Source organism: Macrotis lagotis, chromosome 3, assembly GCF_037893015.1.
Source record: "Macrotis lagotis isolate mMagLag1 chromosome 3, bilby.v1.9.chrom.fasta, whole genome shotgun sequence".
NCBI classification, from domain to species: domain Eukaryota; kingdom Metazoa; phylum Chordata; class Mammalia; order Peramelemorphia; family Peramelidae; genus Macrotis; species Macrotis lagotis.
In genome coordinates this window covers 192,848,769-193,137,126 of record NC_133660.1, presented here as the reverse complement: position 1 = coordinate 193,137,126, position 288,358 = coordinate 192,848,769, and the positions used below count along the sequence as shown (strand labels likewise).

At 35.5% G+C, this 288,358-nt stretch overlaps 2 protein-coding genes and 1 pseudogene across 9 annotated transcripts; 2 read left to right on the top strand and 1 right to left on the bottom strand.

Annotated features, from left to right (window-relative positions):
• Window positions 1-40,008: 40,008 nt before the first annotated feature.
• CCKAR (cholecystokinin A receptor) lies at window positions 40,009-48,570 on the bottom strand. The gene is made up of 5 exons (XM_074227484.1): window positions 48,459-48,570; window positions 47,505-47,756; window positions 44,978-45,239; window positions 42,505-42,632; window positions 40,009-40,751 (listed from the first exon to the last, which is right to left on the bottom strand). Exons 1-5 carry the CDS (start codon window positions 48,568-48,570, stop codon window positions 40,216-40,218), a joined length of 1,290 nt encoding a protein of 429 aa, XP_074083585.1. The 3' UTR covers window positions 40,009-40,215.
• Window positions 48,571-61,001: 12,431 nt separating this feature from the next.
• LOC141519288 (E3 ubiquitin-protein ligase COP1 pseudogene) lies at window positions 61,002-62,167 on the top strand (annotated as a pseudogene).
• A 52,136-nt stretch (window positions 62,168-114,303) lies between these two features.
• Window positions 114,304-258,879, top strand: TBC1D19 (TBC1 domain family member 19). Of its 8 annotated transcripts, none has more exons than XR_012477061.1 (21): window positions 114,304-114,513; window positions 143,129-143,201; window positions 143,987-144,032; window positions 147,141-147,216; window positions 152,429-152,503; window positions 154,875-154,938; window positions 155,937-155,983; window positions 161,595-161,705; window positions 171,592-171,664; window positions 173,512-173,550; window positions 175,325-175,437; window positions 187,478-187,552; window positions 195,885-195,947; window positions 223,086-223,170; window positions 225,032-225,076; window positions 241,054-241,086; window positions 245,123-245,232; window positions 247,445-247,536; window positions 249,670-249,785; window positions 255,327-255,461; window positions 257,614-257,690. XR_012477061.1 is itself a non-coding variant. In XM_074229657.1 (21 exons), the coding sequence occupies exons 1-21, from the start codon at window positions 114,415-114,417 to the stop codon at window positions 258,743-258,745; spliced, it is 1,581 nt and encodes a 526-aa protein (XP_074085758.1). In that variant the 5' UTR covers window positions 114,304-114,414; the 3' UTR covers window positions 258,746-258,879. The 8 variants fall into 8 exon arrangements, 7 of the variants coding, with proteins under 7 accessions (XP_074085758.1, XP_074085760.1, XP_074085764.1 ...); XM_074229657.1 differs by lacking the exon at window positions 255,327-255,461 and adding an exon at window positions 258,671-258,879 and having other exon boundaries at window positions 257,614-257,684; XM_074229658.1 differs by lacking the exons at window positions 114,304-114,513; window positions 255,327-255,461 and adding exons at window positions 116,584-117,012; window positions 258,671-258,879 and having other exon boundaries at window positions 257,614-257,684.
• The last annotated feature ends 29,479 nt before the right edge of the window (window positions 258,880-288,358 follow it).

The following is a 288,358-nucleotide window of genomic DNA, read 5'->3' as shown; positions in this document are numbered from 1 at the left end:
GACAAAGATAAATGATGACAGAAAGGAAATTTCTTATTAATTTTTTCAAACAAAGAAAATCTGCCTTCTTTCCTTCCCATCTCTTCCACTCTTATTGAAAAAGCAAGAAAAACAGAATCCATGTTACAAATATGTGTAGTTTATTGACTTAACCATGTTCAAAAATAAAATTGCACCAAAAAAATCTGTTTTACTAACTCTATTACCTATTGGGAAGTGCATAGCATGTTTCATCATTGCATTGATCAAAGTCCCCAAATCAAAGTTGTTTGATTTTATAGTATTGTTTTTATATAGATTACTTTTCTGGTTCTGTTCACCTAATTTTTCATCAGTTCATAAGTGTCCCTAGGTTTCTTCAAAATCATTCCCTTTATCACTTAGAATTATAGTAAGCTATCATATTTCTATGTCATAACCTGTTTAAACATTCCCTAAATGATAGACATTCCCTCATGAAAAAAGGTAAAAATCCCACATTTACAAAAATATTCATAGCACCTCTGTTTGCGGTGGCAAAGAATTGCAAATTGAAGGGATGTCCTTCAATTGGGGAATGACTAAACAAACTGTGGTATATGTATGTGATAGAACACTATTGTTCAATAAGAAATCATGAAGGCAGGCAGCTAGGGGCACAGTGGATAGAGCACTGGCCCTGGAGTCAGGAGTACCTGAGTTCAAATCCAACCTCAGACATTTAATAATTACTTAACTGTGTGGCCTTGGGCAAACCACTTAACCTCATTTGCCTTGCAAAAAAAAAAAGAAAGAAAGAAAAGAAATCATGAAGGATGGTATTTCAGAAAAGCCTGGAATGACCTGAATGAATTGATGCTGAATGAGATGAGCAGAACCAGAAGAACATTATATATATATATATATATACTAACAACAACATGGGGTAATGATCAACTTGTTTATTTTAGCTGTACAATAATCAAAGAAAAATTTAAAAGACTTGTGATAGAAAAATACCATCCATATCTAGAGAAGGAACTGTGGAGTATAAATGAAATCCAGAGTTCTTTATCTTCAATTTTTAAAAGTTGTCTTATGTTTTATGTAATTTTTTCTAATGTTTTTTCTTCCATTTGGATCTGAGTCTCATAATATGATCAATGAAAATCTATGTTTAACATGGTTATAAATGTAGAGCCTATATCAGATTGTGGGGCAGGGGAAGGGAAGGGAGGGAGAGAGAAAAATTATAAAACTCAAAACCTTGGGGTAGCTAGGTGGCATAGTGGATACAGCACCAGCCCTGGAATCAAAAGGACCTGAGTTCAAATGTGACCTTAGATACTTAATAATTATCTTGTGCAAGTCACTTAACATCATTGCCTTACCAAAACAAACCCCAAAATACTCAAAACTTTGCAAAAAAAATGATTGGTGAGAAACTATCACTGTGTGGAGTTGAAAAAAAACAAATAAAATATTAATTTTTTTAAAAGATAGACAGCCTCTCAATTTCCAGTTCTTTGCTATTGCAAAAAGGAGCTGCTATAAATATTTTTGTACATATATGCATATAGGTTCTTTTCCCCTTTCCTTATTTTTTTGGGGGATATCAACGTAGCATTTGTTGAATGGGTCAAAGGGCCTGAATAGTTTAATAGTTTTAAGGGAATAGATCCAAATTGCTTTGCAGAATGACTATACAACTTCAAACTCCATCAATAAGCTATGAATAATGCCTATTTCCCCCTCCAACCCCTCCAGTACTTATTGTTTTCCTTTTTTTTGAGTCAACTTTGCAACCTGATGGGAATGAAGTAGAACCTAAGTGTTGCTTTGATTTGAATTTGTCTAATTATTTGAACTTTCAGGTATTTTTTCATTTGACTAATTATATTAGATTTCCTCATCTAAAAAAAGATTTGACTATTTATTGGGGAATGACTCATTCTTATAAATTTTAATCTGCTCTGAATATTTCTTAGAAAAGAAATTTTATCAGAGAAACTTGCCACAAAGATTCTCAGCCCCCTTCTCCCCTCTCCCCAATATGCTTCTCTTCTAATTTTAGCTGTATTGGTTTTATTTGCACAAAAACTTTAATTTCATGTCATCAGAATTGACCCTTTTACCTTCTGTGAACCTTTCTATATCATGTTTAGCTATGAATATCAATTACTTATCAACTGTTCCTCTAACTTGTTTATGATGTCATTCTTTCACATTTCTTAGTGCTTAAAATCTATAAGAGGCAGCTAAATGGCACAGTGGTTACAACACTGGACTTTGGAGTCAAAAGGACCTGAATTCAAATATGGTCTTTAGATACTTGACATTTACTAGTTGTGTGACTCTGAGCAAATCATTTAATCCTGTTTGTTTCACACACAAACACACAAACACACAAACAGAAAATCAATCCCTCCTTTATTCTTACTATGTTGTTTCTTTCTCATCTGTTTTCTTGTTAAGTGAAATGTACTTCTGTTCTTTTGTGTGTCTGTGTGTGTGTGTGTGTGTGTGTGTGTGTTCCCTTCTTTGACCAGATGAGAATGACCTTCCAGTGTCTCCCACTTCCTCTACCTCTTCCTTGTTGTTTATATGGATTTCTTTTTTTTTGTTTGTTTTTGCAAGGCAATGGGGTTAAGTGACTTGCCCAAGGCCACACAGCTAGGGAATTATTAAGTGTCTGAGGTTGGATTTGAACTCAGGTACTCCTGACTCCAGGGCCAGTGCTCTATCCACTGCGCCACCTAGCCGCCCCTGTATGGATTTCTTTATGTGAAATAATTTCCCCTATACTTCCTTTAACTTCCCTTTGCCCCATTCTGTGTATTTCTCTTCCTCCTTTCCCTATTCTTTTTCCATATAACCAAAAAGAAAAAAAAAACTGAAGCACTACTAGGCTATCCGGTTAATTGAACTCTCTTTATGATTCCTGATGATGATAAGATTATAAGAAGACCTATATATCACCTCTCTATTTTAGAACATTAAAAACAATCTATCTTTGTTAAGTGCTTTAGAACTGTTCATTCGCATTTACCTTTGTATGTTTCTCTTTTCTCCTCTGTTTTATTTCGAAGTTTCTACACAGCTCTGGTCTTTTCATTAAAAATGTTTGGAAGTCCTTTATTTTGTCAAAGGTTCTTTTTTTTTAATCCTATAGGACTGTACTCAAGGTTTTTTAAAAATTTTAAATATTTTATTTATTTGCTTTTCCAACTACAAGCAATGGTAGTCAGTTTTTTTTAACAAAGAATTTTTTTGCAATTGCATTTTCTTTCTAGGATGATAATTTTTTTACCTTCTAGAACATTTTATTCCTAACTTTCCACTCTTTTATTCCTTCATAGTTGTGCTAAATCTTGTGTGATCCTGACTGTGATTCCTAGGTACTTGAGTTCTTTCTGTCTAGCTGTTTATAGTATTTATTCTTTGATCTGGAAATTCTGAATTTTGGTTCTTTATTTCTAAAAGTTACATCTTGGTATTTATTTTGATTCATTCTATTTCTACTTGACCCTCCGGATCTAAAAGATCTAGGTAGTTTTCTTTTCTAAAACTTCTTCAAATATGATGTCTAAGCTCTTTTTTTCTTTTTTGGTCATGGTATTCAGTAATTCCAATGCTTCTTAAATTCCCTCTCCTCACTCTGTTTCCAGGTCAGTTGTTTTGCAATGAGATACCTAAATTTTCCTTCTATTTTTTCAGTCTTTTGACTTTGTTTTAATATTTAATGATGTCTCATCAAGCATTGTCTTCTCTTTGGTCCATTTGAATTTTTAGAGAGTTTGTTACATATGTAAGATTTTTTTATCTCTTGTGCCAAGCTATTAATTCCTTTTCTATTTTTTCTTCCATGGCCTTCATTTTTTCTTTATTTCTTTTAAAATTTTCATTTCATTTATAAACACATCTTAAAACTCTTTTTAAAAACTATTATTTTGGGGTGACTAGGTGGCGCAGTGGATAGAGCACCCCCTGGAGTCAGAAGTACCTGAAGTCAAATCCAACCTCAGACATTTAATAATTACCTAGCTGTGGGCAAGTTAAGTGGGCAAGCCACTTAACCCCATTTGCCTTGCAAAAAACCCCCTAAAAATCCCCCCAAAACTATTATTTCATCTCTTCCATAAATTATAACTGACCTTGTACACAAGCTGTCTTTTTCTTTGAGCCTATGATTGTAGGTGGCCTGGAGTCATTCTCCTTTTTGGAATTTGTGTTTTGAGCTTCCCTGTCATCACAGCAACTTTTATACCAGCATTCTTTTTTTGTTTGTTTGTTTGTTCATTCTTCCTGACTTTGGACTTGGTACTATGGCCAACTGCTTTGAATTTCTGAAAGGAATGTCTGGTATGATCTTGCTATCATTTTCTTAGGGTATTGAGTATTATATTATTCCATGATCTCAGGGATAGCTCAGAATGGATCACGTACACACTTTCATTACTCCCATAGTGGTCTGATCCGGGACAAAGTCAAATTATTTCTGTCCTGATCTGAGCTCTACAAGTTCAGTTTAACATGCCTATGGGTTTGTCCCATTTGGAAGTCAAGTAGATTGCTCCTGGACTCAGCCACTTTCAACCAGCTGGAAATATCTACTGGTTCACAATGACAAAACTGCAGACTCTCTTTTGGTCTGGGATTTCTGTCTTAATTATTTCATTATGGGCTTTAACTAAGCTGGAGGCTGAAACTGAGACTTTGCTCTGCTCAGCTATTGGCTCCTGAACTTGTTTCTTTGCCCAGAACTTAGTTTAGGGTCCATTGATCATTCCTCACTCTGGAATGCCACCCCAGTGTGCAGATTCTCTTCCTTAGTACATCCTGGGTGTTTGACTTGTTGCCAAATAGTGAATGACCACACTGCCAGTTTGCACCTGTTCTCACACCCTCACAAGGTCAGACATTTCTGTGCTATATTGGGAGCTTCTTCTCACCATGGTACATAACCTCTCCTTCTACTAAAATGTTCCACCATGGCCATTCCTAGGGAGACCCTGTCCTCTGTCGACTTCTCTGTCAGTCTCCCTAATCTGATCTGGACTAGAAAAAAGATTCACTATGATTTTTCTTGGATGTACTTCTCATAACTTGGTTTGGTATATTTTTTAGATCTGCTTAAATAAGTTGTTTGGAAGAAAGGAAGGTAGGGAGTTTGGTTGTATTTCTTCTTTATTTGACATAGATGTTTAGAGGTGTAAAGAAGACAGATAATGCTCCCAGTCTTCCATGCCCCACTCTTGAATTTGAAGAACAGTCTCCATCAGCATGTTTTACCTTCCTTAATTGTCCTGCTTTCAGGGTAGAACTGTAGTTTCTACTGCTATTGCCCTAAATCTTCCCCCTTCTCCACTCCATGGCAGTTACTATTGTTTAGCTCCTTTGACTTCCAGTTTATAGAGACAGAAGGTTTCTCAGAAACTCTTTCCACAGCCTGTGTGCATTTATTTCACAAACTAATCAGAGCATTTCTTGGCAGTCTGTCTTCTGTGAACAATTAGAGCTGTCCTAGCCTGAAATGGGCAGCCTCTGGAGGATGTGGATTCTCCGGGATTCATTTTGAGGAGGGTAAGGTGGAGGAACAGAATGAAGCAGAGAATTCTCTCTTCCAGATCTGCTCAATTCGATAATCCAACAAACATTTATTAAACACCTACTATGTATCAATAGGTGTGATGTGTCAGAAAGATAATAATACTGTTCATATAATATTTACTATGTGACAGGTTCTATGCTAAACTAAACACTACAAATATTATCTCATTTGCTCTTCATAACAATCATGGACTATATCATTATCCCCATTTTACAGATGAAGAAACTATGGCAAATAGAGGTTAAGTAACTTGCCACAGCTAGTAAGTATCTGAAGCTGGATTTGAACTCAGGTCTTTTTGACCCCAGGTCTAGCTCTCTATCCACTGTGCCAAAAAAAAAAAAACCCAAAATAAAGTCAGTCCTTGTCTTCAATGAGCTAGTACTGGTTTTTTGGTCAATCAGACATTTGTTGAAATCCTTTTTTTGTGGAAATTCACTTATATCAGGTTTGTCCTTACCTCCTAAGAGTTAGTTCTGGCTCCAGAATCTTTGTCTTTATGCTTTTCTCCTCAAATCCATGACTCCGCCTTTCCTCCCTCATTCTCTTAAAATATTGGGGCTTCCACTTGACTAGGAAGCTAAAAACCTTGTCCATGAACATAGACTAAGAACACAATAATTAAAATGCTAAAGAATGGAAGTTAATGCATACTTGAGTCAATATGGGCAAGAAGGAGAGATCACAGTGGATGGAGAGGGCTGAGAAGAGTTCAGGGATATTTTTCATCCCAGGGAACTGTAGAACCATCCCTGGAGAAACTACATCTCTAGCCCTGTCCATTCCATACTTCACCAGTACTAAGTCTGCAAATGTCTGTCATATACCAGAACCTCAGTGCCACCCTGGAATATACCAGCAGAATGCTGCTTAACATGTTTGGTGAGTTTATTACAAGAGAAGGCTGAAGCCTAGACAAAGGGCTGTACCTAGCTTATAGTTTGCCCCCAGAAAACCTCCCGCATCTCTCTTACACCTGCAAATGAGGATATAGAAGCCTTGTGCCTTCTTCCTCATTGTTCCATATATATGGAATGTCCTTCTTTCTCACTGCCTGCTGAAATTCTACCCATCCTCAAAAGACCAATTCAAATGCCACTTTCTCCAGAAAGTTTTCTAACCAATAAAAAAAAAAAATCAGCTTTCGGTACTTCTACAACAGGGATTCCATTCTCAGGGACTGTAACATTGGTTTCATATATATATATAGTCTGATAACTGTCTCAATTTAACTGGTTTCCTTTGTAATACTATACATTTTACTTATGAACTTAAAAATTACTATTCTGGGAAGAGGTGCAACGATTTTACCAGATTGTCAGAGAGGTCCAAAAAAAAAAAAAAAAGAAGAAGATTAAGAAGCTCTTGTATAGGTTGACTGCCCTGGATAGAATTTGGGGTTGAATTAGATTTCTCTTTTGAACTTCCTAGTTTTCCCTCCTGTACCTGCTTTCCTGTGAGGTCCTGGTGTTGTCATTGCTGTGCTTTGCCAATCCCTTTGTATTAGGAAGGGAATTGATCTGATAAATGCATCCACTGACAGTGAATGTGTCAGTGACTTGATGAGTCCCCCCACCACCACCATGATATATGAATTTTAAAAGAAGATGTTTAACTCAAAGGAATGAATCTGTAATGATGTTCTGGTTCCAGATCAAGAATTTATTTGGGCTCGGGAAACTTCCAATCCCTCCTTCAAAACCTATTTTGCATTAAATCCCCATGACTTGTAATATTTCCATGACAAGCTATTCTATTGAAATGCAAATAGAAAATCCCAAGAGTTGATTGTTTCCTAGACAGTCCTTTGACTAGCTCCTAGAAGGGGATGTCCTCAAAAACTGTGAAGCAGGAAAGTACATGCTTGACTACCTTCCTACCTTCTTTTTTCTTCTTAGTCCCTTTCAACCTCCTGTTCTTTCCCCTTATCAACATCTTTGATCAACTATTCGCATTCTATACTCAGACCTGACCTGAGAATAAGATTTTTATTTTCCTCCTTATCTCATTGCAGAGGGGTTGAAGGTTTGAGGATTATTAATTCAAACCAAGGTGTGAATGACTGCTATCTAGCTGAACAAATATTAACTTTTCCAGGAAATAGTTCAAAGAAATTAATTTCTAATAGCATAGTTTCAGAGGTAAAGAAAAAAGACCTGGGACTTATAAATCATACCCTTATGCCATCTATGATATTATAAATTCTTCTACTAGACTGTGACATCCTAGAACAGGGGCCATTTCTCTTATTTGTGAATCTCTTACCAATCCCTAACCTGGTACCCAATACATAATAGGTATTTATTCCATATTTATTAATATATAATAATTATTATTATTCATGTTTACAAAGGAGATAAATATTGGATAGTCCTTGCTCTCCCAGTGAAGCCAATTTTGTTGCTGGGCTGAAATTATCCTAAGAATCTTCCTCTGTGTGTTCTAGGTCCTTATTTAAGGAACTTCATTACTGTTAATGAGAACAATTAGGGGGCCTTCCAGAATGATCATATGGGCTTTGAGAATGTTTCTTATTGGTGGAGTATAACTTTACATATACTTTTATGGCTGGCTATATGAAGCACTTTTTTTCACTTTTATTTTATTCTAATTACATGCAAAGGTAGTTTCCAACATTCATTCTTTTGCAAGTTTTTGAGTTCCATATTTTTTTCCCACCCTTCCTTCCCTCCCCAACCCCATGGCAGTGAACAATTTGATATAGGGTATACATGAACAATTGTATTAAACATATTTCCAAATTAGTCATGTTGTGAAAGAGTGTTAGGAACCATTGTGTATGGGAACATTGTAAATTATTTTCACCTGGTGTCTTTGAACATCAGAGCCTTGTTCTACTAAGTGCCACAGGAGTGGGAGTGGATTAGAGACCGAAAAGTTGTTTAGGCACTGGTGTTTTGGTGAATAAACAGAGCACTTGGAGATCTTTTTTTTGTCTTAACATTTTTATTGATATTTTGGTTTTTTTACATTTACTTATTTTATTCTCAGAATCCCTCCTCTCCCCCATTTCATGTAAGAAATAATATTTTTTTCTAATTAAAGATTTTATTTGAGTTTTACAATTTTCCCCCAATCTTACTTCCCTCTGCCCACCCCCCCCCACAGAAAGCAATTTGTCAGTCTTTACATTGTTTGCATGTTGTACATTGCTCCAAATTGAGTGTGATGAGAGAGAAATCATATCCTTAAGGAAGAAACATAAAGTATAAGAGATAACAGCACTTGGAGATCTTGATGGAGGACTTGTCTCCTTTGTAATCCTTGTCTCCCTTCCCTCCAGAGTAAGAGTCCAGAAGTAGGACTAAACATATTGGCACCCGAACAGGGAATAAACATATGGCACAAAGGCACGTTACCTGAGTAAAATCCAGAAGAAGGACATAGCAGATACAAGCAAGAGAACCAGGTTACATCCCAGAGCAGAGGACTCTGGAGAAGGTAACAAGGTTTACCATGGAGCTAATATTAAGGAAACTGGAACAAGGCAGTGTGGAGGAAAGCAAAGACAAAGTGAAAGTACATTTGCCTCCATGGCCTGAGGCAGAAGAAATAAAGAAGTATTATCAAGAAAAGCCTAGGATCAGCCCTACAGCACCTAGGGAAGAGATTTCTGCAGTATAAAAGACCATCGAAAAAGCAAAAGATCAGGGAGACAGTCTGATGAATTTAGGAGCTGAGTTCAGTCATATCCTGTTATTGAGGAGCCAGATCCTTTTAATCCAGGAAACCTTAGGTAAAGATATAAGCCACTAGATATAAAAGCAGTCAGAGATTTAAAGAAGGCAGTGGAGGAATATGGGGGCAAGATCACCTTTTGTCTGGCTACAGTTGGATACTCTTGCATACTCCATATTAACACCTAATGATTGGAAGCAGATAGTTAGGGCATGTTTGTCACCCAGACTATCTGTTTTTTGGATGATGGAGTTTATAGAACAATGTAGACAGATGACTTTGAGGCATGCACACAGTCCCAATGCCACCACATATTATGAACAGTTAAGTGGCACAGATCAATTTTTCAACAATGCAGACCAACTATATTATGGGTTAGAAACATATGAAAGAATTGCCACCTCTGTAAAGAATGCTTGGGGACATATTCCAACACAAAATGATAAGTAAGAACCATTTGCATTCAAAGAAATGATGAGGCTTTTGTAGATTTCTTAGCCTGGTTACAGGAGGCAGTAGGAAGAACTTTAGGAGATGGAGCAGGAATAGATGTATCAATAAAACATTTAGCATGGGCTAACGCAAATGTTGATTGTCAGAAAGCAATGATTGGCTTAAAGAAGGGATGCCATCATGGAGGAAATCATTCAAATATGTGACATAGTTATGGTCTCAGGTGTATCATACAAAATTAATGACAGAAGCATTTGCTAATATGCACATTAGAAATAAAGAGAAAAGGACTTGCTTTGTTTGTGGAAAACCTGGACATTTAAAGAAAGATTGTTGGAGTGCCCAAGGAGCTAAACCCAGAATGGTCAGGGCATATCATCCTAAAACTCCATGCCCAAAGTGTGAAAAGGCAGGACACTGGGCATCAGAATCTAGACAAGGAAATTTAAATGGAGAAAGGGACCCTTTCCCAGGGGCACATCAAAAACAATCATGGGGTATGACAGTTCAGGACCAGCAGGAGATGGAATGGAAAAACCAGTATACAGCTTTGGCAGCAGGCCAACCCATATCAAACTATTGATGGTCAAAAGTGCTGGAAAATTTAGGGTGCTTCCCCATGCTTCTACTGAAGTACCTCTTCATTCTTTATGATTAATGGATGAGGAGTTTGCAATCATTTTGGTTCCACCTAATTATACCTTTAGTAAAGTATGTGAGTGGGGAATTTTCTCTATTGCAATAATGAATGCTAATGGTGATGATAGCTACATAAATGAGAACCAATGCATAGCTCAGTCACGTGTTTTTTCAAGATCTAGTTTAAAAGGAAGGAAAGTGAGTTAAAAAGGGGTCAAAACAGAGAAACCACAATGAAATTATGTTTACAACCTTGATTTCTTCAGAAAAACCTCTTTGTATTATCCAAATAGAAGGAATTGCTTTCCTAGGCTTGATTGACACTGGGGCAGATCAGACTGTGTTCCCCACACAAAACTGGCCACATGTTTGTCCTAAGCAAGTTGCTGATACTAACCTAGTAGACATTGGAGGTAGACAGCAAACAGAAATTTCTTGTCAACCCTTGAAATGGAGAAAAGACGATAAAGCAGGGACTGTCACGCCTTTCATAGTTGAAGGACTCCCTACAATATTATGGGGAAGAGATCTATTATATCAATTAGGGTCTAGAATTAGCACAGATTCTCTGATTGGGGCTGCTGTTGAGGGGAGTCCACAGCTGGGTGTCAGCCCCATAGCCAGTGAAAGTGATAAGAAGTCAACATTGAGGAATCAGTGGAAGTGTGGCAGGGGATGAAGCTTGTTGCTCAGCAGGAGTCCATACCAGAACAATGAACTGGATGCAGAGGACCATGAACTGGATTCAGAGGACCTGCTTGTTGCTCCTTTTGGCCTCGGCTGCCAGCCTGATTGCACTATATGCAGTAAACACCATCCAAACTCCTGAACCCACGAGCAGCTTTAGAGACTTCTTGTTGTGAAAGACACCCGACACAGAGCCTTACATTGAAGCAGACTTTGACACAGACCCTGATGCTGAAGATGAATAGAACCAGTTTCACTTTTCAGTCTACAGCTTCAGGCTCCGAGATTGAGACCATTGCTGTGAAAGCAGAAAGCTGTGAATTGTGGTTTCCTGTGTTGAGAGCGAAAGTGTCACATGCTGTTGGACAGTTTGTTATGTGATGGCCACTGTTCACAAGGTGGCAACTCCAGGTTGTGCTGGTGTTAACCCTTAGGTGATTTCAAATCCTTTCTCTCATTCTCTGCCCTTCCCACCCTCTGCAGAGGGAGAAAGGAAATTCTCCTTTTTTGGATCTTCGAAACTCAAGTTTATGTCTCAAATGGAGTGTAGGCTTTGCTACAAGGACAAGACCTCTCCAAAAACTTATTTTAGAAATCAAGGGATACCCATGCCTTCTTCCTGGTTCAGGGAGGAAGGGGAGGGGGGTTGGGCAATGACTATGTTTTTCAATAAGTTATTGATTGAGAAGCTTCATGGTTTAATTTAGTTAAGAAAAAAGGGTAAGAAGATTTTTTTCTGGGACTGGGAAATTTGGATTTTGTCTTTCAAATGAAGTCTGTACCTATGGTTTATTTTTCTATTGACTAGTCTTGATTGGTTGTGTGTGTGTGTGTGTGTGTGTGTGTGTGTGTGTGTGTGTGTATATATATATATATATATATATATGTATGTATGTATTTGAACATCTATAGGGTATTTTACATCTCTCTACTGGCCTGGAGAGATGGGAAAATGTTTCTATATTCTGAGATCTGAGGGTATCAGTCTCAGCTTGGTAAATGTGGTACAAGAGAATAGTTTCTATGTTCATGTAAGTATCTAAACTCGTGTGTGTGTGTGTGTGTGTGTGTGTGTGTAATTCAGATCTGAAATAGTTAAATGTTACCTGAGTTAAAAATTACTCCTTTTAGTTTGGGTTTTGAATTTGATTGCTTTGAAAGGTTTTTTGTTGACAAAAGAAAGAAACTTTGTAATCTTTGTCTGTTTGTAAGTTGGGGATAAAATGCATTTCAAGGAATTTGGGAATATTGGTTTTGTTAAATTGACATTTGTGTATACTATTTTTGAACTTTTGTGTACAATTTATGTGGCATTCATTATGTAATAATTTTGTTTCAAAAACAAGAAGGAGGATATGTTGGGAACCATTGTGTATGGGGACATTGTAGATTATTTTTACCTGGTGTCTTTGAACATCAGAGCCATGGGAGTGGGAGTGGATTAGAGACTGAAAGGTATTTAGGCATTGGTGTTTTGGTGAATAAATAGAGCACTCTGAGATCTTGATGGAGTACTTGTCTCCTTTGTAATCTTTGTCTCTCACCATAGCCCCTCCAACACTCACCTGGGGAAGATTGTAAGAGTCCAGAAATAGGACTCTACAAGCGAGGATTTAGAACTAAGGGGGAAAACATCAGAAAGAAAGAAAAAACAAATTACATTTTTAAAAGTATGCTTTGCTCCATAGTAAAGCATTTTTAACATATTATCTTATTTGTTCCTCACAAAGGCAGTTTATTCAGGTTAGTATGACTACTAAAGTATCCAAGCAGGGTCTAAGAACCCTGGTCTTTTGACTTCCAAGTTATATGCTCACTTCACCATTTCCCACTCTCTGTCTGTTGTGTTTGGTTATTACAACTTGTCAACAAAGATGACACAAGACATTGTTCAATAGAAGAGTTCTATGGGCAATCCCTTCTTGCATATCCACCCAAAAACATGAGGCCTTGAAAGAAACAAGTTAAGGGAACTCAGTTCTCCACATCCTAGGAAAGAAAGGCTTTGATGTGAACACAATCAGTCCACTGTGGATAAGTCAACATTTTCCTTCCACATATGAACCTTCACTCCAATCTCCAGAAAAGAACTCTCTCTCTCTGTAATGGTTCAACACAAAACTCTTATGATATTTATATTATTTTCATTTCTTATTGAACCCTAATATATCCCTATGGATTATTTCTTAGTTCTTTTTAAAATGTTTTATTGATGTCTTTTGTTTTTAATATCATAATCACTTATCAACCATCATTCCAACTTCCAGAAATGAACCCTCTCTGTTAACAGAGTTCAGCACAAAACCACTGATAGATTAAGTCTGATAGTGTAGTATAGTCAATATTCTCTATTGATAGTCTCCCCTGCTCACTTTTAGATAATGAGGTTGACACTCAAATTGCCAGAGCTAGCTCAGCATTTGGGAGGCTCCAAAAGAAAGTGTGGGAAAAAAGACTGACTACCAAAGTGAAGGTCCACAGAGCCCTTGTACTGACCTCATTGGTCTATGCCTGTGAAACCTGGACAGTCTACCAGTGCCATGTCAGGAAACTGAAACTCTTCCATGTAAATTGTATTAGGAAGATTCTGAAGATCAACCTGGCAGGAGAAGGAAGATACAGACACTGAGGTCCTTTCTTGAGCTAAACTGCCTAGCATTCCAATATTACTAGAGAGAGTGCAACTGCAATGGACTAGACATATTGGTTGTATGCCAGACATACACTTGCCAAAAAAACTATTTTATGTAGAACTCACACAGGCAAGTGATCACAAGGGGGTCAGAAGAAGTGATTCTGGGCCACCCTGAAGGTCTCATTGAAGAACTTTAGAATTGATTGTAAAGCATGGGAGACACTGGCAAAGGACTGCCCAGCATGGCATGCCTTCATTAGTGAAGGGACTGCACTCTATGAGGAAGGCAAAATTGAAGTAGCTCAAAAGAAATGTGACATATGTAAGTTTAGAGTACCCATCCCAAGTGTTCACATGGACTTTTTTGTGCCCAACCTGTTGTAAAGCATTGCAAATTCATATTGGTCTGATCAGCAACAGTCAAACACATTGTAATTTGTCTCAAACATAGTGATATTATTTTGGTCTTCTTTGATAATGAAGGACAAGAACCAATATTGCATTATTTGGGGGCTAGGTGACAGAATGGATAGAGCATTGGGCCTGGAGTCAGAAAGACCTGAGTTCAAATGTTGCTGCAATGCTATTGTGTGACCCTGTACAAGTCACTTAACCCTGTTTGCCTTAGTTTCTTCATCTACAAAATGAACTGGAGAAGGAAATGACAAACCACTCTCTGTCAAAAATATCCCAAAAGGGAGCAGAGCAGATGGTGGCAGGAGCACAGCCTTTCCTAGGAGCTCTTTCCAAAATATTTCAAAAACCTTAAAATGATAGCTCTAACTAAATTTTTGAGAGACATAACCCACAGAAAGATCCAGTGAGGCAATTCTCCATCCCAAGGTAACCTGGAAGATGGTGGGAAGACTCTGTTCCATGGGGTTGGAGGGGGTGGCAGCACACAGGAACAAAGGAGCTCCAGCCTTCTGGGAACAGCCCATGAGATGCCTAGGTCCCTGGGAGCACCAGCTCCTGGCAGCAGAAGCAATTTCTTGAACTGCCAGCCCAGGGAACACCAAGCACAACTTGGAAGATCAATGGGGAAACCTCTGCCAGAGCCTGCATGTTGAACCCCCAACCTGCTTCTCAGTGCAGCTCAGATCCCAGAAAAAGGTAGCAGGTCCACAGAGCCACCCAGTAGGGAACTGCCCAACAGCTGCTACCAGAGTGCTCAGCCCATGGAAGGTAAGGGAGTGGGGGAGAGACTGTTGAGATCTCTCCTCTGTCCCTGGGACAGGACTCTGGGGCTTTATCCATATTCAGACCCTGGTCACAGTCTGCCCTCCACCAAGAGCAAGGACCTTCCTCACAGCCCTTGGGCAGAGGAAAGTGCTTATGGTTGTCCAGAGCACAAGCAGGAGAGCAGTCAGAGCCTCTCATAAGACCTTGAAGGAATTGAGGTCCTTGTGGGGGTGCCCCAATAACACTCAAAAGCTCAAGAAGTACCCCCAAAACCAGGGCACAGGTTGGAGAAATGACTAAACAGAAAAAAAAAAGGAACCCAACCATAGAAAATTACTTTGGTCCCATGGAGGATCAAAACACACACTCAGAAGATGATAAAGTCCAAACTTCTGTATCTAAAGACTCCAAGAAATATAGAAGTTTGGCTTGAGCTATGACAGAGATAAAAAAAAAGATTTTGAAAATCAAGTAAGGGCAGTAGAAGAAAATTTGGGAAGAGAAATGAGAAAGATGTAGGAAAAACATGAAAACCAAGTCAACAGCTTAGTCAAGGAGATCCATAAAAATGCTGAAGAAAACAGCATGTTAAAAACCAATTTAGGTCAAATGGAAAAAGCAGCCCAAAATGTTAATGAGGAGAAGAATGCCTTAAAAAGCAGAATTGGCCAGATGGAAAAGGAGATAAGAAAACTCTGAGGAAAACAAATCCTTCAAATGTTGAATGGAGCTAAAGGAAGCTATGACTTTGTGTGGAATTAAGACATGATAATTCAATACCAAAAGAATGAAAAACTAGAAGAAAATGTGAAATATCTCATTGAAAAAAACCACTGATCTGGAAAACAGATCCAGAAGAGACTATTTTTTTTAATTTTACTAAAGATATTATTTAAGGGGCGGCTAGGTGGCGCAGTGGATAAAGCACTGGCCCTGGAGTCAGGAGTACCTGGGTTCAAATCCGGTTTCAGACACTTAATAATTACCTAGCCATGTGGCCTTGGGCAAGCCACTTAATCCAATTGCCTTGCAAAAAAAATCCTAAAAAAATGATATTATTTGAGTTTTACAATTTTCCCCCCAATCTTGCTTCCCTCCCCCCACCCCCCCACAGAAAGCACTCTGTCAGTCTTTACTTTGTTTCCATGTTGTACATTGATCCAAACTGAGTGTGATGAGAGAGAAATCATATCCTTAAAGAAGAGAAGAGAAGTCTAAGAGGTAACAAGATCAGACAATAAGATATCTGTTTTTTTCTAAATTAAAAGGAATAGTCCTTGTACTTTGTTCAAACTCCACAGCTCCTTATCTGTATACAGATGGCATTCTCCTTTGCAGACAGCCCAAAATTGCTCCTGATTGTTGCACTGATGGAATGAGCAAGTCCTTCAAAGTTGAACATCACTCCCATGTTGCTGTTAGGCTGTACAGTGTTTTTCTGGTTCTGCTCATCTCACTCAGCATCAGTTCCTGCAAATCCCTCCAGGCTTCCCTGAAATCCCATCCCTCCTGGTTTCTAATAGAACATTAGTGTTCAATGACATACATATACCACAGTTTGCTTAAGTCATTCCCCAATTGAAGGACATTTACTGGATTTCCAATTCTTTGCCACCACAAAAAGGGCTGCTATAAATATTTTTGTACAAGTAATGTTTTTACCCTTTTTCATCATCTCTTCAGGGTATAGACCCAGAGTGGTATTGCTGGGTCAAAGGGTATGCACATTTTTCTTGCCCTTTGGGCATAGTTCCAAATAGCTCTCCAGAAGGGTTGGATGAGTTCACAGCTCCACCAACAGTGTAATAGTGTCCCAGATTTCCTACAACCCTTCCAACGATGATCATTATCCTTCCTGGTCATACTGGCCAATCTGAGAGGTGTGAGGTGGTACCTCAGAGAAGCTTTAATTTGCATTTCTCTAATAATTAATGATTTAGAGCATTTTTTCATATGGCTATGGATTACTTTGATCTCCTCATCTGTAAATTGCCTTTGCATATCCTTTGACATTTGTCAATTGGGGAATGGCTTTTTGTTTTAAAAATATGACTCAGTTCTCTGTATATTTTAGAAATGAGTCCTTTGTCAGAATCATTAGTTGTAAAGATTATTTCCCAATTTACTACATTTCTTTTGATCTTGGTTACATTGGTTTTATCTGTGCAAAAGCTTTTTAATTTAATGTAATCGAAATCATCTAATTGGTTTTTGGTGATGTTCTCCAACTCTTCCTTAGTCATAAACTGCTCCCCTTTCCATAGATCTGACAGGTAGACTAGTCCTTGATCTTCTAATTTGCTTATAGTATTGTTTTTTATGTCTATGTCCTGTAATGATTTGGATCTTATCTTGGTAAAGGGTGTGAGGTGTTGGTCTAATCTAAGTTTCTTCTAATTCTAATTCTAATCTAATTTATTCTAATTCTTCTTCTTTGGTCTAATCTAAGTAACTTCCAATTATCCCAGCAATTTTTATCAAAGAGGGAGTTTTTATCCCAATGGCCGGACTCTTTGGGTTTATCAAACAGCAGATTGCTATAATCATCTCCTGTTTTTGCACCTAGTCTATTCCACTGGTCCACCACAGAAGAGACAATTTAAAAATTATTGATACCTGAAAGTCATGATCAGGTAAAGAAATTTGACTTCATTTTTAAAGAATTTCTATGGGAAAATTGTCCTGACATCCTAGAAGCAGAGGTAAAAATAGAAATTGAGAGAATCCACTGATCTCCTGAAAGAGATAAAAAACCAGCCCTCAAGAATATTATAGCCAAGTTCTAGAACTCCCAAGTCAAAGAGAAAATATTACAAGCAGCTAGAAGGAAACAATTCAAATATTGTGGAGCTGCAGTCAGGATCACACAGGACTTAGCAGTATCCACATTAAGAGCTCATAGGACTTGGAATACGATATTCCGAAAGGCAAAAGAAATTGGAATGCAGTCAAGAATCAACTACCCAGCAAAACTGAACATCTTCTTGCAGGGGGAAAAAAAGATGAATTTTCAATGAAACAGGGGAATTTCAGATATTCCTTTTAGAAATGACCAGAGCCAGATAGAAAGTTTGATCTTCAAGTACAAGACTCAGGTGAACCATAGAGAGGGTGGATAAGAAGGGTAAACTATGAGGGATTTAATGATGATGAACTGCAGGTAATCCTTCATGGGAAGATGATACCAATAATACTCATATGAACTTTCTCATTTATTAGAGCAGTTGGAAGGAGAATATATATATATATATATATATATATATATATATATATATATATATATATATAGACAAGGCATAGGAGAGAGCTGAATTTGAAGGTATAATATATTGTAAAAATGGAGTCAATGGGTGAAAAGGAAATGCACAGGGAGGAAGAGAAAGAAGAGGTAGAATAGGATAATATATTTCATATAAAAGAGTCAAGGAAATAGCTTTTGCGATGGTATGGAATGGGGGGATAGTGAGGAGGAATGGGGGATCCTTCATTCTCATCAGAAATGGCTTGGAGAGGAAACAGCATACACACTCAATAGGGTATAAAAAGCTAGAAGAAAAGGAGAGAAAGGGGATGGGGGAGGAGACGGCCCCAGGACTAGGGCTCTGTCCACTGCGCCACTTGGCTGCCCCACAGCCCATTTTTGAAGAGGGACAGAGTGAAAGGAGAGAGAAAATATAATAAATGGTAGTGGGGAGGAATGGATGGAGGGAATAACAATCAACAACAGCAACAGTAGAAAAATATGAAAATAACTTCTCTGATGGACTTATGATAAAGAATGATCCACCCCAGAGACAAAACTGATGGTATCTGAACATAGACTTAAGCACATTTATTTTTCTCTTTCTTTCACTTTATTTCTCATTAGATTTTTTACTTTTGTGGGGGGATGGGGGAATTATGCTTACTCTTACAACATGAATATTTTAGTAATATATATATATATATATATATATATATATATAAATGGATTTTTAAAGAAAGAAAAAACATCCCAAAAGAATCAGACATAACTGAAATGACTAAATAACAGATATTCACATATCACCATTTGTTCAGTTATTCCCCAATCAATGGGCAGCCAATTTTTTTCCAGCTCTTTGTTATCACCAAAAAAAACCTATTACTATCAATACTTTCCTCTCTTTTGGAGTTTTCTTTCTGCCTTTGAACTCTTCCTCTAATTGTTTCACATGAGAACATCAATCTTGTATTCCTAAGCAATAAGAGGGTAGGAACTGTATGGGGTTTTCCCCCCTTTATTTCCATCTCTACAGCATCTAGCACAGTGTTTGGTGTAGAATAAGTGCTTGGCAAATATTTATCTTGTAAACAAAACTCTTAGATCAAGTTAGACTAGAATCAGTGTTACTCCCTCATAAAAAACTACTTCCTAAACATCCCCAAAGAGATACTACTTTTGGTTTTCTTTCATTAAATAAGGTGACATTTCTCAGGACTTTGTCCTCTTTCATATCAAAGTTTAGGGAAAACACTGTTTTTAACTAATACTCTTGGCATATATCAATCTATAAGTCTACAAACATTTATGGAAGAGCCTAGAGTGTGCCAGCCTCTATATTAGGTTCTGGAAAGGAAGCTAAAAAAGGGGAATTCTCCCAGCATGTGTTTATATACCTCTTAGGAACCCTTATACCAGAGTGTTTTGAATATCCTTTATAGCCACACCAGGATTCAGTTCTAATTGATAGTAGAGAGTTAATTAATGGACAGAAAAAGGAAATGGCAAATCACTCCAATATCTCTGCCAAAAAAACCCCAAACAAATGGGGCCATAAAGAGTCAGGTGTGACTAAAATGACTGAATGTATCATATCACCATTTGTTCAGTTATTCCCCAACTATGGGCAAACTATTTCCCTACCCCCCCCACCCCCAGTTATCATCAGTAAGGTAATACTATTTTGCTATCATATTTTTCTGTCTGACAGAAACATCAGAAATGCTCAAAAACTCAAAGTATAATGTAAACACACAAACATACACATAGACGCATGTATATATGAATGTGTTTATATTGGTATACACTTATATGAGCATGCATGTGTATAAACATGTAACACATTTATAAATAATTCTGTGGGCAGCCTAGTTTTGTGGATAGAAAGCTAGGCTTCAAGTCTGCTAGACCAGAGAGATTTACTGTCTATGTGATCTGGGCAAGTCACTTCCCCTCTGTCTGTCTCAGTTTCCTCATCAGTGAAATAGGGATGTTTATAGGAGCACCTACCTCAAAGGGTTGCTGTGAGAATCCAATGAAATTATGTACATAAAAGATTTTGTATATCTGAAAGGAAATTGGGACTGGACCTGTGATATTGCAAACCCTCAGATAAAGAAACACCCTCCATTAAAGCAGATTACTGTCTTCTCTGGCTTCAAGGTCAGCTCTCTATCCACTGCTCCATACTGTCTCTCAATGTCAAGGACTTTGTGGACTTTAAAGCACTAGTAAAGTAAGCTATTAATATTTATCATAATGTAAATAGTATCTCCCTTGTCTATGGGGAGGGAGAGAGCTCCTGACCTAGATGATCTCTGAGGTCCTTTCCAGATCTGAATCCCATAATTCTAACTAATAAAGAGATTCATAGGAATCAAGCAATTGGAATAAAACAGGGTTAATTAATCCAGGAAAGGCTTCTAAGTCTTGAAAGAGGCCATCTCTAGTACCTAGAGAAGAACTTGAAAAACTTTAAATCTCACTTCTAGATACCTACCCTCGCTGACTGAGATTACCCTTGGTACCCTTAAGCAACCTTTGGGGCATTTGGAGAAGGATCATATACAGTCATCACCACATACCTCCAGAAAGAACTGGTCCTACAAAGTCCAGGGGCTTAGGACCACACTATAGCAAAAGGGTTCTGGAGCCAACACTCACTTTGTGCTCCCCAGAAAAGTCTACACAGAATTGAAGTTAATGTACTTTGCAAGAACAAACCATAAATCAATACCTGTCCACAAATAACTACAACATAAATTAGAATCTGACAAGTGTAAAGAGAAGTCCAAGTGCTCTGAGAAATTAGAGAATGTTGACATAAAGAACTAGAAATCAAAGCACACAGTTTTGTCATTAATTTACTGTGTGGCCATGGACAAACCATTATACTTGGCTGAGTTTTAATTTTATCTAATTTAAAATGAGACTCTTCATCTATTTTTGTGTCATGAGTCCTTTTGACAGTCTGGTGACTCATTCTCAGAATAATGTTTTAAAATTCACAAAATACAAGTATTGCAATGGAATCCAATTATATTAAAATACAGTTATCAACATATTTTTTTAAAAAAGCAAGTTCATGGACATCAGATTGGGGATGATCCCTGAGACCCTTTAAAAATCTAAATTTCTGAGATTTCTTCTGGGACAAATTGATTGATGTTCTATACTACCACCCCAGGTTGGCCCAGCAGTGTGGTGTTGGAGGGAGAAGTAAAGAAGGCTTCATGGAAGAAGTGGCCCCCTAAATTGGGCCTTGAAGAAGGAAACATTTCAATAGAGAAAGAGGGAGTATGGTTCCCTCCACATTCTGAGCATTGAAGACAAAATGAGAACAAAGATAGAAGAGGGCAAAAAAGAATAAGGAAAAGTGAGTGGTCTAGTTTGACTAAATTGTAGGATGTGTTGAGTGGAGTAGTGTGAGATAGTCAGGTGAAGTCAAGATGAAATGAATATTATAGGCAGACTTAAAGGAGGAATGGAGGAAAATGGGCAGGCACATGGGGAGGAAAGAAGTGTAGTCGAAGCCTTTACCTTTGTGACTGGTTCTACATACATAAGAACTTCAAATATTTTAGCAAGAGCTGGTCAAAGACTCACTCTTTTCCATATTGGTTGCCTCCTGGAATGACTCCTCTGGGGGGGGGGCAATCATTATCTCAAGACCATGCTGTTCCATGGTTTAGGAAATTCTCTGCCTCTGGGTCCTATAGGGACCAGCTCCTATTCAGAGAGAATTTCAGCATGAGTTGGATGGAAGAGTGCCAGTCTTTGGGAATCTTCATTTCCTTGCCTTGCCATAGCACCTTGGAGGCCCAAATTATCCATGCTCTATGACTGACTTCACTTTTTCTACCCCTGCAAGTCATCTACAACCTGGCCTGGAGATAACTTATTCTAATGATAGTCCTCCAGTTTTCCTCCTGTCCAGCTCCTCTCAATGATCAATAACAGCCTGTTCCCCTTGATTATGAGATCCTTATTTGGAGCCCTCCTTTCTTTAATTGGAGCTGAAGTTACCTTCTGAAGGGTAACAGACTGAGCCTTTGTGGGCAGCTATTGATTTATGGTTTGTTCTTACAAATGCATTAACTGCATTTCTACACAATCCCTTTTGGGTTTGGATTCAGAGCTCTTGCATCCTTTCCCTCCTCCTCCCCCTCCTGCAGTATTTCCCCTGAGACTCTCCCCTCCTTCCCCTATCTAAAGCCATGTGCTGACCTCATTACCCAACTGCTTTGAAGGAAGGCTTGGGGATTGTTGATAAATAGCTCTCTTGAAGTTCGCTTGCCCTTCCTGGGCTAGTGCTGAGACCAGGAAACCCCCTTCACCTAAAATCAAGGGTCTCACACATCCATGAATTGTTCTATGCTGTGTCACAACTCAGTTTGATATGAAAGATTTAACCCAAAGCAGTCACTTTGAGGTCACAGAGGGCATTCACTACATCCCTAGGCTCTGGGAAAGCTTTGGAAAGCCCTAACACCAGCTTGGGTTTTAGGTTGGAGTTGGAACCCACCCAAGTCCCCAGACTTTGGACTGATCCTGAAAGTCTGAACACTCCAAATGTGGGGAGAAATTTACTTTCAACAAATATTTATTAAGCAACTGTTTTATATATAAGACTGTGCTGAATTTTCCTTAGTCTTCTTTATGATGTATATAATCTTTTAGGAGATACTGTATACAAGTATTTATAAAGTGATATATGAACACCTAGACATGAAATACTTGAAATTTCCCTTTTCAGGTTCCATGTTGCTTCCTCTTGTTTTAATTGAAAAACCACTTCTGGTTTGAGAACCGAAAGCCCCAACTTCCTTTCTCTTGCAATGGTTCTGGTTAACATAGAGGTAGGAGGTATGATAAAACCATGACTTCATCCAGGGGGGGCTTACAATTTCAACAGGAGGCAAGACAAGTGGAAAGAGCCCTATCTTGAAAGGCCTCCAACTGGGGAAACTTCTAACCTAGACCAAATTTTCACTATAATGAGACAGTTCCAACCAGACTGCCATTTTTAAGTCTGCCATTCTGGTTCTATAATCAGATCAATATTTCCATTGCTTTTGGAAAGGATGTGTTCATCTATGCCTCTGTGGTTCCAATCATGTTACCTGAGACTTTCCAAATGAAAATATATCTCCTTGGCCATTACTTCCCTATTTGTGTTTTTTTTCTTTTAGAATATAACTTCCTTGAAGCAGAGATTGTCATTACTTTTATGTTTCTAACACTAGTGCTAGCAAAGGACTTGGCACATAATAAACATTGAATAAATACTTTTTCTTTCATCTTTCATCTTGAGGAATCCCTGAAACTATTCTCACCTAACCTTCGGAAAGAAACCTTAGAGACAGATAGGATATAAGTTGAGACATTGCCAAAAGAAATTTCTAGGCGACAAAATGTGCCAGTTGGTAATCCACCCTGGAAAGGAATCCAACAGAAGTGGATAGGCTTTAACCAGTGCTATTTGTCTAGCATTTGAACACTTTCCAAGAAGGAAACAACCTTTCGCCTTGAGCTAGTCATCAACCTCTGATGCCACTGAATTGGTTGATCCAGAATTAAAGATTTGTACTTGGACCAGTTTTTGGTGTTAGTCCAAAGCTATCACTGAATTTCTCTCCCTTTGAATGGAGGGAACAGAAGTATGAGGCAAAGAGGCATTAAGTATATTTTTATGGAGATGATGATTGCTAAATTCCTTCTCTACCTAGTCACTGGACTTGGAGAGACCTAGTCAACATGGAACTCCCCCTGCCATCCTACTATATTTATTGGACACATTTTTTTTGTATATGTATGTTTACCTACAGATTTTTGTATTCAAGACATTTAAAAATGTATGACATTCAATTGTATTCATTTTAGTCTTTTGCTGCATTATAGTTTCTTCACTCCATTGATACATGCTTTGTCTCTACAAAAAGACGGAAAAATTTTGAATGCCAATCTTTCACACTTTGAGAAACAACTTGGTTCAATGGAAAGAGGACTGAACTTGAGCCCAGATGGCCTGGATTCATATGTTGATAATATTACTTAGTAGTCTTGACTGCTGGTAAATCACTTAAATTCCCTGAGCTGGAGTTTTTTTTCATCTGTAAAATGGCGATAATAATATTTGTACTACTTCATTAGAGCATGTGTGAGGAAAGCATTTTACCAACTTTAAATCAGTTTTTAAATACCCAAGATTTGTGGTTGTTTTTATTCCTCAATGCCCAGATACTCCATAAATACTTGTTGAATGGTTTGTTCCCAAAATTCAGTTGAGTTTTATCCTTGAAGACTTTCAATCTTGACTGATCAGGTGTATATATATTGGTCCCTCATCCTCATCATTTGCCACCACCCAGCCAGCCTAGCATTTCCTCTTGGACAGCTGGGCTATTTCCCTTGTGAATGAAAGCATTTTCTTGGATGTTTTCTTGTTGCAGCTATTGCCTCTGTACTTGAGTGATCTGGCTAAAAATCAGAAGCTAAGAAGGTAGAAAGACAGAGAAGTCTTCAAGGGTCCACCTGGGTTGGTACCATCTAAAGAGGAAAGGTCATTCTTCAATTCAATTAATTCAATTAACTTACTACTCCTATGTCCTTGGGTTAGCCACTTTACCTCAGTGCATTACAATTTCTTCATCTATAAAATGAGGGAGTTGGACTAGATTATCTCCAAGGCCCTTCTCATATATTTAAATGGCTTTATAAATCTCATCTGTTCTCTAGATCCTACTATGTGTTTCACATTGTTCTCAGCATTGAGCATACAACAGTAACAACAATGCTAATAGGGACTAACATTTATTTAAGCCCCTTACGAAAGTTATTTCATTTGAGCCTTCCTAATAACCCTAGGGCAGCTAGGTGGCACAGTGGGTAGAAACTGGAAGTGGAGTTAGAAAGACGTGAGTTCAAAGCTGACCTCAAACACTTCACTAGTTGTGTGATGCTATTTGCCTTAGTTTCTTCATCTATAGAGTGAGCTGGAGAAAGAAAAGGCAAATCATTCCATTCCTTACCAAGAAAATGCAAAATGAAGTCACTGAGAGTTGGATACAGCAACATTACTTTTGTTTCAGAGATGGGAAAACTGAGATTGAGGGAGGTTTAGTGGCCTGCCCAGGATCATATAGCTAGCAAGTATCTGAGGCAGGATTCAATAACTGACTATTAGGCTGTCTAGCTATCCTAGACAGAAATGAAAACAATCTCTGCCCTCAAGGAGTAGACTTTCTACTGAGTGGCTACAGATACACTGATGAGTAAATAAAAAATGACGAATAAGAAAGTAATTTCAGAATAAGGGAGTGTGAACAACTGGGGAAATCAGAAAATACCTCTTTAAGAAGATACCTCCTGAACTGGGCCTTGAAGGGAGTCAGAGGTGAGAAGGAGAGCATTGGGAGAGGGAAGGGAGAGCCCAGAGGTAAAAGGTAGGATGCAAGTAGGGAATAGCAATTAAGTCATTCAGGCTGAAAGTAGTGTGTAGTAGAAAGGAATGCATGATCAGCCTGAAAAGATAGGTTGGAGTCAGGATATGAAGGGCCTTAAATGTAAACAGAAAAGTTTGCTTTATATCCTAGAAACAATAGGAAAACCATGATGTCTTTGAAGGACCTGCAATCCTGAGAGGATGGTAAGAAGTATTTGTTCAAGTTGGGGCTGGTTCTTTAGGATGGAGGGACCCAGAGTGAAAAATATGGCTCTGAATCTCTGGCCTCCAACAGTGTGGGGAAGTGGTGTTGGATTGTTTATTTCTCAGCCCTCTTGGATCACAGTTTTTGATCAATGAATTGCCCATAATCATTTGGGTACTGGCAGAATAGACTTTAAGCCCCCATCTTCTGACTCTTTCCACTTGATTATATATCCAAAGTAGTAAGAGAGACAATCACTAGCTGCTGCAATGCCAGTGTGGAGAATTTGGGATTCACATCTAACAAAAAATGAGTTAGGAAAGAACCCTCCAAAGACAAATGAAATTCTCCACTGAAATCTTCCTTTTTTGGAAATCTGAGGAATGACTAGCTTTGGCTGAGTCGAAGAAAGTTGAAGTCATTGCTAGGCTCCTGCCTGCAGTGACCTGCTATATGGCCTGCCTCTCTGTGCCAGATCACCAGGGGACACTGGGAGGAGACATTGGGCCTCTGTCAGAAACCATTAAATCTCCAGCCGGATCTATTACATTCTGAATTAGAGAAATAAAAGCTCCTTCAGGTCTGACTAGGCTCAGTGGGGCCTTTGGCAAGGATGGTTCCTGATGAAGCTTCCCGTGGTGACTGCATGGTCCAAGGTCAGGCCAGGCTTCCTTAATTCAGGACAAACTGGAGGGATGAGATGGCCTAGCCCAAACACCCCGGTGGTTGTGGGGACCCTTGCTGTTTAATGGATATTTCTTCCCCCACCTTATCTGTTCCTTGACCATTTACCATGAAAGCATTCAGATCTGCTCTTCTCTGGGAAGAGACCTTTTAGAAGTCAGGAATGATCATGAATAGTGCATGAAGATACTTGAGCCAAAGCCTAATGAGGAAGCTGTCTGTGTCCCCAGGCTCCAGAAAAATTCAGGCTGCCACCAGCCCAGAGATCAAATTCCTTTCAGACTACTAGAGTCTCTCCAGAAGAGACAAAAGGCATTTAACTAATCTTCAGTGAAGGGCTTTTGTGGTATTGTGGATGTCTTAACAGGATTTAGATATAAAATTCAGGGGCTGGAAGGGGCCTGGAGACCATCTAATCCAACTCTTATCTTTTTATAGCCAAAGAAACTCAGAACTTGAGAGCCAAAATGATTTCTCTAAAGTTAAACAGTGATGACACTAGTTGTCTTGAACCCAGCCTAGAAGTCAATGTGACTTATTGGATGAGTGAGGAATTCCCAGGACAAGCTATTCAATAGCTTTCAATCTCAATTTCCTTATCTGTACTCTGGGGATAATTATAGTTAAGGGCCACTAGAAGGATTGATTATTATCATATATGTAAACAACTTTATGAACTTTAAAGCATTTTATAAAGGAGAATGATTATTCCCAGGCCAGCAATCTTTCTATAATACCAAGATGCTTCCTTGTATTCTGATTGCCCTTGTTGTACTTCTAAATAAGAACAATTCTTGGCCTTGTCTGAGGAGATTTCAACTAGGAAAGTCACCATGGTGTATAAGAAAGACTCCTAGTCTCAGAATCACGGGACCTGGATTCAAATCCCAGGTATAGATACTTTTTTTATTTGCAAAGCAATGGGGTTAAAGTGATTTGTCCAAGGTCACACAACTAAGTATAAAGTGTCTGAGTCTGAATTTGAACTCATGTCCTTCTGACTCTAGGGCTGGTGCCCAGCTGACCCAGGCATACTTCTTGATGTTTATGTGACTTTGGGAAAGATCTGTCACTTCTCAGGACCTGTTTCTTTTTGAGTAAAGTGAAGAGGTGACCTCTAATGATCCTAATTAGTGTGTGAAAGTTTTAAAAATAAAAATATGACCTTAGAATTCTCCCTCATCCTCTCACCCTCCTTATAGAAATTCTTTTCAATCTAGAAAACAGAAAACCAAGAAAGAAAGGACTGAAGTAGAAAGACATGTCATGATAACTAGAAGAGACAGATGAGAGGGAGACAGTAAGGTAAAATTCAAATTTCATTCTAGTCCATCAAGTTATCGCAAGGAGCAAGGGTTGGCAGGTTGATGAGGGGAAATTATGTCTGAGAAGTGAAAGGGATCTTGGAGAAATTGGTGAGCTAGGGGCAGCTAGGTGGCGCAGTGGATAGAGAACAGGCCCTAGAGTCAGGAGAACCTGAGTTCAAATTGGACCTCAGACACTTAATAATTGCCTAGCTGTGTGACTACAATCCCTTAAATTTAGAAAAAAATAATTAAAGAAAAAAGAAATTGGTGAGCTTGGCAAATATTTAGCAATTTGGCAGATATTTGGGCCCTTATTTTTAAAAAAGTATGGAAGATCCACTTTTTAAGTAAAAAAAAAAACATTCTCCACTCCTTTCTTAGGGTTTTTTTTTTTGGCAAGGCAAATGGGGTCAAGTGGCTTGCCCAAGGCCACACAGCTAGGTAATTATTAAGTGTCTGAGACCGGATTTGAACCCAGGTACATGCTTTATCCACTGTGCCACCTAGCCGCCCCTTCTCCACTCCTTTCTTAAATCTAAATAATCAATGAAGAAATTCATCAAACCCCATTGTGTAGCATTTGCCAATTTCTAGGGAATAAATTCTCACAATAAAAATTTCACAATTGGCTTTTGAGAGCCAGTTTAAACTAGATTCAACACACCCTTGCTTAGAGATCATCTGGTCCTGGGGTTCCAAATCATTGTTTTTGTTATGGACCCCTTTGACAGTTTGGGGAAGCCTACAAATCCCTTTCAGAAGAATGTTTTTTTTTTTTGCTTACCTTCAAATTGAGGGAAATGTTAAGTTTCAGATAGAGGGATCAGTCCAAAGTCTGTCCTGAGGGATCAATGGGGACTTGGGTGGGTTCCAACTCCAACCTAAAACCCAAGCTGGTGTTAGGGCTTTCCAAAGCTTTCCCAGAGCCTAGGGATGTAGTGAATGCCCTCTGTGACCTCAAAGTGACTGCTTTGGGTTAAATCTTTCATATCAAACTGAGTTGTGACACAGCATAGAACAAAAAAATATAAATGGTAGCAAAAAATAAGTTTTCAGATAGCAAAAAATAAAAATGGGTCCAACCCAAGTTCTTGGATCCCCTGAAATCTATCCAGAAACCCAAATTAAGAATCCTTGATTTGATGTAACTTTTTCATTTTATAGAGCATAGAAGTTAACTGAGGTTCAAACGGGTGGAGCTATTTGTCCAATGTTTTACATCCAAGAAACAGAAGAATTGGGAAGCAGGTAGATGGTGCAGGAGACATAGTGTTGGACTTAGAATCAGGAATATTTGAGTTTGAATTAAGCCTCAGATACTTGCTAACTGTGAGACCCTGGAAAAGTCACTAGACACTTTTAGCCTCACTGACTTTATCTGTAAAAAAATGGATATAATACTGATACTCTCTTCCTGGGGCTGTTTTGAGACCCAAATGTGATAAACAAACAAACACACACACAAAGTGTTTTTTCAATTTTCTTTTATTTAAGGCAAGTGACTTACCCACACAGCTAGGCAATTATTGTGTGTCTGAGGTGAGATTTGAATTCAGGGCCGACTGCAGGGCCAGTGTTCCATGCAACACCTAGCTGCCCCTATATAGTGTTTTTCTTAAAGTTCTCTCTGTCTCTCCCTCTCTCCTATTATTGCCATTATTTAGCTGGTATTTGATCAGAGGCCTTCTGACTTCAAAACCTTTCTATTATACAGTTTTTACTTACAAAAACTAGAGGAAAAGGGGAAAAGGTCAGTGATAATTATTTATCCTGAAATATTTAATTATTTTCATTTTGAACTTAAACATACACACACACACACACAAATGAGCATTTTTATACACACAGCATAACATAAAAGAAGATTCTATGGGAAATCATAAATCTTCATTTCACTCAGCTTGTTTAAAAACTGTAATACATTATATGGTACATTCACAATTTTTTGGCTTGTTTGTGATTCTTTTGGAACAACCTTCTGCTCTCTCTCCTGTGAATTTTTAAGTGTTACAACACTTTTTTGGAGAGGAAGGGACATCATTCTTGCTTATCTCTCCTCTTACTCCTTTATCCTCCCTCCTCCCTTTTCCCCACTATCAGACATTGACATTAAAAAAAATGGGAAAAATCCAAACTTTGTAATAAAGAAGTCAAACAAAATGAATCCTCACAGTATCCAGATAATGATTATTTTTCACAGGAAGACTGACTGGAAAAATTACAAATTAAAAGAATGTAAAATGTAAGGAGGGGAAACTCCAAAGTGACCCCAAAAAAGAGTATTAAATAATATTCTTCAAATGGCTCTGGGGAGAGACTCTAAAAAAGCAGCAAGAGCTGAGAAAATAACAGGAAATGTGCATTGCAGGAAGATAGATAAGTTAACTTAGATGACTACTATTTATCTCCTCTGGTAAATCCAAAAAATTACTCTACCTTAATGATGCTTATAACCAACCTCTTTCTCTCATAGAGATAAAAGCTTTTTTTTTATCAACATTAACTTTTGCTCCCTGCTTCTCTGTGAGGTAAAAAAACACAGAATTATCTTCCTTCTAAAAAAATATTTTTTTGGAAAAAAAAAACAACCTAAAAAACAAACCTCAGGCATCTACTAAGAAGTGTAGAAATGTAGAAAAGTCTTTCAAGTCCCCTTTACCAGGAGAGCCAAGAGATAGCAGTGACATGTGGGAAAGAGTGGAACTCCCAGAAGCAATATCACTCTCATGGAAATCTTACAGTCCCAGGTTAGCATAGGAAATGGAAACAGCAAAAGGATATAAGGAAAAAAGGAGAATTTGATTATTTACTCTAATGGTGGGCATGGAAGGGACAGGAGAGTAGAGATGGGAGTAATCCAAAATTGTGAATAATACAAAAAACATTTTTGGGGATCTGTAATGGGTTTCAAGTTGTGGGTATCTGAGGTTCTAGGAATTCGCTTTCAAACAAATCTGGGAAAGCCTTTCTCAGGACAACCTGGAAGTCTATATATATATTTTTTCTATTTTGGTCCCTGCTCAGTTAGTCATTGATGGGAACATAAAGACCATTTTCAGGTAAAGTTTTCTGTAGAGCTTAAGATTTCCCTGAGGGTGATAAGGTCTTAGGGTTTCCAGAAAAAAAACTTGCTGCTATGCAAAATAAATAGTCAAGATGTCCACAAAAACTGTAATTAAATAGATTTACATGAACTCTCAATGATAAGAGTCTGAACCATCAAGAAGCAAATATTTAACTAGAATAGATGTCAATGGCCAGTAGGCTTCAAGGCAGGTTTTAAAGGCAGTTGGGAGTTGAGATTTGACTGTAGGTTTCTCAAAGCTGCAGGATCAGAAGAAAGGCCTCACATCAACAGTATGCTTTCTTGCCTAGAGCTGGAAGAGATCTTAAATTTCATCTACTCCACCCCTTTCATTTAACTGGCAGGAAACCAGAGAGATGAAGAAGCTTACTCAGTTTTTGAGTGCCCACATATATAAATTATCATTGCCTTCTATTTCAGAAGAAAAGTTATTTGGACATAAACTATAGTTATAGCATTAGAAGGCTATCTGGAAATTTAAAATAATTCTTATAGGAATTTCAGGTACTTGAATCTAAATTTTTCTTTTTTAATTGATTTTTTTGGCAAGGCAACAGCCTTAAATGACTTGCCCAAGGTCACACAGCTGGTAACTATCAGATTTGAACTCAGGTCCTCCTGAGTCTAGGACCAGTGCTCTATCCACTGCTGGCTAGTTACCCCTTTCAATTGAATTTTTATTTTATTTTTCCAATTACATGCAAATTTAGTTTTCAATACTTATCTATTTGCAAACTTATGAATTCCATATTTTTCTACCACCCTCCCTTTTTCTACTCCCTCTCCCCATGGCTGCAAACAAATCTGGTAAAAGTTATACATGTACAATTATGTTTAACATATTTCCATATTAGTCATGTTGTGACAGAGGAATTAGAACTAAGGGGAAAGGGGAAAAAACCATGATAAAGAAAGGAAAAGGGGTGGGTAGGTGGCACAGTAGGTAGAGCCCTGAAGTCAAGGAGGACCTGAGTTCAAATCTAACCTCAGACACTTAATACTTACTTAGCTGTGTGTCCTTGGGCAAATCACTTAACCTTATTGTCTTGAAAAAAATCCAAAAGAAAAAAGAGAGAGAAAGAAAGGAAAAACATAAAAGAAGTTTTTTTTTTTTGTAAAAAGGGAACATAGTATGCTTTGTTCTGCTTTCAAATACCATAGTTTTTTTCTCTGAATGTGGATGGCATTGTCCATAGCAGGTCTCTCAGGATTGTCCTTGATCTCTGAATACTGAGAAGAGCTATATCCATCATCATTAATCATGATCAAACAACAATAATGTTGTTGTTAATGTATACAATGTTCTTTTAGTTCTGCTCACTTTATTCAGCATCAGTTCATGCGAGTCTATCTCTAAAGTCTGGCTGCTTTAAAGTATTGCAAAACTCATATACCACAACTTGTTCATTTATTCCCCAATTGATGGGCATCCCCTCAATTTCCGATTCTTTGCCACCACAAAAAGAGCTTCGATAAATATTTTTGAACATGTAAGACTTTTCCATTTGATTTCTTTGGGATATACAGATCTAGTATTGGTATTGCTGGATCAAAGGGAATGAACAGTTTTATTGCCCTTTGGGCAAAGTTCCATATTGCTCTCCAGAATGGTTGGATCAGTTCACAACTCCACCAATAATATATTAGTGCCCTAGTTTTCCCATATCCTCTTCAACATTGATCATTTTTTTTTATTTTTGTCATCTTAACCAATCTGATAGATATGTGATGGTTCCTCCAGAGTTGTTTTAATTAGCATTTCTCTAATCAATAATCATTTGGAGCATTTTTTCATATGACTATGAATAGTTTTTAGCTTCTTCATCTGAAAACTGCATTTTCCTATCCTTTGACCATTCATCAATTGAAGAATGACTTGTAATCTTATAAATTTGATTCAGTTCTCTGTATATTTTAGAAATAAGTCCTTCATCAGAAACACTAGCTATGAAAATCTTTTCCCAGTTTTCTTCATTTCTTCTAATTTTGACTGCTTTGGTATCATTTAGGCAAAAACTTTTTAACTTAATAGAGTCAAAATAATCCATTTTGTAATTTATAATGTTCTCTCTTTCTTATTTGGTCATAAAATTCTCCCCTCTTCATAGATAGAATATTTATTGATCTCTTAATTGGTCTATGGTATCAGCCTGTACCCATTTGGGACCTTATTTTGGTATAGGGAATGAGATATGGGTCTGTGGAAAGTTTTTGCCATACTATTTTCCAGTTTTCTCAACAGTTTTTGTCAAATAGAGAGCTCTTATCCCAGAAGCTAATGCCTTTGGGTTTGTCAAACAGTAGATTACTGTAGTCATTTACTACTGTTTCTTTCATACCTAACGGAATTCACTGATTCATTACTCTATTTCTTAGTACCAGATAGTATTGATGATAATCACTTTATAATGTAAAATTTGTTTAAAAATGAGTGTTCATTTTGAAGGAGATCACAGGTTGAAACTGAATGATACCATCAAATATATCATTATAATCAAGAGTTAACAGTTCTTGTGTACCAACTCTGCATAGAGGTGAGAACCCATAAAATCAAAGAAAATACCCTCCACAGACTTGAAGAGATTTCATTTTGATGGAAGTTGTAACAAGAACATAATCAGATTATAAAAGATTACCATAGACCAGGATTCTTAATCTGGGGTCTGCGAACTTAAAAAAAAAATTTTGAAAGCTATATTTCACTAAAAATTTACTTCCTTTGCAAATTCCATGTATTTTAATTTGTATACTTAAAATGATCATTCTGAGGAGTCTATAGCCTTCATCAGATTGCCAAAAGGGTCCAGGCCACAAAAAAAAGTTAAAAACTCCTGCTTTAGGAGGAGTGGGGAAAAAGATAATTTAGTAGAGTTTAATATAGCTCAATGAAAGCAACCTGGATGCTAATTGTCAAAATCTGGTGCTATCAGATGATGGAGGGATATATACATACATACATATATATATATATATATATATATATATACATACATACATAACACACACACTTGCACACATATATGTGTGTATGTATATGTATGTGTGCATATATACATGTGGGCAGGTTGTTGTATATGTATATGTGTGTGTGTGCATTGCATATATATGTAGTGGTATATATTTATATATCTTAATTTGGTGATTTTATATATGCATATATAATCAGAAAATGAAAGAAACCTGACAAGTATTTTAGTGACAGTAAAAAAAAACTAGTGTCTATACTCTGGAAATCCCTACACAGATCTACATATAGAAATCATAGATCTATGCCCGTCTTCAGCGTTCTCCCTCCCAAAACAGTCACTAAATTTTCAGATCAAAAATTTAAATTGCTAAGTCACATTTGGTTCTCTCTTTGCATAAAATAAACTTGGTTATATGAGGGCTTTAAAATGACCTTATTTTTTTTTTTGTTATTGACTTATTTTCAATCATGTATCACTCTTTGTGACCCCATTTTAGGTTTTCTTGAAAAAAGATATTGGAGCAATTTGCTATTTCCTTCTCTACTTCATTTTACAGATGATGCAAACAAGGAAGCCAAACAGGGTTAAGTGACTTGCCCAAAGTCACACAGTAAGTATGTGAGGTTAGATTTGAACTCAGGAAGATGAGTCTTCTTGATTCCAAACAGCATACACTTCCTGACCTTGCTGTCTGATCTTATGTAAAATAAGAGCAAAATGAATGTGTTTCAGTGCCATTGGTGGGGTACAAACTTCCTCCCCTATCCCAATCATATATTGAGGAAGTTCCCCCACCTTATTTTTGTAAAACTTTCTATCTTTAAATATAAATTATATTTTATATATATATATATATACATATATATATATATATATATAAATTATGTTATAAACTGAAAAAGGGGCTTCCAAAGCATTTTACTAATCTGTATCTGGGACCTCTTGATTGTATTCATCTCCCCTGGCAAATAGTTTTGAGTTGAACAGTTTGAATAATTCCAGGAGCTGAAAATTACATGACCTTCAATTTATCTTCATTCATATACTCATATCATTCCAGGGTGGTTCTTATTCCTCAATCAGATCTGATGCTGATTTTGTGTGAACTAACAAAAGTAAAGGTAATTTTGTAAGCTATTTCTTCTCATCTTCTCTACTCCTTCCTCCTGCCCCACTCTCACACCCCAGAGATACAGGACTGTGCTAGAGCCAGTTACTGGAAAGAGTCAGTTGTTAAATTCAGTGTAAACATTGTTATAAAAATATTCAGCTAGATGTGACTTGCTATCTTAGGCTAAGTGACAGCTAGGCCAAAAATTCTCTTAGGACAGCATTTATTTCTTGTTAAAAAATTTTTTTTTATTGATACTTTTCACTTTTACAGCCTCAATACTTCCCGACATATCTCTCCTATCCTCCTTGGAGAGGCATTTTATAACAAAGAATAAAAAAAAATAGTTTGAGAAAATCAAACTGCACAGGGCAGTTAGGTGGTGCAGTGGATAGAGCACTGGCCCTGGAGTCAGGAGTACCTGAGTTCAAATCCAGCCTCAGAAACTTAATAATTGCCTAGCTGTGTGGCCTTGGCCAAGCCACTTAACCCCATTGCCTTGCAAAAACCTTAAAAAAAATCAAACTGCACAGCAACTAAGTCTCATACCACATTCAATCTTCCACATAAAATTGCTGACCTTTACAAAGAAGAGAGGGAGGTACATTCTCAGCTTTCTTTTAAGGGGCAAGCTTAATTATTATTATAATTTCACAGCATCCGGTTTCAATGCTTTCTTTGTTGCTGTTCTTTCCATTTATTATGTATAATATTTTCCCAGTTTCTACAACTGTTCCTACTTCCTAGTTCACTTTTCAGCAATTTATATATATTCCCATGCTTCTTTGTATCCATCTTATTCATTGTAGAGTAACATTTCAATTATTCATATATCACAATGTGTTAAGAAATTTTTGAATTTATGGGTATCTATTTCATTTCCAATTCTTTACTACCACAAAAAGTATATATGTATAAAAGTATATATCTCGGGGCAGCTAGGTGGCGTAGTGGATAAAGCACCAATCAGTCTTGGAGTCAGGAGTAACTGGGTTCAAATCCGGTCTCAGACCCTTAATAATTACCTAGCTGTGTGGCCTTGGGCAAGCCACTTAACCCCATTTGCCTTGCAAAAAAATATATATATATATCTCTGTTTATATAGAATCTTCCTTTTTGTTAATGACCTCCTTGGGGTATAAACCTAGCAGGGAGTTCTCTGAGTCAAAAGGTATCCATGCATTTGTCATTAAAAAATTTTTTCCAGAATATTTGCATCAATGTATAACTCTACAACCTTTCTTTCAATAACACCTCCACATAAACAATTCCTCTCTTTTGTCACTTTTGCAAATTTTCTGATTATGAAATGAAACCTCAGAATTGTTTAAATTTGCATTTTTATTAGTAATTTGGAAGAATGTTTCGTTTGGTTAATGGTTTGCAATTCTGAGAATTGTTTGTTCATATCCTTTTTGACCACAAATTTACTAAGGAATGGCTTTTGGGTGTTATGTAATTGAGCTAATTTCCTATACATCTTCAATATCAGACTTTTATCAGAGATAGTTGATGCAAAGATATTTTTTCCTAATTCCTTTCTAATCTTAGATGCATTATGTCTGTACAAAAGTTTTTTCACTTTCATGTAATTGAAAGTACCTATTTCATCTCTGATCAGTCTCCATCCCTTGTTGATTTTTAATTCTCTTTAGCAGAGTTGTTTAAAATACCTTAATCTAGTACTTTTCTGATTTTGTAGGGGAATATGACCTTTAGTGGTATGGTGTGGTATGGTGTGTATTTGTGTGTGTGTGTGTGTGTGTGTGTGTGTGTGTACATGATCCTGCAGAGATGGGTCAAGCACTTCCATAGAGTTCTCAACAGACCTTCATCAATCAATGCTGATGCCATTGACTGTTTATCTCAGGTTGAAGTCAATACCTCTCTAGGCAAATTTCCAAATGAAACAGAGGCTTTGAGTGCCATTACCTTGCTCTCCTGTGCAAAACACCTGGTACTGATTCTATTTTTTTTTTAGGTTTTTGCAAGGCAAATGGGGTTAAGTGGCTTGCCCAAGGCCACACAGCTAGGTAATTATTAAGTGTCTGAGACCGGATTTGAACCCAAGTACTCCTGACTCCAGGGCAGGTGCTTTATCCACTATGCCACCTAGACGCCTCATACTGATTCTATTTCAACTGAGATTTGTAAGGTGGGGGGAGGAGGCCCATTGCTCATACAAAAGGTGACTGAAATTTTCCAGGTTATAAGACAAGAGGGTTTCCTCCAGGAGTTCAAAGACACCTCACAATCCATTTCTATAAAGGTAAAGGGAATAGGTTGTCCTGTGACAATCAAGGGGTGAGGTGAGTCTCTCTTAATTGATCCTTTACTTCAAAGATGGTCTTCTACTTGAGAGTCAGTGTGGCTTCAGAAAGAACAGAGGAACAATTGATATGGTATTGACTGCCCAACAATTCCAAGAGAAATGCCTAGAGCAGAATAGATATCTGAATACATGTGTCCTTCTAACCAAGGCTTTGATATGTACATATATTTTTATTTACACATATATCTATGTATAGATATATGCTTTTCTAGCAGTGATTTCAGACAGGTATATTTTCATTGGAATATTTGAATATTCTGAAAGTCTAAAAATACCCTCAGGTTTTTTGGGTGGGGGTTTTGAGATACATAAAGTTGCTATACAATAGGCATACCTCTCTTCTCTCTCCATCCGCACCCAATCTTCTTTTTTTTTTTATGGACTTTTCCATGTCAGAAATTTCTGTTCCCTTGTTGAATTCAAGCTTCTCTAGTCAATCTGTGATACTTTCCCTTCCAGTGATGGTAAAAGTAGAAAATGAATAAGATGTGCCAGAACAAAACTTGCCCCTCCCTATAAAACCCCCTACTCCTTAGATCACCTAACTCCCAAAATTCTGGAATGAATCCTTGAAAGACTCAGATGCCCCATTCAAGGAAGCAGAGTGAGTAAAGAGAATTTGTTGAAATGTGGATGCCCCAAGTCCAGAAGAACATTATAGGACCAATTGATGATCCCTTCATTCCATTCCCTGAAGATCATGATGTCAAAATTCCTGAGATTTGGGTTGTATCTTTAATTGATCATCCTTTTCCCAGAGACTCTTCCTCTGCCCCCATCCTTCCTAGTATCCTGGACTTTCCTGGTCCTTCATTTTACTTCCTTTATCTTTATTGAGCCTCCCTATCCTCTGGTGTTTCTTGTTAAACCTGAAACCTTTCCTTTTTGTGAATTAAATAAGCCAGTAATAAAGACCTACTACTTTGAGTATTCCTGACTTGTCTGTCTTTCTGTGCCTCTCGGTCCCAAAGCAACTACATAAGGCAAGGGTAGATGACCTTGATCAAACTTTGATCAAATGTTTTCAGACATTTAAAAGTGTCTTGTATTGCACAGGATATCTAAACTGATCTTTACCTTGTAAATACCTTTGTAAATTTCAGGTCTCCTCAAAAAAAAATATCCAGTTTGCCCCCAGAACTTAGTTTTCTAATATTCAGCAACCTATTTTTAATTAATTTTTTTTAAATTGGGGGGGATTTCGATTTTCAATCAAGTAAATGTCCTTCAATTGGGGAATGTCTTAACAAACTGTGATATATATATATATATATATATATATATATTTATATATATATATATGTCATGGAACACTATTGTTCTATTAGAAACCAGGAGGGATGGGAATTCAAGGAAGCCTGTAAGGATTTGCATGAACTGATGCTGAGCGAGATGAGCATTGTACACCCTAACAGCAACTTGGGGGTGATGGTCAACCTCGATGGACTTGCTCATTCCATCGGTGCACCAATCAGGGACAATTTGGGGCTATCTGTAATGGAGAATACCATCTGTATCCAGAGAAAGAATTGTGGAGTTTGACCAAAAACCAGGGATTATTACCTTTAATTTGGGGGGGGGGGCTGGTATCTTATTATGTAGTCTTGCTATCTCTTTTACTTTGTTTTTCTTCCTTAAGGATATGATTGCTCTCTCTCATCACATTCAATTTGGATCAATGTATACCATGGAAACAATGTAAAGACTAACAAATTGCCTTCTGTGGGAGCTGAGGGGAGGGAAGCAAGATTAGGGGAAAAACTGTAAAACTCAAAATAAATAAAATCTTTAAAATGAAAAAAAAATTTCAATTTTCAGCACTCAACTTTTTAAAGAAAATAAATACCATAGAGAGAGACCTCCAAATGTTCTTGTGAAGGACTACAATAAGATTACACAGGAAACTCTAATAGTCATTAATGATTCTTTATTTAACCATAATGAAGAGAATAACAAAGGACATAGTATGTTACTTTTGTAAATTCTGTTTATCTATACAGAGAAAAATTAACAGATACACAAAACACATGTTTACAGCATAGACACACAAAGTAGTTTCTATCTTCGGCTCTAATATACTTGGAGTTACTTTTGGTTATTCAGTATGTTTTGTACCCCCTTTTCATCATGGAGTTTCTTCAGGAAAAGCCAGGAGGTCCTTATGATGATCAAAAGGTAAAATAAAGCAAAGGAACATGTAAATCTCTCCTCCCTCCCCCATCCTCAGCAGGATATCACTGGGCCAGGGAGTTGTAGAGTAGCTTGTGACACAAAAGTATTGTAAACTAATTATTTAAATATATATATTAAAATATATATATTAAATATATATATGTATATATATATATATATTCCCTTAAACTTGTGGCATCCCACAGTCCCAGTATCTAGTGACAAAGGAATATGCATCACCTTCTCTCTCTCTCTCTCTCTCTCTCTCTGTTTCTCCCTCATTTTTCAGGAAGTTATAGATTCCTGTTTTATAGCCAATGTTCTTTAGGCCTTCAAAATAGTCAGCCACAGAACAAAACACACAGGACTGGAAATGATCCAAAGACCTTTCTATTTGAGCTCCCTTCAGTGGTTATCAAGACTGGTTCACAATAAGCTGGGGATATGATATATAAAAGACCTTAGTATATATTTCCAGAGACTCTGTAACTTTACATTAGAGGAAAGAGATAAAGCATAGGATACAAAGACAAGACACTGCATTGACATTTTGACACATAGAGACCCCTCCAAGGGACAAGTAGGTTCCATAACTTCTTTCAGGTCTGATTTCTCATCACATTTTCTTTCTTTCTCATTGGTTGTTTGAGTGGAAGCAATTATTTGTCTTCAAACTGTCTTCAAGAGCAAGTAACATAACCAAACAAGTGGTGTTCCCTCCTTGGTGAGATGAGATAACTGATGAGTTTCCACCGCAAATACAATCCTCTCTCTCCTTCCTCTTCCTTTGGTGGGAGCAGCTCATGTGGGAGGGGCAGAGACACTCATGTGGCTGTATGAATACCTGGTCAGCGATGCCCCCATGCTTCTTCCATCTTCCTCTTCACCTACTTCTCCTCTCACTCCTGGAGGGTTTGGATGAGGGCAACAGGTGAAGGTGGACAGGAAGCCTCGGCGGAAGCGTTTGTTCATGAAGCAATAGATGATGGGGTTCATACAAGCAGAGGTGTAGGAGAGAAGATGGATGAAGGAAATGGGAGCTCCAGAGAGGAGCATCTCAGCAGAATCAGTGTCATAAGCCTTCCAGGCATTGACACTGAAGACAGGCATCCAGCAGAGGAAGAACAAGATCACAATCACAATCAGCATCCGGATCACTCGCTTCTTGGCCATCAGATTGGCAGCTGAGCTACTGCTCCGGATTCGGTCAATTTTGACACTAGTGTGGTTGGAGAGCTTTTGTAACTCCAGCTTCTTCTTCTTCTTCTTGGACTTTTGCAGGTAGCAGCCATCACCATCTTCATATTTGTTACTGCTGGCCGTACTGGACTTCCTTTCTGAGTATACAATTAGATGCACATAACTTTCAAATCTAAACATGTCATGACTAAGAGAAATCTTTGAAAGTGTGTCAGGAATACTTTAAGGACCAAATTTACACCAAAGGAGTGGACATGAACTTTGGGCATGCACATATATAAGTAAGCATGTAACACTGTGAAGCCTTTAAATTTAAAATTGTGGTTTAAATTTGAGCTATGATTATAATAATATCCGATATTTATATAGCACATTATCTTTCCCCAAATACTTTCACATGTGTTATTTTATCTGATCCTCACAATATCAAAAGTTAAATGATTTGTCCAAAGTCCAAAGTCCAAAGGCCTTTACTATTGCAAAGGTTGACTCGTTCCCCAGCCTGTACTCCCTACCTCCAATCATCTTCCACCTAGATGCTGAATTAAAAATCAAACCATATTAACCCTACAGAAAAAAATCTTCAACAGTTTATTATTATTATTAAAACTTCCCCATTTCTGTTGATAACTTCACTGTACTCCCTGTTACCCAGATTTTACTACCTTGAAATCAACCTTAACTTTCCCTCTTCTCTTAGTCCTCATATCTACACACATCAAAAAGTCTTGTCTCTCTTATCTCCACAACATCTCTCTCATATGCTCATGTGTCCTTTTCTCCGAATTCACATAGCATCTGGTTCAGAATTTCATCAGTTCTTCCATGAACTATTGCAAAAGCTGACTGGTTCCCCTGCCAGTAGTCCCTCCCCTCCAATCCATCTTCCACCCATCTGTTGAATTACAAATCAAACCAGGTTATCCCTAAAGAAAAAAATCTTCAACAGTTTTTTTATTGCTTCTGAGAAAAAAACAAACTCTTTAGCATGGAATTTAAAGCTCTTCCCAATCTAGCTCCCACCGACCATTTCAGCCTTATGTAGCATTTTTGTCCTATGTTCTATGTAAAATTGTTAAATTATTTTATATTCCATTAAAATGATCCACTGAGGATACCCTATTTATGACATTTCATTTACTGCCTACCCATCTTTATTCAAGCAATATCTAGAATGTACCCTTTCCTCACCTCTGCAATATAGAATCCCTTGTTTTCTATGAAGTAAATTTAAGGTACTACCTTCCACATAAGAACATTTCTTGATCCCCCATTCTTAATATTTTCCCTCTTGAAATAATTTGATATTACTTCATCTTTGATTGGAACTGTTGTATCCTCCAATAAGATAGGAACTCTTGGAGGGCAAGAATCATTTTCTGTTTGTGTCTCCATCTTGCATAGTGTTTTGCAATTATCAGGTTCTTAGGAAATATTTAATAAATTGAATTGAATTTGTGAATTAGAATTCAATTCAACAGTTTAGATAGTCAGGACTCAAAGATGAATAAGATGCAGGCCCTAGTCTCAAGGAGTTTATAATCTAGAAAGGAAGGAAAGTCAAAGGCAAAAATGCTCCCAATGTTTATTAAGACATGGTAAGTGCATAGAAGAGGTACAGAATATCTGATCAGTTTACTGATTGATTGTAGGCTACAGCAGGGCTTCATAGAAGAAGTGTCACCTGAGTCAGGCTTGGAAAGATGGGAATGAAGAACATGCTGGGGGTGAGGGAGAATGTAGAGTGTAGTCATTTGCAGGGAAAGGCATAAACTTAAAGGTGAGAAATGATGATAGAAGTTATATGGGCAAATATGTTTATGCAGCTACTTAAATTAAACTCATATAATTTGTGTCATTTTTCAAAGTACATATATGATTAATAGTTACCTCTAGAAGATTTTCTCTGTCTGGAATCAAACTTTATTCCTCGGTATAATTCCAATGATATCAGTCCATAAGCTACCATCATCGCAATTCCAGGAATAAGAAAGAGGATGAGTAACAGGAATGTTTGCCTGGTGAAGTCATAAAGAAGTTCATGAGATATCAAATAGCAAATACATTGCTATATTCTCTCCACAATGGTTCAGATTCACATTTATGGGGTAGCTGGTGGCAAAGTGGATAGAACACTGCTTGGGGTCAAGAAAGTCAGAGGTCAAATTTGCCCTTATACACTTGCTAGCTGTATGATCATGAGCAAGTCACTTAATCTCTCTCTGTCTCATTTTTTTCTCCTGTAAAATGGGGATATTGATAGCAATCTACTTCCTGAGGTCATTATAAAGATAAAAATGAGAAAATATTTGCCAAATTCTTGGTCTAGTGTCTGGCACATAGTTGGAGCTTAATAAATGCTTGTTAAAATTTTTAAAAATTTGAAAACTCAAACACATTTTGTTTTCTCTACTATAAATGGGGCCCTCATAATGTTACTTGCTGTATTTCACACTCATGGTTATAACCTAATGATGCCTTGATTGTCCAGCATGCTCAGAATAGGATATTTTATTTCACAGAATTTTTTTTGATTAATTGGAGGTTAAGTAAAACCTTCCTCCATCTTTTTTTTTTGTTTTGTTTTGAATTTTTATCTTGGCATATGTCTCTACAATGTATAAATATAATTCTTGCCTCAGTAAATGCAGGATAATTGATATAAATGAGACTCTTCTTGATAATTAAGGACCTTTCAGAATGTCAGTATTATCATTCTGAATACCACTGCTCAGTGTACAGGACTATAAATGTAGGTAAAGATGTACATGTTAGGGATAAAGCTATAGTAATCCCTTCTTTTAAAAAAATTCTCATATCTTCTTGTTTCTTTTTTGTGACTCTTTCTCTCAAAAATTAAGCTCCTTCTCTCTCTCCTCCCTCCAATTTATCACACACATACACACCCCCCCCCATTCTGGTTAATGGAGTGCCTCCAGTTAACTGAGTTTGATTCTATTTGATTTAAGTATTAGTAGTGCAGCCAATGGTCATCAAGGCATGTGCTCTATGTTTTTATGAACCCAAGTGCCTGTTTAAGAATGGGAGAGAAATAAACATTGAGGAGTTTGACCAGGGCAGAATGGAATGGAAGTTATCTCTGATCCTGTAAGAACAAAGGAGCCTTGCCATTGCTGTATTTGAAATTTATATTTATAGAAATGTAAAATGTTTGTGTATGTTTATGGAAATATAAAATGTTTACTTGAAGAAAGAATGGAACAATTCAATCAGCAGTTAACATCAGGTCTCAGAACAGCCAGTATTGATTATAGTAATAGGAAAAAATGAACAGGAACATCTCTTGCTTTAATGATCCTAAAGGAATAAACATATCTCATTACTGTCTCATAACATTTTTGTTAATTCTGTGTCCAGAAGACTAGGCTTGAATTTCTTCTCCAGTTAGAGTCTTTTAAAGAGCTTTCCCCTAGGACTCTCCAGTTTGTCTGAAATAGTTTTGTAGCTGTAATATTATGCCCAAAATTTGTCTAATTACAACAGCAATGGTCATCTGTCTGTCCCAAATAAAGCAAAGAAGTCAAATACCTCATGAGGGAAGTCAGAGTATCTCAATAGCAATACAATAGTGAAATCAACTCTAAATTTGGACTGAGGGATTTAAAATAGCTCTTACCTTGCCACAAACCATTCTCAGTCCCTTTGATCTCAGTTTCCTCATGCACAGGATGGCATACTTGTTGAAGTGATCCTGCCTGAACAAAGCTATGCATTCTCTAAACAAATTGGAATCCTGAAGAACAGCAGACCTCTCCTTATGAATTTGGTCTTTTAAATCACTTGCCATTTGGTATGAGTAAGGGTGAGAGATTAGAACACAAAATTGTCAAGAACACATGATGACTTGGTCATCTCTCTTCAAATGGACAAATCATGTTTTGATAAGATTCTCTCTCAAGCTTTAGAAACATCCCTGGTGTTTGAAACATGGCCATTTTTCCCCCAGTGATGTTTAGTTATGAAGTCAGAGCTACGGAGGTCAGGTGTAAGGAAAGAGGAAGAGGATGAGCTAAACCAAGCTTTAAATGAAATCTGAATCTCTAGCACCATAATTATGAAATAGTCTTTGGGAAAGACACTGTGGAACTGATCCCTACTTGTTTTTTTCCTTTGTTTGGAGAATCTTAGGATCCTTGAGAAATGATTCATTTCATCTTTCTGCCTCTCAATATAACCACATTTAAAGCAACACAGACACAATCTTGTCTGTCCTCTCTTAAAAAACAGAAACCCATTTCAGAGGAAGGCGAGCACCCAAACTGTCTTTAGTTCTGCCTTCCCTCCCCCCAAGTCCATGTTTTCAACAGCACAATATGATATATCAAACTATGAAACAACTTACCAGGATTGTTGTATAACATCACTTGGCAACAGAAATCGACACTTATTAGCTGTCTGGTTGTTATAGTTGGTAAAGGGAACCAATTTGCTGTAAATTGGGTAAGGCGACATGATAGTAAAGGAGAGACACCAAGTAGCAGTAATCACCTTCAATGCATGGGACTTTGTCTGCCAGACCCTTGACTGCAGGGGCTTGCAAATTGCACTGTATCTCTCTATAGATATGGCAACGAGATTGAAAGTGGAGACACTGACGGAGATACCTAGGTATGGAACAAAGAAGTAGATTAAATTAGTATCCCCTATATGCTTAAAGAATGTAGGGATAGGGGTGGCTAGGTGGCGTAGTAGATAAAGTACCTGCCTTGGATTTAGGAATACCTGGATTCAAATCTGGTCTCAGACACTTAATAATTACCTAGCTGTGTGGCCTTGGGCAAGCCACTTAACCCCATTTGCCTTGCAAAAAATCTAAAAAAACAAAAAAACAAAAACAAAAACAGGAATGTAGGGATACTATCACAGAAGTAAAGGAATTTACCTGCAAACATAGAGAACCAGTTGATCATATTTTAAATTGGGAGGGACCCCCTCTCATTTTATAGATGAGATAATTAATAAACTAGAAAGATGAAGTGACACGTGTTCAGAATCACACAAGGTAAATATCAGGCCAAGTTTCAAATCCGGGTTCTCCAGTAGCTTTGAACTGTACCACAGGGCTTTCTTAGATCTCTTCTAAAAGGAAAAATGCCTACTGAACATTTATCATTCTTTATTTAACTTAGTCTAACTTCTAGTGGGCATGAAAGTAGGCATTAATTAACTACGACAGGGATGAAACACATACCTGCAAATCAAAAGAGGCTTTTGAGCAACAGGAGGCAAAGTTTGTGTGTTTGTTCACCTGGAGAGTCTAGGTAGATCAAATTTCAAATAATTCTTCCTTTAATTTTAAGCATTAACTTTTGAATTTTTAATGAATTATTAAAGCAAAAACATGTAGAGATTCTAAAATACTTTGAAATTCTGACTTGAGTTCTACAAACTAAAAGATTCTTAGATAAGATTCTCCTGTTAAATTATTTCAAAGTATTGAATATAATTATATATATATATATATGTGTATATATATATATTTAAAATATGGTTGGGCATGATAAAAAATCTTAAAGATTATGGTTTTTCATGATTCAACTTTTTACTCAAATTCATTTTTTCTTCCTGAAAATTTAAATTAAAAAAATAGAACTCCTTTAGGATACTTGTTTTTGGGAACTGAGCTATTATTCATCTGATGAGACCCTTTGTAGGATAACAAGATCCTATTTTAGAAGGGTGATAAAGTTAAGAAAATATGGTCTAGTCTATAATATAGTCACATCTTTGTTTCCCAGATATCTACTCTCACTATAAAGAGAGTTCACAGGTATGTGTCTTATTTTAATCTCTTTTTGTCTTTTATAATTCAGTTCACTTAAGGAATTCTGTAGTAATAACAACCCCTTATCTTAACATCACACTTTGAAAATAACCATGATTTAATTGCAGTTGTTTTTTCCTGACTTGTAGGACAGTCATCATTTCATCAGTGCAGACTTCAGCTCTGTTGATTAGGGCAGAATTAAGGCTTTTAAGATTCTTGGTATCCCCAAACTCTCTTGGCATGATAAAACATAACAAAGTTGACAGATTTGAAGACACAGTCTCTACCTATTTTTTTTTAACTGAAGAGGCTAGTTTGAGGGAGAGATGGATTGAGAGGTGAATATTAAGTCAAGTCTCTTAAATGTGTTTAGGCCACTTTGAGATAATCCTAGCAATAGGCAAAAATCAGGGCTGGTTATTGGAACCTTTTAGAATCTCTCACGTCATTCTTTTTGGATGGATATGAGCAAGCTCAGGCAGCCCACCTTAAGGGCATGTTGGTGTCCTCACTACACTCAGAAGTATATTTTCTAACTAACCTTGAACAGTTTCCCTTCTCTCTTCTTTTCTTGGAGTGGTCCCAGAGGACCCAGAAGAATCTAAAAAAATGAATTCTAAAAAGGGAACCTATAAATATACACATGCAGATATAAAATATACTAATCTTCCCCTCCAAAAACAACAACAAAGCAAATCTGTGATTGAAGTCGTGAATTAAATAGATGTATAGTCAAAATGGCACTTCCCTTGAAAGGTAGGGAGCAACAAGGCGCTATAGGAGTCTTTGGGTGCTGTTACTGTTGTTTTAAGAAAATGGAAAGAAGAATAAAATGAGTGTTTTTCATTTTTATTTGTTGAATTATTTTTATTTTCAGCAAATAGGATGGATATACTGCCAAGTCTTAAAAGTCTTTCCTTCTTTCCCCTGTGCTCACATATTCCCAGGTAGCTGGCCTTCCCACAGCTGCCTAGATGACTCTAGTCCTCTGAATCTTTTTTTTTTTTTTGACTGGAGCAACCAGCTTTTCTCTAGAACTGGTTAAATGTAATGTGATAGTGTTTAGGGTGAGCTAATGAAATGTTGACATAAAGCCACTTACCCATGAAATAAGAGGTGGTCTTACAGACAGCATTCCCCAAAATAAAATCCTTGAGCAGGTTGGGAATGAGATTGAATGGCATACAGATGAGACAGAGCATGAGATCACTGATAGCCAGGGAGAGTAAAAATATGTTAGTGACCGTCCTCATCCTCTTGTTTCGGATCAGTACGGTGATCACCAGGGTGTTCCCCAGGATACTGAGCAGGAATATCACGGAATATAAGAGAATCTGTACTGCTGGCTGCCAATCTACTGTATCACAATAGAGAAGCAGAATGATCAAAGACTTATAAGAACAGGACATTAAAAGCTTTGTACCCCAAATGAGCTTAGACTTTCTATTTCCTACTTGTTTTTTGAGGGAGTGGGGGAAGTGGGATTAACTCAGTAAAAAACTCAATAAATCACTGAAGCAATGCATTTTTTCTTGTACTTTCAATGCTTTTTAGAAGACTAAATGGAGAACACTCAGGGATAAACTTGGATCCAAAAGGTTCTTTTGGGAAAGAATCATTTTGGGAATCACTTCTCAACAATGAGCCATCTCAAATGAACAGAGCTCGCATTTTTGTTTCCAGATTTCAGAGCATTATTTACCAAGAATCATTTCTTCACGTTATGCTTAGGTAAAAAATAAATCAGACTGCTAACGTGAATCAAAATCATTTCTTTAAGCTTGTAACTTTATGTATTTATATATTCACAGTCTTTTAAGTTTTTAAGTCTCCTTCTACACCCCCAGCCCATTTTCCCTCCCTAAAAACATAGACATTAATCTACAACTCTTTAATCTAGAAAAGCAAGAAAAAATTCCAAACTTATTTAAAAAAAAACAATTTAAAAGGTTTTACCTAGCCTAATCTTAAAGTATCCTTATTATCCTTTTATCCCTGGACTGATAATTCCCCCCTTCAAATCAATATGCCTGAAAAACAGATCTTTGGTACTTACCTTTGGAAGGATGCGGTGGATCCAAGCAGAAAAAGGTCTCATTTTCAAATACAAGTTCACAGGGAGGAGTAATATTACTGCCATTCACAAAAAGACTATAAATTATATCCATTCTTTCCTCTCTCCAGTTTACCTGTCTTTTAAGAAGAATTAAGAATGTATATAGAATTACTCTCTATTCCTTCCTATGAGGATCAAAAATTCTTCCCAAATAAAATCTTCCTAGGGAAGGCAGAGAGGAATTAATTTCCAGGTAAGTGCCTGCTCAGCCATTCCTAATGGTTATTCAGTTCAGGCTGAAAAACATTTGTATTAGTGTCAGAGGAGGCAGACATATGAAAGCACAGCTTGCACACTCTACCTTCTGGATACTCCTCCCCTCTATTCCAGGGGCTAGTCTTAGGGTTATAAGCATACTAGCGACTGATTGCAAAGTTAACCCTTTCAGGGAGAGGTGGTGATTCTTCATAAATATGCATCCCTGTATGCACACACATACACACACACACTCTCTCTCTCTCACACACACACACACACACACACATATCAACACAGTTAAGTACCTCTGTGTACATGAACCTGCTTTTGTCCCAGGCAATAAACAGAATCAAGCCCAACTAGGATATTTCAGACAGGAACAATTAACAAGGTAATAGATACTATAATGCAGACCATCAGAAACAAAGAACATTGAGCAGCTACATTTCTAGCTCCTCATACAGAAGCAATTAGTGCCTTTTAGCTTTGGAATTCTGCCCAGTTGTGTTCAGATACAACTGTAAGGCTGGTTAAATTGCTGGAACCCACAGTGTTAGTCCTTGGGGACTACGCCCTTGTTAACCTGAAACTTGGATCTGGGATGCCAGAGTCTACATTTCCCTATGTACACAGGGTCTCTTACTGCAACAGGCTATCAGGTGTGAGAAAATTTCTAATTTGTAGACTCTTTGAGAAATATGCTTTGTTTTAATATAGTACTGCAATATAATATGTCATTTAACAGATGATTTCTTCAGTGTAGAAAAAGCAAATCAATGGGACACAAGTTTAAACTGATACCCCTTGTTAAAACTCCTAAGCCCCAACTGTGAAATAATACAGCAGTCTACAATCTGCTTGCCCAGGGTCCTCTTTGGTGACTTGATTAAACATAAAATTGTTTCATTTCCTTTTTTTGGCTCATTTTAGGTGGAGTGAGATATTATTTTATCTTTGTTTTGATCAAGTCATACATAGAAGAAGGAGCTGTGATTTCAAGGAATCCTGGAACTGGGTAGCTAAATGCTTGGGATACATAAAAGTTAAGTGGCATGTCCAGAATTACACAGAAGGAAGAGATTCAAGGCAAGAAGCTGACTCTGATCTTCTAGCCTCTTTTCATTAAGCCACACAGTCTCCATCCATGTTCTTGAACTATCATGCTTTTCCTTCTTCTCAACCACACCTATCATTTCAGCAATAAAGGGAATTTTGGAGAAGGAAATTCCTACCAGGAGAGATCATTGATTATTATGCAATTGATTGTATAAGAGACTTGCCTGGAGGCATTAAGAAGTTAGGTGATTTAAGGTCACATGCTAGTTTATTTCAGAGGATGGCTGGAATCCAAAGAGCTGGCACTCTATCCTCTGTACCATTCATACTATTGAAGAAACCAGGGAGGTGATTTGGGATCACCAACTTGGCTAATACCTTTATTAGGAAGGCAAAAGAGGAAGATGAACACATCCTTATCTGGCAAAGATGGAATAGCTATTCTTTCTTTGAAACCATGGAAACTTTGTGTTGGGATAGTTTAATTTCAATTTCTGTAGCAGAGTCATTCTTGTACAGGGACTGTTTATCCTATTTAAGAATACACTTCTTGTTGCTGTTTCTCTTCCCTACTGCTGAGATCATTGTCACTGTTGTATTCCACTGGTACAAGTAAACCACAATGTAGAACTCAATTGAATAGGTCAATCAAATTTAGATTTAGTTTTATTATGGAGGTGGGGGGGGCATGAAAATTTGGAGTTTAATTTTTATTTTCATTCAGTTTGATTCTTCTAATACTGTCCAGCAGGTATAGCCAAAGGTAAGAAGAACATATTCTTCGCCCTGCTGCCTAAGCAGTACAAGGAATTCATTGACCAACTTAGATTTTTTTCAAAACCATGCACAAAAGATAGAAGCAAGAAAAGGTCACTGAGGATGAGCACAGAAGGGCAGTATGATCCTGCAATAAAAACATTGGCAAAACTAAAACCCCAAAACCTAGGACATGTGTTGAATACTAAGGACAACAAAAAGAGATTTGGAGAAAAGTAGATTTTATTGATATCCTTTGTTTTTTACATCAACTACAATCCCTATTCTTTCTCTTCCCTCCCTCCTGGAGACGTATCTCTCTTATGACAAATTTCTTTTTTTAAAAAAAGGGGGGGAACCCTCACAAAACAATTCATTGAAAAAATCTGATGTTATATATCAAATTTCACAACTTTGGGCCCCCCATTTCTGTAAATACAGATGCAGTATTCCTTCACAAGCAAATTATTTCTATGACAGTTATTGAAATGAGCAAAAATTGGTCAAAGCACCTAATACATTTGTCTTTTCTCTAATTTTGAGCAATTCACCATTTGATCTAATTAATGTGGTACAGATTTTTTTTTCTAGGCAAGGATTTGTTGAAAATATGATGATGTTAAATTTTATATGACTTAAACAATAATTCTATATTGTTTACTCAGTCAGAATGGTTTTAGTAACTCCTTTAGAGCCAAGGAAGATATCTTTTCATGTCTCTTCCTTGGGACTGACCTTGATCTTTATAAATTCCATAACATTCAATGTCAATTGTTTTGTGGTTGTGGTTCTTTCAATTTGCATTATTGTAGTTGATAACATTATTACTAGTGGCAGTTAGGTAGCCCCCGGGTGTAGAGTGCTAGGCTTGGCCTCAGGTAGAGCTTAGTTCAAATCTGTTCTCAGTCTTACTAGCTGTAGTGACTCTGTACAAGTCACTTAATCACTGCCTGCCTCAGTGTCTTCAACTGCAAAATAAAGATAATACCAGTACCTACCTCACTCAGTTATTATAAGGATCTCATTGATTTCTGCCAGGATTGTCCCTTAGCAAATTCATGAAAAGGTGAAATCCATCTGAGGCACCCTTTTATGTCTCCCTTCCCACTATAGTGCCCTTTTCTCCTCTGGGCATCAGGGCCTTGTTAGTAGTTGGGTTTCAAGTATTCCTTCCTATCAGTTCCAAAATCTTAACATGCAAGTAACTACTTAGTCTAAATCTCTGAAAAGTCAATCCTCTTCCTTGCTTTGGTAAGAGCCAGGATTCTGCAGGAAAGGTTTCTAGGGGACTGTATGAAACTGAATTGGCAAACACTTCTAGGACACTAAAAAGATAGTTTGTAACTGTATTATTGCTTTTGGAAGTGAGAAAACTCATCTTATCAAAGCCATTTTAAAAGTATGTGCCTGGCCAGCGTCTGTGGATATCCTATGTTTCCATTTGCTATTTTTGGGATTACAAGAGCAACTTAATCCATTAGACAGTCTAAAAGTTGACAGCAATTGGGAAATACAAGTGCCCTGAAATTTTTAAGCACCATAATACTGATTTAGTCTAATTAATGAGAAGAGTGGGACTAATACTTCACTCTTAATCTCAAGCTCTTCTTGCTCTCCCTATATCTCTATAAATTGGAGAAAATCAGATTAGGTTTTGTTAATGTTAATGATTTCCACATATGTCACTGACAAAAATTTAGGCATTACAATCAGATGACCTTAATCAAGCAATCAATGAACAAGCATTTATTTATTGAGCATCTAATTTGGGCCAGGAACTGGTCTGCTCTAAGGATATAGCAACAAATGAGAAATTTATTCAGTCCTGCCCTGGAAGAGCTTTGTGCATGCACAAAGAAAGATATATGCAAAGCATACAAGGTAACCTGGTGAAGGGTGTGAGTTGGGGGGGGGAAAGAGGTAGGCACTGGCAGCTAGGGAGCAGGAAAGAACCCATGCATTTGAGACTAGTCTAGAAGGAAAACTAGGGATTCCAGGAAGCAAGATAAGGAGGGAACAAGCATGAGGGATGATGGAACTTCCCCTTTGTCAAGCAGCAAGATTGGTTTGGCTGGCCCATAGAGTATTAAAATCATCAAAAATCTTTAATTAAGCTTTTGCTGTGTATAAGACCCTATGCTTTGTGGATATTGTGCAATGAATCTAGAAATATAGAATAAGGTCAAGATAGGAAAATCTTTAAATGCCATATAAAGAGTCTTGAGATAATAGGGATTCACTGGAGGTTAGTGAGTATAGGAATAATATGGTTAGACTTTGGCAATTGTACACAGGATTAATTGGAGTAGAGAGAGACATTTGAGAAAAATAGAACAATCAATCAATCAACCAGTTCAGAGATTATTGAAGTAATACATGTGAGAGGTGCTGAAGTATGAATGAAGAGGAGGCCTATTTAGTAGTAGAAATTATGAGATTTGGTAATTAATAGATATGTGAAATGAGTAAGAAATCTGAGTGAGGAACTGAATATAATATCCAAAGTTTGAAAACATTAAAAAACAGAATGTTGGTGCCCTCAACAGCAAAAAAAAAAGGAAAACATAGAAAAAGGATGCATTTTGGTAAAAGATAGTGTATTCTATTTTTGTCACATTGAATATCAGAGGCCTATGAAACATCAAGATTGAAACATCTAATAGGCAATTGAAGATGCAGGATAAGAGCTTAGAGAGGAGATTAGGGGAAGGGAACAAGTATTTATGCAGTGCCTGTTATGTTTCAAGATCTGTGCTATGTGCTTTAAGATTATTATCTCATTTGATCCCTCTGGAAGGTGTACATTAATATTATCTTCATTTTACAGAAGAGGAAAGTGATAAAGACAGAGAGATTAAATGACTTGACCAGAGTCGCCCAGCTAATAAATGTCTGAAGTCAAATTTGAATTCAGATATCCCAAACTCCAAGCCCAACACTCTATAGAAAGAATCATTAAACCCATGTTTACTAATGAAGTCATCAAGTGAGGAAGAGAAAAAGGGAAAGAGGACCTAAGAAAGAACCTTGGAAGTTACATAAATGATGATCTGGTAAAAGAGTGAGAAAGAAGGAGTGGTTAGACTAGTAAAAGAAGAATGGAAAGAAAGTTGGTCATAGACAAAAACGGGCTACCCAGGAGGAAAGGATGATCAGTATTATCAATTACTAAGTACTTGATCGAGCACCAAAGATCAAAAAGGATAATAACTGAGAAAAGGACAACAAATTTGCAATTGGTCGTTGAGGATTTTGGAGAAAGTGATTTCAGGTGAATGATGAAATCTGAAGCTGGACTTCTATGAGAGAGAAGAGACAGTGAAGGCGGTGAGTGTAGGTAGCTTTTTCAAGAAATTGGACTGAGAAAGGGAAGAGAGAGCTAAAACTCTAGTTTGAAGAAAAGGTAGGATTTAAGTGAGGTTTTTTTTAGAATGTAGGAAAAATTCATTATGTTGGAAGACATAAGGAAAGAAACTGGTAGGGCAAAATTCAAGAGGGGAGAAACACAGAAACCAAAAGAGAGACAGACAGACAAAGAATGAACCTGGAGACAGTCTTTTGGATTGAGATGAGAGAAGATAAGACCAAAGGTACATTTAATCTGGGTTAGAAGGGCCACCTTTCCATCTAAATTTACAGTATAAGGATATGGAGTAAAAGAGGAAGATACCTTAGTAGGTAACCAGTAAGTTACACATGGAATCATTAAATTTAGGTTTGGAAGGATGATTACATGTCACCAATTCCCTCAATAGAATGTAAGGCTATCTAGAACAGAGATACTTTTTCTTTGTATTCCCAGTGCCTACCACAGTGCCTTACACATAATACCTTTGATGGTATTTGTGGGGTTGAAATAATTTGAATTTTGTGAATGAAGAAAATGAGATCTAGAGGATGTGTCTTGCCTCGGGTTAATACAGTGAGTTGGTTTCAGAGCTCGCACTAGAACCCAGGTTTCCTGACTCAGTTTATTTGTCTTGACTGTCCCATCATCCTTCTTGCCCAAATAAAAAAAAATCCCTTTTATGACACTTCTGAATATGTCTCCATTCTGTTGCTGCATGTATACTTACAAAGATGGGGAACTCATTACTTTATAAGGCAGTCCATTTCATTGCTGATGAACTCTGCTGAGGGAGAAAAAAAGTCTGTTTATAATTCACAACTACTCTTCTTAGTTCTGCCCTCCAGAACTACATAAAACTGTCTTCTACAACATTGACCTTCTTTAATTTTTTTTAAGATCTTTATAAGAATTTTTTAAAAAACATTTCTGATTTCAGTTTATTTTTGAAATCATTTCTAGTCAATGTTTCAGAAACAGAATTGCTATCCCAGTAGGGAGACATTTCAATGGAAACAAAGTCTGTTTTTGTTACAATTTTAAAAAATCAAATTTACAAAAAAAAATTAATAGAGTTTCAGCTTAGACCATTAGAAGGGATCTTGTTTTCTTGCCTCTTCCCTGTAACATTAAAAACACAGTTTCTTTACAAAAGCAACCACAGCAAATTTCATTCAAGGGCCTTTTGATACAACTCAATAAGCATCTTTTACTCCTTCCCTTCCTCCCTCCCTTCCTTCCTCCTTTCCTCTTTTCTTCCCTCTCTACATGTCTTCCTTCCTCCCTCCTTTTCTTCTTTCTTTCCTTTCTTCCTCTCTTACAAATCCTACCTACTCTTTGTCAGTCCAAGCCAAAGAGATGACTTTGCCCCTGGGTTGATCATGTATATTTTTATTACTACAAACTTCCCTCCTTCAATATACTCTTCCAAATGCCTATAATCTTCTTTACCAGAAGTTCAATTCAGCAAGAATTTCTTAGGTGTGTACTCTGCAAACAAAAGGAGAAATAAGTTCTAGCTTAGTATTGTGGGAGGAGTGCTGAATATGTAACTAGAGAAGCAGGTTCAAATCCCAGTGTTGGTACGTGCTATTTGTATTATCTGATTCAATTAGTTATTTTTACCACTTATTCCTGTTTCCTCATTTTTATTTATTTTTTCTTTCAATTGATATTTTATTTCATTTTTCCAGTTACATGTTATGAAAAATTTTCAACTTTCAACATATACATATGCATATTTTTGAGTTACAAAATTTCCTTCCACCCTCCCTTCCCACCCCCCTCTCCTCAGTGACAAACAGTCAGATTAATATTGTACAAACACATTTGTGTTAAACACCTTTACAGTTTACTCATTTTCGGTATGAGGAATTAGGATTGGGGGAAAGAAAGAAAACCATGAGATAGAAAGGAAATACATAAGAGAAATTTTTTTAAAATGGGAATGTAGTGTTCATTGAGATTCTGTAGGGTTTTTTGTTTTGTTTTGTTTTGTTTTTCATACTCTGGATAGGGATAGCCTTGTCCATAGTAGTCTAATAGAATTGTCCTAGCTCTCTGACCTACCGAGAAGTTAGTTTCCTCACTTTTAAATGAAAGATCAGATTTGTGTTTGTGTGTGTGTGTGTGTGTGTGTGTGTGTGTGTGTGTGTGTGTGTGTGTGTCCTGGATCCCTTTGGCAGTCTGGGGTAGCCTATGACTACTCAGAATGATCTTTTTAGATGCATAAAATAAAACACATGGATTATAAAGGTGGTCTCAGTTTTCCAAGGTTGAGAAATATAAAAAGTCTCAGAGTTGATGGTAACTGGGACTTGATGACTTATTGACCAAACATATCTCCAAAGGAAATAGGGGAGCTAAGTGCTACTCTGGCCTTGGTGTATATCCTTAGGGTGAAGTAAACCTCTTTTGTTAAATGTTTGGTGACTAATGAGTACCTCTTTTTGTCTCAGTATAAAACCTGAATAAGGAGGGTGCTGGTCTTAAAATTATTCCTATAGTAAATGAAACCAATGATATTGAGCTTAGTCATCAAGGCATTCAACAACAACACAAGTTTAGGTTTACTGATCATTAAATAAACTCTAAAATTCCTTTCAGCTTTATGTATATATGTATATATGTATTATATGTATATATATGATTATGAACATATATGTATATATGATTATATGTATATATTATTGTATATATAATTATCTGTCACCAGTTTATTTATATATGTATGTGTATATATAAATACATACATATATATATATATATATATATATACATACATATATGTATATTTAACTTACTCTTAGGCCAGATAGGCAGTCATTTTCCTAATGTGATTTCTTAGCTTTGGAAGAAGGCCCTTCTATACTCCAAAAAAATTCACATTCTGCTATGTAGCACTTCAAGTAGAAGCTCTTTGAAGGTAAGAACTTGGTATTTTTGCACCATTAAATTTCAAGCTCCTAGCAAGTTATATTACATCTATGTTTAATATTTTGTTGAATTGAATGATCTGTAGGATCATTTAAACATCTTTGTTGATAGTTTCCTTTTACACAAGCCGTTCCCCAGTCCCTTAATAACCTTATCATAGTTGTTTCATTAAAACTAATTTTATTCTCATTCCCTTCTATTCCTTAATAGCACCAAGTCTAAAGTGTTCTATAAATGTTAGCCATTAGCTAAGATTAGTTATTTTTTTCTTTATTAAAGATTTTATTTGAGTTTTACAATTTTTCCCCTAATCTTACTTCCCTCCCCCGAACAGAAGGCAATTTGTCAGTCTTTACATTGTTTCCATGGTATACACTGATCCAAATTGAGTGTGATGAGAGAGAAATTATATCCTTAAGGAAGAAACATAAAGTATAAGAGATAGCAAGATCAGACAATAAGATATCAGGTTTTTTTTTCTAAATTTAAGGTAGTAGTCCTTGTTCTTTGTTCAAACTCCACAGTTCCTTCTCTGGATACAGATGGTATTCTCCATTGCAGAGAACCCCAAATTGTCCCTGACTGTTGCACTGATGGAATGAGCAAGTCCATCAAGGTTGATCATCACCCCCCCCCCATGTTGCTGTTAGGGTATAGAGTGTTTTTCTGGTTCTGCTCATCTCACTCAGCATCAGTTCATGCAAATCCCTCCAGGCTTCCCTGAATTCCCATCCCTCCTGGTTTCTAATAGAACAATAGTGTTCCATGATATACATATGCCACAGTTTGCTAAGCCATTCCCCAATTGAAGGACATTTACTTGATTTCCAATTCTTTGCCACCACAAACAGGGCTGCTATGAATATTTTTGTTCAAGTGATGTTTTTACCCTTTTTCATCTTCTCTTCAGGGTATAGACCCAGTAGTGGTATTGCTGGATCAAAGGGTATACACATTTTTGTGGCCCTTTGGGGGTAGTTCCAAATTTCTCTCCAAAAAGGTTGGATGAATTCACATGATTAGTTATTATTAATCAAGTAGTTTGCATCACATTTGTGCAGGAGAGTGAAAAACTTTGGACTTGAAGTCAGAGAAAATGTGAGAGAACTCAAATCTCTCCTCTGTGGCTGCTATATGACCTTAGGCAAATCTCTTCTTCTCTTGGAGTCTCAGTTCATTGTAGACAAGGAAAGAAAGGAAGTAGCATTTATTTATTAAGTGGCAGCTCAGTTTGGTTGAACCCAATACATGATCATCCATAAACAAGACGGGTGATTCTGCCCATGTTCTATAGGATGATTTCCTTGTAGGCCTATTCTTCCCATAGCCCCTGTCACAGAATTGTGCTGATAAATGAAAAATAATGAGCAAAACTTTTTGTAGTCTTGGAGTCCTGAATGAGAGGCAAGGTGATCACCTTGAGAAAACCTATGTTCACATTCTGCCTCTATACTAGCCACGGCCAAACCATTTAAACTGTCAATACTCTTTAAGGCTACCAGTTCCAGTCAAGTTACCAGTGTTCATTGATTGGTTGATGGAGTTTCCCAAATGAATGAAATCACCCCAAAACTACTGTATAAATGTTAGTTGTGTTGATGAGGAGGAGGAGGATATTTACAAATTAGTATCTTACTAGATTTGTTTCTTCACTGATGAATTTAAAAATAAAGTAGATAAGAGAAGAGGCATCATCTCAGTGAAATCTTGTTTTTGTAGGTTTTTGCAAGGCAATGGGGTTAAGTGGCTTACCTAAGGCCACACAGCTAGGTCATTATTAAGTGTCTGAGACCTGATTTGAACTCGGGTCCTTCTAACTCCAGGGCTAATGCTCTATCCACTGCACCACCTAGCCACCCCCAATGAAATCTTAGAATGATGCAGGTCCAGATTTTCTTCATGTTACTTTTGTAATGTGTGTCCTATAGCTTTTAATGAAAGCCATGGTATGATTTGGCACTGCTCTATGTATGGGAATGAAGTGCAGATGGTATATACCTGTTGAAAACTGTTCCTTCAGACAATCCCCACCTGGCCAATGACTCTGTTCCTCTGTTCTTTTCTCCTTCAGTCCTGTGACTTCAATGCTGTGACTAGCCTCCAGGTTTTTTTTTTTCATTTCAGGGTCCAAATTACCTATTAGTTTCACATCTCTGATTGCTGTTCATTCTGGAAATAACAGTCTTAGATAACAATTGAATTGGATATCCTTTTCTTTCTATAGAAATAGCCTAACTATTCTATATTCTTAAGATAATGGCAAAGCCGGGATACAGCATAAGAGTGTTATTCACGTGTGTGTGTGTATGTGTGTGTGTGTGTGTGTGTGTGTGTGTGTGTGAATTAAATCATATGGAATACTCTACAAAAAATTCTGTGGGACCTAAAAAAAAAATTCTGTGGGGAAAAACTTGGAGTTTACCTTTAGGACAGTCATCCCTAAAAATATGTTAAATGACAGTTACAGAATGGAGGATGAAGGCCATAAGATTTAGAGAGCAGAATGATCTTAGAAGTTGTCTGGTCTACCACCTCACATGGCAGAGGCAGCATCATGAGCCCCCAAAGACTAAGTTCAAGGCACTTTGTGAGTCAATATCCACTCAAAATCATAGCTCATGGAGACTGAGTGGTATGTTTACTTTTACAAAGCTGGAGGACACATTAGTTCTAAGCAAATAACATTAATCAAACAGCTTAGCAAATTAAGTGACAAGAAAACATCCTTTACACATACATGGGCTAGTTAGGGCACATAGACATGACAAAGGGCAAATTGTAGAAAGCAGGTATTTGTAGGGAACATGGATAAAAGAGTCTCCCAACCTAGAGCAAGTTGTAGAAAGTATACCTTTAGGGGCAGCTAAGTGGTTCAGTAGATAGAGCACCAGCCCTGGAGTTAGGAGGACCTGAGTTCAAATCAGATCTTAGACATTTAATAATTACCTAACTGTGTGACCTTGGGCAAGTCATTTAACTGTATTACCCTGCAAAAAACAAACAAACCAAAAAAGGTTTTATGCTTAGTGAAGATCCCAGGAAATCATCTTGGAGCTGCTGCTGCTGCTGGAGAAAATGTCTACCAGCAAGGATAGGGCAGGAGAAAAGTTCATCTCTACCCATGATTTCATGACTTCCAATTTTAACTAATTATTTCCAGTAAAGAGGTGCTAAATTCTATGGTTTCCAAGCATCCAAAGGACAGAAAGTATCCTGTGCCTTCTACCTTCTGACACCCAGGGGCAAAGTCTTAGGCAAACCACCCTGATAAGAGTTCAGGTAAAAAACTCAGTGTCTAAAATTTTCAGACTTTGCAATTAGATCTTTCCAAGAAGAGATCTGAAAGCCATTTATTTTCAACGTGTGTATGAATAGTCAATTAGCAGCAGCTGACAGTAGCAGAAGAAATGAGTGACTCAAGACTTAATAACAAATTCTCCATTTTCTATAAAATGTCTCCCTAAGTTAAATATTGCGTTAGTTATTAAGAGGAGATCCATCACGAGCTCTCTTAGCACTTTTCTGATTAGCACCATAAGCATGTGTTGGGAACCAGGGTCTCTAAGATGTTTGACACAGTCTCAGCAAGAAGACTCAAGGCAGTCACACTGCCGATGGAACATTTCCTTCTTCAATATATATAGGGATTTCATGCATACCAATATTTATAGGTTTATTATTGATTGCAAAACTTACTCATCCTAATAGTGGAATGACTATAAAGGAAGGATTTCAGAAAAATTCCTTGAATAAAACAAATTGTAAACTCCGTCCAAATTTAACAGGACTGCCTCTCCCTGAGGCATACAAAAGGCTTCAACATTATGAAATCTCTGGAAAACCCAACCCTGGGAATTCCAAGGAGATGTCAGAATACATACAGGGAAAACAGATACAAGATGGGTCAGATAGAATTCCAGGGAAATTAATAGTTTTACCCCCCCTTACCATACACAGAAATATATGAAAAAGATGGTGAGAAAATAGTACAGGTGACCGATATGTGAATTCCAGCAGCCTTAGTTTCGTGGGAAAGAATAAAAAAGTCACAGAAACTGTGGCTTCTACCAACAAGGCCTGAAAGAAAAATTGGTGATTGTAAGAGTTAACGGATGGGTGGACAAGCATAAAGACCCTCACTATAGATTGTTAAGGAAGTGTATCAAAAAACATTACTTACACAAAAAAATATGAAAAACTTTCCGTTAAAAGAATTGCTTAATTCCAAAATCAGCTGTATCAGCTGGAGTAGTTACCATAACAATCTATTAGCCAACAGTGATTATGAAGGCACAGTCATTCTATGGCATGGACTCACGGGACAGAGATCAAAAGTCTATCAGGAACATGAGAAAAGATGCTGGAGTGTTGACTTTAATTTGATGGACCCAAAACTTTTGGCTTCAGGTTCTGATGATGCAAAAGTGAAACTGTGGTCAACCAATCTGGACAATTCAGTGGCAAGTATTGAAGCCAAGGCAAATATGTGTTGTGTCAAATTCAGCCCTTCTAGGTAGCATTTGGCTTTTGGCTGTGCGGATCACTGTGTCCATTACTATGATCTTCACAACACTAAACAGCCCATCATGGTGTTCAAAAGACATCGAAAGGCAGTTTCCTATGCAAAGTTTGTGAGTGGGGAGGAAATTGTTTCTGTGTCAACTGATAGTCAGCTGAATTTATGGAATGTAGGTAAACCACACTGTTTGCGTTCCTTCAAGGGCCATATCAATGAAAAAAATTTTGTTGGATTGGCTTCCAATGGAGACTACATAGCCTGTGGAAGTGAGAATAATTCCCTCTACTTATACTACAAAGGCCTTTCAAAGACATTGCTGACTTTTAAGTTCAATACAGTCAAAAGTGTCTTAGACAAGGATCGGAAAGAGGATGACACAAATGAATTTGTTAGTGCTGTTTGTTGGAGGGCACTGCCAGATGGGGAGTCCAATGTGCTGATTGCTGCTAACAGTCAGGGGACAATTAAGGTGCTCGAGCTGGTATGAAGGATCATCCCTCAAGGAAAGATTGACTAGGTCCTGCTGAAACAGATCTGCAGTTCACCAGGAGAAAAGAAAGGAAACCTTCAGATAATGCCCCTTCCTGAAACCATCATGGATTTTTTTGTTTTGTTTTCTTCTTTTTTTCTCCCCCTTTTTTTTTTCATCCCTCTCCCCCATCTAAGGACTCTTTAGGACCTCTGAGACACTGGGAACACCCAGTGAACTCTCCACCATCAACATAACTCCACGGACTTTGCTGCTGCTGGTGGTGGTGTGGTTGTCTAATTTTTATGATAGGGAAACAAATTCTTTTAAATAAAAACAAATAACAAAAAAGAATAAAAGTTTATTGAGCCACAAAAAAATAAAAGAATTGCTTAATTAATAACTTTAAATGAATTAACAATTATACAATGTAGTAATAAATAAGGTAACAAACAGGTTGAGGTCATCATGGTCTGAGTAGGGATAAGAAATCAATTAACTATATGATTATTAATTAAACTTGTAATCATATGATTAAAACTTGTAACCATATGAACTATATGATTGATGATGAAAATTGTACACTTTGGTAACCAAGGAAATGATCTTAGCTTGCTTGAAACGTACATGATTCTGAGACTATAAAAATAAATCCAAGCAGCTGACAGTCAACTTGCTCCTGCCTTTACCCACTTGTTGACTCAACTCATTTCACCAACTCTACCCCTCCTGTCAGGTTCCAAGGATCCCGCAGAGGCTAGACCCCCACAAGCATGGAACAGTTTCTCTCTCAAATACTGACTATTCTTTCTGGGGTTTTTTTCACCTCCAGTTTAAGTTCTACAGGCAATTACTCTCACTTGGGGATCACCTGTGAAAGTCACAATAAATCAGATCTAAATGTTCCAGTCTTCTGGTTAGATTTAAGTGCTTCAGTAAGGACAAAAGACTTTATTTGCATGTATCAAACTTTGCTTCATTGGGTTCTAAGCCCTTAGATGTTTTTCTTCTTTGTTTAATTAAAGTAAATACTGTGTGTAGCATCTCTCATGAATTTATTTTTTTAAAAATTATCTTAAGATATATCTCCTGTAGAATGGAGATTAAGAAACATTTATATCCTAAACCATCCATATGTGGCTGTTTCCTTCTCATTAAATCAAGTTGAGTATTGTATCTCAGGGGACTATGGGACAAAGTGAAACTTCTATATCTTGTCCAGAGCAGGTCTAGATCACCTGACCTTTTTGAAGTTTAGGAACTTCCTCATTTATAGGGGGAAAAGACATGTTCATCTCCCCAGTCAAAACTATGAGGATTAACTAATGATCATGTTTGTCGAACACTTAAGTTAAATGTTGTTCAAATGTTTGCTTTTCAAAAATCTGATCTGGATCCCTTCCTTTTTAAGATTGTGTTTTTCCAAGGCCAATTAAGGAGTTTAGCATTAAGAGTTGGCTGTCTCCAATAGCAGGCTCCCTCTGCAGGCCTGGAGATGAAGAGAACAACCCAAACTTTGTGTCATCAGGAATAATGTAGAATAACCTAAATCCTTCAATCACAGTAGTGGGAAAATGGCAGATAATTTTTAAATTTATTACTGTCTTTTATAGCTGTATAATATTTTAAAAATTCAAGAGATACAGTTTCTGAGTAGTTATTTTATTAACATACTAGGTTTTTATTAATAAAAGAGGCCAATGGCATTCTCGAATGCCAAAGAGGAATCATGGCAGTGAACTCACAGTTTCTATCCCTGGGAAGAGTGCCACCTGAAGGTGGCAATCAACTTTGATTGGTTAGCAATTAATGAGAAGAATGAATATTAAAGTGAGATGTGGGTCTTTGGGGGGTTTGTTCCTTAGATCTCCCAAGACTTGGTCAAAGACATTTATTAATTTCCACCATTATCACCCATTTGACAAAAGGGGGAATCCACATTTCCCTACATCTAAGTCAACACAATGATCAGAAATCCCACCCATTCACTAAACTTTGAATTTCTGTTACTGTCTTTGATTAGATCTTAGCCTAGGTAAAACCTTTGCCCAAGATTTCACACAATAGTTGATTTCTGGATGGAGGAAAAACCTTGGCCCTAATTGGATAATTAGTTATTAAATTCAAGAGAGAAATAATCATGTTCAGTTTCATGTCTTAAAAGTGCAATTAATACCATCCAATGCCTATGTAGGGCAAAAGTTACCAGCTTCACCAGGCCCATCTTATCCTTTCCAATCTTGCTCCCAAGTTGATTTGCATAACAACCAAGGGTATTGTGTGAGATGAAAAGACTTGTCTTTTGGGGTGCCTAGGTAGCACAGTGGATAGAGTGCTGGCCTTGGAGTCAGGAGTACCTGGGTTCAAATCTGGTCTCAGACACTTAATAATTACCTAGCCATGTGGCCTTGGGCAAGCCACTTAACCCCATTGCCTTGGGAAAAAAAAATCTAAAAAAAAAAATCTTCTTTCAACATACTACTTTAAAATTTTGGAAAATCGGGGGTGGCTAGGTGGTGCAGTGGATAAAGCACTGGCCCTGGAGTCCAGGAGTACCTGGGTTCAAATCCGGTCTCAGACACTTAATAATTATCTAGCTGTGTGGCCTTGGGCAAGCCACTTAACCCTATTTGCCTTGCCAAAAAAAAACCTAAAAAAAATAACAAAATTTTGGAAAATGAAATATGGGAATGATTTGAATTATACCCAAGCTAGGAAATACCTTGAAATGTGAAAGGAATTAAAAAGGAGTTTAAGCTAAGATACCCTGAATAACAGCTCATAAGACACCCTTCAGAATGCCCAAAGACTTCTCTAGGTCACTGGCAGATTTATACCATGAAAAGATAATCTAAAAACTGTGATCTCCTCAGAGAAGAAACTCTGGCAGATATCACAGATGAAGACCAGCTGGTGGCAGCAGAGAGCAAAAATAACCAGTCAACAGGAATGATGCCCACAGCGACAGGAGAAACCCATCAGAAAGCAATTTCATGACATCACCAGAGGACCATTACCATATGATGTGTGGCATGAGAGAAGTAAGTTATCTTACACTTACCTTCTTTCTGTCCATGTGTGTTTTCTATACAGTCATCTGGTCATTTATGTTCTCTGGACACATTTTGTCCTTTTGCATGTGTTCTCTAATCACAAATCACCTACATGTATGTTTCTGAAGTTGTGGAAGTGATATAATGACAGAAATCAAAAAAAGCAAAAATAAAAATTTTTTAATATCCAGATGACATTTCTCTCTCCATCTCTTTTGTCTTTTACTTCAAAGGAGTAAGAGAGGACAGATTCTGTTTATTGTTTCTATTGCGGTTTTCTCAAGTCAGTACCTATTTCTTAATATTCTTTGGTGGCAATGTTTTAGTTTTCATTCATCCTGACCTGCCCAAAGGTTCTATAGCACTGGCCAAAGGAACATCTTAATATGATTTTTTTTCCTTATGTAGAATATGATTTCTCAGAAGTAATGATGTAAACAGAGAGCTAGGTCAGGAATCAGATGAGTTCTGATCAGACCTTAGACACTTCTTAGTTATGTGTCTTTAAAACAAATCACTTAACCTCTACCTACTTCAGTTTTCTCTGTTGTAAAATGATACCCTAACAGCACCTACTTCTCAAGGTTTCTGTTGGGAAGATCAAATAAGATAAAATTTGAGAAGAAGAAAAAAAAAGAAGAGGAAGAAGAAAAAAGAGGAAGAAGGGAAGAAGAGGAAGAAGAAGGAAGAAGTACTTGGCATATCTTCTTTCTTTCCCCCTTTCCATTTCTTGTGCTTAGAGAACTTTAATTTAGAAAAATATTTCTGTGACTTCTTTTCCTCTTCCCCCCCCTCCTCCATTGGAACCTTCTTACCACACCATAGTATGTGGTTAGAGTTAGAAAGTATGTGGAGGTTAGAATTGGAACCTATATGGAGATTATTTGTCTTTAACCCTCATTTTATATATAACAGAATTATATGTAATATTTAACCTACATATCAATAAACATGTCTGTGATGGGACTATGGCCACATATGGTTATATCTGGGCACTGTCCTCTTGCTAAAAGATCTGTATGACTATAAGCTGCTGGTTGGTCTTCATCAGTGGAAGATTAAGTGACTTCCCAGCTTCCTACAGGTAGAAGCTCATGCAGCAGAGTCATAATTTAAACAAAGGCCCCTGACACTGACTCCAGTGTTCTTTCCACAGAGTTAATAGAATTCTGAAGCACAGAATTTCTTTTCTTGATTAACAATTACTTTATAGTAGACTGCAGTGGTATAGTGGAAAGTGAACTAGATTTTGAAGTTAATTGGATAGCAAGAATTGATCATATATGATATTCCAGGTATTCTGGTAAATACTGAAAAGAAAAAGAAAATTAAATCAAAAACTAAGAAGCAAAGATAGGGAAGGGAGCAGTATATAGTCAGTGCAGGAGTCAGAAGATTGTTTCTGCCTCTATCCAGATAAATTTGGGTAGTCATTCTGACTTTTGGCATTTCATATATGCAAAAAAATTGGGCTAGATAACCTCCAAAGTTTCTTCCAACTCAAGCTTATGATCTTGGTCTCCTGGCCCATAGATTCTGTAAAGGAATAGGAAATCTGTGAAGTGTCACTTCTTACTGTATGACATAAAATCAAGTATTTGACTTCTTTGTGCATTTGTCATGAGTAACTATCAAACAAGGAGAGGAAAAGAATAAAACATTTTACCTAATTCTCTGATGTTAAGAATTATGTGTTCACAAAATACACAAAAGACTATTAGTTTGGGCCCTCAGTCAAGGATTAGAGATATTTTCATTATAATGATTTTTTTATGATTCTCATTAAAATTAGCCTTGTCCCACATAAACCTTTCAGATATAATATTTTACTTTCTATTGTCCTTCAATACCACTTTAACTTTAGCAAAATATCTCAATAACTCTGCCACAAGTTTTCAGATTCCTTCTAAATCAAAATATAATTTGCTTACTTTGGAACTTCTACCAAGGCATCTCTATTGAACAGAATTTAAAGCCCTCCTCATTAGATTGTTGTTGTTCAGTTGGTTTTCATTCATGTCTCTTCATAACCCTGCTTGAGGTTTTCTTGGCAAAGATATTGGAGTGATTTATCATTTCCTTCTCCAATTAATTTTACAGATGAGGAAACAGAGCCAAACAGGATTAAGCCATCTACCGAGCATCATGCAACCTGTAAGAGTCTAGATTTGAACTCAAGTCCTCCTGATTCCAGGCTTAGCACTCTATCCTTTGCTCTACCTAGCTTCATCCTCATTAGATTTGACAAAGGACAATGCTTTTTTCACCTGAGATCATGGGATCATAAATTTAGAATTGAAAGTACCTCAGAAGTTATCTAATCTATTTACTTATATTATAAATAATACAATTGATGTCCAGGTCAGATTAAACAATTTTGTTCAACATTGCACAGGTAATAAGTAGGTCTTGTGACACCAGATCTGGTGTTCTTTCCATTGTACCTAATGGTTCTATTTTTATCTTAAGATGTGTTTTTATTCTGGCAGATCTTATCACTGTCAAGAAAACCATAATGTCCTCTTCAGGGATGCTTGTGAAGCAAGAAATTTATAATAAACCAAAATACTTATTTTTCTTCTGTTTCCTCTTCTAAATAAAAGGATAATTGGATGTAAAGGAATGAATTTAAGTCACTGAGTCATGATGAACAACCTTCCTATTCTAGTCCAGACTAGGATCTCAAGGAATAGAAGTAGATGCAATTGTCTCAGATAACTATAGGGTTTGTTGATAATATCCCCATAATTGAAACAATCACTCACTGGAAAGGATACAACACCCCTGAGTCTCAACCTTAGTCTGGTTCTGGAAATTGAAGCTGTACACAGAACTATAACTCAAGAAACCATCTTTATCCATATGGTGGATTTCATCATGGTTTGTGAATCCCAATAATGATTCAAGAGATTCATGCTAGGAATTATTTAATAGCAATGTAAGCAGTAAATAATGATCAAGTTATGTTACGAATATATTTTTCTTTGATGACAAGCATATGTGTTTTTTGTTGAAATGATTCAAAATCATCATGATCTCATATGTAATATTTTTATTTTTTGTGTAGCAATTATATCAAACTGATCCCTTCTAACTGGGCACAATCTGTTCTTGAAGTTTCTCACCTGTCATCAAATTGTTTCTAAACCCCTACCAGGCTTCATTGTTAAAATACAAATGATTCCCAGTTATTACCCTAGGGATTCACAAAATGTTGTTGCTGCTGTTACTATTGAAATGGATTCATAGAAAAAAAATTATTGGGAACCACTAATCCAGACTATAAAATGAAGCAAAGTGGCTTCTGGAGGTTAAGGTATATATAATATCATACATAAGTAGACAAAGGGAGCTTGGCTCAGAGCCACAAGTCTTCAGTCTAAAGTAAAGACTTAGATGAACTTATTAGATTGCATTCAAGTCCAGAGAAAAGACACATTCATGTTGATATGATCACCTTAGTGTTCAATGGTTACTTCTACCTTGTTAACCTACCAGTCATAGTTTGCTGCCATTGCTAACTCATGCCTCTTCCTTCTCACTCTGAGGATTGAATATAATCAGCCCATGTGACCAAGATACCCAAATTACTTGTAGCTGTAAATTCTAAGCTACTGCCACTAATCTGATCCCTGTGTGTAAAATAAAGAAATGCCAGCTAGAAAAACATAGTTGGGGGCAGCTAGGTGGCGTAGTGGATAAAGCACCGGCCCTGGAGTCAGGAGTACCTGGGTTCATCCGGTCTCAGACACTTAATAATTGGGCAAGCCACTTAACCCCATTTGCCTTGCAAAAACCTAAAAAAAAAAAAAAAACCATAGTTAGGTGGCTTTAAAACTAATATTACTAGACACTATTGGGAATGTCAATTTTTGTTTGGAGGGAAGTCTCCATTAAAATCCTCCAGACATCTGTCTTTGTCTATGTGCAATTTGATATTTTTATAATTGATTTGAATAAAGGACTAAATGGTATGTTTATCAAATCTATAGAGGACGCAAAACTGAAAGGGAGAGTTAATATGTCGAATGATAGTCAGAATCACATTTACCTTTATCACATTTCATCCTATTAGATTAGGCCTATTGTTTTAACCTGACAAATTCTTGGATCTAGAGTTGGAAAGAACTTCAAAGGTTATCCAGTTCTACTTCTGAATCCCTTTCCCTGTCTGCTTCCAACTGAAATGATCTCACCTTCCTCCAATTTTCCCACAATATTTTAACTGAGATCTTTGATGTTCCCCTATCCTTCTCTACTTTGCATTATATTTTTGTTTACATGTTTATGTACAAGCAACTCCTTTGGAAAGAGTAGAGGTCCAAGTTTTCTGACTTTGAACTTCAAGAGAGAAGTGGTTCATAGTTCCAGACTCTCTTCAGGGATCCAAAGAAAGAGAAAGACTGTATGAAGAAGCTAACATGTAGGAACCAGCACCTTATTCATGTCGCTATCATCAGCTTCACCAGAGAATCTTGGGTAAGATCTGAGTCTCTCTCTCTTGCCTGAATTGAGTTATGTTGCTCCATAGGAAAGCTCATTCACAGTGTTTTGTACTAGTATTACTCTTGGACTACTCACACTATGGTGTGATAGAAAGATCACTGGACTAGGACACAGAAGGTCCACATTTTAATCCTAAATCTGCTTCTACTTGCTGAATGATCTGGGGCAAATCAATTCAACTCTCGGTATCTGTTTCCTCTTTTGTAAAATGAAGTAGTTGGATGGGATGATCTCCAAAATCTATCTCCTGGTGCTTTTAATTTCTATATTTCCTTCTCTTATACCACACTGTCTTATATGAGATCCAGGTAAATGTAAACATTGATAGGGGTGGGGAAATATATCACTGCCCATATTTCAAGAGGTAGAATGTACCATTAATTTTAATTTAGTATTAGTCCCTGTCAAGGCAAGAAAAGGTAGCTATGAAAGTAAACAAGATTAAAAAAATAAAAAGAAAGTAAACTATAATAGCTCAAATAGTTCTTTTGAGTACAGAACTACAGGCTCCGCTCTGTCTCCCACATGGCCCTCATATGGGCCCTTCTAAGCTTTGTCTTAGCTTCAGGACTTGTTGTGAATATGAATCAGTGAATCAGCATCTACTCAAAATCATGGCTTACAAGTCCCCATGTTTCTTTTACCAGCCAACCAGAAGACATATTCATGTTAAGCAAAAGACATTTAATTAGACCACAAGGCAAAAAAGTGACAAAATAGATTTTCCCAACACATACAGGGTTCAAGCTCTTATAGGTTACCATATCACTTAGTCGGAGAAGAGATACATACATAGAATACCTATGATAAAGAACACATGTGGCTGAGGATAGTATAAATTTATCAGTGACCTGAACTGGGGTCCTCTGTTACCTGTTCTCTTTAATACACCACTTATTATTTATTAACTTCTCTGCTCTTTCTATGTAGCCCCTCTGCAGTTAAGATTTTCTGCCTTTCCTTGAATAAATGAGGTATTTTCTAATTTTTTATGCTGAAAGACCCAAAGATTTTTCTTTTGAAAATTCAAGGCAGCACTGCTTTAGTAATGGCCTAGAAAAACTCCTGGGCATCTGTTTTTAAACTTACTTTTCTCCCCTGTTTTTGGACTCTCTGAGGCTAATTTTTATTAGAATTATAATCAGAGCATTCCTCTTAATTCCTTTCATATACTTCATATTGGATAAACCATTCCCAGACTTCCCCTAGTAAATCTTCAAAGAAGCTGGGAAAAGAAGTTTCTCAAGCTTCATAGGGCCTCCATTGGGTCCCTTGAGTTTTATGCAGAGCCTGGGGACTAGGCTGAGTGCAAAAGAAGAAAAAAGGAATTTTTGACCTTTTCTCCCTAACAGAAACCAAAATTGATCTATTCCCTACATAGATGTCTAATCTTTCCTTTCACAAAATTTTGCTGACCAATCTACAGTGTAATTTGTGACCCACAAATTCAGAATGTGTACTGTTATCCAAACTAATAAAATGAGATTTGATAGTTATCATAGATAACTGAATTAGAGCCCAATGGAGGCAGAACTATTTTAGGTTTCATAGAGAGGGCTGAAAACAAGCTGTGTTCTGTACTTGGAATCAAGATTATTTGAATAGCTAAGAAAGAGCACTCTGGGTTCTCTTCTATCCTTATGAATCCCTCTTACATATTTTGAAAGCTTAATTATTTTTATTGCCCAAATTACTTTCTGTCTTTTAGAAGATTTTAAGTTAATCCATGTCTAGACTTATGAGATTCTTTTAATTAAAAAGCAAAATAAGGAGAATCACAATGCAAGTTTTTTTCAAGCCAACCCAGCTCTGTTTACATGGTTTATTGTTGAATGTAATGCTAAAGTGGTGGTAAGCCAGATACAGCTAAAAAGAATCTTCTTTATTTCTGTTCATTATTGCTTCCAGAGACATTTAGAATCACTGTAATTGCAAGTCAAACTCTGACAACTACTTGTTACTGAAAGCATTAAATACACCATTGTTTTATGTTTTTATTAGATTTAAAATATATCATTACAGGGCTAATAAAATGAAACCCTAGGGAATAATGGAAGGGGAGTCAGGGTCTTACTAAAGGATTTTTGTGCCTCTGAAAATCCTTCTGAATTGGAAGATAGCTCTCTTTTATCCTTTTTTTGGTTGATGATGGAAGAAGTTGACTTTCCTAGGGACGGAAGCTTTGGTAGTAGAGCAGGATTCTGAAGTTAAATTGGGTTTAGACTGAAGAGTCATGGGAATCTTGGCATAAAGGTTAAGGATTGATCCCTGAACACTATGGATACTTAGTACTATGTAATCCTTGCCAAGTTATTTAAGTTAGTCCTTTCCTCAATTTTCTTTTTTTTGTAAAATGATGGCTTTGGACTAATAAAGTCTCATCCAATTCTAAATCTATAATCCTATGAATATAGAACAGAGATATGGAGAGGGATGCATTGGGTACTTCCCATGGAGCTCTTCCTCTGGTCCTTCTCTCTGGGAACATGTGCTCCAACCTCTTGAGAATGGACAAGTATGACCCAGAAACTACTGGATGACTGAGATTATATTTAAATAATTATAAAAAATAGAAAAGCTCTATTTTTCCTTTTTTTTAAGATAGTATCTCTTGGGGGTGGCTAGGTGGCTCAGTGGATAGAGCACTGGCCCTGGAGTCAGGAGTACCTGAGTTCAAATCTGGCCTCAGACACTTAATAATTGCCTAGCTGTGTGGCCTTGGGCAAGCCACTTAACCCCATTGCCTTGCAAAAAAAAAAAAAAAAAACCTAAAAAAAAGATAGTATCTCTCGAACTCTGCTCTTTCCAGCTTTTCAGAAAGCATCTCTCAGACTCTTTTGAACTTCTAGCATATGGGGGAAGGGAGAAGATTTCTCTTCCCTACCCAGTAGAGACAATGGCAGGGAGAGCGTAGATGAACCTCAGACTGGAACCTAAGACCCTGGTTTCCATTTCTGTTCTGTGTCCTTGAGAACAAGTAGTCATGCAACAACAATCTCTCCCAAAAGATGGAAGATGTCTCCAGCATTGGTGACTGTTTTGTGACTTTGAAATTTCTTGGGTTCCTGAATTAGTTCCATCTGCCCAATGAGAAGTGGACTCTGCTACCAATTGTCATTGAAGAAGATAAACTCAAAAGGACTGAAGAACCATGGACTGGCTGCCAGGAGACCTTATGAGTTCTTCAAAATGGATGGGTCAGAGATAAAAGGTCTTTATCACTTGGTAAAATATAATGATGGTCATGGGCAACAGTGTAATAGTAATTTCCAAAGAAATATGCATACAAGATACACTTTCAAGTGTAAACTATATTAATATTTTCTCCATCACTTCTTTAAGTCTAGATAGTCAACAATCAATCATCATGTGATTTGTAGTGTTTGCTGATATAATAAGATATAAATGTTCTCACTGAAAAGTTAATAATGATTCTCCAGTCATAAGAGCTAGCTTCAGCTTGGGTCATTGTTTTATGTTGTATTTGTTAATTTATACTTGTGTTTTGTATTATAAGCAATTCATTTTTAGTGAAGTAAATAAATGGCTGTCTTGTGTCTGATACATATTTTGCACATTAGGTCCCTTTTCAAGAAGGAACCCTGTTGAGCTCTTTTGGAAAGATATTAAGTATGATATATTTAAGCTTTGTTTTCAAGCTGTTCCAGAAAGTTCTACTTTATGGGTAAAGGAAAGAGGAGCATAACCCAAAGACAGAGAGGAAATCCTGATTTCCTCTCTTCAAAGTCTTTCAAGATGAACCCAGCCTCTAGGTGAGCCCTGGCAGAATCTTTTGGGACTGGCACCCTGGAATTTTTGGGTCACATAAAAATATGATATTGATTCTCCAGGAGTTTCCAGTCTAAGATAAAAAGATCAATAACAAACCCCAATTCTGAGCAAATATGCAAGTGCCCTTTAGATTGCTTCAATGAAGAGTAAAGATCCATATCATTTTTATAATTATAAATTCAGAGTTGGATGAACTTTTGAATGCCATCATTTTTTAGGCAAAGAAATTGAGATACAGAAAAGTTGAGGTACTTACCTAAGATCACACAGGTGAAAAATAAGAAACAAAGGAGTTCTTCTCATATCCTTTAATTCCAAATCCAAAACTTTTTCTCCTATATTACAATGAACTTTTCTATTCTTATGTTGTTCCCACTTTCTAATACTTAAAGCAGAAAAACCCATAATTCTTCATAAATTATTGGAGACTCAATCATAAGTCCCTTCTAGAATCAGCTCAAAATATGAGATTACAAAGATGACAAATCACTCCCCCACCCCAAAATATCACACATGCATGTACACACATGCATATACACACACCACACATGCATGTAGGCACGCTTATCATGCCTAACATTCCATGATCCTTAATTCATCCATTTGTTTCATTGCTGACTTTTCTCTATCATCTTCTAGAAGGCAAATTTCCCCTAGTTAAAGTCTTTTCCAATACTTGAAGTGTTGGTATGTTTAGGTCCTTGGATTTGGTCAAGGATTTAGAATTTTCTCAGTGTAGTTTCTCTCTTCACTAATGCAGATAATAACCACTACAGTTTAATATATAAGAATTACATAAGTCAAACCATTCATCACTTTGGTGATGAGCAGAGATCTTAGCATTTCAGAACTGAATGGAAAGTTAGAGATTATCTTCTCCAAGATCATCATTTTCCAGTGAAGAAAGTGAAGTTGATGTTAAGTGACTTGCCCAAAGCCATTCACCTTATGAGTGAGCAGAATCAGAACTAGAATCCAGGTATACTGGATCCCTTTAATCTCATCTAAATCTTACTGTTACATTTAAGATTAGTGTACTTCTGTAGTATACTCAAGTTCAGTAGCTATTTGTTATATTCCCCTTCATAGATTTATTTGAAAATCATTATGACAAAGTTTTTTAAATATCATTTTAAGGTTTGAGAAGTGTTTTTTATATTCAGTATCTCATTTGATCCTTAGATCCAAGAAACAGAGGAAATCCTAATTCCCCTCTTCAAAGTCCTTCAGGATGAATCCAGGTTCAAGGTGAGCTGTGGGCAGGATCCCAGAATTACATAGGACAGGATCACAGAATAATAATTAATTTAATACTTAGTCTATATATAATAAATAATAATAAATAAAATAAGTTTCAAGTTGAAGACCTCAGAAGTCATTTATGTTCGACCCCCCTTTTTTTTACAGATGAGGAGTTTGCACCCAGAGAATTTAAGTGACTTGCTTATAGGTAGCATGTATTAAATCCAGGATTTGAGCTTAACTGCTCCAATTCTCAATCCATTTTTTCTACTGTACCATAAGATTGATATTATTATTTCCATTTTATATGAGAAATAACCTAGTTTCAGGAAAGTGAAATATGATCAGCAGTCATTCAACTAAAAAGTTTCAAGGGTAAGATTTGAATACAGTTTTGGTTTTTTTTTACTATACCCACAGGATTCTTTCAATGTACCACATTGATTCTCAGGGATGATATGCCTGAGAATCTATCCTCCAACTTCTTTTCTTCTGTATAATAAATCTGGTATATTTTTTCATATAAGATCCATTTTTCAAAACTTTAATAATTTCATATTATTTTTCTTTGGGTCACTTTCAAATAATGAAAAGCATCATATTCTTCTCACTGAAATCTATCACAGAGTATTCTATTCACTGTATTAGATCCTTGAAATCTCAGAATTTGGAACATCAAATTGAAAGAAATGTGAAACAAATCATGGAGTCTGAACGGGGGCTTATGCATTGCAGTGAGGCCTTACTTGATGAGAACTGCATTGATTGCCCCTACTTTCCCCACCATTCCCCTTCCAGATATGCAACTTTGGGGTTGGCATCTTCTCTCTTATCTTCTGACTAGAGAATCAGGAACTCAATGTTCAAGAGTCCAGCTTTCTAGAAAGTAGACAAAGTGGCAAGACTAAAAATGTGGACTAAAAAGGAAGTGTGAAAGAAAAGAGAGGCACATCCATCATTTTCCTGCTCAAATGTCTCTACTTTACCTGCACAAGTAATTCATGCCAGTTGATTTTTTTTATTTTTTGGTTTTTGCAAGGTTATGGGGTTAAGAGTGACTTGTCCAAGATTACACAACTAGGTAATTATTAAGTGTCTGAGGTTGAGGTTGAGGTTGAATTTGAACTTGCGTCCTCCTGACTTCAGGGCTAGTACTTATGTCAGTTGTTTCTGATTAGGCTTCATGACACTTCTATTTACAAAAACACCCTATGGCCACTGAAGTGAATTCAAGAAGGGAAACTGAATTTTTGACTATTCTATTCAAGCTATATTGTTATCTTCCATCTGGGGGCTCCCATTAAAACTGTTACTACATTAGTAACTGGCATCACATAGAGGTGATTCAGGGTATCTCCTTGATGGCATGTAAAAAAATACCCTTGTTCTGGCTAATTGTTGATCCTTTTGTACCTCATTTAGGAAATTTTAATAACTTTCTAGTTGGAGATGTAAGGTGCCTCTCAGAATCCTGCTTCAGTTATTTATTAGCTACTTATTAGCATGGATAATTTCCCAGGGACTTAGGTTCTTCATCTGGAATATGAATTGGTTGAACGTGATCTTGAAAGTCCTTTCCATCTCTAAATCTATGATGCTATACTCTAATCATTGTGTCATGGCTATGGTAGATTTGAGTTATATTTTTTTTTAGGTTTTTTGCAAGGCAAACGGGGTTAAGTGGTTTGCCCAAGGTCACACATCTAGGTAATTATTAAGTGTCTGAGACCGGATTTGAACCCAGGTACTCCTGACTCCAGGGACAGTGCTTTATCCACTACGCCACCTAGCCGCCCCTTGAGTTATACTTTTGAACTCATTTCTATAAAAAGGAGCAGGCATATCTGGCAGAAAGATCAGACTAGATCCTGTAACATCACTGGATTTGGAATCAGAGTGCCATTTGTGACTTTGGGTTTCTTCATTCATTAAATGAGAGGTGATATTTGAGTCCTGAAGAGCTTCCTAAGTCTGTGATTCTGTGTTCAAGGGGTTACTGCAAATAAACATTGCAGTAATCCATTTACATTTGGGTCCCTGGAGAAACTTAGCCATACAACCTGCTCTTGGAGAATGTTCAGTTTTGAGTCAGCAGCAGCTAAGTAGAGAAATTTTTTGGAAGAACGCTCAGGAGAGAAGAGACCAAACAACTGGCCTCCAAATTGGAGGAAGGGCAAAGAACTGAGGTACCATAAGAAGGAGCAGACCTAGATCTTGTTTTCTCTCTCCATGACTACCTTGAGTTATGTCAAATGTCCATTTATACACAGAGAACCTGCTAGCAACCTCAAATTTAAAACCTTTTTAATCCCTGGGAATAAGGATCATCACTTCATTAGTCTCAAGTATGTTTTCTTGCTAGAGGAATTTCAACACTTTTAAGACTGGAGGTCTGGACAGGTTCCCAAGAGAAGTTGAGTCTCATGGAGTAGAGAATAGTTATCCTGACCATGTATGGGACACTGCAAATCTTTTGTATTTTCCTATTCTGGGGGATGAAATAAACATTGATTGGTAGAAATATATAGCTTAAACTTGAATACTTACATTGGAACTGAGGACCCTTTTTGTTCACATCTCTAGAGACTGACAAACTACATACTCTCTGATGTTACTAGGGGAGATCATGGGTGGAGACAAAAAAAATATAGCCTGATGCATCCTAGAGGAATCCCTGATTGAGGGTATGATCCAAAGAATAATTTGTGAAGAGTCTGTCAAAATTGAGCTTGGTATTTGAACATCCAGACAGGCTTCTACGTTTCTTAGGCTATTTGCTACTGCCCAGGAAAATGAGAAATTTTGTTCAGAAAACACTGAGAAGGAAACCACATAGCAGATTAGAGTCACCCAGATGACTTGGTTAGCAGTTTTGTTGAATTCAGAGAATGTCTTGGTCAGTAGCTGAATACAGTACATCATATCAGGACCACACATTCATAAACCCAGAGTGCACATCCTAGACACAGTTCTTTGTTTAAGCATTACAAATTATGATCCAAACTCTAAGAAAGAATCAAAACTGCCAGTTTCAAACTTGATTTCCTTTTCTTTGTCCCCCCTTCCTTCCCCCCTGCCTTCCTTCTTCCCTTCCTCCCTTCTTTTTTCTTCCTTCCTTCCTTCCTTCCTTCCTTCCTTCCTTCCTTCCTTCCTTCCTTCCTTCCTTCCTTCTTTGTTTCTTTTGATGGCTTGTTTGTTTGTTTATTTCTTCTTCCTCTCTTACCCTCCCCATGGTGCATTTTTGCTCAGAAAAAGTGATTGCAGGAAAGCCATAGGTGTTTTTTTGATAATGACTATGTTTACAAAGGACTGTATTTTGAATTAGATGGGAAAGAATGGTTATATGTCTAAAAATGCTAAATTTTAAGCAGCATGTTCACTTAAGAGCTCTAGTTTACCTACAAACTTGTGCTCTACTTACAAAAGAACACTGGCCACTGAAATGAATTCAAGAAGGGAAACTGAATTTTTAACTATTCTATCCAAGCTATATTGTTATCTTCCATCTAGGGGCTCCCATTAAAACTGTTACAACATTAGTAAGTAGAGAAGAAAAGTAGCTGCTTTGACATAGGCTTGGTAATTTTGTAATTCAAAAGAGAATCAAAGTTCCTGAAAGGGAAAAACAAGGCAAAGAAACCAGAGAAATCCTGAGTACTGTGATCCTGCTCTTGGCCCCTGCTCTGTGCCCAATAATCATAAGATCATCTTAGCAATAATCATAAAATTATAAAGAGCTTCATGAAAATTCTGAGGGTTATTGATTCTAATTCCATCATTTTAAGGAACCTGGGATTTTAGTGGCAGGAATCTCCAACTCTCTTCTGGAAAACGTCGTTCTTCAAAATACAGAAACAATAACTAAGAGGAAATTGTTATTCTTGACTTCATTCTGACCAGCCAGCAGTAATTTTTTACTGGAGGAATGATGAGATTCTTGAGATGAAATGATCACACTATATTAGAGTTCTTCATATAAGAAGAAAAGGAAATAAGATTCTCACCTTTGATTTAGGGGAGCAGATACTGAGGAGTTAAAGGAAAAATCAATGAACATTTCATGTCCTAGAAGGTTGTGTGTTTCAGTGGAAGGAGAATAGGCTTTGGAATTGGGAAGACCTGGACTCAAATCCTGTGCCTGAAACTTTTTTTTTCTGTACCATAGGCAAATTACAATCTCTGTTTTTCATCTGTAAAGTGAGGATGATGAAACTTGTAGTCCTTAATTCAAATGGTTCTTGTGAAGAACAAACAGGGTAATATGTGCAAAACTCTTTGTAAACCTTGGAGGAATCTATAAATGTCAGCTCTCTTTACAAAGGAAGGCGTGTAAATAGGGACTGAGATTCCCTCAAGGATCAAATTCTGATGAAACAAAATACTTTTTTTTTTAGGTTTTTGCAAGGCTTGACCAAGGCCACACAGCTAGGTAATTATTAAGTGTCTGAGGCCACATTTGAACTCAAGTACTCCTGACTCCAGGTCTGGTGCCACCTAGCCGCCCTGAAACAAAATACTTTTGATGAGAGAGAAAAGTTAGTCCACACGCATTTACTAAGTGTTTAATATGAGCCTACCACCAAACTGTACATGAGAAATAGAAAGAAAGACAAAAAGAGAGACCAAACTTTCAAGGAACTCACACTGAAAATGAGGAGACTGAATGCAAACACACGGGTACAGACCATGTGGTATGGTCATCTCAGAGGTAAGGGACTAGGAGTTTTGGAATCTGGAAAGGTGCTTAAAGAAGGTGGTAGCTAAGCTATTCTTTTTTTTTAGGGTTTTTTTTTGTAAGGCAAACGGGGTTAAGTGGCTTGCCCAAGGCCACACAGCTAGGTAATTATTAAGTGTCTGAGACCGGATTTGAATCCAGGTACTCCTGACTCCAGGGCCAGTGCTTTATCCACTACACCACCTAGCAGCCCCTTAGCTAAGCTATCCTTAAAGGAAGTTAAAGGATGAAGGCAAGGGGAGAGAGTGTGCCAAGTCTGGGGTAGAGCCAAGAAAAGGTACAGAACTGATAGATGGTGTATCACATGCCAGAAACTCACTAAGGCCAATGAACCCAATATTAGACTGCCTGGAATAAAGCATAAGAAGACTGCAAATGGAGGACAGAATTAAGTTGTAAAGAGATTTTAAAGGCAGAGAAATTTATATTTAATTCTAAAAGTAAAAGGGACTTTAATAAGGAGGAAACATGACATGTTAGATCTGTGCTTTAGGAAGCTTCTTTTGATAATTGAGTTCAGGATGGATTGGAGTAGGAAAAAGCAAGCAGCAATGCCATAAAATGATGAAAGATCTGTGAGTAGCAAGAAGACAATTCAAGATTTGGTGTAAAGGTAAAAACAAGTCTTGGCGATAGATTGGATATGTGGGATAAATGAAGAATCAATGATGACAGTGAAATTGTAAGTCTGTTTGAGTGGGAAGGTGTTGTTGTCTTCAACAGTAATAGGACAGTTGGGAAGAGGGAATTTTAGGAAAGCTGTTGCATTCTGTTTAAGACACATTGAGGTTGAGCTGTCTATGGGGCATCCATTTTAAGGTGTCCAAAAGGGAGTTGGTAACATGTAAGTCAGAAAACTGTGGAAATGTCCATCAATTGAGGGATGACTGAACAAATTATGGTGAGTGAATATAATACAATATTATTGTGCCCAAAGAAATAATGAAAGAGGCAGTTTCAGAGAAACCTGTGAAGGCTTGAAGAGGTACAAAGAGAAATGAGCAGAACCAGAGAATGATTACAGAAAAATAACAAAATTATAAAAACAAATAACCCCAACAAAACAATGAAAGTCTTAAGAACTCTAATCAATGAAATGATTAACCACAATGTCAGAAGACTAAAGATGAAGTATGCTACAAACCTACTAAAAGAAGACAGTGAACTCAAGAAAGAAAATGAGATTGATTTTTGGACATGGCCAATATACAAATCTGTTTTGTTTGACTATATACAAGGGTTTTCTTTTCTTTTCTTTTCTTTTTTTGGAATGGAAGGAGAAAACAGGCAAGGAAAATACATGTTTATTAATTTTTTTAATTATTTTTAAAAGATTTTATTTATTTTGAGTTTTACAATTTTTCCCCTAATCTTACTACCCTCCCCCCATCCCCTACAGAAGCAATTTGTTAGTCTTTATATTGTTTCCATGGTATATAATGATCCAAATTGAGTGTGATGAGAGAGAAATCATATCCTTAAGGAAGAAACATAAAGTATAAGAGATAGCAAGATCAGACAATAAGATATCAGGTTGTTGTTTTTTTCTAAATTTAAGGTAATAGTCCTTGGTCTTTGTTCAAACTCTGCAGTTGTTTCTCTGGATACAGATGGTGTTCTCCATTGCAGAGAGCCCCAAATCGTCCCCAATTGTTGCACTAATAGAATGATCAAGTCCATCAAGGTTGATCATTGCCCCCATGTTGCTGTTAGGATGTACAGTGTTTTTCTGGTTCTGCTCATCTCACTCAGCATCAGTTCATGCAATCCCTCCAGGCTTCCCTGAATTTCCATCCCTCCTGGTTTCTACTAGAACAATAGTGTTCCATGACATACATATACCACAGTTTGCTAAGCCATTGGCCAATTGAAGGACATTTACTTGATTTCCAATTTTTTGCTACCACAAACAGGGCTGCTATGAATATTTTTGTACAAATAAGTTTCTTGTAGACAGCATATTGTAGGATTCTGACTTTTATTCTACTATGCTATTCACTTAAGTTTTAAGGGAGAGTTCATTCCATTCACATTCAAAGTTATAATCACTAACTCTTTATTGCCCTCCATGCTATCTTCCCTCTGTGTAGGTTTTGTTTAACAGGCTCTTACTGTCTCATGAAGTCATTAGTTTCTGCAGACTCCATTCTTCTTTTTAGAGAGGAGTTTTCTTCATTTATCTTTTGCAACTCCTTTTCCAATTGGTCAATTCTATTTTTGAAAGAATTTTCCATTTGCCCAATTGAGGTTCTGAGAAAATTATTTTCTTTTTGCATTTGCCCAATTGAGGTTCTGAGAGTTAGTCTCATTTTGTATTTGTCCAATTGTATTTTCCAATGATTTGTTTTCTTGTTTCAAGGTGTTACTCTTCTCTTGGGTTTCTTTTCCCAAATTTTTCAATTGATTTTTAAACTCCTTCCTTATTTCTTCAAGGAAGTCTTTCTGTTCTAGAGACCAGATCATATTCTCCTCAGAGGCTCTAGGTCTCTCTGAGTTAGGGTCTTTTGCTTCCAAGAATTTTTCTGTGGATCCACCTTTTCACTGTCCTTTCTTCATTTTTCTAAGACCTTGAGTTGGGAAGGGGCTGGTTCATAAAGGTTTGGTGTTGGGATCCCTAAGAGGCTTTACAGGGCAGCTAGGTGGAGCAGTGGATAGAGCACCAGCCCTGGAGTCAGTTGTACCTGAGTTCAAATCCAGCCTTAGACACTTAACAATTACCTAGCTGTGTGGCCTTGGGCAAGCCACTTAACCCCCATTAACACCTAAAAAATTGATTTGTTTAACCTAAGAGGCTTTACTCACTGAGTGTAATTTCTCCAGCTGGCCAGTAAGGAGTGCTGGTGGCTTTCTCTGGAGTGTCTGTGACCTTGATTGAGGCCTTCTCCCTTGGTCTGGAGGGAGTGGTTGTTAAATCCTTTTGTCTTCAATCAGAGGTGGGCTTTACCCTGGGGTGAGGTCATCCCTCTCCCTATTGTCATCTGAGCTGGTTCTTCTGCTCACACACCTGTTCCTGAGGCAGAAGTAGTCTGTGATTGTGTTTGTTCTGGGAAGAGACCTCAGCCACAATGGAGGCATGGACCTGTAGTTCCTCAGACCAGAGGAGCCCAAGGATGATGTCCGCAGCTCCCCTGCACTAGTACTCTCCCCACAGCCCTGTTAGCAGACTCCAGCCAGTCAGCACCAACACCAATGCCTCTGCTCCCTAGTTGACCCAAGCTCCCTAGGTTGACCAGGCTCTAGCCCCACTGCTGATCAAGCAGGTCCGGTTCTCGGGCCCTCAGGCCTCCAGGCTCCAACCCCACTGCCAATCAGGCTGATCTGTGGCTGATCTGCCCTCTGTGCCCAGACTCACCCATGACTCTGGAAGACAGATCCTGAGGTGAATGTTCTTTCTCCTGGCTTTTCTTTCTGTGTTTTGTTGATCAGATTTCTGTTAAGAGGTTTGTTTCATATCATATATGGTGAAAGATCAGGAGTTTTTAGAACTGTACCTTTCTTCTCTCTGCCATCTTGGTTGGAAGTCCTAAAATATATTTTTAAAAAAAAAATTTCAAGAGAGTGATGAGAGTTGGAAATGATAAAGTTAGGAAATATGATGGCTCAATAGGAGAATAAATGAATGAATGAAGTATCTAAGCATTTACTATGCAAAAAAAGTCATAGTAAGCCTAGGGATTCAAATTTTAAAATTAAACAATTTCTATTCTTTAGGAATTCACATTCTAATGGGAGAAACAGCACAATTGAAAGGTTTTAATTGAAAGTCAGAAGGAAAGATCCCCTGATTTTTAGGATACTAAGACAAAGCAGATGGTAAAGTCTCCTCTTTAATATAATTTCCTATGATAAAATCATCTCAGTTTATGATGTTGGACCATTTGACAGTGGCAAGGACTTTGGTGACAAGCACTTTCTTTTATGCATCTCCAGTAGATATGATTATAGTATTTAAAGGTGTAGTTGCCAGGCTGTCTCCACACAGGGATTGATTCTGAGGATAATGTCTGGAAATACTAGGCTGGAAACACTGCTATTTCAATGGGTTTAAGGTTCATAATTCTGAATGGTCTCCATTGAGAACAGAGGAGAGATAGTGCTCAAGGTGGTGGTAATGATTGACTTTTCTAGCATATACTGCCTCCTATCTCTCCTTCACAGTACTCTTCTGCATTAGCTAGACTAGTTTGCTTGCCCAGCCTCTTCATGTGGTTACCAGTTGGTGAGAATTGTTGCATCCTGTAGGAGTAGCTTTCACAAATTAGGGTGTCAAAGACTGGGCTGGAAGCTTCAATCTGGGGGTACTCCTCTTCCTCTGGTTATCTCCTTTTGGTAGCAGAGGGTCAGCAATTGTTGGTGGTAGTAATGAGTGATATAGGCCCCTTCCCTAAAATGATTTCTTTCCTCAATGCTAATTTCAAAGACAGGGCTGTAATTGGTTTAATGGTTGGGTGACACTGATATTCCTAAAAGTCTTGAGCATAGCATCCTATTCAAGGGTAAATTCACCAATGTAGTGATCTTTTCAGTGATCATAAGAACCTAGTTATAGGTCTGGAAGGAACCTCAGAGATCATCTAATCCAAATCCTTCACTTTATATGCAGATAAGAAACCTGGGATCCAGTGAAGTTAAATGATTTGCCCCAAGTCATACAGTTAGAGGAGAGATTTGAACCCAAGTCTTCTAATTCAAAACAATATACTTTCTTTTTTTAAAAAATTAAAAAATTTTTATATTCAGTCCCAAGTTCTCCCCGCCTCTTTCCAGGCCTCTTCCCCCCATCAAAAAAGGCAAGAAATACCCTATCCATTATACATGCAAATCATACAAACATATTTCCACATTGTTAATGGTGAAAAAAGCAAGATAAATATATACATACATCTGTATGTACATAATGTGCATCATACTGCATTCAAAGTATCAGTTTTCTCTCTTGAGCTCGATGGCATTTTTCAACTTCATTTCTTTGGAATTGTCATAGATCATTAGATTGGTCAGAATTACTAAATCTTTCATGGCTGATTATTGTTATAGTATTACTGTTACTGTGTACAATGTTTTCTTAGTTCTGCTCACTTCAATTTGCATATCAGTTCATATAAATCTATTCAAGTTTTTCTGGAGACATTCCCTTTATCATTTCTCACAAAATAATGTCTTCCCAAGATAATGATTTTTCAACTACATGCATTTCATATAATTTCTGGCAGACAGAGGTGGTAGAGATGATGGAATCTTGGAATCATGAATCATAGTTCAAGTTCTGCCTCTGGTTCTGCCCATGGTCAGGTCATTAAATCTCTAGTGACTTAGACAACTTTCTAAGACAATAAGTTACAAAGGAGTTGCTTCTTCACACTTGTGGAGGAGTTTCTATACCAGAAATGTCCTATAACAATGGAATCATTATCTGTCCCATTATCTGGAGACCCTTCCCTTCCCTCTAAAGCAACAAAACAATAAATTTAGACAGTAAGAAACACTTTTTATAACAGTATTTTTTCTTTTTAGGAACAGGGAAAACAAATGAATGAATTGTTAAACATCTCACTCATCTATTCATGAGTATATTTCTCCTTGTTTAATCTGTCCCTCAGCAGCTACAAAGGTAGTGACGAATTAATAGAAATGATGAATCAATGAAACTCAGAAACTGAACCAGTTCCAAGAAAAAGAAATTGGAAGTAATTGGGTAAAGTGGAAAAGAGGCAAGGAAACCAGGGTTCTAGTCTTAACTCTATCATTTGTTGTCCTTGTGATTATGGATCAATCTCTCTGACCTTCAGGCTCCACTTCTGTGAAATGGAAATGTCTATCTTAACTCTCTCACAATATTAGTAACTAAATAAAATTACAAATGTTAAAAAAAACCCTGAAGATTGTCAAATATCCCATGAATAAGGAAATATTATTCCTATCATTATTTTCAGATTTACTCAGCCTTCGGTTCCTAAATTCTTTTTTTCCATTATTGGCACCATCATTCTCAATAGCAATGGGTTCATGTTCTCTTTTCTGTTCAACTTGTCAAAATCTCTCAGAAAAGATCCTGATGAGCTATTCATAAGATAGAAAAGAAAAGAAAAGAAAAGAAAAGAAAAAAACAATTAACTATGTAAATATTTGAGAGTATCATATCATCAAGGAGACAAGAAGATGCCAAAAATAACCTACAGTGTAGGAAGTTGGATTGCTATTTATTTCATAATTAACCAAGTATAAAGGAGACTGTAGACTCCCTATTCTGGACTCTTATGTTGAGTCCCAGTTCTGGACTCCCTCAATCCTCCCCAGGCCAATGTTGGAGGGGCCGGAGACAAGGAGAGGAAGATAAAGGAGACAAGTACTCCATCGAGACCCCCAGGTGCTCCATTTATTCACCAAAACACCAGTGCCTAAATACCTTTCCAGTCTCTAATCCACTCTCATGGCACTTGGTAAGATAAGACTCTGGGGTTCAAGGATACTAGGTGAAGATAATTCACAATACTTCCATACACAACAGGAGACTGTCCTCCTGAACATTTTTCTCAATGTGGCTTAAAATTTCTGACTAACCACTGTTGTAAGGGCTTAATTTTGAATGTAGAATTTTTATTTTCTATCATGGAATTTCAGCATTCTGGGTTTATTTGTAAATAAATGCCTTTCTTGTTCTAACTTTTTTAAACAAAGTCTTCATTCACATGAAGGAGTAAATGATAATGCTTAATGTTTGACAATTCCTTCAATGTCTTGAAGCAAAGGAAATAATATCTAACGCAACTAAGTGGTACAGTGGATAGAATGTTGGGTCTGGAGTCAGGAAGACTTGAGTTCAAATATGGTTTCAGACACTAGCTAGTTGTGTAATCTTGGACAAATCAGTTAATCTCTATTTGTTTCAGTTTTTGTAATCTATAAAATGAGATTAACAATATCACCTACCATCCAGTGTTGTTTTGAGAATCAAATGAGATAGTAATTATAAAATACCTAGTATACAGCAGGTATGATATAAATTTTATTTTTTAAAATTGGAATTTCAAACACTAGTAAAATTCCTTGTGAGGGAAAGGGGAAATGATTTGGAACTGGGGAGGAATCAAAAGGGTATAAACAGTCTGTTATCTCTAGTCTGTAACTAACTATATAGCTCATAGACAATACTGTGTGAAATAATTAAGTGCTATATCCAAATTGGGTTCATTTACACATTTTTAAATTTAATGAATTTGTTCCTTGAATTTAAGACCCATATAGATTGTAATTAATATGTTAAAAAGTAAGAAAAATCTTTTTTTAATAATTCAAAACTTTAAATATTTTTAATGCACATAAGAGAACAAAGGGAAGGTTAGTAGTAAACACAGACAAACAGGCTAACTTTGAAAATAATGGGAATTTGATGTAGGAGAGAGAAGCAGTCTATACACAGTATAACTTTACAGCTGCATAGACAACCCTCTTTTTTTTGTTTTGTTCCATATATGGAAAAAATGTTCTTGTTTGCTGTGTGTTGAGTTTAGGATAAAAATAAAATTAATCAAAGTAATTTGCATAATCAAACCCTTCAGAAATCTCATCAGGATGCTTTCAAATAGCAATGCAAATCCAACATCTTGATAATAGATAAAAATCTTTGATTTTTATCAAGATGGCTTGGCAGCATGGAATCAATCACAATTGTAGACTTTGTTCTACAAATGTGATTTAATGATATCTGAACAATAAGAAATATTCCTGATCTTTACTATGATCATTTATCAGTCTTTCAAGATTTGTTACCTGTTGCCTCCTTCCTGTAATGTTCCTAAAGCTCATAGTTTTATTTTTGCCAATTTTATAAGTTAGTATTTTTTTTTGCAAGGCAATGGGGTTAAGTGGCTTGCCCAAGGCCACACAGCTAGGTAGTTATTAAGTGTCTGAGGTACTCCTGACTCCAGGGCCAGACCGGTGCTCTATCCATTGCACCACCTAGCCGCCCCTTTGCCAATTTTATATAAAGAAAATTTTAACATTCTTTTTAAAAAAAAATTTTGACTTCCAAACCATCTCCCTTTCTCTTTAATGCAGTTACCAATTTAAATATATGTTATGGATATGCAATCATCTAAAACATATTTCCATATTAGTCATGTTATGAAAAAAAGAAACAGGTCCCACAAAAGAGGAAAAACTATAGTATGCTTTAATCTATAGTCAGATCCCATCACTTCCTTGCTCTTCAAGTGGATAGCATTTTGTATTATTAGAATTTTGAAATTGTCTTCAGGCATTGTATTGCTGAAGAGTTAAGTGGTTCATAGTTGATCATCACTTAATGTTGCTGATACTGTGTACAATGTTTTCCTGGTTCTGCTCAATTCACTTTGCATCATTTCATGTAAGCCTTTTCAGATTATTCTGAAATCTGCCTTATCATTTCTTACAGCACAGTAGTTTTCCATTATATTCATATGTCACTCCATCACATCATGTTCATCTATTTCCCAAGTGATAGACATCATCTCAATTTCCAATTCTTTGCAATCACAAAAAGAGCTGCTATAAATATTTTTATAGGTCCCTTTCCACTTTATGTAATCTCTCTGGGAAACATACCTAGTAATAGTATTGCTGAATTAAAGGTTATGCACAGTTTGATTGCCCTTTGCACACAGTTCCAAATTTCTCTCCTGATTGGTTAAATCAGTTCACAGTTTCACCCACAATGCATTAATGTCTCAATATTCCCACATCCTTTCCAACATTTATCATTTCCCTTTTCTATCATATTTAGCCAATCTGATATTTGCAAGGTAATATCTTTGATTTTCATTTTTCTGACTAATTTAGAGCATTTTTTTTAGGTTTTTGCAAGGCAAACAGGGTTAAGTGGCTTGCCCAAGGCCACACAGCTAGGTAATTATTAAGTGTCTGAGACCAGATTTGAACCCAGGTACTCCTAACTCCAGGGCCAGTGCTTTATCCACTACGCCACCTAGTTGGTTTCAATGGTTTTGCTTCTGGAAAATCTTTTTAAATTTAGTATAATCAAAATTATCCATTATACATTTCTTAATGCTCTCTATTTTGTTTAGTCATAAATTCTCCCTCCTTGACAGATCTGATAGGTAAATTATTCCTTGCTCTCCCAATTTCCTAAAGCCCATTTTTGACTTTACTTTTCTGTGCCTATTTTCAAACTTTAAAAGTAAATCAAATAATTGAGAGATTCAAAAACTTCTTTATACTATCTTGTCCTTAACTATACTTCCAAATTTCCCTTCCGGACAAATGTACAACAGTATAGATATAGTTTTAATCTTGAACTGTCATAGACTTTTAAAGCTCAAAGCAACTTTCTTCAAGATCATTCAGTATCAACTATATTAATAAATATTGTTTTAGACCATTTAAATAATGAAACTATAAAATACCTGAAAGTATATTCCTGCCTAATAATAGACTGTTGGGGGGGGGGGAGAAGAGGGATGAAAAAAATAAAAGAAAAATGGCATAAGCAGAGAACAAAAGAAAACTCATAAGTATGCAAATAAAAGTTTTGAATAGCATTGACAACTATGTGTAATATTTGTTAGATAGATTTTTTGAAATGGAAATTTATTGTTTTATATTGAATACTTTCTTATGTTCTGCATGGCAATTTTTTAAAATTTTGCATTTAATGGTTGAGAATTCTGGGACCTAGGAAGTTTAGAGATATATTTAAAGCCACATAACTAGCTAATGGAACAATCTCTTGCTATTTAAACTCCATGTTCTTTCAACTAGATCATAGGACTGATAAACAAGCTTGGGCCATACTCAAGTCATTGAAAAGGTTGATTTGCAGAATCTCTGATAATTAGCTTGAATATATAAATAGATTATTTTGTCAGAATTTTTTATATCCTTATGTAACCCAAGCCCTGAAGGCCATTAGCATTAGACTGTCTCCTCACTGGTGGACAACAATTCCCTACCTGCATAAGGGGTGGGCTGCAGTTGGTAAAGGAAAAGATATCCTTGTCTCTTATGCTTTTTCTGGTGTCCTGCATCAAGAAAGAAGATGCTTGGGAATCTAACCTCTATTCAAGGCCACAAAAACAGAATGACTTGGAAAAAAGAAGATCTTTAATCATGTCCCCATTCCCAACTTGCTACATTAGAGATGTTTGTCAGGGCATCACTTCCCTGAAGTAATAGTCTTCCTTGAGAATGAAGGATAAACATCATCACCATCATGACAAGCACTTAAAATTGAAGGAATGTGGACCATAATGATACTTTGGAGTAAATCACCTATGGAGGATCATAGACAATGTAGCAACTCTTCTTCTATAGTGTATTCTTTGCAACTACTTTATAGCACACATTTTCTAAACTTATAAGATGTAGAGAGATGAAATTTATGCATGGGCCTATTAATCATATATATGTGTGTATGTACACATACATATATGATTAATGTTTTGATATATACAATGAATGATCATTTTATCATTACATATAGGCCCACTTGCTATTCTTTAGGCAGAATATTTCCTCTCCTGATTCCATGCCTTTCAAAAAACTGGCTATCTCCCCTACTTCTCTCTTTTTTATATTTTCATCTTATGATCCCTAATTTCCTCAAAGGGAAAATGATTCAAAGATTGAAATGTTTACTCTTATATACTCTTTTCAGATCTAACCTAATTGTCCAGATCAGCCACAGTCAGGCATACTGTAATTTGTCTCAAATATAGTGGTGTCATTTTGGTCTTCTTCAATAACATAGGACAAGAACCAATTGTCAGCACTCTTCCCTCAAGTCAAAATTACTTTATATGTACTATTCTGAACTATTAAGAAAGTTAGGGCACCTTTCAAATTTTAAGTTTGGTTTTTAAAAAGGTGAAAAAAATGAACTATGTGGATAGAATTGAATTTTTCAATAAAGAAAAAAGAATTAAATAAACCTGTGAAAGATTTAAAACACTTTCCTTTTGTAGATGAACCATTTAGAGGTTGAAATCATTGGTAGAAACTACCATTGTATGCAACTGGAAAACAAATATTTATATAATAAAAAAAGATTATAAGTCTTTGACTACAGGGACTATCTCTTTTTTATATGTAAATATTTTATTTATTTTCCAATTATATATAATAGTAGTTTCTACCTATTGTTTGTAATGTTTTGAATTTTACAATTTTTCCCCCAGCCTTCCTTCTCCCCCCCCACAGAAGGCAGTCTGATAATCTTTACATTGTTTCAATGCCATATATTGATCAAAATTGAATGTGTTGATAAAAAAATTATATCCTTGAGGAAAAAAAATATTAGAGATAGCAAAATTATGTAGTCTATAAGACAACATTTTTTTAAAAAAAATTGAAAGTAATAGTCTTTGGTCTTTGTTTAAACTAAGTTCTTTCTCTGGATACAGATGGTATTCTCCATCACAGATACCCTAAAATTGTCCCTGATTATTGCCCTGATAGAATGAGGAAGTCCATTAAGTTAGTCATCACCCCCATGTTGCTGTTACAGTGTACAATGTTCTTCTAGTTCTGTTCATCTTGCTCAGCATCAGTTCATGCAATTCTTTCCAGGCTTCTCTGAAATCCCATCCCTCCTGGTTTCTAATAAAACAACAGTGTTCTGTAGTGTACTTATACCACAATTTGTTCAGCCATTCCCCAACTGATGGACATTCACTCAGTTTCCAATTCTTCGCCACCAACAAACAGGGCTGCTATGAATATTTTTGTACAAATGATGTTTTTACCCTTTTTCATAATTTCTTCAGTAGTGGTATTACTGGATCAAAGGGTATGCACATTTTTGTTGTCCTTTGGGCATAATTCCAAATTTCTCTCCAGAAAGTTTGGATCAGTTCACAGTCCAACCAACAATATTAGTGGGACTGTCTCTTTTGTCTTATATTGGTATCCTCAGCTGTTAGCGCAGTACCTGGAACATAATAAATGCTTGTTGAATTACTGACTTGTAACATTTTCTCAATTTCCTTTTTAAGTCAATTGTGAGTTTAAAGAACTTGTTTCTGTTTCATCAGTTCAAAAGTAGAATAGATTTGCCTGATAGTAGAGCAATAAGCACAGAAGAGGAGCAATTGGCAGAGAAATGGCTTCTTGTGATAAAGGTAATTTCTGATGGAATAAAATCAATCAATATCTGTATTCCAGAGTTGTGAATTACCCTGAAATTGTCCTCACTCTGTTTCCCCCAGCTGGGGTTTATGCAATTATGTGCTCACTCTTTCTCATAGATATTGTATGATTTGGTAGAAGGTCATAATCTGAGTTTATGGGATAACTATGATATATTACTTATTCCTCTACTACCTAATATTAAGCAACTATGGTATATTACTTATTAATAATTTTTCCATTTATTAGATAAATGTTTTATGTTCAAGAGTCAATTGTATCATAATTATGACAGATTTTGCTTTGGTGGAAAGAATGTTAATAAGGGTTTGGTGGCTACTGTAGTAACAAGATGGAATATATTTCTCTCTTCTCCCTCTCCCCTGATTTACTTTTGTAAAGACTTAACTTTGAGAACTTGAAAGAGTTGTGCCAATATGGTGGTCAAAATCTAGAATTGCCATTGTGAGGACAGATCAGACTAAATGAGCCAAGCCCCTGTGACTGAGTGAATGAATCATTGCTGGGAACACACATCTACTCCATTATATCTTCTTTACACTTATCTGTGAATGTGTTTTGTTTTCCTTTCCACTCTCTGCATAATGGAAGTACTTTTAGGGAAAGGATTATTTCATTTTTATCTTTGTATCTCCAATGTCTTGCATATTGTCTAGCGTATGATAAACAATAAATGCTTATTTAATGGTTTAATGTATTTTCTCAACCAACAGATCCTAATAGTTCAACTCTAATCATGTGAGGTTCTGTAAAATATTTTGTTATTGAAAAGAATACCTTATAATTGAGAGGGTTGAAAAAGAGGCATGAATGACTTCAGAGCTAGACGACTTGGTTAGAGCACCAAATATAATGTCAGAAGACTTGGACTTCAATCTGAGTTTTGCTACTTATAACTTGTGTGACCTTGGGTAAATCTCTTAATCTCTTAAAATCTCTGTTTCCTCCGAGGTACTAGAGAAGTTCTAAATCCTTTGATCCACTGTTTGAAAGGATCTACCACTTGATAAAACAGTGCGGATAGAACACTACCTTGGAGTCAGAAGTACCTGAGTTCAAATCCATCTTAGACACTTGATATGATACTAGCTGTGTGACCCTGGACAAGTAGTTTAATCCCACTTGTCTCCCAAAAAATTCAAGCGAACAAAAACCAAGGAGGTGTATATGGGGCCTTCTCTGAACCTTACTTTCCCTCTTATTTGTAGACCTCACAAGAGTATTAGGAAATTGCTTTTGAAACAGTCATAGAATTATTTTTTTAGAGCTAAAAATACTAGTTAGATTTTACTACTTTTGTTTGCAAAATTCAATCTTTTCAGTTCAGTTCCATTTTGTCCTCTTTGACCTTAGAAGAAAGGAAACCCCTCACCTAAATGATAAAATATTTGTGTCTTTATGATTTATTTACATGGGCTCTTCTCCATCCTGTGTTTATATACATAAATAAATATATGCAGAATAAATGTAAAAATAAAGGCAAAGTTTTTCAATACAAGGTAATTCAAGAGGCAAGTCACTAGCAGTTGGATGGATGAAGAAAAATATGTAAAAAAGTGATGTTAAATTCATTTAAAAGCAGAGCCACTAAACTATACATGAAGATCATTCTGGTTGACTTCAAAAACAATATATTGAAATTATCTATGTTGTATTGTTGAAGAAGGAAATGGCAAGCCATTCTATTATCTTTGCCAAGAAAACAGCAAGGACATAGTGCTCCAAGGGGTAATGAAGAGTTGAACACAACTGAACAACTGAGGAACAATGTTACAATGCATTTTAATATATTTTATTACATTTTTCCCAATTTTATTTTTAATTTGCTTGTACAGGAAGTGTATTATTTGACACCTCTGATATAGAAAGTAGTGCCTTAGCTAAATCAGGATGACAAATTCTTTAGGAAGGGAATAAAAAGGTTACCTTGCTTCAGTGATGCTGTATGACATGAATTTATAATGTAGCCAGTTAGTGTGGTTGATTATAACCAGGCTATTTAGCAATCCATAAGTGGTAGTGGAAGAGATATTAGGAAGACCAACTTTCAAACTGTTTTTGATACATAATAGATGTCTGTATATGTGCAAGTCTCAATCCTTTGATTGAAATCTTTAATATTTAAAAAAGGACAAAGTACTGATCTATACTGATGCATAGAATTTCAACATTGGGAGTTCCACATCAATGAAATCATTGGTCTTGACCTCTCTTTCCACCAGCACCCCAAAACATGCAAGGCATTGTCTTGGGCAAAGATAAAACAAAACAATTTTTGCTTTCAAGGAACTTAAATTCAATGCTGAAGTTGAGGAGATAATGAATACAGAAAAAGTAAATATTTATTTTTATTGAACTATTATTTTTTCTTAAAGATTTTATTCATTTTGAATTTTACAATTTTTCCCCTAATCTTACTTCCCTCCCCCCACCCCCCACAGAAGGCAATTTGCCAATCTTTACATCGTTTCCATGGTATGCATTGATCCAAATTGAATATGATGAAAGAGAAATCATATCCTTAAGGAAGAAACATAAAGTATAAGAGATAGCAAGATCAGACAATAAGATACCAGGTTTTTTTTTCCTAAATTAAAGGTAATAGTCCTTGGTCTTTGTTCAAACTCCACAGTTCTTTCTCTGGATACAGATGGTATTCTCCATTGCAGATAGCCCTAACTTGTTCCTGATTGTTGCACTGATGGCATGAGCAAGTCCATCAAGGTTGATCATCAACCCCATGTTGCTGTTAGGATGTTTTTCTGGTTCTGCTCATCTCATTCAGTATCAGTTCATGCAAATCCCTCCAGGCTTCCCTGCATTCCCATCCCTCCTGGTTTCTAATAGAACAATAGTGTTCTATGACATACATATACCACAGTTTGCTAAGTCATTCCCCAATTGAAGGACATTTACTTGATTTCCAATTCTTTGCCACCACAAACAGGGCTGCTATGAATATTTTTGTACAAGTGATATTTTTACCCTTTTTCATCATCTCTTCAAGGGTATAGACCTATTAGCTGGATCAAAGGGTATGCATTTTTTTGTTGTCCTTTGGGCATATGAACTATTATTTTTATATTAACTTCAATAATGGAGTGGGGAAAGAAAGCACTGATACCTGAGGAGGGTGATTAAGAAAAATCCTTATGTATGAAGAGGTATTTGACCTGAGGCTAGAAGGGAGGTAGCAATACCACTGGAAATAAAAGAAAGCATTAATCAGAATGAGATATATTATAGGTGGAAAAGCAAAGAGGCCAGTTATCATGACTATTGATGATTTTACAACCGCTATGAAAATCCAGGATTTAGAAATTGGTGATTCTTTTGCTTGACTGAATGAAATTTTCAAAAAATCAGTGAGTTGCCCTAATGTTTTGTTTTCATGAGGCCAAATATGGATATTCAGAAACATCATATGATTGACTGAATTTTCCACTTTCCCTGAAGTTTGAAATAATGTAAAGGAAAATTCCAATTTATAGCTTTGTCAAACAATTTACTTCCATAAGGGTATGCTTATGATTTTAAAAAAATTGATGACTACTAATTTCATGAATAAAGATAATTTAACTGTGTAAGAAAGACAGGATAGCAGACATGATCATAAATTAGTTGGAGAATAGTATGACATTCAAGAGAGAAGATAGAAACACTTCAGCTTTAACTTTTCATCAAAATTCTGCATACTGATGAAATAATCAGTTTTATTTGAGAGGTAAGAGCTCATTGAATTCATATTTAAGTTTCATAATGTGCCAGTACAAAATACTTCTGCCCTGGATACCATTGATTAGCAATAAGAACAGCACATACTCATAGCTGCTCTGGGAAGGCTTGATACTAATTCAGTCTCTGATGGTTCAGTGGATTTGGTCTCAGGTCATAGAAAACAGGTTTAAAAAAACCTTAAATATGTATTCCTCCTCATATATGAAGAGTTACTTTCCAAATAAAGAATTCAATAATTATCCAGAATTCAGATTATGTAATGGCAAGTGATCCTCTAATTTACATCCAACTTTTATTGCATATCTGTTTATTTGTCCTGTTCTCCCAAAAATATAGGTGCAATATCAGCGCATGTTGAATATTCAGAAGATAAAGAAACTTTGGCACTATTAATGATCCAGTGATATGTCTGAACTGTGTGTATCTTTGTCCTTTTCTTAGATTCTAGCATAGACCACAACCTCAGAAAAGTTATTCTGAAACTTTTCCCTAACTTTTCCTCTATGACCTGGATCAAAGTTTGCCATCTATTGCTTATCAAAAAGAAATTAGAAAAGTGTGATGGTTCAATCGTTGTTGTTTTTTTCCTTCTTAAATCACAGTAGCCCCTAGTATAGGAGATTGGTTATCATCCATGAATTAGTCTAAATGTCAGACATTTGAACCAGAATATTAGAAGTAGGAGAGTTTGTAAAAATTATAAAAGATTATTTGATCCAACAATCACTTTATATATGAGGAAACTGAGGCTCAGAAATGTGAAGTGAGTTGTTAAAAATATGCCACGATTGAATGGTAGGGACTATCTTTGTCTACACTATGACTTCCAATCCTCCCAGCCCTCTGTTCTCTCTCAGTTCATCATCTTTGCACTAACCTCTTTCTTAACCTTGACTTCTAGGAGAATAAGTTTAACCCTACAAGGTCCTATTTTCTTCAGTCCCTTCACCTCTTATCATATCACTAATCTTGCCCTGTCAAGCCTCAATCTTGAATTATTCCCACCTTTAATCTTATACATATATAGGGCAACTAGATGGTGCAGTGGATCGAGCACTGGCCTTGGAGTCAGGAGAATAGGAAGTCGAATGTAACCTCAGACACTTGGTAATCACTAGCTGTGTGACCTTGGGCAAGTCACTTAACCCTGATTGTCTCACATCCAGGGCCATCTCCAGTTGTCCTGATTTATATCTGGTCACTGGACCCAGATGGCTCTGGAAGAGAAAGTAATGCTGGTGACTTAGCACAGCACCCCCTCACTCAAATCAAATTCATGTGTTTGTCATGGCATCACTTCCCTGATGTCATGGTCTTCTTCAAGAACAAAGGACAAATGTCATCATTATCATCATCATTATCATCATCATCACCTATATATGTGTTGTTGAACCAAGGTGGGAAAATCAATGAATTTGTGATGACTGGGTCAGGTACCCTTGATGCTGCAAAGTGATACTTTTAGAATTCCCTAAATAATCACTATTCCCATTCACTACAGCAGCAATTCCAAATCTTGCTACCCCTCTTCAAAATTCACATTGCTCCCCTCCCCCCCAAGCTCCTCAGTGAGAATTTTGTTTCATATTTTACTATAAAAAACTGAGGTTTTTTTCTGAGAGTTCCATCCTTTCACTTCCTCTTAATCTCATGTAACTCAGATGTGTTCTGCCATTGTCTTTTTCACTTCTCTCTCATATGAACAGGGAACTCTTCTCATCGCCAAGGCAAACCCTTATACAAGTGATTCCATTCTATCCTGTCTTCTCCAGTAAATTGCCCCCTCTATCATCTCAACTCTCACTTATTTCAAACTCCCTGTTCACTAGTTATTTCCCCATTATATATTTACAACATATATCTCTACAAAAATATATTTGCATGCCTGTCTCCTCCATCCTTGAAAAACTCTCACTTGATCCATCTATACCTACTAGCTATTGTCCCACATCTAACTTCCATTTTTAGCTTAAATCCTTGAAAAGGATGACTACCACTAATGTCATGCTGTCTCCTAAATTCCCTACAGGGTAGTGTCTGACATCATTCAATTGAAGTTGTTCACTCTGAAGTTACTTTTGATGATTTTTTTTTGTTCAGTCATATTGGTGTCACAATCATAGAAATTTCCAATTCTTAAATGCTGGATCATCAGCAGTCATCATGGCCTCATTGCCCTCCTCCATATAGTACACTTCATTCTGGTCTCTCACACCTTGTATGCTATTCTGTATTTCCAATTGTTGGTATTTCCAGTTGTTGGAGTCTGATGGTCTTTTCTCAATCCTTATCTTTCTTGGCCTTTCTGAAGTTTTTGACACCATCAATCATTCACTTTCTTCTTGACAATCTTTTTTCCCTAGATTTTCAGGACACCTTTCTCTTATGGCTCTCTTCCTACCTAAAATTTCCTCATTCTCCTTTGTTGGATGTTCATTTAGATTGTGCCTACAAAGTGTGGTTGTCCCAGGTGGCTCTATTCTGGGTCTTCTTGTCTTCTCCTTCTATATTATTTAACTTGATGATCTCATCAGCTCCTATGGGTTGAATGAATATTCCTATGCTGATGATTCTCAAATCTATTTATCTAGCTCTAACCTCTCTATTGACCTCAAGTCTCTTATTTCTGTATCCATAATGACCATCTCAAAGTGGATGTCCTGTAGACATCTTAAAATCAACATGTCCAAAACAGAACCTATTATCTTATCTAGTGACACCCCCCCAATTTTTTCTTAATATCAAATATATCAGTCTCCAGGCTCATAATCTAACTATCATTCTTGCTTTCATCCTTATAGACCTGTTACCAATAATCACAAACATGAACACTTTTTGAATAGATGTTACCACAGCAAAATCCCATATCCAAAGTGCATCTTTCTAATCTCAGTAGAGGATAGTCAGTGACTACCCTCTACTGAATGCTTGCTTTCTCTTAAAACTTCACACCTGAACCATTACAGTACTCTCCTGGTTGATCTGATGCAAGTATTTCTCTACTAAAGTTTATCTTCTACTCAGTTGTCAAACTAATCTTTCTAAAGTACAGATCTGAACATGTAATCTGTCTCTTCTTGACAAATTATAGGGGTCCCTTATCACATGAGGATTAAATATAAAATCCTGTTTTCCTCTTCTTAACCTCCATCCCTACTCTACACCTTTCCATTCTTCTTGCGTCTTATACCAACAACTCTCCTACTCCCACAACCATTATCAATTTGAGATTCAGTGACACTGACCTTCTGGCTATTCCTCCAATAAAACACTCAATCTCCCATTTCTGGACATTTTCACCAGCTGTTCCAATACCTGAAATTCTTTCTTTCTTCATCTCTGTCACCTTGCTTCCTTGGATTCTTTCAAGTCCAAGCTAAAATGCCATGTTGGACCCAGGTAGTACAACAGATAGAACACTGACTTTGAAGTTAGGAGACATAAATTTGAATCCAGACTCAGACACTTGCTACTTATTACCTATGTAACTTTAGGCAAGTCACTTAACCCCAATTGCCTCAAATTCAGGGCCATCTCTGATTATCCTAATTCATATCTGGCGACTGGATCATATGGCTCTGAAGGAGAAAGTGAGGCTGGTGACCTAGCACAACATCCCATCACTCAAATCAAATTCATGGGCTTGTCATATCATCATCTCCCTGATGTCATGGTCTTCTTTGAAAATGAATAACAAACAAAAACATTATTAAAATTCCATGTTATACAGGAAGTCTCTCCTAATCCCGCTTAATTCTAGTGCCTTCCCTCTACTCATTATTTCCTAATTATCCTATATCTGGCAGTTGTTCATTGTTATTTACATGTTGTCATCCCCACTAAACTGAGCAACTTGAGAGCATGCATTATCTTTTGCCTTTCTTTGTGTCCCAAGCATTTTCTTAGAACAGTACCTAGCAATAGGTGCTTAATAAATGTTATTGACTAACATACCAGACACAAGAAAAATCTGGACATAAATTCATCTACACAAGTAAATAAGATATTTGCTTTTGTCACTGAATGAAAGTATTAGGATGCAAGCTTTTCCCCAGTAGGCTTACTAGCTTTCCCAGATTTCCTCCACTGTGACACAGTTACCCTGAATACACTTTTATCATGCCCCTTCTCTCATAGGTGAATTCCTTTCAAGTAGACCTCCATTTTAGAGCTAAGCCCAGGACAGGCAAACTTCTTCCCCCTCTATCTGGGCTTCAGACTTTCTCAAATTACCTTTTCTTTCTCATATCATTCTTTTAGGTGTTGTCTTTCCCATTAAAATGTCAACTCCTTGAGGGCAGGCACTCTCTTTTTGTTTGTTTACTTTTTTGTTTCCTTAGCATTTATCAGCATTCTAGGCACATCTTAAGTGCTTAATAAATTAATAAAAGCCTGTCTGCCTTCCTAACTGAAAGTATTCTCTGATGGCCCACATAACAGCAGGCACTCTATGCACCCCATCCTATTTCCACACCATCATGTTACCCTGCACTAGGTCTCTGTATTTTAAAGCTTTCGTTTTTTTGTCCTAGCTTGGAGATTATAAGATTTTGCTGTGGTAACATCTAGTCAAAAAGTGTTCATGTTTGTGATTATTGGTAACAGGTCTATAATAATGGTACAATTTATTATTTGCAAGTTCTTTAGGATATTTTGAAGCCTGAATTAGTTTATTTTCCCCAGGATTTATCATCTGTAAATCCATGAAAAAGTCAACTTCTGACATTTAATTCTAGCCACCTAGCTACAACATTTTGGGTAGGTACTAAATTTTTACAACCTTCAGTGATGCACTATGTAGTTTTTATAATCTCTTTTCAAGTGTCTGGGCTCTTCTATAACTTTAGATAGCAATGACCTGATTGATCCCCAATTATTTTTTCAATTCTTTTAAAAATATTATTTTTTTATTTTTAATAGTATCTTATTTCCCCCAATTATATATCAACAAAATTTGTAGCATTCATTTTAAAAGATTTTGAATTCCAACTTTTTTTCTCCCTTCCTTCCTGCCTCAATCTCTTCCCTGCCTCCCCTCTTCTGAAATGCTAGCCAGTTTGATATAGTTTATATATGTGCTATCTTTTAAAAAATATTTCCATTTTAGTTTTAGTTGTAGAAGATGAAATAGATGAAGAGGTGGGGAAAAACCATGAATAGGAATAAAATAATTGAAAACAAATATGTTTCAATCTGTGTTCAGAGTTCATCAGTTCTTTATCTGGATATAGACAGCATTTTCCTTTGTGAGTCCATTTTATTTGTTTTGGATCATTGTACTGCTAAGAAGAGCAGAGTCATTCATAGTTTATCATCACACTATGCTGTTGATACTTTGTAAATTATTTTTCTGGTACTGTTCATTTCACTTCTCATCTGTTCATACAGGTCTTCCTGGTTTTTTTCTGAAATCTGCTTATCATTTCTTATTGCACAATAGTATTCCTTTACATTCATATACCACAGCTTATTCTGTCATTTCCCAATTGATGAACATCTCCTCAATTTCCAATATTTTCCCATCACACAAGGGGTTGCTTTAAATATTTTTGTAAATGTAGGTTCTTTTCCTTTTTTTAATGATGTCTTTGGGATATAGACCTAATATTGGCCAATTTTGTTGCCCTTTGAGCATAGTTCCAAATTGCTTTCCAGAATGGCTAGATCAGTTCACAACTCTACCAATAGTGCATTAATGTCTCAATTTCCTCCATTTCTCAATTTCTTTTTTTTTGTCATATTAGCTAGTCTGATAGGTAGGAGGTGATTTTTTTTTCAATCAACAAAAATCCATCTCTCTCCTTTCTCTGTCCTCATCACTGAGAAAACAAGAAAAACAAAGCCCCTGTTACAAACCTATGATAAATATGTGTAATCAAGCAGAAGATTTGCCATGTTGTGTGTGTGTGTATGTGTAACTACTCTGAATTGATTATATTTCTAATAACAAGTTAGAAGCATATTTAATCATGAGTTCTCTGGAATTGGTTCCTAAACCAACTTTTTGTCTTGAAAATTCAATTCTTCCTCAGATGCTTAATATTTGCTAGCTGTGTGACCTTGGACAAGTCTTGGGCAAGTACCTTGCAAAAATAAAAAAAAATGAAAGAAAATTCAATGGTTTTTTTTTAATATTGTTTCTTAAGTTTAATCAGTTGTCTCCACTAAGGACCTTTTGTTTCGATTTTTTTGAGTCTTAGCTATTTAAAATTCCATATGGAGGTAAATTACCTTTATGGTTAAAAAATCCAATGACATAGCAACATGCATGTGTATGTGTGTGAATATATATGTATACATATATATATATTATTTATTATTCCTTAGTTGTCATGTCTGTTTGTTCCAAAAATATTTCTGTATGTTTTTGACCAATTAATCACATGCTCTAAGAATGTCTATCTCCTTCTTCCTTTTTTTTAATGAGAAAGTTTTATTTGTTCTATAGTTGCCCTGGGGTGATGAACCCTGTTTTTGTTAATGTTACATAGATTTTTGTTATGAAATTTTACACTTATGATCTATTATATTATTCCAAAGATATACATCAAGACCAGTGTTATATATGTAATAATTAAAAAAACCATTCCCACCAAAATGATTTCAGGATGTAAGGAAATGTCTTACCATCCATAGTCTTCTTTTTGTGTTTTACTAGGAAAAGATCAAGGCATTTTAAAGTATTGCTTTCTTCTATTGGCTTAATAGAATCTCTGTATTCAAACTTAAAAATTCAGTCTGTCTTCCTTTGTATTAATAATTTTATAAATTTAACAAATCTAAAATTTGGGGGGGGTATGATTACAGAAATATTACCATGGATGAAAAAAGTTGTTGGATGTGCGCTTTTTTAGAGCTTGATGTATATCAGGAAATTAATGGGATATTAACCATATGGGTAAATATTAGCATTTAAAATTTCTCTATTTTGATATATTTGAACTGATAGTTGAATTCATTCCAACAAGCTCAAAAAAGATTTTAGAAAATTTTAGCCCATATATACCCACTGACCTTAAAAGATCAGTTGAGATACTAGTGGTATTTTGTCATCCCTTTCATTGTTAGATGTGCTACAGTTTCTTGGAGCTACCATTGAGAGCTGGATAAAGATGGACACCAAAAGCAGATGAACCACCCTGAAAAGGGTTTCTTCTCATTTAAGCAGATCCTAAATTTCATCTGTTATTACTACTCCTAAATATATCTCCTTGAGTCTGAAGACAGGCCCTGTAGTTCCAGTATGCTCACATATGGTTAAAAAATAAAAAAGAGCTGATTTTTTTATTCTACCCAGGGCTTCAAATCAAATGCCTTCCCAATTTTCATCTTGTTAAGACTATAGAGTTCTAAGTGTTGGTGTTCACCTATTTCCTTGATTATCTTGTCTTGCTCAGGACCTTTTCCAGATTCCTTATATTATCTCTATCATTACCATTCTACTTTTATAACAGCTGTTGTTCATTATCATTACTTTGACAATGGTGATAGTCTGAAGGGTGAGACTAAAGAAAAAGAGATTGAATATTTAGATGAAGGGTGCTGAAAGCATAGTAATGAAGTATATCATATGATTAGTAACCTGATGATTATAAAGACTATCATAAAACTCTAAAAATTTTCTTCTTGATTTCCTCCTTTTTTGGTTCTTCAAAAATGAGGAATCTAGTCTGGAAGGGGACTAGGTTATAAAAGAGAAATTCTTGCCCAAACCAGCAAATCACTGGTGAAAGCAGTAGAGATTTCTCAAGAATTTCATTTTCATTTTCTTGCAGTTTTCAATTTGACTTTTTTTCTACTAAGACACTGAAACCTGCTTTGGAGAAGAATTCACAGAGAAAATTCCTAGTATCTTATGAGAAAGATACTATACCCTTCACCCCCCTGAGGAACTATTGTAAAACTGAAAAATAAGTTTTTTGAGGTTTTTTTTCTTTAATGTTTTAACTAAAAAAGTCTTAAGCAGATGATCCTTAATCCACCATGAATGTAGTTGAAATGTGTTCCTATGCACATGGTAAATCAGAGCAGTAACTAGGGTGGAATATCTAGCTTTTGTCTCAGTGTCAAAATTTAGAAGTAATTAATAGCATTTGTAGCCTTCAGCAGCAATAGAAACAGTTGAGCTTATCACCTATTAACAACAACAACAACAACAACAAATTGAAATAGGAAGATAGCAAATGACACCTACCTTATTCCTAGACTTGCTTTGGTTCCCAAGCTCCATCTCTGATTCTCCTTATCTTGACATCTCCTCACCAACTGAATTTGCCTTAAGTTTTATACCACTGGCTCTGGGTTTTTGAATTTCTAGTTTTTAATATTTTCTATGGGATGAATGGAGATTAGTTCCAGAATTTTAACTAGTTTCCTATCCTCTGTCAAATCTTCAAGGATCATTCCAGTTCTTTGGTGTAATCCTCTCCCTTACCTGAGGCACACCTCATTTTGGAACTTGTAGCTACAGGTTTAGATTGAATAATTCCACTGCCTTAGGAAATCAGGAATTGTGCTATTGGTCTTCTAAATATGTTTAGGGATATTTGCCTCTGTGTAAAATGCAGAGCTGTTAGGGATAGGCTAGGTAGAGTAGTGGATAGATCTCTGGCCCTGGAGTCAGGAGTACCTGAGTTCAAATTTGACCTTAGACATTTAATAATTACCTAGCTGTATGATCTTGGGCATCACTTAACCCCATTGACTTGCAGAAACAAAATAAAATGCAGAATTATTTATATGCATATTACTACACCTCTATGGAGGGTCTGTGAGTATAATTAAAACAAAGCTAATTTACTTTAGAACCTGTTGTTGCTTGGAAAATATTCCAGAGAGTTTGACCCTAGTCTTTCTCCTTCAGATATACTGGTATTGCCCAATCCACAATGTTCCTCCTACTTGATGCCTCTTTTCTTTTGGTCTATTTCTGGACCCACCCCAATATCTCAGACAGTATCTAAGACTGCTATGTGGTCTAGAGGATAGAGTGTCCCAATCATACCTCCAACACATATTTTGTTGTGAGACTCTGGATAAGTCATTTAACTTTCCTCAGTCTTATTTTCCTCATCTGTAAAATAGAGATAATAAAATTTACTTCTCAGGGTTATTGTGAAGATCAAATGAGATAATATATGGAAACTTTTCTTTATAAATGCCATTATTATAATCATTATTCTTATTATATCTAGAATCTTCTATGCTCAGAACTTTCTAGGTTAGAAAATTTTATATGGGAAGTTCTACAGACTAATGAAATCACAGCTCTGGAGAAAAAAAATGCCTATTATATTGATAAGCTAGTCAGTGAACTCCATGGAAAGTGCAGCAGCTGATGCCAACAGGATCCTTACACTCCTGCCTCATTCCACATAATGCCTAGAGTCAGTCTTACTGGGGAGATTAATTATTCATAGAAAAAAATGAAGCAGAAATCATCTTGCAAGGCAGCAGTTAAACTCCTTGAGTCTTTGAGGTTTTGAAAATAAGTGAATCTTTTTATAGCCTGAGACTCCTAGGAGACATAGTTGCTCTCCAATAAGATATTCTAATAGCATCCATGCCAAATTCCATGAACTTGATTATTAGCTTTGAAGAGTGATATAGCAAAATCTGACCTTTAGGTTCAGCCATTTATTAGATTAAAAAAATATATTAGTTTTCCAAAAGAATGATCTGAAACAGCATTATTCATTCAGATCATTCAGAACTGCTTTTTATTTAATAACCATAATTCTTAAATTTTCAAGATTACATCAGTAGGTTTGAATAGAATCTTATTATTTTCTTACAAAACCAGAATTAACAATCTAGAAGAAGATATTAGGAGCTGTCAAGATATAGAAGCCATAATCGCATAATTTCAAAAGTTTACTCCAGTGAATAGAGGGAAAAAAACTACTCATGTTTCTAGCCAGTAGTCAATATGTTGATTCTGTTTAACATTTGCTTTTATGTTCACTTTAAATAGCACCTTTCCTGAAGGAAAGAAATTTCAGCCTTTATTTATAACACCCTATATGATCTTTACTTTTTATAGTACTCCTTTTTCCTTGCCAAGCACACTATCTGGCATTTACTTAAATGTTTAGAATATTAGAGCCATAAAGCTTTAGAATAAGAAGGGAACTTAGAAGTCATCTGATCCAACCTCTTCTCCCACTGCTTACTCCCATTTTACAGATGAGAAAACTGAATGTTAGAATAGTTCGATGACTTCTTCTAGATTACAGCTGTTTAATGCCAGAGCTTGTCACTTGATTTTATTGAGTTCCACTATAGGAGCTTCTTTTGAATTAATTTTTTTGGGGGGGATTGGATTGAAAATTTTAGAATCTTTATTTCATAACTCAGTGGGAAGAATGCTGGGTACTCTGTACTTCCCTTTGTGTCCTTTTGTGTCTTTTGGCAAGTCACTTCACTCTTCTGAGGGGCAGTTTCTTCATCTATAAGATGAAAGCATTTAACTAGAGTTCTTGTTTTTCTTTTTCTATTTTGTTATTATGAACTTTTCAGATATCAAAAAGTATGAATGTTTCCTTTTGCAAAGAATAGAAAAGGAGTTGGTTTTTAAAAATAAATATAAAATTTAGCAGAGTAGTTCTAATAATGCCTTGTTGGTCTGTGTTTTCTTCTAAACTCCCGTCTACTCTCTTCTGTATATTTTTTCCTTTTAAATTTTTTTTATTTATTTAAGACAATGGGGTTAATGTGACTTGACCAATATCGCAACAGCTAGGTAATTATTAAGTGTCTGAGGCCGCATTTGAACTCAGTTCCTCCTGACTCCAGGGCCAGTGCTCTATCCACTGTGCCACCTAGCTGCCCCCTACTTCTGTGTATTTTTTAAAATAGATTTTAATTGAGATAATTTGTTTTATTTTATTTTTGCATTAATAAACTTTATTTCATCAAATATTTCTGAATTATAATTTTTTAATATTCATTTTTTAAAAATTTTGAGTTCCAAATTCTTTCTTTCCCACTCCTCCCCCACCCCATGAGAACACAACCAATACATTAATTATACATGTGAAGTCATGCAAAACATATTTCCATTTTTTGCCATGTTACAAAAGAAAAAAACATATACCAAAAACTCCCAAGAAAAATAAAGAAAATATGTTCCTCAGTTCTCTCCTTGGAGGTAGGCAGCATTTGTCAATTGGTCCTTTGGAATTGTCTTGCATCATTGCCTTGTTCAGAGTAGCTAAATCTTTTACAGGTGATCACTTTTATAGTGTTGCTGTTACTGTGTACAGTTTGTTCTCCTGGTTATGCTTACTTTATCTTACATCAATTAATATAAATCTTTTCAGGTTTCTCTGAAATCATCCTTTTAATCATTTGTTATAGCACAATGATATTCCACAATGACAATCCCATCACAATTTGTTTTGCCATTTCCCAACTGACAGGTATCTCCTCAATTTCCAATTCTTTGTTACTACAAAAAGAGCTGTTATAAATATTTTTGTACAAATAGACTCTATTTTTCTTTGATCTCTTTGGGACCAGGAGTGGTATTGCTGGATCAAAAGGGATCACACAGTTTTATAGCCCTTTGGGTACAATTCCAAATTGTTCTATAGAATGGTTGGTCTAGTGAAAAACTTCACTAACAATGATGCATCAATAACTCAATCTTTCCATCCCAACTCTGGCATTTGTCATTTTCTTATTCTGTCATGTTAGCCAATATGATAATTATGAAGTGGTATCTCAGTCATTTTAATTTGCATTTCTCTATAAATAATGATTTAGATACCTTTTTCATATGAGTATCAGTATATTTGCTTCTTCTGAAAACTCTCTGCTCATCTTCTTTGACCATTTATCAATTAAGAGAATGGCTTATATTTTTATAAATGTTTTCCTTCCTTATATAGTTGAGAAATTAGACTTTTTATCTGAGAAACTCCCTGTAAATTTTCCGTTTCCTTTTTTCTTCTAATTTTAGCTGCATTAATTTTGTTTGTGCAAAGACATTTTAATTTCATTTTATCAAAAGTATTCATTTTCTTTTCCAAGTAACTCCCTATCTATGGTTTTGTTCATAGATGCTTCCTTTATCCATAGATCCAAAAGGTACGTTTTTCTACACTTACCTGCTTTACTTATGATATCACCCTTTATATCTAAACTATTTATCCATTTTGACCTTATCCCAGCAATTTTTGTCAAAAAAAGTTCTTGTCCCAAACGCTTAGATCTTTATGTGTATCAAACACTAGTTTACAGTGTCCATTTACTACTGTGATTGTTGTACCTAATCCATTTCACTAATCATTCTATTTCTTTGTCAGAACCAGATTGTTTTCATGATTACTGCTTTGTAATAGAAATATAAATCTGGTGCTGCTAAGCGACCTTTTTCATATTTTATTTTCGTTGATCCCTTGATATTTTGACATTTTGTTCTTCAGATGAATTTTGTTATAATTTTTTGCTTATTTTGCTTATTTTTTTCTAGCTCAATAAAATTGATTGGAATGGCAATTCTTGAGAATTATCTTTTTCATTATATTGGCACTGACTACCTATGAGTAATTAATATTTTCCCAATTGCTTAGATCTGACTCTATTTGTTTGAAGAATATTTTATAAATGTGTTCATGTAATCTCTAGGTTTTGTCTCGGTTCAGCGATGGCCCAAGTATCTTCTATTGTCTGCAGTTATTTTTTTAAATTTATTTAAGGCAATGGGGTTAAGTGACTTGCTCAAGGTCACACAGTTAGGCAATTATTAAGTGTCTGAGGCCGGATTTGAACTCAGGTACTCCTGACTCCAGGGCTGGTGTTCTATCCACTGCACTACCTAGCTGCCCTGTCTGTAGTTATTTTAGGAAGAATATCTTTTTCTCTTCCTGCTGGATTTTTTGGTAATATATAAAATGCTGATGATTTATGGGGGTTTGTTTTATATATACAATTTTACTAACTGGCTAAAATATGTAATTGATTCTCTAGAGTTCTCTGAGTATATCATATTTGCAAAAAGTGAGAGTATTTTTCCTCATTACTCATTTTTATTCGTCTATTTTCCCCCCCTCTTATTGCTACAGCTGGCATTTCTAATGCAATATTGAATGATAATAGTGATAATGGATAGCCTTAGTGATCTTATCAGGAAGACTTCAAGTTTATCCTGGATTCATCCATGAATCCCTCTGCCTCTCTACTTCCCAAAGAGTCATTCATTTTAGCAAAGAGTTTTTAAAATAGGAAAAAGAAAAAAAAATTGGCCATACTCATTTAATGCAAAGAATGAGTAAAGAATGAATTATTTCACCCCATATAAAATTGGTTGATTGGTTGCTGTCTTTCACTATCAAAAAGGACCAAAATGATATCATCATATTAGAGTCAAGGTACTAGCATATCTGACTGTGACTGATCAAATCAATAAGAACTTGGAAGACTCTACCTTAGGTCATGAACAAATAGTTCATCTGAACATTTGGAAAGGATATATCTCTAAAATTATGTAACTTATATTTCTTTAGAGCTATTCCAATTCTGCTTAACTCAAAGAGCACAGTGCCTTTGATTCAGGAATGTCATGCTAGCCAGTCCCTTGCCAGTGTCTCCCAAATCATGCTATGTGAGAAATTACTGAGTGTTTGGTTTCCACAGGATATTGAAAGGATGCCATTAGGATCTGTCAGAACAGTACATTACAAAGGTGTGTGTGTGTGGGGGGGTGTCTCTGGGTTATTGATTAAGCTAAAAGACACAAGCCCACATGTAGGAATGTGGAAGAGACAAAAGGAAAAGATGAAAGAAATGACCTCAATCAATCACAGATTGGTGATACTCTAGCCTTACCTGTAGAGCCTTAGCTGAGATTAGGCTGAAACCAGCTGCAGTTGAGTGGGTTTGACCTAGGGTCCCTGACCTTTTACTAGTATACATTCTTAATTACCTTCATGCATAGTAACTTATACACCCCCTGTGATGATTGAAGTTCATCAGCATAACATATATTCTATGACCAGGGAGGGGGGCATTTTAAGGAGTGATATGGGGTAGGTGTATCAATTAGATTGTACCCCTGATGATTCAGTCCAAAATTTGCCTCGGAAGGGAGGAGAAGAAAAGCCTTTCAAACTTTATATCAGATCAAATATTGTTGCAATTTGGGGCTCTTCTCACTAGGGGTTTCTTGCCAGGAATGTTAATAAAAGAATCCTTCTGGGGGCGGCTAGGTGGTGTAGTGGATAAAGTATGGGCCTTGGAGTCAGGAGTACCTGGGTTCAAATCCGGTCTCAGACACTTAATAATTGCCTAACTGTGTGGCTTTGGGCAAGCCATTTGCCTTGCATAAACCTAAAAAAAAAAAAAAAAAAGAATCCTTCTGGCACTCCAGGCTAAGTTTCATTATTAGGAGTCAGGTGGCCTCACTTTGGAAAAAAAGAGGATTATGGCTTCATGTCTAACATGCAAGCAATTCCAAAGTTTTTCAAAGAGACCTTTAGGGTATCCTGGTATCACTTCTTCTACCTTCTTTGTGAATACTCACCTTGCCTTATGTGACATCTCTGTAAAATAATTTTTTTTAATGAATTAGACATGAAGTTTTATTCTCTGGTATTTTCCATAATCTATTGGTGGAAACTATTCTAGTACCACACCAAACTGAGGGAGATTAGAAAATTTATACAACAACAAGGGGAGGGGAACAGAATATACATAACAAGAGTAGACAAACCTCAGACTTGCCTGGAAACCATTCTATTATTTGATATCAAAGAGAACTATCCTTCTTCATTTTGCCTGAGGAAGGTAACATTTTTTAAATTTGAGTACCAAGGAGGGCAGGGCAAGTCTTCCTTTCAAAGTCTAAGGAGAACACATTCCATTCTTCACAGTGCCTAAGAAAAATCAACTTTTGACCAGGAATTGTAAAAATTAAGTTGTAAAAACTTAAAGTAAATTATATTTTGACATTTCCCCCCATTTTGTTCAAAGATGACACCATTATGTTAGCTATAGATCAACTAAAGGAAAAAAAAACATGAGGGGCATATTGGAAGAGACCCTGGGTTGTTAGAAGAATGATCAGGCAACAAACATAAGATATGTCTATGAAGCGGGAGCATAAGGATGGACAATGCATTTACAGAGTCAAGGCAAGATTACAAAGATCAAAAGGGGGAAATTCCCTTTGATTCAATAATTGTACAATCCAGAAACCCAAGAAGGAGAAAGTAAATAATATAACCTTCTGGTCCATTTCTTCTTTCTTCTAGATATAGCCCATGTCTCTAATAGTTTCAGGAGTCTGTCAATGAACAGACTTTTTGTAAATACATTCAAGGTGTTTGGATGTATCTTCCTTTCTGATTAAAGAAATATCTCAACACAAATTTTCAGTCATTCCTACTTATCCTGCCTAATTCATTCTGTTCCACCCAAAATGGAATGAATTCAGCTACTGCAACAGACTAAAAAATGCAACATTGTTGCTGATTGTTAAAGATTTAAAGATTGAAGCCAGAAGATTTAAAGCCACTGAAAAAAGGAAGAATTCGCTGCTCTCTGGGATGTTTAAACTGCTCAGAATTTTATTATGGCAAAATATTGCTACAAAGTACATTGGCCAAAATTAGTAAGAAAAACAGTAAGCAAACTGAGGACAAGGCAGGTAAAGTCTGAGAGAGAGAAAGAGAGAGAGAAAAGATAAAAATTTTACCCTCCATGAATGAGACTATGAAACAAGTCAACCTCCCTAGCTTGCTGTACAAAGTTTGCCAGCCTCCCTGGAAGAGCCACAGCACCCCCCCCCAAAAGTAGGGGTGCCAAGTCACTGAACCCAACACACAGTGCCTCCTCCACCATCCCAGGAGTGAAAAGAGGGCAAATAAAGTAAGAAGGTTTTGGCTAAATCCAATCTGGTCTGATCCGGGGAAAATAGCCTAGTTCAGAGTTTTTCTCACCTCATAGATGTCTGAGCAGATCCAGAGAGAATGGTTTGGTATTTCCAGTGAAGAATCACTGACCCGACCCAGGAACTCAGGTGTTTTGCTAAGGCCAACATAGTTAGCTTTTGTTAAGTCTAATTCCTTCCAATGAGATAGCACACGACCTTGGGGGGTGGGGTGGGGTAATCTTCAGTATCAAATAAATTTTTCCCATATTTTAATTCTAATGATTATTTCCAAGACTTCTAGATAAACAAATAACACACTTATTGGGCCTACAGACAAAAAAATCCTTCTTTGCATCCTCAAATACACAAGACAAAACCACACTACAGGGGGCTCAAAAACCCAGAACACAGCAATTCCCTGACCAGAATGTTAATCCTTAGTCAACATGTACCCAGGGTCTGGATATACACCTCTGTTGGCCCCCAAAACATACCCAACTTAACCTTCTCCCACATTAACCCTGTGGACAAGAGAAGTGACAAAGGATGGCTAGAAAAGATCCAATTTAATTTTCCTACATTTCTAGAAATCTTGGGTCTGGAAGGGCATATGCTTCTCACCCCTCCAAGCTTGAACAGGTTCCAGGGTCAAGGTGGAAATGTATCCTGGCTGACTTGCCATAAATGTTGCTGATTATTAAAGATTTAGAGATTGAAGACATATTTAAGGCCATGGAAAAGGCAAAGGAATTTTCGTGCTCTCTGGGATGTTAAAACTGCTCAGGATTTTATTATAGAATATAGTAAAGTAAACAGGTTAAAGACTTCTCTCAAGGGGTCAGAAGCACTTAAGACAGAATGAATAATTAAGACCTAGTAGATAGAAAGTGAGGCAGAGACATGGAGAGAGATTTAGGTAAAGAGAGAGACAGAGATAAAAGAACAGTTGAACAGAATTGACTGGCCAGAGAGAAAGACAGGACTGGCCTTGAGTGGAGATCCAACTCAGGTTTTAGAATCTTGTCCCTTAACCAAAGGGCGAAAAGGAGAATTCCCTTCCCCCTCCTATGTGACCTGAATTAGGTAGAGTGTTGAAGACCAAGGAGAGCCCAGCTACAGATTTTGCATTAAACAATGAAACAATGGGAGTCAATTTACATCTCAGGGATGGGAAACCTCCACCCATTTAACAAGATTTAACAGCATTAAAGATATATTCATAATTCTCTACATCAACATGATGATCTAAGAATGAGGTTATAGATATATGCTGGGAGGGACCAGTATAGATCTTAGGCCGTGTCTGATGCATGGAGCAGAAGAGAAAAAGGCAGAACTTTGGATAGGCCAGTCATGGTTGGGGACAGAATCTAGGAATTGGATGATAATGGATGAAGGCGATGGCAGGTTGTATGCGTAACAAGACCTAAGATTATCTGACATGGGGAAAGTGGGTTATGTTCCATATTCCCACCCCCAGTTTAACTTTTGGGTTAATGCCAGAGTCCCAATAGAACCAAGCCACAACCCACTGAAGGGAGGGAAAAGAATGTAACCACTATCCTAGAGAATTAAGAATCCTTCCAGAAACTATGGAAAACATAGTTTCTTTATGACTTTCTCCCCTTAAATTATTGCTCCCCAAAATTCACTCCATATGAAGAGGTTTTCTTCATGTTCCCACTTTCCACCTTTAGCCCATTGCAATCTGGTTTTCATACTTCTCACTGGACTAAAACTATTCTGTTCAATGTCTATTACTAAATCCTATGACCTTTTACCAATCCTCATGGCTCATTTCTGCAGCATTTGACATTGTTGACCACTGCATCTTTCTTGATACTCTATCCTGCCTGGGTTTTATGACATCTGGCTTACTATTCCTCAGTGTCTTTCATCATCAATTTCCTTACTGACTGCATGAGTGTTTTATTCTGGGTCTCTTTTTTCTTTTCTTTTTGTAATTCACATAGTATTTCTCTTACTGGGAATGCTCCCCATCCTCACCTTCATCTCTTAGAATCACTTCAAGGCAAGTGCTTTACTCAAAACCAGGTTGTATTTTTATTGCATTTACTTTGTATTTTCTTATCTGTGAATGTGTTGTATCCCTGAAAGAGAGGAGCCATGGACTATTTGCACTGGTATTTTCTTGTTCCTAGCAAAATGTCAGCATATTTTAAAAATTAATTCGGGTGGATCGGTTGATTATTGGAAAAGAGTCATACTAGAGTAAAGATGCAAGTAAAGAGGGAGAAGCTCTGTCCATTCAGGCTATGGGAGAAGAGCTTCTCCTAGATGCCAGTGTCTGACATCTACTTAAGAAATTTAGAGAATGTTCATTTGATGCTGATATTATATTAGCAGTAAGCAGGAGAAACTAACTGTGGGTGTGGTCAAGGAAAGAATGGATTTATGCATATATTGCTGATTTTTTGTTTCTTTTGAAAGAAAGGGGTTGGTGAATTTAAGTTTATACTGCTGAATTTTTCTGTTTCATTTGGAGGAAAAAGGATTGTGCAAGTGGCATCTGGATTTTCCCTGTGTATACAAGTGTAGTCTCACTTAGAAAATCTTTCTTCTTTCTTTCCTTTTTTCGTTTTCTTTTTTCCTTCCTCCTTCCCTTCCTTCCTCCCTTCCTTTTTCTCTTTTTTCCTCCCTCACTTCCTTTTTTCTTTCTTTCTTTTCTTTTTCCTTCCTTCCTTCCTTCCTTCCTTCCTTCCTTCCTTCCTTCCTTCCTTCCTTCCTTCCTTCCTTCCTTCTTTTCCTTCCCTCCCTCTCTCCCTTTTCCCTCTTACTTTTGTCTTCCTTTCTTTTGTCTTTCTTTTCCTTTCTCTTTCTTTTTTCCTTCCTTCCTCCCTCCCTTCCTTCTCTTTTCTTTTTCTCTCCTTTCTTTTTCCCTTCCTTCCTCCCTCTCTCCCTCCCTTCCTTCCTTTTTCTTTTCTCTTTCTTTTTTCCTTCCTCCCTCCCTTCTTTTTCTTTCTTTTTTCTTTCTTTACTCATTCCTTTTTCCTTCCTTCCTTCCCTCCTTCCTTTTCTCTTCCTTTTCTTTTCTCTTTCTTTTTTCCTCTCTTTCTTCCTTCCTTCCCTTCCCCCCTGTCTTTTCTTTTCTTTTTTCCTCCCTTCCTTCCTTTTTCCTTTCCTTTCCTTTCCTTTCTTTTCTCCCTTTCTTTTCTCTCTCTTCCTCCCCCTCCCTCCCTCCCTTCCTTTTTTTCCTGTCTCTCTTTTCTCTCTCTTTCTTTTTCCCTCCCTCCCTGCTCCCTCCTCCCGCCTCCCCCTCCCGCCTCGGCTCCCCGCTAACCCGGGGCCCTTGGCTTCTTGCGGAACCCTTGTGCCCGGCCTCCCGGAGCCGCGGGGAGCCCCGAGAGGACGGCCCCCCCGCCCCGCGGTTGCCCGGCAACGCCCGCAGAGTCCCGGTCTAGCGTGGGCCGGGCTGGCATCGCCGCCAGTGCCTCGGACGCGGGCTCCCGTCTCCCCGCCGCTGCGGCTCGGCCTCGCTGGACCCGCAGCCCGGCCGGCGGCGCGGGGAACATGCTTCAGGAGGAGGAGGACCTGTCCCTGACCATCGCCCACATCGTCCAGAAGCTCAAAGGCTCCCGGCTCTACTCGCAGCTGGAGCGCCAGGCCTGGGTGAGTGAAGGCCCGGCCCGGCCCGGCCCGGCCCGGGGGGCTCCTCCCCGCCCCCCGGCTCCGGCCCCGAAGGCCGCGCCCTTGACCGCTTCCGCGCGGCGCAGTGGGTGGGCCCCGGGAGCACAGGCTTCCTGGCCCCACTGCCCCGCGGCCCGGCCTCGGCTCCTCTTTGTGCCCTCGTTTGGGGAGGGCGGGCGGGAAGGGCATCCATTTCCCGGCATCCCCGCCACTGATGCGGGCACGGGCGGGCGCGGGGCGGAGGGGTGGAGGGCAGGCTGGGAGGTCACCCCCGACGCCCCGCCAGCCTCCCAGCACCCTCCCCCCACGCTTTACCCCACTCGCCCGCAAGGTTTAGCATCTCATTAATAACAACTATTTGATTCTTTGATTAAAACAAACCTGATGTGTGAGTTTGAATATGGACTTTTGAGATGACGGAGGAATGAGGTTTGTGTGAATAATTTTTTTTTTTTTTAGGTTTTTGCAAGGCAGTGGGGTTAAGTGTCTTGCCCAAGGCCCCACAGCTAGGTCATTATTAAATGTCTGAGGTTACGTTTGAACTCAGGTGCTCCTGACTCCAGGGTCGGTGCTCTAGTCGCCCCTAGTTTTATTTATCTTAAGGCAATGGTGCGCCACCCAGCCGCCCCTTGTGAAGAGAAATCTTGAAGGTGGCAAACTCATTCAGTTTTTGTTTTACTCTCGAAAATTAAAAAAAAAAATCAGTCCACCTTTCGAATATTGCAGTTCTGTCCCTTTGAATCTTCAACAAAGCCCAGTTATGCTTTTGAACTAGGAGCACTACACTTCCTTCAGCTCCTTCCGTATCAGCTACTAAACACTTATTAAGTAGTTTAAAAATATTAAGCTTTGGCCTGCTAGGTATCAGGTGCTGTGCTAACTAGAAATGCCAAGAAAGGCATAAGACTGTCCCTGCTCTCAAGGACCTCATACTGAGGTGAGGAAAAGGATGTGCAAACAACTGTATGTAATCGAGCTATTCCTGGGATCTATTTGGGAAAGGTTTCCTATGGAAGGTAGAATTTTACCCGGGACTTCAAGATAGGAGGGAGGAATGAGATGGGAGAAAACCCTTGCTGTAGAGTTTGTTTATAAAACTTTTATTTATTTTTAGGTTTTTGCAAGGTAATAGGGTTAAGTGGCTTGCCCAAGACACGGCTAGGTAATTATGAAGTGTCTGAGGTTAGATTTGAACTCAGCTCCTCCTGATTCCAGGGTCGGTGCTCTAGCCACCCCTAGTTTTATTTATTTTAAGGCAATGAGATTAAGTAACTTGCCCAATGTCACACAGCTAGGCAATTATTAAATGTCTGAGGGCACATTTGAACTCAGGTCCACCTGACTCCAGGGCCTGTGCTCTATCTACTGCCCCTTTACTTTTTTTTCCCGTCAGTGGCGTTAAGTGCCCTTTACTTTTTTTTTTTTAGGTTTTTGCAAGACAAATGGGGTTAAGTGGCTTGCCCAAGGCCACACAGCTAGGTAATTATTAAGTGTCTGAGACCAGATTTGAACCCAGGTACTCCTGACTCCAAGGCGGGTGCTTTATCCACTACGCCACCTAGCCGCCCCCCTTCACTTTTTAAAAAGAAAAATACAGTGACACTGTTTAGTTACTAGCAGTGCCTCTTTTTTTTTTAAATTAAAAAGCAACCCAGAACTGAAGAAAAAAATAAAAATCCTATGATGATTAGGAAGAAACAGCTTTTTCAGGGGAGGATTGATAATATTGCAGAGAAATAGGGTCCATGAGGACATGGGAAACCTTTTATTTGGTATTTCTTGAAAGGTAGAGGGTGTCCCAAAAGCTTATAGCTTAAAAGTTTAACATTTTATGTTTTACTAGCCTAAAACTGCACTATGAGGTTTGGGCCACATTTTATATGGTACTTCCAAATTACACTGCTTTTAGAAGTGGGCACCAGATCTGTAATTGTACGTTACTGGAGGACAGAGGTAGCTTTTAAAATTTATTTCAGTTTTAGTAGCTGCTTAATCTAGGAGCTGCTTTTTTTCTATTACTCTGTATCTCTGGGGAGAACTCTGAGACTGCAAGACCACCGCAAGGCAGGATGGGCACACTCTTTAGTCTGGGCTAGGTGAAGGGTGAACGCGCCACCCTTCTGCCTAGGACTGGACTGGCCCGAGACTCCTTTCCTCTGGCGGAACCATTATGATGAGAAACTCTGGGCTTCCTGTGGGCCTCCGGAGAAGGAAGCATATGCAGCGTCCGCAGTTGCTTGGTAACGCGGTAGCGTCCCTTTGTTAAAAGGGTCCTGGAAAAGTTTCTGTAGATTTGTGGTTAACGTTGCTGCCCCGGGACCCAGCAGTTCCCCCTCCACCCCCCACCCCCCACCTGCTGCCTTTCTCCAGCACCGAGGAAACATGCTGCAGGAAGAGACCGATCTGTCTCTTATTATTGCCCACATTGTCCAGAAACTTAGAGGCTCCAGGTTGAGCACTCAGTTGGGATTCCAGGCTTCAGTAAGTTCGGGAGGAAGATTGAAAATTGGTGGGACTTTGATTTCCTACCAGGCGTATAGTATTAAATCTGTCCGTAGTTCTTCCCCCCCCCCCTTTTTTTTTATCCTAAGGGCAAGATGAAAAATCGCTACCACCTGCATATTATATTGCTAGTCCCTCTGAAGTCTTGGGCTTTGCGTTTGTTTGGAAGTGAGGTTCATTTCATGACTTGGAATTTGATACAATTTAATACAAGCCTTACTGTTCTCTTTTCATTTTAATCCCTGGGTAAAAAGATAGAATTTAAGTATCACAATTCTTTGAAATTTAATACGTTCCTAAGTGAAACATTTTTAGAACTACTTGGGTATGTAGTATCATGTGTATTACTTATCATATCCTTTTTTCTTTAGACTTAAAAACCTTTCTCTGTTTTTAAGGGAAAAAAAGTCTTAATTTTTTTGATTTTCCAAAACTAGGATTCCAAAAATTATTAGCTGTTCTCTAAAGGTTTAAAATTTAATTTTTAAAAATTCTTTTACAAAAATTTAGCAGTGACAATGAAAATAAACATTTTTTCTTTCTGATTTTCAGTTTATCAATATTCTTATGAAAATCTCATTAAAGCTATTGAGCAAATAAAGTAGAATAAAACTATCAGCAAGAAAAATAGCTAAATATACATACATTGAAATATGAAATAGATTTTAAAATATTTTAAATTTTCATCTATACCATAATCCATCCTTTCATTTTTTTTTGTCTTTTTAGACAGGACCTATGACTTTGTTAATGAAGGGAACTTTCTCTGCCAATGTAGATTATATTTATTTTCTTATATTTATTTTCTCTGCCATTTATAGTCTCCAGAGAGTTGTCTGGGGGCACTGAGAAATTAAGTGACTTTCTCAGGGTCATCCAGCCGGTCTGTCAGAGGTAGGACTTGAATCCAGATCTTTGTGTCCTCTAAGTTTCTTCTTTATCCATTATACCATATGATCTCTATTAACGTAAATTATTATATATTATAATCATCTTTTTCTTCTCCTATTTTCATTATACTACTAGGATGATCTTAGAGTCTGGAACACTCTGAGCTTAAGAGATTTTCCAAGCGTCACACACAGTATTTTCTCCAAGGCCTCTTCTCTATCTATCTATTAAGCCTTGCAGATTGGATGTCTTTTTCCATACATAATAGAGTGTCAAATATAATTCTATTATCCAGTTTTAATGTAGCATATGCTATGGACTTATTTCCACCTTCTCCAGCACTGGAAGGTTAGGTCTTCAGAGGGCAGTTCCTCTGTTTGTTTATGTGTGTGTGTGTGTGTGTGTGTGTGTGTGTGTGTGTGTGTATAGAGAATGGGGTGTGTCATATTGAGATATATAAATCATACTTGTATAAATATCTCTATATGCAGCATTTATATATGTATGTACATACATAGATCACTCCAAATTCTATCATACTATCCTCAAAGTACAGAACTTAAGGCTTAAGTCCACATGGCCAAGAGGTGGTACATAGTTCCTAGTTGCTTGCCCTTTTGTCTCTGTCATGGATTCTATGCCAGACTTTTTTTTTTAATATTTTATTTGAGTTTTACAATTTTTCTCCCAATCTTACTTACCTCCCCCCACCCCACTGCCCCACAGAAAGCAGTCATTCTTTATTTTGTTTCCATGTTGTACATTGATCCAAATTGAGTGTGATGAGAGAGAAATCACATCCTTAAGGAAGAAATAAAAAGTATGAGATAATAAGATCAGACAATAAGATAATGGGTTTTTTTCTAAATTAAAGGGAATAGTCCTTGAACTTTGTTCTATGACTTATATATACCACAGTTTGCTAAGCCATTCCCCAATTGAAGGACATTTACTTGATTTCCAATTCTTTGCCAGACTTTTTGTAGAATCCTGCTTCTTGGGAGTGTATGTTGTTTGTCCTTAGCTCCTTAGGAAGAGACTGCCACCTATCACTGACTCAGGAACCTGCTCTTTGTGGTTCATTCAGTCTAAAGCAAGGGTCTTATAGCTATTATCTATGGTCCTGCCCAGAACACTTTCCTTTCTTTAATGAGTTCCATGCTTGGTTCACAGTCTATGCCAACATCTGCTTTCATCCTAGGAGACTTCATTCCTCAGTTCCCTTGACTTCATTCCAACTCTGCTACAGAGATATTCCTACTTTTAATCTTGCCATCACCCTCTTAATTTTAGAGCCTTCCCTTTGTTGATAATTTCGTTTCTTTTCAGTATATGCTTTATTTTGTACATAGTTTTTTTCACGTTGCCTCCCCTATTCCATTATGAGTTCCTTGAGGGCAGGGACTAGCTTTTGCCTTTTTTTTTTGTTCTTTTCAGTGCTTAGTATAACGCCTGACACATAGTTGGAAGGAGTTTAATAAATGTTTGTTGATTGATCGATGGATGGCTGTTTCAGGAGTATTGCTAGGACTCTGATAGGGAAAAAATATAAAATTTCTGACCCTCCCAAGTTCCCAAGGCTTTCCTTTTTATCAGGGTGCAAAGGGAGGCAGGCCAAAAAATGCTTATCCCTTCCCCCACCCAAGCAATTCCTTCTCAGAGGATGAGTAGAATGCCTTTTACCACTAAGTTGCCAGACACTTGAATGTGAAGTAGATTACTGTTTTTGTATAATTCCCTTAGAGTTTTCACTAAATCAAAATCTATTTGACCATTTTCATTTCTTGGATATCTTCTCCTTCTTTGCTTTCATGATATTGTTCTCCTGATCCTCATTCAACTTGTATGATTTTTCCTTCCCTTCTCCTTTGCAGGATTGCAATCCCATTCCTTTAGCATAGGGGTGATCCCAGTATGTCTTGAGTCCTCTTTTCTCTCTTCCTGTTTCTGAGGGACTTCATCTCTCATGATTCAGTTACCATCTATCCAAAGATCCATATCTCCTTATCCATATCCAGTTCTCCTTCTCCTCTGAGCTATATTCTGGTATCTTTATTTGCTTGCTGAGTATTTTCACTTGAATGCCTCGAAACATCTCAAATTTGACATTTCCAATTCCAAATCCTCCTAAAATCGTATCTGTTCTTATAATTTTTCAATTTTGTTCAAGAGTACCTTAATCTTTCTAGTCATCGATACTTGCACTTTCTTTTTTTAAATTTAAATTTATTTTTTATTAAAGATATTATTTGAGTTTTACATTTTTACCCCAATCTTGCTTCCCTCCCCCCCCCACCACAGAATGCACTCTGTCAGTCTTTACTTTGTTTCCATGTTGTACCTTGATCCAAATTGGGTGTGATGAAAGAAATCATATCCTTAAAGAGAAGTCTAAGAGGTAACAAGATCAGACAATAAGCTATCTGTTTTTTTTTCTAAATTAAAGAGAATAGTCCTTGTACTTTGTTCAAACTCCACAGCTCCTTATCTGGATACAGATGGTACTCTCCTTTGCAGACAGCCCAAAATTGTTCCCAATTGTTGCACTGATGGAATGAGCAAGTCCTTCAAGCTTGAACATCACTCCCATATTGCTGTTAGGGTGTACAGTGTTTTTCTGGTTCTGCTCATCTCGCTCAGCATCAGTTCATGCAAGTCCCTCCAGGTTTCCCTGAAATCCCATCCCTCCTGGTTTCTAATAGAACAATAGGGTTCCATGACATACATATACCACAGTTTGCTAAGCCATTCCCCAATTGAAGGACATTTACTGGATTTCCAATTCTTTGCCACCACAAACAGGGCTGCTATGAATATTTTTGTACAAGTGATGTTTTTACCCTTTTTCATCATCTCTTCAGAGTTTAGACCCATTAGTGGTATTGCTGGATCAAAGGATATGTACATAGTACATAGTACATATGTACTATGCCCTTTGGGCATAGTTCCAAATAGCTCTCCAGAAGGGTTGGATAAGTTCACAGCTCCACCAACAGTGTAATAGTGTCCCAGATTTCCCACATCCCTTCCAACAATGATCATTAACCTTCCTGGTCATACTGGCCAATATGAGAGGTGTGAGGTGGTACCTCAATGAAGCTTTAATTTGCATTTCTCTAATAATTAATGATTTAGAGCATTTTTTCATATGGCTATGGATTACTTTGATCTCCTCATCTGTAAATTGCCTTTGCATATCTTTTGACCATTTGTCAATTGGGGAATGGCTTTTTGTTTTAAAAATATGACTCAGTTCTCTGTATATTTTAGAAATGAGTCCTTTGTCAGAATCATTAGTTGTAAAGATCGTTTCCCAATTTACTACATTTCTTTTGATCTTGGTTACATTGGTTTTATCTGTGCAAAAGCTTTTTAATTTAATGTAATCGAAATCATCTAATTGGTTTTTGGTGATGTTCTCCAACCCTTCCTTAGTTATAAACTGTTCCCCTTTCCATAGATCTGACAGGTAGACTAGTCCTTGATCTTCTAATTTGCTTATAGTATTGTTTTTTTATGTCTATGTCCTGTAACTACTTGGATCTTATCTTGGTAAAGGGTGTGAGGTGTTGGTCTAATCTAAGTTTCTTCCATACTAACTTCCAATTTTCCCAGCAATTTTTATCAAAGAGGGAGTTTTTATCCCAATGGCCTGACTCTTTGGGTTTATCAAACAGCAGATTACTATAATCATCTCCTGCTTTTACACCTAGTCTATTCCACTGGTCCACCACTCTATTTCTTAGCCAATACCAAACAGTTTTGATGACTGATGCTTTATAATATAATTTTAGATGTGGTAGGGCTAAGCCACCTACTTTTGTACTTTTTTTCATTAAGCTCCTGGCAATTCTTGACTTTTTATTTCTCCTTATGAATTTACTTACAATTTTTTTCTAACTAATTAAAATAATTTTTTGGAATTTTGATTGGTAGGGCACTAAATAGATAGTTTAGTTTTGGTAGAATTGTCATTTTTATTATATTAGCTCTACCTATCCATGAGCAGTTGATATTTGCCCAGTTATGTAAATCTAATTTAATTTGTGTGAGAAGTGTTTTATAGTTCTTTTCAAAAAGATTCTGAGTCTGTCTTGGCAAATAGACTCCCAAATATTTTATATTGTCTGAGGTTACTTTGAATGGGATTTCTCTTTCTAGCTCTTCCTGCTGTTTCTTGCTAGACATATATAGAAAAGTTGAGGATTTATGAGGGTTTATTTTATAACCTGCAACTTTGCTAAAATTGCTAATTGTTTCCAGTAGTTTTTTAGATGATTTCTTGGGATTCTCTAGGTAGACCATCAAGAGTGAGAGTTTTGTCTCTTCCTTCCCAATTCTAATTCCTTTAATTTCTTTTTCTTCTCTAATTGCTGATGCTAACATTTCTAATACAATATTGAATAGTATTGGGGATAATGGGCACCCTTGTTTCACCCCTCATCTTATTGGGAATATCTCTAGCCTCTCCCCATTGAATATAATGCTTGTTGATGGTTTCAGATAGATACTGCTAATTATTTGAACAGTCCATTTATTCCTACACTCTCTAGTGTTTTTAATAGGAATGGATGCTGTATTTTGTCAAAAGTTTTTTCAGCATCTATTGATATGATCATATGATTTCTGATAGGTTTGTTGTTGATATAATTGAGTATACTAACAGTTTTCCTAATATTGAACCAACCCTGCATTCCTGGAATAAATCCTACTTGATCATAATGTAGTGTTGACTTGTTGTAATCGTTTTGCTAAGATTTTATTTAGGATTTTTGCATCTATATTCACCAGGGAGATAGGTATATAATTTTCTTTATCTGTTTTAACTCTTCCTGGTTTAGGTAACAGTACCATATTGGTTTCATAGAAAGAGGCAGAGTTCCATCTTTCCCTATTTTTCCAAAGAGTTTATATAGGATTGGAACCAATTGTTCCTTAAATGTTTGGTAGAATTCACTTGTAAATCCATCAGGCCCTGGAGATTTTTTTTTTAGGAAGTTCAGTAATGGCTTATTGAATTTCTTTTTCTGAGATAGGGTTGTTTAGGTATTTAATCTCTTCTTCACTTAACCTGGGCAATTTATATTTTTGTAAATATTCATCCATTTCACTTAGATTATCAAATTTATTGTCATAGAGTTGGGCAAAATACACTTGCAATTTCAAAGTCATCCTTTTTTTTTAAGGTTTTAAAAATTTTGTTTACTTAAGGCGATGGGGTTAAGTGACCTGCCTAAGGCACACAGCTAGGCAATCATTAACTGTCTGAGGTTAGATTTGAACTCAGGTCCTCCTGACTCCAGGACCAGTGCTCTATCCACTGTGTTACTTAGCTGCCCCTTCAAAGTCATCCTTGAGTCAACCCTCACTCATCTGCCATATATATATATATACATATATATATATTATATATATAATATATATGTAGTTACTTGCTAAGACTTGACACTTAATTACTGACATGTTTTGCATCTATACACCTCTTTCCATTAATATGATCACCAATCTCATCTCTTATCTAGAAAATTACAAGTGCTGTCTAATTGATTTCCCTAACTTTATCTTTTTCTTTTTTGAATACATTATTTTCTACAATCTGCCAAACAATCTTTCTAAAGCACAGGTTTGCCAGTGCTACTCTACTGCTCATGAAACTTCTGTGTCCTCCTATTACCTCTTGGATAAAATCTTTCCAGTCTTGTTTCATATTACTCTTGTCTCTTGAACTGTGCTATTCAGTCACAATGGCCTGATTGTCTAGGCTCTTATACAGGATTTTCCATTGCTTCTGTGCAGTTTCTCTTTTTTGTAACTATTGAAACCGATTGCCTTCAGGGCTTAGCTCAGGGCCTATCTCTTACCCCAGGTCTTTTCTGATATCACTTTTAGAGATTTCTCCTCCTCCCCCAATTTCTTTGTATTTACTTTGTAAATATTTTGTGTTTGTAAGATATTGTATCCCACTTCAATAAAATGTGAGTTTGTTCTAGACTGTTTCTTTTTTTATATATATCCACATCCTTGAAGTCAATCAATATGGTACTAAATAATTTTAGTCACTTGATATTCTTAGTGTTGTAAATGATAATCTTGGGATGTTGGACAACCTGGTGTAAAGGAATAGAATTGAGGGATGGGGGAACTTGATGGAATGTTAGGGATAAGAAACAAGTTGATTAGGAAAGTCATGTTTGATTGGAAAGAAGAAATGATTAATATGATCAGCCTAGAGATGTAGGTTGGACTCAGAATTGTTTACGGTTTTTAAAAAAATTAATTAATTAATTGTTTTTTTATCCATTTGTACATGCATATTTCCAAGTTACAAAATTTCCCTCCCCCCACCCTTCCCACCCCCCCTCCCCCCAGCAGGGAATAGTCAGGTTAGCATTTTACATACATATTTTGTCAAACATATTTACAAATTAGTAATTTTTGGCATGAGGAATTAGGATTAAGGGAAAGAGATAAGAGATCATTTTTATAAAGTGTTCATTAGATGCGGAAGGGTCCCTCCGGTTGAAGATAATATAATCCATAACCAGTCAAATACAGTTGTCCTAACTCTGGACTGTTTAGGAGTTGCTTCCTTCAAAGTTGTTTATCTCATAATGTTGTTGATGTGTACATTGTTCTCTTGGCTCTACACTCTTAGTTCAGCATCAGATTCTGCAAGTCATTTCATGCTTCTCTAGAATCTGACCATTTATGGTTTCTTATAGAACAATAGTGTCCCATAGTATTCATGTAGCATAACTTGTTTAGCCATTCCCCAACTGATGGGCATCTCCTCAATTTCCAATTCTTTGCCACTACAAGAAGAGCTGCTATGAATATTTTGGAACATGTAGGACTTTTCACATTTTTTACAATTTCTTCCAGATATAGTCCTAGAATTGGAATTGCTGTGTCAAAGGGTATGAACAATTTTATTGCTCTCCAGAAAGGTTGGATCCGTTCACAACTCCACCAGCAATGCATCATGTCCCAGTCCTTCCACATTCTCTCCAACATTGATCATCTTCCCTTTTTTCTCATATGGGCTAATCTAACAGGTGTGAGATGATATCTCATTGTTATTTTAATTTGCATTTCTCTAATCAATAGTGATTTGGAGCATTTTTTCATATATTATATATAGCTTTAATTTCTTCATTTGAAAACCGTCTGTTTGTGTCCTTTGACTATTTATCAGTTGGGGAATGACTTATGATCTTATAAATTTGGTGCAATTCTCTATATATTTTAGAGCTGAAACCTTTATCAGAACTCTTGGTTGTGAAGATTGTTTCCAGGTTTCTGCGTTTCTACTAATTTTGGCCAGCATTGATTTTATTAGTGCAAAACCTTTTTAATTTAATATGGTCAAAATCATTCATTTTGCAATTTATAATGTGCTCTAATTCTTGTTTGGTCATAAATTTATCCCTTTTCCATAGATTAGATGGATAATTTTTTGGTCTATTAATTTGTCTATGGTATCTCTCTTTATGTCTAAATCCTTGTATATATATTTTGACCTTATTTTGGTATAGGGTGTGAGATGTGGATCTATGCCCAGTTTTTGCCATACTATTTTTTTTTTGCAAGGCAATGGGGTTAAGTGGCTTGCCCAAGGCCCCACAGCTAGGTAATTATTAAGTGTCTGAGGTCAGATTTGAACTCAGGTACTCCTGACTCCAGGGCTGGTGCGGTATCCACTGTACCACCTAGCCACCCCCTGCCATACTGTTTTCTAGTTTTCCCAACAATTTTTGTCAATAATGAGTTCTTATCCCAGAGGCTGATTGATGTCTGGGTTTGTCAAATGGTAGATTGCTGTAGTCTTTTACTGCAGTTTCTTTTGAACCTATCCTAATCCACTGATCCATTACTCTTATTTCTTAACCAGTACCAGGCAGTTTTGATGACTGCTGCTTTATAGTATAGTTTTAGATCTGGTAGAGCTAGTCCACCTTCCTTTAAATTTTTTTCATCAGTTCCCTTGCTATTCTTGTCCTTTTGTTGCTCCAGATGAATTTTGTTACTATTTTTTCTAGTTCAGTAAAGGAGTTATTTGGTAGTTTGATTAGTAAGGCACTGAATAAGTAATTTAATTTGGGTAGAACTGTCATTTTTATTTCATTTTTATTATTTTATTAGCTCATACTATCCATGAGCATTTGACATTTTCCCCAACTATTTAGATCTGACTTTATTTGGGTGAGGAGAGCTTTAAAATTGTGTTCATACAGTTTCTGGGTTTGTCTTGGGAGGCAGTATTTATTTAACTGTCTACAGTTATTATAAATTGGATTTCTTTTTCTATCTCTTGTTCTGGGGTTTTGTTGTTCATAAATAGAAAAATATAGAAATGCTGATGATTTATGTGGGTTTATTTTATATTCTGCTACTTTGCTGAATTTGTTAATTGTTTCAAGGAGCTTTTTAGATGATTTTCTTGGGTTCTCTAGGTATACCAATATATCATCTGTAAAGAGTGAAAGTTTTACTACTTCATTGCCAATTCTGATTCCTTCAATTTCTTTTAACTCTCTTATTGCTCCTGCTAACATTTCTAATACTGTATTGAATAGTAATGGTGATAATGGCATCCTTGTTTCATCCCTCAATCTATTGGAAATGCTCTGAGTTTATCCCCATTAAATATAATATTTGTTGATGGTTTTAGATACATACTATTTATTATTTTAAGGAAAATTCTATTTAATCCTAAATTTTCTAGTGTTTTTAAAAGGAATGGATGTTGTGTTTTATGAAAGGCTTTTTCAGCATCTATTGAGATAATCATATGATTTCTGTTGGTTTTACTATTGATATGTTTTAATTATGTTGAGTGTTTTCCAATGTTGAATCATCCCTGCCTGCCTGGTATAAATCCAACCTGATCATGTTATATTATACTGGTAATAACTTACTGTAGTCTCATTGCTGAAATTTTATTTAAGATTTTTGTATCAATATGCATTAGGGAGAGTGGTCTATAATTTTCATTGTCTGTTTTGGTTCTTCCTGGTTTAGGTATCAGCACCATGTTGGTGTCATAAAAGGAGTTTGGCAGAATTCCTTCCTCTCCTATTTTTTTTAGGTTTTTGCAAGGCAAATGGGGTTAAGTGGCTTGCCCAAGGCCACACAGCTAGGTAATTATTAAGTGTCTGAGACCGGATTTGAACCCAGGTACTCCTGACTCCAGGGCCAGTGCTTTATCCACCGTGCCACCTAGCCACCCCATCCTCTCCTATTTTTTAAAAATAGTTTATGTAGAATAGGAATTAATTGTTCCTTAAATGCTTGGTAGAATTCACTTGTAAATCCATCTGGACCTGGAGACTTTTTCTTAGGGAGTTTATTGATGGTTTCTTCAGTTTCTTTTCCTGAAATAGGATTACTTATTTATTTCTTCTTCTGTTAATCTGGGCAGTTTGTATTTTTGTAAATATTCATCCATTTCACTTAATTTGTCCAATTTATTGGCATATAGTTTGGCAAAGTAGCTCCAAATTATCTCTTTGATTCCCTCCTCATTGGTGGTTAGTTCACCTTTTCATTTTTGATACTGGTAATTTGGTTATTTTCTTTCTTTTTAAAATTAGATTAACCAGAGGTTTGTCTATTTAATTGGCTTTTTCATAAAACCAACTCTTAGTTTTATTTATGAGATAAATGGTTTTCTTGCTTTTCATTTTATTAATCTCTCCCTCGATTTTCAGAATTTCTAATTTGGCATTTAATTAGAGATTTGTTCTTTTTCTAGCTTTTTTTTAGTTGCATACCCAATTCATCGATCTCCTCTTTCTCTATTTTATTCATATAGGCATTTAGAAATATAAAGTATTCCCTCAAAACTGCCTTGGCTGCATCCCCAAAATTTTGGTATGATATCTCTTTATTATCATTTTTCTTGGATATAATTATTTCTTTTTTATTTGCCATTTGATTACCCATTATTTAAGATAAAGTTATTTAATTTCCAATTAGTTCTTGATTTATCTTTCCCTGACCCTTTATTACATGTACTTTTTATTGTGTCATGGTTTGAGAAGTGTGTATTTATTATTTCTGCCTTTCTGCATTTGATTTTGTGCCCTAGTATGTGGTCAGTTTTGGTGAAGGTGCCATGTACTGCCAAGAAAAAGGTAGATTCTTTTCCATTCCCTTCAAGTTTTCTCCAGAGGTCTATCATATCTCAGTTTTCTAAGATTTCATTCACAACTTCCTTCTTTATTTTGTTTGCTAGATTATCTAGTTCTGAGAGAGGGAGTTTGAGGTCTCCCATTATTAAAGTTTTGCTGACTATTTCTCCTTGTGATTCACTCAGCTTTTCTTCTAGAAATCTGGAAGCTATACCACTAGGTACATACATGTTTAGTAATGATATAGCTTCATTTCCAGTGGTGCCTTTTAAGAAGATGTAGTTTCTTTCCTTAACCCTTTTAATGAGATTGATTTTTGCTTTTACTTTGCCTGGGATTAGTAATGATAGCTCAGATTTTTTTACTTCAGCTGAGGCACAATATATTTTGCTCCAACCTTTTACCTTTACCCTGTGTGTATATCTTTGCTTCAAATGTGTTTCTCATAAACAACATATTGTAGGATTCTGATTTTTAATACATTCTGCTATCCTCTTTTGTTCATCACATTCATATTTGCCATTTAAGATTACTAATTCTGTATTTCCTTCCATGCTATATTTCTACATTTGCATTTATCTCTCCATTTATATTTATCTCTTTCCTTTTCTCTTATTTCTCCTCATCAAAATTTTACTATCTTTCCCTTTTGACTTCTCTTTTAAAAATTTAATTTTCAGTTTATTTTCACTTATACCTTCCCTGCCCCTTTATCAGTCCCTTCTTCCCTTAATTTTCCCTTTCCCAGTACCCCCCTTTCCTGTAGATTAAGTTAAATTTTTAACCCCAAATTGGAATGTATTTTATTCCTTCACTGTGCTAAATCTATTAAATAGAATTTACTCTGCATTCACATTCTCCCTTCTTTGCCTCTAAAATTATAGATCTTTGTGCCTCTTCCCTTGGTGTTATTTATTACTCTTAATATTATTAATCAGGTATCAATCATTTCCATTATTTGCTTGATAAGCTCTTATTGCTATCAAGATATCATTACAGATTGTTTACTTGATTGCTTGATAAGCAATATTGACTCAAATTGCATCAAATTATAATTACAATCATTTTTTACTTTACCCCCTTTTTCAAGTACACACAGTCCTCCTCACAAACCAAAGTATTACCCAAAGCCATATCATTTCTTGAACTATTTGTGCCCTTCCCCTCAGGTCTATCTTCTTTCATACTTTACCTCCTGTCCTCCCCACCCAAGGCATATAACACCTTGGTAAGTGAAGCAAAGCCTATTGTCTCTTCCACTTTACCTCTCTCCCACTTTACTCCCACTGGGGTACTTAACCCCTTGTAGCACAGAATGCTCATCTAATTAACTAATCTCTTACTAATCTAATTAATTGATCTCCAAGTACTGGGAGGCTCTGGAGATCTCACTTGAGAACTTTACAAATGATTGTTTAAGTAACAGATAGTCTCAGGTCCTCCTAATTTATGATGCCTTCATATGATGCCCTCTTTAGACAAGGTGCTTAGCACCTTGTGATTAAAGTGAGTCAAAGTATAGTGAGTCACTTAAGTTAAAGTTGACACTCCTGCTTTTTTTTCAGGGCTTTTTGTCTCTATGATGTCATCTTGGGCTTCTTCAATTGAGAGACAAGATCCAATTATGCCCATATCCTTTAGGTTCATTCTCTTCAGTTATATTCTACTCTCTAATTATCCTTAGAGAAGTAAAGGTCTAAAGAATTAGAAGTCTTATATCCTCCCTTTTAGAGTTGTATACAGTTTGATAGCTGACCAACATTTCTTTAAAACAGTTTTGTATTTTCAGTCCCCTTTTCATTTACCTTTTTTATGCAACTCTTCAGTCATGTATTTAGTGATTAAATTCTCTGTTCAGTTATGGTCTTTGTGTCAGGAAATTCTGGAAGTCCTCTATTTCATTGAACATCCATCTTTTCTCCTTACAATACATGCTGAATTTTGCAAAGTAGTACATTCTAGGTTGTAATCCCAGGTCCTTAACTTTCCAAAATATGTTATTCCAGTTCTTCGATCCTTTAATGTTGAGGCTGCAAGGTAGGTTCTGTGTTAGTCTTATTATGTTTCCTTTGTATTTGAATTGTTTTCTTTTTGCTGATTGCAATATTCTCTCCTTTATTTGAGGGTTCTGGAATTTGGTTATTATAGCCCTTGGAGTTTTTAATCCTGGGGTATCCTGGTATCTCTGGAGGGGTTCTATGGATTCTTTCAGTGTTTATATTGTTATCTTGTTCTAGTAGATTTGGGCATATTTCCCTTATAATTTCTTGTATGATGTTTTCCAGATTCTTTTGCTGGCCCAGGCTTTCTGGTAGTCTGATGATTCTTAGGTTGTCTTTCCTGAACCTATTTTTCCAGGTCATTCATTTTCCCTAGAAGGTACTTTACATTTTCTTCAAATTTTTTTCAGCCTTTTAATTTTGATTGATGGAATCTTGTAGTCTTTGAGAGTCATTGATTTCTAATTGTTCAATTCTAATTTTTAGAATTTTATTTTCTTCAATTCCTTTTCCAGTTGGTTATTTTTACTTTTAACAAAGTTGATTTCTTTGGTCAACTTTTCACAATTTTCCTGCATGGCTTTCATTTCTTTTTTCTATTTTTCATCTTCCTTTCATCTTTGGTTTTTAAATTCTTTTTTAAGCTCTTTGATGAGCTTTTGTTTTTGAGTCTAATTTATTTAGACTGTTTTGATACTTTCCCTGTGAATGATTTTTCCACTGTTTTCTTCTTCAGACATGGTATTGCTGTCATCTTGTAAAGTAGTTTTCTATAGTGAGGGCTCTTTTAGCATTTTTGTTTCATCTTTATTGTTTTAGTTCTACTCTTGAGGTATATGGAGTATAGATCCAAGCTTCTATTTTGCTGGAGCTGGGGTCTGATCCCTGGCCCATTGTTGGCTAAGATGTTGCCTATGCAGTCCAGGCCTTGCCTTTACAGAGGTATTTTTTTTCTCCTTTATATCCAGGTTCTGACTTAACAGAGGATTGTTTCCAGCCCAGTCCTGTCTTTAGCCTGGTGTTTTCAAGGTTCAGACTTTGTTTAGGGAAAAGGTTCTTCCCTGCTGGATTGCTGTCTAGCTGCTGGGACCTGTATTATTATTAAGCTGTTGGAACCTGGATTGCACTGTGGCCAAAAGTCTCCTGCTGGCTTTCCCCACTCTCTCACCTCCTGGACTTTATTTCCCCTTTACCCTAAAAGAGACAGACTTTTACAGAAGATCCTCCACAATGTCTAGAGTTGAAAACTACTTTGAATTTTCTCTTTTTTCTTGGTGGGATCTATAGTGTGATTGTCAGAGTAGAGGCTTCATTTATCTTCATTAGGGAAAGGCTCCGGGAGCATGTTAGTTTTGCACTGCCATCTTGGCTCTGCCTCAGAAGCCCTGTTTAGGGTTTTAAATGCCAAATTTAGGTTTGTACTTTAATCTAAAGACAGTGGGAAGCCTGTGAGATTTTTTGAAAGGGAGTGAAGTGGTCAGCTCTTAGATTTAGGAATATTTAAGGTAGAGTGAGAGGAGAGGGAAGAAAGATCAGGAAGACCACAAAGAAGCCTCTAGTGTATTTCCTTGAATATCTTAAACTTAAAATTTATTATGAACTTAAAACTGATCATCAAAGACAATTAAATTGGGGCAGCTAGGTGGTGCAGGTGATAGAAAACCGGCCCTAAATTTAGGAGGACCTGAGGTCAAATATGAACTCACACACTTAGTAATTACCTAGTTGTGTGACCTGAGGCAAGTCACTTGACCCTATTGCCTTGCGAAAAACCAACAAACAAAAAAAAACCAACTAAATAAATGTGCACAATAAAGAGTGGTAATTTAAGTGTAGAATCAAACACATTAACAGAAATTATAGAAAATTTGTATTCCCATATAAATCCATGAGAAAGATGCTACTTTTTGCTTAGATTTAATTTTTTTTTAATATGGAGTTGAATTTAAGGTTTTGTAGTTCTATTCTAATTGCTGTTCTAGTTCTGTTAATTTCACTTTGTATCATTTCATAGTGATCTTTTCATGACTATCTTCATATTTCTTATTTTAGGTGTCATGACTGCTACATTAATATGCCATAACTTATTCAACCATTCTCCAATTATTGGACATGTATTTTATTTACAATATTTTGTTATTACAGATATGGTGAATTTTTTGTACAATTATGTGTATTTCTATATGTTGGGGTCCTTTTTTCTTTTAGAAAACATTTTAAAGAAAACATTCATTTGAGGGGTGTAGCTAAGATGGCAACAAGAGAGCAATGTCTCTTAGAAGCTCTCTCATAAAACTTTGAAATTAAGGATTCTAACTAAACTTTTGAGAGACAGAACCCACAGAGGGACCCAGTGGGGCAGTTCTCCTACTCAAGGTGATCTGGAAAAGAGCAGAAAGGCTCTGTTCCCTGGGGTCGGAGGGGCAGCTGCTAGAGAGGTGGCCCACCAGAGCAAAAGAACTTCAGCCTCCGGAGGAAGCCCCAGGGTGCTGGGAGCCCCAGCTCACAGCAGCCGGGGAGTCTCCTGAGCTACACCCCAGGGAGCACCGGGCACAAAGTGGGGGAACAGCTGGGGGACCTCAGCCAGAGCAGAACGAGCACATAGATCCCAGCCCTCAGGGCACACAGCCCAGATCCAGGAAACAGAAGCAGGAGGAGCCGGTAAGCAGGAGCCCCCAGGGCATGAGCCCATTGAACCTAGGGAGGGGAGTGAAGAGAGAGACTGCAGAGCTCTGTCCTCTGCCCTTGGAACAGGACTCTGGGGCTCTGACCACATTCAGATCCTTATCGCAGTCTAGCCCCCCCCCCCAACAGAACAGCAGGGGCCCCTCCACCTCAGCCCCGTGGCAGAGGGGGACGCATATGGTCATTCACAGACCAGGCGGGAGGACAAAGCCTCACACACACTGAGATCCTTGTGGGAGTGTCCCAAAAGCTCAGGAAGCACCCCCAAACCAGGCCCAGGCTGGGAAAATGAGCAAGCAGAGAAACAGGAGGAAGACCATTGAGAAATATTTTGCATATGAGCCCAAGAAGGATCAAAATACTCAGTCTGAAGATGAGGAAGCACAAGCTCCTGCATCTAAAGACTCCAAGAAAAACAGAAATTGGGCTCAGGCTATGACAGAGCTCAAAAAAGACTTTGAAAATCAAATGAAGAAGTTAGAAGAAAAACTGGGGAAAGAAAGGAGAGAGATGCAGGAAAAAACATGAAAATGAAGTCAGCAGCCTAGTCAAGGAAATCCAAAAAAATGATGAAGAAAATAGCTTAGGTCAAATGGATAAAATAGTTCAAAAAGTTATTGAGGAGAAGAATGCTTTAAAAAGCAAAAATTGGCTAGATGGAAAAAGAGATAAGAAAACTCTCTGAAGAGAACAAATCCTTCACACAAAACATGGAACTCAGGGAGATTGATGAATTTATGAGAAACCAGGATTCATTACTTCAAAACCAAAAAAATGAAAAATTAGAAGAAAATGTGAAACATCTCATTGAAAAAAACAACTGATATGGAAACCAGACTTAGGAAAGATAATTTAAAAATTATTGGAATACCTGAAAGTCATGATCAGGAAAAGAGCCTTGACATCATTTTCAAAGAATTACTACAGTAAAATTGCCCTGATATCCTAGAAGCAGAGGGCAAAAGAGAAATGGAGAGAATCCACCGATTCCCCCCCCGAGAAAGAGATCCCCAAAAAGCCAACCCCTAGGAATATTATAGCCACAAAGAGAAAATATTACAAGCAGCCAGAAGGACACAGTTCAAATATCGTGGAGCTGCAGTCAGGATCACACAGGACTTAGCAGCAACTACATTGGAAGCTCATAGGGCTTGAAATATAACATACTGGAAGGCAAAAGAGCTTAGAATGCAGCCAAGAATGAACTACCCAGCAAGGCTGAATGTCCTCTTCCAGGGAAAAAGATGGACTTTCAATGAACCAGGGGAATTTCAAATGTTCCTGTTGGAATGGCCAGAGCTGAACAGAAGGTTTGATCTTCAGATGCAGGACTGAGGTGAAGCATGGAGATTGAAGGAGAAGGGGAAAATATGAGGGACTTAATGATGATGAACTACATGTATTCCTGCATAGAAAAGAAAACATTCATTTAATAGGTAGCATAGCACAGTGGATAAATTTATCAGGATCGCCTGAGTTCAAATTCTGTGTCTGAAACATACTAGATATTGAACTATAGACAAATAACTTAGATTCTCTCAACTAAAGGCACCCCCTAAAACTTATTTACCAAGTATAATTTCTTGACACATATTTTTTTAAAGGTTTTATAATTAACACTCCATATTGTCAGATTCCTTGAAACATTTGCACCAAATTTTTGCTTTTGATTAATTTATTTTTGTAAAAGACATGCTGAGAAGATGGGAGCAAGTGACTCTGATTTATCTTTCCAAACAGCTCTCCTGTACTCTGCATACTGGTCAAGTTATACTACTTATTATTTCTCAGAAAATTAAAGCAAAAGCATAGCAAAAGCCCTGTAACAATAGTGTTGATTCTCAATAAAGTTCCAAATGAACTCAATGACATAAAAGATACTTTTGTTTGCTTGTGTTGTAGCAATTTTAGAGAAGAAAGAAGGATCCAAAAAAGAGATAGTGTTGCAGCCCAAGGTGGATGGAACTTTGCTAAGGACTTCAGAGAAGACCAAACAACACATTGAACACTTAATGTTGCTGATTTTTTTTTCTTCTCCTAGAAGAATAACTTTGTCTTTAAAAGGATATGAATGAATGCAATGAAAATGAATACTAGGAAGTTTCAATCAAAGATTGAGAGACAATAAGTGAGCACATGGGCCCAGATGGACCATATCCCAGGATACTGTGAGAACTGGCAAATTATCTTTGCAAGATTGTGGGAAACAGGAGAGGTGACATAGAACTGAAGGGGAAGCAAGTATTGCCCTAATGAACTATACACCTGTGAATTTGATTTGAATTCCCAGCAAACCTCTAGATTGCTTCATTAAAGTGATAATGAATGTCTAGAAAAGGAAGAGGTGATCACTGAACCAGAACAGGTCATGCCATAAAAGTCATGCCAAACTAATTTATTCTCATCTTTTAATAGGTATTAGATTTTCTTTTAAACTAGTAAGTCAATATAGAATGCTTTAATTTGCTGAATTTTAGCAAAGAATTTCCAGTCTAGATAATTACAAGCAAACTTTTGTTCTCTAATTTTGCAAGGTTGAGGAGAGCCTCTTGTAAGCCGTCCTATGTATGGAGGTACCATCAAAAGCACTTCTAGAAACATGGAGGTCAGTTTCAGCTAACCTTCCTCTACAGTGACCTGTACAGTGTCCGTTGTCTACTTCATCAAGTTCATCACGGTCATTCTGTTTCAGTTCTGTGCAACTGTACCAATTGTCCTATAATAGGCCTGACTCAGGACATTTCCTTCAGGGTTTGTGTTCAGTATTGGAATGAAATGTGTTATTTGTAGATTTAGGAACTAACAAAAGGAGATTTATCTAGCCATAGCAGGAGAAGGATATTCAACAAGTATATACTTTGAGAATTCCCTTACTTGATTCAACTAGGCAAAGTTCCTTTTTCTGAATTGTCTATAATGGTCTGTTATCCAAACTTTTCATGTCTGTTTTGTACTCATGCAACCAAAAGGTAATGTTAACAAACAGCTTGAGCCTTTAGTCCATTGAACCAATCAAATTTCTAGAACAGTTTTAAGGGGGGAAAACCTAACTTGAATAGAGGCGCAAGGGTTAGTTTGGTGCTCACCTCACAAGATGATTGGTGACTTTGAGAGAACAATTTCTTAAAAAAAATTTTTGTTTATTTTTATATTTTGTTTTTGCATCACTTGTATTTTCTGTTATCCATCCCAGAGAACCATTCCTTATAATAAGGAATTTTTTTTTAAAAAGAAGAAATGTTAACAAGACAGACCCACACATTGAGTATCTTTTGTCCCTGGAAGCTCTAATCATATCTGCAGATCATATCTGTTATAAGCTCTTTTTCCCTTTATATCCCCTACCTCTCTTCTCCCATATGAGCATTCAACCCTGCTATTTCATTCTATAGCTGAAACAATAGCTGCCTCTTTCCCCTGCTTTTCTTATTCTTCTAGGCTATCTTCTTCCTGAAGAACTTAAGTAGTTATTTTCCCTTGATTATTGATCTTTGACTTGTTTAAGGTACTTCACTAATTCTTTTTCTTCTTCTCCTGCTTACTTTTATGTGTGCTCCCATTTTGTAACTTTTGCCCCACAGCAAACATTGATTTTTAGATGGAGTATTGTGAAGTTTATTTCATGGTATTTCAGGTCTATTTCTCCAATATTATTCTCTTCCTTTATTTGAATTTTGCTTTCCCTTATATCTCTTTCTGTACATTTTGAGAGAAAACTCTTAATGATATCTTTGTTACTTTTTTAATGTTCTTGATTGTGGTTTTGGGGGGTATTTAAGAAACTCTTGGATTTGCAGAATAGGTCAGTGATCTTGGGTTGCATCTTGAATTCCTTTGTTCTTTGGAATATATTCTGCATCTGAGAATGCAGAATAGTCTTGTGTTTTTCAAATTTGCTTTCTTTTTCATATAAAGGACTTTCTTTTAGTGATTTGTAATTTTTTTGCTTTGTCCTTGAAATTGTTAAACGTGTATCTTAGAATTTGAAGAATGGGTTTTTATTTTTGTTTTAAGATGAACTGTGGATTCTTTCCAGCAATATTTTGTATTTTATGTTCAGATGTTCTGGTCAGTTTTCATGTATTAATTCTTGCATCGTGGTGTTCAGGTTTTTTGACTTATGTTCTTTCAGGAGCCCTATAATCCTTCTGTTTTCTTTATTTATCCTGACTTCAAGAGCAGTCACTTTGCTAGTATGGAGATCAGCATGCTTTTAATGTTATCTTCTTCAAGACTGTTTTTCACAAAGGGTAAAAATACCCCATGTACAAAACTATTCCTAGCAGTTCTTTTAGTAATGACAAGGAATTGGAAATTGAAGGGATGCCCATCAATTGGGGAATGGCTGAATAAATTGTGGTATCTGTATGTGATTCTATAAGACAGGATTTCATAAAAGCCTGGCAAGACTTGAATGAATTGATGCTGAGTGAGATGAGCAAAACCAGAAGAACATTATACACACTAACAAGATCAACCATGATGGACTTGTTCATTTCAGCACCACAATAATAAAAGACAATTTTAAGGGACTTGTGATGAAAAATACCATTCATATCCAGAGAAGAAACTATGGAGTTTAAATGAAGACCAAAGCATTTTATCTTCAATTAAAAAAAAAAAGATTGTTTTTCACTTCCAATTCCTTTGTTCCTTTGGTGAGATTTGCTATAGGAGATTCACATTTTTCTGTTTGGCTAATTATTTTTGTTGTGAGGGGCATACTTTTTTTTTAAGGTTTTTGCAAGGCAAATGGGGTTAAGTGGCTTGCCCAAGGCCACACAGCTAGGTAATTATTAAGTGCCTGAGACCAGATTTGAACCCAGGTACTTCTGTCCCCAGGGCTGGTGCTTTATCCACTATGCCACCTAGCCGCCCCCAAGAGGTATAGGTTTTTCATTCACATTTTGCATTTATCTTTTAAACCATCTGGGAACATCCTGCTGTGGTTACATGCTCTCTTGGGAATCCACAATGCTCTTCTGCTTCTTTTGGTATTGGTTAGTTTCCTTTTTGACAATTTTTTTCATAGATGCCTAAACTCTATTACCTGATTTGGAAGTTATTTTTCCTTCTAACTTTAATATCTTTTCTTTTGCCTTATCTATTTGTGTTCAAGGTTTTTACTTGAGTTTTCTTCCACCTGACATAATTTCAATTTTTTCCCTTACTTTCCCTTATTTCTTTATTTTTCAAACTCCCTTTTGATGATGGTTTTCCTGGAGGCTGCATCTTAAAAGTTCTCTCAGCTTTCTCCCACACTTGTACAATACATGGTATAACAATTTCAGTCTCTGCCCCAAGAGACATTTGAGTGGGACAGAACTAACCAAGATGAATGTTGAGCTCTTTTCCTCAGGTTTAGTGAGTGCTACATAATCTCACACTCATGGGCCTATCTTTTTCCAATCAGTCATTTTCTTTTTTGACTTTTGCAACATTTGACACTATTGACCACATTCTCCTCTGGGACACTGTTTTTTCTGTATTTTAAATATCCTTTTATCTTTTTGTTCCTCTTCTACCTGTGTGATTGCTTCTTTGCCAGTTCACCTTCCATACCACATCTTCAAACTGTATTTCTTTTGTTTAGTTTCTTTTTTAAAATTTATTTTATTTTAAAATTTTTTTCTTTAGATATATACAAAAGCAAGTTTCAATATTTACTTCCAAAAATCTTGAGTTCCAAATTCTCTCACTTCCTCCTACCCCACTCCTTCCATGTGAAAAACATTACTATAATAGCCATGTTGTAAAAGTAAGCAAAACTGCCCCCACCCAAAGAAAGAGAAGCAGCAATCTGTATTCAGACACCATCAGCTCTGTCTTTGGGATGGATAGCATTCTTTATCATAAGTCCATCAGAAAAATTGATTCAATATTTTTTCCCACAGTTGCTATTGCTAGTTGTATTTCCCTCCATCCTATCCCCCCCAACCCATTTAAACTATTCTCTCTCTCTTTTTACCCTGTCCCTCCTCTTCCCTTTCTTCCATTCCTTTCCTCTCCTATTTTCCTCTAAGGTAGGATATTTTTATACCAAGTGTGTATGTTATTCCCTCTTTGAACCACTTCCAATGAGAGTAAGACTCACTCATTCTCCCGTGCCTTCCCCCTCTTCTACTCCAGTGCAAAAGTTTTTTCTTCCCTCTGTTTTTATGTAAAATAACTTACCCATTTTACCTCTCTCCCTTTCTCCTATTGCATTCCTTTCTCTCCCATTAATTCCATCTTTCTAATATATTATACCTTCAAATTCAACTCCCTCCTTTGCCTTGTCTATATATGCTCCTTCTAACTGCCCTAATAAATAAGAAGGTTCATATGAGTTATCATTATTATATTCCCACGTAGGAATACAGAAGGAACATATATTGACAAGACATCGTTCTCATTTCTCTTTCCACTTTTTCTTCTGCCTCCCTTATTTGATTTTTTCAGAATCCGTTTTGAGCTCTTCTATAGCATGAGACTTGATTTTTAACTCTTTGTTAAGGTGGGGCTCTGCTTGCAGGGTAGAAGTAGCATTGTCTAAGCTTTTGAAAATTTTTTTCAACTATTTTCAGGGACCCCTCCCAGTGACCTACAAGTTCTCAATTCCTCCAAGGAATGAGAGACTTTGACTGCTCTCTTGGCCTGTGCTCTGGTCTGTGGATAACCACAAACCCTCCTTTCTGTCTGAAACTGAGATGGGTCCCTACTCTGCTGCAGGATTAAGTTCTGTTGTGCTCTGCTCCTTTTTCCTGAGACTAGGGCCTCAGACTGAGACCTGGATCTGAGTAGGGGCGAAGCAATAATCCTGGCTCAAGGGATAGCAAAGAGACCTCTGCAACCTCTCCCAACCCCTTTACCATCCATGGACTAAAAACTCTGGAAGCAGCAGCTGGGTGACTACCCAGGCCTGCTCCTGGTACCCAGGAGACTGAGAACTGCACTTGATTGGCTTTATTCTTACTTTGGTGCTGCAGAGCTTTCTTGCTGACCTTCCCAATTGTCCTTGGCAGTCCCTGGGCTAAGAGGTCTGGAAACTGCCACCATTGCCATGGACCCAGGCGCCCCACCATCTATTCTTGGATGATTGGGGCTGGTTCACTCCAATGCAGCCCAAGCTGGGTCCTTTCTATCCCAAGTGTAACAGACCCTTTCTGCAGATCTTCTAAGTTGTGTTGGACTGAAAAATTGTTTTACTCAGTCTTGTTGTGGGTTCTGCCACTCTAGAATTGGGTTAGAGTCACAGTATTTAAAGGGATTTGGAGTGATTTGGAGGAAAGCTTGCAAGAGTCCCTGCCTTTTCTGCACCATCTTGGCTCTGCCCCATTGTGTGTGTTCTTTTTAAGGTCTCTGTACTGGACACTGAACTCATTAGAGAGCATAGATTTAGTGATCAACTCTGTGCATATGACTCATAAATCTCTCTCTCTCTCTCTCTCTCTCTCTCTCTCTCTCTCTCTCTCTGTATATATATATATATATATATATATATATATATATATACATACAGTTCTTTCTTTCCTTAGTTTTAGTACATTGCATCCAATCACCCATTAGATATCTCAGAATCAGTATGTCCCAAACTGAATTCATTTTCTTCCCCTCCAACCTCTATCCCAATCCACTCCTTTTCTAAACATCTTTGTTTATGTTGAGGACATAACCATTTTTCCAGCCACCCAGGTTCATAGCCCAGTATTAACTTTGATTCCTCACTTTCCCTTTTCCCACATAACCAGTTGCCAAATCTTGTTAATTTTTTAAATCGTTCTCCCTTCACATGTACTTATTTCTTGAATCTGTTTCCTTTTCTCTGTTCTCAGAGCCATTGTCTTCATTCAATACCTAGACTATTTCAATAGTCTTCTAATTGATCTTCTTTTCCTCAGTCAAAATACCATATAGCTATGAAAGTGGTTTTCTAGAAGGATGGTTATAAACCATGACAGTCCCCTTAAATTCTTAAGTTTTCCCTATTGCTTTTTTTGGTCAAATATGAACCATCACAACTGAACTTCAGTCTATCTTTTCATCTTTATTATACATATTATTCCTTCTTGCACTGTGTGATTCAGTCAAATTGGCCTTCTTGTTAATCTTTTTTTATTCTTATTTTTGTATAAATGATGTTTTTTTATACATTACTAAAATATTCTTGTTTAAGAGTAAACATAATACCCCCCAAAAAATAGAGACCCACATGAACGATAAAGGAAAGAGAAAAAAATTAAAATAATAATAATAACAATAATAATAATAGGTACAGCTAGGTGGCTCAGTGGACAGAGCACTGGCCCTGGAGCCAGGAGCACCTGAGCTCAAATTCAGCCCTAGACACCCAACAATCACCCAGCTATGTTATCCTGGGCAAGCCATCCCAACCCCATTGCCCTGCAACCCCCCCCAAAATAATAATAAAATAATAAAAAATGTGCTACAGTCTGTGTTCCAACACCTCCAGCTCTGTCATGGGTGGATCCACATTCTTTATGATAAGTCCATCACAAAAGCTACTTCTATGTTTTTCCACCATTGCCATTGCTGCTCACAACTCCCTCCATTCGTACTTCCCCATTACCATATACTATATTTTCTCTCTCCTTTCACTCTGTCCCTCTTCTTAAATGTGCTGTAGGATAGCTGAGTGGCGTAGCAGACAGATGCCTGACACCCCCCCCCCCCCAATACCTTCCCTTAGGCCCAGCATCCACCAGATCCTATGGTCCCAGACAGGCCATCCAATCCCAGCCCCTTGCAAGAAGTAAAAAAGAAAATGTGTTATATCTGACCACTCTCCCCCCATGGTCCATCCTCTCTTCCTTCACTCACATCCCCTGCCTTCCCCCTGTCCCCCTTCTCTCCTCCTTACTCTAGATGTCTCTACCCCATTGAGTATATATGCTGTTTCCTCTCCGAGCCACCTCTGATGAGAGGGAAGATTCCTCATTCGCCCTTGCCTTCCCCCCTTCCATATCATTGCAATAACTCATTGTAATAAAAAATCTTAATATGAAATATCTTAACCTATTCCACCTCTCCTTTTTCTTTCTCCCATTATATTTCTCTTTTAGCCCTTGACTCCATTTTTACACTATATTATATCTTCAAATTCAGCTCTCTCCTGTACTTCATCTATAAAAGCTCCTTCTACCTGCTCTATAAAATGAGAAGGCTCATATGAGTATTATCAGTATCATTTTTCTATGCAGGAATACATGCAGTTCATCATCATTGAATCGCTCATATTTTCCCCTTCTCCTCCAATCTCTATGCTTTACCTGAGTCCTGTATTTGAAGATCAAACCTTCTGTTCAGCTCTGGCCATTCCAACAGGAACATTTGAAATTCCCCCGGTTCCTTCTTGTTAATCTTAACAAATGATTTCTCCCATTTCTGTACCTGTTTTACTGGTCACCTCTCTTCCATTGTCCCTTTCCCTATAATGCATCTCCTCATCTCTGCTTTTTATAGAATTTGTAGTTTCCTTCAATAGTTGTCTCAATGACCATTTTTGTAGGTAGTTTTTTCTGATACATCCCAGTTTCTAATTTATCTTATTTATTTCATAAATATTATGTTTATATTATTTATCTCCCATGTCTCCCATGATTGAATATAAGATTCTTATGGGCAGGGACTGTGAGTTGTATTTTAATTTATTTGTTTGTTTTTTGTATTCCTATCACCTAACACAGTATCTGGTATTTATTAAGTATGTAGCTTAATAAAATATATAGGCATATGTGGTGGGGCTAAGATTTATCTGACTCTGAATCTAAAACTTTTTTTCTATATCATTATTTTTGGTTTTGAGAGATAATTAGAACAAAAAGTATAATTTGAATGGAAAGCATGATGAAGTTAAGGAAGATAATTTCTACTAGGATTGAGTGAACCCATGATTATTTGATGCAAATTTAGGGAAAGTTAAGAAAAATGCATAAAACTATGTATCACTCTTATAAAAACTGATCCAGAGGGTAAGCCATTGAACAAAAATGTGTCAAAAGCACATCACAGATTATATATATATATATGGAAAAATAAAAAATGGGGACCCTTTGGAATGTGGTGTGTTTAATAAATTTATCTACACAGGGAAGGGAAAATTATATAATTTCCTATTGGAGTTTATATACAAAAAAGGTATATATATGTATATATATCTATATATCTATATAAATGATATGTTTTTGTAGTTTGAGTGGAATGCAAACTATTAACCATGATTCTACTATTTTAGGAAGAAGTGATAAAATCCTTTGTCAGGCTTTCTAAAAGGTTATGATATTTTGAAATAAAGTTTTTTTGTAGTGTAGTGTGCTTTGGTTTGAACAGTAGTCAATATCAATGAAAAGGTTTAATTTAACAAGTTTTTTTTTCCAAATATAACAGGTTAGTCTTCAGAAACCTGAAATTAAACTTGAATCACTCAAAGAAGATATTAAGGAGTTCTTTAAATTATCAGGTTTGTAAATTGGCTGTTTTAATTTTTTTTGTCATGCTAAAAGACTTTTCCCTCTTCCTCCCACATATAACTGTCCAGTTACTGCTGCTACAGTCTCTGTGGAGAAGAATGAGTATTAAATTCAAAGATCTAATAAGTTTGTAGTGATAAGAGTTTCTGAAGACTCAGTAAGTACTGAGTGAATGACTAATTATATTAGTGAATATTAAATGACTATCTCAGATGAAAAATACATTAAGCATAATTAGTTATCTAATAAATTTAACAAATATGATTTATTTACCTTTAGCATGTGATTTTCCTTCGTACTCCTTCTTTATCCTTATCTTATTTGATTTCTTGTACTTAAAAAGGGAAGGAGTTAAAATTGCAAATTAAAGTGGGTGGTGGTAGTGGTGAAGGGGGCATAGGGAAGGACCTTAAAAACTGAAAAACTCAACTTTGTACAACTAATTTAATATCTAAGGCTCAGAAAAATTGTAACTTACCCAAATATTAGATCCTTTTGTGACTAGTCCAATGTTTTTTTATCACCATACAAGGCACCCAGAAATATTGTATATCCTGATTAAAGGAAAGAAGGATGGATGGTACCTCCAACCCAAGAAAAATGGTGCATAATGCACCAGAGAATTGTCTCAGTGATAGCCCTGGCACCCAGTGTTAGCTATTGGGGCATGCAGGATGTGAAGGAGTTTTAGGGAATAAAAATCAATGTGTTAACATAGTTTTACATTGTATAGTTAATAGTGATATTATATATTGAAAACATTTTATTTTTACAGGTTGGGAGAAGAAACTTCACAATGCTGTTTATAGTGAACTGACTGTGTGAGTTTTTCCACCTATTTTTAGATTTCTCTGTCATGCTGCATGCATTCTCATTTCCTGTCCTTAACTACCACATAAGGAGGTTGTGAAGATGAATGAAATAATCTTTGTGAAAACACTTGGAGGTCTTAGAAGAGGTGCTGTGTATATCTTTTTGGTACAATTAATTAATATTCTATTTAAGATATTAGTGTTGACATATTATTATCTCCAAATCTTACTATGGAATTTCTCTAATGAACCTGATAGAAATATTTTTAAATTTTATTTTTATAGGTTAAGGATTCATGTTTATATATCATTTGTCCTATACAGTGGAAGAATGAGATATCTCCCAAAAGGGAACTTTACAGATAACTTATACAGGAAAACTTTTTCAAAAAATTATCCCTTTTGAATGAAAATGGCCTCTATTTTTCTATTATTACTATTTAGCAGTATAAAATTGATTACATCCCCTTAACTGTTACTCTCATGCTTTTACCACTCTATCAGCTATATCTTTGATGGGATGAGAGATAGACCTTTTAAAATAATTTATTTGTTTGTTTGTTTATTTGTTTTATTTTTTTTTTTTTAGCAAGGCAACTGGGTTAAGTGGCTTGCCCAAGGCCACACAGCCAGGTAATTATTAAGAGTCTGAGGCCGAATTTGAACCCAGGTACTCCTGACTCCAGGGCCGGTGCTCTATCCACTGTGCCACCTAGCCACCCCCTTATCAAAATTATTTATAAAGAGTAAACAGACTCCAAGGATATCTCCTGCATGCACATATTTTGGGGAATTATTCTTGACTCATTTATTTTGACTGCTCTTGGGTCTTTTTATTTTTATTTTTTTTTATTTTTTGCTTTCTCTCTGGTTCTTAGCTTTGTTCTAGATAGTTGAAGTTGCCATTCAGTAGCTCCTCTGTAGAATTCTAAGGGATGATGAGATTAAGAATTCCTCAGAATGAGAAGGCATGGATGAGTTGAGTACCTCACCCTTAGTGAGCGTACCCACATTAATAACATCACAGATCTGTTGAGATATTGAAGTAAAGCAAATAGAAAAAGATTCATTAAAAACTATCATCAGGGCAGCCAGGTGTCACAGTGAATAGAGCACCGGCCCTGGAGTCAGGAGTACCTGGGTTCAAATCCGACCTCAGACACTTAATAATTACCTAGCCGTGTGGCTTCGGGCAAGCCACTTTACCCCATTGCCTTGAAAAGAAAAACCTAAAAAAAAACCTATCATCAACAAAATCCTATTTCTTATGCACTTAGTAATACTTAATGCATATTTCTTACTATAGCACAAAATGTTGTGACAATTATGACCTTTCTTGTACTACTTATCTACTAGTACCAGCATTGTTAGAGTATTTTCTTGGCCAGAGTTTAGGGCCTAGATTAAGGAAGATTCAAATTTAAATCAGTTCTCAACCCTGATTACTCTGATGATTGTGTGACCCTAGGCAAATCACCTAACCTTTCTACTAGGGAAGAAAATGGCAAATCACTCTAGTGCTGTTGCCAAGAAAACACTATAACAGCCTGATCCACATGAAGAATAGGTCAGAACTGAACAATAACAACAACAACAACCACCACCATTTGTGACTAGTACTGCTAGTACTTCTTTACTTTAGTGTTCTATTCAAGGAAAGCTAGAAATCTAAAACTTGGGGGAAAGATAGAAAGTATTTAAAATGTAATCATTTCTCCTACTTGGAAAAAAGTGTCATAGTTATTTCATATCTCTTGCTTTTGAAGAGCAAATTTGACATTGAGTTTCAGATAATCTTATAATACTTTGTTGATTCTTTCCATTTTTTCTTGGTTCAAGCGTATTGTTTAGACTTTTCTCCATTGGTATGAAATAAGAATCCTCATAGCCTCTACTCATTTTACCCCAATTCTTTTCTTTTAAGCTTAATAAATTATATTTAATTTCAAATAATCAATTTTATTTATGTTATAATATATTTTAATAATTATCAAATTAGTACTAAATATTGATTGTTTAAATACCAGGCACTATGCTGTGTATAAAAGAGGTTAAAAAATAGTCACCAAGCTCAAGGATCTTATAATCTACTGGAGGAGTCAACAAGCAAACAAATGTATATATAACAAACTATAAGCAGGGTAAATAGGAAATAATTAACAAAGGGAAGGCGCTGGAATTTAGAGGGGTTGGGGAAGGCGTCCTGTAGAAAGGACTACCCCAATTCTTAAGGCAAATTAGGACTCTTCAGGGAGTCGCTTCACTTGACATGCTTCTTTTAAATTTCATTCCTAATGGAGGGCCTCCCTTGTTTCTTCTGAAGCTAGTCTCATGGAATACCATAGTTTCTCTACTAGGTTACTAGTTGAATCCACTTGACTATAAGTACATGTTATTGAAGATAATTTCAATATGAATTATGTGTGACTATGACAGTAGAATCCTAAAATTTACTTATCTAATATATGATATATACATAAAGATATGCATACATATATCTAAATTATATATGAATATAAAGCATTGGAATTTGTTGCACAGTATATTTTGTTACTTGGAAAAGCATGACAAAATGATGAGAAAAGATTAACATACATAGAGCTTTTTAAATTTTTAACATATAGCCAATAAATCAATACTAACAACTTAGGGAAGCAGTTTAGTATATACCCTGTAGTATATAGAGTATTGGATTTGAAGTAAGGAAGACCTGGGATCAAATCCCTCTGACACTTATAACTAGATAACTATGGATAAGTAGCTTAATCTCTCTGAATATCCTTATCTAGATAATGGGAATAGTAATAGTGGTAGTACAGACCTTACAGAATTTTTGTGAGACTTAAAGGTTACCCTATATATAAAGTCCTTTGCAAACTTTTAACATGATATGCAAATATCAGTTAATGTAACAGTTACTGTTGTCAAGTTAAGAAATGAGAATTTAACAGTCCTTTACATCTTGAATTTAGGACTGTTGATAACCATCCTATTTCATTGATATTTCATTGATAATGTATACTGTACATACAAATAGGAATACTTTAAAAAATATCCACAGAACTCACAAATTATCATATATAAAATTTTAATCTTCTTTTATGTATTTTTTTCCAGGTTTCCTTTACCTAGGCATCCTGCAGCTCCCCCTGAACATCTAAAAGAACCTTTGGTATATATGAGAAAAGCACAGGTTAGCTATTATTCATTTATATAAATATAAATATATGTTTTATACATATGTATATTTATACCATATAAATATTTATACATGTATATATAAATATATGCACATATTTTTCCCACCATAATTGCTGAAAAAGTTACTGATCTTAATAGGCATATGCTATTTATTCATTATATGAAATCTTGGTAAAAGCAGCTGTCAGCAAGTATTAAATTTTGAGCAAAATAGAGAAAAATATTTTGTATGTTTTTGTCAAAATATCCATCAATAACATTAGACCACTTGAGAAAATAGGGAAGAAAAGATCCTATTTTATGTTGTCCTGAAATTGTATATATATGACAAAAAAATTGAAAGAGAGAGAGAGAGAGAGAGAGAGAGAGAGAGAGAGAGAGAGGAGAAGGAGAAGGAGAAGGAGAAAGGGAGAAAGAAGGATGGCCTAAGGGCAGAGTCTTGAAGCATTTGAAATTCTTTGGAATCTTGCTTTAGCCCACCTTTCTAGGGTTATTATCCCATTCTGTCCTTTATACCCTCTGCTTTTCTACCAAATTGGCTCCTTTGTTGATCCTTGTACACAGTATTCCATCTCCTGCTTCTGTGTCATTGTACAGACTTTCCCTTTGTGCCTGCAATCTGCTGTGTTTTCATCTCTACTTCTTAGAACCTTTGAGGTACTTAAAGTTGAACTCAATGGCTAACTCCTACATAAGACCTTCTTTGATTCCCCTTACCTGCTAGTCTCCTGTTCCAGTTATTTTGTGTTTACTTTGTTTATATGTATTCTGTTTACTATCTGTCTTAATATTGTTTTCTCCAAAAGAAAGGGCCTTGATGTCGGAAATTAGTTTTATCTATCTATTTATTTATTTTTACTTTGTATCTCCAGCAGCCAACACAATACCAGGCACAGTAGATACTTAATAAATGCTTATGGGACTGATTCATTGACTGTCAATACTAGAGGAAGGCCCCAAGTATGTTGGAGGACTATATTTAGAGAAATTTAGGGAGGGCATGGATGAAAATCATACAGGATGGGAATACTGACAGCTTGGTGGTTCATTACATAATGCATTGGACTTGGAGTAAGGAAGATCTAAGTTCAAATGTTGCCTCAGACACTAGCCAAGTGACCCTGAGCATGCCACTTAATCTCTGTCTGCTTCAGTTTCCTCATATGTAAAGTGGGGATAATATTTGTCTCCCAGGATTGTCATGAGGATAAAATTAAATATTATTTGTAAAGCACTTTGCAAACCTTAAACACTATGTAAATACTAGATATTGTTGTTATTATTTTTATTGGAGAAATACCCACAATTGATGAATTTCTAATCCCTTGAAGTATTGTATTTTTGTCTTCATTAACATTTATATTTTAACAAATTTCTAGAAAAGGTCAAATTAGCATAGCTTGATTATATTGAAATTTTCTCCTTTGACTTTTAGGGTACATAGAATCTCTATCAGAAGTGAACTAGATCTTTTTGAGCAAAGACTTCAGAAAGATAATGAGGTGAAGAGAGAATTAATTACTAGTTGACAGTTGAAGCTTTATGTAGTTCTTTGGTTGTTCCTTGACACAAGGTTTGCAAAAGTGACAATTGAATAAGAATTTTTTTTTAAAGTCCCAGCACTTAGACCTTATTATTTAACATGTAAAAAGGCCTTTGGATCTTGTAGATATAACAAATCTCTTTCTTTCCTTCTTTCTTAAAACAACCATGTTAAATAGGAAAAATAAAACAGCTTTGAGAGGGATTCTAATAACTATTGGCCAAATAAAACTGTTAACATGATGAGATGTTGTCAATAGTCATTCAGAAGATTTTACTGATTCACTGGCATTTTTTTTAACTTAAACTTGTTGATATTCATGGGTTAGAAAATAAATATAAACCTGTTTGAAATCCCTTCAGTCAATACTGTAGATAGCACTTATAATGGAAAGTGAATATAAGTTGATAGTGATTTCATTTATGAGGGAAATAGGTTACAATAAAAGGTAAATGTCTTCCTATGTTAAAATTTTAAAGTGTTAAAATGATAGTCAATATTTAGAGTTCTTATTTATTTTGCAAGTCTTTAGGGGCTAGAGAACATTGTTTCTTTTATATTTTGTACTGATTCTTACTGTTCTGAACTTCCAAACTTTTCTGTTTGTCTTATAAATAATTTACTAGTCTAAATTTTCCATTCCTTTTTTTTTCATGTAATATGGCAGGTAATAAATTAGCACTTGTACCGAAATCATACTATCTAATATCACTAAATTTTCCCAATATCCTTTTTAAGTTTTGGAGGTTTTATTTCTTACACTCCCCAAATAAGGACTATTGAAGATAAAATACTTATGAATTATATAGTAACTAGAATTTGAGATTTGAAGACAGCAGGGATCCAAATTGGAAATTTTCTCTATTCCTCTAGAACAGAATTGTCCAAAATGCAGCCTGTGGGCTATATGCAGCCTGCAGGGCAATTTTATGTGGACCTGTAGGTTTTGCTAAATGCTTTAGTAAATGAATCCCTTAGGGCAGAACCCTCACTAAAATGACAAATGAAAATATATTGTCTATGGTTTCAATAAAAACTTTTAAAGTAAGGTTGGACAGCCCTGTTCTAGTAGAAATTTTCTTAAGAAGTAGCCTGAAAAGGGGCCACTAGGTTGCACAGTGGATAGAGCACCAGCCCTGGAGTCAGGAGTACCTGAGGTCAAATGTGACCTCAGACACTTAATAATTACCTAGCTCTGTGGCCTTGGGCAAGCCACTTAATTCCATTTTTTGAAAAAAAAAAACCCTAAATAAAAGCAGCCTGAGAGAATGAAAATGAACAAGATGGAAGAAATAGCACCTAGGCAGAAGTCCCAGAAGCCATTTAATTTGTAGGAAAACTAGAAAGCACCAGTGGACAACGGATTTTTAATATTGACCAAGGAGGGATGCAAAGGGACTGGGGGATTTTCTTCTTGAATGCTTAAATAAGAAGAAAAATCAAGGTTTGTATTAATGAGAGAGGAGTTAAGTTTTTTTTTATAGGTGATTGCTTTTCTAAGAGCATTTCACTTTCCTAATTATAAATATGTATCTGTAAAAGCATATGGATGTGTGTTTTAATCTCTACTTCTCTAATTTTTTATTTTATTCTTTCATGTTCTTTTTATAGTTTTTGCAAGGCATTGGGGGTTAAGTGACTTGCCCAAGGTCATACAGCTAGGTTAATTATTAAGTGTCTGATGGCAAATTTGAGCTCAGGTCCTCTTGACTCCAGGACCAGTACTCTATATCCACCATGCCACCTAGATGCCTAAATGCAAATTACTGTGCTTGGCATTGTAGAAGATTCAAACTGAATTTGTCTTATTTTTTCCCATTCAGATGTATGATCTGTATTCATGTTGCCTAACCATGGATGACCCCTAAGATGTGTTCTTCCTTCATTTCTTCTCCCTGTGGACTATTATTTCAATTATTAGCCCTGTGCAGATGAATCTCAAGTGTACTTATGCAGCTCTAACCTCTCTTTTGATTTCTAGTCTTTTATTCCCCAACTGTGCATTAGACATTTGGATGCCCCCAAAACATCTTAAACTCATTATAGCCAGAGACTTTCACCAACAAATTCTACCTTTTTTCCAATTTCCCTATTCCTATTTATTTATTTAAATAGCATTTTATTTTTCTCCAGTTATACATTGTGAAAATTTTTGCATTTTTTACCATGATTTTAATTTCCAAAATTTGTTCCTTCCCTCTTTCTCCTCCCCACTTCTGAAAATGGTAGGACGTTTGATATATTTTATATTTGTGTTATCATATGTAACATACTTTCATATTAGTCTCAGTCCTGGAAAAAGAAATAGCTCAAAAGGCAAAGATAACCATGAGAAAGAATATGCTTAGATCTGCATTCAGAGTCCATCAGTGAGTGTTTTTTTAATTTGTCTTGGAACTGGTTCATTCACAATTAATCATCTCACAATGTTGCTGATACTGTGTACATTGTTTTCCTGGTTCTGCTTATTTCATTTTGTATCAGTTCATTAAAGTCTTTTCAGGTTTTTTCTGAAATCTGCCTGTTTATCATTTCTTATTGAACAGTAGTATTCCATTACATTTATATACCATAATTTGTTCAATTCCACAATTGATGGGCATCCTCTCAGTTTCCAATATTTTGCTACCATAGAAAGAGTTGCTATAAGTATTTTGGTCCATGAATGTCCTTTTCCTTCCTTTGAATGATCCCTTTGGAATATAGACCTAGTAATGGTATTGCTGGAACAAAGGGTATACACGATTTTACTGTCCTTTGGGTGTAGCTCTAAGTTGTTTTCCAGAATGGTTGGATCAGTTCACAGTTCCACCAATAGGACATTTGTGTCCCTATAATTTTGGGGTGGGCAAGGCAGTGGGGTTAAGTGACTTGCCCAAGGTCACACAGCTAAGTAATTTTTAAATATCTGAGGCTGGATTTGAACTCAAGTCCTCCTAACTCCAGGGTTGGTGCTTTAGCCACTATGCCATCTAGGTGCCCACCCCCATTACTTTTTTTTTTAGGTTTTTGCAAGACTGTGGGGTTAAGTGGCTTGCCCAAGGCCACACAGCTAGGTAATTATTAAGTCTGAGGCCAGATTTGAATTCAGGTACTCCTGACTCCAAGGCCGGTGCTCTATCCACTGCACCACCTAGTCACCCCAATCCTCATTACTTTTGATGGTACATTTATCCTGCCAATTTAAACTCAGGCTTTCAATCTAGGTTTCATTTTTAGCTCCTCACTTTCCTCACTTTCCACTTTGCTTTTATTTATTTTACTTTTATTTCATTCTGCCTCTCTGGATTGGTAACCATAACATCTGTTACTCTGTAGACAAATTTTTAATTGTATGGTACATATATTTTACAGTGTTTGTATCATTTCATAGAGTGAAATAACATGCTATATGGATATTAAAATCAAATAATTTGCCATTGGTATTAAAATAAGATATTACCAATGATTCTATAATCTCCATTTTTGTCAATCATTTTAAAAATGCTTAAAATTTAATTTTGTGTTATTTCAGCTACCAATACTCAGTCACAAAAATTAACATTGCTAACCACCATTAAAATTTTTTTCTTCTGTATTTATTTTGCATAAAAATTTTATATTAACTACTTTAAATATGACTTACAGGAAAAATTTACTGGTCTTATTATATATGTTTCAGGGAAGTTGGGAGAAAAGAATTTTGAAGAGTCTAAATAGTATGTGTACTGAACTAAGTATCCCATTGGCACGGAAGGTATTATTATTATTCCTTATATATTTTAAAGTGGAAGTTAATACTCATGGAAGGTACCATGAGAATAATTATAGCACAGCCAGAAGTAAAACAGTTCTCTGCATTGTTTAAATAATGACAATCTCTTTTGAGAATATTGTGAGTGAATTTCCATAATGAATATCAATTCAGTCTTCTGGATACTAATAATGAGTTTTATGACATTTGTTTCTTAAGAATAGTTTCTTATTTCTCTCTCAACACATTCAACTTAAGTCAATGTTTAGCATGGAAACAATGTAAAAACTAACAGACTGCCTTCTGTGGGGGTGGGGGAGGGAAGTGAGATTAGGGGGAAAATTGTAAAATTCAAAAATAAATAAATAAAATTTAAAAAGAATATTCTTTAATGGAAATATGCATTTCACTATTAATTTTTTCAGGTTTTATTTATCTAAGTCATGGACTCATTAAGTTTATCAACTGTAGTATTAATATAAATAATGTAATTATAACATATACATTGTCTTTTTTATATTTCACTTTCATTTTTGATTCCATTAATCAGAAATAAGAACTAGTTATATAACTGTTAACAAAATTTAACCAGAACATTGTCTACTATGGATTGAGTTGGGAAAAAAAGAAACTAGAATTATTTTCTCCCAATGAAAACCCTCTACACAATTCAAGTATTATGAAAATGTCAACTCTAAAACCAAATCTTTCTGTCACTTTATTTTGAATGGGAGAGAGAAGAGAAAAAAAAGGAAAGAAGATTGGAGTAATGCGCTGGATTGGCATGCATATATTTATATATGATGAGAATATATATTACTCAGAGCAGTAAGAGGCAGAGTTGGTATATAAACCTAGGCCCCCAACTCTAAATCTAATTCTATTTCTTTATTCCTTTCAAGAAAAACTTTCCTTTGATCGTTTTATGTCATAAATTTAAAGAAAACTTTAGACTTCTGTTATAGAGTTTAAAGACACCATTCAACATCAATAGGTCTTCTTGCCTTTAATATAAAGTCTATAAACCAGCCAAGCTCTTCAAATCCTTCTATCTTGGTCTGACAGACTTCCCTCCCTCCTTCCCCTCTTCCCTCCCTTTCTTCCCTTTCATAAGATACTATTACCTGAACATATTCTACTACTGAGAATCTGAATTTTGTCTGAAAAATTTAATTTCTAGTAGTTTATATAACCTCAATTCCTATACAACTTCATAAACACTTAAAGTAATAATTAAGTCTAACCCTTCTATCATTGGAGAAAATTCAGTCACTTATATATTAAACAGTTTCTCTAAAGATTTATTGTAGCTATTAATTTTCTTTTCCCCATTTTGAAGCCCTAAGCTTGGTGTTCCTTGACAGGGTGCTTCCTTGTCTGGTATTCAGATGTGAAAAATTCAAGTATTTTGAAAATGTCCTAATGTAGTGATAATACCAGAAATATCCCCTATCCAGTAGGTGGAGCACCAGTGTGAATTACAAACCTTTTAAGGAATGTGAGGGATCTGAAAATAACTAATCAATACAAATAACACAACCAATTTATAAATATTTTCTGGCAAGGAACTTGTTTTTATATGATAATAACTTGCTAGCACACCTAATGAACTTTGACTTGGTAGCACTCTTGCTGGGTAAAGTCAGAGTACAATGGAAATAGCAAGCCCCTAAGTTTATGAAATATTCATTTTCATGTTAGGAAAATATAAAATTTTATTGTATACTATATATATACAATAAATAATATTTTTCTAATTACATGTAAAGAATTTTATTACATGTAAAGCATTTATTTCTTTTTTCTTTTATTTGTTTGTTTTTTTAGATTTTTCAAGGCAATGGGGTTAAGTGGCTTGCCCAAGGCCACACGGCTAGGTAATTATTAAGTGTTTGAGGTCGGATTTGAACCCAGGTACTCCTGACTCCAAGGCTGGTGCTCTATCCACTGTGTCACCTAGCCGCCCCAAAGCATTTATTTCTTATAAAATTTTGAGTTCCAAATTTTCTTCCTCCATTCCTTCTCTCCTCTCTCTCTCTAAGTCAGTAAACAATTTGATCTAAGTTATATATGGTTCATTATGTAAAATATTTTCATATTGGTCATTTGCAAAAGAAGAAATAAAACAATAAAACATGAAAAAATAAAGTGAAAATAGTATGCTTTGATCTTTATTCATATTCCATCAGTTCTTTCTCCAGATATTTTCCATCATGAGTTTTTTTGGAATTATACTGCTGAAAAGAGCTAAATCTAGTTGATTTGTCATACGGTGTTGCTGTTACTATGTACAAGACAAACTAATGGTTTTTCAGAGGTATTGCTGAACTTCATAAAGTTTTTAAAAATTGAAAAATAACTTTTTTTTTGGTAGAGACCAGTTGTAGAGCAAAAGGAACTTCTCAACAAATGGAATGAAATGGGAACTGATGAACCAGGTATGTAAAATTATTTTTTTTCTCATGTGAAGAGTAATGGAAAATTATTTAGTCCCCAATTATGCATCTAAAACAGCCTATATAACAACTGTTTGGGAAAGTTAGTGACATATTTTTCATCCCTAGTAAGCTTATATAACTAAATATATATCTACCTACTCTGTCATTTGTTTAACTTTTTAATTCTACCTTTAAAAATTCCTACTAGATTGACCTATTTTTCTAGTCAATTTTGAGAATTATTTACTTTATTTAATCTTTAAAAATTAGTCTTTTATATTCTTGGTTTGTTTGGTTTTAAGTGTGCTCCCGGGATTTCCTTACTTCTGAGCCCATACATAATTCAAACTAAATGTTTTCCAAACTTTAATTTAGATTTTAAAGATATTAGGTATTAAAGATAATACAGTATGAATTAGAATTTTCCAAGATGTTATTTCTTTAAAAGAATATTGTAGAATAATGGAAAGAGTAATGGATTTGGAGTCACTACAGATGCTGAGTTATGTCTGGCCTCTGCCATTTGTTCACTGTGCAACAACGGGCAAGTCCCTTAATTTCTCTTTGAACCTCATTTTGTTCATGTATAAAAATAGGGCTATAATACATTAACTGCCTCAAAGGAATTCTCTTTGTATACAATAAAAGATTAATAAATGTGAGTGGTTGTTACTCTTGTTAAAGGAAGTTTATGTGAATGGTTTTGTGATTTAGTTCTTATAGATATTAATACCTAATTTTAATAAAATGAGAAAACATTTTAATTTAAAATTTTAAAATATATTTGAATAGTTACTCTATCATTCAAAATATTCATAAATGAACCCTTACAAATTTTTGAAGGGGGAAAACTTATTTTTGGTTATTGCATAGCATTTCTGCCATGTGTTTCCATAATAACATTATAAAATAGTGTTAATCAAACTCATGTAGTTTATAATATAAATGTCAATAATAAAGTATTAAGTGAAATTTTGTTTTAATCTTTCTCATTCTAGATTTAAGCCTTTTCAGACCTGTTTATGCTCCTAAAGATTTTCTTGAGGTAAACACTACTAAATTCATAAAAAATAAGAAAATAATGTGGATTAGAGATATGCTAATATTTCTGAAAAATCTCCATACACATTAAACACTGGTGAAGAGGAGAACATATTGGGAAATGTAAAGATGAAGGGAAAAAAATCTATTGAGAAATTGATACTAATTTTAATAAACTAATAATGGCTTATCTTTTCTGAAAAAAAGTCTTCCCATTATCAGTATAAAGAAGCAAGTAATCTAGATAAAGAGACTGACTTGAAGACAATGGAAGATAGCTAGATATGGACATGTGTAGTACATTTTTTCCATTTTTATAAAAGACATTAGGGAAAGGAGACAGTAGAAGTAGGTTGACCATAGGAAGCTCTAAATGGAAGTCCATTAAAAAAAACACATACACATAGATTTTTGAAAATTAAGAAAAGAAATTATATTTCCTGAACGTATACAATACAATTCAGTGGATCTATCAAGGTCTTATTTGGAAGGTTCTGGGCTAGATAGTAGGAGCAGTTAAGTGGTATCATGAATAGAGGGTTTGTCCTGAAGTCAGGAATTCTTGAGTTCAAATCCAGCCTCAGACAGTTAAATAGCTGTGTGACCCTGGGCAAGTCACATTACCACTGTTTGCCTCTGTTTCCTGAATGATAAAATTGCTGAGTTGTGAGAATAAAAAAAGATAATATTTGTAAAGCATTTAACACAGTGCTTGACTTTTAGTAGATACTATATAAATCCTTATTCCCTTCCTCTTTTCCTAGCTACTAACATAGAAATGCTTGAAAAAATTTTAAATTAGGATATATGAATTTGAAAATTGGGATTTTTTTTCCCAAAGAAGGTGACACCTCAGCTGACCCTTGAAGAAGAGAAGAATTTTAATAAGTGGAGATGTGGAAGTGAGTACATTTTAGGCTAGGTAAAGCTTTTTCAATCAAATTCAGAGTTTGAAAGCATATGGGGACAAGATCAGGAAACAATCCAGTTTGAATAGAAAGTAGAATGTATGTTGGAGTGACTAGAGAAGTAGGATCAAGAAAGATTGTGGAGGGATTTAGATAAGTAATGGAGAGAGGATCAGTTAGGTTTATAGTAGTCCAGTCATTAAGGTGTCAGTCACCTGAACTAGGTTGGTCACATTGGGAACAGAGAAGAGGATATGATATAAAAGAGGTCATGGGAATAGAATTACTGGGACTCAGCAACTGATTAGATAGATGGTAGAGGAAGAAGAAAGAATCAAAGGGAACCCTGGATTTTGTACTTAGAGAAGAAATAGGGAAGTTGAGAAATTAGACCAGGAAGAAGATTATGAGTTCAATTCTGAATATGCTAACTTTGAGTAGGACAGCAAATGAGACTGAGACTCAGATGATACATTAGTTTAGATGTCTAGATCTGTAAGCAGAGCCACTAACTTGTAATTCTTGAGTGTATAGCAAATTCAATTCAGGGACAGGGAGGAAAAGATAGTGGAAATGCAGTGAACTCTTATATTTGATGCAGAGATGGGCCCATCTAGCAGAATCCATCCTTGTTCTTAGAGCAGTTGGGAAACCATGCCAGGATCATACCAAAAGGTAAAGTGTGATGATGCCAGTCACTATATGGGGAAAATGTGCCCTTTTAAGGAGGAATCATTTATTTCTCAATATCCTGAAACAATACTCTATTGACCCCATGCTAATTATAGCCCTATTTCTAAGTCATCTATATATAGGTAATTCCCTAATGGAGAAAGCATAGAGATATAAGAAAATAAGGAAAAGGAGAACATTCCCCTAATATGTATATATATAGATATTACAAGCAGAGCAGTGACAAAATATAAAATAAGTAATTGGGTATATTGTTAATTTAACAATTACCTATCTTGTGGAGATTTTCTAAAGATCAAATGAGATTGTATAAAGCATTTTGTAAACCTTAAGCATTCTAATTGTTGCTATTATTACTTTAGATTATCTATTTAGCTCATCTATTTGATATAATCTATCTTGCCATATAAATTATTATGTATCATCAAGAAGACTATTATAATTACAGTAAAATACAGCAATCTATAATGTTGGAAATGGTAAATTGCTATTAATGATAAATTACTGCTACACATATAATAACTCTTCCCTTTACTGAATCACTGCAGATCATATTTCTTCCAGCCAGTTCTAATTCCTTCCCCCACCCAGTCCCAAATTCTTTCAGGTCATCCCCATTGTTATTTTGCAAATGCTGTATGACTTTTAAATGGAATTTAATCCTTTTGATTTGCATGTTTTGTTTCCCTGAGTGGCTTTAGTCTATTATTGAGTTGCTAGGATCATTTGTTCCAAAAAGGCTTGTGTGATCCTAATTTTATTTAATCTTTGTATATAATTCTTAATTTAGTTGAGTGGAAGATTATGGGATTTATTCAATTTTTTTATTTTTGCAAGGCTAGGGAGTTAATTGACTTGCCCAAGGTCACACAGGTAATTATGAAGTGTCTGAGATTAGATTTAAACTCAGGTTCCCCTGACTCCAGGGCTGGCACTCTATCCATTGCTCCACCTAACTGCCCCAAATGATAGTTTTTAAAAAGAATTTTTTGGAAGGAATTTTTCTTCCTGTGAAAGTGGAGAGGTTGAGAAGCCAATCCTTTGAGAAAACAGTTTTCTATCTTTCCTAAACTTTCTCTGATACAAATTCTAAAACTTGTCAAGTTCTACTTCAGGATTTCTTCCTTATTGATCAGAGTCTGGTCCAAAATAGTAATTCTCCTCAGAAGGTTCTATGTCTTTTGAAGAATAAAGGTACCCTTAAGGCAATTCAAGAATTCTCCAGTTGTGTTTTTAGCAGAATGCCATTCAGGATGATGATTGCATATTTCGTCTGCCTCATTTAAACTACTTCCACTAAATCTCTTGTATCCAGCCCCTTCTCTCTACTCACACATTCATTACTTTAGTGCAAGCCCTTGTCACCATTCACCTAAAATATTGCAAATTATTCTCTTCCCCATTCTACTTTATATTCCACACAGTTGCCAAATTGATTTTCTTTACATGCAGATCTTATATATGATTCCTCCTATACAATCAACTTCAGTGACTTCTTATTAATTTCTAGGATAAAATCCAAACCTTTTTTTGTTTAGCTCTGAAAATCTTTTACAACCTAACCTATATTTTCAGCCTCATTGTGCATCAAATCTTGACTTGTACACTGTGATTCAGATGAACTTGTCTCTATAAATATTCCTTATATCCCACATTGGGTCTCACATTTCTTGTCCTTTCCCCCATGTTTGGCATGTACTAACCTTTATCTTTTGTAATCTCTCTCTTCAAGATACTTATCAAGCATAACCTTTTTGTATACATACTTTCCTGATCTCCCCAACTGCCTATTGGACATCTTGACCTGGATGTCTTGTAGATATCTTAGACTCAACATATACGAAACTTGACTCATTTATCTTTCCCTAAGAAACCTCTCCTCTGTTGAACTTCCCTATTTTCAAGGGTACCATCACCTTTCCAGTCATCTATGATTGTAACCAAGTATTATCTTTTATTCCTTGCTCTTCCCTTACCCTCATATCCAATATGTTGTGTCCTATGCATTTTATCTTTATAACATTTCTTATATATGCTCCTTTCTCTCTGATGACATGGCTACCACCATAATACTGGCCAATATCACCTCAAATTTGGATATTGCTGTAACCTATTGGTTAGTCTCCCATAAATCTCTTCATACTCCAGTCCATCCTCCACTCAGCTGCCAAAATGATCTTCCTAATGTTCAGCTGTGACCATGTTGCTTTCTCAATAAATTCAAAGGGTTTCCTCTCACCTCTAAGATCAAATAGAAAATCTTATTTGGTGTTCAAAGCCATTCATAAACTGCTTTCTACCACACACATAAACCTTATACCCTCCCACATTCTCTATTATCCAGTGACACTGAATTCTAATCCCAATTCTAATACTTTTATCCCTCATGCCAGAATTCTCTTCCTCATCTCTGCCTCTGGTTTCTTCAAGGTCCAGCTAAACTCCAACCTTAATGCTTGTGCCTTCCCTCTATTGGCTAACTCTAATTTATCCTTGTATATATATATCTTGTCTGTACCTAGTTGCTTTCACATTGTCTTCTCCCTGAGAGCAGGAACTGTTTTTTTGCCTTTCTTTGTATCTCCAGTACTTATAGTAGGCATTTAATAATTTTGATGACTGACTAAAGAGTATCTTACCATATTACTCTCAGTTCAGTAATTTTCTTTGACTTCCAACTGTCTCATGGAACAATCATATTCCTCTGCTTGTCAGAGGTCAAAAATCTTAACAATCTAACTCCAACCTGTCTTTGAAGGGTTTATATTATTATATGTGATACTTCTTCATGTACTACGTGTTCTCACCTAAGTAATCTTTTATCTCTTGTCTTTTTGTCCAGGCTGTGCCCTATGCATTTTAATTTCTTCATTAAGTCTTTCCAATTGTTTCCATTCCCAAACTTATTTTATATCTATTTTATATTTATTTACTTACCTATGTATTGTTTCCTCCAAAAATATGTCAGCCATGTGATGGCAGGGACTGTTTAATTTTTGTCTTTATATATCCAGTACGAAGCATAAGGTAATTAATATATCACCACTTGATTGACTATTTTTCACAATATCTTAGTATCTCTAAGTTAAGAAATGAAGTAAAATTGTATTTGTCTTATTTTTGATTTTTATATATTTTAGCTTTATTTTTCAATCAGTGGTTCTATTAGGTATTTATTGAGTCCATGTGCTATTGTGCTAAAGGATAAAATATATTTAATTCATGGCTCTTAGAAAGAAGCTTTCAGTATCATACATTTAAGAATTAGATTCCTAATATCCTTTATGTTAATTTTTTATATTATTTAAATCACAGTTAGTGAAACTACATTTAATAGTGATGAAATAACATCTTAATGAAACTTTCTTGGTATTAATGAATCGGTACTTATAATTTATCAAAGAAAAGTCATTTTTCAATTTCGGAAATGTAGACATAGTTTGAAAAATGGTGTTCTAAATTGAATCTATAAGATTAGCTAAATAAAGCAGTCTAGACAAGACACAGGTTTAATTATTATCATCAATTATATATTTCTGCCTTTTAAATCTTAGTGAATTCTTTAAATATCCTAAGGCAAGTCAGTTTGGTTGGGATTATAGGGCAGAAAGGAATTACTAATACTCCTATGAGTCATTTCCACCTTCACAACCTTGTACCTATACTTATACCCTCCTAATTGACTGATTGTCTATCCTATTATTGAAGAATTTGGAGAGATTCTACAAATCCCCTTCCTTGGTAATCTATTTTCATAATTCATTATCTATGTAGTTAAGATATTCCTATTTATAACTAAGCTATTATGGTTTTGAAAAAAAGCAAAAACTTTTAAGTGTATTTTAATGTGTGGTTATTTATATTTTAAAGTTTGTAATGTTATGATTATGATTATATTTTCTGCAAACTCTTAATACCTAGCCATTTAGTAATTCTAAGCTATGAGTTTAATTGTATTTAAAGTCTAATAATTCATACTGATAATTACAAATTTTGTTGTGTTTGTTTTGAAAGGTATTAATTAATCTTCGCAACCCAAATTATGAAAATGGTGATCATCTTAATTTAAAAACTCATTTGGGTTTAATCCAGGTTCCTCTGAAAGTAAAATTTATCTCTGAATTGGTAAGTAAAGTCACTTAAAAATAATATTTTGAAAGTGTGCAATTTTTGAGCTATTTGTATACATAATATATTTGAAACATCAAGAAAATTTGTCAAATGGGTGAATCAAAGATTTTTGGAAAAATTCATATATATATATATATGTATATATATATATATACTTTGTATAAAGTATTCATATCTTGAATCTTTCCAAAATATATAGACATTTGAAAGAAAACAACATATTAACCAAAGAATAAAATGAGTACACCAAAATGTCCCAAGATGTAAAGAACATTATTGATACAGTGATTATTGCTCCAGCCACTCATAAGTGGGTGACTTTTTGCTACTTTTATTGAACATTGAAAAACTTTTAAAAATGTCTGCACTCATGGCTTATTCATAAATTATAAACACATAATTAATAGGCCCAAGTAGTATTAGAATTCTGGAATATCTGCTGCTTTCTTGGAAAACTATTCTTTATTTAAAATAGGTCCCAATACAATAAAGTAAATAAAGAATTTATAAAAGTGCTGGGATGTATGAGTGGAATCAAAATGCCCCTTAGAAGAGCTGAAGGGTAAAAGAATAAAGTCTCCCAAAGCCTTCCTTTATCCAGGGCTCAGCACTTTCTAGGCAACTCTTCACTTTCCTCTGTGGCTCTGTGCCAGGTCCCTAATGCCAGCTCACTCAGCTCTTTTCAACTATCACTGGTAGATTGTCTGCCTTCATTGGAGCCTGAGCTCCTTTAGCACAGAGTGTATAGCAAATAGTAGGCACTTAATCAGGCCTTGTGGATTCAAAGTCTACTTTCTGACTTAAAAAAAAAGTAGCAAATGCTTGAATCCTCTTCACTTTCCCTTTGACATCATTGTTGATTTATCCTGTATGTATTTCATTTGAATATAGTTGTTTGTATGTTGTATCTCCCATCATTTATGAGGCCTTTGAGGGAAAGAATTGACTTTTCTTTGTGTTTACATAACTTTTTTTTTTTGCAAGGCAAATGGGGTTAAGTGGCTTGCCCAAGGCCACACAGCTAGGTAATTATTAAGTGTCTCAGACCGGATTTGAACCCAGGTATTCCTGACTCAGGCTGGTGTTTTATCCACTACCCACCTAGCTGCCCCTGTGTTTACATAACTTAAGCACTTAATAAGTACATGTTTGAATCCAAATACTTGACCAGAAACAAAGGGTTCATGATTGTACTACCAGGTCTATTAATTTTTACATTTTAGGTATTTTTATCCCTTTCCTATATTCTCCCAGAGTCCATCCCATAAAAAAATTATAATTAAGACAAAAAGAAAAATCCCATCAGTATAACTTGTCAGTAATTTTTTTAAGTGTGAAAATATGGGCAATATTTAACTCCTGTGGAATCCCCACCCCCTTTGCAGAGGAATGAGCTGGATGGGAGAGGTGTTGCCTAGCCATTCTTTTCTTTATAATTTTTTTATTTTATTTTTTCTAATTACATGCAAAAATAGTTTTCAACATTCATCTTTGTGTAAGCTTTTGAGTTCCCCATTTTTCTGCCTCCCTCAGCAAGTAATCTGATATAGGTTATCCATACACAATCACGTTTAACATATTTCCATTAGTCAATATGTGAAAGATAAAATAAAGGAGAAAGGGGCAGCTAGGCGGCACAGTGGATAGAGCACTGGGCTTGAGTAGAGGGGACCTGAGTTCAATTTAGCTTCAGACACTTAATAATTACCTAACTGTGTGACCTTGGGTAAGTCACTTAACCCATTGCCTTGTAAAACTAAAAATAAATAAACAAATGGGAAAAACCATGAGCAAAAAAAAAAAAACAAAAAACAAAAGAAGTTTTAAAATAAGAACATAGTATGCTTTGGTCTGCATTCAGACTCCATAGTTTTTTCCTCTGGATGTGAATATCATTTGCAATCACACATCTTTGAGAATTGTCTTTGATAGTTGTACTGATGAGAAGAGCTAAGTCTATCATAAGTGATTATATTGCTGTTTATGTGTTCTACTCACTTCCCTCAGCATCAGTTCCTACAAATATTTCTAGGTTTTTCTGAAATCCACCTGCTCATGATTTCTTATATATTTAGTATTCTATCCAAATCATAGACTAGAGTTTGCTTAGTCATGCACAAATTGATAGGCATCTCCTCAATTTCCAATTCTTTATAACTGCAAAAAAGAACTGTTATTAATTTTTTTTGTACATCTGGGCCTTTTCCTCTTTTTTATGATCTCTTTGGCATACAGACATGGTAGTTGGTTTTGCAGGAACAAAGGGTTTGCACGTTTGGTTTCTCTTTGGACATGGTTCCAAGTTACTCTCCAAAATGGTTGGATCAGTTAACAACTTCACCAACAATGCATTACTATCCCAGTTTTCCCACCTCCTCTCCAACATTAATTATCATTTTCCTTTTTTGTCATGTTAACCAATCTGATAGGTGTTAAGATGGCACCTCAGAGTTGTTGTAATTTGTATTTTTTAATCAATAATGATTTAGAGCATTTTTTCATATGATTATAGATAGCTTTAATTTCTTCCTCTGAAAACTGCCTGTTCATATCCTTTGACTACCTATTGTAGATTGTAGAATGACTTGTATTCTTATATATCTATATGACTCAATACTTCTCTTTATATATTTATAAGTATATATTTTTAATTAATTAATTAATTAATTTTGAATTTTACCATTTTTCTTCTAATCTCACTTCCCTCCCCTCAAATCCCCACAGAAGGCAGTCTGTTAGTCTTTACGTTGTTTCCATGGTATATATACATTGATCTAAGTTGAATGTGATAAGAGAGAAATCATATCCTTAAGGAAGAAAAATAAAGTATAAGAGATAGCAAAATTACATAATAAGATAATGGATTTTTTTTTTTTAAATAAGGTAATAGTCTTTGGTCTTTGTTCAAACTCCTTAACTCATTCTTTGGATACAGATGGTATTCTCCATCACAGATATCCCAAAATTGTGCCTGATTGTTGCCCAGTTGGTATGAGCAAGTCCATTAAGGTTGATCATCACCCCCATGTTGCTGTTAGGGTGTTTCATGTTCTGGTTTTGCATCTCGCTCAGCATCAGTTCATGCAATTCCTTTCAGGCTTCCCTGAATTCCCATCCCTCCTGGTTTCTAATAGAACAGTATTGTTCCATGACATACATATACCACAGTTTATTAAGCCATTCCCCAATTGATGGACATTCAGTCAATTTTCATTTCTTTACCACCACAAACAGGGCTGCTATGAATATTTTTGTACAAGTGATGTTTTTAACCCTTTTCATAATCTCTTCAGTGGTATTGCTGGATCAAAGGGTATGCACATTTTTGTTGCCCTTTGGGCATAATTCCAAATTGCTCTCCAGAATATCTATATATTTTTAAAAATAAATCCTTTAGCAGAAACATTAGCTAAAATTGTTCCCCAATTTTCTTTGTTTCTTCTAATCTTGGTTGCATTGGTTCTGTTTATGCAAAAACTTTTCTTAATTTAATGTAATCATAATTATCCATGCTGCAATTTATAATTGCATTTTTGTAAATTGCAAATTATAATGTTCTCTGTTTCTTGTTGGAACATAAACTCCTTTCCTCTCCATTGATCTGACAGATAAACTATTCCTTGTTCTCCTAATTATGGTATCACTTTGTATGTCTAGGTACTGCACCCATTTCTTTTTTTTTTCTTTTAGAAATATTTTATTTATTTTGAATTTTGCAATTATTCCCTTAATCTTGCTTCCCCCCCCCCCACAGAAGGCAGTTTGTTAGTCTTTACATTATTTCCATGGTATGCATTGATCTAAGTTGAATGTGATAAGAGAAATCTTATCCTTAAGGAAGAAACAAAGTATGAGATATAGCAGAGTTATATAATAAGATAACATTTTTTTAAAAAAAAGATAATAGTCTTTGGTCTTTGTTCAAAATCCACAGTTCTTTCTCAGGATACAGATATCTGTGATCTCCGTCATAGATATCCCAAAATTGTACCTGATTGTTGCCCAGTTGGTATGAGCAAATCCATTAAGATTGTTTATCACTGCCATGTTGCTGTTAGGGTGTTTCATGTTCTGGTTCTGTTTATCTCGCTCAGCATCAGTTCATGCAAATCCCTCCAGGCTTCCATGAATTCCCATCCCTCCTGGTTTCTAATAGAACAATAGTGTTCCATCACACACACACACACACACACACACACACACACACACCCACCATATAATTAAACCATTCCCTAAGTGTTGGACATTCACTCAATTTCCAATTCTTTGCCACCATAAACAGAACTGCTATGAATATTTTTTTACAGTGATGTTTTTACCCTTTTTCATAATCTCTTCAGGGTATAGACCCAGAGTGGTATTGCTGGATCAAAGAGTATGTACATTTTTGTTGCCTTTTGGGCATACTTCCAAATTGTCCTCCAGAAAGGTTTGATGAGCTCACAGCTCCTAACAATGTATTAGTGTCTGAGATTTTCCACATCCCTTCCAACATTGATCATTTTCCTTTCTGGTCATATTGGCCAGTCTGAGAGGTATGAGATGGTACCTCAGAGATGTTTTAATTTAATACTGCACCCATTTCAATCTTATTTTGGTAATAGGGTATGAGATTTTGGGCTATGCCTATTTTCTGCCATAGTATTTTCAAATTTTCCCAGCAGTTATTGTTGAATAGTAAATTCTTTCTTATTCCAGAAACTCCAATCTTTGGGTTTATCAAGCAGTAGATCACTACAGTCATTTATTATTTTTCTTTTGCATCTAATCTATTCCTCTGATCCACTATTCTACTATTTTAGCCAGTACTATACAGTTTTGATGATGCACTCTATAATACAATAGTTTTTAAATCTGTTATAGTTGGGTCACTTTCTTTGAATTTTTTTCATTAATTCCCTTGATAATCTTAACCTTTTGTTCCTCTAGATGAATTTTGTTTCTTTTTTTTCCTAGGTCATTAAAATAATTTTTTTGGTCATTTGATTGGTGTGGCAATGAATAAGTAATTTGATTTAGGTAAAGTTGCCATTTTTATTACATAAGCTTGGCCTACTCATAGAGCTATTGACATTTTTCCAATTGTTTAGATTTAACTTTTTTTATGTGAAAAGTGTTTTGTAACTGTGTTCATATTATTTCTGAATTTGTCTTGGCAAATAGATTTCCAAGTATTTTATGTTATCTACACTTTTAAATGGAATTTATCTTGCTGCTGGGTTTTTTGTTGGTAATATATAGAAATACTGATGATTTTTATGGGTTTATTTTATAACCTGCTACTTTGCTAAAGTTAATTATTTCAAATAGTTTTTAGTTGATTTTATAGGATTCTGTTAGTATACTGTCATCATCTGCAAAGAGAGTTTTGTTTCCTCATTGCCTATTCTATTTCCTTCAATTTCTTTTTCTTATGGCTAAAAGCTAACATTTCTAATTCAGTATTGAATAATAGTGGTGATAATTGATATCCTTGTTTCACCCCTGATCTTATTAGAAATAATTCTAGATTATCCCTCTTACATATAATGTAATGATGGTTTGTCTTTATAATTTTTGCAACATTTAATTTTTTTGTTGATCTTCTTTGATCACTTATCTTTTGGAAACCTTAATTTAAAGAAAATTTATTCCTAAGGAGCTTTGATTATAATTATTGTTCATTCAGTCTATTTGTGAATTCATTTGGGGTTTTCTTTTTTTTTTAATTTAGGTTTTTTCTATTGCAAGGCAATGGGGTTAAGTGGCTTGCCCAAGGCCACACAGCTAGGTAATTTTGAAGTGTCTGAGGCTGAATTTGAATTCAGGTACTCCTGACTTCAGGGCCGGTGCTCTATCCACTGTTCCACCTAGCCGCCCACTGGGGTTTTCTTAACAAAGATACTGGAATGGTTTGTCATTTCCTTCTCCATGTTATTTTTACAGATGAGGAACTGAGGCAAACAAGATTAAATGACTTACATAGGTTCACACAGCTATCTAGTATCTGAGGTCAGATTTGAACTGAGGAAGATGGGTCTTCCTGGCTCCAGGCCAAACACCATCATTGCCTGCTCACTTGCCAGCCCACCTTGATTATAAAGTGATGCAAATTTTGAAAGGAAATAGTAGAATCCATACAACATCTCCCTTCAGATTTAAATAATTTAATGTACCAGCTACCTAGAAATAAAGACTCCAGGCAGCCCGAATAATACATCAAAAGGTTATATGTTATATGTTGTTATAGTGAACTAACAAGTCAAATCTCCAAGGTACAAAAAGAAACTCTAAAATATCCTTGGACATTCAATAAATAAACTTAACTAGAATCAAGACATTATTACAGAAAAATTGTTGCCAACTATAGCCCAAACATTACTTGATCTGTATATACTTAGGTATGCTTTTTACTCAGTATCAAAAAATTCAACACTCATAGTCTCCAAAATATATGGAATGAAAACTTCAAAGTATCCCTAATTGAAGAAATCTAATCAGTATGACACCTGGAAGGAGTAGACGTCCTTCTTGTCAGATTGTCTGCTCCTGGAGTTTTACTGAACATGCTTTCAATGAATTTACAGATGAACTTGCAACTCAAAAGTGATTTGCCCAGGGTCACTCTGATAGCAAGTGACTAAGACAGGATTTGAATTCAGGTGTTAATTTTAATTCAATCCAGCACCTTACCCACTGCAGTATCTGCTACCTCTCTGGGTAACACTGTAGGTAGGTATCATACCCCAGTGGATAGAGACCTGGAAAGGATTTTGATTCGGGCCCTGAGTTCTTTGCCTTCTAGTGCTGTAGACTAGAAGTATCATATTATCAGGGCAACTAGGTGCCACAGTGGATAGAGCACTGGCCTTGGAGATTGAATCTAGCCTGACACTTGCCACTTACTAGCTGTGTGACCTTGGGGCAGGTCACTTAACTCTGATTTCCTTGCATCCAGGGCCTTCTTCAGTCATCCTGATTCATATCTGGTCACTGAACCTCGATGATTCTGGAGGAGAAAGTTAAGGCTGTTTACTTAGCACAGCACCTCCTCATTCAAATCCAATTCATGAGCTTATCATGACAACCTCTCTGATGTGTCATGTTCTTTTTTGAGAATGAAGGACAAACATCATCATCATCATCATACTGGCAGAGCAGCATCAAGATAATGGAGCTGGAACCAAAGTAAAATGTAATTAAGAAATGTTTAACAAAGTAAACATAACACAGTACAGCATAGATAATGTTAATTTATAGTTTTTGATAGAGTTAGGAATCTGGTTTTTATATGAGTCTGACACCACTGTCTAGGCAAATGTCTTAAGAACCTAGGTTGAAGAGAAGTTGTTGACCATTACTGGTAGAAGGAATTTCTTCATTTAGGACTCCTACAAACAAATGTAATTACAGATTTGAACCTCATAACACTGAGTTAGGTGACATCATTTCACAGATGAAGCTGCTGAGTCTCAGAAATACAAGAGTCTGGGATCCTATCTTAAAGGAACCTAACTAGGAAATGTTTGAAATGAGATTCAAATCCCAAATCCCCAAATCAACAAAGTTTCTGTATCACCATGCATACTATCTGTCCTCCTTCACTTATGCTACATGATCATTTTCCCTATTTTTAGCTATACTTGTCTTTGTTGCCATGCACATTTTGTTACTTTTCATATGTAAACTATCATTGCTAATATATTCCAGCTTGCTTATATTTACCATGCATCTTTGAATTTTCTTAAATCTTAGTATTTTAAGATTTGTAGCTGTGAGAAACTATTTTTAAATAGCAGATGAAAAACAATTATACAAAAAATATAATTTATATAATATAAAAAACTCATAATGAAAATGTATATTATGATTTTGCTTTAGGAATTTCAAAAGAAAAATTAATCTAGAAAAATTTGATTACTTTTTCATTAATTATAAGATTTATAGGAATTAGAATGTCTAGGGAGTAAGTGTTTTTTGTTTTTATTTTCCCAATACACTTAATGACACTAGGAAAAATAATTTATATATTCTTAGATATTAACAGTGTCTATTTAATTACTTCTCATTCTTAAATTATATTTAATCCTATCTTGTTAAAAAGAATAATACACCCATGATGTAGAAAGTGTACTCTTTTGTAACTATCTCCTCAAGAATTGATAAAAGATCGCAGTTCTTTTCAATATTCATTTCAAGTAATTTAATCGAGAGGTACTGAAACTCTTTAGAAGACCAGAATTCAAGACCTGGCTTTTTTACCTGCTTCATATTTGATCATGGAACAGGGCATTCAGCTGCTTGGAGCTTCAGTTTTTTTTTATCTGCAAAATGAGGATAATAATACTTTAATTCTCTATTTCAAAAAGATTGTGGCTAGAATAGTATTTTGTAAACCTTAGACTATAAAAATATGAATTGTTAGAAGGAAAATGTGGAAATAAGATTTGAGTATTTAGAGATTATTTTCCTTCTGGTCTCCGTTTTGTTGTATTCATGGTAGATATTAAAATTCAGGATCAGAAAAGTTAAGTGGGAAAAATACTTGGTAATAAAAAGGCATAAAATTAAAGGTTGTTAATTTTTTTTCAATGCCCAATTGACAAATGGTCAAAAGATGTGGAAAGGCAATTCTCAGACAAAGAATCAAAGTTATCTTTGGTCATATGAAAAATTGCTCTAAATCATTATTAAATTAAAGCATCTTTGGTACCATCTCACATAAATCAGATCGACCAATATGACCAGAAAGAATAATGATCAATATTTGAAAGGGGTGTGAGAAAACTCCACATTGTTGGTAGAGTTGTGAACTGATCCAGCCTTTCTGGAGAACAATTTGGAACTATATCTAAAAGCAAAAAATGTGCATGCCCTTTGATCCAGGGTCTGTAACCTGAAGAGATCATGAAAAAGGGTAAAAATTCTACATGTTTAAAAATATTCATAGTGGCTCTTTTAGTAGTGGCAAAAAAGTGGAAATTGAGGGGATGCCCATCAATTGAGGAATGGCTGAAAAAATTGTGGTATATGTATGGGATGAAACACTATTTTATAAGAAATGAGGAATGGGATTTCAGAAAAGTTTGGAAAGATTTGCATAAATTGATGTTCAGTGAAATGAGCAGAACCAGAAGAACATTCTACTCACTAAGAACAACATGGGGTGATGATGAACTTGTTCATTCCGTCAGTGCAATAATAAGGGAGAATTTTCGGCAATTTATGATTCTCTGTAACCAGAGAAGGAACTGTGGAGTCTAAACAAAGAACAAAACTTGTTATCTTCAATTTTTAAAAGTTATCTTATGTATTATGTAATTTTACTATCTCTAATGTTTTCTTTCTTCCTTTTGGATCTGATTCTTCTCTCAGAGCACATTCAGTTTCCATCTATGCTTATTATGGATGCAAATGTAAAGCCTATATCAGATTGCCTTCTTTGGGGGGCGGGGAGAAAAATTGACAAATTCAAAACCTTGCAAAAAAATTATTGGTAGAAACTACCAATGAATATAATTGAAAAACAAATAAAAAGTTATATAAATAAAAAAAAGAAGTAAAAAAGAAAACTATAAGTGGGGAGAAAGGATTATTTAGAAAAACTGTGTCAATTTCTTTCATCCTTTAAAATATGAATTATTTGCATATAAGAGACTGTCATAATAGGACAATAGTATATTATTATTATATTACCTTTGTATTATCTCTCTTCTCTGTATTTTTAAAGTTAGTATCTTTTATGTATTTTTAAAGTTAGTAAATTTAAATAATAATCTCAGTAAAAGAACAAACAACACTATCTGAAAAATCGTTTTCAATTTTAATGAAAATGAATTTTTTTATTTGGAATAGTATACCTGAGATTTCTGTTAATTTCTATTTTATTTTTGTTTTTTAGAAAGAGTTCTTTGTTGAATTGAGCTTAAATACAGGACAGCTGGGTATTGATGATGCTACACAAGTGCCTCCTGGTTAGTATTTATTTGCTAACTGAACTATAATAATGTTAAATGACTTTTTAAAAAGATTATCATATTTTAAATTAGCCCCTTAATGTTTTATTTTAAAAATAAAAATGTTTTTTCTGATCATTATATTGTTAAGAAATGCTTCATAAAAAATTCAAATGGATCTTAAATTGTAAGGGATTTTATAAAAAAATTAATTAGAAACTGTCTTTCCAAAGTTATCACTGACAGTGACTAAATCTGTGTTTTCAAAGTTATTGGGCTTGCAAACTTTTGAGGGGCAAAATCTTTACTGTTTGTACTCCAATTTTCCCCTCTTGTCATTCATTTGGACTGTTTTTAATATTATAAAGTTAGGTAAACAGTGAAATCTGCTTAAAGTAAGGTTAAAATAATATTCATATAGACCTTAATTCAGATAATTTCCTCAACTTTTAAATTCTCTTTACCTGTATAGACATAGTTTCAGAGTCCCACCGTAAACGTCGACTATCCTAAAAAGGTACCATAAGGATATATTAAATTTCCTATCTACTCAGTTTCTGATTTTAATTTAGGCTTTGTATTACCCTGTAAACATTTATTGTATCTTTTTTATCTTGGCAAGCTTTTCATTGCTATATAGTAGGTAGGATTTTATTTTAACTATAGCCTTTGGTTTTTTTCCTTTTCTTTGATATTCTAAGAGTGCTTAAAAATAATTTTTAATGTGAATATGTGTGTCTTTGGAAACACATTTTATTTTTCAATATCACTTTGATATCACTTAGTTATTATAGTTGATTTGTTATCTCTTACTATCTATAAACAAACATAGACAATGTTGTTTATTTAATAACATTGTTTTTGCTGGTATTGTAGCTTGTTATTATTTTGGATAAAAAAGATCACAAAAATTTTTTAACTCCTAAGTTATAATTGTTTCAAATGTCCTATGCTTTATGACTATAGTTAAATGAAATATAATTCTGAAAGTTAGAAATTGTTACTCATGTTTATTTAAATAAGTTTAAATTATAGCTGAACAGAAGTTGGACTTGTCTTTCAAATTCTTTCATATCAATTCATATGTAAATTATTTTCTTATTCTTTGTATCAATTTTATATCCATAATTTTCAGTTTATTTACAAATATAATGATAAAAACTGCCAATAAAGTTAAGAATAAATATCTTAATGATTTAGAAAACTTAAGTATGATTTTTTTTTCTCTGTACTGGTTTACAAACACATAAGTTTTGTTCTTACACAATTTTATTATGACACCAGTAGTGGAGAATAAAATTAATACCTTTTCCTGGGTAGTATTCTTTTTATAATTTTGAGGGACAAATTAATGATAGCCAGATTTTATCATAATAATAATAATACTTGCTATTTTAGAATTCTGTGTGATTATATTTTACTAGCATCCTAAAGTTATTAGGGGAAAAAGTTCTACCAGCGATCAATACTTGGCGACAAATCTTATGATATGAATCATTGTTTATATCAAAAGTATATTTGTTTGAAAATACACAATAGAAAAAATTCCAATTTTAATGACATTTGTTTTATCTTTTCAACGGAATAAGTAAATATTTTTAGGAAGAGAGGAAAATGGACTTTTCCTTTTTCATGTATTTTTAGAAGTTGCTCAGATGATATCACAACTTTATATAAGTTTAGACAATTTAGGAAGAGGAGCTTTCTCCATATAGAGAATAGTCATTGTCATTAGAGATGAATATTTTAACATGGATTACTATATAATAGCATCCACATGTGTAAATGCCTAAAAAAGGGTGGCAGTAGTTACACTTAATGTTCTAGAGCATTTTTATCTCATGTTTTTTTCTCTCCAAACTCAGAGCTTTTTGAAAATGAACATGTACGGCTTGGACAAAAAGGTATGTTAAAGTTCTGATTTTTATAAATTTTTAAGAATTTAGCATTCCCTAAAGAAATATTTGTATTCAGCACCATTACCAAATAATCTTTTTCCTAAAAAGTTAAGTATCTAAGGAATTAATTTCTTATATAGCTATAAATAATAAAGAAATATAATGAAAATGATTTTAGACAAAAAAGAGCTATTCTTTTATTTTAGCTCTAGTTAAAAATGACAGCTGAAAAACTTCACAGCTGGTTCACTAAAAAAGAAATAGAAAACACAGACACATATCTCTGTGATATTAATTTAACCCATGCTACCTTTGAATTTTATTTTTAAATCAGAGAAACCTGTCTTTGTCTTGGATACACACACATTTCATTAGCGTTAATAGAAATTATGCACCAGCATCAGGAGGAAATATAACCATAATTTCAGATGATTATTCTCAGACGTAAGATTTAACGACTGATTCAGCTATCAGTGTCTTTTGTAATATTTTCCCCTTAGTTTAGTTAAGTTTTCCTGATTGTAATGAATCTGATTTTTCTTTTAAAGAACAGACATCTGATTTCAGTGAAGGTGTTTTATAGTAGTACACTGTGAGAGTCCTAAATCCAAATGTAGTAATTTTTTTAAAATTCTGATTGGTTGGATTTCATTTTCATTTGTATGAATACAAAATAAAAGATGATCGTGTATTTGTTAGAATTAATTTCTGTAAATAGAGCTCAACAGAATTTTGATTTCTTTGGTCATATCCTTCTTTATTAATAGAATAGATTTTATCATCTGTTCAATAATAATAATAATAATTATGATGATAGCTAAAATTTTGTATAATAATTTAATATTTGCAAAATGATTTAGATATAACATCTATTTGCTCAAAATAATTCTGGGTTATATATGTATTTAGCATTCTCATTTTGCACATGAGAAAACAGACTTGGAAAAATTAATTCACCCACCTTTGGTCACATAACTAATTAAACATTAGCTGTGGAATTTAAATCCAGATCTTTTCCCACTCTGCTAAGTTTTCTTAACCAGTAGTCACTGACCTTTTTCTTTCTTAATAGTTTTATAACTGTATCTTAATTTCATTGGTTTCTTTTATAGTGCTGTGTATTTCATTGTATATATTTTTAAAAATTGAGAAGGGCTCCATAGGCTTCACCAGTCTTCCTCATAATACCAAAAATAAATGTTTAAGAACCTCATACTACATCATGTTGCTATATGAAAATAGTTCTTTTTAATAAAATTTTAGTTCAATGCTCATGTTTTCATCTTTTTAACATTTTTCTTTTTCAATAGCTAGAAAACTCTCAACTTGAAAAAAGTTAAAGATTAAAGGAACTTAATTTGAGAAAGTATGAAAGAAAATATGATTTGATTTGACTTGGAATCTTAAAATGACTTTATGACTGAAAATAGGATGAACTTTCAGCAGAAAATGTTCAATAAAAACTTATAGCAAAATAGGAAACTCCAGAACAATTCAAAATTTGACAATAATAGTTTTACAAGAAGGGCATTATCTACCATACTGGATCCTCAAAAAATGAATAAGAAGTCACAAACTACTAGTGTGTGAAGGACCTTAGGAATAAATAAGGTCTCAATAAGGAACTCTTGAATAAAAAAGATCAAATCAGTACATAGCAATAAATTATCATCTAAAACTTTTATATCTCATCTTGTAAATTAGAAAACATTTCGAAGTTATTCATCAATTTTTACCTTTCTAATGAAATCTTTATAGGGTATTGTTTTTCTTTTGATAGTTTTAGCTGAACAAGATAGTGCTGCTGCTCAACAGTATATCAGACAAGGTAGCCCAACAGCACTTCGGGCAGAATTGTGGGCCCTCATTTTGAATGTTTCCAATCAACCTGAGGTAAGTAATAAAAAAAAGAGCTTGGACTATATTTCAGTGTTGCATGCATATTCACACACACACACATTTATTGTTTGTATATATAATGTATATATATATATATATATATATATACATATATGTATGTATACTTTTATTGAAAATCTTGATAAAATGAAGCAGTCCAATTTCTCATTTTCTTTTTTTTAATTTTAAAAAATATTTTTTCTTTTATAAAAAATATTTTATTTGTTTTTCCAACTACATGCCAATCACTTTTTTTTGCAGGGTTTTTGAGTTTTACAATTTTTCTCCCTCCCTCCCTTCCTTCCTTCCCTCCCTCTTTTCCCCTGACAGAAAGCAATCTGATATAGGCTCTACATTTATAACCATGCTAAGCATAAATCAATATTGTTCATGTTGTGAGAGAAGAATCAGATCCAAATGGAAGAAAACATTAGAGAGAAAAAAAGATATAATACATAAGACAGCTTTTAAAAATTGAAGATAATAAGCTCTGATCTTCATTTAAACTCCACAGTTCCTTCTCTGGATATGGATAATATTTTCCATCACAAGTCTTTTAAAATTGTCTTTAATTATTGTACTTCTAAAATGAACAAATCCATCAAAAATGATCATTACCCCATGTTGTTGTTAATGTGTATAATGTTCTTTTGGTATGTTACATGCATATTTTACAAAAAATCAATTGAAGGAAGTAGAAATATTAAGTTATTTGATCCCGAATGAATTTTTTTTAAATTTTAAATTGTGTTACTTTTAGAATTTTTAGAACAAGATTAACATATAATTTGAACATTGCTATTAGTTTTATCTTTTAGTCAATTAACAAACATTTATTAAGTGATTACTCTGGCTAGGCATTGTGCTAAATGTTAAGGATACAAAATTAAAAGAAGTCTCTTTTTTTCAAAAAGTTTATATTCCATCCTGGGAGACCACATATGTAAGGCAAAATATTCAGGATAAGTTTAAATCATTGGAAGCCAACCATTGAGAGGTTGGAACTAACAGCTGGGAAACCAGGAAACTGTTGTTATAGCTCTTAAAGGAAATAAAAAAATGATGCTTGAAAAATTTGAATAGCATAAACATGTAGCAGTAAGAAAAAAAATTCAAACCCCATGGAAAAGTATGTATAAAATAAACTTTTGAATATGAATGCTTCATAGATATTTTAAAATATCAATGAAAATGTAATTGACAAAACAAAAATTGTTATGTTTGCTATTTACTTTTCAATTTTTTTTTCAAGGCAGTGGGGTTAAGTGGCTTGCCCAAGGCCACACAGCTAGGTAATTACTAAGTGTCTGAGGTCAGATCTGAACTCAGGTACTCCTGACTCCAGGGCTGGTGCTCTATCCACTGTGCCACCTAGCTGCCCCCAAATATTCATAATATAGTTTTTTCTTACTTAGAGAGTTTTCTTGAATAACAGAAATGATTTGTAAATCTAAATATTCAAATGATCTTTTAAATAATTAATAGGAAAATAGAGTTGTCAATATCTCTCACAGAAAAGGATATGTAGAATTCTTAGGAAAAACTTTCACTTTTTAGAAAATAAAATAATTCATGACTACCATGGAACATCCACAAGCTATTGTCTATAATGTATTAGGAGTTGTTATATTTAATTTTTTTTTCTTAGAATGGATAACAGCATCTAATTTGTTTCTGAAACTTGTGACGTTACTATCTTTTATTAAACTTCTTTCAGGGGTTATAGCAACTGAGCCACAAGGAAGATTTACAATAGGACTAGCAAATATGAAAAAAATTCAGTCTATAAGCACTCATTGAATCCTTGCTGTTTACCAAATACTGTGAAAGGTCCTAGGGAAACAAATACAAAAATGATATAATCTCTTATCACAAAGAATGATAGGGAAGAGAAGGGGGAATGGAACAAAGTTAACTCCTACTATGATCAGGCTCCATGCTAAGCATTTTTCAGATATTCTCTTATTTGTACATGTATAAGTATGTACAGAATAAATATAAAGTGAAAATAAAGACAATAGAAGGAAAAAAACAGAAGGGAATTTTGACCTGTGTCAGGAAAATAAAGGATGGAACAAGACAGAGTAGAAAGGGAGCTAATTAATAGATAGGATATTCTTCACATGTAGAAAACAATTGAACTCAGAGGAAACAGCCAACTACTTGTACTCTAAGGAAGGATGGTGTGGTTCCATTAAGTGTCAGGGTAAACAAAGAAGAAATAAGTACTTGTAGTTGGGATTTCTCCTACTGATGGGCAGCAAGTTTTCTATTTGTTAACCTGACATTAATCACAGAGAGATTAGCTGTTTTCCTAGAACACCAATCTAAGATGTGATGAATTCCTTCAAACTTGTCAGGTCTGAGAAGCACTATTTGTCAGGAGAATTATAAGAGAGAATTATAAGATAGCAACAAATGATGCTATAAAAAAGAAAACATAAAATGTTGCTGAATATTATGATGTCCTTGACAAAAAAAAAAAAAAACCAAAAGGCTTTAAGGACAAAGGTGATATTTTAATCACTGCTGCCATTAGTTGAAGGCATGAGATTTGGAAGGATACAGATATGGGAATAACTGATTAAGAAATGGCATCTGAAAACAGGGTTTGTATTTGCATATGATAGCTTTAAAAGTATAGGAATCATGAGCTCTTGACCCAGAGATACTGTATATCTAATGGGTGGGATAAATATGCATTTGCTTGATGTCTTACAAATTAAATTCACAAGAGTTTAAAATTGAGAAGGGAAAAGAAGGGGGAAAAGCTGCTTATTTATCTACTACTCTAGATACCATAAAAAGTCTATACAATATAGAAAGAATAGTGGTAGACAAGGATTAATCAGTTTTTAAAAATATATAAAAGTGTTTAACAATTGGAAAAATAGGTTTTTATTTAATAAATAAATGTAACAAATTGGGAAATTCTGACACATTAATGTAATGAAAAGGGCAACTAAACACTTAAGTTAGGCAAATATGATAAATATAAAGAAAAAGAGAGAGATTTGTATGAAAGCATTCAAACCAGAACTAGAAGAGCATGAATAAGATTCTATGTAAGAGAAGTAGAAGAACATGACTGTGGAATCAGAAAGTCTAGGCTTAGATACCACCTCTGTCATGATTCCTATATAAATCGTATATAAGCTTTCTTATATAAATACAAATCCTATTCCCAGATTGCATTTTTTTATCAGTCATTCCCACATCTGTCTCTTTATTCCAAATCCCATGTGTTAAAATCATGTTTCTTTAACAAATATAATCATAAACTCTTGTTTGACTTTCTACTGAGATTTATTATGAAAATCAAGGAAAGCATAAATCAGAGAAAGAAGTATGCTCATCAATGTATTATAGAAGGTATCTTATACAGAGTTCAAATAGAAGAATTTCCAGGCATTGACAAGGTTCTTCAAATATGAATATTTATGCAACTATGAAGCCACCTTACTGAAATATAATATAAAAAAGATTAATTTAACCTTTCACTCTAGAAAAGATGCCAAATAAAATGTATATTGCTCATAATATTGAATTCAGTTATATAAATGGTACATTCAATTGAACCATTAATACATAAATACATATTTATCCATTTATCTATCTTAAAGTGCAGTAGGTAAACACTGAACTTAGACCAAAATTGAGTAAAAAACGAGATGTATCTTATTTGAGAATTGTATAAATGTTCATTGATCCCCAGTAATCTACTTTTAGGCAAGGTCATTTTTAAAATTGTAATTTTTCCTCATAACTATTTATCTCTACATGATCTTAGAAAAATAAGAAAGCCAGGTACTCAACAGGACAATGGAAAGATGCATTGTTTGGATAAGATATCTGTATCATATTTTCAATGACTTATGAGTGACATAAAACACATCAGGAATATTAATCATTAAGCAATTAGCATATCACATAAACAGCCCAAGTGCGGCACTGAGACATATGAAATATTAAAATCACCAGAGGAAAGCTAATGGTAATAGAGTAGTTTGTTTTTGGAGGAGTTATGAAAAATCTTACATGTACCACATGTATGTGAAGTCCTGGGGACTCCTGTTGAAGGAGTTACTAATGAGATAAGGAACTAATTGAAGTAATAAATATTGCAGAAATATATTTGGAATTTTAAATATTTAGTTTATTGTGATCATTAAATTATGAACATTTTTATGTCATTTTAATATAACATAAGGTTACACTTTTAACTAGAGAAAAAATTCATCTCTCAGCTGAAAGTATTTTATTTTACCACCCTATCCATGTTGCTGTCATATAGACCCAAGAAGGACTGAGATTCAGTGAATTCTTAATGGAATTTAGGAGAATAGTTGTGTCTCTAACTAGCTTTTAGGGCTGTTGCAAGTCATGAAACTTCTGGGATTCACTTACTTCATTTTTAAAAGAGAGAATTCTGGCTCTAATAATTTATGGTTCTTTGGTTTTGTGACTTAACTATTAAAAATCCAGCTTTTGTTGTAAAATATTATTAAATATTAATGGGAATCACAGTGAAAACAATAAAAATGCATAAATTGTCTGGTATCATTATTGCAGCCATTCATGAAGTACTTTCCTCTGCATCAGACACCATGTTAAGCATAGGGGATGAGGGTACAAAGAAGGGGGGGGGCGGTAGAAAGCAGTGTATGCCCTCAAGCGGAATACATTCTAATGTAAGAGGCAACTTGAAATATCTAAGTGCATAAAAGACATTATAACAGATGAAGATGTTCTGAAAGGAGATATGAACAGCTGGGGGTTAACAGAATCCTTGCCAGGGACAATGAGACATTCTAGGTTTGATGGGGAAGAAGTCACTGCCAAAGCAGAGATGAGAGAGTGTTGTATTCAAGGAACTCAAATAGTCCATTGAAAGTGAATCATATATAAAGCTGGAAAGGAAGAAGGTATTCTAGTTGTAAAGAACTTTAAAGGGCAGGATTTTCTATTTTATCTTGTTAGTGATAGATACAGGAGTTCACTGGCCAACAGGGTGACTTGGTCAGACCTATGTTATAGAAAAATCTCCTTGGCAGAGTAGTCTCCAATGATTTAGAGTAAGATTTGGAGGAGGGAGACCAATTAAAAGGCTATTGCTATCAATCAGTCAGGAGATAATGAAAATTTGATCTAGGACTGTAGCTATACGAGGAGAGAAAAGGACATGTACGATAGATGTTGTAAAGATAGAAACAAGATCTGAAAATAGGAAGGGAAGTTTTGAGAGGGTTAAAGAGAATTTGGAATAGTTGCTTTGGAGAGTGAGATAGTAATATTCCAATAGCATGTTTGCCTGGATGCAGTGAGGGTCCAATTGAGATCAGACAGCAGAAATTTGCAGTGGGCCCAGTCAGCAGTTTTGTGATTTTTCTGCCTCTCTGTTCAACATCATATGAATAGGAACTAAGAAGGTGTATACTGTGTTGTATTCACTGCAAACATTTTAATGATTAATTTGTTTTATAGAAGCATTTTGTTTGTCTTAAAGGATATCTTTTATTATTAATTTTAAACTAAAGCATTACTAATGCAATGACACATTTTTTTTTAGTTTTTGCAAGGCAGTGGGGTTAAGTGATTTGTCCAAGGTCAAACAGCTAGGGGATTAAGTGTCTAAGGCAAGATTTGAACTCAACTGCAAACATTTTAATGATTAATTTGTTTTATAGAAGCATTTTGCTTGTCTTAAAGGATATCTTTTATTATTAATTTAAAACTAAAGCATTACAAATGCAATGACACATTTTTTTTTTAGTTTTTGCAAGGCAGTGGGGTTAAGTGATTTGTCCAAGGTCAAACAGCTAGGGGATTAAGTGTCTAAGGCAAGATTTGAACTCAGGTCCTCCTGACTCCAGGGCCAGTGCTTTATCCACTGTGCCACCTAGCTGCCCCCACATTACTTTTTTTTTTTTAGGCAAGGCAAATGGAGTTAAGTGACTTGCCTAAGGCCACACAGGTAGGTAATTATTAAGTGTCTGAGGCCATATTTGAACTCCTGACTCCAGGGCTGGCTAGCTGCCCCCAACATTATTTTTTAAAAAATGTTTTTGGTTGCTTTTTGGGGGAGTAAGGTAATGGAGTTAAGTGACTTGTACAAGGTCATACAGCTAGGTAATTATTAAGTGTCTGAGGCTGGATTTGAACCCAGTTCCTCCTAACTCCAAGACTGGTGCTCTCTCTACTGTGACATTTAGCTGCCCAGACAATCACATTATTGTTTTACGAAGCAAATAAAATAAAATTCACTGAAGATGCATCAAATTAATTTGAATACTATTTCATAATGTTTTCTCTATGGGAAAAATACATTTATTTTAGTCTTAACTAATACATCAAAATTAGTATTCATCTATATGAACAGTTGTTGTTCAAGTCATATATTTTCAGAAATTTCCTATTATATAATTATATTTGGAACCTGGATATAGAAGAATGACAATATGTAAATTTTCTTGATTAGGATTAAATTGTGAATAGTCTTGAATTCATGACATGAGGGTCAGCTGAAGGAACTTGTTTATTTTGAAGAAAAGAAGGGCTGTAATATGAAGAAGTTTTGTTTTTAGCCCCAGACAGCAGAGATAGGAATAATGGGTGCAAACTTTAGAGAGAGAAATTTAGACTACATGTCAAGAGTTTCCTAATAGTTAAAAGCACCCTTAAATGGAATGGCTTTCCTCAAGATTTGTGAATTTCCCCTCCTTGGAGGTCTTGCAGTAGAAGTTGGGCTGCCATCCTCTGAAGTTATTCCATAGTTAGAATACCTTCAGATATAGCTTTGGATAGACAGTGACTGAAGGCCCTTCCAACTCTCAGGCTTTGCTTCTATGACATTTTTGCTACGGATTTAGATTTAGTACCACTTTAGCTTAATATATTGACACATGCTAAATACGTCAGTGTTTATGTGTATATACTAGCAGTTAAATAACCTAAAGGATTCATGTGTGTATGTATATATAATATATATATATATATATATATATATATATATATATATATATATGTCTGTATATATATTTATATATCTGTGGCTTCCCTTTTAAAAAAAGGTCTTACATATGATATCTTTTTTAATCAAGAGTACACACATGCATATATATATATATATACTTTTAGATATCATGTATATGTCTATATAATCTTAATTTTTAAATACTATTTGAGTTGTTTAGAAGCCGAAGTAGCTTATCTTATGGCTAAAATTTTTTTCAGCATATAAATATAAACATTTTGAGTACTTTGTTATTGTTCAGTCATTTTTCAGTGATGTTTGACTCTTCATGACCCCATTTGGAGTTTTCCAGGCAAAGATAGTAGAGAAGTTTGCCATTTCCTAATTTAGCTCATTTTAGAGATTAGAAAACTGAAGCAAATAGGATTACCTTCCCAGGGTGATAACAGCTAATAAGTATCTGAGACCAGATTTGAACTCAGGAAAAGGAAGTCTTAACATGCAATCCACTGTGTCATCTTCCTGCCCAAGTTGATTTCTTATAATCAAGTTCAAGAAAAATTTATTCATTGTCATGGTTAAAAAAAAACTGAGCTTATCAAAGTATCATCATTTGGGAGTAGGACGAATCAGCTTTTTTGTAGATTCCCTCCATCTGAAAAATGGTTTCTTTTCCACATTATAGACCATAATATACATTCGTACAATATATATTTACACCTTTGCGTATGCAAATATGTAACACTACCAATTTAATTACTTTTTTAATCTTTATATATATTCTATATATTTTATACACCCATAAATTTTTTGTCCTTCATCATCTTTTAGATCATAAGGTTCTTGAAAGAATCTTTCATTGTGTATAGATACAATGTTTTACACACAGTAGATATATGATATGTGTAGTCCAATTGTCATTTCTAGATGCTGTTTGTATTTTGCCACAGTGAGAAGAAAATTTTAAATCGTCTGGTATTTTACTTTTCAGTCTTTTGGTTATTCAGAAATCACACATTTTCTTAATTCTCATCATATTCTTACTACTTATTCCCTTTTTGCAGTTCTCTCCTTTCAAATGATTAGGAGCCAGACATGGTAGTATATCACCTAATCCATACCATTAAAGAAGGTGAGCTGGTGAATAGTTTGATCCCAAGAATTCTGACCTGCAGTGGGCTAAACCCATTAAGTGAGAAGCCGCCAAGGCTGCCTATGGAGAAACGAACTGACTCAAATAGAATATGAAGTAAATCAGAAGCTCCCATTGAGTAATAGTAGGATCAGGCCCCTGAGCAGCCATTATTTTGGGGGGCCTGAGTGAGATAGAAAGATTTGATCTATAAGAGAGAAAGGAGAGTACAAGATGGAAGAGAGAGGAAAAAGAAGAAAGGACAGAGGAGAAAGAAGACAAGAGTATGAGGAAAGAGGAGGGAGGGAGAGGAAGAGAAGAGGTGGGAGAGGAAAGGAAAGAAGAGGTAGAAAAGGAGTTTAAATAATTCTTTCTACAGTTCACATTAAAATGAATTTTAAAGGTTATTTGATTCCCTGGTAAATGGAATATTGATTTCTTCCAATTCTGTAAATATAATATTAAAATGAAATATTCTTCAACCTCTCACCCATCTTCAATCTGCTACCATGTTCCAAACCCTTCAGTTCCCACCTATAATCCTAGAACATCAGAAATGCTAAGTGGATACATTATAATTTTGTCATAACACCAGTTGAATTTTCTTGGGATCTTAAGACTTCTAATTTCTATGCCAAATATTAATAAGAGTGATCATCTATTTATACTTTCATAATTTGATTTTCAGAAATCTATGAATTAGTTGCTATTATTTCCCCATTTTACAGATAAGGAAACTGCAACTGAGAGCTTAAATAACTTGGCTAAGGTCACATAGCTGATAAGGGTCTGAGGCAGGATTCATATTTAGATTTTTCTGCCTCCCAATTCCAGTATACTTTTCATTGTGCTATACAACTTTTCATTTGTAGTGTGGAGTAAGTCAAATTTATAGCATTAAGCTATGCTAAATGGAAAAATTAAGAATTTCAGATATCATAGAGTTGTTCTTCAAGCAACAATAATGCGTTTTTTTAATTTTAAAAATATTTTGGGCAGCCAGGTGGTATAGTGGATAGAGCATTGACCCTGGAGTCAGGAGAACCTGAGTTCAAATCAGGCTTCAGACACTTAATAATTGACTAGCTTTGTGACCTTGGGCAAATCACTTAACCCCATTGCCTTAAATAAAAAATAAAAATATTTCAAATATAAAATATTATCTATCTCCCCTATGAGAAGCAGTGTATTTTAACTCTCTTTACATTTTCAAGTCCTGTTGTATGATCCTGGAAATATCATTTAACTTCTTAGTTCCCCCAGGAAACACTCTGCAAATATAAATTTTAAAATGGTTGCATTAGAAGAAGGAGTTTCCATTTATGCTTTTCCTCTGATTCCTTGAGACCATAGGTACTTTTCTTTTATCAATACAACACTAAGAACAGTGAATATTTATTTATTGAAACAAATAAAATTCTCATTTTTTTGTCCTTAGCAATCTGAAAATTCTTTCAGAATCTCTGTTTCTATTAAAAGTTTGTTCTAGAGCAGTTATTCTTATTTTGTGACATGGGCCCCTTTTGTAGACTGGTGAAGACGATGAACCCCTTATCATAATAAGGCTTTTAAATATATCAAATACATAGAATGACATAGAAAACTGATTATAATAATATAATATAATTATATTAAAACAGTGATCAATTTTGAAAGAAATACCTACCAAAAGAATTCCTCTTCTAGAAGCACCTGGAGCTGCTTTTATTGATTGGATTTATTTATATTACCCTATTTGAAATTAATGCAAATTCTTCCATATTTATTCATAAAAGTTCTTATATTTCTATTATCTGTGACTTCAGTGTCCTGTTTTCATTAATCTGCCTAATAATCTTTTATATATTTCTCTTTATTAAAAAGCAATATCCCTTCCATCTTGCCATTGTATTTTTACTTATTCTGTCTGTGAAGAATACAGAAACTCTTTGTTTGCTTTGTTAAATCGTTGATTTTTCACATCTTATAAATATTTCCATGTGAATTACATCCCAGTTTTTGGAATAAAATAATTTAGGTAAGAAATAAGGGATTAGAGAAGTAAAGTGAGCAGTAGAAAAGTACTATTTTTTTAATTTAGTTAAATGTGATCTATCATAGTAGTAGGTGATTTAAGAAATTTGAAAAAATGGTTTTCAATGATATTTTAAAATAGAATGATATAACACCCTTGTACCATCTTCTGTTGAAGATTTGATTCTACTTGGGATCTGATGAGAGAGGATGCTGGATTATGGAGTATCTATTTGGTACAACTGCTCTTTGGTTCCTCTCAAGGTTTCTTTGCCCTATAGTTGTCTCTGGCATCTGAACTGTACTTCATGGGCAACCATGGTAGGCAGTTGGGAAGCCATTTAACATTCAAAGTGGATTGCATTTCTCTTATTACTTTGTGCTAGGTTATAATAAATAATTTCAGAGACTGGAGTTTATCAATATCTCACATATTATTGTAAAATAATCTTATCCATTAGCATCAGTCCATCATTTGACCTCAAAATGAACCAGGAATTTGTATCTAGGGAATCTCAGTGTGAACATGAGTATTGTGGACAACCTTGAATCCTTAAAGCAGGATCCTGGGGGAGACCACTAGATTGCCTCCCAGTTCCTGCCCATCATCCTAATTTGTGTTTCTTAGGTGAGGGCTCATAAAGCATAAATTCTCATTCTCTTTAGGAGTAGCAGTTACAAACCTCAGATCTCCATGAACAGCTTTGCTTCAGTGAGATTCTATAATGTCCTCTGTTAAAATTCTCTCCCCAGGAAGTCCTTGAAGAACAAATTTGGGATTTTTTTTCCTGATTTGCAATATTGGTTCATTTTTAAATAATTCAAATCAGCAAAAAACATTTAATTATCTCTGTGCAAGAGATAGGAATGTGTTAAGAATGCAGAATATAAAAAAATGAAAATAGTACTGTTCCCAAAACTGGGGGGGGGGCTATAACTTGTACACTAGTGAGTAAATATGCAGTAATACTTAAGTTAGTAGAGTAGATTGTTTTTTTCTACCTTGATCAGATGCTTGAATGAATAGAATACTTAAGTTAGTAGAGTATATTGTTTTTTCTACCTTGATCAGACGCTTGAATGAATAGTGATTTGATTAGACCAGAAGAAATGATTAAAAAATGCAAGAAGTTCTACATGTTCCAAAATATTCATAGCAGCTCTTTTTTGCAGTGGCAAAGAATTGGAAATTGAGGAGATAGCCATTAATTAGGGAATGGCTAAACAAGTTATAGTATATGAATGTTATGGAATAATATTGTTCTATAAGAAACCATAAATGGTTGAAGTCTAGAGAGGCATGGAAAGAATTATAGGAACTGATGTTGTACAAAGGGAGACATTACAAAGAGAACATAACACATTAACAACAACATTGTGAGTTGATCAACTTTGATGGATGCAGCTCCTATCCTGTCAACAGTTCAGAAAGCTAGGACAGCCCTGGGAATCTCTAATGGACAATGCTATCCAGCATCCAAATGAAGAAAACAAAAGAAAAACCAAAAAATCCTACAGAATCTGATTGAACACTATGTTCACTTTTCAATAATTTTTCTTAGAGTTTTCCTTCCTCTCCTATTGTTTTCTTTCTTTTCCTTTATTCCTAATTCCTTATACAGAAAATGCCTAATCAGTAAACATGTTAAACACAAATATATATGTATAGTGTTCACTAGACTATTTGCCACTGAGGAACCAGGGATGGGAAGGAAGGGTGAAACGAAATTATGTAATTTCTAAGTGTGCATGTGGGTAAAACTTTCATAACATGTTATAGGAAAAATAAAATAAAATATTATTTGGATAAAAATAAATAGTGATTTGTATTTTTATTTTTTACAAAAAGACTTGATTTTTCTTATTACAGGATAATTTGATTCTCAGAGTTGCTTTTTATTTTGTTTTTATTTCAGGACCTATTGTATTATGAGCAACTCAAATCTAATGTAATTCAGCATGACCTTTTAGTAGATAGCCTCATTTATAAGGTAAGTAAAAAATAAGTGAATCATTTTATTATTTCTTTAGTGTCATTAAACATTTATTATTAAGGATCTATAGAATATGACTTATACTAGTATGCTTTGTTTTAGACCATAATTTATCAAATCTTTTGAAAAATCATAAAAAGTTATAGTTGACCTACCCTGGAATATATATATATTCAATTGTTTATAAGCACATCCATTCCATTTGAAACTATCACCACCTCCTTCTGGTCTCTATCATCAAATTAAGAAAATGATTTGCCCTTGCAGATTCATTTAGAACAGACCTTAAATATTTGGCAACAACTATCATGTCTCCCCAAACTGTTCTTTGCTGCAGAATAAAAGAACATTCCACATATGCCATAACCCACCCTTCACTACCCTAGTGCCCTTCCTCCTGAACTACTTTGCATTTCACTACTTTGTAAATATTTATATATTCACTTTCTATTTTTGCTGCATAAATGTATGTATTCTCCTCCTTTAGAATCTAAACTCCTTGAGAGTAGGAATTGTTTAATTCATTGTACTTGTATTCCCAGCAACTTGCATAATTTGTAGTATATAGCAAACTGTTAATAAATGCTTGCTTGATTGATTAATTATAAACTCTCTTACTTACCCTTCCTAAATTCAATGACTAGAGAAAAGCCTCATGACTATTAACTCCCAAATCATAAACATTTCCCTTTTAGGGCCAATTGAAATTGCTTAGATTTTTGAGATACCATTATACCTGTTTTGAATCATTCTGAATTTTCATCTTACAAAAAGCATCCAAGTTAGTTTCATTCAAGTTAAACAGTATAGGACCAATTATAGTCAGAATATGGTACCTTTATGTCTGCAACTTGATTTTATTGGGATTACTTTTTATTTTTATTTTCTTTGAATAAAAGTTTTTTAATTTTATCTTACAACTGTTACTTGAATTTTATGACTATAAAATATTGATACTTCAGGGCATAGAGCACCAGTCCTGGAGGCAGAAAGACCTGAGTTCAAATCCGGCCTCAGACTCTTAATATTTACTTAGCCATGTGATCTTGGGCTAGTCACTTAATCCCATTGCCTTGTAAAAACCAAAAATAAATAAATATATATTTATATAGAAATATATATATATATATATAAAATATATATTATATACACACACACATTGATTCTCTTTTTATAAAGAGATTACCATTCAGTGGGAAGATGAGATTGAAAAGATATTTCAGTGTGAATAACAATTAAGGGTATTTTGTGCTTACCATATTAACCAGTGGCATATTAACAAATACTCATATACTAAAAGGAAGGTAAATTGTAGACTTTGTTCATTCTGGAACAATTAAAAGGAATGTTCTTTTTATATGAGACTGCAGGATTAAAATAAACATTTTAAGGTTTGCAAAGCACCTTCTTCATAAGTGCCTTGGGAGTTAGGTAATACAAGTAGTTGTAGATTAGAAGTGGCAGTAGTTGTAGTTAGTAGTAGGGAATGGTTTCAGAAAAACCTAGAAAGAATTGTATTAACTGATTGCAAAGTAAAATGAACATATCCAGAATAATTTGTAAAATAGAAACAATGAGCTTCTAAAAGTAAATAACTTTGAAAACTTGTCAACTGATCAATAGCAGCAGTAATAATAATAATAATAATAATGGTGCCAATAGCACCATAGCAATTCTTCATTCAGTATTAAGAAAACTAAGAAGTTACATGGGTAGTTATTGAAGGAGTATTTGAAACCAGGTGTCCATTAGTCTATTGCTTACTCATGAGAACCTTGGTCATCTCTCCTTTTCATGTTCACAAAGTATATAAGAAAAAAGATAACTATGGAAACTTTGAGTAGAAACTAGAAATATGCTTGGCATGGCAAATATTAGTATAAATGGAATTGTCTTCCCCTTAAAAGATAGGAAACAGTTATTTTGAGAGGTATCTTGTCCAGATAAGCGGTGTCCTATGAGATACTGATTTCTTTATGCAAAAATCAAAATTAAAACCTGATTAGGTAGAAAAGATAAAGATAAGAAGATGCAACATGCAGTTTCATTTCCATTCTAAGCTAATTAAACTTGCTGTTGATATGGAAAAAAATGGGAAATGAATGTAAAAAAGAATAAGGGAAAATATTGATGATGGACCAGCACTATTTTATACAGATTTCCACACCCATAAAATAAGGATAACAAGAGTTCTCCTTATAACTATTCCCATATTCCAGGGTTATTATGAGGATAAAATGAACTATTTATAAAGTACTTTACAAGTTCTTAAAGTGATTTATAAATGATAACTCATCATTTATCATTATCATCATGGGAGAGTGAGGCATTAAGGATGACACCTAGACTGAAATCCTAAGAGACTGTGAGACAAAGATACTTTACCAGCAGGATATAAACTTAATCCTACTTTTCTTTTTAAAAAGTGTCATCTATCTATTACCACAAATTTGAACACAACAATGGAAAATATCAGAAATTTTTATGTTTACTTTCTTAATTCAAAGATTCATACCTGGTATTACTTTAAAAACTTTTCTAAGAAACCCCAATATACTGACAGAGAAGCAAAAACCTTATGCCAACAAACAAGCATTATAGAACAGCATAATTGCCCAAAGCCTTCTAACATTTTACTGCCTTTATTTATTATCACAAGTCTTTGACTCAGTTTCACACTCATAGATTATTAAAATACTGAAAATATAGGAAAAAGTTTGAAGTATAATTAGAACTCTAAAGTATCTGATACCTACATGGAAAATTATTCTCTGTTTGAAAAATGTCATATTTATACATATATGTGTATACTTATATAAAATTATGTATCATCATCATATATGCACAAATAGGTACATACATATATATACATATACTTGAATCCAGAGATCACATTAAATCAATGAATAGAAGAGAAGCCTACAAATACTTTTTATTTCCTCTCAACAAGATGCATCAAATATAAAGGACTGAATACATTGAGACTGATAACTTGAAAATCAGAGCGAAGAACACCTGTGTAACACAAGTCTTAATGTTTACTTTTGAAATTGAAAAATGGATTATAACAGAATTAGAATGTATCATCAAAGTAACCCTTATAATTTTAATGAAACACAAGACCCATTACTCTAAGAAGCAATAATTTTGAGAAGACTCAGTGGAGAGAGTGCTGGATGTGGAGTTAGGAATAACTGAGTTAAAATCTCACCTCAAACACTAGTTGGGTAAGTCATATAATCTCTGTATGCCTTATTCCACTAGAAAAGGAAACAGCATACACTCCAGTATCTTTGCCAAGAAATCCCATCAAGAATTGACAAAATAAACAATTGAACAACAACAGTGTTTCAGGCACTTTGTTAAGTGCTTAACAAATATCTGACTTGCTTGTTTAACTGAAAGGATGAAGGAAATTGATAGACATCTTTAGAACATATGACAAGTAGGTAAAGAAAAACAGAATTAGATTGAACAAGCAAACATTTCCTTGAGCAGTCTGACTGATAAAAAAATACATATCTTTGTATATGTCAAAAGTAAGTGATTGCTGAATAGATCCTTTTAAATGTCAAAAAATTCAAGAATAGGATCAAAAGGCCCTCCATGAGTTATATCCATGTGAACTCAGTGCCAAATAGTTGTTTGAGCCATGTGGATTTGTGGCATAAAAACTACAGAAGACTTATTCTTAAGGAGCCTAGAGTTAGTGGGAATCAATGTAATTATACAAGGAAATGTTTAAAATGGTATAACATGTCACTCTAGGCTGTAAACATTTAGTAGATATTGAATGCCAAGACTTGCCTACATCAGAAGTTATCTCTTTCATGAACTCTGAGAGATGACAAATCTCCATATTACAAATGTAGGCCTCATAATACTCTAGAAAACTAACTCAGTAAACTGATACCAGCCCATTTTTATAAACAGAATATTACCTACAATTGTCCAAATATAGCAATGGTAATAAAAACTTAAGAACAATATTTTTAATTTATATTGCCATCTCAAATAATCTCCAGGCAACATGTACAAAAGGCTTTCATAATATAGAGACCTAGCAAAACAGATCAAAACCATGTAGGAATAGGATGAGATACATATCATCCCTTTTGTCTTTATCTATAGTTGTATAACTCTTAGTATAATTGTATTTAATGACAAAAAATATTTTATTTACTTGTTTAAAATACCTTTATCAAATTTATAAAAAGAAGAATGATACAATATTTTTTAAAGATTTTATTTGAGTTTTACAATTTTTCCCCTAATCTTACTCCCTTCCCCCCCCAGAAGGCAGTTTGCCAGTCTTTACATTGTTTCATGGTATACATTGATCCAAATTCAATATGATGAGAAAGAAATCATATCCTTAAGGAAGAAACATAAAGTATAAGAGATAGCAAGATCAAACAATAAGATATCAGGTTTTTTCCCCTAAATTAAAGGTAATAGTCCTTGGTCTTTGTTCAAACTCCACAGTTCTTTCTTTGGATACAGATGGTATTCTCCACTGTAGACAAACCAAAAGTGTCCCTGACTGTTGCACTGATGGAATGTGCGAGTTCATCAAGGTTGATCATTGCCCCCAAGTTGCTGTTTAGGGTGTACAGTGTTTTTCTGGTTCTGCTCATCTCACTCAGCATCAGTTCATGCAAATCCCTCCAGGCTTCCCTGAATTCCCATCCCTTCTGGTTTCTAAGAGAACAATAGTGTTCCATGACATACACATACCACAGTTTGCTAAGCCATTCCCCAATTGAAGGACATTTACTTGATTTCCAATTCTTTGCCACCACAAACAGGGCTGCTATAAATATTTTTGTACAAGTGGGTAAAGAGACCCATTAGTGGTATTGCTGGATCAAAGGGTATGCATATTTTTGTTGCCCTTTGGGCAACAAATAGTTCTCCAGAAAGGTTAGATGAGTTTACAGCTCCACCAACAATGTGATAGTGTCCCAGATTTCCCACAGCCCTTCCAACAATGATCATTGTCCTTTCTGGTCATATGGCCAGTCTGAGAGGTGGTACCTTAGAGAAGCTTTAATTTGCATTTCTCTAATAAGTAGTTACAGCAATTTTTCATATGGCTATGGATTTCTTTGATCTCATCTGTAAATTGCTTTTGCATATCCTTTGATCATTTGTCAATTGGGGAGTGGCTTTTTTTAAAAAAAATTGACTCAATTTTGTATATTTTAGAAATGAGTCCTTTGTCAGAAACATTAATTGTAAAGATTGTTTCCCAGTTTACTACATTTCTTTGGATCTTGGTTACAGTGGTTTTGTCTGTGCAAAAGCTTTTTAGTTTAATGTAATCAAACTCATCTAGTTTGTTTTTAGTGATGTTCTCCATCTCTTCCTTAGTCATAAACCTCTTCCCTTTCCATAGATCTAATAGATAAACTAGTCCTTGATCTTCTAATTTGCTTATAATATTGTTTTTATGTCTAAATTTTGCATCTATTTTGATCTTATCTTGGTGTTTGGTGTGAGGTGTTGGCCTAATCTAAGTTAGAATGATATAATATTAATAATTGATAGTTATATAGGTAGTTTAAGGTTTGCAAAGCCCTTTTTTCAGTATCTCATTTGAGTCACAAAATGACCTGATGTCATAGGGATCAAAGATAAATGTGTATATCATGTTTAAGTACCACTATGAGCCAGGTACTCACAGTGAAGAGGGGGTACTTGACTAATTTGTTTGTACCTAAGATTTATTTCAGTAACTGCTCTGCTCAATTTATAGGTTTAGAGAATTAATATTGAAAAGTAAAGTGACATACCTAGTATCATATGGCCAACATGTGTCAAAGACTGGAATTGGATCTACATCATTGGGGGTGGCTAGGTGCCACAGTGGATAGAGCACCAGTCCTGGAGTCAGGAGTACCTAAGTTCAAATCCAGTCTCAGACACTTAATAATTACCTAGCTGTGTGACCTTGGGCAAGCAACTTTACCTCACTGCCTTGCAACAACAACAACAACAACAAAAAACCCTTTAATGTGACCTTTTCTTATACTAGTGACAAAATTTCGGAATGTACAAGATGCCACTATGTTGAGCAAAAAAAAACCCATTTAATTCATTAGAGAAAAATCTAGCACTAAATATTATCTTTCATTAAATTGTTTTCCACAAATATGTTAATATGGCTATATGTCATATTGAATTCCTTGTTAGGTGAAACCATAAGAGTAATATTGTTCTTCTAATTCAGGAGCATTATAATCAATGGCAGCATCTTCTGATATTTGGTCTTCTATATCAAACTTACCACTATAGACAAATACTAACTTTTAATAATACTTATTTGCCGTTACTATGGAAGATGTTCCATTGCCAGGTGGAAAAAGAAATTTCATATTGACACATTGGAAATCAGTTGAAGTTTTTCATATCAAACATCAATATATTAAGCAAAGCTAGCATTTAACAGGAAATAAGATCCAAGGCTCCTCAGAAACCATTGATGCTGAATGATGACAAGCAAAGATTTCTTATAGTCAGTAAGGAGAAATATAAAAGAGGAACAAAAAGTACAAAATCATGGGCATTATCAATTTCTATTGGTCTTGGTTGAAAATAGGGAACTGATAAAAATTAAGGAACAGAAATTTTTTCATTTATTGGATGAGATATTATGAAAATCTGAATAATGGAATATTTTATACCAGCAAGTTATGATAACATTTATATTATTTAAATTTTTCTGAAACATGAGTCAAGCTTCTGCTAGAAATAGGGAACTCTACATATCCTACTGTGGAATAGAAACTAAACTGGTTAGACCTTCAAGTATATTTATCAATATTCATTTTCACTAATTTTAGAATGTTTGTAGTTTGCTTCAGGCCTAGAATACTATAGAAGTCAAGCAAGATCTACAACCACTCTAAACTTTTCATTCATTTTATAAAGAAGAATGCTTATAATCTAAATTATCATATGCTAGTTGGATGGACAACTGATTAAACTATTTCATAGGTATTGGATAGACATTAATGAACTGTGCACATTCTTGACTAGAACTAAGAAGACTGAAAGAAATCACATAGTCTTTCAGATAATCCCTAGAAAGCAAAGACTTATCCACTTTTTCTCAATCAATATTCCTATAGGATATTATATGATTTTAAATTTTAAAAATCTCACAGTCTATAAAGAATTGAAATTGTGAGTGACATAGTAATGAGTAAAAGGACTAGCCTATTCCACTGATGACTTCTATCTGAGAAGTAGCTGAAAGGATATTATCTCTGAGGTATTATTTTAAGGACAGAAAAGTGAATGCAGTAGATGGGCAGCCTGAGTGCTACTCTAGTACTTGGATAATTTCAAATGATTTAGAATATGGTCTCCAAGATATCAGATGGAACCACTATAGTGGATTTATGAGAAAATACAGACAAGATTGAATAAGAAAAGGAGACAGAAAAATGAGTCTGCATAACTGGAGAAATGCCTACACACCTTTTTAGTGAGATCACAGATCTATTAAACTACCAAAGATTTGAAATCCATATAAAGCACATATGCATATATAAATAGATATAAAACTTTTATTAGTAAAGGGATATTTTAATTATCCATTTTAGCTTAAGACATCTTGTCTAGAATTGAAATAATTTGGAAAGTGTTAAAACAAAGGATTTCCATACTTATAAAAATGACACTGTCATATAGCAATGATGTAATCCTTGATTGAATAACTTTCATTTAAAAGAAGAATAGTTTTCCTGGTACAAGGCAGGACTAGATAGAAATTGTATGATAGGTTTTGCCTTAACATAAGAAAAAACTGACAATCAGATTGTTTCATAAGGGGAATGGGCTACCTTTGGTTCTCCTTTACTTAAGTTCAAAAATTGACTTGTGGGGAAATTGTAGAGGAAATAAATCCTTGTTCAGGAACAAACTGATGACTCTAGAAGACCCTGCAATGTTATGATTCTGAGTAATTTTGTGTGTCTGGAAGAAATGCTGAAGGTAGGTGAAATTTTTGTAATATTTAAATGTATTTATATGCTGTTGTGAGTTGCAGCTTTGCACAGCAGATCAAGAGCCCAACTCAGAATCTAGAAGACTTGGATTCAAATTTTTTCTTCTGCACTTAGTTATGCATAATTTGGGTACTTCTCAACAAGTTTTAGAGTAGTTGCTTGTCTGCATGACCAGAGGATATTATTAGCTCATTAGCAATTAATTAAATTAATGAAATATACTATTCAAATATTTATAGTGGTGATGGTAATTTTCTGGTTCAGAAAAATAAATACTCTGTGACTTTTTCAGTTTGTTCTATCTTTAATTGTAGGATGTGAAACTGACAGCCAGCAATGACGATTACTATTTTGTATTTGAAGATTATTTGTATCAGGTAAGTTAGAAAGAATCAATATTTTCTCTTTTAGGGTACAGTTGATAGTTAAATTGTGCCACTTTAAGAGATAGTTCTCATTAATATTTTGAAGTACTAAAATTCAAATCTTGTATTTTAATGATCAAATAAAATATTCTCAATTTGAAACAAGTTTTATTTTTTGCCCATAGTAAGGGACTAGTTAGAAGGGAAAAAAAATCTCTGAACAAGTGAATATTTTATGACTTTTGTATTACAAAACAGAACTTAAGATAGAAACTGTCAAGGCAGCATATTAATTACTATTTTAGGTCAAGTGATTCAAATGAATGTCAAAGTTCATAGAGAATATTTACTTCATGGCTAGAAGAACCTCTTCAAAGAAAGCATTACTGCATGAGAATACCTTAGTGAATAATATATATCACAGTTAAATATCCTTAAATGCTTGCAAAACACTATTACTTGTTTATGCAAGCAACAATATTGTAACTGGTTATCTCTAGGTCATTTTCAGCATTGCTGAAATATCATTGTATCATAAATGAGAAACTTAATTTTATGTGGAATTACCTAGATTATGGGGTTTTTCTTTTAAAGTAGAAGTAGATTATACATGTAAATTTGCTAATTTGAATTTGATTGGGATGTCAGTATAAATGTCATGGAAGTAATATAGAAAACACATAGCAATTTTTGCTTGATTAGATGTAAATTAGTTACAGCTGTAAAGGGTGGGTTTATTTATTTTTTAAGATAGAAGAAGATACTAAATCAGAATCTTTCAGAAATATGTAATTACTAGTACACCAAAAGAGTTGAAATTTGAAAAGTAAATATTATTTGCAGATATAGAGCAAAAAAAACTTTGGAAACAATTTTTATTTAATTAAGATGTGACTGCATGCCTTTTAAACCTCACTAAGTAAAAAAAAATCTTTTGCTTCTCATCAGATTTTTTGGGGTTAAGTGACTTGCGGAAGGTCACGCAGCTAGGTCTGAGGTCAGATTTGAACTCAGGTCCTCCTGACTCCAGGGCCAGTGCTCTATCCACTACACCACTTAACTGCCCTTCTCATAAGATTTTAATATAAAATCAATGCTTTTTATTTATTAAAAAAATTAATATGGTTACAACTCTCAGATCTGGAAACAATTGTCCTTTTCTTTATGTCATCAGATATCAGAGGTAAATATGATAGCATTTACTTCATGAGAAAAAAAGATAAATGAATTTCCATGACTGTATATCAATACACAGATTAATATCTGTTAAGGAAAAAATATTCTTGAAGTTAATATTTCTTCTTTCCCTATAATGATTGCTTGCCAGGCTTGTGTTTTAAATCTTTATAATTTCTCAGATAGAATAAACCACATTTCTCCATCTAAGGACTATTTAATTTCATGTGTATTTTTGGTTGTACTTCTTTGCACTTCAGTCCTGTTACCAAAGAATATCTTAGCAGTAGTGGTCACTTATTATAGGATACTACTTCTTAGCAGCCTGTTTATCAACTGTTTTATGTGTATATTTTATTTCTCCTGATTTGATTCCTATAGAACAAAAGTAAATTTTTGCTGAATATATTATATAGAGGAAATTTTACTGAATTTGTACTTTTCTATATTTCCCTGATGATAGCTAGCATCATATGATGTAATATCATGCAGTAATATCTTAACTACCTTGTGTGGTAGGATTTTCTGTGAATATCCTTTCTCATCTCATTAAGGTCCACCTCAGATGCCATCTCTTTTATGAAACTTCTAATTTTTCCCCTAGCTAGAAATGATCTATTATCATAGCCACTATACTTTTTATCCTCCCTATCATATTATAATTTGTATAGATATGATTTTATTTATATAGATAATCTTTTGTTTCTTATCAGACTGTAGGCTTTTTTTTATGTCCTTTACCCCATGATCTAGTGTACAATGCACTACATAGAATAGACACATAATAAATTTTAGCTGACTAAATACACCAAGAACCAGCTTGTTTGTGAATGGAAGTTGCAAAAAATCAGCAAGGCCAAAGTGAACCTTATAAGAATTTTCAATATATTTATAAGATGATGTGTTTCCCTTGTTAGAGTTTCATATATTCCCTTCTAGTGAGTAAAATGATTTTCCCCCCTGTTAATAAAGATAGAATTTCATGAACATCTTTTCTTTTAGCCTTGTGGTTAAAGATTATTAACATTTTATCTGATAATTTCTCATAGTAATTATATTTTAATTAATGTTGAGCTAGTTACAATTTTTTTGTATCCAGGGAAAGCACTTCAGGATTATTTTTTGGTTATATAATTCAATCTTTGCTGACTTTAGCTCTCAATGCTTACAATTCTATCCTCAAAAAATAGAATAACTAATAAATACTGATTTAAAGTGGTTATACTATCATTTTACTGTATTCTATTCCATTAGGAAGGTTTATTTCTAAATATGGTAAAGTATTTTAAAAGTTTATAATAAAAATAAGTTAATATGGCATAATCATGTATTATAACCTCAAAAATCTACTAGCTAAAGAAAATTAAACAACATGAAAGTTTTTTATGATGGTATTTTGGTGATGAAAAATTCTTTGACATCAAATATGTCTAATAGACTATGTATCTCCAGAGTCCTGCATTGTCCCTAGTACATTGTAAACAAAATAAGCACTTGTTAATTGAAAAAACTTAAAATATTGACCGGTGAATAGTAGTAGCATGTTTTGCTGTCCCCAACACAGTGTCTTCATTGTATAGCTAGAAATTCTTGAAATTGGAAAAACTCTTTCCCTTTAGGTCTGAAAGTGCCAGGATTATAAAATTCATATTATTTCAGATAAATCAATATTTATTAAGGTCCTATTGTTTATAAAGCACCCTGTTAAACTATGCAGCAGACTAAAATAAATAAGATATGCTTCTTCCTGTCAATTGAATAGTAGCTATGAAAGTGGAAAAAATAGAACTTAAATAAGCCTTTTTGATTTATAGTAGATGAAGATTAGAATGAACAATTTAAACAAAAAGCTATTAGTTTATATCGATGTTGAAGTTTCTCTAGTATAACCTAGATGTTATTCTTGACTCATCATTCTCTTTCACTCACCTTATATAATCAGATGCTAAATCTTGTCAGGTCTACCTTTGCTGTTTTAATAGTCCCTCTCTCATCTCTGACATCATCATTACCCCAGTGCACATCTCATCTCACACCTATATTTCAAGTTGTCCCTGCCTCTAGTCTTTTCCACACTCTCTAATCCACTCCCAGTTCAGCTGTCAAGCTAATCTTCCTAAAGTAGTGACCTGACTGTGACTCTCTCCTATTCAATAAATTCCAGAAACTCTGTACTGCTTGGAGAATGAAATATAAAAGCTTCTTTTTGACTTTTAAAAATCCTTTATAACCATATCCTCCTGATCTTTCCAAACTTCCACATACTTTCCAAACCTCCACATACTTTGTGGACAACTAGTCTTGCTGTTTCTCCTTATAGGACAATCTCCTAAGTGCATTTTCTTGGGCTGTCCTTCAGGAATACTCTCCCTCCTTCCTTGGCTTCTTTCAAGCCTTAGCTTTCTGAAAGAAATCTTTTCTAGACCACCTTAATGCTAATTTTTTCCTCTGAAACTATCACCAGTTTATTATATATTTGTTTTTATATAGTTTTTATACAGTTTTATACAGTTTTAATGTTGTTTCTCTCATTAGGCTGTGAACTCCTTTAGGTCAGAGACTCTTTTTCCTCCACACCCCCCATTTTTTTATCCCTTGTGTATCATTGTGTTTAGCACATTGCCTATCATATAGTAGGTGCTTAATATTACTCACTTGACTAGTATTTGCAGTGCCACATCTGTAACAAGTACTGTATACATTGCACTAGGTACCAAAGATACAAAGAAATCTAAAATATGATCCCTCCTGTTAACACTGGAAATCTAATTGGTAAGATAGTATAGGTACTAAAATAATGTAAGGAAACATAGGTTAAGCAGCAAAATTTGTGTTGACAGTTTCTTCAGAAGTGTGCATTATACATTTTACATTTACCATAGATAATAAATTTAGAATTTTTTTATTAAAGATATTTGAGTTTTACAGTTTTCCCACAATCTTGCTTCCCTCCCCCCACCCCCACCCCACAGATAGCACTCCGTCAGTCTTTACTTTGTTTCCATGTTGTACCTCAATCCAAATTGGGTGTGATGAGAGAGAAATCATATCCTTAAAGAGAACAGAATTCTCAGAGGTAACCAGATCAAACCATAAGACATCTGGGGTTTTTTTTTCCGAATTAAAGGGAATAGTCCTTGTACTTTGTTCAAACTCCACAGCTCCTTATCTGGATACAGATGGTACTCTCCTTTGCCGACAGCCAAAAATTGTTCCCAATTGTTGCGCTGATGGAATGAGCAAGTCCTTCAAGCTTGAACATCACTCCCATGTTGCTGTTAGGGTGTACAGTGTTTTTCTGGTTCTGCTCATCTCACTCAGCATCAGTTCATGCAAATCCCTCCAGGTTTCCCTGAAATCCCGTCCCTCCTGATTTCTAATAGAACAATAGTGTTCCATGACATACATATACCACAGTTTGCTAAACCATTCCCCAATTGAAGGACATTTACTTGATTTCCAATTCTTTGCCACCACAAACAGGGCTGCTATAAATATTTTTGTACAAGTAATGTTTTTACCATTTTTCCTCATCTCTCCAGGGTATAGACCTAGTAGTGGTATTGCTGGGTCAATGGGTATGCACATTTTTGTTGCCCTTTGGGCATAGTTCCAAATAGCAGTCCAGAAGGGTTGAATGAGTTCACAGCTCCACCAACAGTGTAATAGTGTCTCAGATTTCCCACATCCCTTCCAACAATGATCATTATCCTTCCTGGTCATACTGGCCAATCTGAGAGGTGTGAGGTGGTATCTCAACGAAGCTTTAATTTGCATTTATCTAATAATTAATGATTTAGAGCATTTTTTCATATGGCTATGGATTACTTTGATCTCCTCATCTGTAAATTGCCTTTGCATATCCTTTGACCATTTGTCAATTGGGGAATGGCTTTTTGTTTTAAAAATATGACTCAGTTCTCTGTATATTTTAGAAATGAGTCCTTTGTCAGAATCATTAGTTGTAAAGATTGTTTCCCAATTTACTACATTTCTTTTGATTTTGATTACATTGGTTTTACCTGTGCAAAAACTTTTTAATTTAATGTAATCAAAATCATCTAATTGGTTTTTAGTGATGTTCTCCAACTCTTCCTTAGTCATAAACTGTTCCCCTTTCCATAGATCTGACAGGTAGACTAGTCCTTGATCTTCTAATTTACTTATAGTATTGTTTTTTTATGTCTATGTCCTGTAACCATTTGGATCTTATCTTGGTAAAGGGTGTGAGGTGTTGGTCTAATCTAAGTTTCTTCCATACTAACTTCTAATTATCCTAGCAGTTTTTATCAAAGAGGGAGTTTTTATCCCAATGGCCTGACTCTTTGGGTTTATCAAACAGCAGATTACTATAATCCCCTCCTGCTTTTACACCTAGTCTATTCCACTGGTCCACCACTCTATTTCTTAGCCAATACCAAACAGTTTTGATGACTGATGCTTTATAATATAATTTTAGATCTGGTAGTGCTAAGCCACCTTTGTTTGCATTTTTTTTCATTAAGCTCCTGGCAATTCTTGACTTTTTATTTGTCCATATGAATTTACTTACAATTTTTTCTAGCTCATTAATTTTTTGGAATTTTGATTGGTAGGGCACTAAACAGATAGTTTAGTTTTGGTAGAATTGTCATTTTTATTATATTAGCTCTACCTATCCATGAGCAGTTGATATTTGCCCAGTTATTTAAATCTGATTTAATTTGTGTGAGAAGTGTTTTATAATTGTTTTCAAAAAGATTCTGAGTCTGTCTTGGCAAATAGACTCCCAAGTATTTTACACTGTCTGAGGTTACTTTGAATGGAATTTCTCTTTCTAGCTCTTCCTGCTGTTTCTTGCTAGTCATATATAGGAAAGTTGAGGATGTATGGGGGTTTATTTTATAACCTGCAACTTTGCTAAAATTGCTAATTGTTTCCAGTAGTTTTTTAGATGATTTCTTGGGATTCTCTAGGTAGACCATCATGTCATCTGCGAATAGTGAGAGTTTTGTCTCTTCCTTCCCAATTCTAATTCCTTTAATTTCTTTTTCTTCCCTAATTGCTGATGCTAACATTTCTAATACAATATTGAATAGTAGTGGTGATAATGGGCACCCTTGTTTAACCCCTGATCTTATTGGGAATGCCTCTAGCCTCTCCCCATTTAGTATAATGCTTGTTGATGGTTTCAGATAGATACTGCTCATTATTTTAAGGAACAGTCCATTTATTCCTACACTCTCTAGTATTTTTAATAGGCATGGATGCTGTATTTTGTCAAAGCTTTTTCAGCATCTATTGATATGATCATATGGTTTCTGATAGGTTTGTTATTGATATAATTGAGTATACTAACAGTTTTCCTAATATTGAACCAACCCTGCATTCCTAGAATAAATCTTACTTGATCATAATGTATTATCCTAGTGATGACTTGTTGTAGTCATTTTGGTAAGATTTTATTTAGGATTTTTGCATCTATATTCATGAGGGAAATAGGTCTATAATTTTCTTTCTCTGTTTTAACTCTTCCTGGTTTAGGTAGCAGTACCATATTGGTTTCATAGAAAGAGTTAGGCAGAGTTCCATCTTTCCCTATTTTTCCAAAGAGTTTATATAGGATTGGAACCAATTGTTCCTTAAATGTTTGGTAGAATTCACTTGTGAATCCATCAGGCCCTGGAGATTTTTTTTTAGGGAGTTCACTAATGGCTTGTTGAATTTCTTTTTCTGAGATAGCATTGTTCAGGTATTTAATCTCTTCTTCATTTAACCTGGGCAACTTATATTTTTGTAAATATTCATCCATTTCACTTAGATTATCAAATTTATTGGCATAAAGTTGGGCAAAATTTTGAATTATTACTTTAATTTCCTCCTCATTGGTAGTGAGTTTACCTTTTTCATTTATAATACTAGCAATTTGGTTTTCTTCTTTCTTTTTTTAATCAAATTGACCAGAGGTTTATCAATTTTATTGGTTTTTTTCATAATACCAATTTTTGGTTTTATTAATTCAATAGTTTTTTGCTTTCAATTTTATTAATTTTTCCTTTGATTTTTAAAATTTCTAATTTGGTATTTGATTGGGGATTTTTGATTTGTTCTTTCTCTAATTTTTTTAGTTGCATGTTTAGTTCATTGATTTCCTCTTTCCCCAATTTATTCATATAAGCATTTAGAGCTATAATATATCCCCTGAGAGTTGCTTTGAATGAATCCCATAGGTTTTGCTATGTTGTTTCATTATTATCATTATCTAGGATAAAATGGTTAATTCTTTCTATAATTTGTTTTTTGGTCCACTCATTTTTTAAGATGAGGTTATTCAGTTTCCGAATTGTTTTGGGTCTATATCTCCTTGGCCCAGTATTGCATATGACTTTTATTGCATTGTGATCTGAGAAAGATGTATTCACTATTTCTGCCTTTCTGCAGTTGATCATTAGGTTTTTATGTCCTAGTACATGGTCAATTTTTGTATAAGTACCATGTACTGCAGAGAAAAAGGTATATTCCTTCCTGTCCCCATTCAGTTTCCTCCATAAGTCTACCATATCTAATTTTTCTAACAATCTATTTACCTCCCTAATTTCTTTCTTGTTTGTTTTATGATTTGATTTATCTAGATCTGATAGCGGGAGGTTGAGGTCTCCTACTAGTAGAGTTTTGCTGTCTATGTCTTCCTGTAATTCTTTCAGCTTCTCCTCTAAGAATTTGGGTGCTGTCCCACTGGGTGCATATATATTCAATATTGAAATGACTTTATTGTCTATGGTACCTTTTAGGAGGATAAAGTTTCCTTCCTTATCTCTTTTAATGCTATCTATTTTTGCTGCTGCTTTGTCTGAGATAAGGATTGCTACCCCTGCTTTTTTTTTACTTCAGCTGAAGCAAAATATATTTTGCTCCAACCTTTTACCTTTACTCTATATGTATCTCTCTGCTTCAAATGAGTTTCTTGTAAGCAGCATATTGTAGGATTCTGGTTTTTAATCCACTCTGCTATTTGCTTACGTTTTAAGGGAGAGTTCATCCCATTCACATTTAAGGTTATGATTACTAATTCTTTATTGCCCTCTGTGCTATCTTCCCTCTGTATTTTTCCCCCTTTCCCCCCTTTTATCCATATTCCCCGGTATTTTTTTTTGAATACCACCCCTTCAGTGTGTTTGCCCTCCTATATCACTCCCTCCCCTTTCTTTCCCTGTTCCCTTCCCTTCCTTTTGTTATTTCCCCTTATTTCCTCCACTCCCCTTCTCTTTCTCTGATCCCCCTCCCCTTTTCCCCCTTTTACTTCTTGAAAGGTTAGATGTTTTATAAGTTAACTGAGTATGTGTAGGTTGACTTTAAGCCAAGTCTGATGAGAAGAAGATTCAGGTGTTTCTCCTCTACTCCCTTCTTCCCCTCTATTACCATGGGTTTTTTGTACCTCTTAGTGTAATGAGATTTGTCCCATTCAATCCCCTCCCTCCTCCCGTCTCTTTCCTGTCCCCCTTTTTAGGGAGGTAGTGTATTTTTTTAGATCATTCTATCTAAGTCATAAAAAAATTCTGAGTGTCTGTCCCTTCTAGTACAGTATATTCTGTTGAATAGTCAAAATTCCGGAGAGTTATTAGAGTTTTTCTCACCAGTGGTGTTAAAGCAGTTACATCCCATTAGATATCAGTCTCATGGATAGGTCATGGGTGTCCAGCATTTCTGGCTAGGTATATTCTCTCTGTTAGAGTTACATTTCTCAGGATTCTCAGGATTCATGAGATTCTCTCCCCCCCCCCCCCCCATGCTGGGATATAGCCAGTTTCAACTTGCTGGATTGCGTTTTTTTCCTTTTACCGCCCCCCACCTTTGTTTTTTACCTTTTCATGTGTCTCTTGAACCTCCTGTTTGATACCCAGATTTTCTGTCTAGCTCTGGTCTTTTCATCAGAAATTTTTGGAATTCTTCCATTTTGTTAAATGTCCATCTTTTTCCCTGGAAGAGAAGGCTCAGCTTTGCAGGGAAGTAGAGTCTTGGCTGCATTCCAAGCTCCCGTGCTCTTCGAAATATCTCGTTCCAGGCCCTTTGATCCCTTAAAGTTGATGCAGCCAGGTCCTGCGTGATCCTTACTGTGGCTCCTTGATATTTAAATTGTTTCTTTCTGGCTGCCTGCAGGATTTTCTCTTTTATCTGATAGTTCTGGAGTTTGGTCACAACATTCCTTGGTGTTTGCCTTTTAGGATCTTTTTTTCTGGTGGGGATCGATGTACTCTTTCAATAACTACTTTGTCCTCCGATTCCATGATGTTAGGGCAGTTTTCCATCACTAGATCCTGTAATATCAAGTCCAGGCTTTTTTTCTCTTCAGTGTTTTCAGGAAGTCCTATAATTTTCAGGTTTCCCCTCCTTGATCTATTCTTGAGGTCAGTGGTTTTGTTGATGAGGTATTTCACATTTGCTTCTATTTTTTCTATTTTTTTGATTTTGCTTAACTGACTTGCTGTCTCGTGGAGTCATTAGTTTCTGTAGACTCCATTATTTTTTGGGGGGAGGAGTTTTCTTCATTAACCTTTTCCAATTGGTCGATTCTACTTTTGAAAGAGCTTTCCATTTGACCAATTGAGGTTTTGAGAGAATTAATTTTTTTGCATTTGCTCATTTGAGGATCTGAGAGAATTATTCTCATTTTGCAAGGTATTAATTGTCTCCCCCAAATTTTCCAGTTGATTTTTAAACTCCTTCCTTATTTCTTCAAGGAAGTCTTTCTGTGCTGGAGACCAGATTGTATTCTCCTCAGAGGTTCCAGGCCTCTCTGGGTTGGGGTCTTTCCCTTCCAGGAATTTTTCTATGGATCCACCTTTCCGCTGACCCTTCTTCATTATGCTAAGACCTTGAGTTGGGTGGGGCTAGTTCACCTGGGCTTGGGATCTCTAAAGGCTTTACTGAGTGCAGTTTCTCTGGCTGGCCAGTAGGAGGTGCTGGATGCCCTCTCTGCGGTGTCTGTGACCTTGGTTGCGAGGCCTTCTCCCTTTGCTTGAGGGAGGGAATTGGAGCTATTGAATTCTTTTGCCTTCAATCAATGGTGGGCTTTACCCTGGCCTGAGGCGATTCCTCAGCTGGGCTGGTTCTTTTGCTCACACACCTGGGCCTGAGGCAGCAGTAATTTGCATTTGTTTGGGAGGAGGCCTCAGTGCAAAGGAGGCATGGGCTCAGAGTTTCTCAGACCTGAGGAGCCCAGGGATGGTGTCTGCAGCTCTCCTGCACCAGACCTCTCCCCGCGGCCCCTTCCCCAAGCTCCAGGGGGACAGCACCAACACCAGCGCCTCTGCTTCCCCACGGACCCAAGCCCCCTTCGTCCAGCCCCACCGCTGATCCAGCAGGTCCGGCTCTCGGGCCCTCAGACTCCCGGTTCCGATTCAGCTGTTGGTCTGGCTGATCTTCCCTGGGAGCTCAGACTCACCTGCCCCTTGCCGGTACTCAGCCAAGGCTGCTGCGGGAGACAAATCCTGAGGTAGATTTTCCTCTCCTGGCTTTTCTTTCTGGGTTTCCTGGTTTGGATTTCTTTTAAGAGGTTTGTTTCATGTGATAGATGGGGAAGAGATCAGGAGACTTTAGAACTGTGCCTGTCTTCTCTCCGCCATCTTGGCCTGTCCTCTAAATTTAGAATTAAAAATAACCTTGAAAGTTATTGAATTCAAGGGTAGTCATTTTATGGATAAGAAAAGGAAACCCCAGAGTGGTGAAACAATTTGCTCAAGAGTTGTTCTCATAGGTAGTAAATGGCAAAATTGGAATTTACATTTAGGGCCTATTACTCCAAATTCCATTGCATCATATGATTTATTCTTTAAAACTTTCATACTTTAGTGTCCAGGTTTATACTGATCTGCTTGGTTGAATTGATACTAAATAAATATTAATGTAGAAGCTAATCCTAGGGAACTAATTACATTGAAGGCTAATTCAAATATACTGACTTTACTCATTATAGAACTATATGCAATTGAATATTTATTAAAGAAATCATTTCTTGTATCTATTTATTATTTAGTTTAGCATTTAGCATTTAGCCTAATTTACTCAGAAAAAATTTATACATTGAAAATCAGATGTTACCATTACATGATTTCTACTCTTTTTACTATTTATAGACTTTTCCTTGAAAATAGCACCTATCAATTCTGAATATGAAATTATCCATAATAACGGAGGTATCTTTGCTTTCCTTACCACCCTATGATAACCCCTCTTAATTTTCATGGTTCAAACTGTATATGAAATTAAATATTGACTCAGAATATTTCATGTCTCATCTATGGATAAGAGTAAGATAGTCCATTACTAAGACTAAGAAAAAATTGGATACTTTTCTTAGTTTTTATAATACAACAGTCTGTAGTTATCTATATCTATATCTATATGCTTTTATATATTTTTTCTTTCATATATGCCTTTTAACATTACTTCTTTGTTAACATTTTGACAAATTTAACAGTTTTATTGTGTTGTATAAGCACATATAAAGCACTTAAAATAAACCATCAGATGATATTTGGGATTTTAAATAAATACAGGTCCAACAATTGACTATTATGTGAGGAGCTATCCTTCTAAAATCCCAAGTGTCTCATAACAAAAATATGCGGTCATGGGTTCAAAGTTTTGGTCATAGAGGCTAATGAAACTATGTATAATGGCATGAAAGAAGTACCAGCATCAATGAAAGCACAGATCTTTTGAAATATTGATGTAAGAAGATACTCAATATAATCAAGTATTGTGCTTTATCAAATTAATTTAAATTTTTCATTAGTTGTTTAAAGTTTGAGTGTTCACAGTGTGACAGGTTTTGAATTTTCATTAGTTATAATATTTCATTATTGTTTATAAGTAAATTGCCTGGCATAAAAAAGTCATAGATTTAATCAGATATTTTTAAATTGAAGCTCTTTTAAAGCTTAGTAAGCTAAAACCTCTTAGCATTCTTCATTCAATAAGGAAATTAGGTAATTTAGACATTAATATTTGCAGGTTTCTAGTAAAAGCTTGTCTAGGAATTAAATGATTTTGATAACCTGTAAGAGTTAACATGCTGCCTAAAGTTTGTCATCTACTTTTATGTGGGGAAGTGAAGTCCTGAGAAAATCTGATTGAAAACAGAGGAGTTTAAATGCAATCTGTTTCATATCAATGGGAGGTATTATGTGCCCAGGACTCATCTCACGTGGTTACTACTGCTCTTCAGCATATGAAAGGCAGTAGGTATTGTAAGCATTTCAGTGCCCATGAACATAGTCTGACAGAGGTCCAAATGCATCCTAGGTCTGGCGCCTCTTTTTCTTTCTTACAGGTACATTGATAAGAGATGATCGAATTTCTAAATCAGGCAAGAAGTAGGAACCAGCAGAAGTCTCTTGTTTCTGGATTTTGTTTCCAATATTCCCTTGAGTTTGCAGGTGGGAGTAATGACACTGCCATCAATAGTGTTAAATAATCAATTTAACCCAAAGCACTGACCTTTATGAAATTTGCAACAGCAACGAGAAAAATAGTGCTGAGTTTAGGGGGAGGAGGAAAGATCAGGAAAACATTCCTGACAACTAATGTTTTAAATTTTCCAAATATGTTTGGGTAATAATACTAGAAAATTAAATATATAGAAGTAGTTCATTACTAATAAAGAGGTTAATTAGGTCATTTTCATTTCTTATTTGTATGATTTTTATTGCTTAAGTAAAGTTACTTTAGTAATTATAGTTCAGTGAAGAATATATAGTTCTTTAACTGTTTAGCAAAATGGAGAATTTTTTTATGTTTTTTTTTTGCAAGGCAATGGAGTTAAAGTGACTTGCACAAGGTCACACAGCTAGGTAATTATTAAGTGTCTGAGTCTGGATTTGAACTCAGGTCCTTCTGACTCCAGGGCTAGTACTCTATTCACTGTGCCACCTAGTGTCCCCCAAATGTAGAAATTTTAAGTGTATTTATGCTCTATGTAAAATATTTTCATTTTTATATTAAATGTCTTATAATTCTGAAGTGCTCCAGTGAAAAATTAAGGAAACATTGCCACCTATGAACAACTAATGGATAATCTTCACTTAATTGATACATAATTAAAGAAAATTTCTCTTCCAAAAGTAGATGTACATATTATTGGCAAACTTTTTTTTCTACAAATTTATAATTGACCTGTAATTGTAATTGGGATTTCATTCAGTATATCAATGATGAATAATCTTGTTATTCATGCCACAATATGGCAAATTCAAATGTACCTGATAAACCAGTAATGGACTAGCACTTTACCATTACCATCCTAAACTCCTCACTTCTCCTTTGACTTTGGGACAACAGAAATACTGGCAGGTTAGGTTTACCTCTGAGTCACCCCTCTAGGTAAGAGAGCATCCTTTTTCCTCCAGCTTAACAACACTCTTAGAATATAGTTATGCAATCCATTTATTAAATACTGTGTGCAAAACACTGGGCCAGCTAGTGGTGTAGATGTACCATTTAGGTGAGGGTCATTTGGCATATGCCATAATAAGTTTAGTATGTTCATTAGAGAATTTCAAAATGAAGTATTATATGAAGTCTTTAGGAGAATCAAGGAAAAAGTTCTTGATATGGGAGCATGTTGAAAAGAAATTCAACCAGGTGAAGAAAAGGAAATGGAGAGGATGCCAAGCACAGGCTCAGAACATAATTTGTGTGTTTAAAACAAGAGAGGGACACACAAAATGCCCCCATAGTGAAAGAGTATGACATGACATGAGATGAAAAAGAGAGATGGAATGTGGTTATCAGACTAGGAGAGCTCCATGAAGAGCTCTGACCAATGAAGGAACATGAAAATGATCTTCCCAGTGATTAAGGCGCTCTTAAGTTTATAAACCATTTTACAGATATTGTTTGATTTAGTCCTGGGGTAGGTGCTATGATTATTTTTATAGATGAGGAAATTAAGACCTAAAACTGAGAAAGGTTGTATGACTTCTCCATGATTTTTAAATGTTTTGAAACAGAATTAAAGATAATGAGGTCAGTTAGGGAGATTCTGCATTTGAGGTAGTAGTGGGCTATCCAGATAGAGATAGCGTGCTAAGAGGTAGGAGAGAAGAAATTTGAAGCTTTAAGATTTAGGAAACATTTACATGGATATTAAAGGTCATGTCATGGAAGTAAACGTGAAGGCCAAAACAAAGAAAATATAAGCATGTGAAAAAACTGAGGACAGATCTTAGAAAAAGGATGAAGAATCAGCAAAAAGATGGAGTAGTATTCAGAGATGTAGAACAAAAGTACAATGGATCTAAAACCAAGTGTCCAGTAGAAAAAATAGTCAATAGTATTGAAAAAAGTTGTTAAGATGTCAGTGGTTATCTGAGAAGAGTTTTCTGGAGAGTAGTATAGATTCTGTACAGGCCTGAGAATGAGTAATGGCCATGTAACAACATTGAATATTGACAGATTTTTCAAGGAGTTTAGCCATGATGGGAAATGACAAATGTATGTAAATTTTCTGTAAGATATACTGATTGAATGAACAAAAAAAAAAAAGCTTTATTAAATGTTTAACATATGCCAAGCACTGTTCTAAACACTGGGGTTGCAAATGGAAAAAGACAGATTTTGCTCTCAAGGAGCAGCGTGTGATTCCATGACAGCCTAGCATACTTCATGGCCTCCAAAGCCAGCATTACTTTTCATAGTCTATTTTTTTAATAAATTATATTTCAAACCTTACACTTTAAATACTTATGCTTGATATTGTGATCTTTTCTACAGCAGTAATTGGATAAATACTTCATATGTAGTTCCACCTTGATTAAAGAAAATAACTTTTAATTTGAAGAATTACACTCTACTATGAGATTGGAGATTGTTTAAAGAAAAGGTATAGTTTTGTACAATGAATATGAGGTGCCTGAAAAGGTTTTTTTTTAAATATTCAGCAATGATTTGGATTTCTAAAATTTTGCCAACTTCAATGATTTGGGTTAATTTGAACATCCAGCACTGCTAATAGTGTTGCTACCTCCTCTTTCAAGATCAGAAACAAAAACAAAAACAAAATCCTTCTGGTTCCTCCTTGTTGCCTCTTTTCATGCTCATGTTAATTTAAAAATTGATGGTTGTCAAATTGTTTTGAAGAACTCTGACAGGCCTTATGACATACTAAATCAGGGTAATTCTAATAGGCCCTTGTTTGCAGAAACCTACCTTCCTTCAGTATACTTGCTACAGAAATTCTAGCTTCCCAGGAAATAGAAAATCCAGGCTACCCAAACAATTTTTTCAAACCTGTTGCAATTAAAATTAATTTGCACAAATTGCAAACTTTTGTGTTCAATTTATTTGGAATTTTCTTTCTGTTAATTCTATACTTCTATTTTTTTTAGGTTTTTGCAAGGCTAACAGGGTTAAGTGGCTTGCCCAAGGCCACACAGCTAGGTAATTATTAAGTGTCTGAGGCCCAATTTGAACTAGTGCTCTATTCACTGTGCCACCTAGCTGCCCCTATACTTCCTATTCTTAACATTTTTCTCTTCATGGGGGAACATCTCCATATCTCTTGTCACTATTTGTTTACATTTTTATTCCTGTTTTAATTTGCTTTCTATTTTTTCTTTTATCTTTTTAATTTCCTCCCTTAGAACACTTAAGAACACTTAAATTCAACATTCTTTAAAAGCCTGCTATATGTCAAGGATTTTATAAGGTGTTATGTTGAGGGTGATTAAATACCAAAGAGGCCTCAGTTCCCCAATTTGTAAAATGAGGAAGGTAGGATTAGATGGTTAATTTACATCTAAGAAATTTGAAGCTCAAAGATTTAGGAATCATTTACATAGGTACTGGTACATTATGACTTTAAAATTTATGATCCCCAAATATATCTATTTATTCAGCATCATACAGAATGAATTGTTAAGCATATGTGAGTTATTTAGAAAACTGAAGGTTTACCCTTTTAATGACATACAGAGATATTTTGAAAATTTTGTCAGTCATTCTAAAATATATCAATAGAATTTAGCATAATATAACCTCGATGACTCAATGGCATCATTGTTATCATCCAAACAATCAGAATTCAGATACTATGCTAAGTGCTGGAGATACAAAACAAAAATGAAAATCTTCCCTCTGAAGAAGCTTATATTCTACTGCATGAAATCATAGACAGACAGACACACACACACACACACACACACACACACACACACACACACACAATATCTACCAAATAAATAAGGCTCTGCTAACTGGGGGAAATCAAAAAAAAGACCTCAGAAGTGATCCTAGACCTGACTTTTTAAGGAGATGTAGAGATAAAGAGAAAGTTCATCTCAGTCTTTTTAGGGACTCCCCATGCAAAGATGTGAAAGCAGGAAATGGGATGGTGCTGTCACAGTGCTAGATTGCAGGTGCACTAGAAAGAAGACTAGGCCCCAGTGGGGAACCCCTTGGATTTTAGTATCAGTGTCCCACTAAGTTGTTATATGGTCTCAGTTGAGATACTTGACCTTTTCTGGACCCATCTTCTCATGTATAAAAGGAAGTCAGTGGACCAGATAATCTCAAGGATTCCTTGCAGCACTGCCATTCTGTGGGGTGTAGGGTATGTGTAAGGGAGACTAGTACCTTGGTGTGAGGGCTGCTGAACTCTTTTGTTCAGGGCTGCTTTCCACCTTTGATGTCCACCCGAGTCACCTAACTTTCACCTGTGGCTCCAAGAAGCTATGGCATACACAGTGGCCACATCTGGTAAACTGTTTTGGCAATGACTAAACCAGGTTGAGGGTAACTAAGGGGGTCTCAAACCCATAGGTGTATTAGTGGGGTATCTGCCCCAAGCAAGTGAAGACTTAAACTTGTAGAATGGGCAGATGAGAATAGTTCATTCTTCTTGCCATGAAGCCAGCTGAAGCAGGTGCTATATAGAGCGCTTAGAACTTAGACATTGAAGATATCAAGTTTATCTGCTGTAGCTAGAGCCATCACCAGTTGTCTTGATTCTGTCTTGCCACTGATCCTTGGAGGAGAGAGTGAGTCCAATGCAACTCTGCCTCTCTTAAATCCAATTTAGCATGCAAGGCAAGTGACAAAGCAGCAGTTGCAGATACACTAGGAGTTGTGGTCACAGCCCTGTACACAAGCAGCTCAGGTCATAGGTCATCTTTTCACTGAAATTTTCCCCCCACCCCAGGTGTTTTAAGAAGCCTTTTAAGAATTGCATTGCACACTTCCTGATATAAGGGACTAGAAAAGGTGCCCTAAAAATTGTCTGTTTACCCAACCTTGACCTATTACTGCAGCAAGCAGGGATCCCACCCTGTGGTCAAAACACAAAAAAAGTACAAAAATTCTTCAAAGAAGATTCCTTTCACCATTGATACATGGAATGTGTGTACACACATAGACAACACAAGATCTAATAAACCTGGAAGATGAATAGTTCTTGTTGCACCAAACTCAGTAAGTATCATTTTTTCTGAAGTAGCCACAGTGAAGGAGAACACCACAGAGTGGCCACAGTGAGTGAAGGGCTCTGCCATGAAGTTGGGGTAGGTCTGTATGCCTACCAAAAAGAGTGAATGATAGTCTCATGACAATGCAGTTGCCACTTGCAGGGAAATGCCATGCCATCATCCTCAGTGCCTATACTACCACCATGACAAGCCCTGTGAAGTCAAAGAAAAATTTTATGAAGATCTAGAGACCCTTCTTATCAATGTACCAAAAGAGGACAAGCTTATAATTCTGGGTGACTTTAATGCTAAAGTAGACTCAGACTACTAGACATGACAGGGAATCCCTGTGAGGAATCAAGTTGGAAACAGCAACTGCATTGTCACTCACTACTGATGACTTAAACAATCTCATGATCTTGTCATCACAAACACTGCTTTCCATTTATCTAAATACAATAAATCTTGGCTGCACCCTTGCAGCAAACATCTAATAAACTATGTGAAGACAATGCATGGAACAGAGTGCTGGATTGATAACAAACTCATTCTCTACAAGCTAAATATTCACATTCATCGAAAGTGGTGACTTCAAGGCAAAATGACTACCAGAAGAATTAATGTCAAGAGATTCTAGTGCTCAGAGCTGGAATGATTTGTTGCTAACTTGTAGGCAAAGTTGAGCCAACATACTATTAAAAACAGTGCAGCAGAAAACAAGTGGGTAGTTTATAGAGATTTGGTGTACAGAACTGCTTTTGCTCATCTGTGTCAGAATACTTGCAAACATCAAGACTGGTTTGATGAAAATGATGGGGAAATACAGAAGCTGCTAAAAGAAAAACAAGAATTCCACAGGGTTTATTAGCAGGACATTTCTAAGAAGGCATTTAATTCCATCAAGAATAAAGTACAGGGGTGGCTAGGTGGCATAGTGGATAAAGCACCAGCCTTGGAGTCAGGAGTACCTGGGCTCAAATCTGGTCTCAGACACTTAATAATTACCTAGCTGTATGGCTTTGGGCAAGCTACTTAACCCCATTTGCCTTGCAAAAATCCCTAAAAAAAAATAAAAATTAAGAATAAAGTATAAGTGAAGCTTAGAGAGATGCAGGATTCTTGGCTCAGCAGGTAGACAGATAAAATTCAATTTTATACTGATAGTGCTTTTATGATAGCCTGAAAACTATGGGCCAAAGATATATAATTCATCTCAACTATTCAGTGCTGATGGAGCCACATTGATTAGGGACATGATCCTAGAGAGATGGGCTGAATACTTCCATAGTGTTCTTAACAAACCATCAGTCAATGCAGAAGCCACTGACCATTTACCTTAAGTTGAAGTCAGTCTGTCCCTAGCTGAAGTGCCAACTAAACAAGAGGTTTGGAATGCCATTAGGCTCCTTTTATGTGTCAAAGCACCCAGTGCTGATTCTATTCCAGCCGAGATTTACAAGATGGGAGATTCATTACTCATATAAAAATTGACTGAAATTTTCCAGGTTATATGACATGAGGAGGTTATTCCCCAGGAATTCAAGGATGCTTCCATTGTCCATCTTTATAAAGGAAAAGGGAATAGATTTTCTGTGACAATCACAAGTGTTTCTCTCTTAATCATTGCTGTCAAGATTCTTGCCAGTCTGCAGTGAATAGTGCACCAGCCCTGAAATCAGGAGGACCTGAGTTCAAATCTGGTTCACTTAATAATTGCCTAGCTATGCAGGTCACTTAACCCCATTGCCTTAAATAGAATAATTTTTTTAAAAAAAAATGTTCTGCTCAAAGTAAAGACTTAAAAAATTAAAAAAAATTCTTGCCAGTCTTCCTTAATAAACTGATCCTTCACCTGGAAAAAGGTCACCAACTGAGAGCCAAGTGTGACTTTCAGAAAGGGTCAAGGAACAGTGGATATTGTGTTTTCTGCCCAACAACTCCAGGAAAAATGACAGAAGCACAACAGAGGTCTGTACACAATATTTGTAGATATGACCAAGGCCTTTGATATTGTCAGTCATGAGAACTTGTGGAAAATTTTGGGAAAATTTGATTGCCCATTAAAGTTAATTTTTAAGTTGATTCCATGTTGGCACACTTGCCCAGGTTCTGGATAGTGGATGCTGTCCCCCACCCTGTGATTTCCCAGTCACCAATGAAGTGAAACAAGACTATGTCATTGCCCCCATGTTTTTTAACATGATATTTTCAGCCATGTTTTAAAATACCTTCACTGAGTATCGACACAGCATCAAGATCAGTTATTGCAAATTTGGAAGCAAACCAAAACCAAATTGGAGGGAATGTTGGTGCATGATTTTCTGTTTGTAGATGATTGTGCTATCAATGCAGCCTCTGAAGGTGGCAAAAAATATGGATCCATACTCTACTGCTTGTGCCAATTTTGGCCTGACATTTACAATTAGGAAAACAACAGATGCTCCATCAGCCCAGCACTACACCATCCATGTGTGGAATCATTGGTTACAGCAAATGGAGAAGTTTTGAATACTGTGTAAAAGTTCACTGACCTTGGCAGTGTACTTTCCAGGAAGACTCACATTGATGAGATTGACACAGACATTGACAGAGCTAATTCTGTATTTGGTAGGTTCCAAAAAAAAGTGTAGAAGAGATGTATTAGAGTGACTGCCAAACTTAATGTCTATAGAGTCCATTGTGCTGACTTTATTGTTGTATGCTTGTGAAGCCTGGATGGTACTAGCACCATGCCCGAAAATTGAATCACTTCCATTTAAATTGTCTTAGGAACATTTTGAATATCATCTTGCAGGATAAGAAATGAGACATGGAAGCCCTTTTTCAAGTTAAACTACCAAGCATTCAAACATTACTATGGAAAGCAAAACTCCAAAGGACTGACCACATTGTTTTGAACAATGACTTGCCAAAAAGACTACTTTATGGAGAACTCAAAGATCAAGCATTCACAAGGGGGTCGGAAGAAGTGATACAGGGACATTCTGAAGGTCTTTCTTAAGAACTTTGGAATCAGTCATGCAGCATTGGAGACACTGGCACAGGACTTCCCAGCATGACATGCCCTCATCAGAGAGGGTGTTTTGCCCCCTCTCCCACTCTACTGCAAAAGCTTTTTCTTACCTCATTTATGTGAAATGATTTATCCCATTCTACCTCTCCCTTTCCCTTTCTTCCAGTACATTTCTCTCACCCCTTAAATAAACCTTTTAATATAATATCCCTTCAAATTCAACTTTCACTTGTGCTGTCTATATTTTAAGTGCCCAAATAAATGAGAAAGTTCACATGCATTATCAGTATCATCTTTCAGTGCAGGAATATAAGCTTTTCAACATCATTAAGTTCTTTGTGATTTGTCATTCCTGCTTACATTTTTATGCTTCACTTGAGTCTCATATCTGAACAAATTTTCTATTCATCTGTGGCTTGAAAGCCCCCTTTTTCACTGAATATCCATCTTTTCCTGTGTAAGAGTATGTTCAATTTTTCTGGGTAGTTGATTATTGATTGTTATTCAAAGCACTTTTACCTTCCAGAATATCATATTCCAAGCTCTACAATCCCTTATGATAGAAATTGCTAAATCTTGTGTAGTTCTGACTGTGATTCCACAATTGTTTCTTTCTGGCTTATTGCAATGTTTTCTTCTTGACCTGGGGGGGCTCTGAAATTTGAAATAATAACATTCCTGGCAGTTTTCATTTAGGGATCTCTTTTAGGAGGCAATCAATAGATTCTTTCAATTTCTATTTTACTCTCTGTTTCTAGGATATCCTTGATAATTTGTTGAAAAATTATATTTAAGCTCCTTTTAGATCATGACTTTCAGGTAGTCAATAATTTTTAAATTATCTCTCCTGGATCTATTTTCCAAGTCAGTTATTTTTCCAGTGAGACATTTTACATTGTCTTTTAGCATTTCATTCTTTTGTTTTTGTTTTATTGTATCTTGATTTCTCACAGTCAATTTCCCCTGGTTCAGTTCTATATTTTCTTCAGTGAGCTTTCGTAACTCCTCCATATGGCCAATTTGACTTTTTAGATATTCTCCTCATTGACTTTTTGGATTTTTTTTCCCATTTGGTCCAGGCTGCCTTTAAGATGATATTTTTCTTCAGTATTTTTTGTGTGTCCTTAACTAAATTGCTGACATGATTTTCCTTCATCACTCATATTTTTTTTTTTAGTTTTTGCAAGGCAAATGGGGTTAAGTGGCTTGCCCAAGGCCACACAGCTAGGTAATTATCAAGTGTCTGAGACCGGATTTGAACCCAGGTACTCCTGACTCCAGTGCGGGTGCTTTATCCACTTTGCCACCTAGCCACCCCACCACTCATTTTTCTTACCAGTTTTTCCCCTATCTCCCTTCAAAATCCTTTTTGAGCTCTTCCATGATCTATGTTTTTTTTTTTGGAGTTTTGGATGTAAAAAATTTGACTTCGTTACCATTTTCTGAGTGTGTATTTTGATTTTTCCTGATGACCAAAGTAACTGTCTATGTTGTTTGTTCATTTCTCAGCCTATAACTTGATTTTAACTCTTTTTTTTAAAGTGGAAAATGATTTCCAGGGCAGAAAGTTCACTGTTCCAAGCTTTTTTTTGCAACTTTTTTAGAGAAGCTTCTTAGGGATCTGCAAGTTTTCATTACTTTCAAGGTTTCATGAGAGGTTTTTACTACTCTCCTGGCCTGTACTCTTGTCTGTGAGTAATCACAAGCACTCATTTCAGCCCTGGAACTGCGGGGAGAGTCCCTACTCTGCTGCAGCAGTAAGCTCTGTTGTACTTCTGCTCCTTTTCCTGGGCCTGGGACCCAAGACTACAATCCAGATCTGAGTGCGGGCAAAGCAACAGAGTCTTACCTTAGTGATAGCAAAGAGATCTCTGTAATGCCCTTCCAAGCACACCCCTTACCATCTGTGGGTTGAGAGCTCCAGAAACAGCTGCCTCTGCTAATTCAGTGCTTCACCGCCCCCACCCCCAGAGGTCTGCTGGGTTTGTGCTACTGAGGCCTGCTCTCTGGACTGTGCTCCTCTCTCACCCTGGTGTGGCAGACTTTTCCAACTTGCCCTTCCAAGTTGCCCTTGGCAATCTCCGAACTGAGAGGTCAGGAACTCCTCACTGATGCCCCGCTTTCTCCTCCTCACCTTTTTATAAAAGGAGTTTAACAAGTAGATTCTGGGAACATCTTCCAATTCAAAAATTATCTAATTCAGAGAATTATTATTATTTTTTTTAGGTTTTTGCAAGGCAAACAGGGTTAAGTGGCTTGCCCAAGGCCACACAGCTAGGTAATTATTAAGTGTCTAAGGCCAGATTTGAACTCAGGTACTCCTGACTCCAAGGCCAGTGCTCTATCCACTGCGCCACCTAGCTGCCCCTGAATTCAGTGAATTATTGATAAAAGTAAAGACCTCTTATTGTGCTTGACAAGTAATAAAAAATCCTTTGTGTATACACTTAAAATGTGATTAAATGGTACCCTTGCCCAATTAAAAATTAACACAGTATCAGGAAGATAGATGAATTAGAATCTAACCAGGATTTAATAGGGGGTCAATTGCCCAATTGTTATGTAGTCATGCAGAGAATGTTGGTAAATTAAAGTTTGTGAGGGAATGAATATCTTATAATGCTATATCTAAAGATCAAAGAATGAATTCTTAGTTTCTTAGGCCAGGAAAGCATTTTGTGTACAAAAAAGAAGCATATAAATTGAAACTGTAGATTGTGTGTAAATAGCCAGCTGTTTCATTAGGGATTAGGATTGGGAAGTAGGTGGATTTTCAATCTCTTTCTCCATTAGCTCCTTTACTGTTGTCTTCCAACATGCCAAGTCTTCATCTTTCAAATATGTTGTTAATCCCGCTAATCATTTCAAGTTATTGTCCTTATATCTAGTTTGCCTTTTGTAGCCAAACTCCTTGGAAAGATTACTGATAGGCATTGCTTCCATTTCTTCAAATGCTATTTCTCAACTCCTTGCATCCCTCTCAAACCTTCATCACTATATCCAAACTGCTTTCTGTAAGGTCATCTGAAAAATGGAAATTTTTTCAGTTCAGTTTTCATTAACCACATCCTTTTCTTTAGCTTACATGACATGTCTCCTTTATAGTTTTCCTTTTACACATCCAACTAATCCTTAGATTTTTTTGGGCTGGATTATCAAATATCTCCCACCCATTAAACAGGAGTGCCCTCCAAGGATTTCTTTGGGTCCTTTTCTCTTTCTCCATATTAATTCCATTAATTGTCAAGAATGATAGATATCATAGCCCTCTCATCTCCCCCTTCCTCTCCCAATTATATATATAAAAACAGACTCCATAGCATAGTACTCTGCACATAGTATAAGCTTAAGAAATTTATTGGATTGAATATATTACCCTTTGAAGTAGTTATCTGATGTCCACACGTGTTTTTGGAACAATGCCATTGTAAGTTCCTTCAGAGCCAGTTATCAACCATACAAGAATGACAACTTAATTATTGTATAGACCTACTTTGATTTTTATGAAAAACAACATTATCATACATGAACTGCCTTTCTACTTTTTCAGACTTGGTGCAAAAAAAAAAATCTTTTTACTCTAAGAACTAACATTAGCTACCCCTCCTTCCAACTGCTCATAGTCTAAAGCAGTGGGTTATTAACCTCTGCTCCATGAACTTAAAATAAAATTATTTCACTATAATTGATTTCCTTCATAATCAATAGTTATTTCATTTTATACATGAAAAAACACTAATCCTAGAAAAGCCTAAAAGGCTTCAGACAACTTAAATGTTAAAGCACAAAAAAACCTAAGAACTTTTGTTTTAAAGAATGTACCTCACTGACCCTTACATGCACAGGGAAATATGAAAATGAAGAAAACACTGTGGACTTTTTTTTGGAAGAAGTAGGGCTTATGTAAGTCTTGAAGGACGAATAGACTGACTAGTTGAACTAAAAGACTAGTGACTGTCAGGAGACAGCACAGGAAAAGACACAGGGAGGATAGAATATAGGAAATGAGTATAAGAAAAAATACTTTATTAATTTCATTGAAGCTTTACATTTGGTAGAGTAGAAAATATGATTAGACTAATCAGTGAAGCCAGAATGAAAACCTTGTAAGACATAATGAAAAATTTGGACTTGATACAATAAGTACTATTACATTATAGATTCTTGGTAGGGGAGAGGTATAAGGATGGTACTTTAGGAGTTTTTATCTGGTAGTTATAGCTTATGTAATAGCTTACATCTATATAGTGATTTAAGGTTAAAAAAAGACTATCCTCTCAACCATGTAAAGTAGGCAGTATAAATAATATCTTCGTTATACAGTGAAGCCTCTAAAGCCTAGAGAACTTCAGTCAATTGTTCATGGTTATACAGCTGATAGTGCTTTTCCCACTAAGAATGTCCGTGAATTTTTTTTTTTGGCAAGGCAATGGGGTTAAGTGGCTTGCCCAAGGCCACATAACTAGTTAATTAAGTGTCTCAGGTCCTCCTGATTCCAGGGCCAGTGCTCTATCCACTGTGCCACCTAGCCACCCCTGTGAATTTTTTAAAAAGCATTTCATTCACTAATTCATTCTGTTTGCATTCATTTACTGAATGCCTCTAGGTATATAGGAAATGTGCCTCTAGACAACTGAGGAAATAAGGAGTAAGAAGATGATTAAAAATAGTCTTTGATCTCAGAACTTTGTTTAAGCAATATGAAAGGTACATAATAAGTAACTATTCAAATAAAATTTGTTGTTGGGACAGATAGTGCCTTATTATGACAGCTCCATAAGACAGGCATTAGTACTGACCTAATTTTTACAAATGAAGAAATCAGTTTTAGAGAAGTTACATAACTTACTTGGAATTGTCAGAGCTGGGCTCTACCTTCCAAACTGATTTCTGGATTAGCACTTTTCTGTCACACCAAAAATATTTATCAAATAATGTTCGCAAGCTTACCCCTATCCCATATCATAGCTAAAATGTATCTGGTACTTTGAGGTTTTCCAATTGCTTTATCATTTAATTCTTCTCACTGATTTTTTTTGCAGTAGTTGGTGGATTGGTGATTATAGTGTTGGTAGTCAGGTAGATAGTCTAAAAGAAGTCAGGACAGACCAGAGATCTCAGAAAATTCAAAGCTTTGTATATAAAAGAAATCCATTATATAGTTCTTCCCCCTTTTAATCCTTTTTTATTTGGTTTTCTCATGACTTTAGTTATATACAGGGACAGAAGTTCTAAACAATTAACCTATAGCAATTTTCTATCAACTAATCAGAACTGTCTATTTGCACATAATTTAATTTGGAACAACCTGTACTTCTGAGTCATTCTGATTTAGTCGCTATTTAGAGAAAAACTGGGCAGATTGGTTTGACAATTTACAGTTACAGGAATAGTAATTTCTGATAACTTTTTTCATTCTGTTTATTATTATTGCTTATTTCTAAGTCTATTTGACTTTATTTTTTAGTAATTCAGTAGTACCAATTGAAGATAGATGGACAGAAAGACATGGCTTTCATATTCTTTATTGTGGGTGGAACCAATTAATTTTTGTGGAATTTTCAATTACTTCTGAAGATTACTATCAATTCTCTCTTTTTTTTGAAATTGGGTTTCCCAGGTTTTATCTGTAAGGAAAATGTTTAGGATCAAGGAAAATTACTTATTCTGATGGCTACAAATTACATACCTGCAGTTTTTGCCATTATTAAAGTGTTGCCATTATTTTGCCATTATTAAAATATTGGGTAGCACAGTGTCATAAAGTGTTAGAGCTAGAAGGAACTTTAGAGATTCTATAACCCAACTTCTTCATTTTACTGATGATGAAACTGAGATTGAAAGATTAATAAGTCTTGTTCAAAGTCACATGAAATTGATATACAGTGAAAAATTTATAAGATCTCGATTTTAAAATTCTGAGAATGATTCAACCAAGCATGGAATATATATATATATATATGGATTAATACAGAGTGATTAAAACAGAGTCAAGAAATAGTATATAGAACAACAATAACAACAGTGTAAACGAAAGAACAAAAAAGATCCAAATTTGAATTCTGTGTAACTGGACCTAACTTGACTCCCAAGAAAAAGAGGAAAAAATAAACTTCCTTTACTTCTTTGAAAAAGTGTAAGACTACAGGCATAATATTACATAGAATCACAGACTTGATTGATGGTGATGGGTTGCTTTGGCTGAACTTTTTTTCTTTTTAATTTTTCATTACATGGAATGCCTTTAAGGGGGGAAAATTAGAGGAATACTTAAGGAAATGAAAGTGATGTAAAAAGAAATATACCAATAAAAATCACAATTTTAAAAATAAAACAATTTTGTGAATCTTAACAACTGATTTTGACTATCAACCACTTCCATACCCAACTATTGGAAATTCCTAAATAATCCAATACAAGGCATGGATTCTATTTCACAAATATGATTTCTAATAATAACATGCTGAACTAACTGGTTTTATAAGACTGCTTCAATTTTTCTTTTTCAAATATTCTCCACAGGTATTGCTATGTTTCTCCCGGGATACATCTGTATTAGGACACTTTGCCTACAATAGTGCTTCACCACCAAAGTCATATATAAGAGGTAAAAATGTAATTGATATAAAGAGAGCATTTTTTAAGACTTAAGTTTTAATTGCTTAGAATTGCTCTAAAACTTTTTTGGTACATCTTGTAGAGGTATACCAAAAATTATTTTTGTTTTTTGCAGAATTCTAGTTTTATCTGAAATCTTTACCATGGTTAAATTCTTAAATAGCTTTTCATGGAAAAGTTAGAATTGTATGGTTCATTTTATTACTCTCAATTAAGTCTCTGCCTTTGAAATACTCTTAAAAACCACAGATTCTTTAATTCCCATTAAACAAAGTTTTAAAATTACTTTTCTTATTTTTTCTATTTAATGCCCCCAATCAAGCCCTTCCAGATCTTGCAAAAGTCAAACTCCCATGTATGCTCCTCTTTGTTCATTCTACCCCAAATATCCACATTTGTGACCCTGTTCCTTACATTTGTTCTTGCCTCCACACACATTCATAATCCCAGGGAGACAAAGTAACCTGAAATAATACCATAAACCATTTGGTACAACTTTAACTGTTATTTGGTAATTCAAATGACTCAATAAATTGTTGAACACTTTCAATCTCTCCCACCCTCTCTTTCTCTTCTGTCTCTCTCTGTCTCTCTCTGTCTCTCTCTCTCTCTCTCTGTCTCTCTCTGTCTCTCTGTCTCTCTCTCTCTCTCTCTCTGTCTCTCTCTCTCTCTCTCTCTCTCTCCCTCCCCCTCCCTCCATGTCTCCTACACACCCACTCTCACTCACTTTACATTTTTAAATACCATTATTTTTCTGATGTTATTGTGGAACATCATGACCTCAAAAAAATCATAATTGCAAATGGCTCAAAAGACATTGGAGAAATGATTGGTTCATGTAAGTAGTAGAGGTCAGCATATTATCAACAGTGATTTGTCCATAGAAAATGACATAAAAGATAATATTTTGGAAAAGTCTGATCAGAAAAAGTCATCTAGAAGAGTGAAGGATGCCAGGTAGATGGTCTAAGGACTGTCCTCCTATCCATGAAATATGAAAAATACTAGAAAGCAGCCTATGGGACACTGGAACACTCCCTTGTGGAGAAATGAGAGGGCATGTATAGAAATGAAAAGTTTGGATGGGTTACAATTTGCACCAATGAAGTACCTACATCAGCGACTTTCTGAAGTTCTCATTACATATTGTATTTTATTGTTTATTACTGATTTCTCCCTTTTTCAGTACCTTTAAGGCTGGGATTATATTGTTTAATTTCTATAGTTTTCATTACATCTTAAACACATAGCAAGTACTTTATCAATATTTGTTGACTTATTTCTAACTACTACCAATTATATATTTATGAGAATTTGGGCTCTTAAGGTTGTGAAGAGGGACAGTATTTTAAGATCTTGAGAAAAAAACTTAATTTCTTATAGGATCTGATTTACAGCAAGACACCAATGATATGCAATAATTTGAGAGGAATTCTACTTAGTGTTAGTGGAAATATGAATTATAGAATATTTTAAGGAAATGTAGCTTTATCACCTTAAAGTACATTATTTCAAAACTCCAAATAAAAAAGAAATATTGCTTGATAGAGTTATTGCTTGAGACACTTTAATAAATTGAAAATAATTTGTAATAAACATGTTGGTTATAGGTAAATTATATTTCTTAAGTAGTTGATAGTAAAAAAAAAGTACTTGTTTTAATTATTTTTCAATTTTCTTCTTTAGTGTTCATTTGAATTTCATTTAAGAAATTACTAAATCTTTATATACAAAATAATTCCAGTGTTAAATAATGCAGTTTTATTGTAAGAGGATTAAGGAATATCTGAATCAAAAAGGTAAAAAAAAATTCATTTAGTTGTATTGATATCTTTGTGGTCTTCTTACAGGAAAACTAGGAATGGAAGATTATGCTGTCTTTTATCCACCAAATGGTAAGAATTATACTATTGCTTCCTCTAGTGGAAGAAAGAAAAATTACAATTTTGTATAATGAAAAAGAATATTCTTCAGTCCTTATGTCTTTTAAAAATCAGTCATTCATATATCAAGATTATGTTTCTACCTCACTGTTTATGAGATAATAGAGTATAATTAATTTTCCATTTAGTGGTAATAGGTTTGTGTTGACCCATTTATATTCTCTTGTTCAGTCTTTCATTTAACAAGTAACTTCTAACTTTAAGATTTAGGAAATCAAAATTAAAGTAGTCTATGTGAAAGAAAATCTTTTCTTTGTGGAAAGCTACTGGCACAAAAAATTCATGACTTTGGCTTCATTAACATCTTCCCTAATTATTATATTCAATTGATATTGAGGTATTTTTGCTTCTATTCTAATTTTGGAAAAATTAGATTTAAGCTAGTAATAATAATAGTTCGATTTAGATAGAATCAAATATAGCAAAAGTGACATTAAATGCAGTACTTTTTAGAAATTAAATATTTACTTTGAGCTGCTCAGATTATTCCAGAATACTGCTTAGACTTTGAAAGATAAGTTTAGTAGGAAAAAGAAAAAAAAGAATATATGATAAAATTAGAACATTCAGGCAGAGTCTGAAGAGAAAGAAAGAAAGAAAGAAAGAAAGAGGAGACTGAAAAACAAGCAAGAACAGATCTTTTTTGTGCTCCATTTCCTCCCATTCTCTCTCATTCCTAAGTTTGCCTTGGATAAGGACCCATGTCTAGCTAACCCCAACATCCCTAAATATGGAGAAACTAAAGACAAACCAATGGCTCAAACAAAGTGCAAGGGAAGAAGCCAAGAAGTGAAGAGGGAAACCAGACACAAGCATTTGGGAATACAAGACAAAGGCACAATGACCAAAAGTTCAAAAGAAAGCAATCTGAATAAAATTCTAGCTGACAAAAAGATAAGCTAGCAGGGATAATTATTAAGGCAAAAATAAGAATAAATAGCCTTAAAAATATTGAACAAGTATTATACTATGAAGGTAAATAAAGTAAAATTACTTGGTGAGAAAAGAAAAGCCTGAGAACTGCCCAGAAATAATTGAACAATATAAAAAAATTCCAAAAGTTCCAGAAGAGAAATTAGAGACCACCTAGCAGAATATAAAGTTTCCCTGACATCAAAAAGACCTGGTTTTAGGTTCTGCCACTGATGTATATTGGTTGCTTGACAATTGGAAACACCTTAGCAACTTTCTGAGACTTAAGCATTAGTTTCCATTGGTGCAAGGTTTCCTATGACAATGAAATAACAAATCCAAACCAAAGACAGGAAAGAAGTAACTTTTAAAAAAAAAGTAATGAATTTAAGTTATTATTCAAAACAATTTAAAGAGGAAACAAACCACAATATAGGAAGAATTGAATACACAATTGAAGAATTTCTTCAAAGTAGAAGCTTGAAAGTAAGACAGATATTTGGGAGATAAAATACTGAAGCAGAAATAAATTTGGCAGAAAAGGAAACAAAAGATAATGTTAAAATGATATCTAGATTCTTTTAAAACCAAAGTGCCTAATCTTGATATTAAGGATAAAAGAAAAACTAACTTTTAAGCATCAGAGGTCTTCCAGAAAAACAGCCATCAAAAAACCTGAATTCTATGTTTCTTGAAATAATATATTCAATAAAACTGTCCACAAGTTTTGAGTATGAACAACAAAGCACTGATTATTAGAATCTACAGACTTTCACAAGAAAATAAAAGCTTTTGGAGTTAAATTTATAGTTTCAATAACAAAAAGCTTTTACAAGTAATGAGATGAAAGACTTTAAATATGAAAGAATGGCAATTCCAATAAATTAAGATTATTCTACAGGTACAATTCAGAAGAATGAATAAAGAACGACAACAACAACAAAAAAGAACTCAAGCTGCAACTCATTTTATCCTGAAAACATGAACCAAATCACCAATGAAAAAAGATGGACTCAGATAATTTTGATTACATTAAATTAAAAAGCTTTTGCACAAACCACTGTAACCAAGATCAAAAGAAATGTAGTAAATTGGGAAATAATTTTTACAACTAGTATTTCTGACAATGGACTTATTTCTAAAATATATAGAGAGAACTGAGTCAAATTAAAAAAAACAAGTCATTCCCCAATTGACAAATGGTCAAAGGATATGCAGAGGTCAGTTTACAGATGAGGAAATCAAAGTGATCCATAGTCATATGAAAAATTGCTCTAAATCATTCCTGATTAGAGAAATGCAAATTAAAGCATCTCTGAGATACCAACTCACTCCTCTCAGATTGACCATTATGACCAGAAAGGACAATGATCAGTGTTGGAAGGGATGTGGGAAATCTGGGACATTAATACATTGTTGGTGGAGCTGTGAACTCATCCAACCATTCTGAAGAGTAATTCAGAAATACACCCAAAGAGCAATAAAAATGTGCATGCCTTTTGATCCAGCAATACAAAAATATTCATAGCAGCTCCATTTGTGGTAGCAAAGATTTGGAAATTCAGTGAATGTCCATCAATTGGGGAATAGCTGAACAAATTGTGGTATGTGTATGCTATGATACACTATTGCTCTATTAGAAACCAGGAGTGATGGGAATTCAAAGAAACCTGGAAAGACTTGCATGAACTGATGCTGATCAAAATGAGAAGAACCAGAAGAACATTGCACACCATAACAGCAACATGGGGTTGATGATCAAACTTAATGGACTTGCTCAGTTCATCAAATAATCAGGGACAATTTTAGGGTATCTGTGATGGAGAATACCATCTATATCCAAAGAAAGAATTGTGGAGTTTAAATAAACACCAAAGACTATCACCTTAAATTTTTTTTAAAAAGTTATATCTATATATATTATATATATATATATATATGTATATATCACTTTAAATTTTAAAAAAGTTATGTTATATATTATGTAAGTTTGCTATCTCTTATATTTTATTTTTTCCTTAAGGATATGATTTTTCTTTCACCACATTCAATTTTGATCAGTGTATAGCATGGAAACAATGTGAAAACTATCAGATTGCCTTCTGGGGGTGGTGGAAGGAGGGAAGTGAGATTGGGGAGAAAATTATAAAATTCAAAAAATAAAATAAAAAATAAGGGGGGGGGGAAGAAAAAGATGAGCTCTTAACAAAGAAACATTTAAAGCATTCTTACAAAAAAATCAAAAGTGAAACAACAAATTATTTAACTTAAAAATACCTCAAACAATAGAAACACTAGTACTATAAATAAATAAATTATCAAGAAAATGATGAAGTTATATATCTTCTCTCCTAGGATTTTGCACTGATTTTCATCATTGTAGAGAGAGGGAACAGGACAATAGACAGCACATTAAAAACAAAGTACTCTTAAAAGAGTTGTATAATATAAAACTAGAAAAATGGGAAGGGGTCAGATTGTACAGAGATCTAAATTCTAAACACAATACTCCGTATTTCATCCTAGAGGTAAGTTTACTGAGTCCTGGGGATGGTGAGTTGAGGAGGAAAGATATAGACAGACAGACAGATAGACAGAGACATATTTCATAATCAGAAAATAAGTTGGACAACTTTGTAGAGGATTGGGACTTATCCTAAAGTTGTGAAGTGAAAATGCCAAGATTTGGAAACTTGGGATGAGTGCAAGTGAGAACCCGAGTATGACACCTAGTCTGAGTGATTAAGAAGATGGTGGTGCCTTCAATAGTATTAAATCAGTTCAAAAGAATGGAGAAATTTGAAGGAAAGATTTTTTTTTTAATTTGGAGTGGTTCAGTTTGAGAAACCTGTAGGACATTGTGTGTGTGTGTGTGTGTGTGTGTGTGTGTGTGTGTGTGTGTAGATTGCAAGAGAATTGTGAAGATTAGAGGGGAACCAAGAAAAAATGTCACTAAAAGCTCTCAGTATTTAACAACTGGTAATTCGAGAGAGAGAGAGAGAGAGAGTAATGAATAGTGACTTTGGAAGCCAGACTGCAAAGAATTTTTTAAAAAGAATGAGAGGAAGTAGAAGTTCAAGTTGTAGACAACTTTAGGAATTTAGCTAAAAATAAGTGTTGAATATGGAATGATACTGAAGTTACTGGAGTTGTCAGATCAAGCAAGGTTTGGGGTTTTTTGTTTTTTTTGGCAAGGCAGTGAGGTTAAGTGACTTGCCCAAGATCACACAGCTAGGTAATTATGTTTATCTGGGACTGCATTTGAACTCACATCCTCCTGACACTAGCGTTGGTGCTCCAGTAGATAAAATGGAGATGATAGTGAGGGCACTTTATTGAGGATGTCAGGAAAGGATGGAATTTTCTCAGAGGGGTTTGGTTAGACAATGATAAGAGTTATCTCTTCAAGATTAGAGGAATATAATGAGGGAGTGTGTCAAAAAAGATGAATAGAAGAGAAAAAGACAAATCTTTGTGAATGGCTTCAATTTATTTGGGAAAAAAAGGTGAGGGCCTTATCAAAGAGGGAGAGACATTGATAGGTTTGAGAAAAGATGAAAAAGTTTAGAAAAGCTACCTTTGGTGACTAGATTAGACAATTTGTTACAAAGTAGTGGGTCACATTGCTGAAGTAAAGGGCCTAATTGATATTTATTACATAATTTTGTAATAGACCTAATTTAGCACAGTTAATACTTTTTCTAACTTAAGTTCAACATCATATATATATATATATATATATATATATATATATATATATATATATATATATATATATATATATATATATATATATATAAACAAAGGGGAGGGAGGGAGTAATCCAGAATTGTAGATGGCAAGACACATTTATTTCTTGCTAGCAAAACCTAGATTTTTTTTAAATTGAGGATTACCCATAAAAAATATAAAGTAACTAAATGAAGAAATTCTGATTTAGAAATATAAAATTTAATTTGAAAAGTAAAATGAAATTAAAACTAGTCATTAAGGAACTCCCAAATTAAAAATGCACTGGTCTGGATAGATGATTAGAGAGTAGCTAATACTTATATTATACAAATTATTCTTTAAAGTTGAGAAATAAAACATTCTATCAAACTCTTTATAGGATAAATATAGACCTAATACCTCAAGCAGAGAAAAATAACTCTAGATAAGATCATTAAAGACCATTGTCACTAATTAATCCTGATACAAAAATGTCAAATGTAATCCTAACAGAAAGATCATAGCAACAGATCCAAGCAATTATTAAAGATGACCTAGTTGGATTTATGACAGATTTGCAAGGAAAACAGTCAATCATATAAACAAAAATGTTTATATAATTATATAAAATAATTTATATAAGATTAATTTTATATAAATGTTTTATATTTATATAAAAATGTAAAATTTTGTACAATATATGTACAAATAATTTATATATTTAAATATATAATTTATATTTATGTATAAATTATTTTATATAAAATATTTTCATTTATATAAAATAATTATGTAAATAATATATATAATAATTAGCTCTATGGATTCAGAAAGTCTTTGATAAAATAGAACACTTGCTTTATATTGAAAACGAAAAGGCAAGGAACCATTTTTCATATAATAAAAAATCTATATCTCAAAACCAAAGGCTGACATTTATGATGAGAAAATAAATACAGGAAATAAGTACAGGAGCAAAGCAAGGATATCACCTTTCCCCAGTCTTACTTGACATAGTTCTAGAAATGCTGATGGCAACAATAAGATAAGAGAAAGAAATTGAAAGGTATACATATGCCAAAGACCAAATTATTCCTATTTGCTAACATCATAGTGATTTACTTTAGAAACTCTAGACCCCATACAGTTAGCAAGGAAATTATTTGCAACAATAGCTTTAGTAACTTTATAATATAATATACAAAATCCAGAAAAATCAATAGTAGTTCTATTTAGCAATTTTTAAATACCCAAGAAGAAGTAACTGAAAGAAAAGGGAATCCAGGGGCAGCTAGGTACTGCAGTGGATAGACCACTGGCCCTGGAATCAGGAATACCTGAGTTCAGATTCAACCTCAGACTTAATAATTGCCCAGCTGTGTGACCTTGAGCAAGTCACTTAACCCCATTGCCTTAAATATTTTTTTTAAAAAGGGAAAGCCCATTCAGAATAACCACAATATACATAAATTATCTGAGGATACATAAGTCAGTCAACAGGCATTTATTAGTTGATTACCATGTGACAAATACTGAGCCAAAAGATGAGGATAGAAATAAAGGTAAAAATATCTGTGCTCACAAGGGACCCACTTCCTGATGAGAGAGATAGCAGGCAAATAACTGAATACTATACATAAATACATATGTATATGTATGTGGGTGCATATTTATATAAACGTATATATGTATGTATGTATGGTTGGTTGGTTCAATTCTTGTCCTTCATTAATGAAGACCATCAAAATGACATCATTTACAAATTACAGTGTGTCCGATCGTGGCTGTTCAAACCAATACGATCTCAAAATGCTCCATCACAGGTCGGCACAAATATTCCATGTGAATACCTGGGGTGAGTACTCTAAACTTACAGATGCCATGTTTCCTTTGTGCTGTTTCAATTCTGCCTTCCTCATAGAGTGCAGCCCCCTCACTGATGAGGGCACACCATGCTGGGTGGTCCTGTGCCAGCGTCTCCCTTGCTGCACAGTCAATTCAGCAGTCCTTAATGAGGCCTTCAGGTGTCCCGGAATAGCTTCTTCCAACCCCCTTGTGAGCACTTGCTCTGTGTGAGTTCTGCATAAAATAGTTTTCTTGGCAAGCATATGTCTAGTATTCTAACAATGTATCCAACCCATCATAGCTGCACTCTTTGTAGTAATGTTGGAATACTAGCCAGTTTAGCCTGAGAAAGGACTGTCTGATATCTCCTCCAAGTGATCTTCAGAATCTTCCTAAAACAATTTAGGTTTTTGCAAGACAATGGGGTTAAGTGGCTTGCCCAAGGCCACACAGCTAGGCAATTATTAAGTGTCTGAGACCGGATTTGAACTAGGGGTCCTCCTGACTCCAGGGCCTGTGCTTTATCCACTGCACCACCTAGCCTCCCCATTCCTAAGACAATTTGAATGGAAACAATTCAGTTTTCTGATGTTCTGGTAAACTGTCCAGGTTTCACAGGCATATAGCAATGAGATCAGCACAGTGGCTCTGTAGACCTTCAGTTTGGTAGTCAGTCTGATACCTGTTCTCTCCCACAGTTTATTTTGGAGCCTCCCAAATACTGAACTAGTTCTGGCAATGTGAATGTCAACCTCCTTGTCAATGTGTACCTCCCTGGATAAGACACTGCCAAGGAAAGTGAACATGTCCACAGTACTCAAAACTTTTCCATTTGCTGTAATCAATGGTTCCATATATGGATGGTGTGGTGCAGGCTGATGGAGCACCTGTGTTTTCTTGGTGTTAATTGTTAGACCAAAATTAGCCATCTGCAAATAGAAGATCATGCATCAACACTCCCTCCAGTTTGATCTTGGCTTGTAGCCTTTTCAAATTGAAGAATTTGTTATCAGTGTGGGTAGCTGACCTTGAGTCCCTGTATATTCTCAGTGAAGGCACTTGATATCATGGCTGAAAACATCACGCTGAATAATATGGGAGCAAGGACACAACCTTGTTTCACTCCATTGGTGACCAGAAAATCTCGAGAGCATTGTCCACTATCCAGAACCCGGGTATGCATGCCAATATGAAAGTGATGTGTTACAATACTGATGAACTTCTCCAGGCAACCAAATTTTGACATAATTTTCCATAAGCCTTCATGACTGATGGGATCAAAGGCCTTGGTCAGATTTACAAATGTATACAGACCTCTGTTCTGTTCCTGGCATTTTTCCTAAAATTGTTGGGCAACAAACACCATATCAACTATTCCTCTACCCTTTCTGAAGCCACTCAGGGAGGTGACCAACTTCCAGGTGGAGGATCAGCGTATTGAGAAGGATTCTGGCAAGAATCTTACCAGCAATGACTAAAAGACTGTCACAGGACAATCTATTCCCTTTGCCTTTACAGAGATGGACTATGGAGGAATCTTGAGGATAACCTCTTCATGCCATATAACCTGGAAAATTTTATTCAATTTTTGGATGAGCAATGGACCCCCCACCTTGTAGATCTCAGCTGAAATAGAATCAGTACCAGGTGCTTTGCCACATGAAAGGAGTCTGATGGTATTCGAAGCCTCTTCTTTAGTTGGAACTTCAACTAGGGACCGATTGACTTCAACTTGAGGTAAATGGTCAATGGCTTCTGCATTGATTGATGATATTCTGTTAAGAACACTATGGAAATGTTCAGCCCACCTCTCTAGCATCATGTCCCTATCATTAATCAATGTGAATTCATCAGAACTGAGTAGTTGATATGCACCAAATGTCTTTGGCCCATAAATAGCCTTCAGGGCATGTTAAAACATTTTGATTTATTACTTTTTTTTAAGTTTTTGCAAGGCAATGGGGTTTAAATGACTTGCTGAAGGTCACACAGCTAGGTAATTAAGTATCTGAGGCTGGATTTGAACTCAGGTACTCCTGACTCCAGGGCCAATGCTCTATACACTGCACCACCTAGCTGCCCTTTTTACTTTTGATGGAATTAAATGCTACCTTCTTAGAAATGGATGAGCCATCCTGCTGGTAAACCCTTCGAAGTTGTCCTTTTTCATCTAGCAGCTTCTGTATTCCCCATCATTTTCATCAAACCATTCAGAGAGTTCTCTATTGAAAGAACCAGTCATTCCAGACATTCAGTTGTCCATACCACCAAAGTAATGAGCCTCCAACCTGTGTCCACCATTACTTTTTGTTTTATTTGTTTTTTGCAAGGCCATGTGGGATTAAGTGATTTCCCCAAGGCCACACAGCTAGGTAATTATTAAGCGTCTGAGTCCAGATTTGAACTCAAGTTCTCCTGGCTCCAGGCTGGAGGCAGCTAGGTGGCACAGTGGATCAAACATTAGTCCTGGAGTCAGGAGGACCTGAGTTCAAATCCAACCTCAGAATATGTGTGTGTGTGTGTGTGTGTGTGTATACACACACACACACACATACATATACACTGTGACTGGAAAGTAATTTCAGAGGTAAAGACTTGCAGGGAAGAACTGCAAAAGGTGCAATTCAGTCAGACTTGCTCTTTAGGAAAATCATTTTGGCAGCTGAGTTGAGAGAGACCTGAGGCAGAAAGACCCATTAGAAATCCAGCTCTTTTTGGGATGTTTTAGAGTTTGAGATGCCTTTTGGGACAGTGAGAGAAAGATTTGATATTCAGGTGCAAAGAGATGATCATTGAAACCCTGGGAGTTAATGAGATCACCAAGTTAAGTGATGTAAAGGAAGAAAAGAAGAAGGTTCCAGACAGATCATTAGAACCTCACAATTGGTTAGTGGGATGAAGGCCCGGCAGAGGAGAATAAGAAGTGGTCAGATAGATAGAACAACAACCAGGAGAAAGCATCAGAACTAGAGAGGACAGATCATATAAAGCAAGATGAGAAGCTACAGTAAAGACACCACTGAGGATATATATAAATATAATTACAAAACACTATTCAAAAAATAAGGATATGTCTTAAGTAAATTATTTGCCATGGTTGAGTCACATATATAATGAAAATAACAGTAGTACCAAAAACAATTTGCAGATTTGCTGCTATAACAATCATTATCTAGAGGTACTTTCTCATGCTTGACAAAATAATATTTCATTTGGAGGAATAAATGAATTATAAGGGAACGAATAAAAAAAGTAAGAATAAAGAAAAATAGCACACTGATTTCATACTATATTATGAAGCAGTAATCAAAATTATTTGTCCCTTATTTTAAAAAAATTAAAAAGTAGATGAATGAGTACTTATAAAGTAATTATTAAATGCCAGGCATCATCCAAGTGCTAGAGCTACTATTATAAAAGTGAGTAAGGCAATCTTGTTCTTCAGGGAATTGCCACTCTAATGGGGGGAAGATATTCATGTATGTATGCACATGTATGTATATGTATATATGCACATGTATTTTAAAATTTTTGTCATGGAAGGGTGTCTCTCACAAGTTACTGCAGGAGGGAGCTAATACACAGTTTGACCAATTGATAGACAGTTTTCCAGGAGTAATGAAAGTATTATTTTGATTATTCTTCCCAGAGCCAGAGGTGGAAAGGAGAAGATGGGAAGTGCACCTTTGCAGGGTAGATGGTATGTGAGCTGGGGTAGACAGTTGGATAGAAAGTGAAATATGGTCTGGTGTGAGGCCTGGGGCTGACTTTTCAACCCTCACCCACCAGTCTGACAACTTAGCCATAAGATAGGTCAAAATCTAAATAGATTAGCTCCCTCTGAGATGGAGGGATGGAGTGGAAGGAATGTTTTCTAGCATCTCAGGCTGGTGGACTGTGCTGGGTGATGAGGAATAGGGCAACTTCAAATAAATGGCAAGATCAGGAAATTAGCTGGAATCTGAAATAATCAAAATAACTCATGGTTTAAATAGAAAGCATAAATAACTTTGGAGAAAAATTCCTTCTTTGTAAAAAAAAAAAAAAAAGAATTACTGCCAAAAGCTAGAAAAAGTATTACAAAAATAAGTTTTGACCAAAAGTTTACACCATAATATCACAAGTTCTAAAGGGGCCCCCAATCTGCATTTAAAACATGAGACCACAAAAAGTTAGGAAAAAAATGAGATCAAGTACCTTTACAGCTTTGGATACAGGGACAATGATTATTAACCAGACAGGTGTTACAAAAGATCACAAAGGATATAGCACATGATTATATGAAATTGAGACGCTTTTACACAAACAATAAATGTGAGCCAGATAAGAAAAACCCTTCACTGAAAATCTCTAATAAGAATCTAATCCATATGTATTTATATGTATATATACATACACACACATACTGAGACAGAGAAAATAGAAAACTATATAGCATAGTGGATAGAGCACTGACCCTAGAGTCAGAAAGACCTGTGCTCAATCTCAGATACTTACTGTTGGATCCTGTCACTTAACCTCATTTTCTTCCACTGTAAAAAAAAAATGGATTAGCGGGGCAGGGAAGTTGGTAGGCTTCAGTAAATACTTACTTCATTAATCTAAGTATATAAAAAAATCAAAAACCTCTCCACGGAGACTAAGTGGTCAAAGTAAATCAGCAAATAGCTCTCAAAAACAATAACTGCAAACTGTAAGAAAAAAATCAATTCTTCAAATGATAAACAATAAGAAATACTAATCAAAATTGCTCTAAGCTTCCATCTCACACTGAGCAAATTGGCAAAGTTGGAAATGATCAGTTTAATGCATCCAAACTAAACAATCTGCACTGGGCATAGCACTGCTGGCGGCCACTAGGTGGCGCCAGAGTGCACCGAGTGCTGGCCTGTACACTCGTGCTCCCAGACACTGTGACCCTGGGCCAGTCACTTCACCTCTGTCTGCCTCAGTTTCCTCAGTTGTGAAATGAGGATAATAACAACGCTCACTCCTCAGAGGAGTTGGGAGGATCAAATGAGATAGCGTTTGTCCAAGCCCTTAGCATAGTGCCTGGCAGAGAGTTGATGTATAAATATCAGCTGCTGTGCTGCTGCTGCTGCTGCTGTTCCACTGTTGTACTATTGGTGGAGCTATGAATTTCTGAAGCAATTTGGGGTTTAAAAAGTGACATCTTGGGCAGCTAGGTGGAACAATGGATAGAGCACCAAGCCCTGGAGTCAGGAGTATCTGAGTTCAAATCCAGCCTCAGACACGTAATAATTACCTAGCTGTATGGCCTTGGGCAAGCCACTTAACTCCATTGCCTTGCAAAAACTTTTTTAAAAAAGTGACAACTTTCATCTCAGATACAACAGAATGTTCATAACAGTCCCTTTTTGTGTTAGCAAAGAAGTGGAAACAAGAGATAGATCCTCATAAGGTAGGGAATGGCTAAACAATTTTTCATTGATATAGTGACATCATATTAATAGAAATAATGATTAAGAAAAATTCAGACATATGTGGGAATACTTACCCAAACTGATACAAAGTTAAGTAAGCAGAATCAAGAAAACAACATAAATAGAAAGAGAAAAATTAATAAAACATGAATGCTTTGTAATTTATGATAAAGCTTAGTCCTGAAGAAGCATTGAAAAAATAAAGCTTTCCCTTGACTGCAGAGGCTAGGGGCTATAAGTATTATATATTCTTTAAGATATAGTAGTTGTGGGGGTAGCTAGGTGGTGCTGTGGATAGAGCACTAGCCCAGGTGTCAGGAGGAGCTGAGTTCAAATCCAGTCTCAGGCACATAATAATTACCTACCTATGTGACCTTGGGAAAGTCACTCAACCCCACTGCCTTATAAAACTAAAAAGAAAAAAAAAAGACATAGTAGTTGTATTTAGTTTTGCTACACACATTTTTTTCCTTCTTTGTTGAAAAAAGGGATGACCTGGGGAAGGGGAAGGGAAATATATTAAAACAAGAATGATAGAGAAGCAAAAGACTCCAAAAGAAAATTTTAGAATAAGTTACTGAGTAATTGATGTCATTATCGTTATATTTAAAGAAATTAATTTTAATCTAATAAGAGATTGATGGAATATTGATATTGAATGATCTTTGACATCTTACCGCTACAGAAACTCAGCTACCCAGCAACATTACCACCTTAGAACATAGTTGAGAACCAGAAATTAGGAAGAAAAACGTCTTTTGACATTAAAAATAGTTTCATTAAATTGTATCTACTTTTTAAAATAGATCCCTTCAGAAACAGAGAACTCTATTCTCAGGAATAGATCTTCCTTACTCTAAAGGGTTTTCAACTCTGAGCAATAAAGGAAACAGATTAGAAAATGGAGAGGATTACAATATTGAGATACTTCCAGGGGTCATAGGATTATAGATGAAAGATGAAAGAGAACTTCATATAACACAGCCCCTCATCACACAGTTGAAAGAAACTGATGCCCAGGGAAGTCAAATGCCCTGTCCAAGGTAGTAAATGGCAGAGCAAGAAGTGAAACCCCCATCTTCTGACCAAATCCAGAACTCTGTGCCTCATAGCCAACAGCTAATTAAGAAAGAAAAAGACAGAAAAAGTAGATGAAAAGGTTCAAAAAAAGCTTTAAGATTATGAAATAAGTACTCTATTACACAAGTTCTATTTATTTCAGTGAAGCCCTTGAACATGGCTTCTCATTGCCTGTTGAGATCACTCTACATAATGATTTTGCATGATCTCAAAAAAGGTTAAATTATGTTCAGCACATTATGTTTAAGAAGTCAGGGAGATACATAATATACTTTAAAATATTCTGAAGGAAGTAGTTATGTGATAAAGCCCTAGACCTGTAGTCAGGAAGTCCTGAGTTCCAATGTGACCATAGCCCATATAAACTATATGATTGAGCACATCTCTTGAATTCTTCATCTGAAGAAGATGAAGTTTCTTCATCTAAAAAATGAGGATGATAACAATGCCTCCCTCCCAGGGTTGTTGTGAGGATTAAATGAGATAACATGTAAAGTGCTTTGCAAACTTTAAAGCATTTTCTAAATACTAGTTGTTATATAAAAAGGCATCTTTTTTCCTAACTCAAATACCACAGACTCACAGAATTAATCCTGAGAAGATTAAAACTAAAAGTATAAAGGATTTTCTGTTCTTTGCTTTCAAATCCATATAATATCAAAGGATTTAGTGGAAGTATGGGTGAAGGGATATTAGGAATAGCAGATTATAGCTTTTAACCAAGTTCTTTTAATGGCCTCAAATTTCTCCTTGAACCAAATACTTTATTATGAAGCAAAGAATCAATTTGTATCCTTAGGTTGCATACTACCCAAATAGTTTTGGCAAACTACTTCTATGTTCTCAGATAAAGTCATGTTCCTAATGTATTTAAAAAACTTTTTCTCTGCTTCTCATATCTTCAGTTCTTCAAAAGTTAAGTTTTAGTCATCTGGCTAATTCCTAGGAATGTTTTTCTAATGGACACTTATGACCTTGAAATATTTTTTTCTTTTATACAGTATCTTCCAACCAATCTTGCCTCGAGTTTTATATTTGCTGTGGATAATTATTTTAAGAAACTATTCTTCTTTAATACATCTTAAGGAAGGCAAAAATCCTAACTATGTTGCAATGAATATGAAATTCATTCCTTGTTGTAAAGATCCTTTTGACAAAGTCCAAACTCCACATGTAAATCATCCACAAACCTATTCAAATTGAAATGCTGTTACTCTAGTGCCAATCTCATATTAAAAGTCTTTGTTGTTCAGTTGTTTCAGTCATGTCTGACTCTTCATGACCCCATTTGGGATTTTCTTGACAAAAATGCTATGGCAGTTTGCCATTTCATTTTCCAGATCATTTTAGAGATGAGGAAACCGAGGCACAAAAGGTTAAGTAATTTGCCAGGGTCATACAACATCTAAGTGTCTGAGGCCTGATTTGAATTTAGGAAGATAAATCTTCCTGACTTCAGGCCCAGCCCTCTCTGTACTGTTCCACTTATCTGCCCTATTAAAATTTTTAATTTTCAGACATTAAAATTTACTTTTAAAATACTAAAATAAGCTTTCTCTACCTATAACTGAAACCTTTAACTTAAAACTTTCAATATACCCACTATTCCTAATCCTTTTCTCTATTACTAAAAAAGAAAAGAAAACCAACTATTCCTGTTTACTAGTATTTTTATTTTAGGATTATTTCTAATTCTCTAACCCTATTTTCTCCCCATTAACTATAATCATATTTGAGTATGTTATATATAATGTGTGTATATGTAATATACATATATGCAAATATGTAAAACCATAAAACAATAAATATATAAGTAAATATTAATTGTGATATCACACAATATAAAGGAATATCAATATTACTAACATGTTCAAAAAATGTAGAATTAATTTTAAAAACTAACCATACTTTGAACAAGAACCAAAAAAATTATATGTATACAGATATTTATATGTATATATGAGTGAAAGCAAAAAACTAAATGTTATATAAAACCAAATAAATAAATAAAATATTAACTAGTTGAACTATATTCCAAAGAAAATAATTTTTAAAAGGGAGAAAATTTTTTATAAATTTTACTTAAATTTCAGTAATGCAAGATTAAAACAAAATTCAAGTATAAGGAATAAGTCAGGAAGTTTCACATGAGACTAGTAGAAATTACAGAGAATGGGGGTGGCTAGGTGGCACAGTGGATAGAGCACCAGGCCCTGGAGTCAGGCGTCCCTGAGGTCAAATGCAGCCTCAGACACTTAATAATTACGTAGCCATGTGGCCTTGGGCAAGCCACTTAACCCCATTGCCTTGCAATAATAATAATAATAATAAAATTTTTAAAAAGAAATTACAGAGAAAAGATCCAGAAAATGTTGCAAATCACTTCATCAGGATGCTGAGACATATGTAGAACAGCACAACTTAGGAGAGTGTTAACTGATAAAATCAAGTGAGAAAAGACTGAAACCTTTAAAAGAGAAGCTGGAAAATTCAGCATGTCATCATTTTGACATATTGAAGGATTGATGAAAAATTCAAAAGAAGGTTGACAAGATGGTGGAACCTTGTTTAGTCAATTTCAATTGTAATTCTCTTCATGATCTCATTTGGATAATGAAATACTGAATATACTAAAGTATTTTGCCATTTACTTTTCCATTTCTTTTTTATGCACGAGGAAATTGAAGCAAACAGGATTAAATGACTTGCCCAGGGTCACACACAGCTACTACGCGGCTGAGGCCAGATTTGATTCTAAGATCTTCTTCCCTTCAGGTCCCTTCAGGTCTATCCACTGTGCCACCTCACTGCCTCCTACTTAGTGATTGAAGATTTGATAATTTTTCTGTTGACATGCTATATTTTTAGAATGGATCTAATAGGGATTTATTATGAAAACATTGTTATTAAATTGGCTCTGTCATTTTTATTTTGTAGGTGTAATCCCTTTCCATGGATTTTCAATGTATGGTAAGTTGGACTTACAAAGAGTCACTTATATTACACCTTTACTGACTTTTTTTTTTTGTTTTTATTTTTTGCAAGGCAATGGGGTTAAGTGATTTGACTAAGGTCACACATATCTAGGAAATTATTGTCTGAGGCTGGATTTGAATTCAGGTCCTCCTGACTCCAGGGCCTGTCCTCTATCCACCTAGTTGCCCCACCTTAATTGACTTTTTTTTTAGGTTTTTGATTTTTTTTGCAAGGCAATGGGGCTAAGTGGCTTGCCCAAAGCCACACGGCTAGGTAATTATTAAGTACCTGAGGCTGGATTTGAACTCAGGTACTCCTGACTCCAGGGCCTGTGGGTGCTCTATCCACTGCTGCCACCTAGCTGTCCCTGACCAATACTTTTTAAGGGTTGTTTTTCCCTTGTTTTTAATCTAGTTTTGAATGAGTAATCTTATTTTCATAGTTTTCTAGCAAAAAAACTTCACAAATTATTCAATGTTTATGATAAATTTATTAATGCTCAATTTTTAAAAATCTAGGTTGATGTGTGAATATAAAGCTTTTAAAATAGTGTCTCAGTAGATATAAGATAATACTGCAAGGGGCAGATAGGTGCACAGTGAATAGAGCACCGGCCCTGGAGTCAGGAGTACCTGAGTTCAAATACTTAATCAGGATTAGTAATTAATGATTACCTAGCTGTGTGGCCTTGGACAAGCCACTTAACTCCATTTGCCTTGCAAAAACCTAAAAAAAATGCCTTAGACAAGCCACTTAACTCCATTTGCCTTGCAAAAACCTAAAAAAAATGCATATGCATCTTGCTTAATAATAGCTTGCCCAAGGCCACACAGCTAGGTAATTATTAAGTGTCTGAGGCTGGATTTGAACTCAGGTACTCCTGACTCCAGGGCTGGTGCTCTATTCACTGCGCAACCTAGCCACCCCTATTGCATGACTTTTAAAAATCATTTGCCAAAGGAAGGATTTATTTTAAAATCAATGAAAAAAAATTAGCGCACATCAGTTTCACTTATCTTTCAAGGGATTGTGGCACAGAAGAGAATGTTTATTCAAAGAAAATCTTACCTCCATCAGAAGATTTTTAATAGGATATTTTAAATAATATTATAATTACAAGTAGAATAGAATTGCTCAGTGGATAGAGTCCTGGACTTGTATCAAGAATGGTTCAAGTCTTGCCTTTGATATGTACTGACTGGACAATACTGAGCAAGTCATTTACATTCCTGATTGTCTGAACTGTTCTCTAAGACTAAAAGTCAAAAGAAATTGCCACTCAGCAATGAGAGAAAGAGATTCCTTATCTAGGAATACTTTAGAGTGATGAAAACACAGGTGCAGTTTTTATTCCTGTGTCTGTTCCTATGTGACAGAATTCAACATAATACAGTTATATTATTTTTGCTTCTTCAAATCTTTTTAGAAATACATTGAAAAATAAATAATAAACAAATTAGTCAGCAATTTTGAATATTGGTTACTATTAATGGGCTCTTTAAGCCTCTTTTACCTATATTTGGGAAGTGGTTCTTATTTTTTTTAATTTTATATAAAATTATTTTTCTATATACTTTCACTAAATAATAGTTTTAAAACTTTGAAACTTTATGATTGTGTCAGTATGAAGCTATCTGCTTAATACAGAAATGAAAGTGAGTCTTAAAAATGCAAATAAAGTGGGAAATAGAGTGAAAAAGTGTCTGGTGTACACATGCTCCATCCAAGTTATTTCTTTATATCTTTTCTAATTTATTCATCATGCCTAATAAAGAATGTATAATTCTTTTGATTGTGACTGTCATATATAGATTTAGGATGGTTGGTGAATATTGTGGAGTCTTTTTTACCCATTACCTGATTAGGAAGTTTATGGGTAGCTTAAACAAACTCTATAATTATATATGTATTTAGAAATTTGGTTTGTCTTTACTTTTCCTAATCCTTCTGATAAATTGAAGTGACCAGTTATTAGTACTGGTTTTCCTATAGTGTTTTGAGAAACTGAATCATCAAACTATGTTACTCTTTTTTCTTAGAGTGTTGAAATTCTTCTGCTTTTTAAGCATTTTATTTGATCTCTTTTCCTTTCACTTTTTAAAAGTGAAAAGAAACCAAGAATGGTAGAATGGTTGATGTGCTTATTTCAACTTCTTTCTGTCCTTGGCCATGACCAGTGACTAGTTCTAAAGGTTCTTACAATCAGTTTTTCATTTTTTACAATATTGGTAAATCTTTTGAATTCAGTTTTGTATTTATGAGTCACAAGTTGTTATTTTTGCTCCTAAAAGTCTTCATTATAATACTTTTAAAGATTTTAAAATCTCAAAAAAATCAGTTTGTTACCTTTTTGCCAGTATAGTTTAGCTCTTATCTAAAATTACAATTTCCTGTTATGCTAATAAAAAATTTAACTTGCATAGATATGCCTGCCTTTCTCTGCCTTGTGCTATAGTTTTATATTAGATGAAAGACCAATCTTTCTTTGGTAAATAGTTCCTGCTTCTTTTTATCAATTAATTTGTTTTAAGCAAGTTTGAAAGTAGCTCTCTTTTAACTCGTTACTTTCCTTTAAACTAAACTAGTACTTGAACATTTATTTTTAAATTAAATTAATTTTTAGGGATTTAAAAAATATTCTAAAAACTTAGAAAAAATCATTCATATGAAGATTTAAAGGTACTAGGTTTAATTCTCATACATGTAGCTGAGTGGTACAAAGCACTGGGCCTGAATTCAGAAAAACCTGAGTTCAAATGCAGTCTCAGACACTTATTAGATGTGTGTGTGTGTGTGACCTCAGGCAAAGGATTTAATCCCTCTCAGCCTTTGTTTCCTCTTCTGTAAACTGAGAATAATAGTAATCAAATCTGTCTCCCAGAAGCTCTCATTTTCAAATGAGATAATCTTTGTAAAGCTCTTGGTACAGTGCCCAGAACATAAGAGATGCTATATAAATGCTAAGTGGTATTGTTGTTATTGTTGATTGCCAATGAGGAAAATTAAATCCTCTCCCAATTATTGGAGGGACTTGCACCTTTGTATTTATGTAGTCCTGTGCCACTTCTAATGTTCTCTGAAATTTTTTTTTTAACTTGTTATTCATTCTTCCAAAATGTTCAAATGCTGGAAGGCAAATCTGATTCCTTTAAAGTGGAATGTGGAAATCAACTTCCAGTCCATCATCTTGTAGATGACTTTATTTTTAACTTTTGTTGTTGTTGTTCCTTAGGAGTTTGTTTGAAGTCAAAAATATCCTCTAGAAAGTCATTAATCTAGATGAGATTATTTCATATTCTGATGAGCCTAGATAATGATGTCTTATGTTTAGCTCATGCTTTATTTATACCTTTTTAAATAAAAAAAATTCTCTAATGGCAGAAAAACCAAGGATGGCCAGACCAAACTTCCTCTTTTAGAATTGAGAGTTTTCAGTTAACAATCTTCTGTGACCATGGCCCAGCCAATGCTGCTTGACTGCTCGCTCTCTCTCTCTCTCTCTCCCCCTCTCTCTCTCTCTCCCCCCTCCCCTCCCCCATCCCTATCCCTATCCCTTCCTATGTGCTATAACCTTTTAAAATAATTTTTTGGTGGATAAAGCACCAGCCCTGGGTTCAAGTACTGAAGTACTGGGTTCAAATCCAGTCTCAGACACTTAATAATTACCTAGCTGTGTGGCCTTGGGCAAGCCACTTAACCCCATTTGCCTTGCAAAAAAAAAAACCCCTAAAAACCTAAAATAATTTTTTGTTTTATTTCTAAAAAAAAAAAGACTTGAGAGTTTTCACATGTGCTTCAAAATCCAACACACAGATTTAAAATAGGATTTAAAATAGAATAACTTAAAATTTAAAATAACATGGGTTACAATTAGAGACATTCACACACACACATATATGATTGTTACTTCTTGGTGAGTGTAATTACTGTGAATGTATGGATTTATTTATTTACATGAATCATGCATTTTTATTCATTAAACTAATTTAGCAGTTTGCAATGTCGTCAATTAATTTTTTTATCCTTTCAGTTGCTCCACTTTGTTTTCTGTACCATGAACCTTCCAAATTGTATCAGATATTCCGTGAGATGTATGTCCGTTTTTTCTTCAGACTCCATTCCATCTCTTCTCATCCTTCTGTAAGTTCATTAGAAATTGAGTTAAATTAGTTTATAACTGTAATTTTTTTATTAGAAGACAACATAGTGGCAGATTTTCTTTAATTGTATTTATGTAGAGTTATTAAAATAATACTATAAAACTACACATTTGTATAGTTGATTTAGTTGATTTAAAGGCCCTGATGGTGGTATTGAATTACAGATCATAATAATTCTGTCATAGAATCAGGACGATGAAGTATTTTAAGATGGAGGAAATATAAATGTTTTTATGAGGCACTAGAAAAATACCATTGCTCGATTAGATTTTGAGAAGTGTCATCTTTTATATAATGAAATAGGAACGCTAATTCAGAATCATTTTAACGTAAAAGCATGTTCTAGAAACACTTTTCACATGTGTGCTGGCCTTTTCAGTTCATTGACAAGTAAAGAAATTATGACTTATCACTTGTTTTCCAAGTTCATAATTTTATATTTTGGCTAGTTATCCATGTAAATTTTGAATGTTTTTGCTTAGCTTTGCTAAATTTTTAGAGATACGTAAAAAACAAATTGAGCATGAAATTTTAAAATCTCTCTTTTCCATTTCCTTTGATCATTGTCTTATCTTTATTGCTATCTTCTCCCCTGTCTCTTCCAACAACTAGAATGGGGGGGGGGGGCTTTTATTTAATGCTCAAAATATACTTATCTTTTTTGAGCTTCCTTGACCAATTTGAGATAGTTTTGACCACCCAGTTGAAATGTTGACTGAATTCATATGTGAAGGGATCAAACCTCCTAAAATAAGATTTTTCTATCCCATTTTATGAGTTATCATGATACCTAAGGAAGGGGCTTATGGTGAATTATCTTCTCTTTATTCATCTAGTTTACTCACATTCATTATTGCATGCAGGAGGTAGGAGAGGAGTTAACTATTTTTATATCATCCTAATCTTAGACTGTTTTATTGCAAACTAAAGTTTTTATGATGAGATGGTTCTAGGATTACACTAATGCAAACAATGAAATTCTGCCCAACATTTTAGGACACAAAACATTTGGATAACTTGATTTTGCTCTTGTCTTCCTTTGTTTTTATCTGGAATGGAAGTCAAACTGATATAATCTTTCTTTTCATCTTCTACCTCAGGGGCAACTTGAAATTTTCTTCCCTCGTTTCCCTGAACAGTTCTGTACTTCAGGGTTCAAAGCAGCCCTCTGAAATTACCATTTCCTTAGACAAATAGAAGTAAATTGACAAATAGTTCTTAGCTTTCTTATCACTACCTCCATGCTGAGTTTACAGTTTCCTTACTTGATTGCCTATTTCACCTTATATTGGCTCAAATATTCTTTTTTAGTAGAATAAGGACTTGCAGGTAGTCACATCTTTTTCAAGCCTGTAATGAATCCTATGAATTTAGCATTAGAACAACTCCTTTTTTTTCTTTGTAGAAACTCAAAAATAATATTAAAAATTTCCCAGCAAAATTAGGCCCAAGGAGTGCCAAGCTACCAGAGTCTTGATTCAGGAATTTGAATATGGTTTCCTAAAGAATGCACTTTTCTGTTGTCTCTTGTGCTACATCAATATTGCCCCCCCCCTTTTTAACTCACTAATCAAAGAGTCATGTTAAATGACTATGTTATGTCAACACTACACAAACAGTTTTCCTGATGGGCTGACAGTAAGAGAGGGAAGGAAGGGGAGGTTAAATGTTATAGGAAAAGTAGGAAAAGCGACAGGAAATATTTTTTTCCTAGGAGAGAGGCAGCAGGAGGGGAAAGCAATTATGGAGGGAGACAGCAAAGGGTGTGGGGAAGGCTCCAGGGAAATACCTGAAAACTGGCAAGTATCCAGAAAAAACTAATTTCTCTGTGGCCCAAGTGATCTTAAATATCAGGTCAAATAACAGTTTGTTCTGTGTAATAGTGTTTTTCCTGGACGATTTGTATATTACATGATTCAGTGGGGAGCCCATTGTATTAGAAATGATATAATCTGAAACATATGTAATAAGCTGTTATATACTTGATAAATGAAATTTCTCATTTGTTCAATCCAGCAAATGATTTACTAGCAACATTTTTGACTTGTACCTTTGCTGTTAAATTTAAAATATTTAAGTGATATTTACATTAATATTCATGATTTTTTTCTCATTGTGAACTTGGAAAATAATTTTAAAATAATTTAAGTGCTATATATGCTAATGAATTATTATTATTATTATTATTATAGGGTATTGTTTCACTGTGTTTGCTGTTTGAGACACTTCTTCAAACTCATCTCCCACAACTCTTTTATCATCTACGGGAAATTGGAGCTCAGCCGTGCGTATTTTTCTCTTGTCTGTGTAATAGGGAAACATACTCTCATATTAATCAATTTATCAATTAACAAATATTTATTAAACATGCTATGCTAGGCTACAAAGTCTAAAGAAAAAACATCCCCATCTTCAAAAGGCCTACAGTCTAATGAGGGAGAAAAACATATGCATTTATAAGTATACTGTATATACTTATACATATACAAAACAAATATGTGGTAGAGAAGGTCCTAGCAGCTGGGAACACCAAAAGATGTAGAAGTAATCCTTAACTGATTCTTCTGGAACAGAAAAATCCTTTGAGGTGAATTAACTCTTTCAAGACAGAAGTATATCATTAAGTTAAGAATTATAATTATTCATTAAAAAACTATTCCTTCAAAATATTTTTAAAATTGGGGGCAGCTAGGTTGCTCAGTGCATAGAGCACCCACCTTGGAGTCAGGGTACCTGAGTTCAAATCCAACCTCAAACACTTCATAATTACCTAGCTGTGTAGCCTTGGGCAAGCCACTTAACCCCATTTGCCTTGCAAAAATCTAAAAAAAATAAAATTCCTAAAATTGATAGAAGGATTTCTAGAAATATAATACATTCTTTACCAGGAATTTCCTGTCAGTTGCAAGAGTTACAACAATGAATTCTTTTCTATTCATGATCAAAGATATTTGCCACAAAGGAGTAAACAGTTTGTGAAAAAAAACCTGAATTATAAATGTGATATTCAGACTATCATGATTAACTAAAGTTAATGATGATTAAAATTTGCTATGATGTATTAAGGGGAATATCTATATATTCCAATTTGTAAGTTTGACTCTTCTTTCAAATTGTTTGATTAAAAATTAATTGATTATTTCACTTACCACACAAAAATTAGGTACACATACTGCCTAGGTACTGAAGATTCAAAAATAAGGCAGGACTTAGTTCCAGCTCTCAAGAAGCTTCCAGTTTGTTAGTAAAGTGGGATTAGAAAATTAGCACAAACAGTCCCCTAAGGAAGGAATTTAGACAACAGAGATAACATGGATGGATGGATAGATTGACAGATGAATGGATGAATAGATAGATGAATGGACAGATGGACAAATGGATAGTCTAAAATATTGTGCGTGTATGTGTGATATATAAGTAATTTTGATAGAAGACTTGAGTAAGTGAAGGAGAATCAGGAAAAGTATTTGAACTAAACCTTGAAGGAAGTGAGGTATTCTAAGAGGTGCCAGTGGCATGTTTTCTAGACCTGAGGAATAACCAATGAAAAGTGATGAAAACTGGTGATAGAAAGTCATGTATGTGGACCTGTTAGCAGTTCTGGCTGATTATAAACAGAAGTAATGTCCTGGAAAAGTGATTTAAAACCACATTGTATGGGGCTTTAAGTACAAAACAGAGAAGTTTATATTTGATCTTTATAATAATAGGGAGCCCCTAGAGTTTTTTAAGGTGGAGAGTAGGGAGTATGGCATGGTCACATTTAAGAAAATCACTTTGACAGCTTTGTGGCATGATGGATTGGAGTGAGGCAAGGAAGACCGTAGAAACTGTCACAATATATCAAGCAACTAATAGAGTCAGAATTAGGGTAGTGACTATGAGAATGGAGAGAAGAGGATGAAAATAATAAATATTATGAAAATATAAATAACAAGATTTGGCAATTGATGGAATCTGCTAAGAATGAGGGTGATGAGTCAGGGATGATATTGAGTTTGCAAACCTGTGACTGAAGACCTGGTGAAGGAAAGGATCACTTCTCACTGGAATATTCAAGGAATGATTCATGGAGAAAATGATATGTGATGCTATTATGGCTATCCCATGACATATTTCATTTTTATTCACCTTCCATTGATTACTCAGTATTATCTAAAACATAGAAACCAAAGGAGAATTTCTCATGTCTGACCTAGATATCTTCACAGGTTTTCAGCCTTCTAATATTTTAATCTTGCATAATATTATTTATGGAATTCTTCAATTATGCAGTTCTACTGTCTTCAAGAGAATAGTTGCATTTTTAATTCCTAGGTATATTTGCAATAGAATGATTTGATCTTATTCTGAATATTTAATTTTTTTAAAGATAACTACAGATAACACTTTCTCCTTTTTTTTCTCTTCATTACAGACTTCGTATATCATTTAAGTGGATGGTACGTGCATTTTCTGGTTACTTAGCTACGGATCAGCTTTTGCTTTTATGGGATAGAATCCTAGGATACAACTCTCTGGAAATTCTTGCTGGTAATGTGGAATGTTTATTTGTAATATATATATATATATATATATATATATATATATGCGTGTGTGTGTGTGTGTGTGTGTGTGTGTGTGTGTGTATCCAGAAAAATGAACAATCATTTTCTCTGTCTAGAGTAAATACTTTAATGGGGGGGTATACCTCATCTGTAGACATTTATAATATTTTATTCAAAATCATGGTATAAAGAAGAGTTCTAAAATAGGAGGCAGGAAACCTAGATTCTCATTCCATCCTTGATGCTGTCTTTTGAAACCTTAGTTAACTTTAATTCTCCTTTTCTTAATCTTTTGCATTATGGATCTCTCAGATCCCTTCTGGTTTTAAAACTCTATCCATCTAGCATACAGATAATAAACATTAATTGTTTAATTGAATGAAATTAACTTACTAAGATTAAATTTAATATGGAGAAAATTCAAATCTTCACTTCATTAAAATTATTTATGGAAATAGATAGGAAATGTTATAAGGAAGATGAAACTGGAAAGGATGAAAATGTGATGTGAAGAAGACCTAGACTGTTTTGAAAGACAAGTTGAATGTGAGCTATTGTATGATATGTCATCCCCAAAAGATCATGTTTTCTTTCTTAAATTTTTTTAAACATGTCCTTTTATCACTGTGTGAACACTACCTTCATGATCTGACTCAGAACACCTCTGTAATTTAAAGTTTCCCAGAATTTGGGGGGCAAAAAAATATATCACTTTACTGCCAGTCTAGTATTGAACCTCTCTATGTTTAGCTAGCTGGTTCTTGGAAAAACAATTTTACCTATACTCTCTTGGAACTTCCTCAGTTTCATAGTAATTGCCAGAGTTTACACTTTCCTGATAAAGCTTAAAGAACCCAAACAGCTCTCATGAGATCTCAGGGTAGAGTATCCTGATGGAAAGAGGTGTTCTTCTTACCAAAATGGTAGGACCACATAGGCATTGTTTTACCCCTTTCTGGACACCACAGTTTTAGAATAAATCCAGAAGTAGCTGATGCAGAATAGTGGAATTCAAAACTGTGACTTAATTGTTGGAGGGACTGGACCTGGAGAAGAAAAGAACATGTCTTCAAATATTTAAGGGTGGACTAAATATTTGTTCAGCTTAAAATCAGAGGACAGAACTAAAATCAGTGGATGGCAGTGATTTTAAAAAGAAAGGCATCTTTAAAGAATCTTTAACGTATCCAAGAAGAAGTCATCTAACTATTTGTCAAGGACACTAGAAGACTATATTTTGAGTGAAGGTTGAATTTGATGGCTTCCTTTTTTTTTAACTTTGTAATTCTATTATATCTGAGCTTCGTTCTAATTATTTCTAATTAAGCAAAATTAAGGGCTCTCAGTCTACACTGGCATACCAGATACTCATTCCCAATACCAGAAAATTCAGGACATACCTCTACCCAGTCCCTCAGAAAAGTAGCTCTCTTCATTTCCTCTTTCTACTTCATTATGACAGCAACTCACTTTTCTTGATTTAATCAAAGATTATTTTATTATAACTGTTAAAGATTTGTCACTTTTATTAAGCTAATGGATCTCCCTTTATGGACTCCCAGTTTTTCAAACTATTGAAGAATGTGGAGTTCTTAGAGTTGAAGTCGCTCAATTTAGTATGCCATGTTCTATCTCCATTACATTTTTTTTACCAATCTCCTCAATCTTAGGTCAAGCACTTACTAGCTCACTCTCCTATCATTCTGCTTTCTAATTACTTGTTTCCATACTTCTATTGTCTCCCCTCTCCAACTAGCCTCCATATAGTTGCCAAAATAATTTTCTGAGGGCACAGATAGGATCTACCCTGCCCCAAAATGTTCATTTAAAGCATGCCATTGTCTGTCTCCCACCTACTTTTTTCTGTATTCCAGCCAAACTTGCAATTTTTCAATGTTGACATTGTATCTTTTGACTGATAACCTACCTGCCATGCCTCAACCCCAGCTCTTAAGAATCTTTTTCCTAGGGGGGCAGCTAGATGGCACACCCCTGGCCCTGGAGTCAGGAGTATTTGAGTTCAAATCTGGCCTCAGACACTTAATAATTGCCTAGATGTGTGACCTTGGGCAAGTCACTTAACCCCATGGCCATAAATTTAAAAAAAATTTAAAAATAAAAAAAAAGAATTGTTTTCCTTCAAGGAAACTCAGATCTTTAAACACATCTTTTAAAACATAAATTTAATAACCAATTCTCAGTTATTAGTAGTCCTTCCTTAAATTATTTTGTATTTGTTTATCATTATTTGTTTTTTTATATCCCCACTTGAGGGTAAACTCTTTGAGGGCATAAACTGGTTCTTTTGGGAGGTGGATGGGAGGATGAGAAAACAGAAGGTAGTATCTCCCATCCCTTGAGGACCTCTAACAGAAGCTATATAACCATCCTTCAATATATATATATATATATATATATATATATATATGTGTGTGTGTGTGTGTGTGTGTGTGTGTGTGTGTGTGTGTGTGTGTGTGTGTGTGTGTATAATAAATATATAAATATATATATATATCGGATCCTCTCCAGTCAGAAACTATCTAGATAATCCCTTTTGAAGCTTGAGATGCAATGATTCCCTTATGTTTTATGTGAAAGGTCTGTACTACTAGAATCCAGGTAATAAACAGTATTACATATTTTAATAGAACTTTAAAGTTTACAAAGTATTCTTCATGATAACCACATACGATAAATAAGACAAGTATTATTATCCTCATTTTATGGTTGAAAAAGCTAAGGTTCCAACACAATATGTAGGAACAGGTGTATTGAGGCCTAGTGCACCCTCTGTTCTCCCATTCTGTTCTTCTTGAGTTGGGTGTCCCTTCTTATCTGAGAGCTGATGGCTCCAGCATCCAAGCAGGCCCCATGGCGTGACTGAAGAATGTGTCTTTTCTTCACTGTAGTTTCTACTAACTTAAAGTGTTTCTCTTTCTCTATTGCTGGAATTTGTACTTGCCAGGTACTGGAGTTTCATGTTTATTTCTTGTTCTCTCTACTAAAATCTTGTAATCTTTTAGAATATTTTTTTAAATTTTTATTTATTTAAGGCAGTGAGTTTTGAGTGACTTGCTCAAGGTCACACACCTAGGCAATTATTAAGTGTCTGAGGCCGAATTTGAACTCAGGTCCTCCTGACTCCAGGACTGGTGCTCTATCCACTGTGCCACCTAACTGCCCCTAAATCTTGTAATCTTTCATGTCTATTCTATATTTAGCAAAAAACTAATCAAACACATTCCTATTTAAATGTGTGTGAGGCATTAACATAATCACACCAAGGTTATCATATATGAAGTAAGAGAAATGGTGAGGGGAAAGAAGAAACAGCTTTATCACAGAGTAGAAAGTACTCAATTAATTACATTTCACTGCTTCACTTGGGTTAAATATAATCTGGGGATGAATGTAATTCAAATCATTAGGAAAATCAAATGCACAACAGCCATCATACAAATACCACAGTAAAATAAAAAGAGCATTGAACTTTGGGAGTCAGAAGATTTGATTTAACTCCAATTCTAGTTCTGCCATTAATGAACCCATTGGGCAAGTTGTTTTTTCAGGGAATCAGTTTTCTAAACCATAAGATGAGAAGGATGGACTAGGTGAGTTTTAAGGTCCCTTCCAGTTCTAAAATATGATAGTTCTATGAAGCATGCATTTTTTCACTTCCTCTTTCCTTCCAGAGTGGGATATTTATTCTTAGCCTTCAAAATAAATATTTTGGGGGAATATTCTTTTACCTTCTTCATTTTTCAGTATATGAATAGTATTTCTTGCTGTGAAAAATTAGGAATATTTTGGAAATTGTATTCTTTAAATTGTAATTTTCTGCAGGAGGAATTATAGTAAAATTTATATTTTTAGAGTACATTGCCATCCACACACCTTTGAAACTACTAATGAAAATAAGTATAGGAATGTATATACATATATGTCTGTGCATGTACTATTTATAGATATGTATATACATGTATGGATATGAATGAATAGCTAGATTGCCAAGATTTTTGAATGTGAAAATTAGATTATTAATAAAGTTGTATTGTTAAGCATTTCAGCTATAGCATTGAAAATTCCTTTATATATTAAGCTAAAATCTCCTTTCTTATAGAGTCTACCAATAGCTTCTGGTTCTGATTCTGCCATCTGCAGCTATTTAAATATCCCTTTAAATATTAAAGATAGCCTTTAGGCTCTCCTTTGATACCCCATCCCCAAACCCCTGTAGTTATTCCTGTCCTGGTTCTTTTCTTTGGGTGTACTCCAGATGGAATCTGAAGTTCTTTCTGGGCACCACATTTTAGTTTAAAGGAGGACACATAATAGGAAGAACTTTCTAAAGTGTAATGTGTTAAGTGGCAAATTCCTACAACTAAAAACATTTGAGTAAATGTAATAACCAATTATCAGGGACATTATAAAAGGAATTCCTCTCTTGCGTAGGATATTGAAACAAATGACCTGAGCAAGAAGAAAAGAAGAAACTAATATAACATCACCTTTCCTACCCCAATTTCCCATTTGCTTTTTCAAAAAATTGCAAAAGAAAACTGTTATGAGCTCTGAAAATGAGAAACAAAAATGACAGGAATACCCTCATATTAGGTCTCAGCTATAAGTTTTGTTGATTTTAGTGTAACCCTTGAGAAAATATAAATATATTAGGAATCTGGTTCAATTGTGACTTCATCCACATTTACTCTGCTCTCTCCCTTTATTACTTTTCACAAGCCATTTAATCCTTGGGCCTCAGTTTCCCCAATTAGAGATGACATAATTGGACTAAATCATCTCTGGGTCTAATAATATTCATATAAATTCCAAATTATGGAGGTTAGTTTAAAGAAAAAGTGTCTTAGCAATATTATTGATGTGGTTGCTTAGAAAATGACTAGAGCTTGTAAAATCAAAAGAAAATAAGAGAAGTACTACTCTTCATATCAATGCTTTCTTAATTCAGCTGACAAATATTCAAAAAAATATGAGAAATTGTGTATCTTGGCTCTGTGGCAAACAGTGCTGTTCCAAGGAAAGGCTGGACAGGCCTAACATTACAGCAGACTAAAAGGAAATTCTGTGATGTGACACCAAGATAAATAAAGATTGTGAGTACATAAGCATTTCGGAACCTGAGGTCAGTTGGTGAGCTGCCCTTATTTTTTCTTCCCCTCCTACCTTTGGAAAAAAGTTAATTGCCTATACTTTACAACTCTTTCCTGATCTAACAAAGAGAATTTTCACAGACCAAACTAGCTGCCATGAACTCGTGGACATTCGGCAACTATTGAGAGGGGAATAAAAAACACAGTCTGCCTGTCTCCCAGTGTTACTATAGTGGCTCCACTAAATAAAAGTAAGGGTCAAGAGATTGACATTGGAAAGCAGTTGCTTGTCCAAAGAAATAATTTGTATTTGCTATTTTTGTAAATCTATTTGTCAGTGACTCTTAAAAGTTTTTGTTATCAGTTTTTAAAATAATGTCTTTCTCCTCATTATCTTTTAACTACACTATATATAGCTCACTTGGACTTTCTACTAGTTACCCTGCATGGGTAAAGAACACTCACTACTAAGGGGATCAGGAAAGGCCCCCCTATAGGAGGTGACATCTGAACTGAGACTCGAAGGAAGCTAAGGATTCTAAGAGGCAGAGGTGAGGAGGGAGTGCATTTCAGGCCTGGGGGACAGCCGATGCAAGGGCTTGGAGGCGGGAGATGTAATATTGAGTTGTAGGCAAAGCAAGTAAGGCATCTATGAGGGAATAGTGTAAAGTAAATCTGGGAAGGTAGGCTAGACCAAGACTGTGCCAGGCTTTAAATGCCAAACTGAAGAATCTGTATTTTTATCTCAAAGATAATAGAGAACCTCTGAAAGTTCTGAAATTGAGGGGGGTGGCTGGTAAACTTCAGGAAGTTTATTTTGTCAGTTCAGTGAAAGAGGGATTGAAGAGGAAAGAGATTAAAATCAGGAGCCAATCAAGGGATGGCAGTAGTCCAGGCTAGAGGTGATAGGGGCCTGGATTAGGCTGATTGCTATTTGCTAATAGGGTGGATACAAGAGCTATTATAGAGATAAAATTGACACGATGAGGCAATGACTAGATCTATCAGGGTGAGAGACAATGAAGGTTGAGGAGGATTCTGAGGCTTTAAGCTTTGGTAACTAGAAGAACAGTATTGCCCTTAGCAGTTTGACTTTTCGTTTTCCTCTTAAGCCATACATTCATTTAAAGTGTTCTGAGAGAATTTTCATTAATAATAATGTTGACCATAAGTATTTGAATTCATTGGTGGCATAAATGTCACTATAAGAGTTTTCTCTTAATTGTTAGGAATTTAAAATGCTATTTCTTGCATATTTTAAATAAAAATATTGGTTGAGGTATGAAATTTTATTGTAAGGGGATAACTTTATTCTATGTCAGGCTATGTTCCTACTAGGTCAGACTCTAATGGCTTTTCCTTTAACATTGCTAAGTGCCTCACTTTTAGAAACTTAAAAATTCTTTATAGTAGTCCTCAGATTTAATTAATGATAATAGTTCACCTGTTTTTAAATGGTTGTTTTTCACACTGCATGATGTACAGAACCTTAAGCTCTATGAATGTTTTTATGACTTTCTCAAATTGGTGTATTGTCATTCACCATAGAATCATGGAAATTAGACCTTCAAGAGAGTTCAATGGTCATCTTGTCCAATTCCCTCACTTTATAATTGAAGAAACTAAGACCCAAAGAAATTGAATGACTTGCCCAAGGTCAATTAAGCAGAATCAGTTGTAGAACCTAGAAGCAGTGACCCCTGATGCAGTGAGTTTTCTGCCATACCACACTTGGCAGCCTTGCTCAGTTCTGTTTCCAGGGCCTAGCCCCAAATTAAAACAGTAAATCCTTTCACAGTCTTAAAATTTTAGAAGTATTCTTCTAGATTACCATATTGTCTAATTAAAGCCAGAAAGGTCTTCTGCTCTGAGACATCACATTTTTTTTCTTATTGTCTTTTTGCTTGAATAAAAGCAACCAATTCTTCATCATCTTAGAACCTAGTTGTTAATGTTCTTTTCCATCATATTATAGTCTTCTAAGATTTTACCTTCCCATGTCAATTATAAATACCTTATACAATCTGCTTTTCCTTGGTTCACTTATCACCCTCTTGACCCAAAATGTTTATTTCTGCTAGCTATTTTTAAACATTACTTAGCAAGTATGTAGTACTTTTTAAAGAAACTTTTGGCCATTTTGCATCTTAAAATTTAGTGCCATGAGGGCGACTTAAAATTTAATGCTGTTAGGAAAATTATTGCTTTGATTTTTCTCTTCTTGTTAACACATTTTCCTCCTGTATAGCTTTACTGAGATGAGTGCTCCCTCCACCTGTGCAGATCAGAACCTCTTGTGCAATTGTCATATCTTTTCATAAATCTTCCATAGAGGATCTACCCTGGGAGCTGGAGAGACTTCCTCTGTTTTGTTTCTTATATTTAGGGCTTACCAGTAGAACCCTATTGAGATAGAGTCATTTAAATGTATAAAGATTATTTGATTTGAAGAGAGAGGTTTATGAGATAACTTGAACTTTCAAAAGGATCACTTATTTAACTTTAATAAGTTTTTTTTTTTTAGGGGGCAGTGGGTAGAGGAGAGGAAGTTCTGGAAAAAAACAGCAGTTGCTAGGAATTTGATTTACATAAATTGTCAAGTCTTCTCATTCAAAACCAGAAGCAAGTATATGGTTGATCCAGGTAAATGTGTTGAACTGATCAATAGGTCAGCAGTTGAAAATACTGTGCATTCTTTTTCAGTTCTGGCAGCTGCTGTGTTTGCTTTCCGAGCAGTAAACCTGATGGAGGTGACATCACTGGCTGCCGCTGAAGTAAGGATAAGTTTCACTTAGAGGAGAGGAGATTGAAATACTTTCTGAAATGCTGCCAACCAAAACAATTTAAGCTTCAGATGCATAAAGCATGCATTGTTACTCTTTCATTTTTAATTTACTAAAAGCTGAAAGGTCTAAACTCAAGAGCATATTTAAATACTTAAATCTTCTTCATTCCTTGATTAAAGACATTTTGGGGTGGTATCATATGATAATCATTGTAGGCACTTTATGTCTACTAACATCATTGTTGACATACTGAGTTTTTTAGTGTATTAGTGTACTGTGTTCACAGGATAAAAAATGAGTTAAACTGTATAGTCTAGCATTGAATGATATAGATATATAGCTAGCTAGCTAGCTAGATAACTAGTGCTTGTTTTCTATTGATTTAAAAAAATCTCTGCCAATAATTTAAAGACAATTTTCTTCTGGTATATTTTATAGCTAAATATAGTTAGAAATCATAAGCTAAAATGATGTAAATCTGTTATCTTATAGAAATATAAATCATACCCCCCAAAATAGCTATCCATATTCTATCTTTAGTTAAATAGAGTGAATACATATGAATCTTGCAATTGGATAAATATTATTGCAGCCTTAGAATGATTCACTTAAAGTCATACTTATTCCTTATACTAGTATAACAGGATGAGGATTCATAATGTACATTTATTTATAGAAACAAGCTGAAATATTAGACCTCTTATAAACCCATGCTACCTTGTAGGTTAAAGTCCAGCTCACTTCCTGGCAGCATAATAGTTTTTTGTATGTGCACTGAAATTGAAGAATCTAGAAAGAAAATATAGAAATGTTAATATAGTACAGAATGATTTAATTGGGGCAGTGCTGACAAGTGAATTTAAGATTATTATTGATGTTAATATATGGATCCTGTGACTTTTGCTATTGTTTCATTATATTTTGATAGTTAAGCTGTTTAAATTTAACAATTCTATTTTGTTTGTTTGTTTCAGGCTGTGCTTGCTGACCTTTCCACTTTAAAAGTTATGCCACTTCTTCAAATTTTTCTTTTTGCTACTATCACTTGATCTTCTTCCAGGTCACTGACAACACAATCTAGTTTTTCATTAGAAACTAATCATGAACTATGCAAACTCTGCATAAAACCAAAATTAACCTCCGCATATCAACCAATAAAGATCATGTTACCTTCACAGTTAAACCTAAGTAGTTTTTCACTTTATGAAACAATAACTTTGCACATCAAATTTGCACTGCATGCTGCTGAATTTCATCAAAAGACATAATTTTCATGATACTATGGAGAAATGCTCATTGTTCATAATGTATTAATACATATAAATACTGATCTAAAAAGGGCATGTAACAGTATATGCAATAAGAAATTAAAATACTGTAATAAACTCTGTGAGAGCTAATGTAGCTCCTATGATGATTTTCTTACATCAGGTTGAAGATTTTTCTCCAGATAATGTATTATTTTATCTTTTGAATTGGCTTTCATTCAAAGCCAGAGTAAAAACTTGAATAGGATACTGCCTTAAATGAAAATAGAATTTAACTGCTTGTCCATATTTTCATCAACTTCTCTTTTTTTAAAAGGGGTCTGAAAAGTACCCCTTTATTTAACTTCTCCCTTAAAAACTTCTACTGTCAGAGGACAAATACAGTTATCTCCATCCATATCATTCCCGCATGCAATTTGAAAGATCTCTGGAGAAAATGTGAGGTGCCTTTTTTGTACTTCTCAGTCTTCCTCACCCTGGTTAGAAGCCTTGGTGCTGCTGTGGTGAGTTAGCCCAAATTCTGCTACCTTGCAGGTCTACAAGGAGTACACACAAGTGAATTAAAGAATCTGGAACATATATAACTCAATTAACTATATCCACTTCCAGAGCAGAGCTGCTGAGAAAATTAGAAGTACATACAAGTAGAGCTGAGAAAATCTTGCAGTGTGTAAGCAGTTGCATTTTGATCCTGGTTGAATGTGAAAGACATTATTTTGTTTTAACCCCCAAATAAGGGAGCTGCCATTTCCCTAAACTGGAACAAAAGTAGTTAAAGTAAAAAACAAGTATCCCTTCCTTAGGTTCACAATTAAGTCTCAAATTAGAGATAATAATCATTTCATCAAAAACTCCCTAAATAGATGTATACTTTTTTGTAGCTTACCTACTGTTTCATTAAATTATATCCAAAGATAATTAATGAGTCGTTTTTTATTTATAAAATATGAGTTATTTATGAGATGTATCACAATTGAAGAAGTTTCAAGGTTTGTATAACGTAAGTGTGATTATTATGGCTGAAAAACACTTGCTGTGATAATTTTAACCTGCCCAAGATAAGAATTTTGAAAATTCAGAGTTTGTGGTTGATCCTTGGAAAAAGTCATTATAAACTTAATAACGTAATTAAAAAAACACAGTAAGTGCAACACAGAATCTTTCCCCAATTCCTTAGCCTTTAATAGGACAGAACCAAATTAACCAAAAAAAGGGGAAAAAAATGCTTTTTTTTCCTATATCCCCATCTGAAGTTGATATCTTTGAACCCATTTTTCTTCCTCTTTATTTTTATTATTTTTAACAGAGATTATCCCAAAACTCTTAGTGCTTATTGAAACTTTAACAGCTTGAACTTACACTAAGACTTTTGGGGCATTCTGACTACTTGTGGCTAATGTGTCTTGTTTTGTTCTGCTTCACTTGATGCATGTAGTTGGAATAATAAATAAATTTAAATTAAAAAAATAAAGAAAAAATAGTTCCTAGCACATAGAAGGTTCTTAATAAATTCTTATTGGTTGATGAACTGAAGGGAGATACTAGATAAAAACAACTAGGAGGCTATTATAAATGTCATGGAATTAAGGAGTGGTGAGAGCCTGAACTCAGGTCCTTAGAATTTGAATACAGGGAAGGTGACTGTGGTTGGATGTGGAGGTGGACTGTGGTGTACCACATCCATCATTTAGACTAACAGTCTCTTGTGGCCACTTGCCATTGCCATGGCTGCCTCTCCATTGTTGGCTGCTACTTTTAGAAGGAGGAAGACTAGGATTAGGAACTTTCCTCTCATGCTTCCCCTTGCCCTTATCCATTTATTAATACCAAGCTTTAAGGGACATTAAAAGAAGCTTCCCCAAAACTAGGTTGCCTTAATTTAACCTATATTGCATATCAGTGAACATCACAAAAGTACCTTACTAAGCACTAATTATTAAAAATGATCAAAATGAATAATATACCTCCATCAAAGCCTGTGTCACCCTAGAGTGACCAATAAACTAAAATCTCATAAAATAGCAACTCTTAATTATCAATAAAGTAAAATCTAAGTTAAACAGTGAAATGTTGATTAATTGAAATTTTAGCTAACTGAAGGTTCATTTCTTTAACCTCCTGAATTTAGCAACAAATAGACAATTTTTCTAAGTAAATAAAAATTTTTGATCACTAATTAGTCTTTCCTTGATATTTAGTATTTTTTATGTATCAATCTTGACATAGGGAACAGAAGGATTGGGAATTAGAAGAAACAATGGTTGGCATTGTCCTATAGCAAAGAGGTTAAGTGGTTTAAATCTAGATTCACACAGCTAGTCAGTGGAAGAACAAAGGGAACTGAAGACTCTCTGCCCAATATTCTTTGTTTCATATCATATCTTCATATGAGGTTTAAGTCCTTCCCTACCCTAATCTCCATAGAGAAAAGAAAGCTTCAATTCATTATTTAACTGTGCTCACCAGGCTCCTTATTTGTTGAATTTGGTTGTGGGAAAGTGAAAGGGCTAAATTAAAAGCTCTCCAAAGTACCTTACAGCTATAATATCTGGAATCATACTAGATATTATCCCAGTGTCCTTCAAGCTCAAAACTTGTATTATACCATCTCATGAGAAACTACATCTTTCAAGTATTTGTGCTCCAATGTATCAGTAGCCTATCAATTTCCTTCAAAATGTACTAGCCCTGATCCTTGAGACCTAGGTCTATTTCTGTTTTTGTATTCTGTTCGACTAGGACGAAACTGGGCCAATTTCTGGATCCTCATCTGCAAAATGAGGGACGTTGAGCATTAGGGATGCCAATTAGTGATTTCCTAAGGTCCTTCAAACTCTTAAGTCTCTGCTCCTATGATCCGAGGATTCTGATATGGGGAGATGGAACCTTGTTTGAAAGAATAAGTACTGTGTTGCCTGTAGTCATTTCCAACACAGTGCTCTATTGATGAGGTCATGCTTATTTGCAGAGAAATTACTTTGTTGTCATAAAGTGTATTTCTACAAAAAATATTGAAGACATAAGGAAATTTAAGGATATTGGAAAAGGGGTTGTGATAAGAAAATTTCTTAAGTATTATCTAAAATAATGGCAACATTTTCTAATAATTTAGGGACAGTCAGAAGCAAGAAGAGGGGATCATCTCAAGTGGGGAGACAATGGAAGAAAGTCAAAATGAGGAAACATATTGAGTTTACCTGTTTAAATCATGGTAGCCTTTCCATTTTGGGAAAAGTCAGAGACTACAGGTTTTCTCTAGTCAGAGTAACTTAGGTCTTTTTTCAGGAACAATGTCTGGAGTTATATAAAGACTAAAGATTATATGAAGAGCATTTAATTGTACAACAGGTCCACTTTCTTCATATTCCTCAGTTTTGCAAATGTTAATAGATGCCTAAAAGTTTAATATCAAATAAGAGAAGCTTTGGAAACAATTGCCTGGCTGAGGACTATAAGAATCTTTAAGATGTGGAGACATCAGTGAGCAACAATAGAGTGCCTAAAGAGAGGTGAGGAAAGTGTAAGAGGATATAAGAAACTTTGATTAAATTGCCATTTTACTAAGGGTTCCTCTACCTTTAACAGAACAAGGACAAACAAAACAAAAGAAAATGAGGAATTTTTGTCCTTTAAAACTTAGGAAGTGATCATTGAGTAGGATGACAAGTGCCAACACTACTCTGCATGATTTACAAAAGTTGGTTTTACAGAGAGCATGGCATAGTGAATTGAGAGCTGGCCATGGAAGGGTTAGTTGATTCAAGTACTACCTTTGTCTCTGAGACACAGAACCTATCTTCTCCATATTCTGAGTAACTCAAGTGAATAGATGGATGGATGAATAAATGAAAAAAAATTAAATCTAGCTCCCAAACACCAAAATATCTTACAAAATATAACACCTACTGCAAGATGATTACAGTCATCTTGACTTTTGTCTATCTTCTGGACTTTGATGACTCTGAAGGCCAGTACCCCAGAACCCCCCAGCTCTACATGTATTTAAATAATAAAGTCCTGACCTGCATTGGTGGAGGAAAGGAATTTCCTCCTCAGATGTCCCAGATACCAATGAAATCAGATATATGTTTTCAAAGAAAAATAAAATATAACTGCATGTTTTTATATGCTTTCAAATGATTTGTAGATAATTGATAGACAAATGATTATGTGAGATAAAGAGGCAATATATCTCAATGGACAGAGCCAATCTCAGAATCAGGAAGGTCTAGGGTCCATATACTGGTGCTGTGACCTAAGGGAAGTCAAACTCTCAGTGTTTTATCCAGATGTCTTATACTTTTACTCAAAGGTTTCAACAACTTTGCAGATGTTATGATGATATACTTACAGAATCCTAGAGAATCAATAAAAACTATTTGAAATAACAATTTCAGCAAACTTGAAGGCTATAAAACTCATAAATCACCAGCATTTCTATATAGTACCAATAAAAGCCAGCAGCAAGAGATAGAAAAATTCTAATTGTAGACAATATAAAGTACTTGGGAGTCTACTAATCAAGACAAATCCAGTAACTGTATGAACACAACTACAAAACACTTTGCCAACCAAGTCAAATCTAAAATATCAATAGTTCATTGTTTAACCAAGCCAATGACAATAAATGGTGGGAGTTGTGAACTGATTCATTTTAAAGAGCAATTTGGAACTATGCTCAAAGGGCTATACAACTCTGCCATACCCCATACTACAGCAACAGCATTACTGTACCCCAAAGAGATATTTGTAAAGGTTCTGTTCGTACAAAGACATTTATAGTAACTTCTTGGTGGCAAAAGTGGAAATTGAGGAGATGCCCATCAATTGGGAATGACTGAACAAATTATGATATGTGATTGTGATGGAGTACTATTGTACTGTTTTAAAAAAATGACATGACTATAAAAAAAAAGACCAGCATGAACTGAGGCAAAGTGAAGTGAGCAGGGCTGAAGAACATTCTACACAATAATAGTAATACTATATGATGATCAACTGTGAATGAGTTAACTATTCTTAGCAATACAATGATCCAAGACAATTCCAAAGGAATTGAAAAAATACTATCTACCTGCAGAGAAAGAACTGATGGAGTCTGAGTGCAGATCAAAGCATACTATATTTTTTTCACTTTATTTTTTCATGTGTTTAAGTGTTTTCTTTTAGAACATGATTATATGGAAATAGTTTGCATGACTGTAAATGTATAACCTATACGAAATTACTTGCCTCAGGGAATGGAAGGAGAGGGATGAAAGGAAAGACTTTACAATTCAAAATTTTTTTATAAGAATGTTAAAAATTTTTTTATATGTAATTGGGAAATAATTGTGTGTGTGTGTGTGTACATATCTAAGGGTGACAACTTGCATAGGTAGGGAGAACAGCCTCATCCAGGAGTTCTCTATATTAATGAAATAATAGATTATGTGCCTCCTTGAGTAAGTCATTTCCACATTGGGTTGATCTATAAATAATGACCTTAAGTGGACTTCAGAGGTCCTCTTGACTTTAAACCCTATTATCCATAATGAATAATAAGACTATAGCTAGGTGGTACAGTGTGATAGAGCACCAGCACTTAAGTCAGGAAGACTTGAGTTCAAATATGACCTCAGATATTTGAGACTTATTTGTTGTGTGATCTTGGACAAGTCACTTAGCCCTGATTGCCTCACATCCAGGGTCATTCCCAGTCATCCTGATTTATATATGGTTACTGAACCCAGATGACTCCACAGGAAAAAGTGAGACCGATGATTTAACACAGCATCCTCATTCAAATCCAATTCACATGCTTGTCATATCACCTCCCTGAAATCATGGTCTGCTTCAAGAAAAAAGACAATAGCAGTAGCAGCTCTGAGATGTTGGAATATGGGTTAAGTTGTGGAATAGAACTTATCTACCTAAGGTATTATTTCATTATAGTTTTGCTTAAAAGTAGAAGTGTAGCTTTAATAATTTATCCCTTGAATAGAAAACACTGCCTAATTTTCAGTATTCTCTGGTAAGGAAATTGTTTTGAAATTACTATTTTAAAAGCAGGGGTATCATTGAAAAGGAAAAAAACCTGGCCATTTAAAACTATTGTCCTATTCCACACAGATTCAGAAAGAGTATTAAATAAAGTACCCATAGTTGTTTAAGTCTCTTACAATATATAGGAATAACCAGAATCCCACTGTATATTATGAAATAGTTCAATATCTTTCAGAGGAAGCATGTACTGACTGTTCATTAAAGGACAGGAAAGTGACCTTGGCTGTGATGGAAGGGATAGTGCTGGATTGACACATGTAGTTTTGAGTACAATGCATACACGTGCTCCATAATGGGTCCATTTTCTGGAATATGGGGAAGAATACATTTCCATTTTCAGGTGAGCTGCCTACAATACACTAGAGAACAGAAGATTCCCTGTATTTTTCTGTCCCAGAAGCTAACTTAGGTTGTATCTTTTTTCAGAAAACAAGAGTGTGGGATATAGTGGAAAGTACTAAAAAAAATCAGTTCATTGGGAATAATATGTGAATTCTTATAGAAATATGTGCCCTATGAAGAAATCAAAGAAAAATTCTGATTTCCAAACTGGAGATTATTTATTTTCATTATAATATAATATAAATATAAATGTAAAGAATATAAATGCAAATATATTAAATATAAATAATAAAAATAATAAAAATCAAACTCCCTGAGGGTAAAGTACTTTCTCGTTTGTTTTCATTTCCTTGTATTTACCTGGCACATAATAGTTTATTAATACTTGCTGATTTACTGGTTGTTCATTGTTGCATTCTTTTTTTTTAACATTACTACAATTGTCATGTTACAAAAGCCAACATAACCCTCCCCCCCCAAAAAAAAGAAACCAAGAAAAAAATAATTTTTCTAAAAAAAATGTACTTCAGTCTGACACCATCAGCTCTATCTCTGGGACTGATAGCATTCTTTATCATAAGAGTTTCAAGAGTTCTTTTGGGTCACAGCATTGCTGAGAAAAGTTAGGTCATTCACAGCTGATCATTGTGCAATATTGCTGCTACTTTGTATAAGGTACATTTCCCTTTGCATTTGCTTTTATAAGTTTTTTACTGAGAGCATCCTGTTCATCATTCCCCATAACAGAACAGGATTTCATCTCAATTCCATACCACAATTTGTTCAGACATTCCCCAACCTCTGGGTATCCCCTCAATATCCAACTTCCCATTACCAGGAAAAAAATGCTGTTATAAATATCCCTATACATATAGAATCTTTCCTTCCCATAGTTAATCTCTTCTGGAATATAGAACAAGCAGTGGCCAAAGGGTAAGCATACCTATGGGCATAGCTCCAAACCATTCTACTGAATTGCTGAATCATTTCACAACTCCTCCAACAGTGCAATCAATGTCTCAATTTCCTCACATCCCTTCCAACATTTTCATTTTCTCCATCAGTCCTTTTAGTCAATCCAATAGGTATAAGATAGTACCTCAGAATTGTTCCAACCACATTTCTCCCATCATTAGAGACGTAGGATATTTTTTAAAATATTTAAATAGATTGTGTTGATAACCTCACCTGAAAACTGTCCAGCCTCAGGGATATAAAAGACCCCTGTAATATCCCCTGACCCCCTTACCATCCATGGACTGAACACTCTGGAACTCACCACCAGGTGGCTCCCCAGGCCTTCACCTGGTCCTCTGGGGCCGAGTCTGTGCCAAGGCCTGCTCTGGACTGGGCTCCATTTTCACTCTGGTTTGGCAGAGTTTTCCTCCTAACCTTCCAAGTTGTCCTTGACAATCCCTGGGATGAAAGGTCTGGAAACCACTGCCATGGACCCAGGTGCCCTGCACTCTGTTTCTGAGCGACTGGAACCATTTTACCCTGGATGCAGCTTGGTTTACACTAGGGGCCACTGTGCTGAAGCCCACTGCACTGCTGGCCCTTTCTAACTTGAGTGATAGACCCTTCCCACAGATCTTCCAAGTTGTCTTGGGCTGGAAAATGTTTCCATTCAGTCTTTTTTGAGGGTTCTATCACTCTATAATTTGGTTAGAATCATTATTTAGAGGTTTTGGAGTAGTTTGAGCGAGAACTGGGAGAGTTCCTGCCTTTGTTTCACCATCTCATCTCCAACCCCATTACATTATTTCAATTCATCCAACATTTATTACGTCTACTCTGGGCCAGAAACTGTACAAAGTGCTGGAGATAGATATTTTAAAAAACAGTCTCTATTCTCAAAGAGCTTACATTCTGTTGGGCAAGTGACATAATGGGGGGGGGACAAAATATGTAATAAATAGATACATACAAAGTGAGGGGTGGAATAAGAATTTTGGAGGATCTGGATAGACTTTCTATAGAATGTTGTGCTAGATTTGAGCTAGGAAGGAAGCTAGGAATTCTCCTAAGTGGAGGTGGGGAAGGAATACATTCCAGGCATGGAAGACAGTTTTCATAAAGGCATAGACAGAAGTAGGACAGCTTTGAAAGTAGGGTAGAATGTAGAATATTCAATAAGCCTGAAATGGTAGACTAAAGGCAAATGGAAAAGGACTTTAAAAATCAATGGACAGGGGTGGCTAGGTTGCCCAGTGGATAGAGCACCAGCCCTGGAGTCAGGAGAACCTGAGTTCAAATCCGACCTCATACATTTAATAATTACCTAGCTGTTTGGCCTTGGGGAAGCCACTTAACCCCATTTGTATTGCAAAAACCTAAAAAACAACCAAAACAAAATCAATGGACCAGTTGGTTTTAGTTTATCCTGGAGGCACCATTTATTAATATGTGGTATATGCCTGAGATACAAAATGGCACAAGAACATGTTCTTGTCTCAAGAAAGTCACAGTGTAATTAGGGAGACAACATTCAACAAAATATATGCAAGATAAGTTGGAGGTAATAGAGTGAAGGCACCACGAATTGGGAGGATTGGTAAAGGTTTCTTGTCAAAGGTAAGATTTTAGCTGAGACTTGAAGAAAGTCATGAAAGCAGAGAGGCAAAGATGGAAGAGAAGAAAGTTCCAAAAGTAACGAGAAGCAGACAATGGAGTCTCTTAAGGAGACTGACAGTCAAACCTGTGTGAAGGATCAATTGGACAGTAGAAAGGCTGAATAAAATTACGAGACTTCTGTAATAGGGTAGGGAAGTGGCCATGCAAGTGGAGAGGAGGGAGACGGATTTGAAGGATAATAGGACAAAAATCAACAAGCCTTGGCAATCATATATACATGAGAGGTGAGGAAGGGAGAAGACAATAGGAGTCTGAGATCCAGGACTTGGGTGTCTAGAAGAATCCAATCAACATAAATAAGTGGTACCATGATGTAAAACTATGCTTTTAGGCTACAGGGAGAGAATTGAATTGAATGAACTAAACATTGAAATTCTGTGTCTATAAATCTGAGGTATAGAAGTTTAAATAAAAGATCTGAGTATATTCCCTATTGCTTTACAATCTGATAAGTGAAGAGAATTTTCTACTGTACTTTAGTAACACAAGACTTAGACAGCTAGATGATGCAGTAGAGAGATCACTGGCCTTGGATTCAAGAGGATGGGAGTTGAATCCTGCCTCAGACACTTGCCACTTACTAATTTTAGTGTGACCCTGGGCAAGTTACTTAACCCTGATTGCCTCTCATCCAGGACCATCTCCAGTCATTCTGATTCATATTTGGCCACTGAATCCAGATGGTTCTGGAGGAGAAAGTGAGGCTTGTGACTTAGCACAGTATCCCATCACTCAAATCTAATTCATGTGCTTGTCATGGCATCACCTCCCTGATGTCATGATCTTCTTCAAAAATGAAGGACAAGCATAGTAGTAGTAGTAGTAGTAGCAGTAGTAGTAGTAGCACAAGACTTAATGTTCTAGTCATTGAGATCAGAATATAAATTAAGATTTCCTCATGCCCTGATGTTGTCTTAGGTTATTCCATCTTTTCCAGGTGTGCCTGTTAAATACACCCTAATATCACCCACTGTCTAAGGCAAGACCTGACAAGGACCTGGAGCAATTGCTGGAGGTATTCTACTCTTTCCCAGTATATACACCCCTTTCTTTTGTCTGTCATTTCTCTCTTTCTTGCCTTTTCTGCTTCATTTTTTCCTACTTTCTTGCCCCACTTACTATTTATTTCCCCTTCCTTTCCCTTCACATCAGAGTTTACCCTTTGACTTACTCAGACACTATTTAACCTCACTGAGGGAATCAGAGATTCATATCAATGACTAGGAGTGACCTTGGTGATTCTCTACTCAATCTACTTGTTTCTGTGGATGAGGGAACTGAGGTCCCATGATGTCAAGTGACCTAATTGGAAATCACACAGCTAGCAAAGTACACAGCCAGGTTTGAAACTCTGGTACCTTGACCGAAAACCTAGTTTTCTTTCCTCAACATCAGCCTGACCTTTTGACTGAAAGCATCTTGACTTTTCTAACCTTCTTCATTAGGAAGGTTGGTAGTTGGGGCGGCTAGGTGGCTAGTGGATAAAGCACCGGCCCTGGAGTCAGGAAATCCAGTCTCAGACACTTAATAATTACCTAGCTGTGTGGCCTTGGGCAAGCCACTTAACCCCGTTTGCCTTGCAAAAACCTAAAAAACAAAATAAGGTTGGTAGTTAAGGTGAGTTATTCACCTGAGAAATGTCAATGGTACAAGAATTTCAGACAAGTCATGATTGAATTTGAATTGCTGTTCAAGCTGGCTTAATTTGTTAGATGCAAGCTTTACAGTGATGACTGTAATTTGGGTTACAGTGCTCATGCTAGATTAAAATTATAAATGTTAATATCTTTTCTAGCAAGACCAAAGCAATAATATGACTGTCATTTGTTCATTGCCTGGAATCTCTGGAGTATGAAGACCAGAATTAGGAAGCATTTCAACTCAAAATTTAGATTGTTGTCTTCTTCCCCTTCTCCACCAAGCATACACATGGGTATTCTTTTTTAATGCATTGTGAAACAAAGGTTGGATTGCTATTACTTTCCTGACATACTGAGGCTAAAAATGTTCTTGTGTTTTAGTCAATTAACCCATTTTGGTATACACATTGCTGGAAGTGCCTAGAATTTCAATTTATCTGAAGGTTAAACTTTATAATGAAATAATCAGTTTAGGAAATTTCAACTTTCAGGTTTGGTTAATGAAAAAATATCAAAGCAAAGAAAAATTTGAGAATGTCAAATATACAGAAACTGAATTAAAAGCATCCAGCCAGGCATCCTTCCTGGGAGCTATCTTCAGATTTTATTTCTTTTTCTTGCTTGTTAAAATTTATATTATTTCTTACTTTTCATAGATTGAATACCTTCTTTTTAAGTATCTAGAAGCACTTGACCTTATCACCAAAAAGCATAGGGTACAGGATTTATAAACCAAGGTACTATCCTTTTTGTCACATCTTCACTCATTCAGAATATTTTTTAGGTTCCACATACTTGTAGCAGTTTACTAAAGGTTATCCTGGAAATCTGAAAGAGTTCATTCTCTACCAAAAGCAGGACTAGTTTCTCCTTTGCTGATAGAATCAGGCTTATTATCTAATTAATCTTCAAAGAACCCTGAAGGGGGAGCTAAGGGAAAGCTTTATTTCTCAAATGAGACAAAGATTGGTAATTAACTAGTTTCCAGTACACAAGTTAAGATTGGGGTCTGCCCTAAATTGTGTTTTATTAGAATTCTTAATACAGAGTTTCTTGTCTTTCATTAAGGCCAAGTAGAATTAAATCTCCCTACTCACTTGTTCTTTTCCCAGTTACCACTACCATCCCCCTTTTGGTGTTATTCAAATAAACCCTTTAGGCAACAGAAGCCAAAGAAGAGATTCCAGGTCCAAAAAGTGATTAATTAGCCTACCAGACCTGACCTTTGGAGATAGCTAATTAGTGGATATTCACTACTAGACAAACATAATCATGGAGTGAAAGAATAACATCTCTCTGTGCAGAGAAACTCAAAAGATTCTGGTGGAATCGAACTTAAAAATTTGAAAATCTTCTTGTATGTGGGGCTTAACATTCTAATTTTGAAATCTGTAGATGTGGAAATAAGGTTGGGCAAGCTGGCTGTGTTTACTCACTCTGAGCTTGGTTTCCTTATCTGAGAAATAAGGGGTTGGCATTTACTCTAGCAGCATAAATAATCAAGTGAAGAATATTCAGATTATGAATATTCAAATGAGAAGTTGGATTAAATGATTGCTAAATTCCATTCAAATTCTAGAATTTAAGAAGCTCTGACCTTGAAAAATCTTAGTCTATCCATCCTCTTACCAACAAACATGCTCTTTTGAGGGAAGGAGATGTAATTTGCTTTTGTTTTTTAATTTTTATAAGTCCCTAAATAGTGTGAGGATTATCCTGTGGGCAAACTCCCAGCCCTAATACAGATCTGTTTGTCTCAGAGGAGCACAGATTTAGAGCTTAAAGGGGTCTTAGGGGTCATAGTGAGTCTACATCATATTACAGATGAGGAAATTGAGACCCAAGGAGGTTAAGTGACATACCTAATATTTCATAGGTAGTAAAAGGTCCTTTATCTCCATGTTCTATGCTCTTTCCATCATATCTTTCAACTTTCCCCACCCAAAAAAAATCATTTTGGGGTCATTAAAGTTTAAATGTCTTACCCAATATCACACTGCCACTGTATGGATTTGAACTGATCTTCCTAACTGAATCTGGCTTTCCATACACTATTATGATGCTGCCTTTTCCTAAACCTCAACCATTTCTTAATTCTTTTAAAGCTGTCCAAGGCTCCTGGTATTCCAGCCACAAGGTAGCTGGAATGGAAAACTTAAAGAAGTTCTTATAGAAATCTTTGTTAGTCCCTTACCTTTGCCATTTTATATTTGGTTGGTTCAAGAATATTAAGCTGGCTCTATCCCTCAGTTTGTTCAGTTATGAAACCAATCAAGCATTGACCTAAATACATAAAACAACCCTTATACTCCATGAGGGGCAGAGATTAGGGATTTATAATAGCCCTACACTTAGATGAGCATCCATTTTAATACATTTTTAATTAATGCTTTTGCTGTGGCCCTATGTTTAAATAAGTTCAGGTTAACTTGGGAGTTGTTTATAGGCATAAAGGTGAGGATTATTGCAAAAACAGAAAAAAACATGCACATTTCTAAGCCAGCTTGCTTCAAAATAGCTTAACAGATTTAATTCATACTTTTCTAAAACACTCAGCTTTTGTATAAATGAGGTACCGAAGTAATCATTTCTAATTTTCTTTTCTTAGGGGAGGGGGAGAAAGAAGGGGATTATATGAGATTTAAAGTTATTTTTTAAACTTCAGATAGAAAAAAACAATTTACATTTATATAGAATTTTATTAGTCTAAAAAAATCTTAATGTAAGCCCTTTTACACTATTAAATTTTTGGAAATAGGCTATCTCAAGTTATCTGAGTATATACTCCCATATCCTACCTATGCAAGTTCCCTTTTCGGAACCTTTTATGGTGAAATGTTCCACACTATTCCAAGCCCCATACAATTATGCTAATTTGCCCTTCTTTGCCTATGTCCTCAGAGATGGAAAACTAGGGAGATATATATGCTTCGACCCCCACCATCTCCTCATAATTACCCCCCCACCTTTGCCAATGTTACTGAATTGCCTTGATATGTAGAATGATAGAGTGATGTTAGCTTAGGTATCTCATTAACTAAGAAGAGTTTGATATAATTTGGTTATGCCAAATCCTCTCAGAGGATCATTACAAATTCTCTTTCTCCTTCTTCTTTGACTTAAAGATCCATAGTTTTGATCACCTGGCAATATTCCTAGTATTCCTATTCCCTCCTATCTAATTTCTTTCCCTTTCTTTCCTTTGGAAATGCTCTTTTCCGCCTTAGTTTAGGGGTAAATATGATCCTTTCCTCCTTATCCCTTTATTCTCCTTTGTACTCCCTCTCTCCTGGGGGTTCCTCCCTCAAACCTCAATCCTTCTCAATTGTGAATTAAAATCACATCCCATCAAGGCCTTTGCAACTAGCAGTACTGACTAGTTTAATTATTCTATGGAGCTTAAATTAAGTGCCAGGGGAGTTGGATGTCCTAGGCTTAGCAATTAATGATGGCACAGAAGTGTGGAAAGAGCCTTGGCCAACATTGGAGGGCTGCTTCTGACCTTTACTACCTGGGAGCTTTGGGCACTTACCTTTCTGTTTTCCTAATCAGTAAAGTGAGGAGGTTGTACCAGATGGTCTCTGACAGCCCTTCAAGATCTAGATCTATGAGCCTATGACACATCCATTAGCTAATCTGATACTCAAAGCAAATTTGTCAGGTAGATGGAGAGAGTGATGTGATCACCATTTTACAAATAAGAAAACAGCCTTGGAGAAATCAAATTAAGTGCCTGGTGTATTACAGCTACTAAGAGCCAGAGCTACCTAGAAAACCTAATTAAAACAGCACTCACATTTTGTCTTTTATTTAAGATGGGAAATTATTGGTTGTGTGATTGAAAACAGAAATTGTTTGTAATCCATACCTGAAAGGGAAGGAAATAGGCATTTTTACAGTACTAAATGTGTTAAAGATATTCTCATTTGATTTTCACAACAACCCTGTAGGAAGGTGCTGGAACCTGAGACAAACAGTGGTTAAGTAACTGGACCAGGGTCACACAATGAGCAAATATCTAATATCAAATTTGAACGTAGGACTTTCTGACTCCAGACCTAGCACTCTATCTACCTCATTGCCTAGTAAAGGGTGTATCTCCCTGTTTCCAAAAAGTGTCTTTTAAGATGCCATCATTGTCAATTTATTTATTTACTAGCTATTTATAGGTATCTTAGTTGTTTTTCAGCCTCTGGATAAACAGTCATTATTCAGAGAGTGAAAGAAACAGGACACACATAAAATTTTTATTTATGACAATGTTGCTTTAAGAAGAAAAAAAAGAAAAAAATGATCATGGAAGAACAAAAGTTGGCATGTGGATTAAAACCCTCAGGTCAATAAATTTTCCTCGAACCAGAATAAACTCTATTTATACAGAGAACTGAAAACACAAACAGTATCCTTGTTTTTTGTTGTTGTTTTTTTGGTGAGTGTATTTTTTAAGATTACCAATAGCATGACACCTAATTATACAGAAAAAAATTGACTTTAAAATGCAAACTTTAGAGATCTAATCTAATATTGATTCCAAAGACAAAGGAACTTCTAATTCTCAAATTGTAAACTACACCTTGTGACAACAGAACAAAAGTAAGTCAACTGCAAACAAGGATCAGGAATAACTTTAGGGCAACTCTTTCCATTTGTCATGAAGTACATTCTTTAGTGACTGAAGATAATCCTTTGTCGTCATCTTGGGCATCTAGGTTATAAAAATACATGTGCTCCTTTGAAAGAATGGTTCTGGTCCACTGATGTCACGTGAAGGTCAGATTATGGAAAACTGGCATCTTTTCAACTAGAAATGAGGTCCAGTTGTATTTTATATAGTGGTATAAAGAATAAAGAATATCACTTTAGTGTCCAACTTAAAGTGAAAATTGGACACTAGATTTTAGCTTGAAGTAATTAAAGATCACTTACCATGCATATTAGAAAAGCATTCAGGGGAAAATATGAGAGAATTTATATTGATAACCCTCTCATAAGTAGCTTTGTTGGGATCATTAATGATCAAAATTATTTGGAATGTCTTTTACTTTAAAAGCTTTTACTAGATGTTACTTGTTATTTGCTTTAATTTAAAATAGTGTTTTATGATCAAAAAGAAAATGCCAGGGGCTTTCTGGAGAAAGGTATTAGAATTGGCAAATTAAAGATTAGTGTAATGTTAAAGTAGGTGAAACTGAATGGAAAGAGAAGGAAACAGAAGATGAGAGGACTAAACTGTATAAATTTAAGAGAAGTATTTTGTCATATCAGACTCACCTCCCAAGTTTCTTTGACAGCATCACAAAACACCTCACTACTAATGAATCATTGCCCTTCTCCACATGCCTGTCTTGCCACTTCAGAAAGGGAGGCTATTGGATAAAAACAGTAAATGACTGCTGACTTGAGTTTTGGGTGGAAGAGAAGAGACAGCACCACCCTAGACACATTTTGTCTCTTTCCTGGGTCCACTTTTTGACTTCTTTTCTTTTGTTTCACTGGAATTTATTTCCTCTTGTTTTCCAGACTTCATTTTGACATCCAACCAGGTCTAACCTCCCTCAAAATACCCCATGCTACAGAATTCCATCTCTTCTCTTCCTACTTTCTCTCAACCTCAATGTAAATTTCTTCCATTCTGTCAGTGCTAACCCAAGTAGGCATAAAAAAGTAATCTAATTAAACTGATAGCTCTACCCCTACCCTAGCTGGTATACTTTCTTGAAAACTAATTTCAAACATAGTCAAAGAGAGATTCTTACATTATATCACTCAATCTCTTCTTATTATTTATAATGTTGGTCCTGGGAGTGAAGAAAGTGTTGCATTTTTCCTTAACCTCCAAATTTTGAGCTTCCTAGGGAAGGAAACATTCAATAATACTTTCATTCGCTTCTTTGAGTTTTCCCCACAGGAGGAAAGAGGTATTAATATAAAAAGAGATCCCTAGATTTATTAATGATAAGAGGAATAATCTCACCAGTTCTCAGGAAGATTCCCATTATCCCTCCCTGGGCAGCCTCATCCCTCAATCTGTACCAGAGGGACAACTTGCCTATAATTTATTAATCTTTTCCCTAATCAAATTCAAACCAACAAAATTAAGCACTTTCTTTTTGTAAGGTATTGGACTGTCCTCAGAGAGCTCATCTTCCATGTGAGGGGAGAGGAAGCAGGGAATAGAACGTGAACATAAGTAAATATCATTTGAGAAGGGAGGAATATTACATGATCAAATGAGAAAGCATTAATTGTTTACCATGTTCCAGGTACAATGCAAATACAAAAGTGATACCTATCTTCAAATTTACAAGTCCTTTAACCCCTGTTTGTCTCATTTTCCTCCTCTGAGAAGTAGAGGGGATAATAGTATCTACTCCCAGGATTGTAAGTATCAAATAAAATAATATATGTAAAGCTCTTTAGACTCTTAAAGCACTATATAAATAATAGTTTTATTATTGTTGTTAGGTTACTGCTAAACCTGGAAAGGTCTACTTTTCAAGTCACTGGTTGCACATCCATTCTATCTGAGAAGGGAGAAGTTCAGGGATGCAGACTCACTCAGACAGAGGTTGTTCTCCTGGCCATCCATTTGTAACCATCATAGCTTAAGACCTTGGAGGTGAAGGGGAATGTCCCCACTTTCATCTTTGTTGGAAATACAAAGGAGAAGAGTGCTTTTTGTTTTGTCTTATGGTTTGCAGAGTACTTCATGCACTGGTGGGATTGAGCCAGTTCACTTCAGTAGAATTAATACCTAATTTTATGTTGAGTTCAGTGAACCAGTTATTAAAATGGCACTTGTAATCAGTGTTATCTCTAAGGTGAATGCCTGGAATTTATGGAAATCACAAATTTACATTCCTTATTCTTTTTTAACATTCATCTGCACAACAGAGTTTTCTAAGCATTCATAGTGATGTTCATTCCATATATAGGTGAAGAAAAATTGAAGGGACTATACTTGTAATATTTATTTATTCATTTCTTAAAGCTCATTATACCTTTGATGAAATACTACATTTTAATTCCCTCATTTTTGTTACTTCAGTAAACAAATAAATCACATAAAGAGAAAAAGTGCTGAACAGCCAAGGGGTGACAAGCTGTCATTTGTTTCTACTTTGTGTTATGTCCAAAATTCCTCGAGGTAGTGTAAGTGTACTAGTGTGGTATGAATAGTGAAATCAATGAAACATAGATTTCAAGGTTATCTTATCACCTACTTCGAAGGTCATGGAAATAGAAGAAAAAAAAGAGTAAAAGAGATTAATAAATTATAGGCCAGTTGTCCCTCTGGTACACATTGAGGGATGAGGCTGCCTGGGGAGAGATAATGGGAGTCTTATCTAGAGTCTAAAGGAAGGTATATGTCTGATTCAATCTTCCATTAACCACAGAGTCATATGTTCCAACATTGGTTGCTATAATCATATAGCTACTTTTACTCTATAAGGATACATTTGCTTATTATGAATAACATGACACAATCTAGTTTTGTGTACCTCTTTTATGATTCTTATTTGAGTATTAAATGCATAAAGAATGATCATTGAACAGAGAACTGCTTGTTAATTTATTTGAATCCTACCACTGGCTTTATGTGCATATATTTTATTTTTTACTCATGGCAGTCTCATGAGATAGGAAATACAAATACATATTCTCCATGTTACAAATGAGGGAAGGACCAGAAGATGTGAAATGAGGCTAATGAAGAATTGGACAGAGATTAGTAGCTTTCAAATCAAGAACTCTTTCTTTGCACCTTCGAGCTCTCTCCAAATATTTAAAGTGTAAAGTGGAAGAGAAATTGGAATTTTATTTGACCCCAGAAAGAACAGCAATAAGTGAAAGATATAGGAGGGTCAATTTTGATTCAACATAATGAAAAATTTCTTAATTAAAGCTGTTATAAAAAGTCTATCTCAGGTAGTACTGAATTCACGTTTATTCTACTGTGAGAGCAGGCAAAATGAGCATTTGTTGAGTACATTGTTAAGTAGGATACAGGCATCAAGTAGAAATTAGATTAGATCAAGGGTTTGTAACTTTTTAGTGTGTGTTGTGGATCCCTTTGGCAATTTGGTGAAGTCCTTCTCAGAATCAAGTTTTTAAAAGCATAAAAAAAAAGTACATAATGATACAAAGGAAACTAATTATATTGAAATAGTTATCATAATATTTTTAAAAAATAAGATCATGGACCCCAAGTTAAGAACTCCTGTTATAATAGACTGGGATTTGTTAATCTCTAGCATTTAGAGGGAATAGGAAAGGTCTCAAATAGATGACATCTGAGTTGAGCCTTGAAGAAACCTCTAAAAAGGCAGAGAGGAGGAAGGAGTTAATCTCAGATACAAGAGATAGTCTATGAAAAGACATGGTGGTGGGAGGTGGGAGGAAGCCATAAAGATCCAGTGATAGTACTATTAAGTAGTACTATCACTTTACCCAAAGTGAGTAAAGCAAAAGGACTCATGCCAGAAGCCAGTTTCCAGACTGGGCCTCTACAAACTATTCCTATCCCTACCTCCCCGCTATGTTCTCAAGTTTGGGATTCTACCCTTAAACTGAATTACTTCGTGAGTGAATCAATGAAAATACTTAGAATGCATAACTAGGCCTAGGCCATATTTTACATGTCAAGTTACTTGTCAAAGGATTTGAGTATTGACTCTGTATCAGACTATGGGTCTCTTATTTGAGTTCTGGCCTTGCTAAGTTTTGAGATGCTTGTCATTAGAGGACATAATTTATTATTTAAATGACTGAATCAGAGGGTTATCTCATTAATGTGGGTTTTCCATCCTCAAGTCAAGTCAGCAAGTCATTAAGAGATGTAACAGAGCTAGCTAGATGGGTCAGCAGACAGAGAATTGGCCCTGGAGTCAGGAAGATCTGAGTTCAAATTTCACTTTAGATACCAGTTTTGTGACCCTGGGCAAGTCACTTAACTTCTGTTGGTCTAATCTACTGGAGAAAGAAATGACATCTCTAGGATCTTTGCCAAGAAAACTCCATTGGGGATCATGAAGAGTCTGATCCAACTGAAAGACTGAACAATAAATCATACACAACCACTGTACTAAATTCTGGGAATGCAATTATAAGCAAAAGCCAAGACAGTTTATACTTTCAAAGAATTTATCTTCTAGAAATAGGACAGGTAGGTAGAAATGGATAGAAAGTCCAGAGCCAAGAAAACCTGAGTCCAAATTTCACCTCAGATGTTTAGTAGCTTCCTGACCCTGGGCAAGTCACCCAACACCTGATTTGCCTCTGTTTCCTCCTCTGTAAAAGGAAGATGCTGATAGCATCTACCCTTCCGAATGGTTGTGAGGATCAAATGAGATAAGAATTGTAAAGTGCTTAGCACCATAACTGTCACTAGCTGCTGTGGTTGTTGTTGATGGGGGAAGATAACACTTTAAAAGTATCTGAAAGGAGAAAGAAGGAACTCCAGTAAGGTAGAGAAAAATGTAGGGAAAGTCTGGAAAGGAAGGAGTGAATTGGGCTGACCTGGGTTCTTCCTAAACACAACAACAGCAACAACAACTACTGCTGGAGGTCCCAGCTAGAACAGCCCCGGAGTTGAAGTGATCTTCCAGAGTGACACAGGTTCAGTCCTTCTAGGCCTTCTTATTTTAGGCCAGTCTTTCTGTGAGTATTCCCCAAGAGTCCACCCAATGTGGAGGCCTTCCCCCAGGTCTCTGGACTCTCTCAGGGTACCAGAACAGGAGAGAAGAACCTACCTGTTCTTCCTCACTTTCACTACAACAGTAGAGGAGAGCTTACTTCCTTTTCCAGGAATACATCTCTCTGATGCTATCTTATATAGCACTTTTTGCACACAAAGAATTATTGTTAATTACATATCACAATTTTAAAAAATAACTGAGCTCTGATAACCCAAAGTAGCCCGTGCGATTTTAGTTGCTCCCAGGGAAGGTGTCCAAGTAGAGCCTGCTCTTCAGCACATTCCCCGCCTACCCCAGGAGTATAGGTGGTCATGGGATATTCGGATGTCTCTTAGGGCTCAGTACTTAACCAGGGGTCTGCAACTGGTTATTGTTGCTTGGGTTTTGGCATTTTGATCATTGTATTTCAATATAAATAGTTTCCTTTGTAAGATTTTAGTTTGTGCATTTAAAAACATCCTTCTGGAAAGGGGGTTACCAGACTGCCAGAAGGGCCATGAAGTCAAAAAAGGTCAAGAATCCTAGTTCTACGTTTCCTAGCTGACTTACCTGATCTTTTGGGTTATTTGTGAAATTTTAATCTATTCTGCCTAACAAACAGCTTTGTCCCAATGTAAAAGTAATCTTTAAAGATCCTGAGAGCAAAAGAGCACGTTCCAAACAGCTCAAGATTTTCCAGAGATGGAACATTGTGGTGCTCTTTCTGCCACCATTGGGTGGCACTGAAAACCACAGATTTGGGGTGGGGGAGAAGAGGGGAGAGGCCTGGCAACCAGGGACAGTAACCAGGGCTTCTGCCTCCATTCCTACCATCTCTGGGATTTTGGATGTGTCCCCTTTTCCATTCTTAGCCTTTGTTTCTTCATCTGTAAATTGAAAGCATTATGTCATTCCCTTCCAGTGTGTGTGCTATCCTGGGAAGTGTTAAAATGCATGAGAAAAATTGCTCTTTTTTGGGGGGAGGGGAATCATTGAAAAACTGTGTTGGATTAAAATGGCAAATGAAACACAGCTATCAATTCAGGCTAGGGGTTTTTGTCTTCATTAAAAAACATGCCTTTGAAATGACAGTACACAGATTGTCATTAAGCATAGAGAAGCTTCTGCCTGGCACACTCTTCTGGCTTGTCTTTCATCTCCCTGCCCTCTACCAAGAAGAAATACAGGCTCTCATTTCACCAGCAGGGATAGTGTGTGTGTGTGTGTGTGTGTGTGTGTGTGTGTGTGTGTGTGTGTGTATGTGTGTGTGTGTGTGCTGTGTATGTGAGTGTATGTATGTGTTGTGTGTGAGTGTATGTATATGTTGTATGTGCATGAGTGTGTGTGTGTGTGTGTGTGTGTGTGTGTGTGTGTGTGTGTGCACTTGCATGAACAGGAACTACCTCCTTTGGCTCCCATTAGGGACATTTGTATTATTTCCTACTTCCTGAGCTGCATTTTTAATCCCAAGAGTTTGCCTAGGAACCTTTACAAAGGATACCTCTTCTCACCATTTTAGCAGCACCCTCAAAGCATTTTGTATTTTAGGTAGGAGGCAAGAGTCTGTAAAGTGAAACCCCAGGGTAATGCATCCGGGAGACAGAGGAAGAATTAAGGTTGCTCTGGAAACCCTAACACTGCATTTCCTGTCATTATAGTCTTCAGCATAATATTACAGAGACCCAGGATTTTCCTCCTAGTTCTATGTGCCTGTCAGAAGGTATGGGAGGTGTTTTTAAAACAGGCTCCCTTCCAGTTCCATCATTCAGTTGGGGCTCCTTCACCTCCAGATTGCATTGACGGCTCAACCAAGACAGGAATCCTTTACCTCTTGAGCTTCCTATGGAGGAAATCATCCAGGGTTACTCTGGGTTGACTCCTAAGAGTCCTTTTGAGAGGATCCGGGCAATCTGCCCATAAATCAATGAACATTATCATTCATGGATAAGAAAAGGCCTGGGGTTATTTAGACCAAAGCAGAGAAGATTAGGGGTGAGGGTAGAAAGTAGGGAGAGACATGATGCCTATCTCCCAAGTGTTTAGGAATTTGCTTCATCCTGCTTCACCCCAGAGGGGAAGATTCAAACTGATAAATGGAAGTTTCAGAAAGGCAGATTTCAGCTCAATATAGGTGAAAATTTCATAATAGGGTTATCTGAAAAATAGAATAATGCCTTAAAGCAGAGACTTATCTGGGGTGGGATGGAGGTAATGTGGCCTCAGTTGTGACACTGGAGGATTAGGGAGGTGCCTTTTCATTGGGAGTCTACAGTTGTATTTATTGAATATCAGGCCCCATGAGGGAGCAGCCAGGTTTTGAGATCAGAGCTCAAAGATCTCACTGGGGAGAGAGCTAATCCTTATAGGCACTAAAGGCGTCTATAAGCAGTCAGATATGTAGGGCCAAATGAAAAGTACAGCCAATAAATACTGTAGGAATTCAAGAGGGAGAGAGAGAGAGAGCTGCCTCCCATTTAATCCATGCTTAAAAGGTTGGCAAATGAGTGATAATGCACATTTTTTTAGCATATTAGTTTGCAAAGCATTTTCCTCCTCAAAACAACCTTCTGAGGTAGTAGTTCAAGTATGGTTAGTTCCATTTTAAAGATGAGGAAACAATCCCAGAGAGTTAAAATGACTTGTTTGTGCTCAAATCTGCGTTTTCTGATTTCACTTCACTATAATGGTTCTTTTTTGAAACAGGTGGCATAAAGCACTGGACTTCCTGACCTTAAGAAGTTCCAAGTTCAAATACTGCCTCAAATGCTCCCTAGTTTTGTGACTCTGTTCAAAACCCTTAACTCAGTTTCCTCATCTGCAAAATTGGGGTAAATAATAGCCCCTAAGGAAGATAAAGTAGGGTAAATCAAGTGGAGTGAGGCAAGTAAAATACTTTGCAAATCTTCAAGGGCTTTTTATAAAGGCTAGCTATCATCATCATCATCATCATCATCATCATCATCATCATCATCATTTTTAACAAAAATGATTGACCAGGAAAGGCATTGTAGCAGAACTAGGACTTGAGTGAATCTTAACAGATATGACAGATTTGAATGGCTATGAAAAAAGGAAGATCACTTTGGAGGTTGCTAGGCAAGAGACAAAAGCATGAGCAAAGGTGAAATGAAGACAGTATGTAGTATTAGGTGTGTTCAGGGGACAGTGGAGAAAATTGATCTGATGGAGTAGTAGATTCATAGAGCAGACACATAGGGTCTGATATATTTGTTGGGGAAAGATCATGGAGGGCTTTGGATGCCAGTCTGGGGAATGAGTATTTTATCCTCTGGGCTCTGAAGGTTTGGGGAGAAATGAGAGATTTGGGACTCCCTTTTGATGCTTAAAGAGAAATGGGATACTAGACCTCATTCAAAGAAATATAAATGTGTAGAACAAAGAAAGTGGTCCTGTACTCTCACCTAGTCAGACCGCTCCAAGAGTACTATGTTCAGTATAGGAAACAAATTACAAACTGGAATGCTCATTGAATAAATGGAAAGATGGATAAGTGAATGAATGAATTCAATGAATGATTCAGCACCTACCAGCTACCAAACACCATAGTGCAAATATAAATAAAAAGGGAAACATTCCCTGGACTCAAGAAGCTTCTCCCTTCTAGTGAGGGAGTCACAACATAAGGAGAGTGGGACCAAAGAGGAGAGTTTTGGTCTGGGAAATTGCAAGAATGTGAGTGGTGTGGTGGGGGAGCTGATTGATATAATTCTTTCAGGAGCAATGGCAAGCATTGATTTGATTAATGTTTCCAGAGCAGGAAGTGAAAGCTCGGTGATGATGAAAGGGAGCACAGGTCTGGTGGCAGCTCAAGGGTGAGATTACTTACTACATGAATGGCCAAATGAGATGTGACACACAGTAGGGCTAGCTAGATCTAGTGAGTTTGTGCCAATGCATCCACCAATCAGGACAATGTGGGGCTCCATGGAGGAGTTTCACAGCTAAGGGGACTGAGTTCCCCATGGCAAAGGCTCCAGAGCTCTGGGGCTGGTGGGGAGGGTTCATAAATAGGACAGATTGGTAAGAAAATGCTTACTGTAATGAAGCACAGTTAGGGTTGGCCAGATAGTGAAACTCATGTATGACCCTCTAGTCACACAATCAGAAATTAGGATAGTACGAGGCTCAAAATGGTCCAGAAGAGGATCATCAGGATAGTGCAGGGACCATTCTTTTGGAAGAATGAAGGAATTAGGAATGTTTAACATGAAAAAACAAATTTGAGCAACAGGGAAAGGAAGCCAACATTATAGCTACAGTCAAGGTTTGGTCGGGCTCCATAAGGTGGGAGAATTAGTCTCTTCAACTTTTTTTTCCAGAAATAAGAATTGGAAGCAATGAGTATGAGAGGCAAATTTCCATGAAACAAAGGGCATTTTGGAGTCATAGATTCATAGGGACTTTTAGAGATTATCTCAAAGAACTTAATTGTTTAGAGATTATTTCAAAGAACCTAATTATTAAGACAGCTAGGTAGCACAGTAGATAGAACACTGGACCTGGAGTTAGGGAGACCTGAGTTCAAATCCTGCCTCATACACTTACTCTGTGATCCTGAGCAAGTGATTTGATACTGTTTTCCTTAATTTCCTCTTCTATAAAATGAGTTGGAGAAGGAAATGGCAAACCACTCCAATATCTTTGCCAAGAAAACCCCAAATGGGGTCACAAAGAGTTGGACATGACTAAACTAGAATAACAATAAATTTTTTAAATAAATGAGGACCAGAGAGGTTAAGAGAGATTATCCAAGATCATGCAGATGGACAGAGATAGGATTTGAAGGCAGGTTCTTTTTAGCTCACTATGAGAGCTGGCCACTGGTCTCTCAGGGAAGAATGGGTTTTCTTAGCCTTGGAGGTCTCCAGGAAGAGAGCAGATGAATATTTGTATGGGAATATTGTAGATAGGATTCTTGTTTATGTATGAGTTCAACCAGATGGTCTCTGAGATCACTTCCAACTTTGAGCTGCTGTATGTATCCTTGGCTTCCTTTTGCACTTTAGAAGTCCCTGGTTTGAATATTCATATTTCTTCCCCTTTCTGATGTTAGCACTTGGGTTTTCAGTGCCTGGGACACCTGCAATGGAATAATTCATCAGTTAGAGCTTCAATCTTAGACCATTGGAGAGGATGACAACCTAGAAGAAGAAGCCTGGTTGACTATTAGGTAGAAAACTATTTTTAAGGATTAAATGTTAGAAAGGAAAACAAATTCCCTTAAAACTCCTTTGTCAAATAAAGGTTACCTGTGAGTCAGAGAATCACAGAGACAGTTTGGCATGACTCACACTGGAGCTGAGGGATGTTTAAGGAAAAAAAAAAGCAAATGCTGAGAAGGATGTTAGCATTATCTGGGTGTGTGAATATACACAGCTGCTTGGTGACACTAAGAAACATGGGAAAAATTTTTCCTTGTGTCTAGGCTACTAGGAAAGGTTAACTCCTCAGGTGGCGGGAGAAGTTTGGGGTCAAACAATGAAGTTTTGTACTTTTTCCTAAAACTGAAGTCTTCAATTCTGTTAGGTCATGGCATAGTTTGGTGTCAAAATTTTTCCTTTTTGTTAATCACACAAAGTTGGCTAGAGGGCAATCTTAAAAATCATTGAATTCAACCTCTTTCACTGTACAGATTAGGAAACCAAAGCACAGAGTGAAATCATGTAATGGAAAGAGCCCCCGAGGGGTCAGGGATCAAATGGGGCTTCTGTGAGTGAGCTTGGTTGAATTCTTTGTCTCTCTGCTCCTCAGTTTCCTTATCTGAAAATTGAGAGCAGGTCAAATAAGATTATCTCTTGGGTCTCTTTTCATTTTAAATTTCATTATTTGGGGCATAAATAAGTTGTTTGCAGTCACCCAACAAGAAGCCAGGTCTCCCAAGATCACAAGATCACACTGTAGAATTGCATTTTTGTTGTTATAAAGTTGTTTCAGTCTTGTCCAACTCTTCATGACCTCAACTGGGGTTTTCTTGGCAAAGGTACTGGAGTGGTTTACCATTTCTCCTTTCCAGCTCATTTTACAGATGAAGAAAGTGAGGCAAAGAGAGTTAAATGACTTGCCCAGGGTCAAATAGCTATTAAATGTCTCAGACCAGAGTTGAACTCAGAAAAATGAGTCTTTTTGAATCCAGGCCCAGTGCTCTATCTGATGAACCACCTAGCTGCCCCTAGAGGTTTAATAAGCAGTTATTATTTTTCTAACAGCCTCCTCAACTTGTAATGAGTTAGCACTGACCCTAACATGACTGATAAGCTGATCCCCAATTCTAAAGAAAGGAACAGGGGCAGCTGAAGCCACTCAAGGGATCAAAAATGCCAACCCAAGTGCTGGCATAGGGAGGCAGCCTCAGAGACTTAATGCTGTGCCAGGGATCAGGAGCCCTTTCCTGGGGACCGTGGAAAGAGAGAACCAGGAAGATCTCCAACACAGGGGCTTTGAAGTTTGCACAGGAGAGATAGAACAGTCATTCAGATTGCTAAAACCATCTCCCTCCCTTACTCTACTTTTTCCCTCCGGAAAGGGGAAAATAAAGCCTTTCCCTCCAATTTCTGCTTCTTAAGTATATATATATATATCCTGCTTCCTCTTATCTCTTAACTATGATAAACTTGAATTATTGATCTGCATTTTATTATTCAAAAAAAGAGAAATAAAAGGTGAGCACCTCAAGGTGAAAGAGAAATACATTTTTAGAACCAAGGTATATTTTTCATCAGAGAAATTATCTGGTGGAGGTGGAGGGAGAGATTGAGCTACACCAAGAAAATGAGGAATTCATATTTTTCTCTGTCTTCCCAGAAGGAGAAACCTAGCCCTGGATTTTTCTAGGTAATGGGTTAGCAGCTTTGACTAGAAAAAGATTTGATGAGCTGGGATTGCCTTAGGAGATGGGGCCTTGGCAACTTCCCTTTTTCTCTGTTTTTCCGGAGTACAATTTAAGGGGAAAATAAATCCTTCCTCCAAGAATGGAGGAGCTGAAGGAGTGGCTGAGGAAGAATGCTGCCCACACAAGGGTGGTGGCAATGTGGAGGGAGTACAATCCTGCTCACCCAGAACAGCAGAGAGCTAAACCACCAACCGCCTGGCTGGCAGACTAATGCCAAAGCAATCTGGCCTCTAAGGGTTCTCAATCTTTGTGTCATGGACAGCCTTTGGCAGTCTGGGCAAGTCTATGAACCCCTTCTCACAATAAAGCTTTTAAATGCATAAAATAAACTATCTCAGATTTAAAAAAATAGTTACATCGAAATACAGTGATCAAGATATTAAAAAACAAAACAATACACACACCCTCTATAATCTATCCACAGATCCCTGTTTAGAACCTCTGCTCTATAATTACTTGTTGTTGAGTCGTTTCATTTGTCTGTGACTCTCTATGACCCCATTTGAGGTTTTCTTGGCAAGGATACTGGAGTTCATTTTACAGATGGGAATCTGAGGCAAACAGCATTAAGTGACTTACCCAGGGTCACACAGCTAATAAGTATCTGAGGTGAAATTTGAACTCAGAGTCTCCTGGCTTCAGAGCTGTCCCTCTATTCACTGAGCCACCACGATGATAAAATACAAACTCCTAAGTTTGATATTTAAAGCTTTTGGTAACTTTCCAGACTGACTTCACATTGTTCTGCCTCTCATGTATTATCCTCTGCCCAAAATGACTCTTTGATGTTCCCCAAACTTAGTGTTCTTTGCTTTTGGCCAAGCTGTCCCTACAATGTGCTCCCTCCTCATTTCCACTTGTGAAAATCCTTAGCTTCTTTCAAGGCTCACTCCTACTTGAAGTTTTTCCTGATCCTGCTAGTTAGTGCTTCTAGCCTCTTCAAATTATTCTATATTTATTTTATTCTCAATGTAAATGTTGTATTTCCCTCTCACCCCCACCCCGAGTAGAATGGAGCCCCTTCAGAGCAGGTATCATTTTTCATTTTGACTGTTTCCAGAACCTAGAATAATGATTGATACTTAGTAGGTGTCTAATAGGCCTGTTGAATTTAATTGATTATTGTGAAAGTTATTTTTGTACATATTGATGTTAGCCAATGAGATCTCTTTCAACTCTGAGATTCTATGTTATCTGTGCTAAGATCACAAGTCTTGGGGAGTTTCTCTAAGTGATGTCTAGGGTCTGTGTTTCCATCCAGTAAAATTAACAACTGGCTTGTTTGGGGAGCCATTACTTTCTCCCTCCCCAGTATTATTCATCTGACACTAGTTCATCTTCTCCATTAGGGTCATATTCCTGAAGAAAAGTCTGTATCTATGAGATCTGCGAGGATCTCTTCCATTTCTGTTTGTGCAGTTGCTCTTTGTATTTCTCACATCAGTCACCCTCAGGAGCAACTTCCTAGGGTGTTTGGTGTCCTCAGTAGTAGGACTTTTCTTTGACTCTCTTTTTTGAGTCTTCATCTTCTATTGTATCTTCTGTTTCTATTACTCTCTCCCTGGAGGATGAGAGGGTTTCCTTTCCCTATCTTTACCTTGTGCCTCTTCTAGTTCATATTTCTCTCCTTTTAAAGTCCAACCCAAAGGTTAGCCCAAGTATATGATTGTCATCCTCAATGTTGTGTCAACTCATCGATCCTCATTAGAAGCTGGAAATTGGAATTATTCTTAGGAAAAAGGACCCGGAGCAAGGCAAATTCCTACTTCTCAAGGAGGCACACCCAATTCTGTCCCTGTGATTCCCTCATTGAAGATGAACTATTGGATCACCCTCATGGCTACTTTGGAGGAGGAGCAAATGGGAATTTTTGTGTACTTTCATCCAGGTGGCCTAAGAGAAGAGTTCCAGGCCCCAACTTTAAGGAGGAAATAGTGTAAACTCTCTGCCTGAGAGCAGCCATAGAGAGTGGAACCACATGGCTAGGTTGTCCTCAAAACTACCTTCTCACACAGAAGAGGGAGGATTTCCTGTGTAGTGGCAGGTTTAAGATGGCTTGTAACAACTCCAAGTTCAAGAGTTTCGGGATTCAGCCTTCTCACACGTATGCTTTCTTCATTTTCTGTGGGGAGAAACCTGTCCTTTA

Excerpts from the sequence above, each read along its gene's own strand:
- CCKAR (XM_074227484.1), bottom strand. The coding sequence starts at position 48,570 with ATGGATATAATTTATAGTCTTTTTGTGAATGGCAGTAATATTACTCCT. Across the intron at positions 45,240-47,504 it reads GACCACCTCTTATTTCATGG|GTATCTCCGTCAGTGTCTCC; the intron begins GTAAGTGGCTTT and ends TTCCATACCTAG. Across the intron at positions 40,752-42,504 it reads ACAGAGAAAATCTTCTAGAG|AAAGGAAGTCCAGTACGGCC; the intron begins GTAACTATTAAT and ends TTGTATACTCAG.
- TBC1D19 (XM_074229657.1), top strand. The coding sequence starts at position 114,415 with ATGCTTCAGGAGGAGGAGGACCTGTCCCTGACCATCGCCCACATCGTC. Across the intron at positions 195,948-223,085 it reads TTGAAGATTATTTGTATCAG|GTATTGCTATGTTTCTCCCG; the intron begins GTAAGTTAGAAA and ends TATTCTCCACAG. Across the intron at positions 247,537-249,669 it reads CGGGAAATTGGAGCTCAGCC|ACTTCGTATATCATTTAAGT; the intron begins GTGCGTATTTTT and ends TCTTCATTACAG.